A 225,424-nucleotide genomic window follows, 5' to 3' on the forward strand; every position below is an offset into this window, starting at 1 on the left:
TGTTGTATGATCAAGTTAACGTACGTACGCACCTAATCAAGAAACTTTCGAGGGTAGGGATCGGATTTTAAATGGGAAGATCATGGGCTGTCTGCCTTCAATTATTACAGGGAGAAAGAATTGTGTGCTCTGGAGTCTGCAGCAGCGTCTGCTATGCCAATCATCTATCCATATGATCATTCATCACCTATCAAAAAGGCATATTTTCACGTACCCCTTTTAATTTTCGACTACTTTATTTTGTTCAGAAAATTCTATCTTCTCATTCTCATCACATTTCTGTTTGCTTCTGTTGGCCGACTATACCAACTCTTTTTGACCTCTACTGCTACACAAATCATTGCCCCTCTATTCTTCACCAAGAAGAAGAAAACAAAATCTATGTTAAAAAATAAAATAAATTTTTTTGATTAATTATACACAACCTTGTATAAGAAAAAATTAGAAAAAGAGACATAATTAATCTTAATAATGTAACATTCATCGAGCATTAATTGTTTATAATTATTTCAAATTAATAATGCTTTTTCTGGGATTCGTGAATACATATATATATATAAAGTTCTGATAATGCTTTTCCTTGGCGTTTCGAGCAAATATTTAAATATTTTTCAATATGTAAAGTACGTACCACTTTCTTCGCCCTTGTAATTCGATACGAGTGACATGAATCCGATAAAAATTGTCTGGATATTTTTTCAGATGGGTAAAAAATGAAATGAGGTTGACGAGAAGCACGAGAGAGGCATCATTGTGAAATTTTCATGAAAAATGGAGCATCCATGCACGTAAAATATAGCGGAATTTAGAAGATCAAGGACTATGCTGAGAGTAACGAGGTTAACTGAATTCTGTTCACAGGGACAAGGACGATTTTGATGGTTCCAAAATTGATCAAACAGATGGTAATGTTCAAATGAATTAGCCAAGTTAAAACACCATAACTATAAAAGTATTATAATTATTCATATAGTTATCCATTTTAATGTAATGTTTACATACATGTTTGATATGCTACATGCACTAATTTTAATATTATAATTATTTGATTAAATTCTGTGTGAGAGTGGACATTGTTGATTAATAATGAGAAGAAAGCATTGATTTAGATTTTGGGCTGGGGATGGGCCTCCACAGTCCACACCACATATAGGGCTCCATCCAAATTTCATCACGACATAATCACAATCATCAATATATGTGTTACATATAAAATAAATAGATGGAGTGATGTAAAGTGAACCATTTACGATTTTGATTCTTTGTTCAAATCCAGCCCACTATTGGAACGACTCCAGCCCAATTCTTTTATTATTATCATTTATTATTATTTTTATAGTAAATACAACTATTAAACAATCAGATGTCGCGATTCAATCTCTTCGATTCAATTCAAACTGCAAGAAATTGGAGAGAAACGCAACGCAGAAACTCATTTTCGTCTTGTCGAGGAACTGGCTGCAACTCTGTTCCATCACACCTCTCGAGATAATCCAATCCACCACCATCAAATCCCAATCTCCGACGCCACCGCGACATGCCAGTCTTTAAGGTTCCCTTCAACGGGTACTCCGTCAAATTCAGCCCATTCTACGAGAACCAGCTCGCAGTCGCTACCGCTCAGAACTTCGGCATACTCGGCAACGGCCGTCTTCACGTCCTCCAGCTCGGACCCGCCGTCACAGAACGCGCGGCCTTTGATACCGCCGACGGCGTCTACGACCTCTGCTGGTCGGAATCTCACGACTCGCTCATCGTCGCAGCCGTCGCCGATGGCTCTCTCAAGATCTACGACTTGTCCTTGCCGCCGGCCTCCAATCCCATCCGGTCGCTCCATGAGCACGCCCGTGAGTGTCACGGCGTCGACTTCAATACTGTTCGCAAGGACTCATTTTTGAGCGCATCCTGGGACGATACTGTCAAATTGTGGACTGTGGATAGACCGGCAAGCGTAAGGACTTTTAAGGAGCACGCTTATTGTGTGTACTCCGCCGCGTGGAATCCAAGGCATGCCGATGTTTTCGCTTCAGCTTCCGGGGATTGCACCACCCGCATTTGGGATGTGCGTGAACCAGGTTTGCCTTCTCTATCCATTTTCTTTGCTCGGTAAACTACTTGAAGCAGCTATAATCTTTGTCGTACTATAGATTGGCTATTTTTTACAAGATATACTGTTTCATTTGAGTAACTGGGGTTGTCTGATTTCGGCCTTAATTAATAAGTAAACTGATCTTCATGGACGACTCATGTTTCAAAGGTAATTCTGAATTGTTCGATGAATTTAATTGAGCTTAGAGATATAGACAGACCAATAACATTGTCGAATCACGGATAGTTTACTTCATGATTGATAAAAGCTTGCAAAAAAGTTCCTATTTTTACCGAAAACTATTTATGATCAGAGCAATATGCTCGTAGCATGCCCCTTTTTTAACTGATTTGGAGGTCTTATGTCCATAAATCTTGATAGTGAGAATTTCTTCTTCAGGGTCTACCATGATTCTTCCTGCCCATGAATTTGAAATCCTGTCATGTGACTGGAATAAATATGATGATTGCATAATTGCAACTGCATCTGTTGATAAATCAATTAAAGTTTGGGATGTGAGGAGTTACAGAGTGCCAGTGGCTGTGCTTAATGGGCATGGTTATGCGGTGAGGAAGGTGAAATTCTCTCCTCACAGAGGGAGTCTGATGGCATCTTGTTCATATGATATGACTGTGTGTTTGTGGGATTATATGGTCGAAGATGCTCTTATTGGGAGGTATGATCACCACACAGAGTTTGCAGTTGGTGTTGACATGAGTGTGTTTGTCGACGGGCTTTTGGCGAGCACTGGATGGGATGAGCTTGTTTATGTTTGGCAGCATGGAACTGACCCAAGGGCACCTTGACATCTTCAGGAGTTCTACTTTTTCTTCTTGTTCTTGTTCAATTGTATACAAAACAGATAAGAAGGGTCTCATCTCATCAATCCTATAGTTGCTGCTACACTATTAGATTCAAAGTTGTACTATCAAGCATGATGGTTAAGAACAAATTGATAAACTCGCATGTTGAATAATGGAGACCCAACATATTGAAATGTATGGTCACTTGTCCTTGAGCACTGACATTTTCTTTTGATTCTTATTTACTGAATGTAATTATTTTTCATGGTGATATGAAATTTAGAGGGCACCAAAGGAGTTGTCTTTTTCTATTTCCACTTTGAGAAGCAAAAGTTTGTAGCAATTTTTTGTTCTCGCAGTTGTATTATTTTGCTTAATTGTTTTAACGTATTTCGTAGAAAGATGACACTATGACCGGATGACAATTACCTAATCCTTCTGAAGAACGTCCACCAGATAAAGTACATTAGAGTTACATCTTGCAAGTGCAGCATCGGCTTTGTGCTTTCAGCATGATACCGAGGTTGTGGTTGATGTTGGGAAGATGGTTTTGTGTCATTGATATTCTTGTGGCCCTTGTCCGTACAGAATGTATTATATGCAGATTCATAAAGTTGTACAAGGTTAGATTCTCCCATACGACTGAAAAAGCAACAGTTTTTAAGTCTTAGAACAACTTCAGTATAGCAATATGATAGTTGTAATGGAATTACATTTTTCTGTTTGTTTTTTCTTTTCTAAACATTCAATATTTTATGATTCTGTGCGGTAAAGTGTTTCTCTCTCACCCTGGCGAGGATTTCACAGTATTATGGTTATGTAAAAAGTAGACTTGCTGGCTTTAGTCCAGAGTTTGTTTTTTCTCTTATACCTTTTTAATATCCTAAAAGATGGAATATATTCTGTGCAGGCACACGTTCATCAAAAGTATCACTTGGGGAAAATCTTTCCTGCGTTGTTCAGATACAAGTTTGCTCAACTTCACCCCCTAGAATTGCATCTGATCTTAGTCTGTATATCCTCGCTCGAGAAACTGCTCATCTTTGCTTACAAGTTGCAGTTCTCTAATTATTGATTCATCATTTGCAATTCAAGGAAATAGAAAGAATCACATCAGCACAATAAGTACTCGCATTCTTGCAGGCGCGAGAGAACCTCCTGACAGTTAGGTCGTTCATCCGGTTCTGCCCAGCAATCTGCGAGAAGGGAGAAAATAAGAAGAGAACAAGACAGACAATCAGAGGTGGATTCTTGAACTGAACATCACTAAGAGGTCATATCAGAAGGCATACCTGCTATTAGCTTGCCCAGAGGACCTTCCGGAATTTCTAGCCTCTGTCCATCATTGCCAACAGCATAAACTACCTGCTTGTTACGCTATAAGATCAATATCCTTTTTCATCCTCTCGTGCTGTTGCAGAATTTGATAGTGTTCAATTATCAAGACTTACTTGTACTGATGGTATGCCGTCCCATGGTCTATTCAGGGTACAGAGCTCCCACATTATGACGCCTAGGCTGAAAATATCACACTTCTCAGTGAAGGGCTCATTGCGAATAAGTTCTGGTGCCATCCACTCTGGTGTTCCTGCTGAAGAAGAATCACTCATTGGCCTGGTGGTCAGTATCCGGGAAAGCCCAAAATCGCATATCTTGACTGTCCAATGCTTATTCACGAGGCAATTTGCGCTTTTCAAATCGCGATGTACGATATTCATCCTATGTATGCTCAACAATCCCCTAAGTATACAGCAGCAAGAAGGGTCAAATACCAACACAAAACAGAGAGTAAAGGATATAGAACAGTAATGCACCTGCATATATCACAAAGCATTTTGATTCTCCTTTGCCAGCTAAGCTTCTTTTTCAGTCCGCTTGCATGGATTAAGTAATACAGTGAACCCATCTCCATATACTCGGTAACTATGGACAGGCGAGGAGGCGTTGTACAAGCGCCAAGGAACAATATAACTGCAGCAAAGAGTATATATGCTTATGGCAGAGAAAGAAACAGCCAAAGAACACAAGTAGTAGTTTTCCGTGACAGTTTAAGTAGGAAGATTACCATTTGGGTGGCGAATGCGGCTGCAGCAGAGAAAAGTAATGGTTAGTTAATAAAGAATGTTGCTTTCCCCTCACCAAGAATGACAGTTGAATTAAATCTTTTCATAAGAGGTGAGAACTTAATAATACCTCAAGATTGATATTTCGTTGCAAAAATCTTCAATATTCTCAACAGTCAGATCTTGTTCCAGAAACACTTTGATCCCAACCTCTAATCCATTCCAGGAGCCACGGAAAACTTCCCCAAAAAATCCTAATATACAAGCAAGACGAAAAGATTGGGAAACATGAAACAGACTGTACAACCATGCTGCATCTGAAAGTTATGACTCGAATACAAAAGGATCCATTCCAATTCGCACAATAAACTTGTAATGCAAGTCATGACTAAATACCCATGAAATGGGACGAAAATTCATGTAAAAATGACTCATATATATAGAAGTGATCGGATAAAACAATCCAAGCCACCAAAACAAATCAAATCACAGAGAAAAGGGAATGATTAAACCAATTCTTTTCTGAGAGGGGCAGACTGGTTATAATTAAAGCAAGGAATATCTAAACCATCTCTGTGATATAAGATGGAAAAGAAAGCTAAACTTGAAAGAATTTGATGGATACCTTACTATTTCTGCCCTATTGCACTAAAAGGATTTTTGACCACATCGATCACTGACTAACAGCCAAAACAAAATCCCACAGCAAATTATGCTCACTAATCAAGAGACAACCCAAGAACGACATACCAATTCCGACACGAGTTCCAATCGTTAACTCGGAAAAATTGATGTTCCATTCTTCGAAAGGTAACAATGGCTTGCTGAGGATCTTCGACGATTCAAGCACTTTATTAAATGTCGACATCATATCAGAACTGGCAAAAATTTCTGTTGCTTCACTCCTAAGAGAAGCTTGATTTGCAAAACGTTGAGGAGATGAAGGCAATGAGATTGCCTTTTGAGAATCTATTTCTTTCAAGGGAAAATTATATGTCAAAGGTTTTCGACCATATATTCCATCATGGCCATCTGGACTGAATCTTGACACCTGGAAAAATAAAGAAATTATAATACAAGAAATCCAACTGATAATACTATAATAGAGAGATTGCGACACGTATATTCATGCAAAAACAACAAACTCTCATTAGGTAAAATTGACAAAGGATTTATTCAGAAAACAAAAGGCAAGCTAGATAAAGCAATATCGTTTTTTTTTAAAATGATTAAGCACAAAAAAGGGATGGCATGCAGAATTGATATTCTGGGCTGATTTTGGCAACAAGACAATTTGTAACATCTTCAAAACACAAACAAAATTTTTAAACTCTTGGGATTGTTCAAGCAACCCATGAAGGATTGCCTTTATATTTCAACATTATTAATTATTTTTTAAAAAAAAAAAGTTTAGAGACACAATTGAACAATAAATGTACTCGGCAATTTACATAGCAAAGAACTATTAGGTGGACTCTTCATCAGTGCAAGGAAAGAAACAAAGAGAAGAGCATACACTTTGATTTGAGCTGTCATATTTTTCGCTCGTGCAACAACTAGAATTTGAATTTACTTGTCCCTGTGGAAGACGACTTCTCTTGAGAGTTTCATTCATTTCTCGAACAGCCCTAGATTTAAATGTTCAGAACCAAGTTAACATATTTTTCTGTGAAAAATGCAGAAAACAGATAACAATATTATCAGACACCTGAAGTTAAAAAATCAATCCCAAAGAATATGAAAGATGAAGTAATGGGGGCAAACAGAAAGAATGAACTACCTCACAATATCATCGCCGATCTCAGGAATCATGCTAATACAACGCCGTCTTCTTCGACGGGTTTCTAGTGGAGAGGCACCAGCAGACCTTCAATTTTGGAATTAATGTCAAGAGAGGCAGAAACAACATTATTAAAACATACTTCCTAACTTCCACACGCAAACACACAAAAGGGGGAAAGAGAGAGAGAGAGATTGAAGAAAATGTTGATAGAAAAGAAATCCGAGCAACAGATTGTTCTGTATAGTGCTCGGAAATAATGGGCTGGAAGGATTTGAATTCAATTGTGAGGTTGTTTTTACTTTGGTGACAATTGATGGAAAGATACAATGGGTGATAATGCAACAATTATCTTAATCCTTTTCACTACTCTTATAACATTATTTTTCCATACGAGCTCTCACAAAATTTTAATGAGACAGCCAGATGGCACACCAACAATGTTTTCTATTTATATATATACATGAATACACAACCTCAAGTTTAAGTTTGAGATGCCATACAATGCTTCACCTATTTCTTTGACATTCCTCAAGCCTATTGAAGAAAATAACTGAATCCTATTCTTAAAGCTCAGAACAGTACAATCAAAATAACAACCACCGAAATAAATGCTTGAACTCTCGATCAATATAAAAAATACAAATACATAAATCATGGAGCAGATAAAATATTTTATGATTATAAACACATTGCAAGATCATTTTATCGCTTATATTGGTGAGCCATATTAAGAATGCTAATGACTAATATAGGGAGCTACAACCTTGATGCATTAATATCATTGGTGCGCTCTCGGAAGGAATGCCTGCGACCTCCAAGCAAAGATCTTCCATGTCCACGAAAGAAAGGATGCTCAGGACTGGAGAAAAGATGACAAAACTTTGAAGCCCAAATAACGAATTGAAAAATGAAAATGTGAAAATGAATCAGCAAGTTCATTTATGGAGAATTGACAAGAAAATAGCAGAAACACATGAACTCAATCGTGAACAGAAATCCTAGCAAGAAACTTATATACAACAAAAGGAGGAATCTCAAGAAGTAAAAACATTTTCAATCAAAATTTAAGGGAAATACATGAAATCTCAGTGGCTTGAAAGGAAAAGAATCAAATTAAGTTTCTCCCTGAAGAAAAGTCCAATAAATGAAACTTTGGTGACTTGCTTGAATTTAAAATTAGTGCAGGTCCAGCTTATGCATATGCTAGGATGAGTTGGTAAATAACAAAGTTCAGTTAATTCAAAACTTTTAGGATGCAAGATGAGAGATCAACCTGGGGGACGGGGAGTGTTTCTAGTTAAACTCTTGCAGAGAGAATTACAGGAAATCCCATGTGAAATACCTTATCTGTTACAACATCAGCTACTTGGATATATCTTTAAATTTATTTGATTCTTAAACTGATGCATTGGACTAAAACAAATTCAAGCTAATTAAAAAGAAAACCAAGAAGAGTGACCCAAACCTCCCCCCTCCAACCTTTGTATTGTGTTTAATCCATAAGCAACTTGTAAGATGTTAAAGATCTGGATTGGATTTACACTTCTGAAATTTCGCCCAACTAAAATGAACTGGCTTATGTTGTTTTCTCAAAAGAGAAACTAGTTTTCAGGGGTATCCCTTTCAAGCTTATCATTGTCTTGCATCAAGGTAAATAATGTAGATTATGAACGTCAAGCGTGCAATATTACTGAGATATAGAGGGCATGCTAGAAGTTGGAAAACGAAAAAATTCAATAAGAGGCACTTGAGCGATATAATCCATGATGTGATACATCATTCGAAACTAAAAGCCCACACTTTCATCAGTTGCACTTCACAATTTCAAAAGCTCTTGCATTTGAGGGGGGGAAAGCTCTTCAGTTAACAAAATTTAATAACCTTAAGCTTGCTGTCCTTTGTTCAGCTATGACTTTCTTCCGGCTCCGCCGCCAAAATGCATTTGCCACATTTGGTTCACTGTACGACAATCTGAATAAGAACAGTGTTTCAGTACCCTTGCCCAAAACAATTACCTTAATAAAAAATAAATCTTATCAGGAATTACAACAGGAAAAGATCTCTTCATGCAGATCACATCATTTCCTCTATGACACATCCAATGCGCATGCAAATAACAAGGATCTGAAAACACAGAACCTATTGCTGTGTTACACTGGTAGCAGAAGATTCTGAAAACTCCAAACCTATTTCTGTTTACAACTTGGAACTGCTGAAAAAAAAGAATTCATGATGACAAGCTCCTCTGTCAACTCAATGTTTGAAAGCGTAACTTGGAACTGTTATAGTTTACAACAAAGATGAACCACAAAACTCCAAACCTATTTCTGTTTTACACTGGAAGCAGAAGATTCTAGAAAAAGAAACAAATGTTGAGCAACTGCTGCAAAAGGAAATAAAGGTATTTGAAAAACTCAAACTATAAGGATCCAGGAGTTAGGTTCTTACCCTTCAACTTCTGTTTTATCTGAGAAGCAGTGCAGAGGACTGTTTGGTTCAATGGGTGAATCATACGAATCATTTTCTGCAGAATCACTCTCACCAGCAGAGAGATGAGAGAGAACGACTGCCTTTGCAGAGCATGGCACCAACTTGCCAGGATTACGCACAAGATCCACTAAAAGTTCTACAGAATTCAAAACAACTGTGACAGACATGTGTTTATATGTATCTGTTCGCTCCATTACTCCTTTAGGGAAACCCTGAGAAGAAGAGTGAAAAAAAGAACAACAACAAATAGAAAAATCTTCAGATGGTTAAGATGTGCTTGGACGTAACATCAATTATGCAAACCTCAGTGTATAACTCTAGCGAAGATGGCACCTTACCACCATAAGTGTGCTTTCCAAGCCAACAGCATCGGCAAGAACTTTGAATAAGATAGCCCTGGCATGGCAAGAGCTATGCCTTATTTGACCCAGCATATGGATACCTTGATTATCCAATGCATGAGAGACTTCTTCAAGTGCACCATTGACATGATCCGATTCCAACTTCGGTCTTTTGAAGAAATCGCAGACCTAGAAAAGGTGGTATAGTAACAAAAAAAGCATAATATTGTTATATAAACCTTATTGATGTATAGTCTATCTTTATGCAGCACATCACTTGTTAAGCATTTTGAAACTGTTTATGTCATACTTTCACTTCGTTGTTAAAATTCTACAAGCAATCATCCTGTGATAATAAATGCATCCCTCACAAGAAAACTTAAAGATGGAGAAAACACTTGAAAATTATGGAAAAGAATGAGCACTTTTTTATGATTTAGTATTACTCATTTTCTGGACATCTCCAAAACCAAAATATTAGACATAACTCATTAGCAAACCAATAATACTAGATGGTTACCCATTTGGGAATCACTTTACATTAGAAACAGCATTTTTAGATGAAAAATTGAAGAGAAAACTAGAATCAGTATGTTCAAATAATCAACTTTCTTCACCCCTTCTGTTTTCTGGTAAAAGAAAATTCTTTGAGAAAGAAAGTTATGCACCACATGAGTTCAGATCTGAAGACTAGAGTAAGACATTATGAGGAGTACACACCAATCCAGCTATCTTCTTTATCACGGCAGCAGGATTTGAATTCAGTCCCTTCACCAAAGTGGTAGCGAGCTGCTTTAACATGGAAAGCTTCTTATCCTTACGTGTATCAACTATAATAACATTTGGCCTGAGCCCCTCCATATCCAAAGCATGAAGCTCATCTATAGAGGGAATAGTATCAAAGAGCTCCTTAAATCTTCTTTCCTACAAATGTGAAGCATTACACAATGACTGAATTGGCCAGTTATGAACTACGCCATAAGCTTACAACATTAAAGACTAACTTATTTCATATAACATGAAGTTGGTTTACAAAATTATATTACCACTTTCAGAAATAGGTGAAATCCGACTAAGAAGAGAAAGAAATATGCTATTAGCAATAAATTTTGGGCAGTTATGGGACAGCATAAATCTCTTTATTAGAGGAAAAGTAATAAGGAAAAGAAAAGAACAGATGAGCGTTTCATGCTAATCGGAAAAAAAAGAATAAGGAAGTATGTTTTGCCATTATGCTCAATATGGAAGTTCCAAAAGACTCCCAATAGTCCACAGAGACTTGCCAAATGGTTCCTTCTGTCTTAACTGTACAAAATTAGATGTAGGTAAAATAATAGAATAGAGAAGAAATCAGGATGACAAACTCTAGGTATTACACCAAAAATCATTTTAGACACTGGTTAATTCTCTTGCTCACGAAATAGACACAATGTGATCTGAATTAGTTGAGCTAAAATATCCATCAGACTTAAAAGAATAAAAGTAGAACAGAACAAAAGGTAAAGATAAACCAAATCTAAGCAAGAAGCCTTCGGTTCCATACACTCTTTCTGGTTTGACAGATTTGTGCAATTAAAGCAGAAAACATTAGTTACTTTACAACCTGGAGAAACAAGGAATTGTTGCGTATCTAAACATTTATAGACCCACTTACTGGATTGACAAAATAGAAACCATCAGGAATTGCTTCAGCTATCTTTCCAGTATCCCACAAAGTCTGCGACGCTATTTGAAATGGTTGACTCCCAAAGTCATGCTGACTACTTGATCCTTTAGAGCTTGAGGTTTCATCTGAAGAAACCAGAGAAATAGACCGGAGTTTCTCGATAAGACCTGATGGCCACCATTGGGTATTACGAGGTGGTGTTTCCACCAGCCTATTATCATCCTTATTCTCCTCCATATCTTCTCAAACTCAGGATATATCATGTTTGGTAACTTGTAACATGCATAAGAGACATTGCCAACACAAACTCTGCTTCCGAAAAGGTTCATAAACAGCTTTACCTACAACCTGAAATAAAGCACATAATCTCCAACCTGATAAGGGAAGACTGAGCAAATTCAGACAGGAAGAAAGGCTTTTGGTTATGGCTTTTGTTTTCATGTGGTCCAAATCACTCTTTATCAATTAGCATTTTGGAAAACCCAAGATAATAAGTTTTGTTTGACACTCACAGGATTTCTGAAATGTAGAAAACTTTCGTCCATATTGAAATCAAATATAAGTCATTTAATAGTGAGTGTACCGTGTCCAGATAACATCACAAATTCTTTGACTGCGGAAAACGCAGACTAATCACTTTGGTCTCTCCAGATAACATCATTCTTTAATTGGTTTCTTGATCAATTAAATCAACTTTAATACCCAAAAAAAAAAGGGGTGGAAAGAATGATGATAAAGATGATTAAACTCATTCTTGTGGCGAAGTCAAGAACCCAACTCACTGCAAAACTGCATTCAATCTGAAGGACACTTCTTCTTTGATTGCATTACAAGAAACCAATCAACCATTAACAAATAGAAAACACTTGACGCCATTAATTGAAAGGAGATAAGAATATACAGAACGATAATGTAGAGTTACCACAACAAATTCTTTGAATGTGAAAAGGAAGGGCTACTTCTCCAACTTGTTTCTCTGCGGGAGGGGAAAAACAAACAGAAAACATATAAGTACAAGTCGAAAGTCAATTCCAATTCTTGATCAGCGACAAGAAAAAAAAAAAGACACGCCAAAAATAGGGAAACTTCCATTAATCTTGCCAAGAAATCAACAACCCATTATCCAACACGAACATTTAATTCCAAGAAACCCATCAAGCCTGGCCGAATTATTTCAAGAAACACGAAAAAGGAAGCAAGAAACCAATCAAACAGCACTTGCTTGAGGATTTCATGTCAGGAAACGTGAAACCAGTATCAAGAAACCAATCCACGGTGAGGCATGTACGCATTGCCCCATTCGAACAAATGAAAATAAGAAAGAAAAGTGTAGGACGATAATGTCGAAATACCGGAAGATCCGAAGACGTAAATCTTAGAATGGTTCTTGAAGACATGGCATCTGAATCTGAGTGAGTGGCAATAACTCTACTCCCACGTTTGCGTCATTGGAAGTACAAATAACACCACTTGATATCGCATATCTCATAATACCCACTCTCTATATATATATGTAATGTAAATGCCAACGACTTTGGACGCGCCTCTCCTTGATACTTGTAATTTCCCAGTTTTGCCCCTGTCTTTATCCCTTGTAATTAATTAATTATAATATCTATTCTTCAACATGTATTCATTTTCTTATATCAAAACTATTTACAATATTATACCATTTTCACCCTCATTCAAAATAAATAATCTTATTTAAATTAAAATATTACTAATTTTTATGAGTGAAACATAATAATGTTTTGTCAATCAAGAAAACATGAATTGTGCCCACGTCCGGACATTTTCTATGTTAAGTCATTTTCATGTAGCTTTAGTTTTTCTTTTTCCTTTCAATTGTCGTTTTGCTTTATAATCTTTCGTTGTTTTCGTGAAATAAATTTGATGTTGGACTAATGCCTTCCATTGACTGCTCTGTCCTTTTTACTAATACCATTTTATTACTCCAACAACATATTATTATACAATCTATAAATTATTTGTTAATCATATAATAATAATTACAAGTAAATTGCAATAATTGAAATAGACGTATGCTGCCACTCAATCACTTTAGGTACTAACCAAGTAAGGTCGTAATTATTAATAATTAAATTAGAAATAACAATATAACTTTGTTATACAAAAAATGAATAAAGTGGATTTAGCAGAAATAATAAGGTGGCACTCGGCAAGCCTAAATTGCAGACACAGACACTCCTCGTCTCGTGCTCTCACGTGACATTAAACCGCATATGAATTCCAGACCACAACTTAGCTCATTTTGCTGCCAAACTATATCTTCATAATAACAACAATAATTTCCTTAAGACACAATATTTATATATATATTTCATCCTCCACCTATAAATATCTGCACTGGCGGCATGCTTCCCAGGTGGTTCTGCTTCCTCATGGCCCCCACCTCTTCTTTATGTGAGATTATTTAATATGATATTAAATCAAACTAAATAGGATACTTTTATTTGAATTTTATTACAATTAATTTTTTAAGAAAAAATTCACAAGTTTCAATATAAGAGATTTTAATATTTAATAAATATATTTTTAATTATTTAAAAATTTAAATAATTTGATGGTTTAATGATAGGCTAATTAACAAGGATAAATATCATATTCAAAATCTGTGGTATCTTGCGAGTATTGCCATGATTCTAGTGAATCTATAGACGTTATTTTTTTTAATAATAATAATAATATATATAAAGACATAAGGCATTTTGTAGTTTTGTTGGTAGCTGGCAGAGTGCAGAGATAATTTAATATTTGTGAAAAAGGAGCCCCACAGGCCCACACTTTAAGAAACAGTGGAACTAGTTCATTACACGACAAAATTAAAGTTTTAAGATGCTAGTTAGTAAGTTCGGACCTGCATGCACCTCTTACCATGTCAAAAACTATGACTTTCTTTCTGTCTTTTTTCCAAATATATTTTCGTTATTCACCTCCTCCCCCCAAAAAAAATAGTTAAAAATACAAGTAACTCATTGATATATCATAAATGAACAAATTATTCTTTTATGAAAAAATAAAATAATAATTTATTTTTTTTATTTTTGAAATATGACAATTTATCTTTCTATATTTTTAAAATATAATAATTTACCTTCCTGTATAAAAAGATAAATTACTTCATTTTAAGAAGTACATGAGAATAAATTATTATATTTTTTTTTATCGAGGGTAGTATGCTCATTTTTAATACTACAGAAGTAAATTGCTCTTTACCCAAAAAAAATTACATATAAATTTTAATTTTTATATTATGTAAATATATATTTTCTATTTCCAATTATAATTTTATTTATTATTTAAATACTTTTTACATATCACGTTAATTATGATTATTATCTATTTAAATAGTCTTACCCTATTCATAATTTTAAAAAAAAATGGAAAGAAGCATCATATCTAGATGAATCCGAATTTTGAGCAGTATAAAAGAAATCAAAGTGAGCGGCGTGCACCTCACTGTACCTAAGTGGGAATTCAAGAAAAATGCAATGCGATTGGGATTGCGATCCAAAATTGGTGCAGAAATACAGCAGAAATAATAGTGAGGCCACCCAGAAAATGATAGCTCTTCACCATACACACAATCCCAGCCCAAATCAGTGCACTTCCAGGCTAGTCCAAAAAGTAAAGGCACCGCTTCCTCTAGTCTGGTCGGTGCTCCGCCGCTTTGATCAGCCGCATGTGTACAAGAAAGTCGTCAAGCAGTGCAGCATGCTGGTGGGCAGCGGCGGTGTCGGAAGCGTAAGGGAGGTGGGGTTCGTCTCCGGCATGCCCGGGAGGCTAAGCCGTGAGAGGTTGGATCGGCTCGATGATGACATGCATGTCATGATTTACACGGTGGTTGAAGGGGACCAACGGCTGAAGAATTATCAGTCCACAACCACCGTGCACGAGGAGGAGGGGGAGGGCGGCGGGACGGTGGTTATCGAGTCGTACGTGGTGGATGTGCCAGAGGGGAATAGCGAGGAAGAGACGCGCGTTTTTGTGAATACCGTTTTAGGGTGTAATCTTAGGTCTTTGGCTTATGTTACAGAGAAGTTGGCTTGTAACCATTAAATTCATAAGGAATTAATTAAATATTACCTCTTCCTTTTTCTTTTATCATCCATCTTGACGTTCATATATTAATTAATTAATTAATGCATGCTTGGAACTATAAGTTTAATTTGAGCAAAAAAAAAAAAAAAAATACTTTTTCTCAATAATAATATATATATTTTTTCTTTTTAACTTTGTGGTAATTGAGTTATTTGTCCAAACATAATCTTAGTTGTCCAAATGTGTTGGGATTAACGGGCAAAGACAATGTTGTGGTGCGATGAAATTCGAATACATATTGGTAAAATTGAAGTATTTAAAGAAGATGAGTGATATTTCATATATCCGGTAGTTGACAGTACCCGCACATGTACATGGATGGGTTCATCGTTATCACATAAAGCAGCAAAAATGGCAACAAGAAAAGCAAGTTTATTTGGTTTTGTTTGCTTCTCTAGTGTTGTGTTCTTACACGCGATTTGACCACAAATGGGGTGGAAAAAAAAATACACATTTGAATTTAAAGATGACGTCGTCTTTGAAAAGTTTCTCTCTTGCTAAAATTCAGAAAACATGCTCAGAATTATGGTAGAGATATGTAAAATATATCCACACTAACATAAAAAATAAATTCCTTTTTAATTTACAAATTAATAAAAAAGTTCATTTTTTTTCTTCTATTGATTCACTGTGTGAAAGGTTATGTATTAGTTTATATAACTTATTTTTATTTTAATTAATCTAAAATATAAAAAAAATAATATTTATTATATAGACACAAAAGAATAAGTTGCCACGACTGCTTCAATTTACTACAAGAGGGCGGACAATTTGTGAAGGAAATTATCCAAGTAAGAATCCTCAAACCCACCCACCCACCCTTCTCTGGAGAACGACTCCCTCCATTCATCATGCTTAGGCTTAGCAGTTAGCTCTGACCCGCCGCTTCTCTACTTCACTTTCGTATCCCCCATTAATTATTGATTCAATGAGGCTGAGCGTCGAAGCACCTAACACAAGGATCAGTGATTGCGGCACCCGCCCTCCATACACAAACCCTCTTTTTGAACCCATTACCCTTAGGAACGTTCGTAAAGCTTCTTCTACTGATCAGTCAACTCCGAGAAGGTGGCTTTGAAGACCCGTTAGCTCCAAACCCAGTAAAAGTTGTTCGAATTCATCCTTCACCAGTACAGCTTCGCTGCCAAACGCTCATAAGACCACGCTCTTGGATTTAAATTTGCCCAGCCAAGTAGCCCACTTCTCTTCCACACTCGAGATTGATAGTTTCGGCACCGTTGGGCCAGCTTGTAGGATTTGTCTGTCAAACTTGTTTTCAAGAAATTGACAGTAAACTCCCTCAGTTCCTTTACAACTCTTGAATCCAGTTGCATTATGACTCTCCAACATTCCAGTCATAAAGCGTTGCCTCAGCGTTATGCCGCTGCCCCTTTCCTTACAGCTTGATTGGCGTTGGAAAACCCGGAGGACCGTTCATCAGATCCGCAACCAACGGCTCTTCAGCAAACAAGAAACCCAGCGCCGCAAGGCTTATCGCGCTATAATAAACAGATTTGATTTTCAGAGGGCGAGACAAGCCCGGCAGCAGAAAAAAGAGAAGAAACTCTATGGTTTCAATTCCAATGAAGAGCTGGAGTCCAATTACAAAATAGTCCTAGTCCTCTATGAAGAAACCAAAATACAAAGTGGGAAGGCGATAGAAAGGGTCTGAACTCTGAAGTAAGGTTGCATTTGTTTTCCAGTTACCTGCCTGCTGCCTATTCGTTCACCTCACCAACCCATATAACTGTTTTCTTAACATTGACAGATGGGCCTGTTAATTTTACTTATTTCAGCCGGAAACGAAATTGGCCAATCATACTCAATCTACCCAATTCACCTACATACAGCCTAATCCTGGATTGGGCCACTAGGCTAGCTTTTCTTTTAATAGGACTTGGCCTGTATGCTATTATAGCCAGCTTATCATGTCCAATTCAAGAATTCAGACTACTCACGCAACTAACCAAATTAAGTTTCAGGTACATTTCAGCTATTTTTCAAGAGTTTCGTCACAATTACGGATATTTTATTGTGATTGAAAATTTCTAAATATATTTTTCAAATAAAAAGTAATTATATAATCTCCAAACAGTGAAATTGAAATTACTATTGTACTTTTGCTGATTTTCTTTTTGGTAAAAAAAAAAGACGACGTAAAAAAAAAATATATGAGGCACACAACATATTAGTTCATAAAAATATTTTAAACTATTTTTGAAAAATATATAAAATTATAAATCATAATCTAAAAAGACATTTTGACCGGTTCACCATAAAAATTGAATAGAAATATAATCGAGACTAACAGAATAAATTCATTATTAAATAAGCGTCAATATCAGAGAAGTATTTATAATTTATTAAAAACAAATAAAAATTAATAATTATGTTAATAGTCAGAGAAGATAATTATAATTTGTCCTAAATTTTGGTATTGAAATAGGGGATAGGCTGCCTGACTTGTACGTACCACTTTCTTTGTTTCCAAAGGTTTCTATAAGATTTGAACTTCACAAGGAATAGAGGTTGTGTATAGGGCAAGTAAAATTAAATACATGTAATAATACGTAGTTATGGCGTATTAAATAGGATTAATATTGTTTACTTTACCTACACGATCATCATTCTTCTGGGTTGGATTAGGAGTGTTTGGTAGTCACTCTTAATTAGCATACCATAAAGTTTGGACAAATATTAAATGCAACCACATTTGTAGACCAAGTTATAGCTGTTGACTAAAGAGGTACACTATCATCACTGCCTCACTTTTGCAGCAGGCCCCGGAAATCTCGTTATCCTTGCCGTGCCTTTGCCCTTGCCCACCTCTCCTAGTTTCTTTTTCCCTTCACAATGATGTAGCACAAAATTCTAATTTAATAAGTTTGAATTAATTATATATTTATTATTTAATTGACGTATAGTTCAAAAAAAATTATCGATCACATAATCAATATGATATATTTACCAATTAAATAAAATAGTTCATCAAATTTGATTTGAATAAAAAAGTTTTTTTTATTATTTGTTTCTTTTCTTATTTATTTGGGAGTGCTTCCCAAACTTTTACATTCACCATCGAATTTCTTTAGGAATTTTTGGTAGCACTTTTCATAGGAGGGCGATTACTAATAAGGAACACTGCGGCTCTGAAATAATTATCCTATTGGGATCTGGATCTTGAATCTAGATCAATGTTTTTACTTAAATTACTCATTATTCCACGTCATCATTAGGGAATTTTTCACTTGTAAGTAATTTTGCTCAAATTAATTATTATTGTTATTATTATTTAAGATTGACGAGTTTTTTAAGCATTCGTTCTCAATTTTCTCAAAAGACACATACAAAGATCAAATATGAATAGTATTAAAGAATTGTGTATAGCATTGATACACTAAAACTAGGGGTAGCAATTAGATTCAAACTCGTCCTTAATGGAGAGAGTTTGGGTCCAAAAAATTAAAAACAAAATGGGAAAGGAGTCCTAAGAACTAGGACCCGATCGGTTTCGGCAGGAGCGGGGGCTGCGTCCTTGGGACCTCCTCGGTATATTTATTTAATATGTATATATATATATATATTATTTACTTTATTTTGGTAGAATAAGTGCTAAAAAAGTATTACGTCATTTTATTTGTTTATTGTTATGTATTTATTTAATAATTGATAAAATAAAAAATTATCCCACAATACTTAAAGAAGAAGAATATGAAGAAGTTGTTACTAATGTACAACTATTATAAATTGTTTGGAATGTTTTACTATGAATAATTTTATTTGTACTTAAAAATTTATTTTTTTGACTTGAATATTTGAATTAAGCCATGAACAATTTTATTTATAATTGATATATTAATTTTTCTTTTTTTATAAATATATATATTTATAAAATAAAAATAATCGGGTCTATCGAGTTAGACTCTCCCCTACGAACTTTGCATCGGAGCAAGGCAAGTTCTGGGTCGGGTCTACCCAAACCCGCTCCATTGTCTATCTTCCAGTAAAAATATTGTCGAATTTTAACTTTTTGAATGATAAAATAATCAATATGTTATTATTATTGTCTATGATGGTTCAAAGTTTTTATTTACATAAGATAATTACACCATTTAGCATACAAAAATACAGAATATATAACATTAATTCAAATTAAAAATTTTAATTTCACCTAATTCTGAACTCAATTATAAGTGTCATCAATTCAGTTATAAATCCGAAATCCAAACAGATATTGGCCAATAGATAGCTTACACATGAACATATATAAATATGCAGGCAAATTCAAATTCCATGATTGGACCAAATGCCGAAACAAATTCTGAAGGGGATAAGATGATTTTTGTTTTGTAATAAAACATTGCTCATACCATGAGAGACAAAAACCTAATGATAAAATATTTGATGTTAGGAGCGGAGAAGATTAATGTCCAGCAGGTAACAACATATAGATGTTTGTTTAGGAAATTAGATGCTGTCTGCAGGTTTTGGATTAATAAAGTGTGAAGACGTACGACATAACATCGTCTTGTCCTCACTCCATCCAAATTCATATGACACTGAACAAAAAGCGTGACCCGCCCAATCGCCATAATTTGCTGATTGATGTTTGATGATATTGATAGTCAAAAATGGCAGACAACTAAAGTCGTATTCCTGCATTCTTTTATGGATACTCACAATCTCACATGCAACTCCTTTCCAGACATTCTTACTTTAAGGGATTATCATTATATTAATATAATTCATTATTAATAATGTAAATAATTTATTACACTCCTAATTTCTGATTTATTTATACAAATCACTCGACTTTTGAAAAAAATTACACAAATGCCCTTAAAAAGTCTGCATCTTTTAGACAAATAATCCATAATTTATAGAAAATTACACGTATACCTCTAAAAAAATATTAATATCATTATACAAGTATAAGCTATTCTTATTTTTTTTATGACAATAATTATTTTTGTAATTATACAAAAATTATATGAGTGTTTTGTGTGAACATACCATAAATCAGGAGTATAAATGTAATTATCTCTATTATTTAATGTGATGAAAATACGTGAATGAAAGAAATTGGACGTAACAGACATTATAGACCGGTATGAGCATTAACTTTTCCTTTAGGTGTGGTCACAATTTATTTTGGTGACTGCTTATTAGGGGCTAAGGTTTATTTAAAAAAGTTATATAAGCTCCTATATTTTATAAAATATTTTAAATTTTTAAAAAATTAAAGATGTTGAATTTAATTTTAAAATATTTTGATAAATAAAATATCAGGGCTTAAAAAATATTAAAATGTTTAACATAATACACTATTCATAACGACCGAAAAATCAATCAGACAATTTTAATTTAAAATCATATAAAACAAATATATTTTGCTTTGAGTGAGAAAAACGTCAATTATATGAAAAATAAAAATATATTAAACAGTACTAGTGAAAATTTGAAAGTATTTTTACCTATTGAATATTAAGATTCAAAAACTTAAAATTTTTTATAACAAACGACGAATTGAGTTATTATTTTTTTTTTAAAAAAAAATATTCCATAAATATAGCTGGTCATAATTACTGCAACTTGTTTACGGTAGTAAATATATTATACGGATAGCTCAACGCATTGATTTAGGAAATAGTAGTTGGAAAATTTAGGTAAAGGATAATTGCATCACGTAAATGAGAGTAATATTTAATTTTTTTTCCTCTATCATTTTTATATATATATAATTTTTAATTATTTAAGGATACTCGACAAGAATAGTGTTTGTCTTTGTATTTCATGAAATGGATAAATTTTGCTTTTATTTCTGTGTGGTGGAAAAAATGCAAAGGAAAATAGCAGAAATTGGAGGGGGGGGGGGGTGTGTGTGTGAGTTAATGAATGAAGCATGCCCTGTTTGGGCCATTTAAATTATTATATGTTGAGAAATAATAGTAATGATAGCAATAATAAAGAAATACAATGGGCGCGAAGTAAAGGCAGTTGGGATTTATAACTGTCATTGTAGTCCAACGGTATGTGCGTGACGTTTGTCTCGGGGCAGACCCAATACGCCTACCAAGGGGAAAAATAATAATGATGTAAAATCAAGAATTGGGGGTTTCAGCTTTTTGGAATTTCAGCCCCACCACGTTACACAATCCACATGCACTCTTCACTCCTTCAGCAATCACCGCTCCCTCTCTTCCGCCTACTAATTACTCATTAACTTAAAAAAAGCACAAGCAACCACTCCTCATACCCTTTTCTCATCTATCTCTCTCTCTTGCCTTTTCTCCTCCTGTTTTGCCACCATTCGCGGGAAGAAAATCCAAATCCCACAACTTCACATTGCTCCTTCTTTCTCAGGTACCCTAACAAATTTATGATTTTGCTGTTTCTCTGTGTTTCTTGGATTTTTTCTTCAGGATCTAGATGTTCTTTTTGGTGTAGTTTACAATCCATCTCCAGTTCTTGGGGTACGGTATGACTGTGTTAGTGGAGTGTATTTGACTAAGATTTTCTTGATTTCCCCCCCCCCCCCAGTTTTCGCGGAGGACTGGGGTCAATAACTTCTTGGAAATCGCATTATGATAATTTAGTTATTGTTTCTTGAGTAAATATATATTTGTGGTCCGAATTGGAATGTCTTTACTTGTTTTGGTTTCTCAGATTTTCGTTTACTTGGGTTAGAAACAAAAGTTTAATGGGCAACATTGGACTGTATTCAAGAAATAAAGCAGGCAGATTATTTTCCTTTTCTGCTCAGATTCCTCAATTCTTGGACGGTCAATGACTAATAACTAGTAAATCTGGAAAAAACATTATCTTAAAAAAGGAGAAGCAATGGGTGACAGATGAGTTCTACTGTAACATCTGTGGGATTATCTACAATTTTCCTTAGTTTTTGAGTAAAGATCTGAGAAGCAAATGTTTTATCAGTACTTGGTCTTCGTGCTGTTACAGAGTGAAGGTTTGATGCAGTCCTTAGATTTCTTTCATTTTCAATCAGATGAATGTTTTTTGCTGAATTAAGTTCAAAAAATTAAGGCATAGATTTGTTGAGTTTTTTTAATTCATCTGGCGGCCTGATTGTGAGTCGAAAAATATATAAATCCTTTTATAATGATGGTTGATCATGTGACGTGTTTGTGGATGTTGGTATCTGAGAATAGTTTATTACATTAGAGTATGCATATATGTCGGGAAGATGGGAATTTTCTACACCTTGGCCTCTCTCTCTGTCTCTCTATACATTTAACCCTGAAAGAGATTTTTCTGTACAGCTCTCTGTCCAATTACAATAAAGATGTTCACATTTTCCCCATTGCAGTTCCTCTTTTTGTTGTTATTACCATCCATGTGAGCTCTACTGATTTGAGTGTTTTTTGTTAGTTTGTTCTGCTTTAAAGTCACAGGGGCAGAAACAGAACACTGATAATTAAAGTACTCAATGGAGAAAAGGCAACTAGATTTTAACGCACCACTTCTTTCTGTAAGGAGATATTCATCACCTTCGAAGTCGTCTGAGCTGGTGAAACGGAAGGTGACGGAAAAGCCACTACCGTCCCGACAGCAATCTCTTCCTACGAACAGATCTGACTTGGACCACGAGCAGGTGACTAAACCAGCTGCCGTCCCATTTCACTGGGAACAAATCCCTGGAAGACCTAAAAGTGAAGTGGAAAGCCAGGTGCCTACTCCAGAGGAACCTTCAAATACTCCAAGACTCCCTCCAGGTAGGTTATCGGATGCCATTAGACGCAGTTCAGGTGAAATTCCAAAGCTGCCTCCGGGAAGATTATCAGGTCCATTGAGATACAGTTCCGGGGAAAGATGTAATGATCAGAACCTTTACAGGCCCCAAGTTGAAGCATTTTCCTTCAGTGATCATGCTATTCTTTTGGAGAGATTAAATGAGAGTTTAAAATGTAAAGACGAATCGGATTCAGAAAGTGGAGATGATGCATATTCAGACGCACTGGATACACTTTCACCGACAGAATCATGTTCTATGAACTACAGTGTGAGTGGCGTTAGTGGCTGTCATAGTTCAGATATGAAGCCATCAGGTACCTTTTGTATCGACAAGCAAACTCGGGATTTTATGATGAACAGGTTCTTGCCAGCAGCCAAGGCTGTTGTTTTGGAAACGCCACAATATGTTGTGAAGAAGTCACCAGTGATTGATGAGCCACCAAAACAGGTGAAGAAGGTGGTTTCGGGAGAAATAAAGCCTTCGCTCAAACAATATAGTTCAGATGCTTTGCCATATTACAGTCGGTACATAGATAATGCAGAAAGCGAAGATGAAGATCAGGAGTATAGTGTTCCTGTTAAAAAGTCAGGGAAAGCTTGGAGGATACTCCCTCGATTCTGTGTGAAGAATTCTCTGTGTCTCTTAAATCCACTGCCGGCAATGAAATCAAGACCTCGCGCCCCAACACCTCCAAATGCCGATCTCAGAAGATTGACAAGAAACGCACACAGTGGACCCCTAGACAAGGTAATTTTCAAACTTCTTTTTTTTCTTATTTCTGTTTGCTCGTCTCTAGAACAATTATTGAGTGAACATATATCCATCAATTTGTTGGTCTGTTGACATCCAGCAGAATGCTTGTCTCGTGCCTTACAAGAAAAAATTTCATTCCGGATTGCTATCCCGGGATCTGCCGGCACTTGAGAATAAGCTAACTGATGGTACAAATCAATTTGCAAATATCCGTGACTCGCATAGTTCAGGAGTGTCCCCATTAAGGCGTCACAGAAGTGGTAGCATATCTCCTTACCGAAATGAATCCCCAAAGTCTCCATTTCGTGAAGGAGTGGGGTTTCTTGGTGTACCTAAGCAAGTTGCAAACTACAATGCTGATAAGATTGCATCATCACGCAAATTGTTTAAAGCCTTGCAAGATGTATCGAGGAATCAGATAAATGAAAGAGGATCGGGTCCAACAGGTGATGTTGTGGAGAAAACTCTGTATGTAGATTATGTAAAGAAAACAGATCTCCCCATTTCAAAGTCGTCTTGCAGAAAAGTTGATGGACTTGTTAATTCCTCTGGCGAGAGGTTGAAGGTTTTTGCTGGCAGTACACAGATGGAAGACAATTATGGTCTTAAATCTGGTCAGGACGTGTCATGCCTGAATACCTCGGAGGAGGAGAAAAGCGCAAGTCCTAAATCAGGATTAACTGGAAAGGTTGTATCTTCTGCTGAAAAGGTTCAAGAACTGAGGAACTTGGAATGCAATGAAGTTGCTTTTGATGTGAAATTTGGAACAAAAGAAGAGAGGGACGTACGATCAGATAATAGAAGACAATCTGACCCTCCTTTCAAATCTCCATTACCTCCGCCATTACCAAAATCACCGTCTGAGTCTTGGTTGTGGCGCACTCTGCCATCCATTTCATTGGGGAATCCATTTGGTCATTTGCGTGAAAGAAACCATCCTCACTCTAAGAAGCAGGGTCAGAAAGGTTCAGCTACTGATACCAAATGGGAGACCATAGTAAAAACTTCAAACATACGGCCTGATCATGTCCGCTATTCAGAGGTAACTTAGCCAATCTTCTTAAACTTTAACCACCTGAGATCTTATCTTGTTTTTCACAATCATTGCTGATTTCTCAATTAATTTTGGTTTTGAGTTCTTGCAGGAGCTTATACCTCATGCATCTCGCCGGCAGAGCAAACATAGTAAATGATAAATCCCATCAGAGTTCATCAAGATCTTTTCTTTGGAGTGTGTCTTCATTTCCTCCACTTGAAGACTTGCATGACCTTCCATCACAGTTAATTCTACAGATGTCTGTTTCCGTTTTTTGAGGAAATATGATACAACAGAGATACAGATTTCTTCTTTTGCTTTTTGTTCCTTCCCCATCCATTTGGAGCTGTAGTTTGGGCGAAAACTTTAATGTTGTTATCTCCTAATCATTGTTTGCATAAATACGATACAGATGCGTTCTTGAATAGACGTGTGAATGGAAATTTATTAAACCTGATGAGAGTATATCGCAGACGAACAAGTTTTCTGCTGTCACACATTAGTGTTTTGTACATTTGATGCATATTGTCACATACTCCTAGCGACTCAGTCGGAGGTAAAAATTGAGTTGCGACTGAGTTTGACCACAGGGACGTGCTCTTTAAAAGTAAGCCCAATAGAAACAAACCACATGTAGAAATTTGACAGCGTTCGTTGGACTGGGGGCCGTGTGCATGTGGCCCTATATGTGACCGGTCCGGAAGCTATGATGTCTATGAAACAGCACAATCAGATCGCATTTTGTTTTCTTAGTGTTTTATTTTGTATTTTAGAAATAGAGAGAGAAAAATAAAAATAAATAAATATATATTGGAGATATATGTTTGGATTTACTTTTAGAGGTAATTTAAAATATTTTAAAATAAGTGGTGTAGGTTTGATTTTGGAGACAAAAATTACTGTTAATTATCATGTCAAATCATATTTTTTTTATATTATATTTATATATATAAGTGCGTATATATCTTATATATAGAAAGTTCAAAAATAAAAAAGTACAGAGATAAAATACAAAAATTATAATTAAACATTAGATATATTTTATCATGTATCGAGAAATGTCCGAAAATAAAACCAAACATTGTGAATACTTAGGTGAGGATGCATTGATAAGCAGAATTTTCAGTTGATTATGCGCGCAGGAGGGGCCCGACTTGCTATCCCTTTTTCACTCATCATAAAAGAGTATTAGTCAATGCGTTAGTTACCGGTTTCAATCATCATCTGTGCAATGTATATGCATGAGAATCTTTTATTATAAATTAGAAAAAAATATAAGTAATTTTTATCGTGATATTACAAATAAGTAAATACTTTTTACTCTTATATTTTTTAAAATGAGCAATTTATATCCTTATATATTTTAAAATAAGGTAAACCATTTCATTTTAAAAAATATCTAGGGAGGTAGATTATTTTATTTTAAAAAGTACAAAGGGAAAATTTGTTATTCTTTTTCATAAGAGGATAATTTACTCATTTATAATATTACATGAGATAAATTACATTAAACCCTTATAAATCATTATTATATTTCTTCGTGCCGGTAATTTATAAAATGTAACTAAATCAAATTTGAATGAGAATTTTTTTTCCATCAATTGATGAAAATTACATTCTCAAGACTGATGGTTAAATGTAATGGGAAACAAGAATGCTAGAGGTAATTGTCGACATTCATGACGTGCAATAAAGGGACGACGACGTTTGGGGTTTCTTGGTGGACTTTAGATGCTTCTTTTAATTAATTGTACAGTGGAAATCATAATAAGCATTTATTTCTGGGGTCAAGATAATAATCATTTAATATGATTATAATTAAAACCTATGATCATTTTCCCATATATATGATTATTGCATTAAAATGATATTAGGCATGCAGGTGGACCGAACTACTCATCATCATATATATATGTACCTCTTCTCAGTACTGTTGTGTAATATATATTTCTCCAAGTATATATATTAATAATATAGTACGTACCACAATGTTAAGATTTTAAACCCAACAGTTGAATTCTAACAACCCTCACCAACCCAACAAGAAAAACGCCATTCGTACACATGTTTTAGGTGTAGGTTTTCAATCAAATGCAACTTGATTTGATTAGCAGCATCTATATGTTTCCATGCAAGACTGCAGCAATCTGGAAACAAAAACTTGTCAAATACAACAGAGAAATAATATTACAACATGAGAAACTCTGTTTATCCATCCATCTTCTAATATATAATATATATTGTCTGTGTGAAGACCAAGTACTATAAAGATCTCACTCCTATGCTCTATCTCAAGCATACAGGGTCAGATCTTAAGTACTCAGCCTTTTGTCTCAATGCTCTAGTTAACAAAGTGTGAGTATGTGTGGGTACCTAACATGTAATATCCGCTACTAATATAAGTTAATCAATCTTTGCTTAATTTCCTAGCTAGGTTGCAGTTGATGAATGGGGGGTTAAAGCAAGAGAAAGCTTTGTGTTGATGTCCCGGTCCTCGCCTTTACTGCAATCCGTCTTATCGTTGTTATTGCTTAGGCCGATGCTCAAACTCAGTTGTAAATCAGCCGGTAACCAGCTGTGATCTTTGCAATTGATTTTCTTTTCCTCATTCGTCATCTGTGAATGAAACGTTATAAGTGATTTGACAAAAAAAAAGTTAATTGAAGTGCAGTTGTCCGAAAGCTAATTTAATTTGGAAGCTATATATAAATTGTTACCTGGAGCCTCAATGGATGTTCAAGAGTTGATGACTTAGAGTTATGAAATAGGGTAGTCGATTTGTTTGGAATAGTCCTGGTGCCGTCAATGCAAATATTCCAGCGAGATTGTGGTCTTAAAGTAGTTGAACAAATGTTGGAAATAGGGGTTTCTGATTTGTCTTTAGATAGGTTTGGGATGAGGTCTGGTGGAGGCCATCTTCTTCCTTCAAGAAATTGGTTCGGCCTGAGGGGGCTGGCGTTGTGGTAGCTTTCTTGCATGGCATGAATACGGCTAGGAATAGTCGTCTTTCGCTTCTCTAGATCTGAAATCAGTCTGGAGTGAGGCCTAAATTTGGGTTCTTGACGGTAAGAAGACGACCACTGCTGATATCTGTATCCATATAAGATATGTAAATATAGGATGATCATGTCCTTGCAGCCACTTTACTTTTTCTATTTTTGACTTAAGATTTGGGGTGAATTGACACTTACCTGGAAGATAGATGGGATTGAGGGTTTTGTGAAAAATTGGAGGTGCAATCAACCTGATTAGAATTCCTTGCAAAAACAATACCACCATTCTCTAATCTCAATTGATGATGAAGTGGGCTGCATTTGTTGTAAGCAGTTCCGGTTCCGGGGAGGTAGTTTCTGCCATGGAAGTAAAGCCTATTCGCTTGCCCTATTACTGTCACATGCATGCAATTTAATGTAAGCATAAATAATGTGACTGAGCAGTATAGTCTATAACTCATCATCACATGACAGCTTATGATCAAGCATATATACATAACTTGCCATTATATTTTTGAGTTCTTGGTGGTTTGGAGAGTTCAAATTCTCTTGAGCAAACATGCATGTTAACTAATATTCCCCAGCAAGTCATGACATCTATCTCAAATGCAGTGGTATCTAATTAGGTACACTTTGAAATTATACGTACCTTTTCCGGATTCATCGAGTTTCTTACTTCTGTACATCTGGGCCCAATAAATACATAATAATAATCAGAAAACACAAGTAAAATTAGACTTTCAAATTATAAGATCATCCAGCTATTTAATTAACACAGTTCATGTGCACCTGTAGGTGACTTTTGACGTGGGAGATGCTGAGTCCTCTCACATTCATCAATTGAAGCACTGCTTTAGGAGTGGCTCCTGCGCGCAGATCAATTGAAATCCCATTTATAATTTTCAGATATCAAAAAGCATATGAATAAATTAATTCATTAGTCGCATGCAGCAGCAGCAGCACTTACTTTCTTGCCCACCTAATCTCTCAATAGCATGAACAAACGAAAGATGAAGGTCAGGAGTCCACCGAAGCCTTGGCATTTTGGATCGAATATACTGGCGAACACTAGTTTTCTTCTCATTATTATTCCCACCTTGTCCTGACTTGGAGCTGTCGCCCGATCTCTCGTCTTTTGTTACTACTTCACCGTCCTGAATGCTGATGCCCGAAACCTCATTCATGGGATAGTTGCTACTGGCTTCTTCGTTCAAGTCGATGGACGAATTCTCATGATCATAGGAATCTGATAATGTGTTGTCTGCCGCCGGTTCTGTACTGTAACTATCATCTCCTTCATTAATCATCTTCTCATCATCAGCCATGGCCTAGCTAGCTATATATGTATGCTTATTTCTCAATCATAATTTTTCCCAAAACCTGAGGGTAAAATATGAATGACATGCATAATTAATCAGGAACCTAAAACACATATTGTTTTCGTCAAAAACTGAAAAAATTAAGGATGTTCTAATTTAACTTAACCACCACATACAACGAATGACAGAAACAAAATAGTTAATACAAAACCAAAATAGAGATTTGAAATTTAATATTAATTATTAATTAATAAACTGATAAATTAAAACCTCTTGAGTATGAGACTCCGAACTAAACACCCACTTATAACAAATAGTTAATACATCCAAACTGGATGGATCTGATCACTTAGAGGAATTTTTATTATTAGTAAAGTAGTCATCAATAAATTAACTGTATCTGTTTCTTCTCATATATGGAGAAGGTAATGATTATTCAGGTAATTAATGCATGCCATCCTTCAGCCATGGGTTTTTACTGTTGTTGCTCCTAATTAACTCACTGTGCACTCCGTCTGTTGAGACATTTATTAGGAATTCCCGAAATTAATATTAATGTCTCAGCTTCAATTTCATGTAAAGGAAGTTGTAATTTTGAAATTTAGGAACACAAACTGGGCAAATTCTGACTGGCAACCGCAGTACGTATATTGATCAATGACAGTAGGTACGAAGGAATTCATAGTGAAATCGATGCGCAATCAAATAAAATAAAAACAACATATACATATGTATATATATATATGATCATACGGATTTACTTAATTAGGTAGTCCCACCCTCACCATGCTCAATTAACAAAAAAAAGAAAAATTGATGCACCCACCACCCCGAGAAAATTAACCCAAAAAAAAAAAAAAAGGAAGAAGAATCGATTTTGTAATTTCTTGCAAAAGCTTTTCATTATCTCCTCTAAGATGGAAAAGTACGAGGGATTTAAATATGAAAAAAAAAAAAAGATTTAATAAGATCAAGTTAAGATCATATATAGAGCCCCAAGGCAAAGTATATATGTGTATCTACACGAAAAACCCTAAAAAGGAAAAGAAAGTGTACCTGGAAAGTTGACATGCAACTGATCTCAAGAAATTAAACATGTACCTAATTAGGGCTGATCCATGTTTAAGCTATACAACTTCCCAAACCCTACTGATTCTACTTAATTAATCTGGTTTAGGAATCTCCGACGGACACAAGTTCAGGTTTCAATTAAAGCAAAAGAGAGGAAAACATCAATCTGGAGTTGTAATGATGATGAACCACTCATCAAGAGACAGACAACTGAATCAAACATTTCCTCGAGAGTTTTTGCGATGCTGAAGTTGATTTGATTATGAAAATATATACTAAAAAGGGTTTTGGAAGCTTTAAGGAAAAGGTTTCTTGTGGATAAAACAGTTTTATAGCTTCTGACCAATATACAAACCCTGAAGATATCCAGGCCCTTCTTCTTGAATCCAGCAGATCTTCAGTTTCCTGCACTCTTGCACCGGATGATAATCGCAATTATTTCGCAGCTCCCGTCAATCCCTCCCCTGCTCAATAAAACCATATATCAGTTGATATATGTTTCAAATTATCGTAAACGATCGAACAAGAGATGAATCGGAAGAGAGAACGGGCCGGGGAGGGGGGGAGAAAGAGAAGAAGGAAGTAGAACAGTACCATATGTTTGTGGATGTTAAGAGTTTCACGTTTCATTCAACCGTGGAAGTAATTAAAATTCCGACCCAAAAAATGAATTGTGAGAAATTTGGGATATTTACCTAGACTTTCATGCAAGGTATGTACTTTCTTAAAGAGAGAGGAAAAAAAAAAAAGTTGAATTGAATGATTGTGATTGGACAATTCCACTTGTTCTCTTATAATTACGTAATAAAACGCAATAATTCTTGCATTATAGATACAGATGAGTCCGGTCCCATCGGCTGTTGAATATCATGTGACTTTCCCTAAAATTACATTTTCTTTTTTTGCCGTTCTATATATATAATTAAAAACCCTTTATCTTTTGACAGTTGTGGCTCGTAAATTAAATTAAACTAAAATGTGTGTATGGATGATCAGTAGAGCTAGCTACCTCCCTCTCTCATGTGATCATCTTTATTGTTTGACCTCTGCCACTGACTCTTCTCAAACTTCATAAAAAAATTGATCCTTTTGGGCATTATATGCCTACCAATGCCAAGAAATCATATGTACTGGAAATTAAAGTAAAGGGCTCTCTCTCTCTCTATGTGTGTGTCAACCTGCTGCTTTTTATTCCTACCTAAACAAAGACTTTCTTTCTCCATAATATGAATTCAATCATGCATCAGTTTTCTGACCCCATTTCTTGATTATTTTAGTCACCTGGCTCACAATAATGTTTCAGTTCTTCAATATCAGTGGAATTTATAATTTTCATATTCTTGATGGAATCTACTGGTAAAAGTTACGCTCTGGTCAGTTTTGGTGGGAGATTTTGTGTTCAAACATGGGGCACCATTCTTGTACGTTAGTGACTGATTGATATGCAATTAATTAACTTTATCGTCTCTGTTGACTGATTAAGTGCACTTATGTCTCTTATGTTGCAGTTAACTATTAATTAATTTGCGGATATTATTGTAAATTGGAAATTAATTAATTCAATTCTTATATATAACGGAGTAACATTTCGTTATTATAATCGATCATCCCTCAATCTCAACATTAATTATTATACTCTTTCGTTCGATTCGATATAAAATTACAGCCGTGAAGCTTCTTGCAGAATTTTGTGACAAACATGAAATATTAAGAGTAGAAAGCACAAATGATGATGGCAAACACAAGTTCTAGCTACCACCGTATTACTTGTATTTTAAAAATTATAGTTGTGTGCGGAAATTCCATGACATTAATTGTCTGGTCAATTAAATTCAAACTATTGTAAATTATATATAACCCTTAATTCAACTTTTATTATCTTGGAACAAAAGCACCAAGAATTCAAACAAGTTGGTGACACTACACGACACTCTCATGCAGCTGGCTGATCATATCATCTGCTAATTGAGTATATATATATATGTATGTATGTATACATGTGTACATGCATGTTCACACACTACATACATACATACACACATACATATATATATATATATATATAATATGATGAATATGGATAAGTTACTATATATACATATATATATATATATATATGTATTACAATGAATTTTGGATAATATATTGAGATGCAGACAAGCAGACAGCATTTTATTTTAATGAGATAATTCTGACAGAGAAGGAGTGCAATGAGAGTATGAATTGAGAAACACGATGATGGTATTAATAATTAAAATTGGACATTCTTTTACTATAAAAGCTTGAAAATGAGCTCTCTGAAAACCCTACACTCCTTATAAAAATACGTTATGTTTTTGTCTTTAGGTTTGCATGGAGAGTTGACATTCTCCCAATGCAGGTCGCCCCAATCTTTCAAACAATTCATTCTTTAAAAAAATACCTAAAATAAAAATTTTGATGGATGTCGACATTCAACCTAGCACACTTATTAATTTATGTAGTATAATTAAATAAGTCATTTGTACAAATTAATTAATTAAAGTTCTACTAATACAATTAATTAACTTGCATATCTAGCAACAATTCTCTCACGTAATTTATTAATTAATGATTAAGCTAAAACCAATGATTGACGTGCATGAGTCTGCAAAATATATACACACACACACACACACTATATATATTTCATTAATTTGATTACTACCCTGTATATATTGGATTGAACATGCAAGGTTTAATTAATTAAATGAATATTGTATATTTCTAATATTGAGGCCATTAATTAAATATTAATAGATGCGGAAACCCTTAGAAAAAAAAAAAAAAAACTAAATAGAATAGGTACGTACGTAGAGAGTTTTGGTCCCCTACCCTCGAACTCCTGTTGAAAACTCACCGGCCTAAACTCCATAGGAATTCTAAATTCAATGAAAAACTAATATCCATTTAATTTTAAGGTAAAAAATTGTATCTCATCATCTCATTATTGCATACGTCTCCCCCTCTCTCTCTCTCTCTATATATATATATATATATATGTACTGTGATTGAACTAATTTCTTCTGCAGCCTCATTTGATTTGATTCTATAAGTTACTTGGCTTATATTATATGTAATTAGTTTACAATTTAAACAGAGCGGTGATGACTAATTAAATTTATTGTAGCACTCGTCGACATTTGAATTAATTCAATTTAGCTTATAAATTTAATTTCTCATATATATATATAAGACATTCGTACGTTTTAATTAATTAGGACTCAACTCAATTATATGTAAAAGAAAATAATAATAAACACAAAATACAGAATGGGTATATATATATTATTTTTGTTGAAGAGAGTTAATTAATTAATATTATAGTTGTTTGATGTCAAAATATAGGTGTACAGAAACAGTAGTGGTAGTACGTAGATTGTGAGAGTAATGTAATGTAGAAACGGCGGATCAAAATTTCAAATGTCGGTCCGTAGACATACTTGTCATGAAATTACATAATTTTTGGTTTGACCACTCCCACTACCACTTCTCAATTAATATCTATATATGTATCTACAATAGTCTATATCTATTGTTCAGATCTACCTATTTACATGCATCTTACGTCCAATCTATTCCATCCATCCCAACACTCATTATTCTCATCATCATCAACTTCAAAACTCTCTATTAACTACGTACAATTACCTACAAACATAATTATTATTATTATATCTTAAAAGTTAATTAATTAGTCTTTACAAAAGTTCAAGAAATGCATGAATGAATACTTTTTCTTTGGCCAACAAAAGTTAAATTAGCGCATAAGTCTTCAATCTCTATTCAAACATTCAAAGGTTGAAAAGTATATATATAATTATAGTCTATACAAGTGCATTTGGAATATATTATAGCGGGAAAAAAAAGAAAACAACACATGATCAGGATTTTCAACATTTAAAATTAGGGATAAAAAAGGTATTAACTTTTAAAAATTTATGTTTGGGATCCGTGCACATCTCCCCTAACCATTAATGATTATTTTTTTTATTTTTTTGCGTGAATCATAATTAATAAATAGGTAGGAATCAGCTAAATCCACAACTATAAATAATGGGTTGTCATAAAAAATTTACTCCGATTTAATTTTCGAGTCGAAATATTGCCATTAGACGTAAGTATTTGGAAATGAAATTTGCTGTTCAGATTATATATATTAATTTTCATTAAACCAATTAGGTGTGTATTAATTAGTTTGATTAAGTGGTTGATGATGTTTTATGTATATATAATGGTTCAACGCCAACGATAATTGCACCATTAATTACAAACGCTATTTGAATCATTCATTGGTCTGATTATTATGTGGAAGGCTATTGAGGACTGAGTAATGACTACTACTACTACTACTCTGCTACCCTTCCTATTCCTATTCCTATTCCTATTTATTGGCTCCAAATATTCAAAATTATGTTAATAAGGACTTTGGGCCGTCATCCAATTTAATAGACTTTGCGGGTTAATTTTGGGCTAAGATTTTAAGTATGTGAATCTGAATTGGACCCAAATTAGATTGGGCCGTCATAAATGATTGCAAGATTCCCCTCCAATTACGTTACAACACCACAAACTATATCACTGTCCTAATTTCTTTATTAATAATATATAAAGAATAATTATATTTACACTCTTCAGGTACATAAATTTTTCATACCTCTTATATAATTATAAAATTATTTATGACAATAAAAAAGTAAAAATAATTTGTATATTAATATCGATATTTTTAGAGAGTGTATGTGTAGTTATTTAAAGAATAAATATTGTTGGTTTGATTTTATATATGTTAATTTCTGTTTAAAAAAATTATAATTTATTTTCAGAGGAAAAAAGGATTAAAATAAAGTATATGAATTGGTGGAAGAGGGAGGCACGCAGGAAATGTGTTGGAGGAAGTGGGACCCAGTCAAGGTATGGCAAAAAGCGCGTCCGGGTACTTCGGATGTGGGGGCCCGCAACACCACCCACTTTAAAAAACCCGCCTGCCCCCGTTTATTAACTCTTTACCGGATTTCCGATTTTGCATTGCTGCGAATAAAGCATCTCCGATGTATTGACTCACTTAATTTTAAATTAAATAAAAATTTAAATATAAAGCTGATTAAATTAAATAAATAATTACTCTGGGAAATTGAGGTTTGATTAGAATGAGATTAATACTAAGAATTTAGATAATTAGAAATTTAATCGTAAAAAGAAAAAAAGATATATAGTAAGAAGGAAAAAAGCGATTAATGTGGAGGGGTAGTGAGATAAAACAACTTTCTTTTTTTAGAGAGAGAAAAGATTTCCTTTTTTGTGTTTTTTGGGCCCATTTCCCCTCTTTCAGAAAAAAAGATGGTCGAGGAGAGTTTTCACCTCTGAGATCATCCTGAAAAGGGCAGTCAAGAAAATCACGCTCAATTTCTTCTCTGTTATTTTCAACCCCCATACTAATTAATTATTATTATTATTAAGAATCTTCTGCGAGCTGCCATTCCCAGTGTGGAACCACATTTCTTCCCCACTCCTAATTTTCAACATCATCAACCCTTTCTTCCCTCTGCATTTTCTTGAAAACAATTTGTACATTGATTTGCACATTCTGTCTTCTACCCACGAATCATAAGGCAATCAAAGAAATTCATTGTATTATTATTGACTGCCCGTCTTGTTTCTCTTTCTCCGGTGAGTTTTTTCTTTTTTCTTTTATACTCTGCATGTCTTTGCATTTTCAAGCGCTTTTTTTGCTTTTCCTGTGATTGCTTGTTCCTATGGTTATTCTTCTTCAAAGTCTTTTTTTTTTTTATTTTCTATTATGATTCTGTAGAGGGTTGTCAAATAAGCTTGTGTTTTTTAAATGTGGTTTATTCGTATTTGGAAACCAGGTTGTTAATTTTATTTACCTTTTTCAGCTGAAGGCCGAATCTTGGGGTAGTTCGTTCCGCCCGGTTATGCAGTCCCTCCAGAAAACGAAGGTGTTATAGCCTAAATAAAAGCCGGTGAAGATGAGAGACCCCGATTCTGTTGATAGATTCAAGATGGCTAGCATAGATTTGTATACTTGTTACGTAGTTTGTGCCTCGTAGTGGATTTGTAAATGTACAGTTTTTTCTTGAACTGCTGAGTTGAAGAAATTGTTGGTGTTGTATAATTGGTGTTTTATCCGAGTAATTCTACATTGCTCGGAGGGTTATTTTGCACTATAAAGCTGGCGATTTTATTTATTTCCTTGTATCGAGTCCTGGCCATTGGCAGAAACTGCCTCCATTACAGCGACGAATTGATCGGCTAGCAATGGGGGGTAGATGGTCCGCTTGGGGAATAAAGTTGTCTTCTTTTGCACTTGTGATTCTTGTTTCTGAAATTCATGGATCGTTGTCGCTTAATTCTGAAGGTAATGTAGGAATTCATTGACATAAAAGTTCGGTTTTTAAGTGTTTTGCATTCTGTGAAGTAGTTGACTCGATAAAACATGGAAATGCAGGATTATCACTGTTAAAATTCCGAGCAAATGTGGAGTTCGACCCATTTGGAGCTTTAGCAAATTGGAATAGTAATGACTGCAACCCATGCATGTGGTCGGGCATTGAATGCCTGGACGGTAAAGTGGTTATGCTGTAAGTCCTCGATGTATAACCTAAATCTTCATCATCATTGTGAATGTTTTAGTGTTTTTTGAATTTCCTACTTTAAATGGAAGGATAATGTTATTCCTTGTCGTCCCAGGAACCAACACCAGTACCGTTCTAGTATTTGATATGCTAAATGAGAATCACCTCATGTTGATGGAAGAATTTTGTATACTCCCTGATTCATAAGCTTTCCTGTCTTTTATAGAAATCTTAATGGACAAGAATTGGAGGGAGTATTGGCACCAGAGCTTGGAAATCTTACTCATTTAAGAATTCTGTGAGTATAAACATTATTTATGTGCATTGATAATCAGATATTTGCAATGTGTGGCTAGTAGGATTTTCCTGCATTTATCCTTTTACCACATTTAAGAAACCATTGATTACCTATCATCACATGCACTTGTTCTGGCAAATGGGAGTTTCCTTTTCAAAGGGGTCATAGAGAACGAGCATAATATAGAACTGGAGTGTTTGGTTCTAGAGTTTGTTCTATGATCTTGTAGTGAGACGGCAGCTTTTATCTTCTCAAATCCTCATAAATATTGGAGGAGCTATCCACTCATAAACTCTTAGTTTCTTTTTGCTTTTGGTAATTTTGTGATTATCCTTGGCTAATGTCCTCTGGTTGTGTCACAAGTGACCTTTCGAAGAGCCATCTTTCTGGCACCATACCCCCACAGTTTGGACAACTCACGAAACTGGAAGTGTTGGACTTGAGGGATAATAACTTGAGTGGAACAGTTCCTGCAGAATTAGGAGGGTTGCATTCCCTAAAACGCCTGTAAGTATAAATTTAAGAGTTTCTTATATGTTTATCTTGCTTAATGCAGTATTATTTAGCTCAGCTAATATATATTTATTTCATTCTAGGTTGCTTTGTAATAATAGATTTGAAGGAAGCATCCCCGTGGAGATTGAGAAGCTTAGTTTGCTAACTGATCTGGAGTTCGATGATACCCTTCCAACTGCAGCAGCTGCTGGAGTTGGCTGCTCAAATAGAAAAGTTGGACACTGGTATGATATTCCTGACTTCTGTTTCCTCTGGCATACAGTAACTGGCCATTTGTCAAACTAAGTTTACTCTTCTCAGTTTTAATTAACCTTACTGTTTCCTTAAACATTTAAAAGCATACGTGGCATTTGCATTTTTTGTTGTTTTCTTCTTAACATAATGTTTGCTTGATCAGCATCTGGCAGAGCGTTTTAAAACAACCGAAGAAATCCGATTCCTTCCGAATGACGTCTAAATGGAGCATAACACATTACCTCAATCGGCTCCTGAAGTAAGAAATCATGATGTGTGCATTTTGTTCTATTTGTCATCTTAATCCCAATTGCATGTGATTCATGAATCTGTATTGCCTTTTCTCAAGCTTCAAGGTGGGAAGTGAATCGCCACACAACCACGCCAATGATGGCTGCACCAATGTAACAGGTGAGACGATTTTTTACTTATTTATCCATTACTCTCTTAAATTAATGGTACTCTGTGACTTTGACTTTCTTGCATTTGCTAGAAACCCATGAGCCAGGTGTCATCCAGAACATAAATAAGCAAGTGAATGATGTGCGGCGCGTACTAGCTGAACAGTCCAATAACCTTGTCGCTATCCCTCCTAAAGATACAGCGCCAGCCCCATCGGGAACTGCCATTTCTCTTCCAAGCAGAAGTAGTGGGTCATTTCCTGCTGTACCAAATGCAAACAAACTCTCTCCCACTCAGGCACCCTCACCTCCTATATCCTCACCACCTCCTCCACAAGAGAATATGCCTCTTGACAGTCCTGGTGCTGTCAGCCAACAAAATGAGGAACATTCGTCAGCTGGTGGAAGTTCTGGGAATTCGCTTAAACTTATAATTGGAATATCAAGTGCAGTTTTCTTGCTCATTATTCTTGCAGTTATAATTGTCCTCTCCAGAAGCAGAGCAGCAAGAACAATTGGTCCTTGGAAGAGTGGACTGAGCGGACAGTTGCAGAAAGCTTTTGTTACAGGTATGCTTTCCATATTTGATCTATTAACCTTACTCATTGAGATATAAAGATTTCAGCGGCTTGTTGATTGTTTCAATTATGCTGGAACTTTTCAATGAAAATTTTGTTGAGTTAGTAACATATTTAAAGGTATGTTATAATCGCCTGAATACTGTATGTATACGTAGACTTTTGGCTGTATGGGACATGAATCAAGCAATCTAAAGGAAAGAAGACATGGAAGGCAATTTCCAGACAAACATTAGTATTGCTGAAATTGAGTGTTGACACATGTGATAAGGGTTACATTCCACAAGTTTCTCAGAGAGGCTGAAGTTTAAGCAATGATTAAAAAGAAATTCATATAATAATCATTTCAAAGTTTTGAAGTTGCTTTAAAGCCATCTGAATAACAGTATATCAGTTGTTTTAGCTCTTGTAATGAGCTCTGTGTTACCATGTTTTTGTTTAAATCAATGTGTTTAATTTGTAGGGGTCCCCAAGTTGAACAGAGATGAGCTAGAAACTGCATGTGAGGATTTCAGCAATATTATTATGGCCCAAGAAGGTGTGGCCACTTTGTACAAAGGAACTCTATCCAGTGGAGTAGAGATTGCTGTTGCTTCAACCGTTGTAGCTTCTGCGAAACAATGGTCAAAACAAGCAGAATTAGCATTCAGGAAGAAGGTTAGACGATATTCGTCCTTGTTCCAAAGCGTATCATGCATAAACCGTGATCATCTCCATCATGATTTTGACCTAAATTTATTCTTTTTCATCTTGCTACTACCAAAGATCGATAGCTTGTCGAGAGTGAATCACAAGAATTACATAAATCTTATTGGGTACTGCGAGGAAGAAGAACCTTTCACTAGAATGATGGTTTTTGAGTTTGCTCCAAATGGCACTCTCTTTGAACATCTACATGGTAAATTTTTTTGTGAGACAGTCATCTTTTTTATGCGAAGTTCCTTCTTTTCTTTCTTTAGAAGAAAATTGTAACCAGGTTGATATTTTTTTGTTTATTCAGATGAAGATCTTGAACACCTTGACTGGAATGCAAGGATGAGAATAATCATGGGGACAGCTTACTGCCTTCAGCACATGCATGATCTCAATCCACCAGTTGTACATGCCAACTTGGCTTCCAAAGAAATATTTTTGACAGATGATTATGCTGCTAAAGTAAGCTTTATTATCTGAATGTACGCTTATGCTTTGTATCATTCATGCAATAATGCAACAAACTAGGATACATATTGCCAATTCATTCTTTAACAGATGATAATTTTCTTTTGCAGATTGGTGATGTCACTTTCTGGTCAGAACTAATAGCCAAGACGAAGAAGACCACGGAAAATGATGCCGAGCACTCTGAACTGCCTCCACTTGCTGTGGAAACAAATATTCACAGTTTTGGGATCCTGTTGCTCGAAATAATTTCTGGGAAACTCCCTTACTCAGAAGAGGAAGGGGATATAGTAAACTGGGTATCCATCTACCAAATGTCTCATTATTATATGTTTGTCTCTTATGTTTCAAAAAATGCGTACGGCCGGTGTCTCTTGATTGGTTTATATGCGAAACTCTTTCGACTGTTTTTGTGATGAAGATTATTTGAACCCTTGGCAGGCTTGCACGTACTTGAACGATAAGACAACCATCAGCCAGTTGATCGATCCAAGCTTAAAATCCCCCAAAGAAAACGAACTTGAGGTCGTGTGTGAGGTAATCCAGAGCTGCATCCAGCAAGATGTAGGGCAAAGACCTTCAATGAAGGAAATCATTCAGAAATTGAGACAAGCCATTGATATATCACCAGAAGCAGCAACTCCAAGACTGTCTCCGCTTTGGTGGGCTGAACTCGAGATCTTATCACAAGAGGCAGCTTGATCTTTGACTGCATGCCCATAATGTAAGTCAATTGTATCTTCATTTTACTGCATACGGGCGGATGCAAAATCCCTTGACAAAAGCGCTACAAGAAGATCTGTAACTATCTTTTTTCCTTCATTAGTAAGCCATTCTTATAATCCCTATTGTTTTATTCTTCGACAAAAAAAATTTTGTTACCATGAGAGGACGTGGGCTGTGATCAAATATCGAACGAACGAGCTTTTGTGAGTACCATTTTATGTAAAAGTGAATTGGGAGGGAGGTGGATCATCATAAGGACGTTTGTGTGTTTTTCTCTTGGGGGGGGGGGGGGGTGTATCTGAGTTGGGTAATGTCCTCTTGCATGGGTTTTTTATTGAACTTGTGGTAGCTTGCACACGCTAAATCACATGTTTAAGGTATAGAGTACAATAGATGAAGGTACAAGGTGAAGTTTTCTTTTTTGTTTTTGTTTTGTGTTGGTCTACTGGACTACTTGTTGTTGTTGTAGCTTTGCACACATGAAAAGCCCTTAGAATTCGATGCTTTTCCAGGAACTATTTTGGCCAACTGTACGTATGTCTATAGTATAGGCATGAGAGATCCTATTTTAGAATAAAATCTTTATTCTTCGGAGGCTCCAGATTGTATATATATATACATAATATCTATTTTGCATTATACATATTGTGAAGAAGAGGAGGAGGAGGACCTTATGTTATATTTGCTATTGCTACCTCCCCTGGAGAAATTGGGCATGAAATTTAATACTGGCTGCTACTTGTCACATCACAAAATTGAATAAAATGTTGAATGAAATATGAAACCAAACATTCATTTTGAGTTTTTGCTTCGACTTCCACTTCTACTATTACAATTAGCTGTCTGTCAACGTAGAAATTTATTTTAATTCAATGTACAGACTCCCATCTCCCACCCCATATTGATTGCAATTACATTAATATTTCACACTAAATTAATACTTAAATCATGAAAACTCCTCCTCCTTAAATAAGACATCAATCAGATAATTAGTTTATAATAAGATCCAACATATAATTAAATTTAAACTTGATCAAAACTCAATTCAAACTAAATTATTAAACAAAACAGTAGGTAGGTAAGGGTAAGGGTAAGCTCTTCCCACGCACAGCCTAAAACTAATTAAAAGGTATGATTTTCTCCTCTGAAAATTTTGTTATCATAACAACAACAACGATTTATCTCTCTTTTCCCCCATTTTCCTCATCTGGATTTGGAGCATTGACTTAGCAGCTAACAAGTCCACGCACTGTATGGGAGTCAACACATCCAGCATTCCTTTCAACGTCTTCAGCCTCACACAGTCCGCCATTTTCATCACTCTCTCCAACCCAGCCAACATCCCTCTGACCGCCACCTCCACCAACCCGCTCACCTCCGCCGCTCCACCGTTCTTCTCCGCCAACTGCTCCTGCCTCACCAGCTCTACCATTTTCCTATCCGCCACGGCCACCTGCTGCCTCTCCATCTCCCTCTCCACCCTCTCTTCCTCCATCTTGATCTTCACTCTCAAAGCCTCAATCTTCTTCACCTGCTCCTCCGTCATGGCAGCCGACTCCACAAGCCGAAAAACGAGCGAGGGCTTCCAGCCAGTGACCCAGAGATGGGCATTCTCAAGACGGCTCAACCAAACAGGGGTGAAGAAGGCCAAGACATCTTCATGGGCGGCAGCCCATTTGAATGTGTAGTACTGCTTGTGGTGGGCGGTGAGCTTATTAACCATATCCTCGGCCGCCTGAGAATGAGAATGCTCTCTCGACACCACAAGCAGCAGCTGAAGAAAATCTTCAAGTTGGCCCATCCATTTCCTGTAGAAATCTGAGAACTTCTCTTCCACTTTGCTGTTCATTTTAATCCCTGCACTATGCATATCCATCTATGCAGACGAGAAAGTAAAGGGTGGGTGGATTATTTATTACATGTATACATCCATAGACATATATATAGAGAGAGAGAAAGAAAGAAGAAGACAGTGAGTGCGTGCGTGCGTGTACAGAGAGCCGCACAGGGAAGGAAATTAAAGTGCGGTAAGTATATATATATGTATACAGAGGTAGGGCGTACGTTGTTAAGAAAAGAGAAGTAATGAGCAGATGTAGGATGAGGGAGAAGGCAGGGTAGCTGCAAGAAAGTTGGGTTTGTTTGGGGAAAATGCAAAGAAAGCAACCTTCCAGGGAGCCCAAGGGTTAAATCATGGGGTACATACTAATTACATGCATGAAGGGTAGTAGTGTGATATGCAGGTGTATGAACGTGTCACCACCACAACTCAGGTGGGTTCCCACGTGGAGGTATATTTGTATATTAGTCATGATGCCCCATTAGTGCACCCCCAATCCCTTCACCTTCAGCTCTTGCCTTGTCTTTTTTAGGCTAATCTTTATATATCTAAAATAGTAATAATAACGACATACACAAATATCTTATGTTAACTGCAAATAATTTATAAATTTAAGATATTTTCTTTCCACTATAGCGTTTTTTCAAAATAAATTTCTAAAATTCATGAAATATAATTAATGAGTTGGCGCTATCCACAATTAATTAAACTAATCATGAGGTTTAGTTGATGTGAGCCACTGAATAAATTATATTTATTATATACACAACATAATAAAAACAGTAAAGCTAACATATATATATCTCTAATCTCGAGTTGTAATTCACCAATGCTTAATATAATTATTGAAACTAATTACGATGTGATATCTATTAACTTTTTTATAATTATATTATTGTAAAAAAACACAATATCTTTTCTAGAATTTTTATATTAATAATATTTTTAATATAGTGTTTTGCTGGAAAAAACTAAGACATTTTAGACCCGGTAATACATTTCCACTGTTGAATGTCTTTTTTCTATGGTTAAATGGTGGTTTCGATAAACCCGTGTTGCTACCTTAACCAACGAAATTTAATCGTAATTTAATTTTTTTTACTTAAAATTTATTGAGTTATTATCCAACTTGATCACCGTATTCCCATCACATATCAGTAAGACAAATACAATTTTCACTATTAATATAAAATCCAATCTTCACTTGATCAAATATTATATATTGATCATCTACCCATTTTATAATATACCTACGCAAAGTAACGAATTCTAAATCCTAGTAAAATTGGAACTGATATTAGTTAAATGAAAAGTGAACACTTCATCACTAACCCCGTACTGGTGGTGGCAGTCATAGGATGCCATGCAATCTCTATGTGTTTGAGGAGATCATGCATTATTAATTTTTTTTTTTTTTGGAATTTTTAATTTAGATTGTGTTTGGTTGAATTTGAATTAATTATACGATAGATACAATATACTTACAGTGTAATTGATGTATTGTTTAAAATTAATGACCAATCATATGACGGGTCTATCACATTTAGGGTCCGTTTACTTCGAGAATCGTATTAAATGAATAGTAGGGTTACCCTTTATTAAATGAATGATAATAAAGCCCTATATAATTAGTCAAGTGTATACTTATATGTATTATTAAAATAGGGTACATTCTATCAAGTGTTTACTTTGATGTATTCACGTAATTTTTGTAAGAAAATTGCCTTTGAGACCTTGTTTATAAAATTTAATTGACAACATACTATTATTATTATTATTATTATTGTTCTTATCATTATTATTATTTTATTACTGTTGTTGTTATTATTATTATTATTGTCATCATCATCATTACCATTTAGTCTAATTTCGAGGGTACAATGTTCATTCACATTTAATGTAACTTTGGGACTAATTTATAACCACTTTTTAAGGTAGTATTAATCATTCAGGTGTAACAGTAATTAGTGTAGGACTTTGATTTTGCCCCGATATAACAAAGTAAACACTATATTAATTTATATATACTAATTTTTTTATACAAATTTATATGTCAAAGTAAATATAATTTTATTTTGTGATTAATTTGATTCAACAAATCTAATTCAAATAAAACATTTCTAAATTTCCAAAAGATCACATAATCTTCCTACCAGTCCTGAGGCCTTACCAAACTTTTCTTTTCGAAACCGATTGGTACTTCAATATTCTTAAAACTCTTAATAGATTTCAAACCTATAAGTGTCAGAATTTATTTTAATTTATACTATATTAATATTTTTGATGTCTTTTTTATTTTTGATATGTTATTTTTTGTCCACCTAATGCTTTTTACATTTATTTTATTATATACAAGTATTAAAATTTATTTTTAGTTAATATTTTTTTTTCTTCCCAATTCAAATATTCATTTTTAAAATTATTTATTTTTATCATAATTATTTTTCCTACCACCAAAAAAAAAAATAGTAAATGAGTTATTTAAATTTTTTATGTACATAAATCGAATGTACCACATACAACTAGTCTTTTTAGTGAGGGAGAGTACTTTTTATGTATCTCCCAAATTTAATTTAATTTATTAATTTTTTTTTATTAAATTCTCACTCTTTTAGTGTAGAATGTTTTTCTGCTACTACTATTTCAACTTAATCGATTTACTTTTTTTAGATTCATCTTATATTTTAACTTTTCCATAAAATTTAGCCAAAAAATGAGTTTTATTATTATTATTATAAAAAAAAATCTTTTATCATACCAACTTTTGAATACTCAAATTTAATCTTTAATTTATTTTTTTCTTTAAAAAAGATTATCAAAATAATAATTACAATTTTCTTCAATTATCTCACAATTATAATTTTTTTCTCATTTACTAATTTTTGTTTATTCTAACAGACTTTTTTCTTTCTCATTTTCTCACCAGGGTTGCTTTTTTAACAATTTTTTTTCTCTCTATCTCATATAATTCTCCCAAAACCGCATAGCGATGATTAATTATATATTATAAAAATATATTGCTCAGGATAATTTCTTTTGTCGTGTAGTGTATATATATATTATATAGTGCTTATATATACATATTATATTAAGACTTTATTTGCTTCCATCATCTTTACAAATCTTTATTATAACTCCAAATTTCTATTATATAAATATTCGTACTTGTATGATATTCTATCTCGATTTTTAATTATCTCATTAATTATAAATATTATATAATTCATCATAATATATATTTATTTTTTCTGGCATCAATAAATGATTATTTATATACTAATATTGGAGGATGTTACAAAAGAAGTCGTCGCCGCCCCTCCCAACGCGTAGAAAATCAAACACCCAAAACGCGAAAACCATTGGCCCGCAATTTGTCCAACATTTTCCTTCCCACTCACTCTCTTCATGCAAATTGCAACCCCAAGTATTAATAAAAAACTCCAAACCCAAACCCATATATTCATCAAAACCGTGTGCTCCTCACTCCCACACCCCTTGATTTCTCCAATTCTGTTGTCTCCCTCATTTCTGCATAAAAACCCATCAGCAAACCTCCCATTATTCAAAACTCAAAGAAAGGAAGAGCTAGCAAAAGAGAATTATTAGTTGGGAAAAAAGAAAATGTGTCGCGGGTTTCAACAGAACGAGAGAGAACGCTTGAAAATCAAAGCGTTCTCCACCCGGTTATCGGCTTCGTGCTCCAAGAACAAAGCCCGCTTACCCGATTTCTTGACCCTGCATTATCTTCCCCGCATCAACGGAAGCCTCATGGAGATAAACGGGTCAAACCTCCGACCCGACTCACCCGCTTTCGTGACGCTCCATCGGGTTTTGTCGAGTGAGAGCAGCAGAGGCGCGGTGTACGCAAGCAAAGAGAGAGTGGCGGTTTGTGAAGGGGTGAGGTTCGAGATATACGTGGGGGATGTGAAGGTGTTGAAGGGAATTTTTAGAAAAGATGAGGGAGAAAAGTGGAAGATGGACTGCAAGTTGGAAGACTTCGTGGAGGGGGTGGATGACGCTGAGGTGTTGGTTGCGCCGGAGGGTCCGGCTGCGGTGATGAGCGAGAAGATGGAGATGGTGGGGGATCGGCGGCGGCGGCAGAGGAGGAGGCGTAAGTGTTGTGAGCTAGAGGAGATTCCAGAAGAGAGGGAGGAGGGGGAGTTGGGATCGGATATGTGCAGGTGCTGTGAGTGTAGTGGGGAGGAGGGAATTGAGGGTGGGGAGAATGATATGGAGGTGGAGATGGAGATGGAGATGGAGATGGAGGGAGTGAAGTGGGCGGTGGACGTGGGGATTTGGGTAGTGTGTCTTGGTGTAGGGTACTTGGTCTCCAGAGCTTCTTCTCCCAACAGATTGAGGAGAAAAAAGAGATTTATATGAGAGGATTTTTATTTATTTTTATATTTGAAGTTGCAATTTTTATAGCTGGGGGAGTTGTTGTAAATGGGAGTTATGGAAATGTTGTTTTATTAATGGATCTCATTACCATTCTCATCCTCTTCACATACCATAATTTCTCTTCTTACAATGTCCACCAGAGCATTTGTTCTTATGTCTGTCAATTTTTAATTTTAATTTAATTTAAGGGTGAAAACAGATGTTAAAACACTTCAAATTTTTGTTACTTCTTTTATTCTCGACATAAATGCTATATTATCAACTCACTTTTTATTTATTGGATTATTCTTTTTGTGTTGGTCAAAAATAAAATTATGAGATCAAATCAAATAAATTGTAGTCGCCTTTATTGCCATTACTTTCATTGTGCTTATTACTTCTCAATGTTTTTTGGGTTAGTAATATTCCTTTGCCAATATCCTTATATATATATATATATATATATTAAACTTACAATATTATAGATTATATGCTTAATATATTCAATTTTTCTTTTGATGCAGACAAAAGAAAAAAGTTGTATAATATTACTCTCCACATTTATATATGTACTTTTATAAATATTTATACTTATGTATCTCGAACCTTATATTTATTTAGACAACATATCTACATGATGTGTATGACTCAAAAGCATTTGGCCTAATGAGGAATTCATAACCTACCTGTCCATGATGAGGACGGGCTAAAAGGGAAGCCCAACATACGGCTTACCAAATCATAGGCCTGTCTTTCAAGCCCAGTTCAGGAGAAGGGATGCGGTTTCAAGATTCTAAACTCCTTAACCTAAAGGGACTTTATGCATAATAGGAGTTCTCAAAGTAAAATGAGTTCTCTCTCAACAAAAAATATGCTAATCAAGCTCTTATTTCTAAACTCCTTAACCTAAAGGGACTTTTTGCATAATAGGAGCTCTCAAAGTAAAATGAGTTCTCTCTCAACAAAAAATATGCTAATCAAGCTAGAGATAAGAGGAAATCGTGCTTTATCCACGATTTTTTCGTCTTTTTTCTCAGAAATACAGGTCATGTACAGAATCCCCATGAAGAGGGACTCCTTCTCTATAAATACAGGAAACACCCATCAAAAGGGATACCTTCAAGAATCTGGAAACTATCTTGCTGTCTTGCTGCTACTCTCAACTCGTGTTATAATCATATTTTACCCCGAAATTCTTATTTTTATCTCAATTTTTTATTACGGTTTATTTTTATATTTATTTATTCCTAAATCCAGAACAAACTTAAGCGTTAGAATGCTAACGTGTTGTTTTATAGATCCTATTTCTCAAGTTATTTTGCTCAATCAACGCAAATTCATCGTCAAGATCCAAGAATATTATACTCGTGCTAAAATCACAAATATCAATACATATATTTAATTTTTTCTTTATTTATTTCACTTGATGTTGTGCACTAAAATTATTATCAATTTTATGAAATTATTTTTTCAAAGATATAGAGCATTACCACACGCATTATGTGTGCCTCTACCATTAGTAATATATTAAGGGAGAATATTTTTTTTATGCCTCTTTTTTTATCTATTAATTTCTACATTTGTCCCATTATCTACTACTGGAAAAAAAATATTTTGAGTTAATATTATTTTCTCTTTTTTCTATTTCAAATATTCTGTTTTAAAATTGTTTATGTTTTATCATAATTATTTTATATTATTATTGTTTACTGCAATAACATTTTTTGGTAAATAATATCTAATTATTTATATTTTTTGAATTTTAATTATACATGCATTGAAAGTGCCATAACACGTAGTTTGAATCAAGCGACGATACATGAATTACAGAAAAATATTGCTTTATCACAAATATATATTAAGAAAATGTTATGGACTTGGTCATAATCATCTTGTGAGTTATGATGGGCCAAGACTCTCAAGTGGGTCCAAAACAGAAGATGTTCGGCCCAATTAACATCTCTTGGTCTAAGGCCCACAAATTATCTTCCTCATACTGAAGAACGGAATCGAGCCCTTGACTACAGTCAAAATTACCTATTTGGGGCTGGATTTTTCTAGGGTTTCTAAAGTTTGTGATCTGGATCAATTTGTTAAAATTCTTCGCGCACTTACTGCGGAAATTATCCAGGTCCTCTATCATCCGATTATAACTTGAAATATAGTTGGTGAATTAAGGAGTAACCAACGTTATCTTTCTGCTGCTTTGAAATTCACATAGTTTTGTAGAATCTTGGTTGATTTATCGAAGTATTTATGTTTCTATTCCGTAGTTTCTCGAGATTTTACCTGGCATTGTTGTGTGAGATGAAGATTTTGCGAGTTCTTTGGACTGGATTACCATTTATTGATACGCAGTGAGTCGATAATCTCCTTCTTGATATAACTGATCTCAGCGCTTTGAAGTTTCTGCGTCAAGATTTATGATCCCGATGTCTTCCTTTCTGTTTTTCTTTTGGAAATAGGTGTATTTTTCCGAACAAGATTCCCAACTCTTTATAATTGAAGTTTGATATCACGTGTTTATGGTGCTGTTGGAAGTAATAGGGTCTCTTTGTTGCGATTGATTTCAAGCTTTTGTCATAAGACGATGTCCCTGTTATTAATTTTTCTGTCATATGTGCTGTTATAGGCTGAGTAAATCCCAAATGTATTCATCGTGTTGATAATCAAAGAACAACAGCTCTCATTGTGGTATATCCGTCTTTTGAAGCTATATCTAAGAGTATTACTTCCATGGGAGAGCATAGTTCAACAGACAAGCTAAGCCCTGGCTTGTCAGGCAAGCTAAAGATCAGTGATGGGGATGGAATGAACGATACAAATGATTTGCAGAAAGTTCTTGTAGGGAGATATTACATTGAGGAGGAGGAGGAAGAGGAAGATGAATTTTCAGAAGAAGCATTGTTAGTGCAGATGGGCTACGCGAAATCTGAATCCATAAGAGATACGTTAAAAGGGCCGGAAAGGCAATATTATGATGAGGCAGAAGAGGAAGAGGAGGAGGATTTATCAGAAGAATCATTACTGGCTGAAATGGGCTATCTAAAGAATGAACCACCCAAACACGAACCAATTACCGCGCCAATGGCTGATCTACATCTTGTTTCTGCTCTCAAAGGGAGTCGCGAGAAAGAAGGCAAGCCAGCTAAATGCCGAGTTTCTTGGGCACCAGACGTGTATGATCCACCTTCTACATCTGAGGAACATATTGCAATGAGCAAGACTGAGAGGAATAAGAGTGAGCAGAAGGTGAAGGGTGCAGCTGGGAAGAACAGGCAAAGGGCTGGTGGCAAAGGGGTGGCAGCAGGTGAAGTCGGAGGCAAGGGGAGTAGAGGTGGAGGCAGCAAAGGAAATGTGAGAGGAGGGAAGGCAGCAGGAAAAGGTAAGGATAAGAAACAGGCTAAGAAGCATGGTGGCAGAGCTAGCAAATATTCTGATTCTGATGAGTAACAAAATGTTTAGACTTGGGACGATGTTGCCATTTTTTCTCTTTGCAATTAAACGTAACTAAGCATCCATGATCTTGTAAAGTCAGGTAAATATACATGTTAACTTGTGATTAGCAGGAAGTTGGCCTGTCCTTGTGATGGTTCTCATCACCTTCTGATGTCTAAGTTCAGTCTTCAGCATCATCTTAACTTATCCTAAACTTGCTGATTAGAATACAATTGAAATGCTAGGTATGTTCAATGCTCCAATTGGTATGCATGAATGGATGCTGCGGATGATTTTAGCATATCATTTCCATGTTTTCAGAGGATTTAGAAAATGAATTAAATAAAAACTTTTCAAACAAGTCATTTATATGTTTTGTAAATAACAATGAAACTTATAATAGAATGCACAAGTCTTGTTATATATAAGATTTTATTTTGAAAGTATTAAGTAAATTGTGTGATTTCCTATATTTACTTTTGAATGTTTTCATATATTTAGAATACTTAATATTCACAAAATAGCATATGTTATTAAATGTAGAATAAATATTGAGAAATAGTATTGCGTTGTATTATAATATTTTTTATCCTTACAGTAAATATCATATAAAATACTTATGTAAATGGCTTTCTACTTAGTAAAAACATTTCAAAATTTAAATTAGTTATATCATATATTTAATTATCTTATATCGATATTCATTATGCTTAACTTCCAACTATAAATCTTGTAAATGTAAATTTTGCAAAAAGTTACTTTAGTAATATAAAAAGAATAATAGATTCCCACAATAGCTAAAATCTCTCGTATTTTCAAGAATAAATGTTCCTAATCTTAGTTATATCTCCCGTTAGCCATTGTTGTTGTGATTAATGGAAGTGTAACTGGCTGGGAAAAGTCCAACAAACATGAAAAATCTATCCCAAATTAAATCTAATCGAGTTAAATTAATTATTCAACAAGTGTGATATATTTATAATAGGATTAATTATGCTTTCTTCTGCTAAGGTTAGATGTAATTACACAAACTCTAGTGGTTTGGGAAATTACATCAACACTCTTAAAATTTGCTTTCGTATAATAAATAAGTCCTTCCATTAATCAATGAATTTGCTTATATTATTTGACCAACAAAGGGTGAATATCTTTAATTCAATTTTTTTATTAATATCATCAAATTTGGTGAATTTGACTAACGAAATGACTTATTTGTTAGACGAAAACAGACCATAAAGGTGCTAGATGAAAAATTTTCAAAATCTACGTGTAATTACATAAAACCTCATAGAGGAGGAGTATAATTATCCTTTTATAATATGATTAATTACTATTTTTAAATTATACATCAATTCGAGCAAGTTAAAATTTTTCAAAAAACCTTAGTGATGCGATTTAGAGTTTGATCATAACTACCTCAAGTGATCTGAATGGGACAATGGACTCTCTGCCACAACTCACGTGATCGTATGCAAACGAATGATCAGGTTTTAGATATGCTTCAAACAAATTGCTGTCGTTTTAGGAAAAAGAGCAAGGCTTGTTCCAGCGGCTGAAATAAGAAAGGATCAAGAAAGAGCAGATTTAGATAGAGCTTGATCGAAGCATTGTCCTCTTGCACGCACATACGAACAACTGATTCTCTCATCAAATTTCAGCCATCAGCTTATATGCAGGTGCACAATTTATGAAAAACAGGAGCAGCCCTTCCTAACACCAAAAACATGATATATTTCAGTCGCAAGCACACAGTTTATCGTGTAGTATTCAAAATACGCATCCACATGGACTCGTATGGATTGTTGAATTACGACAAGATGCGAAATTACGATAGTGAAACGAAACTCATAGTACTAACGAATAAGCTAAATATAATGGTAGTAGAAAAATTGTCCATAAGAATAAACTTCCAGAATCAGTTTTCCAGATGACATAACAAGGTGAATCTGCAAGAACATTTATTTTTGCCCTAGAGAAAGGGCATTTTATTAGTACAATATGGTACCACATTATTATTAGCAACTGAAAACATCACAGAGACTTTAGCATATTGTGATTACTGGTAAAAAGGACACTAACTGAAACTGGACATCGACAAGAACATGAAAGCTATAATGATGTATAGCTGTATTTAGGAAACTCAGTGCCTTGCGTGCTTTTGATCCCTCCTCCTGCCCCATGCATGGATGCAAAGATGAAGTTTTCTTCCGGTGGCCAGAAAATCGACAGCCTGAACTGGGGTCAATATACTCATCAGCTCTTTCAGCGTGTTCAACCGCAGATTATCAGCCTCTTCCAGCATACTGGTCATTGACACGGCAAGCGACTTCAGGGCCTCCTCGGCTTCCGTGCTGGCCTCACTGTGTGCTGCCAGTTCCTTTGCAATGATGGCAATAGGCTGATCAGCCATCTCCTCTTGCATACTGGCCAACTTTGACGATAGCTTTTCTTCCTCCCGAATTGTCTTCAGCTGCAAACTGTTGATTGAGTTGATTTGACTCGGTGAGAGCTCGCCAAGCCCACCAGTTCTATTGCCATGAAGATATTCATCCAGACGGGATGAGATTTCCTTCCCAGACAGAGCATAAACGAGCCTTATAAATATCGACGGTCTGCAGCCTCCGGCCCACAACATGGAGCCCTCAAGTGATGTGCACCAGGTGGGAGAGAAGTAGGGGTAAACATCCTCTCGAGCCAGGCTGACTCGCCGGCAAAGGTATTCTTGAAAGTGCCTAATATTTTTTTCAACAAGTTGGCTCAGCTCTGCTGTATGATCATCCCCATCAGCATTGTTGAGGCGAAGTGACTGTAGGAGCTCAGAAAGGTCTTGCTCTTGGAGGCTCATCCACTCCCTGAAGCAACTGAGCCGAGAACCTTCATCATTATTTTCCATAACGAAATGTTCTCTGAGGTCATGTCATATATGATAATTAAAAACTGTAGTGTATATATACATGGAAATTTACAGTTTGTAAGTTGAGTATTAGCCACAAACAGACCAGAGATAAATAAATATATGTTTCTGTAAAAAGTTAACTGTAATTAGACGATATGATCAGCCAGCTGTTGGGGAATTTATTAAATGGCAGTACGTTGTTACTTGTACAAGATTCTAAATTCTTCAGTTTAGTAGCTCTGCTACTCTCAAAACCTGAGAATAGAACAGAAGGCCTCAGGCTCAGGGATCTGTCTTGGCATTCTTGTTATGAATGGTTAATCAATCCTCTCTCTTGTTTTTCCCTAACATCTTCCATTGAGTTGTTCGGGCACCAGAGATCATGTGTTCGCTTTTGTCGCTTATGAAATTCTTGCTGAAATGCTCGCCTCTTGCTAATAATACTGGCACAAAATTCTAGCATTACAAAATTGACAATCAAAAACATGGTGCTACCGCAGCAGTACTAAGCTGGTAGGCGTATGGAAAGAGATAAGACATCACATGATCACCCAAGTAAGTTTCATTATGTGCTAATGATGCAAAAGCAAAGGATCTGGATTGATTAAGCTTGCTAAGGACAATCCTTTTCTACACCATTTTCGAAATAAACTGTGAAGATATCAAATGTGCATTGTTTACTTTGTCTAATTTCTAGACTGTTTTCACAGGATTACATTCCATGAAATGCCACCAAGTCAGGTTCCCCTTGAAGCAATTATTTGCAACAATGATACAGTGATCAACTCATAATTTCTTCTGATAAAACTCAGCCACAGAGACATTAAATACAAGGTTTTGGCACAAACATGAGCTAACACTTCTTAGTTAAATGCTTATAAATTAATAGACTGAATTTGGGGTGAAAAACAAGTCACGTCACGTCACTTATGCGTAATCAGTTCATCAGCCAGGTGGTGTAAATATCTTAACTACATGACCCAAAAGATAACACCATCAAGAAAAAAACAAATGAAACAAGATAAATAAGTATTCTTGAGGTCTGTGCTATAACCATGAGGACATCAGTTCTTTGGGGTTTCTCCGCAACGAGAGGTTTTCTGGATGGAAGCATTCTTCCCATGTGAAAACAGATCCCCATTTTTGTCACAGCATGCTGCAATTGCATTTGCAGAAAATCGTCACCGTTTTATTTAGTATACTTGCTGCTCGGAAAAAGGTGAAGAATATAAATATAGAAAGGTTGTGGTGATGACAACAGAGGAAAATCGACAGACTAAAATTCAGACTCAAATTTCGGTTGTTGGCCTCGTGACCATTTAATCATAAGCATGAGCGTTTCGTACTGCTTGACAGCTGCAAGTGAATATCTTCTATTCCATCACTGGAAACAAGAATAGAACAGAGGAAACATAAGCCATTCCGCTTTCTTTGGTGTTTCAGTTGTTGCATAGTTGAATATGTCAGTCAATTTAAATTCCCTTAAACAGTCTTAACGTACACTTGAATATCCATAGCGAAGATGATCACATGCCTTTGCTGGCTCACTCTGGATTCTTGGAATTTGGTTTCTATAGTATCAGTTTTTCAATAAAAATGAGGCCTTCATTTTAATGATAAGATTGGGGCTTCAAAACTCTCACTTGGCAAAAAAATTTGGATTTCGAATCCCATGATTGTGGTGTATTTGTCTAGTTACTAGCAGTCTATAGTTTATTATTTTTGTTGTTTCGTAATGAAATTATTAATGTATTGAATAGATTTTAAATATCTTAATATATTGTAAGATGCAAATGTTCGTCAATATTTAAAAAACAAATGTTTTCCAGATGACAAAAAAAGGGATATCCACAGAAATAGTAGCAGCAAAATTAGTTTGTCAACAAGAAAGAAGAACATTTATTAGTACAAAAAAAATGGGAAAAATTCAGAGACCCCTGTGATAATAGAAATGTTCAAAAACCCCCTTATGAAAATTAAAATATCAAATACCCCCTATGATATAAGATAAAGTTCAAAAACCCCCTCCATAAAAAAATTGGACCACACGCGCTTTGACCGCGATTTTTCTATAAAAATACCCTTTTTTTGACATTTTTGCCCTTCTCTCACATTTAATATATAATATTATATATATGTATTTAAGAATTAAATATTATTTTATATAATAATTACTTAATATATAATAAAATATTATTTTAATTAAATTAAAATTAATTTTATATATAATTAAAAAAAATAGCAGCGTCGGCGTCGACAGCGACGCCGCCGCTTCTTAAGAGGAGGGTCGGCGCCCTCCTCACCCTGGCCGACGGCCGTCGCCTTCCATTTTTGGGCGACACCAATCGCCCAGCTCTAGGTGACAGGGGAGGGAAGGGGGCATTTGGAAGTGGAAGTGGGGGAGGGGGAAAGAAGATGGGGATGCGGGGTGGAGATATAATTGTTATTTTTAATTTTGTTTATAAATTATAAATATATGTTAAAAATTATAAATTAAAATAATTATATATTAATAAACCTAGTTGACCTGGTTGACTAGAATAAATATTTTAGTCATTGTTTTTAAAAAAATAGATTCAAATTGATTAGGGGCAGTGTGATTATTTAATGTTAACATAGGGGTGACTTTTGATATTAAAAATTTTATAAAGGGGTTTTTGATATTTTGTTATATCACAGGGGTCAAAATGAATTTAACCCAAAAAAAAAAATATACTACCATACTATTAACAAATAAAAAGTATCACAAAGACTTCAGCATACTGGCAATACAAAATTTAAAGACAGTGACTGAAACTTGACAAGAACATAAAAGCTACAACCCGCCATAATTATACATAACTATTGAGGTAATTCAGTGCCTCCCATGCTCACGATCCCTCCTCCTGCCCCATGCATGGACGCAAAGATGAAGCTTTCTTGCCGTGGCTATGAAATCCACAGACTGAACTGGGGTCAGTATACTCGTCAGCTCCTTCAGCGTATTTAACCGCAGACTATCAGCCTCTCCCAACACACCGATCAAGGAGGCGGTAAGGGCATTCAGTGCCTCATCCGCTTCGGTGCTGGTCTGGCTGCATGCTGCCAGTTCCTTGGCAATGATGAAAATAGGCTGATCCGCCATCTCCTCTTGTATACTGGCCAAGTTTGCAGATAGCTTATCTTCCTGCTGGATTGTCCTGAGCTGCAAACTGTTAATTGAGTTGATTTGACTCGCTGAGAGCTCACCAAGCCCACCACTTCTACCACCATGAAGATATTCGTCCAAATGGGATGCCAGTTCCTTCCCAGAAAGAACATAAACAAGCCTTACAAATATCGACGGTCTGCAGCCTCCAGCCCACAACATGGAGCCCTCAAGTGAAGTGCACCAGGTAGGCGAGAAGAAGGGGGAGACATGGTTCCTAGCCAGCCTGGCTCGCTGGCTAGCGTATTCTTGGAAGTGCCTAATATTTTTGTCAACAAGTTCGCGCAGGTCCGCAGTGTGATCATCTCCATCAGCATCATTGAGGCTAAGCGACTGGAGGAGCTCCGAGAGGTCTTGCTCTTGGAGGTTCATCCATTCATTGAAGCAACGGTGAGAACCTTGAAAACCATCTTCCATAGTGAAATGTTTTCTGATTTCACGTGTGATAAAACTTGTAATGTACAATATATATATATATATAAACGACTGAAAATTTACTGCAGGTAAATTGTGTGTTTTATCACAATTAAGAAGCACAGAAGAGACAGATAACAAGTTTTTGTGTGTTGAAGGAATTTATAAATGGCTGTCTGGTGCTCTTTTGTGCAAGATGATAAACTCTTCAATTTAACAGCTGTGTCTGTCACCCACGGGCGTCGGTCTTGGTATTCTTGTGGGATAATCGATGACTGGTGCAAACATCTCTCTTGTTTTTCCCTTCCCTCGTCCATTGAGTTTTTTGGGCAGAGAGCAAACTATCCCATCAGAGTTCCTGTGTTCACTTTTGTCCCTTATGGCATAGTATCAAATTCTTGCTGAAATGCTCACCTCTGACTATCAAATTCTAGCACTACAAGCTTGAAGATCAGGCAAAAAACTGAGTTTGAAAAGAAAATAATAGGCCCGTAGGTAGGCATGCAGAAAGAGATAGACACCACCGTTCTCTCATCAAAATTTGGTAACAGTCCTATGGGAAAAATGGTAAAAGACAGCCATACCCTCCAAACATACTGTATATACTATGTTTGGTTTTGTGTTTTAAAATGTGCCAAAACACCAAACCTTGTTTGGTTTTGTCTCTGCACACCTTCACTAGGTGTGCAGTAATTTTTTTTTTTCCTTCTTCTCTTTTTCTTATTTTTGGATTTCTTTTCTCTCTCTCTTCTTTCTTTTCTGTCATTGTCAGCTTTTTCTCTTTCTTTTCTTTCTTCTTTCTTCTCTCTCCTTTTTTTTAATATATAATATATATGACATGTAATAAATAAGTAATACTAAAAAATAATTATTAACTTATAAAATTATTGATATTAAAAATATTTACTATCAATGCTACTTGGTTAAAATATTTAAAACTTTTCTACCAAACGGAAATATTGTAGCAGTTGCGTACACTACTGACAATATATCAGTATTATATTCCTAATTCGTATTTTTATTATTTCAATTAGCTATTAAAATTTATCAGTTCATATATAAAAGTCTAATGAATGTATTTTCAACATGTTATATAGTGCATTTAACGCTTGATTACAATTTTTTTCAACTTAGACCATTTAAATCTTTTGTACTCATATTTTTTCCTATTTCAATGAAATATTTGAGAAATTTAAAAATTGAGGACAATATACCAGTAATACATACTTAATTATAAACTTTTTTATTTAAATTTTATATATTATGTTTTTTATTCCAAATATAAAGTCTAACAAAATTATTTTGGAGACAATACTACATGTATTTAATTATGCATTAAAATTATAATTATTATTTAAAATATAAAAAGAAATGCCTCAATAAAAAAATTTACTTAACATAAATATATATATTATATTTCACTAACAAACAAAATACTATATACATACACATATATATATTACTAAATATATATATTAAAAGACATGATTTGATAATGAACAGTAACTCCTGTCTCCCAAATCCCAACATCAAACCTACACCACTTATTTTATAATATTTTATATTATATAAAATATAAATCCAAACATACCATATATCTCAAAACACATATTTACTTATTTCTATTTTTCTCTTTCTATCTCCAAAATACCAGAATAAAAATATCCAAAATATTAATTCAAACATAATGATACATATTAGGTAGGGCAATGAAGGATCCGCACACTTGGTCTCGAGTCTGGTGCCCGCCCAGTTGATCCGAAGGCAAAGCTGTAGATGGCTAGACATGTGGCAACATTAGGTGAACTCCATGTGTAGTGGGGGAAAACTATAAATACTTCCAACCCACTGTTCATTTGATAAGTTGTTAGTTGTATTTATTTTAGTTTATATTAGATCTCACATTCAAGTTTTAAGGACTGACTTAAGTTTCGAAATGTCGCACATCTATTTTGTAGTTGGTTTTCAGAATTGAACCAAACCAAGAACCCAGGTTCCCTGTTGCCCGACCAAGTGACCCGAGACCCCAATCAAACAGAAACCCTGAACTAAAGCAATGATGCAATTCAAGAATGTCCGTCATTTAACAGAGTGGTAAATATTAAGGGTAAAAATAAGTTAAATAGTTGTGGGTTATTAGTTTCAGCCAAGTGGTATAAATATCATAACTCTATGACGCAGAAGACGATAAATTCTTCAATTTAGAAAAAAGCAGCAACTCAAGAAACAAAATATCAATATAGTCAGTCATTGATTCTTGTGAACCGCTGCAACGTGAAGTTTTTTGGATGGAAGCATTCTTCCCATGTGAGAGCAAATCCCCATTTTTGTCGCAGCATGCTGCAATTACATTTGCCAAAAATAATCACGTAAGATATTCCCTTCGCACATGAGACTTCTGATAGAAACATCTTGTGTCATTAGGTTTGTCCTCCTGAAACCACTACTACACGTGGAGATCAGTAAGCATTAGAACATAGACAGATTTTGGAACCACAACCCAAGAAACTGGGTTGGACTTGTTCTGGATTTGGTTGAGCTGTACGTGGACCTGAATTGCGTTGCAATTGATTTGAAACATGGCCTGTCATTGCTGATAACCAATCTGATACCAATAGCCCAATACACCTCGCTTCCAATTTATGTATGAAGCATGCATGATTCGAAAACCAACCAACTAAAATCTTATGATAACCACACAATCAATCATAAGCTTTTGTTTCAACCTCATCATTATGTTTCATTAAACCTAGGTGGCGAAGGTAATGATTATTCCTCCATCATTAACTTTTTAATTACTAATAATTATTTAAATGTTAATGAAAAAGTAGGTAGCAAGCAAGCAAGAGCAATTTCAGGAAAATTATAGACTGCCCTTCTTGGAAATTAAATTACAAGGAAAGTGGATTGATTGATTACATGAGATTGATGCTTACCACTATTTTAAAAGTGCACAGAAATAGAAGAATCCCTAACTTGAATTATTGTTAAGCAAGGTGAATGATGCTGACTTTTAATGATACATGTGCTTCCTATGAAATATGCGTAAGGAGGGATCACATTCAATGATACATGTGCATATTGGGGTGCATAAATTACTCACTAAGCCAAAACAAGAAAAACAAACCTCTCATTTTGATGATCTAAAATTGGTAAATTGCGAAATAGACATCCTGATTAGTAGATCCATTACGCAAACATGAAGTTCTGTTTTCTCTTTAATTGAAAGAATTAGTAAAAGCAATGTATGATCCCAACTGATATTGTAGTCCCAGCAATCATAGCTTAACAAGGTTTTTCACGCAAACATGAAGTTCTGTTTTCTCTTTAATTGAAAGAATTCGTAAAAGCAATGTATGATCCCAACTGATATTGTAGTCCCAGCAATCATAGCTTAACAAGGTTTTTCACATCCATACTTGTGCATGTGTATATATGTGAGTGATGTTAATACACAAAAATGGATATGGAACAAACTGATGGTAATCAATGGTGCTTATATGCAGTAAATGCCAGTATAAGCACCATCAACCACAGTTTAGATAAAGTATGTTTTTTAACTGAGTAATCTGAATTCAAAAGGAAAAATCTAAAAGGGAGGGGGAAACAGTATATTTATCTAGGCAGCATCCAGACGGGAAATTCTTACGACAAAGAAGCAACACGATGTCAAGAAACACGTAGATGGAAAGTAGAATACACATAATGTCAAGAAATCTATTGGTCAATCCCTGTCTTCAGAGCTTATGGGATGTCTTTCCAACAAATCAAAACTATACCATTTTTTTTCTCTTTCTAGTTGCAGTTTAGAACTCTAATAAAACAGCTACAAGATGCATAATGCACTACCAAATCATGGAGCCTAGAATACCATGGTGCTGGAATCATGCAAAATTTCTCCTATAGATCCACATAACTTTTAGCAATTAACTAAATTTAAAGCTCAATGCAACACAATGTATCCGCATCTCTGATGAGTCATGACTCTTCGCAGCAAGAAACGAAGTGAGACTAACATGCTTCAGGTAATTCTCAGATCAAGAAGCCACGTGAAAAAGCATGATTTTGCTGCAGTCACGTCTATGCCAGGCAACAGAACAAGAGGATAGAACTAAGTCGATGTCAAATTAAAGTTTCAACAATGTTTGACATAATTATACACCCAATACAATAAGATAACTGATCTTGCATTGCAGGATACCCCAGTTTTTAATAACATAAATTTGAGACACTAACCTCGTGCGATAACAGATGAGTCATTTTAGATTTCCTCCAATCAATTTTGAGTTTACAGTCCCCTCAAAGATGCTTCTCTTTCCACTCAAAAGATCACTATTGATGTTTCCAAGCGATACAGCCCTAGGTGCTTCTAACTTTCACAATCCAGTAATTGCAAAGAAATCTTGATAAGGCAAATTTGTCAAGAACTTCTACAACCTTCCATAGGTTTACTTTAACATCGGCTCTTGTGCGTTATGCAGTTAAGAAACACAAAACATATGAAGTAGGGAATTTGGCGATCACTGAAACGTACAGCTCACAGGATTTGATAATAGATATATACTCACACTCGTTATTAATCAACAACAAGGTAAATTTACCTATCTACTTCTCTCAGAAGTTAAACAGCTAGAACTCATCGAGGGTCCGCTTCATTCTCCAGAGGATTTTAGAGAATCTACTTCAACATGAACATAAATTAACCAAGAATGATGAGGTTACATTGGCGCTTCATTTAACCAGCAGAACAAGAGGTATATATGGAAATAAATAAGAAAAACAAAGTAACTATCATACAGAAGCCATCAAGTGTTAAAAAAGGAAGGAAAAAGAAGGGCATACTCTTCTCCCTTCTTTATCTCTCTATTCAGTGTCTGAAGGCAAGTAAGAAGAATCAACAACATTTGCCGTCGTGAGGCTTAGCAATCCAGGCTTCAATTCACGGTCACAGAATTCCTCGTATTCTACTCTATCCCCTCCTTTCTTCTTCACCTCAACCACTCTCAACGATGGTGTCAATTCGAATATCTCAGCTGCAATAGTCAAGGGTCCCTTCTCACCATCCTTTGATCCTTCCAAACTCACCCTGCAATCCTTTTTCCTCACTGTAAAACTCACAACCTTGGCAATTTCCTCCAACTTTGATATGATGCTTGGCACAGGTGCCCCTGAAACAAACCTTGCCCCTCCATCTGCTCCTTCCTCAAACAACCCTGACAAATCGAAACCACGCGAAAACGAGATGATATCAAAAGCATTCAAGCTAGCAGGCCTAGGAAGACCAGTGATCTTCCTTCTGGTCAGCAACTCAGATTCTGATTCAGATAGCGACTGCTCAGATAAAGAATCAGCGTCGTCATTCACATCTTCATTCACATCATCAACACTGCACAACTTGTCATCCTCAATATAGAATTTCACATGCTTAAACCCCTTTTTGAACCATTTATTGTTCATGACCTCCGGAATCGTGATCCTGGTCTCCGGATTTGTGTCAAGTAAGCGTCTCAAAAGCCGAGCCAATTCGGGTGAAAACCACCTGGGACACCTAAATTCACCTTTATAAATCTTCTTATACATAAGCATGATATTTTGATCGTGGAATGGCAAGTAGCCCGCCATCAAAACAAAGAGTATCACGCCACAGCTCCAAATATCAACTTTGGCCGCATCATATCCCTTCCTTGCCAACACCTCCGGCGCCACATACGCCGGTGTCCCGCAAAAGGTATGGAAAAGGCCATCCTGCTTAATCTGCTCGGATATAGCACTCAACCCAAAATCCGAGACTTTAAGATTCCCATCTTCATCAAGCAATATATTTTCTGGTTTCAGATCACGATGATAGACGCCGCGCGCGTGGCAGAAACCCACCGCGGAAACCAGTTGCTGAAAATACTTCCTAGCAACTTCCTCCTTAAGCCTGCCCTTGGCAACCTTGTTGAACAGCTCACCACCCTTCACGTATTCCATCACGAAGAAGATTTTCGACTTGGTTGCCATGACTTCAAACAATTGCACAATGTTGGGATGGCGGACTCTCCTCAAAATCGAGATCTCACGCTTGATGTGGGCTATTAACCCTACCTTCAAGATCTTCTCTTTATCAATCACTTTAATCGCCACGCTCTCCCCGGTCTTGACGTTCCTGGCGTGGTATACCTTGGCAAACGTTCCATGCCCAAGGAGTTTTCCAATTTCATACCTGCCTAATAAAAGACCCTTCATCTCTTTCTGTTTCGCAACATTCGTCGCGGTGGAGGTTGTGGCGGCGGTGGCCGCGGCCATGGATCGCCCGAAATCAGATATGGAAACCCTGATTGCTAAAATTAGAAGCCCCTCCTAATGTATGATGAGACTGAGGCGATCGTATGGAAGAGATGGTTTTGCCATTGGGCTTCAAAGCTGGTCTCTCTCCGTGTCCCCCACCCGCCCCTTCTTTTGTGAGGTCTATAAAAAGCTGAAAACTTTGTTGTAGTCGAACGACGTCGTGACGGTGCCCCTAAAATCTAAAATAAAAATAAATTAATAATGAGAGTTTTTAAGTTATGTTGCCGCCTTACAGCTGGAAGCTCGCCGTTTCCAGCGTTAACGGGGCTCGTCTCCATTGCAACGGCTATCTCACGAGAAATAAAGATCGAACGCGGACGGGAACACCGTTGGACATTAATTAAATACGTTGAATGAAAGTTTAACGAAGAGATTTTTCTTATATCTATGTAGTATTTGCTTTCATTATTATTAATAACATTAAAATACATAAGAAATTAAAAGAAAATGTAGCGTTATATATGCTGGTGTAGGCGTGGTAGATGTGGAGGATCACATCTCATGACAATTTTCATTTTTTCAACTACAAATGAAGAAAATGGATTAATGTGGCGGTGACTCATCACCTTGCTGACGTGTACCGATACGAAAGTCCACCTACAAGTGGCAACTGTAATTTCTACATAATTTATTTAGTCGAAATTTAAAAAAATAAATAAATAGGGGTTTAGTTTTTATTTTTAATGGACATGATAAAATGAAATCATTTCAAATCAATTTCTTGAAAAATAATATTAAAAAAAACTTAATTTTTAAGTAATACCAAACATTTAATTATGACATTTCCATATATATATTTTAAATTATTTCAGAAATTAAAATTAATTTTTCAAAGAACTCATAACATTTTTAGTATCGTGTGATTAGATTCTGAATAGCTGAGAATACGTATACTACAATTCTTATATTATTTTATTGGATGATTGTGATTATTTAAAAATTAATATTGTACAAAGCAAGTAAGTAGAACTCAAGAGGTTGGTTCAACACAGACGACAGTGCACCGACTTACGATGACATTGTGGACGAACCGATTTACAAGGCGAGAGGTCAACGGTCCTCCCGGTCGACGGTGGTGATCTATAAGCACGTCACCTTGATAACAGTATTACTTTTGTTTTTATTATCATGCACTGTTTAGTAGTTCACCTACGTAATCATGCGCGTCCTTGTGGAGGCCTTTCTGTACTCGTTTTGGGCTGTTCAAGAAAATGGCCCATTTAAGAAATTAAGGTCCTGCGCAGTTTAAGTGGGCCGATTTATATTTCTCTAGGCCTCTCAAACGCAAGCTTTGTTTTGGGCTCCGTAGCTCTTATCAAAATTTGGAAGTGGCCCAAATCCCAAAGGAAATGAAATAATAATAATAATAATAATAAAATCACTAGTCTTTCTTACATATGAGTAATTCTAAGTAATTTCTTGGGAAAAAAAAAAAAAGAAAAAGGTTTAACATTCCTTTTGTTGGCCTCTTCTTTTCCTGGTACTTTGTCCTAGGTCTTCATCCCAAACTGTTCAGGTAATAATAGTTTGTTAGATTCTCTTTTCTTTTTTGTAATAAATTTCTTACATCCCGAGTTAGACCCACATCCCTTCTTTGCTACTACCACCTTTATCGACACATATGGGCTATGATTAATAACGTCCCACTACCTTTTTCCACCCCTAACTTTTACTTTTAAATCCGACTTATATGGTAAAATGAAAAAAAATATATTGCAATTGCTAACACAAAATATTCTTATATGATCAAAGTCCAGTGGAATCACACCAAATATACTTAGTGTGTAATTAATTATTTTTTTTTTAACTGTACGATAAATTACACAATAAAAGTATTGAATTTATCGGATAATTTACTTGAATTCAGTGAAACACAATTTGATTTAAAAAATTTCTTTCTAATAGTGCTGGAGAATTTAGAGATCAAGAATATGAAATCCTAGTTGTCATTCTTGTTGGAATTGTTTTGGTTGGATTACGTGGGGTTAGGTATAATGTCTGAGCCATCCAACTCAGAAAAAATGCTCCGAGTCTGATTTGTTTATTCACGAAAAAGGAGAATTAAGGCGACAATCACGTTCCATGGCGGATGGGATGACCAAATCCAGATACCAATTATGGAGTAAGTCGCCCTGCTACTGTCCAAATCCACTTTTACTTTCAACAAAATCACTTCATGCCCCATCAATTCCATTAAGAAATCCAAGAAACGGGTTCAATAAACGAAAAATATAAACCCACCAGGAAAAAGAGATTAAGGTTATGATTTGACGTAGGGTACTGGATTTAGGGAGAAGATCTTCAGCTACTGATTTTAAATTCATTTATCATTCAGCTTATATAAAATCAGTGTTTTCGGAAAAAAATAGGAGGAAGTTAGCCATGTAATTGAGATTTACTTCAAAAATTTAATGTGAACATTTTCAAAGTTCAAATTGTCGTTAACTCTGTCACATTCACATAATGTGCGTCACTTTTGTTATGGTTAAAGTTATTGAACATTGAACGAAAACTTACATATTTATATTTTATTTTAAATCTTCAAGAAAGAGAAAAACAAACAAGTTTAAGAAAGATTTAACAAATATTATTGAGTTCCGAAGTAGACAGCAGATTGATGGGTGAGTAGCATCCCTTGATTCACATTCTCACTCATTATTTTTCCATTAAATATAAGTTTGAGTTTGGTGGGAGTTATGTCCCAATTGCTGATGGGAGTTGCAATTGCACCATAGAGATAAATAAATTCATATAATTAGGGAGAGTCCCAAACTTAATTTTGGAACTCCGCAAGTGGGCCTTCCCCAATATACACAAATTAAATTAAACTAAACATAATAGGGTCTGAGCAAGAATCGAATTGCATTTGCTCGGTGAATATTTGATACTCATTAATTATTAGTGGAAACAAATTAGAGAAAAAAACAATGTTGAGTAACTTTCCCACTACATATATTTATTCTCTTGCAGTGGTTGTCTTTTCTTCTCTATGCTGTTGTTGTTGGTAGTGTATTGAGTAGTTGAGAATGTAAGAACTACATAAATCCCATCTCTCTCTCTCTCTCTTTGTCTCTCTCTCTCTCCCTCTTCTGTCTCTCTCTCACTCTTCAGCGCAATGGGAACTCAAGAGCAGTAAATACTAAAAAGCAGCATCTCACCATGAAAGTCCTCTTCATATTCATGCTTTTCATTTCTTCACTCGTCTTTCTAGCAGAATCATCAACATCAGCTTGCAATAGTTCCGACCAAGCTCTTCTCGCCAGGGCCTTCGCCTCTGTTTCCGGCTTCAACATTTCTTGGTTCTTCAACACCTCTCTCTCCAACTGTACAACCCCTCCAATCTCCGAAATACAGCTCTCTTCCAGAAATCTCAGCGGCACAGTCTCATGGAAGTTCATGAAGAATATGACGCAGCTTCGGAAGATAGATCTCTCCAACAATTCTCTGACGGGCTCTGTTCCGCCGCTCATATGGCTTCTCCCCAGACTTGCTGAAATCGACCTGTCCAAGAATCAGTTGGGTGGTGCGATTGGGTTTCCTAAACCGGGGTTGTTGAGGTCTTCACCGGTTCGAAAGATTGATCTTTCGTTTAATAGGTTCAAGAACTTCACTTACCTTTCAAATTTTCCTAATCTTCGCTTTCTTAATCTTTCGCATAATGATTTCCAAGCTGTGTTGCCTTTTTGGTTCACCAACTTAACCAATCTTGAATCTCTTGACATTTCTGGCTGTAATGTTTTGGGGAATTTAAAGCCGGTTTCGGGGCTTCAATTCTTGAAATATCTAGATATTTCAAGCAATCACTTCACTGGAAAATTCCCTGCTGATTTCCCACCATTAGGTAACCTTGTGTTCTTGAACATCTCCTTCAATAACTTCTCGGGGTTTTTGGGCTCAAAAGAGGTCCACAGATTTGGTAGTTCCGCTTTCACTCATGCTGGCAACCTCATCTTTCGGAGTAACACTACCACCTCGCCTGACCTACACATCAAACGTCATCGACCTACTCCACTACTCCACAGACCACCGCCCAAAACCCCGCAGAAGAATCTCAACTCCGTCAAGAAAAAGATACACAAATCAGGAACCCGGAAAACATTAATCTTAGTCACCTCAATAGCATCATCCTTCCTGCTCCTGGTCGTCGGTATTTCCACTTACTGCCTGTACAAGAAGAGAAAAATCGCCAGGCAAAACAAATGGTCCATCTCAAAGCCAATCCAAATCCCATTCCGGATAGAGAAATCCGGCCCGTTTTCATTCGAGACAGAATCCGGGTCCTCATGGATTGCTGATATCAAAGAGCCCACCTCAGCTCCAGTGGTGATGTTTGAGAAGCCATTGATGAACCTCACATTCAAGGACCTGATTGCGGCCACGTCACACTTTGGGAAAGAATCCCTCCTCGCAGAGGGAAGGTGTGGACCCCTTTACCGCGCCGTGCTGCCAGGCGACCTCCACGTGGCGATCAAAGTCCTGGAAAATGCTAGGAGGCTTAGCCACGATGATGCCGTGGCCATGTTTGAAGACTTTTCCAGGCTCAAACACCCAAATCTACTGCCGATTTCTGGCTACTGCATTGCCGGTATGTGCGCTTGTTGTCTTTTGCCTGATTTAACATTTTCTTGATCTACCATATTCAATGGATTCACGTGAGGTCTGGGTTCTGAGAAAATGCCAACACAGATATCTTGAAGTAGATATCCCATATCATAATTACCGCTAGTCAATAGGTTTTCGTGACAGCGATCGAACTTGGAAGATAGTGTAAGATTCAATTTTGAACTGCTGTAAAAATTTCTACTCATAGTGCTTTGATATCCGTGTCTTGAAGAAAGTCAAATGTGGAGATTTAGGAACATCGGGATTTGATTTGAAGACTTCGAGGTCAATTACCTAGTACTTTACCAGGAACTTGCGAGTATATATGTCCGTAATTAGTTTTTACACTGCCGATCATTGTAATGCATCATGAACATGCTTAGGAACAAATGTGGTTTGTTTGTTAACCGTCAGATTAATTCTAGCTTTCGTTGGTGCATTGGATTACATATATATATATATATATATTTCACTAGAAATCTCTGAATTTCTGAAAATTGATTGAGAAAGATATGTGAGCAATAACGTTCGACAGGGACTCCACATGGAATGAATTGAAACATCAAACTTAAATGAGAGAATTAATTAATTCGGTTGCCGGTTCCCTTCTGTGCAGGTAAAGAGAAGTTGGTGTTGTACGAGTTTATGGCCAATGGCGATCTCCACCGATGGCTGCATGAACTCCCAACAGGAGCGCCCAACGTTGAAGACTGGAGTACCGACACATGGGAGATCCAAAATGGGACCCACAACACTTCGCCGGAGAAGATGGAATGGCGTACGCGCCACCGCATCGCTGTCGGGGTGGCAAGAGGACTTGCCTATCTTCACCACGGCCGGTCCAAGCCGGTGGTTCATGGCCATTTAGTGCCATCAAATATATTGTTGGCGGACGACTTCGAGCCACGGATAACTGATTTTGCACTGAGCCAGGATCGAGCCGGCGTCTCCACCGAGGAGGATGTGTACAACTTTGGCGTGGTACTAGTCGAATTGCTGACTGGTCAATTGGGTTCGTCGGAGACCATTGATTGGATGAGGCGGCTAGTGAAGGACGGGCAAGCGGGGAAGGCGCTGGACACAAGGCTGAGGGGCGGCGGAAGCGACTCAGTGAGTGAGATGGTGGAGTGTCTCCGAGTTGGGTACCTGTGTACGGCGGAGTCGCCGGGGAAGAGGCCCACAATGCAACAAGTTCTGGGTTTGCTAAAAGATGTACACCCTTCTCCTTTAGAGTTGATTTGACTGGTGGATTGTATTTCTTTTAAGATTTTTAATGTTATTATGTTTGAATCCATAGAATTAATTAAACTCGTGCAATTAAATTAATAACACGTCTTTTCAAATTAAACATTTCACTTTTTCTGATGGGAAGAAACCATTTCAAACAATAGTGGGAAGCGTATGGGGTAGTTAGGTGTGTGTCTTTATTACGGATCAGGCAAGGCAGAAATTCCCACTTGCCATCACTTGTCCTAACATCATCTACTCCTTTACATCTTTCTTTCTTTGTTTGTTTGCTCTTTTCTTTATTTATTGGTCATGTACATATATATCTATATAGCTTTAATCGTTTCGATTTTATAATATTCTCTGTAATTCCTGAAAGCTAGCTGGATAAATAAAGCGATATTCCAGTGTGCCTGCATTAAAGTGCAAATAACAACAATCTTTAGCAAAGAGTTTGGGCCTATAACACAACAGAATATTAATCTTTTTCACCTTTGTTTCTTAGTTTAAGAGAAGGGACCATTGGATTCCACCACTCCCGACGTAGTTGAGTTACCCGTCAAACATTGTTGGCGCGCGGTGCACCCCTGATAGTTTAACAACGTTGTTTCTTGGCGACTTGAATGATGGGAGATTGGGAGAAAAGCAATGGCAAATTCATCGAGTGTCGGAGTGCGAATGATGTATTAGAAACACACTAAGACGTTGGAGAAAATTACTGATGATGAGTTCTAATCAGACAGCAAAATAGTTGACGAGTCCTTCCATTGGGTTCACCAAGAGACAAATTTGAATTGGGAAATTAAAGTAGCTAGCTAGGACCAGAAGTGAGCGTGCCGTGTGAGAATTAAATTCACCAAATTCATGTCCAGACAATAAGTCGCTACTCCATCTCCTTCTTCATTTTACCATCCATGCATGTCTCAATCTGATTCAATCAATCCCATTTGTCTTAGTCAACCTTTGCAGATTTTGTGGCATGATAAATATAATATATTTATTCTGTAATTAATTTAATTTAATTAAATTCAATTTGAGTTAAAATTTTCCTGCGCACAACCGATACTTCAGACCAAAAAATGCGGACCCATAAATCAGGTAGAGCTAAATAAGACGTCACATATTAATTGATTGCAACCTAACAAATATTGCACGTTAATTTGGTTTGGTACGTATATGGGTATTATTGTGGTATTGGACATTAATGTAGTGTACGTAATCATGGTAAAACAATTAGTGAAGTCCAATAGCGTCGGGTTTTACTTTCTTTTTTCTTTTTTATAGATATTAAAAATTAAATTTAATTCAACCATAAAAGTGTAGGGATGAGTATATTGCGGTAGAGTGAAATCAAGTACCTTATTATTAAAATGGATGGCCCTTTTGGTGTTTTATATTTTTTGGTTTCTCAATTTATTCAATTTCTTATTTATGTATCTAACTTTCCACTTCTTCATTGTATTTTGATAATTATCTGTTCTTTTTTTTCATGCATATTTTTTTCCCTTTAATATTATGTTATCACCACTTTTTCATATATTTTATATTAATTTATTATTATATATATATATTATTAAATAATAAATATTTTATTTTATACAATATTAAAAAATTATATATGCACCCACAAGTATCCCACACATTATAGTTAAATAAAATTAAAGGGAGGTAAATGATTATTTGACTGGTAGTTTGCATGAAAAACATTTTTTTCCCCTGCTTTGCCTTTTGCCTTTTATTAATCAAACAAACTTTGATTTTAGATTAAAAGGGTATTTAGCTAAGTTCATCTAAAATATCGTATAACAAATCGAATCAACAAGAAAAAAGGAAGATACAGAATAGTTGAGGTTGTGCAAAAATATAAAGGAGTAGTACTCCTACTTCCTTGTTTGTTGATTTTGTTGTAATGTATACTGTACTTTATTTCCAATGAAGGAATGAGGACCCCGAAAAGCCTTCCCCACCTTCGGGTGTTTATTTAAAATAAAAAAAAAAAAGAACTCATAAACTATTTAAAAAGGATGTGGTGAATTAACTTTTTTTTTTATTAGAGTTTATAAGATTCAATATATTTTATTCTAAAATACTTTTAATTTTTTTTAAAAAATATTATCAAATATTTTTTAAGAGCTTATTATATCTAAAACATCTTATAAAATATTCCCGTCTCTTCCCTCACATTCATTAAATCGTTTTTTATTTTAATTTGTATTTGCACATTCATCATATGCAATTTGCCCATAGGCATTCCGCGCGCATCGGCAATTTAAAGTGATTTATTGCCAAATAAGTCGTTACCCACTCGGAAAGGGAGGGAGCCAAAGCTCTCTATTGCTTCATATAATGCGACTTTCATTAAAAGGGTAAATTGCATGACACCTCTTCATTATGTTTGGTTTTATTTTTGGAGTGTTTTGTTTTGTATTTTGGAGATAAAGAGAGAAAAATAGAGATAAATAAGTGTGTGTTGGAGATAGAGTGTATGTTTAGATTTGTTTTTAGACATAATTTAAAATATTTTAAAATAAATGATGTATATTTGTTGTTGGGATTTGGGAGACAAAAGTCATTGTTCATCGTCAAATCATATATCTTTTATATATTTTTTATATATAAATGCGTATATATATAGATATTGTATGTTTAATGTTGTATTTTTTGGAGATAAAAATTACTATTCATTGTCAAATCATATTTTTTTATATTATATTTATATATATAAAAGTGTATATATATATTATGTAGAAAGTTCAAAAATGATAAAACACACAAACAAGGTGTAAAAACAAAGAGACAAATATTAGGTGTGTTTTGTCTTGTCTCGAAAATTATTTGAAAATGAAACCAAACATAATGCTTGTATTTTGGTAAAATAGCATGAAATCTCTCTAATATTAATTTAATAACTTTTTTTTTTGTGTGTTTTATAAAATACAGTAAATTTTTTTCTATTCGTTAGGAATAAATGGAACGTGTTTAACTCTCGCCTTTTATGCGAGTGGGTTTCACTTTTAAAATTTTGAGGATTACTTTAAATGTACAAATGTCCATTTTGCCCCTTTATTACGTACTTGAATATATTTTAAATTAAATTATTTATATTATTATATATAAAATATTTATTGGTCAAATATATTACTATGAATTATTTATTTATGAAGTATATTAATTTAAATACAAAACAACTAAACAATATATAAAGTTTTAAAATTTAAAAAATACAATACAAATTTAACATTATAAAATTATCTTCAAAATAAAAATTCATATGAAATATAATTTAAATATAAAAAACCTAACAATTAAAAATTTTACATTTAACACAATACCTATTTAATATACTAAAATTATTTTAAAATAAAAATATATGAAATATAAAAGTCACTTATAATAATAATATATTGTTAACTAAACTTAATTATTATTAATTAAAGTATATTTTAAAAAATATTTTTTATAAAATATATTGTACAAATAAATTATATTAATTATTTTAACTTATATTATTTATTATAAATATTATTTATTTATTTATTTTTTCTCTTTCTCTATCGCTTGCTCGCCTAGATCCAAAACGACATCGCTCTGGATTTGACCACCGCCCTTTGTAGAAGGGGCAGCTCGCATCGCCCCATTTTGTAGGGGGGCCGCCGCCCAATTTATATATATATGTATATATATTTTATAATGTATATATGTTATATATATAATATATACATTACATGTATATATAATTATATTTATAAAAAATATATTTTTTAAATTATTTTAAAATTTGACCCGTTTATTTTTCGCAATTAAGATTAATAATAATATAAGGAGGGTATAACGAATAATTTAGAACAAAATTTCACACCAATAAACTTAGTTAACAAAAGGAAGAATATGCAATATTTTAAAAAATATAGAAAATATTCACCTATTATTTTAGCATAAAAGAATTTTAGCTAAATTTAAAGAATATATATTATGCAATTTATCGTTTGTTAAGTTATCTCATTTCACCGGCTTCTATTCAAATTGGAGAGAAGAGGAGAGTCCATAAGGAGGGAGGGGCAACGGTAGTACCGCACCCGCTACTACTGTACAGTTCGTCTATCTCGACCGCTCGCGCTGAAACCCTCGCTTTCCAGATTCAAATCCAAAACTCAAAACCCTAATACAAATTTGTTTCCCAATTATAGGCTTTCGACACGCATCCAAGAAAAAAAGAAAATTACTCAGAAGAAAGAGAAAAGATTAGAAAGAAGAACCCTAGATTAGGGTTTCAATGGCATCAGAGAAGAGAGCGTCGGAGGGCATAGCCTTGCTCTCCATGTACGGCGATGAAGACGATGAAATGGAAGACATCGATGAAGAGGAGGAAAATCGTTATGAAGAGAATATTCCCGCTCCCGAGTCGGATGCCGTTACCATGAAAGATAACGATGGCGTTAGTGATTTTGGCAATGAAACTATGCCAGTGGAGCAGGAAGAGACAGGTTTGATTGACAATTCTACTCCTAATAAGACCTTTAATTATGGTACTTCTTCGGCGTCTGCAACTCCACAGCTATCTCTCTTTTCGCCTCAACAGCAGCAGCAACAACAAGCAGTTGGTTCGGATTCGAATTCTCTTCAGAGTCAAAAGAATCGACTAACGATTGTGGATTATGGGCATGAAGAGGGCGCGATATCTCCAGAGGCTGAGGTTTAATTTTGACGCCATTAAACTCCTGCAATTTGTTTTTCTCCGTATTAGAATTATGATTTATTGATTGGTATTTTAGGAAGGTGAAATCTTGGCGGCTGGTAGAGTAATGTATGGGGAGAAGCTCCAAGCTGGTGATGGTACGGTTTTCCTGTCTGCTGTCTTACATGACTTCTATTTTGATCTGCGATTCCTTGCATAATTTGATTCAGAACTCAATGCAACTTTAGATACTGATGTTTATGATAAAAATGACTGCTGTAACACTTAACGAAACAGCCCTTCAGTAAAGTTTGTTTGTTATTTTTGTCCATTTCCAGCGAGAAGTATCAAATAGTGATGTTTAGGATAGAATGAATACTCTAATTCCTAATGACAACAGAACCTTCATTAGAAGATTTGTTGTTATTTTTTCTCCTTTCCAGTGGGATGGTATAAAGATTGTGTAGATGAGAAAAGAGAGTTGATAATTTTGAATGGTTAAATCTCTAACATGAACTTCTATTGCTTTACTGTTGCTTTTGTTTTTGCTGTTTGTCGTTATTGCTTATTACCCATGGAAATCCAGATTTAGGTGTGTGCCAACATGATTTGCTTTGTATTGCATGTATAACTTCTCAAAATGTAATATGCTATAATATGCTGTGTTTTTAATGCATGTATTACATTGGTTTAGTAAGATAAAGGACCTCGATAATGTAAGAACTGCTGTAGTTCAAGTTGTATTACTGATCTTGGAATACAAGTCTAGTTTGCACTAATTTTCTTGCAACCTTGAGAAGAGCATGTCTTTTGAGCTGCTTAATGGTTCTTTCAACAGTATTTCTACTGGTTTCCTGTGCTTTAGGTGAGTCCCGAGAAAAGAAATCACCAGGAGTTGCGCGGCTCCCAACACCTAGCACTCAAGCAACATCCCCTCGATCGTTGGAGCCAAATGATCAGCCTGAATTAGAAGCGATGAATGCTAAAAATGAATCAGAATTAACTGAGATTGAGGATGCTGTTATGGTTTCTATTGAAGAGCAAAAAGATGTTGATCCATTGGACAAGTTTCTTCCCACGCCTCCCAAGGGCAAATGCTCAGATGAACTGCAAGTAAGTACCTGCTCCGTACAGGGTATTAATGATAGTTACTTGGAGCATGAACAATAAATAATTGTTATGGTGAAACAGCAGTTCTTATAAATTCCACCCAGTGACCCGAAGTGTGTTTGCTGTTCACTTTTAGGTATTAGGTATAGTGAAATGACCTTTTGTTTGGTTTCTTTTCATGGTTGGATAATCACAGAAACATGTGCATTTCTCACATCTGGTTGACCTGCAATCTGTGGTGACTACTCCTGCATCTCCAAAATTGTGCTATGGAACCAATTTGCACCCAGTGTAGGATTAGGACACCTACGTAAGGCTCAGGGAAAGAGAAACTTAGTTGATATAATCTCTGTTATATTTTCTGAAATAGATGATTTTCATGTTGCTATGACATTTTTCTTGCTAGCTTCCTTGTATTTATTCTATTTCTCTTGTGTATGTGGTTGCTCTAGGAGAAGATTATCAAGTTTCTTGCACTGAAGAAGACAACTGGAAGAAGCTTCAATGCAGAGGTGCGTAACAGAAAGGAATATCGCAACCCTGATTTCCTGCTGCATGCTGTGACCTACCAAGATATTGATCAGATAGGATCTTGCTTCAGTAAAGATGTCTTTGATCCTCATGGATACGACAAAAGTGACTTTTATGATGAAATAGGTTTGACCCATTCCTAGCATCCTTGGATTTTCTGTATTTTTGTGGTATTTTTAATTTGTTTGTCTATGCTGTTATAAGACTTGCAAATCAGATGATTTTGTGGTCATTTTGTTTGATTGGGGTTTGGTTAAATCATTGTACTAGATATTGGGCAGCTTATAAACCATTGAAGGTTTTTAGTAAAAACCTTTTAAAAAAAAAAGTTATATGCCCTACAGGATTAGATATGAACAACTTATGAAATTCTGAGATTCAACTTCGTCCTTGAGTTCAAACGGCCAAGCACCATCCGTCATCTTTCACATATGACGTATCCATTTGGCACCTCCCTTTCACTGCAGGGGTAAGAGTATCGCCATTATTCCCATGCTGTGTTAGAGAAGTTCATGCTACATTATTACACAGACTCACATTTGATGGAACAGATGCACGTGAACTTGATCTTATTTCTCAAAATTTAGAGGCTGGAGGATAAACATGCCCACTATTTCGTGAAATCAGCTTCAAGATTTTAGTGAATCACCTGACTATATATAAATTACTCGGGAAAGGGCAAGTTTGAAAATAAAATAGAGGTTTATGATTTTGTAAGTGACAGTAACAGAAAACATGGTGGCATGTACGATGAATGTAAATTCTTGTGGTGGTGTCAGTAGAATAGTTTTCTTTTTCAATTTTAGTGGCTACTTCTGTCGTGACGAGCGCCAATTTTGTGATAAGCAATCAAGATATCCTTGTCGCAGAAGTTCTTTTCGTGGACATTTTGTCCTGGATTTGTTTTGCTGAAATTGGCACTATATCTTCAATTTCTTGCATTTCCCCTTTTGGTTGTCCCCTCGGCTGAAATTGTGCCTTTCACCTGCATCTATTTTGGATATTATGATCAATGTTTAAATGGTAAAAGTTATGCCTTGTCGTATGGGGCGGATGGTCAGGCATTCAGGCCATGGTTGACGCTTGGCCCATTTGCCTTTTCGCTCCGAAGTACCTAAATAATTCTAGTGAGGCATCATGGTTTTGAAGTTACTTAGGATCATGGCCTATTATGAAATTTCCATCTGACTTTCTATGATTTATGTGTTTTATTTTCATTTGAATCTTTTCTCATCTTGTAGAGACAGATTGCCATATTTTCATTTAGCCAAGACATATCATCTGTTTTTTCACACTTTTTTGTTGTGCAAGTAGAAGCTGACATGAGGCGAGAAATGGAAAGAAGGGAGCAAGAAAGAAAGAAAACTCAGAAATTAGATTTTGCTTCTGGAGGAATACAGCCAGGAAATGTTGTTCCTACACCAAAGATCAGCATGCCAACTCCAGGCACTTGAATACATAATCAGTCTTTATTCTGTTAAATTCCTTCAAATGATTTAGGGTTTGAAAATGTGCTGAATTACAATTTTTCTTGAACTGTTGGTTCTGGGTTCTGCAGGATTGACTGCTGTTGCAACTGCAACTTCAGATGTTACAGCTCGTGATGGTAGACAGAACAAGAAATCAAAGTGGGATAAGGTTCATTTACTTGCACATGGTTTGCAGCTATGGAAATAAAGTATGAATTTGAGATAGTTGCCTCACTGTCTTTGGTTTCAGGTGGATGTTGATCAACGGAATTCTCTGGCGACAGGAGGGCAAGAAAATCTGTCTGCTGTCGGTGCTCATGCAGCACTTCTCTCTGCTGCTAAAGCTGGTAGTGGATACTCAGCGTTTGCGTAAGTTTTGTGTTAGGAATTTCTTATCATATCTTTACTTTTTCCACATTCTTAACATGGTGTCTCCACTCTCCACTTTGTTGCCACTTTGGTGAAATGAGATTAAGAAATGTACCTGTAACATGTTTCCACCTTCTGGTTGACTTCCGCCTAGTCGTGTATATATAGAATGCATGTATAGGCTCGTCTGCCCTCTTGCCGATTTAGGTTTTTGAACATTGAAATTTGTACTATGGCAGGCAACAGAGAAGAAAGGAGGCAGAAGATAAGCGATCTAGTGACAAGAAGTTGGAGAGAAGATCATAGAGTTGTCCTTCTGATGTTAAACCTTGAGGTCGGTACTAGCATAGCCACTGACATGAAGATCAAAAGAGTTGCTGTGGCCGGGATTTTAAGCTTGCGTCCTGTGTTGAGGACACACACTGTAGACATGGCTGTATATGAGGCTTATTTAGATAACAATATTATACCTTTCAAGTCTTTTAGCAGCCAAAGTGTACTTCTTGATCGTAGGTGCTATAAATTGTACACTAATGGTGATCCACGTATAATGAAATGCTTGATGTTGTATTTTCTTAAAGCAAGATGTTTGCTTAATTTTTTAACAATGGCAGAGTTTGCTGATCAGGAACTTTCTTGATTCATGCTTTTAAAACACACATTTTTGACATTAATGACTCGACTGCTTAATTATTCGTAGAAACAGCTGTTGGATGCATGCTCAGTATTGACTATTGAGTTCCCGGCCTCTATTCGGGATGAATTGTGTGATCATGGACGTTCTTTCTCTCATTGTCTTATTTCCCTCCTGCGTTTCCCTGTATGCAGTCAAAATGTGATACCAAAATCAACCCTCCAGCCGAAAGGAAGTCTTGTTTCCATAAGCAGTCAGAAGCAGCAAGGCCCTACCTTTTTATCTTATTCTTAATTTCTTTGCCTCGATTTAACCATTGTATTTATTTTATAGCTTTAGCGCATTGCCTTTTCCCCACGCACTGAAAGTTGTTGCCACGATAAGTTTTTGCCTCTTTAACCATACCCTCCCCACCACACACACACACACATAGGAGGACATGATTGTTCAGGCCCCAGTCCACTCATCATTAATCAGCATTAAGTATCGTACTATACTCGTCTATCGGATCATTTTCAAACCATAACGTCTATGCTTCTTGTGATACGTAATTTTCTTGATGACTGGCATCCTGAGAGTCCTCATGATGACACCTCTACCCTCTACCATTTTCCTCTCTGTATTTACTCTGTTTCTAATATTTTCTTTGATAGTACCAAATAAATAAGCGGGCTGCTTCTTTTCTAATTTTGAGTTGGTTAAACATATTGTTATGGTACATACAAACCCACATAATTAAGTAAAATACAACTGATAATGTTGCATTTCTGGTGGGAATAAAATTGAGCAAATAATTGATTAAACAATCCAAAGCGGTAAATTCATTTACCACAAAATTGTTACCAGTTTGGGTTGAGTGTCAATTTGCATTTTGAATGTGTGGGTTGGTGTTGGTGTTGGGCAGGTAGGAGGTTTAAATGGCATGAAAAGAGTAGAGGGAGGGGAGCTCGAAGATCAAGGCTGCTGCTTTGTCTTTACGCTGCAAGAGAGACGTTGATGTTGTTACTGCTGCTCCTTCACACGTCGCCTCCACCTAATTAACTCCAAATTGCAGTTGCCAAGCAGTACAACCCATACGTATATAAAACAATCCTTTTTAACTTTTAGCTCTGACCACGTATATTCCTTACTATTCTTTTTTACTTTTTCGATTTTTATTAATTTCCTTCTTCAAGGTCGGCTTTTTACCGGAAATTAAGTGGTGAGAATATATAAATCATTTCCTGTAGTTAAATTAAGATTATCTAAATATTGGGTTCAATAAACACGCAATGATTTAGGGTAAGATGATCTGATTTTTTCTGATTAAACTAGTTAATATTTCGTTTATGTAAATCATTCAAGATTTCAAATTAAATTAATCAATAATTATAGATACTATTAGTTTGTTAATAATTTAATTTATCTAGCTTTTTCTTTTATTTTTTGAATGAAAATAAACAATAGATTAGATATAAAAATATAAATTTAAAGTATGTTACTAACTAATTTGTAAACTTTTAGATAAAGATAAACTATTATATATTTATCTAAATTTTCTATGAGAAAATAAAATCTAAATAAGAAACTGACACACTAATTTATTTCCCTAAACAAAAGAAAGAAATTTGAAAATCTCAAAAGTTAGCAGAGAAACAGAGATTAAAAAACAAAAATTTAAACAAGGCTCAGGAAGTACAACTCAGAAAGCCAGGGGCTAACGGTAACATCTGGTTTGGCAGTTCCTTCAGGGGCAATCTTGGGAATTTACTGAAAGTTAACGGGACATTCACTATCAAAGAAAAAGGCACGCAGCAGAGAAAGCAAATCAAGAGCAGTTTTATGCGAAAAAAAGCTTCGGAGGTGGGCTGCAACTGTGTACTCTCCCTCCTTCCCCCCTCTCTCTCTCTAAATCTTTCCCACCGCCTATATATATACATATATATACAATATTTCAGTCCAATCACATTGACTCTCTCCCTCTCTCTCTCTCTCTCTCACCTTTTTCTACTTTTCTTGGTCCTGTCTCTCTTTTGCCTTTTTGCTTTCTATCTTAATTGATTAACTCATCCGCCATTACTGTGAACAAACCAAGAATTTGTTTGTTCACACTAAGCCCTGTTAAGTTAATTTTGATTTTGGTGAATCCCTTTCGGGAATTTGGGAGAAAGAGGGAAAGTTGGTGAAGAGAAGTGAGTTTAGTGAGATGGCGGCTCCAAAACCAGAGGAAATAAGTCATCCTCCGATGGACCAACTTCAGGGATTAGAGTATTGCATTGACTCTAATCCTTCTTGGGGTATGCCAGTTCTTGATCTTTGAGTTACTTCCACTGTCTGTGTGTTCATTAGTAGATTTATTGAATGATTTTCTGCGTGCCAAAAACAGGGGAGGCAATAGCGCTTGGATTTCAACATTATATTTTGGCACTGGGGACCGCGGTCATGATTCCTTCTTTTCTTGTTCCGTTGATGGGCGGAACCGACGTAAGATCATAACTTAATTTTATTTGTTTTCTCGATTTCTAAAGATTCTTGGTTAAGAAAGTAGTCATTCTTGATTCCTTACGCTTGAGAAAGTTGGGGTTGTGGGATTCATATCAAGCTGTGGAACATTCAAGAATACATATCTGGCTTATGTTGTTGAGCAAATTTTACTTTTGATTCTTGCAATTAGGATGATAAGGTGAGAGTAGTTCAGACTTTGCTATTTGTTGGAGGAATAAACACATTGCTGCAAACACTGTTCGGAACCAGATTGCCTACTGTTATTGGTGGATCATGGGCATTCATGGTGCCTATAATTTCAATCATCCATGATTCGTCCTTGCAGAGAATTCCAGACCCTCATATGGTATGTGGTATACCTGTCAAGTGCATCTGCTTTATCCATACATACAATCGATTTTTAATTTTTCCTCATTCCAGTTTATCAAACTTCCCCTTAAAATATGACTATGCTGCAGTGGGACGAGTTTTGGAAACTTACGTCAGCAAGATTGTGTTCTCCAATTGTAAATATAATCACGTATTAAATGCATAAGTTCGTACGAGTTTTGGATAAAGAAATCACGTATTAAATGCATAAGTTCTTACGAGTTTTGGATAAAGAATGTGCAAATGCAATTTAAATTTCTGAATCTTTCCGGACTTGTCGATTGACAACCTCTACTATTGCTATTAATGGGTATTTTCCACTTATAGAGATTTCTGAATACAATGAGAGCAATACAAGGTGCATTGATAGTAGCATCGAGCGTGCAGATCATTTTGGGCTACAGTCAGCTGTGGGCTATATGTTCCAGGTATAGTTTATCCTGAGATAAACCGTTATTGCACTTGAACATTCCAAACACAGCATGTTGTTGAGTTTCTCAATTAATTAGAGAAAGCTGTTTACTACAGGTTTTTCAGTCCGCTCGGGATGGTTCCTGTAATTTCTCTTGTGGGTTTCGGTCTATTCGATCGAGGCTTCCCTGTGGTAAGTTAAAAATTCAGTTTCAAATGCTGAATATATGAATCATTTTCCTCGCTTTCTTCTTATTTGTTTCTGATGCAATTTTATCAGGTTGGGCGATGTGTGGAAATTGGCATTCCGATGTTCATCTTATTTGTTGCCTTCTCCCAGGTGTTGTATTTAGTGTTTAGATTCTTTTTCATTTTTGAAACCATGTCTGTTTAAGCTCCGCTAATGTCTCATTTTATTTTTGTCACACAGTACTTGAAGCACTTCCAAACAAAACAAATCCCTGTATTGGAACGATTTGCTCTTCTCATTTCAGTCACTGTTATATGGGCTTACGCACATCTCCTCACTGCTAGCGGGGCTTACAAGCATCACCCTGAATTAACCCAAAGAAACTGTCGCACTGACAAAGCGAACCTCATTTCTTCTGCACCTTGGTTAGTATTAATAAACATGTCAAACAATGAATCAAACTATGTATTTTTATGTACATCTTCAAGTCTAAGCAAAACATTAACATTCACGGTCCTCGATGTTTGGATAAGCTTGAATGAGCACTTATTGTTGCCTCTAAAATGAATGAATAGGATCAAAATCCCGTACCCACTTCAGTGGGGTGCACCGACATTTGATGCTGGCCATGCGTTTGGAATGATGTCTGCTGTACTAGTCTCCTTGATCGAGGTAGAAAACCTCAACATGTCAAAGAATTTCTTAAGTTATTCATGGATCAGTTTAATAGCAAATTAGGTCTTTATTTCTGCAGTCAACCGGAGCATACAAGGCGGCATCTCGTTTGGCAAGTGCCACACCACCTCCTGCTCATGTTCTTAGCCGTGGAATAGGCTGGCAGGTCTGTTGTTAAAAGAACATCAGTTGTGCATATGACGTGAATTTGCTGGATAGAAATATAATGTCTTTGCAGAAGTTCTACACAATAATTTATCGTCTAGCACAACTTTCATACGAAACTCACGAGTACTTCTAACATACAGGGCATCGGAATCCTGTTGGACGGAATGTTTGGTACAGCTACAGGATCTACAGTTTCAGTGTAAGTATTTTGGCTTGCTTTACTGCTTCAGCTCCGCAGACGATACAGGATTTACTGGTTCACTTTATATGTAAAAACAGGGAAAACATTGGTCTGCTTGGAAGCACTCGTGTTGGCAGTCGGAGGGTAATACAAATTTCAGCTGGTTTCATGATCTTCTTCTCAATTTTGGGTAAGTAATATAGCCATGCATTCCCAAAAACACAACATGAATTGATTAACATTTTTCTTATAAATATACTCTTTTGTATTGTGTAGGGAAATTTGGAGCATTATTTGCATCAATACCTTTCACAATATTTGCAGCTTTGTATTGCGTTATGTTCGGTCTTGTTGGTGGGTTTTCTGGCTTTTTGATATGCTTTTTCATTATTCAGCATTTTTATATTTCCCTTGTATGATTGTTTACCACTGTTTGTAGCTTCCGTGGGGCTGTCGTTTTTACAATTCACAAACATGAACTCAATGAGGAACCTCTTCATCACTGGCGTCTCCCTCTTCCTTGGTTTGTCCATTCCTGAGTACTTCAGGGAATATACCGCTGCTGCTCTTCATGGTCCTGCACACACCAAAGCTGGATGGGTAAGTTACATTTTCCACATAAATCTTTGAACAATTGGAGTAAGGATTTTTAGGTGTCATAATTAGGAAGAGGAATAAATCACCATCTTTTGCATAATATGTTTTTTTTTTCTTGAAAAGATATTAGTTCTGCATACATGGCACTCGAATATGTAATGATCATGTCATTACACACACAAAGATAAGAGCAATATAAATTATTTTTCCATTAAAAGTGAGATTACTCATTAACTTTTGACATCATATTCTGCTTTTCCTTGGATTCTGCTGCAGTTCAATGATTTCCTGAACACAATATTTCTGTCATCGCCAACTGTTGCCTTAATGGTGGCTGTATTCCTGGATAACACACTTGACTATAAGGACAGTGCTAGAGACCGGGGAATGCCGTGGTGGGCTAAGTTCAGAACATTCAAAGGGGACAGCAGAAATGAAGAGTTTTACACCCTCCCTTTCAATCTCAACAGATTCTTCCCTCCTTCATGATCTACAAGGACAAAACGAAGAGGAAAAGTCAATTAGATGTACGCGAAGAGGATTGTATTAAATACTAATACAATCCTGATTCGTAGAAGAATGTTTGTAGATTGACAGATTCACCTCCTCTGTCATTATTTTTTCATTTGTTTGAACTCATCTGGTTTGGGTTATTTAAGTTTAATCCAATAAAACTAATTTATCCAGTTTTTGTTGTGCATTAAATTTTTCCCAACTGCAGAATCATGGGTGAAATAATAAGGTTCAAGATTGAGAATGTTGTTACAGTTCCCAAAAGTAACAGAAAAAAGGCGCAACAACACCAACTCATTTGCTTCTTAGATGGATCCAATGAATTTGATATCAGAGAAAAGAAAGGAAAAACAAGAAAAAGGTACAAAGAAGACTATTGGTGCTTGCACATGCACTCGTTGCATCTTGGCTGTCGATAAATGCTTCTGCCAAAACCCCTTATATGCACTCTTTGACCTTCTTCGATCATCTTCCTTATTCTGTTCTCAAAACTCTGCCACCTGATAGTGCTGTTTTCTTGCAAAATTGCTGCCAGCCTCTTCTTGCTAGGCCGCAGCGTGGGAGCATTTCCTCCACCATAATATATTCGAAAACCAGAGACTAGGGATGATAACTGGCTCCCAGAATCCGTCATCGCAAATACATCAGAAGCAGCACAAGCAATGAAGTCTAAAGCTGCAAGCTGCATCACAAGAGTTTCTGTTCTATTATCAAATATGACTATAGAGAGATGCTTTAGAGCCTGTATGATTACGAGGTGACTGAGAATGACCTGTAAAAGCCTAATTACCTGAGAAGAAAAATTCCTAAAAGGTGCCAGTTCAGTGGGTGAGAGGAGATCCTCTTTTGTGACAATATTAGGATAGAGATTGATTACAGGACGCATTCTTGATTTTCCTCCATAAATTTGGGAACCAGCAAGATAGATATAAGCCCCACTGCTAAATCCAAGACCAGCAAGAACCAGAGCTGCTTCTTCTGGTGTCAAAGGACATCTTCCCATCTTTCTCAATTCTGCGGGGGAGAGGGGTCTGCCAGCAATAAAATCAACAATGGAATTTTTTTTAAAAAAAGAAAGTATGTCGTAAGATGCATTGATCACAAAGCAAAGACTGATGGTTAAACTTTAAGCATTTCGTAACCATACTTCACTTTCTTCAAGCGCTCAAGGAGCAGCGGAAAATGCTCTTCTCTATATGCTTGAAGTTCCCTGGTCTCGTTTTCACCACCTCCAAAGTCACACATTGAATAGGCCACCATATCCACTTCAAACCTTAAATGCAGAGCAAGATATTTGGAAGAGCTAGCTATATTAACTTGCTCTCCAGAAGGGATGCTAGAGATGAAGTTTCCAAGAAGCTGCTTGTCTAACATGCTTCTTGCACTGTCATATTTTCTTATCCTCTTCACCAATAAGGAGCCAATTTTCTGAATCTTTGGTACAAACTTTAAAGCATGGAAGTTACACTTGCATCTAAGTTTCTGCAGAACAATTTTATCTGAGTTAAACAAGTGAAAATTTGAAGTGAAACATCATATATATGCAATGTCCACGTAGAAAAATGGGGAAAAAAAAAGAAAGAGGAAAAGAGATGAGGCTTCCTCTGCTTTTCAAATGATATCTTGCAAGTAAACAATCTGTTATCTTTTATCATCTACTGATTGATGATTAATGTGACTGCGTAAATGGTGTAACACAGATTTCGTACTCAGATTTGTATGAAGTACCGACAAGAGAGTCCCATGCCTCATAAGCATATCTTTTACTTGATTGGATATTGAGATTTCTGAGTATTGCTGAAGTTTATTATGATGTCAGCAAAGATCAAATGCTAAACTGATCATTATACAAGAAATATTTGAAACACTTCACTCAGTAAGGATGAAGCAAAATATGCAGAGGGTTTATATGATAAATCCGAACAAAGTATAATGTGTAAAAAGTTGGAACATGAAATTGAAGGTAAATCTGACGGAATGAGTCTTTTCTGGTACATTGATCTTATGCAAATGAGCTTTACCTGAAGATCATAAGGCAATGGGTCAAAGCCAAGTCGATTGCCAAATCCAAGGAAATGAACAATTCCATTACGCAATAAAATAGGAAGTATATTCTTTATATATTCATTAGGTGTTGCCTCCTTTGCAAGGTCTGCATCTGTCACCTGAAAAGCATATGAGAGGCCTTACACATAGTTCTCCAGAGCAGTCCTTAGTCAAAAAATTGAATAGGTAACATACTAGACTACCAATGGCCTCCAGATCTAATGATCTCAGATGAGAAGGAAGCTCCTTTATAATATTTATATCATTCTTTAGTGTGTGCATAAACGTTTCTTCTTGATATATATCACTGAACTGGCTGCAATAACAATGTATTAGAGAGTCAAATCTTCTGATATCAACAATTGGCTGAGCACAGTAAATATTTAAAACACCTAAATCACAGATGCAGCGTTGTATTCATTGCATACAAATCCATAGTGGGAAAGTAAAACAACGAAGGTAACTCGTCTCTTAAGTGGAGAAAGATAAGAAGCACATACTTACCTGGGATCCTTCCATACGTTGCTATAGAGAAATTTGGGAATTACTAATGTTGCATTTAGTAGAGATGCTACAGCAACAGCATTACAGACCTGCATACAGCACGAGGAGAGGAGATCTTATTGTACAATGTTTTATGTACTTATGTTGAAATTCCAAGACAAATTTCAATAAACTACAAATAGTGAGTTTTGAGGTGCCTTGACCAGAAAAGACTAACTCAACAAAGACAACTCAGTATAGAATCTAAATAAGCGCCTGACTCAAGAATTCTGAAAAAAGTTTGTGCAAGTTTCTGTCTCATCAAGCTTTTAGAACAACAAAGTACTACAGAACCTCATAAGCCACTTAACATCAGAATATGGAGAAAATCAGAATATGTAAAACAAAAGGAAATTTACTTCAATTGAAAAAGAATGAAAAACATGCTTACCGCAACTCGCTGTTGATTTAGTCCTCCATTTGCACTGACCAAAATAAAACCAGTGTGGTTGTTCACTGTCCCTGCCCTGACAATTATAAATGGTTAAACAAGTCCAAAGGCATCCCTTACTGTCAAATGCATGAAAGATTTATGTAGGCAATTATCAAGAAGTTGAATCATAGACAAAAGGTAGTCGCATACACATACCTTTTGACATTCTTATCTGCACAAGGTGTCCACGAAGATGCCTGTGGAAATTGTTCCTTCCAAAACTTTGACACTGTTTTCTCTGGATCTTTCTGTAGCACAAGTACATCAAACTTATATTTGCAGTTCTACTGAAAAATTATGAGTGATAATTCCTAGATTTTGAATCTGACCTCTGCAAGTGAAAGAGAAGCCATATGCAAAAGTCTAGAATACAACACCGGACTTTTTTCTTGGTCATCATATGCAGCGTTTCTTCCCTGCTGGCAAGCAAGGAAAATACTAACTGGCCAGCCAACAGAATTTTGATAATAGATTGAACGGTTACCAGAACCAAGATGATCACCAAATGATTATATTACACATGCCGATATCATGTAGTTATATTAGTGTACTTATGAAGAAAAAACGTATCGAGCAATAATTAAAGCTTAGTAAAGCGGATCTGCATTGATATTGTCAAGTTGTACCTTTGCATCATATGCCTTACTCGGATTTGGACTGTTCTCGAGAAATGATGGATCAAAAAGAGAAAACATTAACGAATCTAAAAGGAATAACAATCCCATCAACATGAATGTGAATATAATAGACCTCAAATGCCTAAGAAACCACCACAGATGCTTTTTACCAGCAGAACCTCCTTTACTGGCATTGTATTTTACACTATCATTCTTAAATCCTTTGACAAATATAGGTTTGTCCCAAGTGTATTCTCCCCCTGACACCCTCCTACCTAGAGAAGGATCACCATTTTGTAGCATCTCATTCCATCTGAATTGATACTCCTTGAACCCAGAGGATGCATCAAAACTTAAAGAACCAGGACGGGGGCTTTTTGGAGACCCTTGCTTTCCCATTTCTTCAAAAGACTGGGTGTTTCACCTCTGAAGTTCTACTGCTGCAAATTACGCACATGAATCACACTCTCTTATTCCACCACGGACATTGCTTTCACGAAACAGCCCACCAAAATCAAGAACTACACTTAAAGAAGCACTATTTCGACTAAATTACTCATGAACCTTAATTCATCCCTTTGAGTTTTTGCGCCTATGGCAGTAAATTCATTCCATGCATGTCACAGCATTTTCATTCCACTCATGAGCTCGAGAAGCTTGCGAAAAGTGTTAGAAGTTGGGTGGGAATGTAGAGCAAGAAAAATTAGATAAACCGGAAACATCAAAGAATAAGCATGGATTGCAAGTGAAGTAAAAGTTGGTGAAAATTAAGGTATGTGCATCAACGTCTAAAACATGTAACGTTTTTGCAAAACAAATCAATTAACATTGGAGAGCAGGTCAATATGTTTGAAAACTGACCTTATGCGTTGTACTATAGTATAATAGAAGCGAGGAATCACATCGGCAACAATAACCCTTTACCAAACAGGGTCTCTGTGCTTTCTGTGCTTTCCGCTCAAGAATTCAAATGGGTTGAGTGATGAGAGGAAGAGAAAAAGAGAAAGAAGCCTTGAAGTTGAAGCGGTCATGGGAAAAGAGGGTTGTATTGTATGCGCAGATGCAACGTGTTTTTCGCGGGCCCTTTCTCGACCAACTCAACTACCGAGGTTCGGTATTCTTGATTGCCTTTTCCACTATGTACTCTTTTTTTTCTTTCACAATCAAGAATGCCGGGCACAAGAATTTTACCGTTGCCCCGGCAGATACCTAATATGCATCCAAGGACGACCTTAGAATGAGCTAAAACTGGTTGCAACGTCGCATCAATTTTAAGTATAACCGCTACCTTCAGTTTCCGCTGCCTTCAGTTTAAGTTTAAAGATAGAAACAAGAACCGAAAAAAAGAGAGAAGAAAAATCTGAGACGGGACTAGCGGAGAATGTTTCCAATGTTTGAAATTGTTAGGATCTTTATCAGCATTAGCCCATCATCTAAAAGGTTCTGTCCCCGTTTAGCGTCATAAGCGATGATAAATTGTAAATGTAGCTGAGCAACAAATTAATTCTCTCAAATGGAGTCATTTGGAACTTTCAGATAATTGGTATATGAAGAAGAAAAAGTTGTTCAATCAGATATTTGATATATTCTAGCTTCATTTGACACAACTGCTATAGCACTGTCTGAAGTATTCGAATAACCAAAATCCAAAAACAAATTATGAGCTTGAGCTTGTCATGCGGCTTGAAAAGAACTGATTTCTGATTTTCTGCAGAGTGGCCAGAGCATCTTTCATATTAGTCCTCTCTGTAGGCAATTCAGCAGAGCAATCCAGGGCCAATTTCATGATCCATGATATACAATCAACATTTTTGTCAAAGCTTTTCTCCTCAGGATCAAGCAAAGTAGTATCTATCAGATGACTCAGTATGCTTCATTTATCCAATCCCTCAGGCTCAAGCCTCCCATGAACAAATCGTCAGTAGGCCTCTTTCTCGTGAATGTTTCCATCAAAATAATGCCGAAACGTAAATGCTGCATCTTGTGGAAACTAGTCCTTCCGATCCATACTCTACATGCACAACAAACATCTTTAGAAGAATAAATTTTCCCTTGTGCAGCTTGAGAAGGCTTTCAAAGATCCATGTTGGAAACATTTACGGCTGCAACGTTTAGGTGACGGGAACTGCAAGTGATCCCGGTCCAGCTACAAACAGGAGTATCAGAAGACCAGTTTCTTGCCAAAATGTTGCCTGGCTCATGCTCAAACTGCAATTTGAAAACGAGCAGAGCAGACTGATCAGTAGTACTGTTGAGACTGTTTAAGGCTAAGCAAGAAATGAACAAGTGCATAGACCATAAAATGAAAAGAAGCAAGTTACTCCCATCCATCGTTCCCGTTGCACACTATACAGTCCAGAGCCAAAGATGTCTTTTCAAATCAGGAGGTTTTTGTACTACTTGAATCAGTGCTGTATGTTATGATCTTCTCTATCTTAATAAAATTATGGACAGACACACAATCAGGTACTGTTGTCTGAATGATACCAAAAGTCATAGACTTATGACACACAAACTTTGAAGCTGCAGGCAGCCAGCCCGAACAAATATTAAGTTATCAATATATTCATTTTCACATCATGCACCCTTTGAAATCAGTAGACGATTGCTTTCGATGAACATCTTAAGCTTTTTCTCTTTCTCTTTCGTTTTGAGATAAGTTGACAAATAAAATCTTGTTTGCTTTTATAAATCGGCAGTGCTCCTAAGGAACGAAAATGATTGAAAGATACATAAAACTGGTGATGAATGTTTGCAGCCTTTATTTTAAAATTCAGATTGTGAAAAGGTATCAGTAACCCCAGTGCTGATGATAGCAGAAGAAAACATCATGAAGCAAGTATTTGGAGAAGAGAAAATCTTCCTTTTTTGATTCATATCAGAGTGAAGAAATATGTACATTCTGTTCTTCAATCCAATTCCTATCACCTCAAATTTTCCATCTTGCTCTCATTTGCCTGAAAACTTCTTCCTCTATTCTTCATAATTGTCTACATCATGATGAACAGGAAGATATCAAGCCGTTATACACAGCACTTAGTTTAACTATTCAGATACTAAATTACATCTATGCTACCTGAAATTTAATTTCATTACAAATAAATTTCAGTAATAGATCGGAAATTAAAATTGCTTTCCTTAAGGTTTGTAAAACATTATAAATCCAATTAGAAAATAATCAAGTACTTAAACATGCTTGCTCTTTTCAGACAAAAAAGAAAAAATATTATGTAAAACTTAGCGAAATGACCAAAATAGATAATAGTTTATTTTCTATGTATCGTTTCTCGCCTCTTTGTCATCAGTAATATCTTCATCTTAAAGTAACAACGTACTGATAAAGTGATGAGGGGTATCCTAAAATTTGATTCGGAGGACATTTTAATTGGAAAAAAGATGTCAATTTGAGATGAATGGATGTAATTTCCCCTATTTTCCCGAATTCTCTATCTGTTCAGCTGTTACAGTAACGGAATCTACTGAATTGTACAACCCAACCTCTTGATTGTTAGCAGTGAATTCTTGGAATGGAGGGTGCGGGCAATCAAAACCACCATCCCTGCAGCAATCCAATGGCTATTGTTAACGGGGACGTTCAGACTCTCCACAAATATGTAGGATTCAAGATTCTTGAATTCCAGGCTGAGATAAAATCCAATGTTCTCATAAGCCTTGTCGTTTATTTCAATTCAGATCAATCTGGATCACAACTCACAAGAAACTATTACATGCAATCTCATACAACTCGTATATCTGAATTCAGATATTGATTTCCATACGAGACACTTGGACAATCTTAAAATTTTCAGCAACACTATTGCGCTGGATGCTAATTGGACATATCTGAAGATCCCTGGATCCACTGTCTCCGGTGGTCTCTGCACCGGCCAAACAATCTTTGGTCATCATTCCACACACATTAAGCTACCAGTTAGCCAAAAACCTGTATGATTAGGCTTCTCCAATTCTATCAAGCATCAATTAGATGCCCGAAGACAACCTGTCTTGGAGCTCAATCTTCCATCTTGCTCTTGTTTAGTTTTAAACTTGTTCCACTAATTTCTTAATTGTTTCCATCCTGCTTCAGCACTGTCTGATGGTTTAGAATACCCGAAATCCAAAAACAAATTATGAGCTTGAGCTTGTCATGCGGCTTGACAAAAACTGCTTTCTGATTTTCTGCAGAGTGGCCAGAGCATCTCTCATACTAGTCCTCTCTTCAGGCAATTCAGCGGAGCAATCGAGAGCCAATTTCATAATCCATGATATGCAATCAACATTTTTATCAAAGCTTTCTTCCTCAGGATTAAGCAAAGCCGCATCTATCAGATGACGCAGTGAATGGGGATATGCTTCATTTATCCAATCCCTCAGGCTCATATCTCCAGTGAACAAATCATCAGTCGGCCTTTTTTTCGTGAACGTTTCCATCAACATAATGCCAAAACTGTAAACATCACATCTTGTGGAAACTAGTCCTTCTGATCCATACTCTACACATGCACCATAAAAATCTTTAGAAGAATCAATCTCCTCATGTGCAGCTAGAAAAAGACTTTTGAGAAATAGAGAACTATGCATGATAGATAACCGGGTTTGTTAGTCTAAAACAGGAAGCCTAACCTGGTGCAATGTACCCAAATGTTGCGAGAGTATTGGTTTGAAGTACACTATCCTCTGCATTTACCAGCTTTGCTATGCCAAAGTCACTTACATGAGCCACCATACTATCGTCTAGAAGGACATTGCTGGGCTTCAAATCACAGTGTACAACAGGTGTTGTGTACCCATGGTGCAAATAATCGATTGCGGATGCCACATCTATCATTATGCTTAACCTTTGTGAAAGATTTAACAGTTCATTGTGAGAATGTAACCACTTCTCGAGGCTCCCATTTGGCATGTACTCAAGTATCAGGGCTCTAAAATCAATGTTGGAGCAACTGCTGATGACTTTGGTCAGATTACGGTGTCGAAGGTTGCGTAGCACTTCACATTCTGTATCAAAACTCTTGAAAGCTCCTTCTATATGCAAATTAAATACCTTGACAGCTACAATTGTCCCATCTGTGAAAACCCCTTTGTAAACAGAACCAAAGCTTCCAATGCCCAGCAAGTTGGTTTGACCAAATCCATTGGTTGCCCTTTCAAGGTCATGGTGTCTAATCCTGTCCAGCGTTATGGCAGGAAACAAGTCCATCTGACTTGGAACTTTTCTCTTCCTTTGACGTTTTATCAGATAAAAGGAAACTATTAAGGCAAAAATTGCGGACACAATGGCCAACGGAATCAGTACGACACGAACTGTGCTCTGGCTCGATTTGTGATGGTTGTGGCTGTCAGAGGGGCATGTTGGTACCTCAAACCTAGGAGGACCACAGAGTGCATCATTCGAAATAAACGATTGGTAGTTGAAATGTGCAAAAGGCCCTCCATTAGGAATTTCCCCTGTCAGCTTGTTGAATGAAAGATTCAGATACTTGAGATATTGAAGTCCATCCATTGTTTTTGGGATGACGCCTGTGAGGTTGTTATGGGACAGATCCAACCTTTCAAGACTTACAATTGTGCTGATTGAATCAGGAATTGGTCCTTGCAATCTATTCTGGGCCAAGGACAGATCGATCACGCTAATAAGGCCACCGATGGTGGTCGGAATACCACTTGATAACTCATTCAAAGACAAGTCAATTGAGGTTACTGCTACCAGGTTTCCTATTTCTGGGGGTATCACACCACTGAAGAAATTTGAGAACAATTCAAACCTCAGGAGATTTCTGAGGCCTCCTATGGTTAGAGGTATGCTAGAATTTAATTCATTGCGGTCGAGCCTAAGATATCTTAAAGAAGTAACATTTCCTAAGCATGCTGGAACTGGACCGTAAAGCTTATTCTTACTCAATGTTAGCTCTCCTAAGCTGAACAGATGACAGATATCATCTGGGATTGGTCCACTCAATCTGTTACCTTGAAGGCTCAACAGCTGTAGATTCTTTAAGCCTTTGATTGTGGTGGGAATGAACCCTGTAAATTCATTGTCGTCCATATATAAGAAGGCCAAGTTACTAACGTTGCCAATTTCTTTTGGAATGCTTCCCTTGATTCCACAGTTGCTCATTTCAATTTGTTCAAGGCTAGAAGAGAAATTACCTATTGAATCAGGAAGGTAACCGCTGAGGGAATTATCAGAAACCCACAAAACTTTTAGTCTCATGCAGTTAGTCAAAGAGGTCACGAAACTCATGTCTGAAGACTCAGAAGTGAAGTCATTTCTCGCGATGTTCAAAAATTCAAGGAACTTCAACTCTCCAAGGGAGTTGGGAACTAAACCTGTTAGCCTGTTACCACCCAAGTCTAAACTGATTAGACCGGAAGCGTTTGAAATGAAACCTGGTATAGGACCAGTGAGGTTGTTCTGTCCCAGATAAAGTTCTACAAGGTTAGGTAGCCCTACGCTCACGGTTGACGGAAGACTGCCCATAATGTGATTTGCAAAGAAAGAGAGGGTTCTCAAGGTTGAGATATTGAAGATTGTAGCCGGAATGATACCTGTTAGCTGATTGTTATCAGAAACCAGAATCTCCAGATTCAAAAGATTGCCAATTTCTGAAGGTATTTCACCTGCCATAAATATAATATGCATAGTAAAATTAGAAAGTCCCTGGAAAAGATGGAGCTCCTGTGACAAAACAAAGACTCGTGGCAAATGGATAGTTTGGGTCTGGTCCAAATAGGTTGAGTTGAATATAAGTTGAGTTTAAAATGAGTTTGAATCAATGGGTTGAGAATGAATTGGGTTGCAAATAAATCGAATTGGGTAAAAAATATTCATTTTTTTATGTTTAATATTTACAAAAATTTGAAGTTTCAGATAATAATAGTAAAATGACAATATTTTTAATACAACTTGTGATATAATATAATACGATTAAATTTATATTTATTTATTATTTATGAAAAGTAATCAGATTACATTAAAAATTTATTTGTTAAATATAAAGTAAAAAGCTTGTAAAATATTAAAAAATACCGTATTTTTTGAAACAAATCATGATGATGAATAGTTGCACAATCAATTTCTCCATAATTCTTTCTAAAATTGAAGTGTAATTTTCCAATTGCAATAATAATAGTACATGTTAGTAATTATAAGTTTATTGTATATGTTTATTTAATATAATTGTATACAATTAGTTTATTAAAAAAAAGAATTTTAAATGGTCACATATGAATTGCAAGTTTTAATTATTTTATATAATTCTTCACTTTCTTTTAATTTGTTTCTCATTAATTTAAAAAATAATAATTTGCTAAATAAATTTTGAAAATTTTGTTTCTCATAAAAATATGAAAAATTAGAAATGTAAAAGTAGTTAGTAATATATAGAATAATTAAATCAATTCTGATGAACTTAAAACTCATCACCAACTCATACGGATTGCCAATCCTCTTAAAATCCATAATCAACCCACTTAAAATCCATCACCAATCCATATAGGACCCATAACAAACTCATAATTATAATTTATACTAATATCTTTCATCAATTCTATTATATTACTAAAATTACTTTTGGTAAACTAATAAAAAATTAAGCATGAACAATCAATTTATAACCCATTAGAACCCATATAAACCTATAATCTATTTAAATTTATTTAAACAAAATCATATTGAACCCATATTAAAAAATTTTAAACCCAAATCAACCGAAATTAGATGAATTGGGTTGGAACCATGGATTTCCACCCATATTGCCACCCCTACTCCAAACAATAAAAAATTATTATTGGATTTTTTGTGTGGTTTGATTATGTTGCATGCCACAGTCCACATTTAGGAGATGGTATTTTAATATGTTAAATAAGTAGTCATTCATATCATTTATATTTTTCAGATTTTATTAGAATTTTTTGAGCATTTTATTTCGTGTTTGCCTAATAACATTTAGATACATTGCATTCAATGTAGTAGCTCGAACTTGAATTAAGTACAATATATTTGCCTTAATTGATTTGGTTCGTCCAAATTTAATCCGAACAAAAAAGTTTCATCAATGTAGAACACAACACCTTTTGATATTGCCGCCAACACTGCGACTTTGAACCAGGAGAAGTGCTCGTTTCCATGGTTGATGTTATTCTATTGTGTCCCCACCACCCAGAAGACATATATACTGACTGAGCCACCACTATCCATTTATGGGGTTTTATAAGAAAATGAAACATGTGGAATACCTGTTAACATGTTTTCATCCATGTATATCTCCACCAGTGAAGAACAATTGCCCAATTGTCGTGGAATGCTGCCAGCCAATTTGTTTGCAGAAAGATAGAGTCCTTGTAATGAAGGAAGGCGCAAACAAATCTCTGTTGGCAAATTACCTGTCAGGTTATTTGCATCAAGATAAAGTTCTTGCAGAGTAGATATGTTATAAATGAAAGACGAGATTGGGCCCCTGATGCCGTCTGCAGACAAGCTCAAAACCTGCAGATTAGAAAGGTAGCCAACCTCTGCTGGAATTTCACCTGCATAAAAATGTACATGGAACTGAATGTGTCATGGCGTTCAGTATCAGCAGGAACTAACTATAATACTCGATACTGAGATAGAAAAGAAATGCAAACTAAATACCTTTCAAGTTGTTGTTGTTCCCAAGATACAGAATCTCTAGCATAGATAAGTTTCCAATCTGCTTTGGTACGGGTCCAGTAAATTGGTTATATTCAAACGCCAGAGTTTGCAGCTTTGAGCATTCATCTATATTTGATGGAATGTGACCATGTAACTGGTTGAAAGCCACATTAAAAGACTTGAGGTTTGGCATGTGTCTGCACATATTTGCTGGAAGATTACCAGAGAGGCTGTTGGAAGTGAAAGCAGCTGCTTCCAAGGTCGAGATGTTGAAGATGCTCGCTGGAATGGGCCCTGAGAGTTTGTTCTCTCCTAAAACCAAACGCTTCAGGTTATGAAGATCTCCAATTTCGGCAGGGATCATTGATTCTAGCAAATTAGACTTTAAATTCAAAGTCTCTAGCTTTGATATGTTAGACAGGGATGGTGGGATTGAACCTGTGAAACTGCAATATTCAAGAAGCAGTTCTTGAAGATTAGGCAATGCCCCAAACCATGACGGGATTTTCCCACTAAATCTGTTGAAGCTAAAATTGAAGAACCTCAGTCTTCTCAGCTTAGCCAACTCCTCTGGCAAATCCCCGTGGAACTTATTGCCACTCAAGTCAAGAGAAACCAGAAAAGAGAGGTTTCCCAATTGTGGAGGAATAATGCCTGAAAGATTCATGTCGGAAACATTTATGGCCGCAACTCTTAGGTGACGGGAACTGCAAGTGATCCCGATCCAGCTACAAACAGGAGTATCAGAAGACCAGTTTCTTGCCAAAACATTGCCTGGCTCCTGCTCAAATTGTGACTTGAAGACAAGCAGAGCGGATTGATCAGTCATGATGTTGAGTCTGTTTAAGGCTAAGCAAGACATAAACAGGTACATAGACCATGAAATGAACAGAAGCACGTTACTTCTACCCGTCATCATTCCCTTGCACATTAAAGGACAGGCTATATAATCCAGAGCCAAAGATGTATCTTCAAATCTGCAGCTTTTTTCACTTCTGTGAAGCTATGATCTTCTTTAAATATTGACACAGAGAATGTGAATGATTCTAAAGTTACGAAGCACAAAAATCAACTTTTGTAGCTGCGGGCAGCCAGCAGAACCAGACTTGAGTTATTTATACTCATTTTCATATCATAGGCACCTTTGCATAATCACCGCGTGAGATAAATACGTCGGAATTTGAAGTTTTTCTTAACCATTGCTCACGCCTCTGTTTGTGTTCAATGAACATCGTGGGGTCACATCATGAGAATATGGTCTTTCTCTTTCACTTCCATTTCTAGATAAGTTGATAATTGAAACCATGTCTAGCCGTCAAATCAGTAGTGTTCCTAATCCCACTATCAACATAATGGAAGAAAGACGACTAACGATGAACAGAGTATTGTGTTGGATATTAATTGGACATATCTGATGATCTCTAGATTTAGGACTCAAAGAATTGAACACGGGCAATACAACTCAAGTCTTGCACTTACATGCCACCAAGTTTTCATGTCAATGGTGGACTTGGAAAGAGTTGTTCCATGGAAAAAGCAAAGGAATCCCATCTTCTACTGTCAATTTCAAGCCTTCAATTGAAAGGGCCTCTTGCCCTCTTGTTTGCCTACCTATCAAGTAGGAAGACTTAGTTTCTACGCCTACTAAATCATTCACGAATTTGACCACGGACGACCAAGACAAAAAATAACCATAGTTGAAATCTAAATCAACAAAGTAGTCCTCATGAAAATTCTACAAGATCCATCACCAAAGAAAATTAAAATTATTTGTGAGGGTAAGTTACATCTACATCTCCTCAAGGGTTCGTTTAGTTATAGATAAACAATTCAAATCCAATTGAAAAGATGTTAAGCTATATTTGAATTGATAGATATAGAATCATGAATAACATTTTATTTAGATATTTCTAAATTTAAAGCATTTTTAAATCCCTCTACTCTTATTTGGATTATATTTTATTGAAATCCGAAGAGTTTCAGAATTTTTAGTATGGAGTCATTTGAAATATTTTTTCAAATCATTTCATCAAATACAAATCCATTTATTCAAATGCAACCTAAAAGTACTTAAAACCTTGTTTGAAATCATTCCATCCAATGCAGTCTGATATCAGTTTAGTAATCATGATTAGTACTCATCTTATTAAGCTTGCAGGTTCATGTTTGCACAATCAATTTGAAAGTGAACAAAATGTTAGGGAAACGACATATATGAAAGAATAGAAACATAGATTAATGGTTATGAGAATGAATGGTAGGTGAAAAACCTATTTTCTTGACCAAGTGATCATCCTTCAACCACCCCACCCCATCCCATTGTAAATACATGCAATTTATGTGGAATAAAATGCCCAATTAAATACCTATTCCCACACCATAACTATCCCTTAAATCAATTGACTTTATAACTAAATTCTTGTTTATGCGCATTTAAAATTGATTCATTGTATTAGCTTGCTTTGTTTTGGAAGAGGATTCATTGCATTAGCTTCTGATGAGTCATCTTAATTATTTTTAATTAAATAAATCATAATAAAATTATAATATGTACACTTTTAATGTGCATTTTTACCACTAGTTTACCATTACTCCTTTTATCTTCTTTATGTTTTACTATGGAATCAAACAACGGCGAAGAGCGAAATGAATGTTTTGAGAGCGAAATACTGAGATTCATCCTGGAGCAGATGCAGATGCTCCTATTTTGAGTGGAACTCCAGCATCACTTCCACGTTTGAGCTTCCAATTGGTGAGCCGGCATTCAAAGTAATGTATCTATCCCTTACATTACTGCGGTTGGGCGACATGTGGCCTTCTGTAGATTGTTTTCTAAATATAATCAGATTTTTTTGTGTGGTTTCTATATTTCCGGTGAATGTGATTGCGGACCAGATATTGATGTATCTCAAGTATTATGAGAAGTTAATCGGGCCACCAGCCATGGTTTCAGAGATCATTCAAGAAATTCGGAAACTGTAATTTGCAAATAAACGCAGACGATGGCTTTGCAGATTCGAATGCGAAGTCAAATGGGCCTGCGTTTGATTGGGCATTAATAGAGAATAATGCGGCAAAAATGGTCGGCGCAGATCAATCTTCGTCTTGTTCGATTGATATGAACTGCAACGACCCGGAGGCCGACGATCAGAACATCTGTAGAATATGTCTTTTGAGTGCAAAGGAAACAGACGATGCAGCTGAGTTGATTGAGCTTGGCTGTGGCTGCAAAGGTGAGCTTGGAGTTGCCCATGTCCGTTGCGCCGAAGCTTGGTTTAGATTGAAAGGGAATAGGTAATTTTGCCTTCTGAAATTTCTAGTTTCTCTTCACGGCCGCGTTGTTTGGCTGATTGCTCTATCGTCAATGGATTTTTCTATTTTGTTTTGGTTCTGATAATTATGCCGGTTTTCCAGGTTGATGTTTTTTTATCTTTACAACCCCAAAATTCTGCATTATTTTTTAACCGAATTTGAAAAATATTTTTCCAGAAAGTCTATATTTTAAATTGACTTGAGATAAAGACGACTCTTTTTTCTGGACATGCATATTTTGAGTTTAGGAGATTATGAAATAAAAGGTTAATGTTGCATGCTCACCCGTAATTTTCACATTTTTGGCTTGAACGCTGAATACCTGGAAAAGAGGAAATGCTTGAAACAGTTTCAAGATAGTTTCTGTGCTTTGATGAAAACACATGCCGTGGTGATGACCTTCAATGTTTTTGGCAGCTTTTGATTGTCGGGGGATTGAAGATTTGAACTTTCATGGCTGTGAATTCCTTTTGGTTGGATTGCATAAGATTTTGACTGGAGGGGTTAGATTTCCGAGATCAGTTAATTGATATTCAGAATATAGAATCATGTGATTTAATTCTTCATAGTTCCACCTCTGAGGCCTTCATTTTTTGCTCAAAGCAAGAAGAGACGTCTTGACTCAAAGACTTGCATTGTTCCGTCCTTGAAGATTAGCCCAAAGTTTATGAGTTTCGGCTTTAAGTAGTGTCTGAAATTGCTGGTGTATGTTAAAATATGCGACTCAAATTCAGTTAAATGAAATCTGATTGTACATGTGGAAGTTACGCTTGTCAATCATTTGCTACAACGATATTTCTATACTGAGCCCCTTAAGCTTTTGTGCAAGTGGGAGTAGTAAATATCCCAAGTACATGGTAATATGCAGCCTAACTGCACTAGTTCATTAGCAGTAAATATGCTTGCTTGAGATCCTTCATCATCACCCCAGCCCCCCTCAGTCAAATATATGATGATGTGCTTCGTTCTTGTGGCTGTAGATTGTGCGAGATCTGTGGGGACACTGTAAAGAATATCGAAGGTGGTATTAGTGATAATGGATTCATGGAAGAGTGGGCTCAGAGGAGAGGAGTTGTCAGTGGTATTAGCATATTTGGTGGCAGCGGCACAAGCTGTTGGGGAGCACAGCCGCTATGTAACTTGTTAATGGCATGTCTGGTTCTAGCATTTATTCTTCCCTTGTTTTTCCGTGTAAATATGTTTTAATTCACGAAACAGATCATTACACACTCCTTCAAAGCCAAGAGCCATTTTTTAACATTTGAGTAGGTCTCCCCGCCCCCCCTACTGATATTTTGCAAAATGTGATCAATGTCTGCATTATGTTGTGCATGTTGATGGTTTCAGTGAGTAGCTTTGTTCAAATTTTCAGAGAACAGCAAAAGCGTAACTGAAACCGTTGATTTGTCCACTGGCACCCCTTAGTAGACTGCTTAATGTGATTGCAGCTGCAGATGCCTGAGAGCTGTCATTTTACACAGAGTTGAATGAAACATGATCCGTATAAAATTTAGTCAGCGTATTTAGAAACGTATCTAAAAAAAATTAAAATACTACTACAAATAATCAGATTTTGGAAGTTCTATGAAATCAAGAATAAACTAATATAATACAAGTAGTTGAGAATACACGTTAAGGTTGTGTTCATCAATCCGTTGTAGTCTAGATGGTTAGGATACTCGGCTCTCACCCGAGAGACCCGGGTTCGAGTCCCGGCAACGGAATATTTTTAATTTTTACACATCTTTGGTCATTCACGTTAAACTCCAGCAAACTGTAAAAGCCCTAGCTTGAAACCTTGAACCCAAAACCTGAGCTTCTGTTAAGCAACTCATGCAATAATCAATATTCTTGGTTATATATAGAAGAAAACCTACCACTCGCTCCAAAAACCCTTGATCCAGCTTTTTACATGCGAACTTCTGATGATTGAAAGGATAACTTCTCTGTTATCTTTGGTTTTCATCCTTTTCAACTACAGTATTACGCTATTAAAGATTGCTTATGATTCATCCTTATGATGAATTACCATATGTAGTCTGCGGATGGCTTCTTGGCTTTTCAATCACGCAACGGGGATATAAATTATTTTTCCAGCTAAGAGCCACGGTCTGCTCCATATAACTTAGTTACGTTTCAATCACAAAAACAACGAATACACGAATCCAGAAGAAATTACGTTCAAGCATTGTCAACGATTGAACTATTCAAGTGGCTTCCATTTCATGGAGAAGCATTGTTTAATGAGCTGATTAGGAGCTCAACAAGCTCACTCTTTTTAAGTTTTGAATAACCTCTGATCCCTTTAGATTTCGCAACTTCTTTTAATTCAGCAAGTTTCATTTCCTCAAACTTAATCTCCGGTGGCTGATCATTGTTGTAATCCATTGCCAGTAAGGTCTCATTCTTTAGCTGAGTTTCATCTCTTTTGACTGTTTCAGGTGATGTTTCACTTTTCTGCAGAATTTCATCTCTTTGGCTTGATAGAGTTGGTATGGGGGACCTTCTTGTAAAACTTGATGGAGGCCTTGTGGATCTCAAGCCCATTGTTGATGAATGTTCCATTCTCTCCTCTTTGTTTAGTGATTCTTTTCGCACAGAAGGCAATTTACCTCCTTTCTTTCCCAGATTTTTTGCTGTCAGAGAGCAAAGTCTTTAGTTTAGACCAATAAAGAACACCAAATAATTGCAAGAATCCACAATACTAACTGCAGTTTAGTTGCCACTGTCACATTTACACTGAGATGTAAGACTTACGTGTAACTATATCATCGCCAATGTCGTGCCAATGGGCAACAATGTGAAATTAAGACCTATTATTGATGTTAGCTAAACTGATGATGACTCTTTGCTCCTTGAAAGCATATATTTCAGTAAGGTAATAATATTCTTCTGTATTGGCACTTTTAACGTATTTAAAGCTAGCAGGAGGCAATTTCAACTATAAAATGGGAAGATCGTCTTTCCATACCACTATTTTCATTCTTTTCATGAAAGAAAGCATTATGTTATCTGTCTAACCTTTTCCTCGTGTCCTTGATTGGTGAAGAACTTCCAAAATTGATTCAGCCGAGGGCTTATCTTCAGCAACCTTTGAATTTCTCTTCTCCCCTTTAGAGATTGAAGACTGTATTCGCTTAAAGAGAGCTAGGATCTCTTCCTTGTTAGGTGACGATCTACCATCAAATGATTGAGGATTATCCTCCTGAGCGTCCGCCTTGGGTGCCCTTCCTTGGGAGGAGTTCTTCTGAGATCTTTCTCTGTTTCCATCAGCTCTTATGCTCGGAATGGAAAATCTATATGCTATTTCTGCCAAATTGAACAAGCTGCATCAAGAAATGATACCTCAGTTTGATGTTGGCAAAGGTTAAAGGAAGTGCTAATGCATTTATAATGGCAAAATGCAGGCATGTTTACAACCCATGTACACCTTCACCAGTTTTACTTGGGTCCCTAAACACAATAGGCCGATGAAAATGCAAATGAACACAAGTGGTTGTGTTGGGGGGGGGGGGGGGGTGGGGGGCGATCCCATCCTGAATTTCAGTATCGTCGGAAGTGCATTGTTGGCATCAGATGCCTAGAATGCAATGTTAGGTTTCTGCACCACAGGAGTACGGATAATTGTTAACTAGCTAAAACCAAGTGTTCAAGATTGATCTCTCCCCAACAAGATGAAACACTTGTTCAAAAGGATTCCAGAGAATTTCAAAAATCATCGTTAAAAGGCCATTTTGGAAGGAGGGTTATTTCTGATTGAACCAACAAATATCTATATAGCAAAAACAAATGCGCGAACAGAAAGAAACTAGAGATGAAGTAAGTACAGCCAAGATTATAGAATATCAAGAATTGAAGAAATAATTCAAAAAGCAGAAGGCTAAAGCTTATACCTTTTACAGAGAAAATTGGTGTTCCGAATTTGGGTCTGGTGGAGGCAGAAAACGATGGCAAGTGAAGAAGGGAGTGCGGGTAGAGAACAGATCCTCCTCCCATCTCGTCTTGGAAAGCCTTTAGATGCTCAGCCGGACATGGATATGGATAATTGGAAAAATAACTTCCTGCAACTGTAAAACCATGTACACCACAAAGCGGAAGCTCTACGTGGGTATATCCTGTCCAGAACCCACTCTTCTCACGCTCCGAGGTAGCGCGTGTTCACGCGTCATCTCGACATCCATTTTTAGGGTTTCTTTTGTTAGGGCCCACATCGGCGATGAGATGACCGATGTTTTCGGCATTGAGTTTTGATCATTAGACTTCAAGAAAAGGTTTAGAACGCAGAAAATGTTTCTTATCAATTTCAAGATTCTTGCTTTCATTTTACAGTAGTTATTTAAAAGAGCCAGCAAGTTTGTAATCGTAATCTAATTTATAGTTATGTAGAGGAACGCAAGACTCCCGACGGTGTGTCGTTGGTATTGGGATTTGGAGGTTGTACTTGTACCTAGGACGTGGAGGGTTCCTCCCTCAATCTCTCCACGTTCACAATTTTTGAAGCAATAACTTATCCAAGTTAAGAAAGCAATACGTTAACCATGAGTTTTCTACTTCAAGAAAAATGATAGATTTTCTTTTACACATTCCAGTTGAAACACATTGATGAAGAACTATAAGAAATTGGGAGTTTGATTTCCGGACCCAAAGCCATGATCTGTGAACATGGACCACGACATGATCATCTGATCTCTTATATCCAATGACTTGTCAGGGACCTGTTGTTGGTCCTGAGCAGTAACCATGTCTGCTATGCTATGTGCCCAAATGATGAAGAGGAAAACATTAAAACGTATAAGATGAAGTGAAGAAAAGAGAATTCACGGTGGGAACGGTCAGAGTAAATAGGATGAACTATGGAAGCAGCGCCATAAACTATGATTTCTTGGAGTATGACAAGGACAAGTTATTCCTTAAGCTTTGTTCATGTCTATCAATATAAAGCATATTCAAGTAATCAAATTCTTGAACAAAAAGCTTGCAGTACATCCACAATGGTACATCTAACACACATTAATTCCACCAGAGATGCAATCATATTTCATTCCATTACCACATTGGTCTCCTCTCTGTCGTGGAGATGAAGGGAAGAGTTGCATGGAATTTCTTCAACCACAAGCACACACCAATTTTACTTTTCAATTCAAGTTACAAATCCATGTCGTGATCATTGTCTGAAGAGTGTTCACCTTCAACAAGCTATTGCACGATTGAGTTCTTTTCCATTTGGTCATATATGGAATTTCCAGCACCAGACTTCACAATGCAGTGATTAGACCAAGCAATGCAGTGATCCCACCTAAAAATCAACAGTGATAGCATAGATTCGAAGGGCACTAGCAGTTTCATTAGAAATTGATAATGAATGGTTTATCTAAAACCAATCCAAAGAACCCCCTCCTTTTAACTCATTTATCATTTAGTAATTGCCCTGCCTGATCATCCCAGAAGATCAAGATTCAAGAACTCGTATACCCCCAACTCATCCAACCATACCACTTATTTTGAGTGCCAGCGTTATCGCGTTATGCTTTCCTCATAAGTCAAACAAAATAATCAGTTGGTGGAGCCAAAACGAGTTGATGTCTTACGCCCTCACAAGGCCTCAAACAAAATGTGAACACACTTATTGCACAGGTGAAATTACAACATAAGCGTATTCAGAAATTCAAGGAACAATGGATGCCTCTGAAAAGAATAAATACGCAAACCAAGTTCCGAGAAGACAGAATCAAAGGCTGAAACTGAGGAAAGTGCAAAAAACAAAAGCAAATCTTACATCACAGCAGAAATAAAGATAAAGAGGGATAACACTAAAGTAAACCCCAGGCCAGACATTTTTTGGCTCAATGGCAGATCAAACACCCAAAACATAAGTAAAATACAGAGCACGGATCAATCAACAGAGTCAGAGCTTTCTTGCTCCAGCAATATTATAGGAAAGTAATAAAAAGAATCACACAGAAAAGAATCTCCTTTTTCTTTCACCCTTCTCTTTCTGAAACTCTTTTAAATAACTATTAGAACAAATCTCATCTTTAATGGCTGAATGCCCCTAAGCTAATTAACCAACAAATCATTTTTCGTTTCAAATTTATTTACAACATTTAGATAAAAGAACCAAGAAAACGATGAGAAAGACAATAGAAGAAAGCCCAATCGCAACACCTAGAACAACCTTACTTGGTCCGCTATGATGCTTCTTTTCCTCCACATTGCTATAATCTTCATCATCGGAACTGTCACTTGAATCATCAAAGGATGAATCCTTAGCCGGCGGTGGCGACATAGGCAGCCCATGTCTATCACAAGGTGCAATACCGAGCTTCACTTTTGACCCCAAAGTTGAGCGGTTGTAACAAAGGTTGGAATTTTCACCCACCTTAAACACTTCCAATCCTTTTATAAATGTTGCATTGAAAGGCAACACCCCATGAAAGTTGTTACTTGCTAGATTTAGGTACTTCAACTTCTTCATGTCTCTTATGAAATTTGGGATCGTCCCATTGAGCTGATTAGAACCCAGATCAAGGTGCACTAGCCCTGGCAATGCAGCTAAAGAGTCGGGGATGGGGCCGGATAATGAGTTTGAAGCCAAAGAGAGATTCTGCAAAGAAGCCAAGTCTCCGATGGTAGTCGGAATTGTCTCGTTAAGGGAATTGGATGAAAGATTCAAATGAGCAAGATTTTCAAGGCGAGTGAGTGAAAGGGGTATCTTTCCTTTGAGATGATTTCCTGATAAATCAACAAAAGTAAGATTGGGATGCCAATGTTTAGGGAGATAGCCGGAGAGATTAGTTTGTGAAAGAGTCACAGAATGCAAAAATTTCATGCCGCTGAGTATAATAGTAGGACCGCTGGCAGTAATGCTGACTCGCGAGACAGTTAATTCAGTCACATTCTGCAGCCTGCTGAGCCAAACCCCAGTGAGTTTCTTGAGGCTGTTAATGCAAGTGAAAGAATGGAGATTGGAAGCGAGGTCAGAGGGGAAGCGAATGGGGGAAATGGGGCAGTTGATGAAGTTAAGGGAGGTGAGAGTGGAAAGGGACTTGAGAGCGGTGAGGGATAGAGCGACGTCGTCGGAGCAGTTGGAGAGTGTGAGGGAGATGAGGTGGCGGAAGGGGGTGGAGGAGTCACAAGTGGTGGTGGAGGGACGGGAGTGGGAAGAGCAGGGGTCTTTGGAGGTGGGAATGTTAAGTGACTGGAGTGCTCTGAGTTGTTTTGGGTCAAGGGTAGAAGAGGAAACGGGGGAGGAGGGAGTAGGAGTCGTGGCTGACGGAGGTGATGGAGAAGGGGAGACGGCGGCGGCGCTGTTAGTAGGGGAGAGGAAGAGGAGGAGGAGGAGGAGGAGAGAAGGATCTGGTGCCATTGTGGGCATAGTGATGGAGGATTGAGTTCTGAAGCAGGGAAGGGGATGGACAGAGAGTAGTAGTAGTGTGAAGTGTGAAGTGAAGAGGTAAGAGGGGAGTGAGTGACAGTTGGTGGGACATATTAATAGCCCTGGATTTCCCTATATTTACATAACTTGCTAACTACCTTAGTTTATGAGATACATATATCTAATCTAATAAACACCTCTTTAATGATTTGATAACCAACAAAAATAGGTACATTTCTCTCTACAAACATAAAACTAAGCCCCATATATCAATTACCTAATTTACCTAAGTAAGTCAGTATATATCCTATAGAATTTGATTTTATGCATATTATTTGTTGTAGATTGAGAATATAAGTATTTCTTAACTTAGTTAATAATTAATTATTGATTAAACATACTTACTTATATTAGCTAATATTTATATTATCATAATATTTCCTATTCTTGCAATAAAACGCAAAAAGCAATGGGAAAATATGTTAGACTGCAAGTGAATGAGTCAAATGCAAGTCCCAACACCCAAGTTGAAGTTGAAATTATGCTCTGTCAAATTGAATAATTAATAGTAGTAGTGAGGGAAAAAGCGCATTTGGAATTATACTAAAGTAAAACTTAAAAGCAATCCCTGCAGTGAAAGCTTCAAAACCCCATATTTATTATATAGCTGGATACAGGTGTACCCTCTCTCATTGTACGTCTGTGTCGGAACGCTTGATCATCATTATGTATTCAAGTTTTGAATTCATCGAAAGTAATTATGATAATAAATTAATTTTGCTAGCCATTAATAATTTTATTAACAAATATGCCCCGCAATAACATTATGACAAAATTTTAAATTATTATTTTCAGAGCCCAAAAACACCCTACCTTCACCGTGCATCTTCTTGGCCATATGATCATTACTCAACCAAATTTTGAGAAAAACCAGTTAAGAAGCATAGATGGTTTTATCATAGACTTTGGATTCACGCAATGTATAATGGTTTGACCCCAGCAGAAGAGCATTATCATAAATCATAATCATGGGTGGACATTCTTTACAAAATCAAGATCCAAATTTTCAGCCTCCTATCTAACTCCAGTTTTCATGCATTATCATTACACACTTATTTCATGGATCCAAAGATTCCAAGTCCAAACTCTCTTACCTGAAAACATGAGAATATGTATGTCTAAACTTTTAAGTGGAACTGATACTTATATGCTCTGAAAAGCTGTGAAATGTTAAGAGCATGCCATGGGCTTCTTGTACTTTCTGTATGCTCAACAATCAATGGCAATACAGCTCTGAGCAACTGTTGAAGCATCATTTGTGCTGACAAAGGGGTCGATCTTCACCCAAACAAGAGAGAAAACAGATGCTAAAAGAACAGACCACAGCACAACAATGGTTGGAGTCCGATTTTGTCGGCCCATCAGACCCTTTAGGAATGGGTAGAGGTGCAGGATCACCCAGAAAGCAAAGAAAACCTTGCCGAACAACGGCCCCCACGACTCGTACCCACTGTTGAGGGCATCAGAAAATCCTGCAACAACGCCCACCAAGTTCACTATCAGAATAGTCGTTGGCGGGATCAAGACCGTTGTCCATTTCAAAATGTACAGCTCCCCAAATTCCGTGTCGTCTGCTGCTTTGGCAGTCACGGTGAAGTTGGTATCCAGGCCCGCAAGCATTTTCAAGAATCCTTGGAAGACTGCAAAGAGATGGGCCGAGACGCCTCCAATAACCCAAAACTGCTCGTTACGCCACAAGGCCTCAATGCTTACCCCGCTCCATCTCAGCTCAAGCACGCTCGTCAGAATGATAGAGAGGAAGAGCCCAAGAAAGAGAACGCTCGCGAGGTTGGAAAGCTAGATCAAGGGAAAACATAAGCACAAGCAAGATTGTGAAATCTTCAGGTAGTGAAACTTTTAAGGAAATTGTGAATTGTTGGAGTACATCTGATTTCAGGTGTTGAGATTGCATGAGTTTACATATGATTATCCGATGGCAGGAGAAGGGCAAAAAGAATTACCGTTGGTATGATGAATTTCCCAGTTAGAAGGCATATAGCAGGCAGTGAGCAATAGGCAACCAGCGGGAGAGATGTGAAAGGATAGACGATCGTGTTGATGTATGCAAGGCGCTGGAGCCATTTGAGGCGGCCACCTCCAAATCCATACCACAGAGGACAGTGTCTGCTCAAGAAAATTTCCACCGACCCCAAGGCCCATCTGAGTACCTGGTGCAGCCTGTCAGACAAGTTGATTGGCGCTGATCCCTTGAATGCAGGCCTTAAAGGCATGCAGTAGATTGATCTCCATCCACGGCAGTGCATTTTGAACCCCGTCAAGATATCCTCTGTAACTGAGCCATATATCCATCCGATCTACATATGAAATTTGAGCGACTTAGAACAAGAGATATAGGTTGTTATGCAACATGAGAAAGAACTATAAATTGCCAGAAGCATGGCCTTCTTCATATAAGACAGCTTAAAGTTAGAAAAGAAAGTTGGCATATGGAAAAACATGAAGCTGCTTCCTGACCTCTTTACCCCATGCAGTCTTTTCTTCATACCCACAGCTGATAACATGGATTGCTTCTTTAATTAGTGTTGATGGATTGGCAGAATCAGGAAGTCCTCCATTTTCCATCAGTGTAGACTCAATAAAGACGGAAGATAAGCCAAAGGTTTTCTCAAAGCTCATCTGAGAGATGAGTAATGACCTTTCATGCTCATCATAATCTACAGGAACGACCACATAGATACGCTTCAGTTTTTAAGGATTCTGCATTTTATGCCCATAATTTTAGTATACCAAAATGCAAGAGACTTACTGTCAATTTCTCTAAGGTTAAAGATGGCAGCGTTTAAGTCTTCTCTTTTCGCATCACGATAAACCTCTGAGAGATCCTTTTCTTTTGTAGGCTTCTTGTCACAACAGCAACACCATGAGCAAGATGAAGAAGTCTTGGGTAGACTGGGAAGAGATGAAGGTCCATAGCCGTAAAGGGCTTGTCTATTGAAAACACACCCTGTTCCGACATAAACAGGTCCTTGAATGCCATCCAACCCTTTCATGTTAACCTGAAATCACCATGGACCTAACTTAATAATTTTATGTAATGTCAAACCTTAATCTTGAGAATTTAGTATACTGCAAGGGGTTAAAAAATTGTGAATCTAGATTGAGTAGTGCGAGGAATCTTACATCGAAGAAAACTGTGTTGCGGTTGGCATATCGGTCGCTCTTATCAATGCCGTCAAACCTCTGAGGAAACTGCACATAACAAACATCTCGACCTACTTGAGGATCCATCAAGAAACACATAGCCTCACGAATAGCCTTGCTATTGTTAACGTAGTGATCACAATCCAGGTTGAGGATAAATGGTGCATTTGTGAGAACAGCAGATACTCTTACCTGACAGAACATAATCATTTACCTGTGATGGTCACGAGATATATACCATAAGAAAAATGAAAGCTTGTCATAGAACACAATAAATGAGCATACCAAAGCATTTTCAGCACCAGCCTTCTTATGGTGTTGATAGCCAGGCCTCTTCTCTCTTGACACGTAAACCAGCCTAGGAAGCTCATTACCCTCTATATCATGTGCACCAGAATTGCCTAAAAACACCTGAATAAGAAAAGAAAAAGGTAACGCCAATTATAAAGTATAGGGCAAGAGACAATAGAGTGACACTGGTCTGCATGGGTAAGCATATTGAGTCCAAAAACCAGAATACATCAAAACCTGAATCATGCCAGGATGGTCACGCGGGTTGTTTCCCGGCCAAGGTGTTCCGTCTGCCATGGTCCAGCCCTCGTCTGGTGTTTTCTGGGCCTTTGCTACCAAAGCATTAATACGCACTTTATACTCTTCATAATCCCTCTGTAACCTCAAATGCCATCAGTAAATGGACTTGATTTCAGCATATAACTAAATATTATCAGTAGAGAATTATTCTTCTAGGATTTGCACTAAATGGGAACAGATATACTTACTTTCATTGCTCTGCGTTCCTTGACAAAAGACGGTTGTACTTTATCCTTCAAGTAATCAAACTTCTGTGAGAAGTAAAACTCAGGGGCACGTGGTTCGATGGAGAACTTCTTGCAGAAAGGCACCCATTTCCTTGCAAAATCAGCAGTTTCGGCAAGAGACTCAAAAGTAAGCATGGCTGCGCCATCATCAGACACATAGCAAGAGACTTTATCAACTGGATAATCCACCGCAAGGATTGAGAGAACCGTATTTGCAGTTATCAAAGGAGGTTCTTTCAGTGGGTCGACTGTACTGACAAAAAAATCCACTGCAGCAAGCTCAGAGGGCTCTCCCTCTCGCTCATACCTGTCAAAATATAAGAAAACCAAAGTCTAACAAATTTAATATCCAGGTATTTTCATAACACTTTCAGAAAACAAGACAAGAAACTACGAAGTGTGCAAAGACTGCAGTCCCATCATACATTCTCAGTTTGCATTTGATCACAAAAAGGAAAAAAGTTAAGGAATACTTAATGAAAAATACGGGGTTTTCTAGTTTATCTATCATCGGCACATTCTATAAAGATTTTTTTGGGTTGTCCCAAGAGTACTACCGAACTAACACACTAAAAAAAATATCGTATATTTTACTAACGGTTCATGCATTTTTGGTTCCTTTTAGATAAAATAAATAACTACAATCAATATTACAAATAATAGAAGCATCAAAATGCATTTTTCAAGATCTACACATCAACGGCCCCTAGTATGGGGTATGTGGAGAGTAATTCTGCCCAACATGGAGTGTGTTGATGGTACTATTAAACTAATAAACTAAAAGAACTCGTATCTTCTACTAAAAATTTATGCAGCTCCATTCAGATTAAAAAAATAAGTATGAAAAGCCCAAGACGCATCTTTATAAATTTATTCATCAACATTATCCCAACATGGGGTGTTTTTTTGGGTAGTGTTGAACTGATAGATTTAAATAACTCATATTTTTTATTAAGAATTCCAAGGTCTACATATCAATATGCCCCTGGAGTCGATTGTGCTAAGAGTAATGCCGATCCAATAGACTAAAAAAACACGTATTTTTCACTAAAAATTCCTCCAAAATCATTTTTGACAGAATAAATAAAATACAATTCATATTACAAAAAGTAGAAGGCACAAGATGCATTTTTCAAGAGCTACACGTCTAACATGCCCCTAGCATGGGGGTGCTAAGGGCAGTTTTAGTTTAATAGACTAAAAAAACTTGTATCTTTTACTAAATTCCTCCATTTTTTGTTCAATTTGGTAAAACAAAAAAAAAATCTATATTCCAAAAAATAGAAAGCTCAAGATGCATTTTCCAAGATCAACACATCAATACTGTTGAACTAATACACTAGAAAATCTTGTATTTCTCACTAAAATTCCTCCATTTGTTGTACATTTTAGATTAAATAAATAAATACAATATATAACATAAAAAATAGAAAGCTCAATACGTATTTATGAAAATTTGAAGAAGCACATAATACACTGGACATAAGAATATAAGATCACAATTCGCCTGAGAATTTTGCATACGGCGGTATATAACAAGTTGAACAAATAAATTTGCCAATAACTCAGTATCAAAGATGAGAAGATCTGAATTTAATATGCTTAATTTCTCTATAGGTGTGGAAGTCTTAAATACGTTCATATCATTGTGACAGTTGCACACAAACAACAAGAGTATAAGATCAAAGGGAACAAACCTGGCAGATAACCCGTCAATATACGTCTCTCTGTTTATAGGAGACCACTTAGGGAACTGATCCAGCACCCAGGAAAACGCAAACCAGATCTCACAAATGACAGAAGTTAGCCACAGACCAAACGCACTATCAACGGGATGTGTTACACGATATTGAAAGAAAAGGGCCAGAATAATCAGCCTCATAATGATCACAGTTCTGTATGGTGTAAGCTGGGACTTGGGCAAAGGAACGACTCTCGAAAGTGGCTGTGCAGCCTCACCTGACCTGCACAAGTTGGTCTTTTCACATCCACATCAATTAGGACAAATTCAAAATCAAACAAGAAGATCCCAATCCATACTAATGGAATACGGGAAAATAGTCAACATAGAGCTCTTCCAAAAAGGCCACTGCTTGATTGCTATTAGATATTGGTCCTCTAAATGTCTGCATAACCCGAAAATAGAAGGCAAATATCATAGAGTTGCTAAATATGTTTTGCTCTCTGAATCTGGATATATATACGAAGTGAACTCTATAGTTTCCTCTCGGATTATGAAGCAAGATTCACAATTATAAGGGGGGAAGAACAATCTTTGAAGAACCAACATGTCTAAAACCCTCCATATTGATTTCTTCTCATTTTTGTTTCTAGAGATCATCCTAATTTCAGTTTTCAGTATACTTACTCTGGTTTTTCTTCCATCTGCTGCTCGGGTGGAATTTCCGCTTCTTTTTTTTCCTTTGTTGCAGCTCGCTTCTTCTTAGTTTTCTTTTCCTTCCAGCTTTCCACTCTATGCTTCCATATTGGATTTCCAGAGTCGTTGATGTATTCTTTGAAATAAGAAGAGAGTATACAGTCAAAATTATTTGCAATATATCTTCTTTGATTGTCGTTATTTCTGTTGACTCACCACTGTCGACTGTAGAAACAGAACTAACATTTCTAGCATGAATTCCAGAATCCTGCAACAATGCAGGGCAACACCGACACCATGTCTGTCAGTCTTACAAATGTTGGAGTTCAGGAAATTACAATAAATACGGATATATAATTTAACATCGAAAAGTTGAACAGTGACTTCAGAACTTTATCCAAAACCACATTTACATGGTTATATACATTCACCTTCATCTAAAATGTTATCATCAATGATCATACCTTAGCAGTATTCAGATGTGATGCAACCGGTGCCTGATCCCCAGATGCTTCAGCTACCGCTGTGTCGTCTGTTAATTTATTGTGAAGCAGTTCAAGTTTTAAATTTATGAAGCTAATTTCTTGAAACAATCATTTCCCATATTTTACTGGTATTCTACTGAGATTATGCCAATTTCTGATATTCTACTGAGATTATGCCAATTTATGAAGCTAATTTCTGATATTCTACTGAGATTATGCCAATCCAGAAGTTGGACCTCAAAATTCATAAACATTACCGTAGGGAGTAGAATTTTCTGTAATCTCGTTACATTTGAAATTTTCATTTAAAGCGGTTCAACTAAAGAAAATCGGAACATGATTAGTAAGAAATAAAAACAGAGCCCACAAAGTTCAGATTCGGTACCATCAGTGTAAGGAGTTCCACAGCGCATGCATGCATTACGCCCTTCCTTGATCTCATGGTCCAAACAATGCTGGCAGATGGGGTAAGTGCACTCATGACACGCCACAAACACTTCACCCTTAGCGCTTAATCCCAGTTGTTCACCACAAATGTTGCATATGGGTGCCCCAGACTCCATCATCTCTTCAGTTCACACTAGTGCTGTTCCTCGGGCACAAATTTCTAGCCCTGACGCTATATATACGCAACGTATGGAGATAAATAGATTCAAGAAACAAACTGGTGCATGATAAGGAATCAAGCTCAACTATTTTAGTAGTGGAATATAGCAAAAGCCGTAGGATATGACATGTGGGTTGCAGAGTCGGTTTCATGAAATTTTAAGCAGAGAGAGAGATGGGGAGCAGCGTCACTTTTCTTGGTGAAAGATTTGAAATTTTGCGGGAATTGGAAGGCAGGTTATGGTTGGGCTTGACACATCTCAACCAACAAGTCTTAAGCCTCACGGAGCCGAAGCCTACCTTGGACCAAACCAGCAGCCACTGAGATACCATAAATGGGAAATTTCCAAAAGATCCTCTCATGTGGATTAGCCGCAGAAAGAACCCCATAATAAAGAAAAATACCGAAAACCCTGTCTTCCTACAAATGGAATACCCCCTCACCCTCGGTATGTTACCTTGAAAAAGTGTTGCTCAAACTTGCAACCCTTTTTTTCAGAAAGAGCCTATTCACATATGATATCCTTCCATTAAAAGAAAAAGGGTCAGGCGAATAAATGGATTCAGTCAAATGTCAATGCAGTCATGACCAAGCATTTGTATATTGTGCGTGTTTAAAAAGGAAGAATACCATATCAGGCTGGTTTGCAACTTAAGCTGAAACACCTGATGGGCTTTCCTGGGTTTGCACGAACGAGTCCCATTGCATGATGCTTACAAGCAATGGACATTACCAATTTGTTCTGCGGCCTTCAGACCATACTACTTTGGTCCAACAAGTCGTACAAATTGTTGAAGTGGAGCTGCTGCTGCAGTTTCTTCACGTGCAGCACAGCAGCAGCATAATACAGAGCATCACGCCATTCACGACTTATCCTGGGGGCTTTTGCACTTTCTTTCGGTTTAAGTTATTAACAATTTCTTCGCTGTACATATTGCTTTTTTATCTTTTGGCATTTCCATTAGTAATTAGCGTTTTTCTACTAGAAAAGCTGAGGTGGCTAGAGTTTGTTTTTCTTCACCCGCACCCGCACTGTACCTCTGTATACTTAAATGGGTATCCACTTCCACTTTCAATTCAATAAAATTCATCCTTTCAGATTTTATACCTGCATGCAAGATCTTCTCCATGAATAGAAATTTTTGAAGCTTCTCAGCACAAATGGGCCGTAAGAAAAGAGCCGGGGCCAAGGGATGAATCGCATTAAAAAGTCATTGCCCAAGGAAAAAAGAGTTGAACATTCAACCAAGATCATGATCCATTCTTCATCAACCAATCACTGGCAAAATAAAAATTAAACAGAAAATAAAATGCAACCTCCAATATAAATCAAAGAAGAAAAAATATTCTATTCACTTTATACAATAACCCGGGGGGATGGATAATCCTCTGCCCCTAAAGATTCTTGAAGAAAGTGAGGAACAGAGCACTATCTACAGATAATAATTGAAACTAAATAGATAATCAAAGAATCATCAATAAACTATGTTAGTGAAAAGCCAAATTATTTTTGTCCTGGTAGACGTCCGTATTGTAGAACATAACTATCAGTCCATCTTCTGGAACATCGGTGCCATTAACTTACGACCAACTACGATCATCAATCCGTTCTTCATCAACTGCAAAAAGAAATAAAAATTAAAAACAGAAAAGAAATCGCAAATTCCCGTAGAAATCAAAGAAGAAAAAGAACATACAACTCTAAAACCCACTTTATTATTCAAGCGAGGAACAGAGCATTACCAACAGAACTTCCCATTGCGACTTCTTTGCTTCCTTCAGTGACTTGAAAATCTTCCCGCACTACCTATTTTGCCGATGAATAGAAATCTCTTTCCCCACTCACTCCGCTGCGAAAACTTGCAGAAAGGTTTTCAGATAGGGGCCCACCCCACCCCCTCCCTATTTAAAGAGAACTATATCGACGCGTGCAAAAATTCTTACAGCTGTGAGCTGTGGGAGTAACGGTTATAACTTACAAATCAGAAAAAGAAAAGACTAACGGTTAACGGTTATTACTTTGCTGGCAAGTTTACCTAAAGGCTATATAATATTTCTTTTGTTAAACTAATTTTCTTGGTGAATAAAATTCTGTGGGCAAACAAATGCTTCACGGGAAAAAAAACTCAACTTGAATTTGACCAAAACTAAATTAATTACATGACAAATATAATTCAATGAGAGTGACCAATGTGACTAATTACACAATAAATATATTACATTTATTATATGATTGGTTTAATTTGACTAGACCTAATTTGAATAAAAAAATTCCATACTTCACCGCTTGCCGTTACAGACAAGAAGGCTGCTACAGTTATGCAAAGCTCAGTGATGCTGAATTAAGGCTACAGTCAAGCAATGGTTGCTCAAGAATTTCAGCCACTGGACTGGAATAAGAATTAGAATAAAATTTAATGTATCTTTAACATATATAGTTTTCTCAGAATTCTAGGAGTACAATCCAAGTAAACAACAGCCTCATGCATAGTAGTCCTCAGCATGCATCCTCGTACCACAATTGATAGTCCCGGAGCTATAAGTCACCCAACACTATAAACCTTTACGACTTTGGACGTGTCGCAGACAACTAGGTTTTCTGAATCGGCGGGCGTTGTGCAGAGCCAATTGACCTGAGCACGTTAAATCCAATCATACTAATGCAAAAAAGCATAAATTCATCCAAGTTAAATATACCACACCAAGACGATGCAACCGACCTTTCTACTCAGACTAATACTTGAACTTAGAAGTTCATCTCCATTGCTAGTCTGACCTGCATCATCACGATAATTGGACCAATTCCACACCTTTATTGATTTATCATTCCCACCTGAAATGATAAACTTCCCTTTCTCTCCAAACATGTTAAATGCCCTGATCGAGAGATATTAGGACAACAACAATTAATACAAATTCATGGTTTTCTATAATCAAAACACACTACAGTTGCTTACACAGAGGATACTGCAGCGACGTGTCCACCCATTGAGTAGTCCAAGCGCAGGTTTCTATCATTTTGATCCCCACTCTGGGGATCACCAGGGGAAGAACGACCTTTTGGATTTGATTTAGAACCTAGCTTGGGTTTTGTTGACATTTTGGATTTGAGAGCAGCGAGTTCTGATTCAATATTAATTATATTGACAACACCGTCGCCCCTAGCCACAACACAGACCTTGCCAACTTTATCCACAATATCAAGATCGGGGACTACTAGAGCATGGACAAAAGCTGGGTTACAGCACTGTCCTGAGTCACCTCCGCTGCCTGCACAAATTCATACAAGTACAATGAGAATACAAAAAATCTGAAGTACCATATACTAGTTTAATTCCACCTTACAACAAAACGCCCAAAGGCATGGGACAAGAATTTTCTAGCATGAAAAGGAAAGCAGAGTTCGCAAAATTTGGACATTCTGGTATTTGTTGACATGACAAAAGCATTATAAAGAGTAAGTTGGTTACTTATTTAAAACAGTTGAAAGTTAATTTCCATTTACAATATGTTGAAAGCAGCAGAACCATTATCATGGCAATTAGAGAAATATCCATGTCACCTCTTAAATGGTTGCCAGCATTCAAGCTTACAGAATCAAATGATGATGCAAGAATCATATTGTTCACGTTTTTAATAGAAAGAAAGTTCTTTAGCAGACAGAAGGAGAGCATAGCAGAAGTCACCGATACCAAAGTCCATAATTTTGTTTGGACGTCCTTTCGAGAAGTCCCACATCACAAGTTTTGAATCAAGACCCCCGGTGATGACTGCAAGAACATGATATAAAAAGAAACAAAATACTGGATCAGAGATAGCGATTAGAGAGATTACAACAGAAACTACAACACAATTATTAATTCAAAATAGTTACTGAAGATATTATAGAGACACTACAAAACACACATAGAAGATTTTTTTTTGCAGTCAAAATATATCCAACACAAAGTATTGCGTGAAGAATGGATAGCAGGAGGTATTTACAAATCAGCAGAGGCACAGAGAATGTTATCATCTAAATTCATTACAGATAGACTATGAGATAAATGGCCTAGGCAGTTTCTTTTAAATGCAATAACGTTATGCAGATTCACCAAACTAGATTTGGACTTTTACAGATTTAAAGGATCCCATTTTTGTATATAATACCTTCCCAGGATCTCCAAGGAAGGAATTGAACACTGCTGCAGATCTAAGAAAACAATGAAAGGGAATCCCGTCTCAGAGATTGAATAAGTTATCAAATGAAAACACAAACAAATATCTTACAAATACCAGCTTAGTAACACAATGTGGACATTAACCTTCGCAGTCTTTAAGGTCAACAGGCTTAGCATGAGCACAAAGTGACTAGGAGCACTGGTAACTAACACTTGAAAGGAAAAGAAAAATAAAAAAGCAATGGACCAAATAACTAAATCCTCCCTGTCAAACCAATTTACAAAACGTGGAAAAGGATACACTCTTATGTCCTGCTCTTAATGTTTTGTATAGGCATCGTTGGTGGACATCAATGATCTGCAGCAAAGACAATAACCATCATCCCCACCAGAATCTTTATAAAATGTATCTGCACATTGTATGCATGTGCATTGAATCTATGAACTTCACATAGGATTGAAATCAATTACCAAGTGGGTCATAAAGATACAAGATTCTTATCTTCAAGTATTAGTCATTCTTCATAGAATAAATAGCAATGTGCTTTCACAATGAAACAAGCTTAGAATGAACCACAAAAACTGTGGCCCTAGACTCTACTTGTTCCTCGCAGCCTCCTTTTCAGTTAGTATACCTTAGGTGACAAGACACGGACTTCAGCTTTTATGGGTGATTTTACTTCTTTTTCTGACTGGTTTATCCATGAATGTAATAATGAGTTTAAATTATTGATTAGTCAAAGACGTAGATCATCACTATTGCCTTAATTTTCAAAGGGCAAAATTGGAGGATTCCATTCTTTTCTTGGTTCAAATATAAATAGAGTTCAAACACATTTACATATGCCCTGGTTTCTTCCTCTCATAACAATTATATTTTTGTTATCAGAAGAAAGTCTGCCGGACTTACTGTCCTCTTTAATCTAGGAAGTCCCCTTGCTAAATTTTTTGTAAGTCATATCTGACATTTGATTCCAAGAAAACTAAAGTACCACAAAACCAAAGTCCTACCAAATTAGAATACCTTTACATCTCCAGCATCATCTGCAGCAGCCAGAAAAGATGATTTTGGGTGGCAAGCAATCTGCAAGATGTAAATGAAATAACAATAGAAATTGGTGACATTACAATTCAGTTTGATTGTACAGCAGAAATAGTAAGAATGTTTTCACAGCAAGCAAAGGCAAATCTCGCTTCCAGACTAGAGAAAAATAATAAAGATAAACCCAACAGTATATGAATCTTTTCCAATTTGTAATTGTTTTAAATAAGAATATACTTATAATAAATCAGTAAAGGCAGTTAAATTTTATAACAAAATAGAAAAACACTCTAATATAAAAATACTTTAGACGGCACACCTGATTTATCTCATCCTTGTTATAACTGTAACTTTCAAGTTGCTTCCATGAAGCAGCCTGGCATGTTGGATATGACTGTGTTAGTATAAAAAGTAATTCTATATAAGTAGACGATATAGAGGAAATGGAGAAATCTAGACACTCCTGAAAAAACATGCTATATTTCAAGAATGAGAAACATAAAAAACAAGAGGAATAAAATAAACATAAAAGGAAAGCATACCATATGCAAATCAAAGCACTTGACTTCATTTCCAGCAGAGACATAAATTATATCCTCATTTCCTGCAGCATGCAACGATACTATAAGATCACAAGATAACTCTCATCAATCACATAATGCAAGAAAAAGAACCAGCTAAGTCAATGTTCAAGAAAGACTCTTCTTATTTGTGTATCAAGACTTGAGAATCAACATAACTAATTACTTGAGGGCATAAACAAGCACAGTATAATAACTTAAAAGTTTAAGATTAATAATGTATCCTGGTTTTAGCTAAATCTCCATATCAAACACCAATATTTCTGTTTACAAAGGGAAAATCATCTCACAGTGCAGAAACATGTGATTTTCATGGTCTTACAACACACAAACTCAAGTAAACACTTGGGGTAATAACTAGGGCTGGCAACTTGACCTACTCATAAAGTTCATACTACATACAGTCTAATATTACAACAAAAGATTAGAACCCGACGGAAACCAAATCTGACTGGATAGAAAGACACTGACAAATTTCAACTCCGGCTATCATGTGGCCTGCGCATTGGTTAAAAAACAAGAACCAACAATCAAGAAAGACAGAAAACCACCAAACCAAGAAAGGGAATGACAAACCTGGCTTAAAACATAAAGCCGAAACAGCATCTCCATTCCCCACATCCATAGAAAATAACATATCTTTGCAGCGCAAATCATACCAGCAGACCCGACCATCCTGTATTCGCAAATCAAGAAACAAAGAATTAGTTTCTTTATATTAAAGTCAGTAAAAGAATTAATCACGAAATGTAAAGTGTATTTCTGAAATCACTGAAAGTCCATAAAACCCCCCCGCTAATTCACGGTCAAAAGATTGCTGTTAAATTACACACATCATAAACTTTGCAGTTCGTGCGGTGAAAGAAAGGGAAACCTCGGCAGCGGTGGCGACAAGGCCTGGACGGCTACGGGAAGCGATACAGCAAATGGCAGCGGCAGTGTGCCCTCTTAAACGTCTCGGCTCCGTCATACTGGCGCACTTGAGAAATTCAATTCGGGCTTCTTCTTCTCTCTTGCTTAGTGAAGAGTAGTAAGAAGGGCTAAACCTCCTAATAGTAATCGCGTTTTCTTCTTCAGCGACAGGCGCCAGAGCTGAATAGAAACGTGCCTTTCCTTTCACAAAACTAAAGGGAAAAATTCAGATATTCAATTTTTGAAAATTAAAATATTAATTACTCCTGTGATATAAAATAAAATTAAAAAATTCCTTTCACATAGAAATTAAATCACACATGCTTTGACTGCGAATTGATTATGAAAGTACTTTTCTTTTTACGTTCTTGCCCTTCTCTCACATCCAATATATATAATATTATATATATTTATTAATAATAAAATACTATTATATATAATAATTATTTAACTATAATAAAATATTATTTTAATTAAATTAATTTATATATTTTAATTATATATTAATAGGCCTAGTTTGACTTGTTGACTAGGAGGGTATTTTAGTGATTGTTTTTTTAAAAATATGTTCAAATTGATCAGAGGTCGGTATGATTATTTATTCATAATATAGAAATAATTTTTTATATTAAAAATTTTATAGGGGGTTTTTTATATTTTTACATATGATAGGGGTTAAAAAAGAATTTAACCCCAAAACTAATATTGTTACCAATGTTGTCTGTGGACGAATTTTAAATTAAATTTGCAAAACCTATTCTTAATCCACTTTCTTAATTCGCTTATTTGAATAATTACATTCTAATTAACTTTTCATTTGTTTATTATTTTCATAATGGAAGTGGCAATGCATTCAATTGGCAGTACATTTATCATTTATTATTATTATTATTGTCTTTTAGACAATTCTCCACTTTGTTTTTAAACTACGAATCAAGAATTGTGGAATTGAATTATCTTTTTTTTAAATTATTTATTTTATGTTTTCTCCTTACGGAAATTGATTCATATTTCATTTTTTTTAAACAGTAGTCCGTTAATTGAATTATTTGGTTCATTTCTTAATCCTCGTGATAGAAAGTGTTCCAATTTTGGGTAGACCTCATAATGCTAACTTTCTTTATATTTATTATTTACTTTATGGAAGGGGCAATGCACTGAAAAGCCAGTTAAAATAAATCGATCATTGTGGTCCAATTATTACAATCCAGCATTATCCCACTCAAAATATAAATTCAATTACTTATCGAATATGAATCCAAATGCGTATCAAATAGTTGATTGGACTAAGATACATCCTAATTTCATCAAACACTCAAATATACACTGTAAACATGGCAACATTCAACCTTATCCACAGACCAATTGATTTTTCTCTATATATATATACAAACGAAATCCCTATTTACCTTTATTTGATTCTACAAAATATACAAACTACCCCAAACCCTATCTACGAATTTAAGATATATATAAAAGAAAAGACAGCGACAGGATGTAGAGAGAAGAGACGATGATCGAATTCGACAATGTCATCTAACGGCAGAAGCAACGGTGTGAGCCCACCATTTGAGATTATCTTTCATATCAATTTCATTGCTCACAGCAGGAACCCTCCATTTCATCAATGGGCTCTCGATTTCCCTCCGTCTGTTCAAAACTTCCCACGCTTCTGAGAGATAAGGCCTTAATTTCTCTTCCTTTCTTCCATCCGCACCCAATCTCTGCAGGCCAGGAATGATTTCCACCAGCCCCGACTCCCTGTCTTCTTCAGAGAACACGAACCCAAGATCCATGAAACCCTTGAGCTCTTCAAATTCCAGCTCTGACAAGCTTTTGCTCAGCACTTTTTTCTTTCTACTGATCACACCTTTTCTGGGTAATTTCTTGAATTGCTGCGGAGTCTCCAGCGAAATTTCTTTATCTGAGAGTACGGTTTGGAGGTGGGGTTTGAGGACTGAATTTGGAGAGAACGTTTCCGTCTTGAGAAAAACAGTAGCGTTGTTGGGGACTAGCAGCTGATGATCGCTTTTCGATCTTGTGGAGATGGTTAATTGGCTTGAAAATCTTGGTTTTGGTGAGGTATGCTGGATTTGGGCGGGAGGAGGGTTTGGGTCAGGAGATGATGAAGTGGGCTGTTTTTTGAAGATTTGGAGGTAGGACCAGAGGGAATCGAAGAGGTTTATGACAGCCTCCGGTTCCATAAATGGCGGCTGATAGAGAAAACTTGGAGACCTGACCTGAGGTTTATGATGGGGAGTTGAGGGCTGTAGGAGGGAGGAGTTACATTTATATACGAGGTTATGCAAATAATTCGAGGACGAAAATGCCCTTTTAATTTCATGTATATTGCCAAAAGGATTCAATATGTTAATGTTAATTCACACGTTTTTATTACATGGTTTGGGAATATCTATATTTTGACCAATCGGCTTATAACCTAACAGGCTACAACAGATATTTCTGTTAAGTTTCCTGGAGATGCATAACTTTCTTCTTCACAAACAGGTTGAATTTTGGCGATCTCTGATGTTGAGGCATTAAAAGTATACGTAAGCAATTGGCGTACAAATGTTATAGTTTGAACAAAAGCATCTATTAATTATTAATATTAGTACTCGATGATGCAGTCAATTATACCACATTGACTGTAGATGAGAAGTTTGAGTGGCTTATACGCCTCAATACCAAGATATCTTTTTTTCAGAACAAATCCATGAGACTCATATGAAATCAGAACAGACAATACATCAGGCAACGAACAATAATTGAGGCACATGCAACATCAATATTTCAATTTTTATTTTGTAATAAAGTATGTGAGATATTGGCAGTTCAAGATGTATTACTTATGTGTACGATCAATAAAATTAAATAAATATTATTAAAAGTACAAGTTTTCCTTTTTATTTCAGTTATATGTGTGTGTATCACTAATTTTAATTTACAAATAATGTTCAAGAATTTAATAAATTATTTGGGATGATCCAATTTTTGTTTTTATATTAATATTAATAACAATAAATAAATTATATTAACTTATCCCAAATACAATGACCAATAACTCAACTATCAATATATAAATATGACTCACAACGATAAATAAATTATTAGAATAACTTATATAACGTGAAATAAATTTCTACGGACTCTAACCCATGATTCTGAATATATTTATGAAATTTTAGACTTAATCTTAACCACTGAGTTAAAACAACATAAGATGACCTAAATTTTGTTTTGAATACAAGTGGATGCATTTTGACAAATAAATAAGTTGTACGAAAGAATACAGAGATTAGAAACCCTTCCATTAAGACAAAGCCTACGAGAAGGGAAGAAAAGGAAAAGGAATAAGCAGTTAGAAATGTATGTTGTATGGTAAGAAATTTGATGCCCCTTGGAAGGGGTTTGATGTAAATTGAGAAATGTTCACGAGAATATACCAATCCCTAACGCGCATCTTTGAACAGAACACTGTCACTCCCACTTGATGATGATCCGCCCTTTGACCACGGGAACAAAACAGAGCAGTCCTATTTTGAAACAAAGGCTGCGGATGCGATTATCTCAAAGCCGCACGTGCAGCGCCTCCAGGGGAGTCTCCTGCTGTCATCATCCATCGTTGTAACCCCCAAACTACGAAGCCATTCAGATATATAAGAAAAAATAAAATTATGGATATAACATCTTACATCATTTAATATTTTAACATATATATAATTTATTTTTCTCCTGATCTTCACATTATGAATTAGTAAAAACGACGTAATAAATAATATGTTGATGGGCTTGTTTGGGCTACTTCAGTTTGAACCCCTAATGGGCCCACCAACTGTGGCTCTCCAAACGGTCCACTTAGGGGCAGCTTTAATAAGTTGAAAAAATTAAAATTATTAAAATCTTGAAAAATAAATTGGAAACTGCCGTTAGTTTTAGTTAAAGGTTCCTATATATATATATATCTGAAATTTAAGAAACACATTTTACAATATAAGTTTTGAAAAGAAAGACTTGTTAAGTATAATTAAAAAAAAGAGAAATATTTAAGGATGGGTAGTGGGGGACAGAAACAACAATATATATATATATATATAGAGAGAGAGAGAGAGGTAGATTGGGGTTTTGTATAGCTACATTGCCGGGCAAATCTCCTTTGCTAGATAATTCATTAACTATTGAGTAATATTTGAGGAGCAATTCATCTGGCAGAAGAGTAAATGCAAGCCCAGTAATGCATGCATTCATACACACATACATACATCTCATTGGATGTTGTCCTCCTCATATGTAAAAAAACATTGAGGCTCTAAATGTATATATAGGCTAAGGCTGCGCCCCTTTCATTTCCATCGTAGCAACACTATATTCTCAAACCATGTTTTATATATTCTCTCTCTCTCTCTCTCTCTCTATATATATATATAACTTGTGAAAAATAAAATAAAAAATAAAAGGGACCTACCTATCCTGCCCTTTATCCTACAAAATATTTTCCTTTTTTTTTTTAATTTATTTGAAGTAAGAAAGTTATCAAACTTCAATTTATGAAAAACATAATTACATTATTTTGGGGAGTTAAAGAAGTGGGTGTACGTAGTGTTGACCCTTTTAACATTCAAAGGGACGTAAATGCAATAGATGTGTGTGGATGTATAAGGCCAATTAATAAATATGTCCACATGAAAAGAGTAAGTATAGTGAAGGGTGCAGATGGAACTGATACTCTTGACCCCCTCATTTTGATTAAAAGGGAATTGGATGCAAGGATTGTCCCCCCGCATATGCCCATCCATTTTGCGCATTATTCATTTATATATATATATATATATATATATATATAAACAGGACCCTTTTCTGGTCTATGTACGCGGCGCCTCGACCACGACTGCTTTCATCAAATAAAGCTGGGGTTTTATTATAATAGTGCTAGTCCCATGCATGCACATGCATACTTTCCATCTCCCTCAATTATGAACTACAATTGTTTTCCAAAACTAACTGAGTTTCAATTGTAAACAGTGATGACAGAAGCCATCCCATCCGGGCATATCTATAAACTGAATACAACTACTGTTCTTTAAGACAGAGAAATTAAGAAAAGAATGATTGGTAGGTTGTATGGGCTAATTGCGGGGCAAATCACCTTTGGCAGTGAGATCAATAATATATATATATATATTGGCAATTAATTGCCATTTACTGACCTACTGCCAAAGGAGTAATTGCCCAGCAATGCTTCCATACATTGGAGTAAACCCTTGATGTTCTCCAGTGTTGTTCCATGAGCTCCGTATATTTATAGTTTGGTTTCTCAACATGCTCTCCAGGGATATTTGAAGCATATGCTTATACTCACCACCCACAGGAATAAACTCTTCATTTTAACACCAACAATCTATTTCTACTATTTTCTGTTTATTGTACTCCAACAAATTAAGGGTTTGGCAGAGGATGTGTAAATTGCAAGACAGAGACTACAAACTAACAACATCTTTTTACTGAGAAAACTATGGTCAGAAGTATTAATATTGAGTTGTCGTGAAAGGGGGCATGAAAGTTAGAAGACAATGATGGGCCTATATATTTCAACTACGTACCGACTTCGACTGCACTCAAGGCTCAGTCCGTATACATAACCTTTCGTGCTGCTAACTCACTTAGGACATGAATTTCTTAAATGTATGTAACTTGGACATCAACTCCTGCTGATTCCAGACTGCCTCATATTCAATTAGCACTTAGGATGTCATTGTCAGAAGATTGTATATATGCAATAATCAAGTCATCTTTATCAAGGATTATGATACTCTTATTATTCTACACAAACCAAAAGGCAAAAGTATCTGAAAACGTCCCTTTCTGTTCATCCTTCTTTCAATTACTTCTTAATCACAGATCCTGTCAAGTCAGAGACTAGTCAACTTGCGATCTCTATGTCCACTGTATATTATGTTTTCTCACAATTGAGAGATTAATTGGTAAGGAAATTTAAATTTTATTATAATCAATTATATGTTAAAATTGAAATACATAATTAAGAAATTAGGTAGGACGTAATGATAATTATAAAAAAAATTAAAAAATAATAATAATAATCAAATATATAAAGAGGGTGAAAAGGCGTGGACCATCCCACCGCTTCACACCCTTTTCTTATATATATATATATATATATATATATATATATATATATTGGTTACACATGTTAATTCACACACACACACGTAAATTCACAAACACACACATTTGCGGAAAACAGAGGTACAAAAAGTTTGGGTTTTAATTTATATTAATTTATATAATTATATTATTTAATTAGTTTATTTACTAAAAGTAGTTTATATTATTCGAGGTAATGTTTAGTCGAAAAATTTTATGAATTTGGCTATTTAAATTCGTGTTTAATTAAATATCACATTTAACTTAAGAATATTGTATTTGGTTAATTAACTTACTTGATTTACTAGATTTAATTAATTTACCAGATTCTGTTGGGAGTATTAACTAAATAATTAATTATATGTATCGGTGTTTAATTATGTTATATAGCAGCAAAGAATTGATAGAAAATTTATAGAAATATGAGGAGATTATATTTAAGGAATATTAGGATATTATATTTGAAAAAATATATTATGATTATCAAAATGGAGTACGAGATATTTATAACAATTTAAAAAAAATATTATTAAGAACGATAGTTATAAAGATGTGTGTGGGGTTTGACAAAATGAATTCCTATGAGTTGGTTGATAAATTAAATATATACCTGAGAAGTTTAGAAAATTTAGTTATTTACCAAAAATGGAACGGAGGGTTAAGTTTTGATATAAAGAAAAAATATTAAAAGATTTGGGAATAATATACGAATATAATTTCATATTTTATTTAGAATTTATAACATTTACTATATGTTGATTATACGTATTATAGGATGTAACGAGAAAGTACAAGACTAATCAACCCTTTGTATTATTGTAATCATTTGGTATTTGAGGTAAGTATAATTAATTGGATCTATATATATGTATCTATTTGTCAGTATGTCAACTTGATCAGAAATTGTCGTGGGTTTAGTTGAATTATATAGTTGTTTGTGAAATGATTGTTATTGATTATGCCTATAGTTGAGTATATCACATATATGTATGGTGATTAATTCTAGGATACCTCAATCCTGTTGTTAAAATAAAAATGAATGATGGAGTTATTGTAAATGTTTTGACACGTTTCCATTTGATGATTGACTGGAGTAAAATTGTGAAGTTGATAATGTATAGATGATACACCGAGATGAGTGACGAATGGAGTTGATAAAATGTGAATGATTTATTGAGATGAAAAAGATAGCTTACCTTAACCTAGGCATATTCAATGGTTTACGGGCAAACATACTAATACCTATTATTTATTAGATATAACACGCTAATATCTTCACATCTTGTGGTCTATGAGAATAATAATAGCGACACTCTCCTTTACGAGTTTTTCAGAATTTCTGTCATCTTTTTATCAAGATGCATAAAATAAAAACCTGCAAGAAAATAGGCCCTTAAAACAGCTAGGTACAAGCTTAACAGATCCACTGATCACATGAACTTAGAGTTTGACTTGATCTCAAACCTACTCATTAAGTCTTAGCTTTTACATGACTCTTAGTACTGACATTAGAAAATCATAGCGTCTTCCATTCATGTCCCAACAACTAATGTAGACAGATGATGTGCTTTGCTTTTCTATGTTAAAGACATAAACAAACGGTATCTTATATTCCTACTCCTGTGAAAGCAAATCAAGGATCAAATTCCTTCTGAGATGGCAAAAATGTGCACATAAAATTTCAATGTTTTCTTCAGGTAAAAGAGCATATCCATAGAACCAAAAAGAGGAGAGTGAAGTTTACAACTTTTGTACCATGGACCCAATATAAAGTAAAGGGGAAGACCAAAGAGGAATAGTCCAAAGCATATGCGATTCCCTCCTTCAGCATATCCAAATGCTGTTTCTATATAAAGCCTGGTCTGTGGTGTTCAAGACATGAACTCGAGATTACATGGCATGCAGCCTTCTTTGAGGAACAAATTAATTATGTGGGAAAAGGAATAACAGTGCGATTCTTCTTTGGCAGGGGGGTCATGCACATGCATTCTACTTTCTCTGCCAAAGAAGAATTGCCCTGCTACTCAATCCCACAATGCTGCAATACTTGAAGCTCCGCAGGACTAATCTTATTCTTTTTAAGTCCTGCGCTAAGTGTTGGTATATTGAGGTATAAGTGGTTATGAACTCTAAGTATTCTTGTTCAGCTTTATTGCCTTGTATTCACTTTGTCATGATGTTATTACTATAGCTTTTTCCTGAATGTTGAAACATCTGCTAATACTGGAAAGCAGCAGATCACCGGGTCTGATTGGGTTCATGAACTCCTTGATATTTATTATAATCATAGAGGCTTTTATTCCAAAATCATGTTCATGCCATTAGTACGTATATAGTATATAAGTAATGTTATTCTTTAGCAGCTAAATTTCTATATTTTTATGAATTTTCTGGATTATTCTTAATTTTGTGAAACTGTATCTGAGCAACCAAATGGCAGTGTACAAGATGAGGAAGGATAAATGGCTGGCTGATTCATGAACTTCCTTCAATATCTTTGTATCTCAGTCATGCATAATCTGAAACTAAAACGAACAGCACCAAAAACTTAAAGTTTCTGAAAAGAAATAATAATAATAATTCTTTTATTTCTTTATTTGGGGACTGGTTGGTAGTACACATTGATTACTTCCCTTAATTAAAAAATTGTCCCATAATTGTATTCTCACATACAGTAGTCCTACTTTTTTGTAATTTTTCAGGTCAGGAAGATACTCAAAGGACATGTTGAATTCGTACTACTAAAAACAAGGAAATATAAAAGAAAGCTGTGTGAAATACCTTGTTCTCCCTTTAATTCCGTACATATCAGATAAAGGAATCACCAATATGCTAATTATAAAAAGAAAAAAGAATGCAAAACGACATTATTCTCATTAATGAAAGAGTAAAATTTTGGTTTGCATGGCCGGAATATCAACTTTCTAGAAGACTCTGAGTTTAAAAAAGAGCCAGAACTTACACAATTTGGAGGCTTGTGAAATAGATATTACTCATTGATATGCATGACCAAGCACCAAGTGGGACTTCATTCTCACCCCTTCAAAGTAAAGTTGATATCTGTAACCCATGATGTGAAGCTCAGAAAGCTGCTAACGATAATCAAGAACAAATATTAAACGAAATTGATGCTCTATAAAAAGGTAAATAATGAACAGCCAATTAAAAACTAAACTAAGCAGCTAAATACAAGGGCATAATTTGAAATACTTGTAATCACCATGGTTCATCCTTCGTCAATGCTGGACCATGGGATCCATTATGATCCTTGACTGCTGTACAAATTTAGAGTATTCCCGCTTCTGAGTTGAAAAATTCTTTGCATCAGTAGAGTGATGTAATCACCATCGTTTGCTAATATCAAAGAACAACAAGTTTTAATGGAGGAAATGTTTCTGAAAAGCAGATAATAATACCTAAATTTCCATGAAAAGCTGAAAAGGCATGATTAGTTACAAGAAAAAGTGAAAATTAATTTTATGATATATTCAGAGTCACCTCAAAGTAAGTGTGTTGATTGGAAGTACTTTTTGTAGGATTATTAGTGAGCAAATCTCCTCTGGCAGACATTTCCAAAGCAGTTCCCCATCAAATGGTAACCAGTGACTGTCTGCCAAAGGAGACCGCCCACTAATTCACCTGCACCTCAGACACGAAGCAAGAAACAGTTGCAAAACTGGCATTTATAGTTTGGGAAGCAAATTGCAGCATGTCCAACATCAACTCATAAACACCAAATATGAAGATGAATCTCTCCTCTGAGTGTTGTTAATTTCTAACTTCTAAGATAGATGCTTTAATAGAAGTGTGGGAGGTAAAAGCATATGGATAGGTGTTAGGATAATTCTTTTTCCCTCATCTCTAATGGAGTTTCGAACAAAATCTCAAACAGAGATCTAGGAACTTGGCAATTTTAAGCAACCCAACCTTTTGGCATAGGTTGTATGTGGGCGCATGTCATTTTTGAGCTTGGATGTGCACATTTGGCGGTATGAGAATGGGAGCGTGAAAAACTCGTGTTAGCTAAGTTATTCTATCCCGGATGACTAATCTTGGAACTGTGGTCTGTATTCCATATTTGTGGTCCTTTCTCTAGAAGTTGTCGCAGTTCAAGTTAAAATCATAATATGGCATGTCAACTCATCAATATTCTGTGTGAGCATCAAAGGTGGTTGCCTTCAAATAAAATTATCATGAAGGCATACCAAAGAAATAACTTGAAATTAGAGGTGCACGATTGAGACATATCAAAGTTACTCATAGAAAAATCAGAATAACATGTTGCATTTCCACTCGGATGATGCTATTTCTTTGAATTGACCTAGCATTTTCTCAGGTCGAAATGCAAAGATGAAATCCTTTCGACTTATTTCTGGAAAATTTATTTGTGAAAATCTCAATAGTGAGGCTTTTCCATTCTGGTACATATCGGCGCATCACGAGATTCACAACCTTATGAACATGAACATCACAGTCATAAAACATGCATATCTCTTGAAATATGAAAATATGGGTCTAAACATGGCATTTTATACATGGTTATTGCTATGTGATCTGTCCAACCATCTCAAGCAAAGTTTGGTAACCCATATACAAAATAAGCATAAAATCAATGTGCTGACATCCACATCTATGCTAGCTACTTGTAAACTTTATTAACAATGCTAAAAATGTTTTAGGCAAATTATCTTAACCTTTCTGTGAAAATTGCATCTTTAAATTTGTTATGTTTCTAAATATGCCCAGAAGTCAGGCATTATCTTGATAACACCCAAAAAAAAGAGGGCAAGAAATAAAAGCTGTATCATAAGGGGGACCATGACTGCAACAGCAAAAGTGAAAGAAGCTTACAGGCATTGTTCCGCGGCATATACCTCCGAATTGCCAGAGAATATCCATGCAATGTGCTATAATTTAGAATATAAAATCCGTCATTGAAGCTCAACGGAGGCAGAGAGGAAACTGGAGCCCTGAGGTGCAACGCAGTAAAGGAAGTGGAGAAGAATCACAGTGCAGTTCTCCTATGGCAGAAAAATGTCATTTCCTGTACAACTCTCGATACTATTTCTGCCAAAGGAGAATTGCCCTGCCATTCTGGATCTCCGTTCATGTTACCAAATGGTACTAGGTAACTTTTCTCTTTCAATTTCCTTTAGCATACTCAGGTTGACAGATTGTAGGTGGTGAAATAGGATGAAGTTCCAAATCGGAAGAAACACTGGTTTTGTGGGGGAGAGGAATAGACGGAAACTGGATATGCAACTTGGCAAAGAGCCATATTCTAACAAGCCAGAATGAGTTCAACTGCCATTCAGTTGTTACCTCATTGGGGGGTTTCAAAACGCTAGACTTACCTTATGCTTAATCAATGTAAAAGGGCCTTAGTGGATTTGACGACATTTCCTGGTTTGGAACATATGTAAACAGATATGAAATGCAAGAGCCATAATTTTAAATGCATACAATTGATTCTTGAGACTTCTGATGATTTTCTTTGTTTTATGTGAAAGTGCAACAGATGACTAAACATGGAGGAGAATTCGAATCTGTTTGCAATCAACTGTGGAGTTTTTTCAACCTTCGATTGTTTGGAGACCTTAAAGTTCGTCTTAGGCAACACATTATGCATCAACTCTTTATTTAGAATGAGTGCATTTAGAATACCAAAATCCAGAGAGAGAGAGAGATTAAACAGGAATAACTCATGTCTTAACTGTCATGTAACTCAAGTTTGCCAGTGTGGATCTGATATAACTGAGATGGTTGCCTAATAGCAGACTTTCTGTGCTTAATGAGTTTTTGAATTCTGACTGGAACAACTTGGGTTCAATTACCCTGCTGACAACTCCATAGCGATGTTGGCGAACTTGTTAATAGGTGGTCACAACAAATATTTTGTACAGTCTTAAACTAGTAACTGCTGATGCCAATTATATCAGGCATCCTTTCTATACAAAACAAATATAACAAAGTATCCATGGGCAAAAATCTGATGATTTGATGGACATTTAACAAAAGAGTATGTGCATGACATACTGCAAACATGGTCATTTGAGTATGACACTGTTATATTTGCTATGCACATAGTATACTACTAAAGAGAAGATTGAAAATTAGTGATGGATTTGCTATGCATATTTACATTTGGTTCCGCACATGTAATGAACTGAGTTTCAATATGCTTTTAACATGTAGCTTATTTTGTATATCAACCCTACCAGCTCGTTCCACAGCCACAAGAGATCCAACTACTCCTCCCAATACCAGATCATGTTTAGCTTATTATTCGAACACATTACACGCATCCTACACCACATTCAACTTCTAACAAATCCGGTCCATCTCATACTCGCCCCAAACATGCAAGCTTGAATTGACGAAACAAATTAGGGCAGCATAACATGCAACTTAGACGAAAAAATCGGGAAATGAATATCTAGAAATTGCTGTATGAATAGTAATAGTATCAGCAGCAATAACATTAATACATGATCGAAGCAGAAAGTACATAGACAGTCAACAAGAATTTCAAACAAAACGTACTGCGAAATCTCTGCGGAAGTCCATTTGACGGCATATCCAGGAGAATTTTGCCGAGCGTCGCGCTGATTATGGCGCATGTATTTTCATCTTTGGATGAACCGTAATTGAAAGATTAAGGTTGAAAATTGAAAGTATGGTGCAGTTATAATTTTGTAAAATTAATAATTGCGAGTTAAGTATTCACTATCCGGTGCTACTGTCCGCATGTAACCTAAATAATGAGATATGTGAGCCCAATTCGATTTGACCTTTCGTGGAGGAGGAAAATGGGCCCAGCCCACAGCCAGACTTCACACAGTACAATCTTTTACTTGTGAATTGGGCCAATAATTATGTGTACGCAGGAACACTTCTCCTTGGACCCAGCAGTCTACTCTTGCATTTATTTAAAAAAATTTATGCCAATCATCTGATCATATTTAATCAATCATATAGTAAATATTATTATTATATTTATTATATAATTAATTATTTTTTAAAATTAGATATTAAATATAAGGGATAATTATATTGACATTTCCTGAAGTTTTGTGTAATTACATGTACACCCTTTTGTGGTTTGTAAAATTACACATACTACCCTAATATTTGTTTTGTCCAATAAATAGATCTGTCCCTTAGCACATAATTTTTTGAAATAAATAAAAATATTGAAAAAAAAATCATGTTTACCCACGTTTGACTTATAACTTATTGTAGGTCAAATAATTTTTTTTTAATCAAACTGCCCTTATAAAGGTGAATATATATATATACTTCCTTACATATATTAGTGTGTGAACATATATAAATGTAGTTTGGTTAGAAAAGATTTAACTTGCAATAAATTAGTAATAAATCAATTTGGAGCAAATACGCATTTTTATTCAATTTTTTTGCTGGTATCAGCAAATTATGAATTTCACTAATGGATGAATTTATTCATTGGATGAAAACAAACGTTACGGATACTAAATGTAATCAAATTCGACAAGATTAACACTTTACTTATTAAGAGAAACTAATCAAATCAAGGAAATTTTAAATATTGTATTTTGTTATATATGGGAAAATAGGGAGAAAAAAAAAATATCCAGCTTGAAATTTTAAGGAAACATAAAGAGGTCTAGACAATAATTTTATTTTGAATCATTTTTTTCGAACCATTATATTGGAAGGGTATATAGTGTTTTTGGGCACTTTGAAATCAGTGGTGTGAATGGTATGTATATATGTAGTTATAAAAGATGAGAGGATGGTTTATAAGTAATTATATCTTTCATTTTTATTACATGAAAGAGTTAGTATGGTCATGTGACTTGTTTGTAGCTAGATTCCATGGACGAACAAAAGGTTTTAAAAACCCTAGATATGTAGACAAAACTATAGTATTATTATGTAAGGAAGATGGGCCCGTGAGAGAGAGAGAGAGAGAGATGTCAAGAAGATGTAGACAAAAGAAAGGGATGGGGACATGAGGCTTTGCATCATTGAAATATCCGAAAACAGAGTAGATAGAAAGTGACCTAAAACCTCAAAACCGGGCCAGCACTTCATACCGCACATACTACAAAACAAAAGCTTAGAAGAGTAAATTCAGGCGGAATGTTACTGCAATAATTCCCACTTACTTTCTCTCTCTCCTTTTATTTCTATCCACCCCACTTTTGTGTTTCCAAAATTATTTTTTTAATTAAATTCAATTGAATCAAATTAATCATATTATTTTCTTTAGATCGAATATAAATTATACAAAAAAATATAATATTTTTTATTATTTAATTGATTTAAGTCTAATTAAATTCAATTTAAGTTAAAAAAAAATTCTCTTGCAAACTGCGTCCTAAGAATGATAAAGTGAAAAGAAGGTAGAGATCTTGTCAAACTTCCAATAAGTACCTCTCTGATCCAATTCCCCTTTTGACAAGCAATGGAACATTCATTCTTTGACCATCGCTAAATCCCCACATTTTTCATTATTCAAGATTGATGAATACTGATTATATTGAAATATTTCACAATTAGTACCTTAAAATAGTTAAAAGAATATAAATAAATTTTATTTGAACGGTATCCAGATCCCATATCAATGTAAGAAACTATATCAAGATCCATTTATATATTAACAACAGTGGGCTATTTGGAGCAGACATGGTGCCTGTAACCGGAGCATGTGATTATTCAGAGACACCGGCGAAAGACAAGAGTTTGAAAAACAGTGAATACCACACAAAAACCATACCAAAAGGACGCAAGTAGAAGCAGTGGGGGGCTCCTGATGAGATTATGAAGTCGTGAATTGGATTTCCATGCAAAAACACAAATTGGGGTATTGGAAAACTCCAAATATAGCTACAGCCTAGAGAGAAAAAGGGCAGTCCCAGTCGTTGTGTACCTTCAAAAGTCGGCAGATATTGATGCTTTTTGGCTCTCTTTTCAGCTCATCCTCTTCATGGAGTATATGTAAATGTGAGCGTTGTTGAAAACTCAGTGTGGACTCATTGTCCCATGACTAGCTACCTTAGCTAGGCCCTTCCCCTTCCTATACACATTTTTCATTTATCGCCTTCTCCTTAATTATTGCCATCTAAGCCACCAATTATTTCACAAAAAGGATCCTATGCCACTTTTTTTTTTTCTTTTAATTTCTTTAATTCAAAATTCATTCTTATCAATTAAAAAATAGTACGTCTTGATTTAGGTAGCGTTAAATCATGTCATGATGAATGTAGTCTATACTGTAAATGTTAAATCAAAAGACGATGATAAATAAAATAAAAAATTATTTTGTATGATTAAACAATTTATATTTGAATTGAGTTGTTTATATGTTAAACAATTTTGAGCTAAAAAATCAATATTGTTGGAGGCATATATGTAGATCAGTAAGGGCAGAGAGGATCTTAGTAGCTAGGCCTAGATTCCACCACTGATATTTGGTTATCATGATATGAGTTAAGGTTTTGTAATTTGATCTGCAGTGTTGTTATTTGCTTTATATAGGGCAGCCCAGCTTGTGGGTTTAGGTGCATGATGAGTCGCAATCATTTTATACTGATTAGGGGTGAGCAGCTACGTACAGTAATGGGAGGTGGTAGGCGTCTGTCCCCATTCCAACCTATATTCTAATAAGTTTTTATTGTATTAATAATTATGGTACGTACTGCTTTTCGAATTTATTAGACATAATAATAATGCTCGAATGAGACAAGAGTATGTCAGTACAAATCTTGACATTCCGTGACCCCCACACCAGAACCCCTCCAAACCATCATTCCATTCCTCCAACACTTTTTCCACTCTCTATAAGAAACCGTGCGCCCATCGATCACCCACTGCCACACCACCATTCGACAATAATATACACCCACCCACACACACACACACACAAGAGAGAGAGAGAGAGAGACAGAGCGATGGGATGTAAAATGCAAAGGAGAATGGCACTGCGCAGAAAGTTTCGAATATTGAGAACCCTCACCAAATCCAAATCAGTAATTAATTAATTAATGCATGCTCTTGTTTCTTGTTTATGATATACATGCATTAATTAATTAATATTGCATATATGTCATTTTAATTTTGGTGTGTTAATTAGGTGAAGAAGAGCTCCATTGTCATGGATGCTTCCCTCTACCTCTACAAGTTGAGGCTCCAAGTTGAAGCAGTCCAAAAACACTACCACTACCTAATAAATCATATCCAGGCACCTTTCTCTCTCTCTCTCTCTCTCTCACACACACACACAAACACACACTAGTATTGGTTTAGTTTGTCTAGTTTTTGTAACATTTTGATTATAATATATGTATGCATATCCGGGGTGTATATATATATATATACACATATATATATGTATATATGGAAATTGAACAGGAAGTGAAAGTAGACAAGGTTGCTGGGACAGAATACATTGTAGTAAAGGTAAGATGCAAGAAAAGTGAAGAATTGCTGGTTTCAATACTGGGGGCATTTGAAGAAATGAATGTGAATGTTGTGGAAGCCAAGCTCAGCAACTGCAGTCACTTGTTTCGGATGGAAGCCATTCTCCACGCTCATCATCATGATATTGATGCAACCATCTTGCACCAAGCTGTTCTCAGGCTTATCCAGTCCCAAACTCATCACACTTAATTAATTTTTCAGTAATTCATTATTAAATAATCATATATATATATATATATATCCTGTGTGATTTTATGTGATGGGTTTGGAAGCTTGTAAAAGTCATCAATTTCATTTTGAAGGGGAGAGGGATTAAAAGTAAGGATGATGCATGAAGGGCTGCTCAAAACGAACAAGATTGTGACACAAGTGGCGATATATGCCTATATTGAATTATTGATCGCTTGTTTTTGTTAATATTAATTTGGTGATCATTATTGTTAAATATTTGAATCAGTTTTAAGCAAGTTATATAATTATGTCCCAATGTGAAATGCGATGCATCTCTTTGATGTTTCCTCTTCTTGTCAATAGATATAGGAAAATTCTTGTCTCCATATCGAAACAAACTAATCACAAAATAAGTGTATCACACCTATAATGTGATTAGTCACATTTTTTGAATTGTACACCAATCATATACAAGTATATTATAAAATTAGTTTAAATTCAATTGAGCCAAGTTCGGGCTAAAGTTTCTCTATTGGTCAGGCCCTTCTAAATTGATAAGATCAAATTTGGATATTGTACTCGACAAAATTTGTAGAAATAATAATTTTTTCCACCAAAATTAGTCAAGTCCTAATTCATTTATGATATATCACTCATTAATCTAAATTTTGGACTAATTAATTATGTGATTTTAGTGGAGGACAATTCATAATTTGGTCCGACTAGTTTATGCTGGTACCTCTATTGATAAAATAAAGACCTAACAATTAACATGATATATGTTAGATTTGTTGGGCGGCGGCCAACTGAAAATCTTCCCATCTTTTAATCAATATATAAATAAAAGTGTAAAAAAGAACAAAATCAGATTTTGAAATAATAAAGCCATAATTTAAATGCGTGAGGATGAGGGAGCCATTATTAGAATTGGCCAACACGAAGCTATCTAACTTGCTGGGGGTTTGTGCAGTCTGATTTTCTAATCCCTGAGTTGGATCGAATTCGGATCATGCATGACCCGGATGGAGCCGGCTCTCAAGGCTGTGGGCCTCCGACCCAGATTCAAAAGTCAAGGGTACAAGTAGAAAGACCATTTTAATTTGGACTCCTTATAAATAGTCCAGGTTGCAGCCCAAAACACGCACCACCCATTGGCCATTTCCACTGGCGTGGACCTTCCATATTCAATCCAAACCAAATTTTGTTGAATTAAATTAATTACGCTGTAATTGTACAATATTCCTATGTGATTTTTTATTTTTTAATTATATATTAATTATATAAAAAATATATTATAATTATTATATAATTAGTTCAAGTTTTATCAAATTATAAGTGAAATTTTACCTCTTTCCTCACGAGGAATGAGTAGAGGAGTGGAGGAGGAAACTTTGAGGAAGTTTCAACTGATTCAATGCATTACTAGGATGAACTTACCGATATATAAAGTTTTTTTACCATAAATTAAAAAAGTTAGACTGAAGTCTATAAGGGTATTTGTGTCAGACAGAGTTATTGGTATTAACTTTGTGGGAATAAAGGATAATATGGCTGATTCTTTGACGAAATAATTAAATCTGTCACGAGTTCATAAATCCAAATTGGGGATGGGGCTGAAAATCCATTAATGATGTAACTACGATGGCATCCCAAGAGATCCCACAAAAAAGGTTCAATACGATACTAACAAGTCGTAGGGTATATCAGAGCACCAAAATAAACTGATACTTTGTATTTGGAGTCTGTCCTTTATAATTTTAGAAGGTGCTGGTACTACAAATATAGTAAGAGCCTAACTCTGAATGGGGTCAAGTCTTTTAAACAAAATGCTAGCTGTGTATCCTTAGAGATTCCCAACTAAGTGAATGTAATTGTTTGGCCGCAACTAAATAATTGGGTTATTACGAAAAATATTTATGAACATGTTCAGGACACATGACCTATAGTGTCAACCTAAAGATTAATACAAAGCCAGTGGCTTGTTGTTACTGACAAATGTTGTCACACTCACAGCCACGACAAAAATTTAAAAGAACTGCAATTGTCTTATCCTGGAAAAAATTACATTGTACTCGGTGCACAATTAATATGGGATGTATATTTTGTTTAAAACAAGCAATAAATTCTATGATTCAGTTAAATTTATAATTTCCATTAGATTGAGAATTGTTATGATATAATTCTTGTTGTAAGTTTTTTATTTAATTTTCTTGTCGTAAATAACTTTTCTAACTATTATATATTATTTCTTCCAACACGGCGTTTATTACTATTTATTTTTAAATTCGATTATTATATTTTATAACATTTGTTTAAATTACACAAAACTGAAATTTTTCCAACACATAATACTTACTAAATTGTACAGATTTGTCAAAGCTATCATAAGTTGTTCCAAAAAGGAAAAAGAAAAAGTGAGAAGATTTTTGTTTTTAATTCAACAAAAATCAAATTAGACGATAATTTTGATTTTTTGTAAGTTTTTTTATAATCTTTTAATAATAAATTTCTTTATATATATATATATATACATGTATTACGATGAAACTATAAGTTTTTCGTATCACGTTAATTATAGAAATTCTATATTTAATGATGGTTGATTAATGGAGAGTCATCCAATCCCCACAAAAACGTCTCTAATGGTTAGCCAAGAAAAAAGAAAAAACAATATTAAAAGCACGTTTTGCTTAATTCAGTCCAGAAGTCGTGGCTTATTCATTGTTCTGTATTTCCCTCCTTTCTCTTCTGCTCATTGATAGGTAGTGCCTTAGTGAAACTAATTAAATAAGAAAAAACTGAAAGACGTGTGATTAATTTGAAGACAAGTAGTTTGTAATTAAAATCGCATTTCTCTTTATAAACATATCTTCATCAAGTATCCAATAATTAACAAAGTACAGATTTGACTTTTGGGAGTGATGGCTTAACAACAAAGTGATGAATAGGATAAGTCGCGATTGATTCCAACTTAATTAAAGGAGCAAGATTTAAACCCTAAAAAGATTCTGTGATCTGTTCCATGATTATGCATTTAATGTCACCATACTCAATTTCTTACACAACCATGTGCTGCTGCTGCTACACAAACACACACACACACACTGCAATTTGATGCTGCATATATATATATATGGTTTGGAATTTCGAATTCGTGCCTTGCAAAAGCAAATATATATTTTTTTTAATACATAAATAGAGTCCAGACTTTTGCCATGCAAATTGCGATATTATTATTAATATGCAATTAATGATTAATTTATGTTCTTTAGTGCGGAAAGAGCTTTTGCATTACTCTCTCTCTTTTTTTTTTTGCATCAGATTTCCAAATTATAGTCCCTATCATAAAATCTGTGTTACTTTAATCACGATTCTAATGACCTACCACATCTTATTAATCTCTTGTTTGATAATTAATGTTCTATCCTGATTAGTAAATTCGTACTAACTACTTGATTAATGCCCCGTTGCGCGAGGTATTATCTACTCTTATTTTTTATGAGCCTCATGGCTTTTTATCCTAAAAATACGTCTCACTAAGGAGAAGATGTTTACGGATTGTAAGTCGATCAAACTCCTCGTTTGGGCGTTTATCTGCATCATCAGCCCCCAAATGAGGGGTTTGGGATGGACAAGTGGCCTCGTTCCCACAAACAGCATCAAATGGTGCAGCTAGCAACTTGATCACTACTCTGTTGCGCGAGGTATTGTCCACTATGACTTCGTATTTGTCTTACGATTTTGTCCTGACAAGACGTCTCACTAGGAAAAAAAGACACGAAAACTTATAAGCCACTCCAGCTCCTTGCCTCATTAGGGAGAGGAGGCATTGAGGCGTGTTAATCAATATGTGATGCTTAATTTGTTCAAATTTAATATAATTGTATTTTTTTTAAGACAGAAGCAGTAATTACATTATTACATCTTTGAATAAATTGGTCAACTAATTAAACAATGTAGCACTTCAATTAATACATTAATATAACTAAGAATTACGTAATAATAAATTATAATAAACTCACATCAAAATAAGACAAACTCCCATACAATTAATAAAACTACTTTCAAACTAAGTTACGAGACATCTATTAGAATAACTGCGTTTTGTACATGCATAATTGGGAAATCGCAAAATTTAACTTCAATTTGGAGCTGATTTATTCCAGGGACCAAACAGTCTTGTGCTAGTAAAACACGTGATGACGTGATAACCTAATCCTAGTAGGCGATATTACCAAATTAATTTGACTTTTATTTTATTAATATTGGACTGGATTACACATCGATTTGATGAGGAGATGTGAGAGCAACTAACGAAATTACACGGCGAAGAATATTAATTAGCTTAATTAGTCTTATTGATAATTAATTAATTAATTAATAATAGCACCCCGTTTACTGCTTCTCCATTATTGCATCGATGGTATGACCATGTGAATTTTCAAATGGTCCCCTATCGCACCAAACATAGGCTAAGTTGTCATACATTACATCATAGCTAATTATAAGTATTATGCACATTTTTTTTTTAATTTAGCATAATATATTTGTATTGATTAATTTAAGAAATTATTGTATAAAAACTAATTTAATCAGTTAGATCTGAACTCATGATAACACCTCTGGAATTTTGGAATCTTTCAAGTTGATTTAATATATAGAATGATAAATTATTTATTTGGGGTTTACCCAACAATTATACATATATCAAATAATGGTTAATCCGATTACTTATAGTATGGTAGCAACCGTTCCTACTTTACACTGATTCTATAATAAATAGTGGAAATTAGGAAAAATTATATTTTTGTCCCATATGTTAGGACTTTTTCAATTAAGTCATCACATTGCATTTTTTATCCAATTATGAACGAGCCATTAATTATTAGATAAAAAAGTGTATGTGAAAACTAAAATTTAGAAATTTTCAACTTAAGTGATGCAATATACGAAAATCGTGACAAATGAGATTAAATTAAAAATATTCTAACATATATATAAGATAAAAAATATGACTTTCTCGAAGAGAAATTATTTAAAAGTCATCATCCTTTTTCCGATAAATACGTACACAGTTAAGTACATACATATCAATTAGTATATCTCTAATTTTCAATGTTGAAATACCAACAAATAATTAACTCATTTATAACATATACTGCAGGTTCAAATTTAAAACATTACTCTAGGCACATTAATTCACTATATATATACGAGCAATTAAAAGTCATGACATTAATGTATATTGGATTATATGTGTGTGTATATATATTTCAATATTAATTATGACAACATTTATGGGATGATTTATATACATATATAAATCGATAGATTATCTAATAATATTTAACTTTAGAGATAGGTAAAAGTTAAGACACCTAGATATGTACAACCGTACTAGATATTATATATATATATATATGTTAGTATGAAGCTTTCCAAAAGAAAATATATAAAGTGGATAAGAGCAAAAATGAATGAATTGACCAATATAAGGTTGGATAGAATTAGTAATAAAGAAATTTTGCGTGGATTAAGAATGGGAAAAGTATAGGAGGGAGAGTGTAAATGTAAATGTAAATGTAGCTAATTAATCACATCATTAGAGTAATTACAACACACAAATCAACATTAAGGGCTCCCTTTCCCTTTCACATTGTAATAAAATATAACCAACTTTGGATTACTTCCACATTTGCTTTGCACCTTCTCTATAAACTATACTAATCTCTGTCTGCATTCTCCCCTCGTATTAAAACACACCACCAAATCCACAACTTCTCTTCCTTCATTTCTTGTTCTCATCAATCAATCAATCTCTTTCTCTCTCTCTCTCTCTCTCACACACACACACACACACAAAGACTATTGGTATCATCGCATCATCATCATCCCAGTTGAATCAGTGTACTTGCTTGCTTGGCCATGACCAGAAGATTCAACAACCACCACAAGTTTGTCAGCGAGCTGGGAGACTCTGAGAATTCGCCTGAAAACAGCGCTGGAGAGTCGCCGCGCTCCGCCGTGTCTGTTGATGCCAAGATCGCCTCTACTTCCTCTTCCAAAAGAAGGTATACTAATAAATTCTTTCTCATATGCGCATATGAATTCACGGTTCTGTCTCTCTCTCTACCTGTATATATGTATGTATCTGTCCGAGCGTGGTTTATTTTTAGGGGAAAACTTTTTTAGGGTTTAATTGATTGAGGGTTTCATGTGCATGCATATGGGGTTAGTTATTAGGAAAATAATTAAATGGGTTTTGGTTTAATTATACAGTAGTAGTAGTAGTAGGCGAGCAATACAGAAGAGAGTGGTGTCAGTGCCAATCAAAGACGTACAAGGATTCAGGCTGAAAGGTGAATATCATATCACTGCTCCACCTTCTGATTCCTGGGCCTGGAGAAAATACGGTCAAAAGCCCATCAAAGGTTCCCCCTATCCAAGGTAATCATACAAACAATTTCCATTCTTTAATTTTCCACCTAATTAATTAATTACATACCTCTTCATTTCTGGGAGAGGGAAAAAAAAACAGGGAAGTCATCTTGGGTACTTGAAGATAGTAATTAAATTAAATTTATTGTGAAACTGCAGAGGATATTACAGATGCAGTAGCTCAAAGGGATGTCCAGCAAGAAAACAAGTGGAGAGGAGTAAACTGGACCCTAACATGTTAGTGGTCACATATTCTTGTGAACACAACCACCCTTGGCCAGCATCCAGGAACAACCACCACCATACAGCCTCCGCTTCAGCGGCCGCAGCAGCCTCCACCACAACCGTCACGACTTCAGAAGAGGAAGAGGAAGAGGAAGAAGAGGAGGAGGAGGAAGAGAAAAAACCTATCATCACGAGTAATACAACAAATCAGTCTCATCATCAGGAACTCGTTCCAGATTATAATAAATTCAATAATCTTTGTGAAGTGCCCTTAATTCATGCTAGTGAATTTGGATGGTTCACTGATTTTGAGTGCGCGGCTAATTGCACCATGCTGGAGAGTCCGATCTTAACAGAGGACAGAATCACTACAGATAATGAAATGGCCATGATTTTCACAATGCGGGAAGAAGATGAGTCGCTTTTCGCCGATCTTGGTGAGCTGCCGGAGTGTTCAACCGTATTCCGCCGGGGGATGGCGCAAAGAGAGGCGGAGCAACGACGGCCAGGCTTGGCGACCACCAGTTGAGTCGATACCATGTGCCTGCCCCACCATTTGTCTTCTCATATGAACAGATTATTTTGGTTTCATGATGAGCATCGTAAGGTAGAAGATAACCTAGTTTTTTTCTTTTAAGAAAAGGTCTGCACATTTTTTATGTAATTTGAATTATCATCAGTGTAGCAGTTAGGGAATAAATTAAAAATGTTTGATTGGGGGGTTGATGTCATAATCTTCTTGTAATTAGCACCACGCTCCTCTCTCACACACAGACACACACACACTCTCTCTCTCTCTCTCTAACTGCTATCTTAATTCATTGTCTTGTGTGACGTTTATTTCAGAAATTTTTAACCAACTACTTATTATTGAAATGTACAACTTCTCTATTAAAATATATATATATATATATATAAATAAAAAATGTACAACTTCTGGCCTTGAAAATTATTAGGGATAATTAAATTGTTGTTTCATGACATTTTAATTTAATTACACATAGCTATTTTAAGATTAGAGAAATTACATATAATATTCTTAACATTTATTTTTTCTAATAAATAGACCCAATTTATAAGTCAAATAAATTCATCAAATTTGCTAATTTAGCAAAAAATTTGAATTAAAATTCATATTAATCTCAAATTAATTTATTACTAACTTACTACAAGTCAAATAATTTTTCAAGCCTAAAGTCAGTAATAAATAATCTACCTTATAAGGGTAGTTTGGTCATAAAAAATTTATTTTATCTGGAATAAGTCAATTTGGGAGTAAATATGGATTTTGATTCGATATTTCTATCAATATTAATAAATTTGGTGACGTGTGGCTAGCAGAGGGATATATTTATTAAACTATAAATAAACATTAAGGATAATAGATGCAATTTTTTATATCACAAGGGCTCTACATAAGTGTAATTATACCAAATATCAGGGAAAAACAGTGTAATTATTCTAAATTATTAACTGAAAAATATGATCACATCACTTTTAAGGAATTGCACTCTGCTTGAATGCAGGCATAAACAAATTTGAAATTATGATTTTGAATTCCACCGTATATATGGATATTTATTTTATCACTTTAAGTGAGTTTGTTATATATCTTATGGTTATTTATTATATTAATATATTGATTGAATCGGTACATTACTCACTTTATTAAAATATTAATATAAAAATGCAATTACCTTTTCTATATAAAAAAAAATCCTATAAAAGTACAAGTGTTGGCATTAATGTCAATAATTAGCAAATTAGCTTAAACGTAAACCTGTTATTATGATTCTTACAGTATAAAAATAATGTTAATATCTGCTCAAGGATGATGAGGGAGTATATTATATTATTTACTAATATCGATGGGGTAGATAAATATTTAAATAGAAATAGCAGGTAAGGGATGGGTTAATTATGAGTTAGGAGGGACCACAAATACATTTGGGTTAATTAATTTCCAAATTGATGATATCTTTATTCTAATGAGGATTGTAATTAATGGAAGAGCATAGCCCCGATGCTGGATTAAGGGCTTTTTCATGAGACGACCAGTCCCCACATGTTACACGTGCAACTCATCGCACTAGATGCGATTCTTTGATACCGTCATTTTATTGATTAACAACTCTGGTTAATCTTCCTCTTATCTTATCCCTATGAAGCATCGGGCACATAAATAAATATATGGCAAGGAGCAAGTGAAAGGACAGAAGCCTTCCAATCATTGTTCATTTTCTTGTTCATTTGCATCTGCGGTTTCTCAATATTGCTGTAACTTGTAAGAATATTACCATCAGCTCAAAATGCTGTTTGAAAAGAGATTCTTCAGACAGACAGATGTACTTGGTGAATGGTGGCAGGAAATACATAGGAAAAGAATGTGTAATTCTTAGAAATTGGAAGCAAATTGAACTGAAGCAGCGGCAGAAATATGGTGTTTGGTTCAGAACATTGTTCCCTAGACATCTAATGAATTGACATTCCATCTAACGTGAAAGCGGTAGAGTAAAGCATGTTAATAATAGTTATTCTTCTCTTTGCGGCTAATATCTGCAGCAGTGGCATCGATTGGATAAAATTTTACACCACAAACCCGAACAGGTGCAGCGAAACAAACACAATGCGTTGTGTCAATTTCCGCGAACCGTCTTTTTAAACCTACGAGGAGCAGCAGCCGGCTTTCTTCACAGCAGATACATCTTTACTAACGTCGATTTTCTCACCCTTGGAAGGGACGTTTGCTGCAGCCCCATCATCACCCGTCTCCATGGTCTTCTTGCTCACGATCCGATATATCTGAGTAAGAACCTCTGTGAACGCATTATCCACGTTAGTAGCATCAAGTGCGGAAGTCTCCATAAAGTAAAGTGACTCCCTCTCAGCAAAAGAAGTTCCGTCTTCGGTTGAGACTGCCACCAGATGTCGAAGGTCAGATTTGTTGCCAATAAGCATGACGACAATGTTGGGATCGGTATGGTCTCTCAGCTCCCTTAGCCACCTTTCGACGTTTTCAAATGTGGAGTGCCTAGTGACATCATAGACAAGCAAAGCACCAACAGCACCACGGTAGTACGCACTGGTGATGGCTCGGTATCTACAGACCGTAAGGGAGGCAAAGCCGTTCAGTGCAGAGAAGGCAACAGACAAATAAAGGAAACCACCAAGTCTACATCTCCTCATATCAAGAATGCTGATATAGCATACAAGTGGATGGGATCAAAAAGACAACTACACATTCAAATATATTTCTAATAACACGAGTTAAAAGGCTTACTTTAGGTAGTGGTGCCTATCAATAGGTCCTGTTATCACTTTGACGCATCTCTTCATCTATTTTCCTTTAATTTCAATGCTAAATTATGATAGTTAGAGAAATTGTAAAATGAATTTCAGGAATGGTGATTTCAGTCTAGGTTGATCTAACAATTTGGTATAAGCTCTCAAACTCTGTGTGACATGACAAGACAGTGCGTATGTTGGCTGGAGCCCACTGGAACTATGCATGATATTTGGCACCGGAGTGAAGTCTAATACTCTGAATCATTCTTATAACTAAATGCTATTTTATAGCCTAATGTACATAATTGGTCCATTGTTACCCTGATGCATGTTGTTTTACAATTTCCAAAAAGAGCATGAGTCGAAAAGGTTTGGTGGATTTTAATTATGTTTACCAAAATACAGATCCATTTCCACTATACAGTAATAATTACAAGGACAAAGCTAGAGACCTGCAATTGCTCCGAGTACCTCGAAAAGGTTGAAGGTCTTGAATTAGCTCTTCTCTTTGTACATGTACATATATATATGTATCAAGAATGCTTGTCCTAAATGTCTCTTAGTCTTAGGTGAGAACAATTTAAAGTTTACAACAGCAGAATTTATAGGTTGAGCAATGTTAGAAGTGACAACAGAACTTGACCATTGCACCTCTGAAATTTACATGGGATTCTGGCGGGTAAAATGCCATAACCACATTAAAAGCAAAAGTAAGACTACCAATTGCATGAAATGCATGACAAGAAGCCCAAAACTTTTCATGAAGCAGATATCTCCTAAATGAGATTAAAAGGCTCTATGCACCAAGACTGTCTTGCTCACAATTAATGAGTTTCCACCGTCTGTGCTCCAACATGTCACAAGCAACTAGAATTATATATTCTTTGTTGGAGTAAGAGAAGAAAAAGGGTTGATAACAATTTTCTCAGCTAACCTCGATAAAACCAGCAACCCGTCAAAGTGTTTTGTATGTCATTCAGATCAGTAACCTACTACATACTGTGCAGTTGGCAATTTTGAGTATGACTATGACTCTATGATCCGTTTCAAAATGAATAACAGCATAGTATATGTCATATAATCAACAAAATTGGAATTTCAGAAAATCTTACACACAAGACCATTTTGATGGTAGCTACTATAGTATCAAGTCAAAGTGTCAACTACGTAGATGGACATGGCAAAACTTTGAAATAACGGATTCTAGTTTACATTCTCATGGTCCTAGAAACACCAAACAAGCTAAGAACTGCTTTGGTTGAGGTTGGACAAAAATGCAGTTTCAACAAGCATATGAAATTACTAGCCAACCCGTAAACAACTTCAAATTGCTCACCTGACTTAGATTTGCAGTACTAGTCAATGTTCTGTGAGCATAAGCAGATGAGATATTTCCTAAGTTTAACATCTTTTCACACTTCCTCCCAGTTATTTATAAGATTACTTATATAATCCAATAGTAAAATTACCATGTACCATCGCGGAACAGGCCATTAATCATGTCTGGTAAACGAGAGGATAGCTACTCTGGACAGAAAAAAAATTGATAAATAAAAGGGCAAAAAACAATATGCCTTCCAAACAATCTTCAAACTTATATAAGCCCAGATCAGCAAGACTTCTTTCTAGCTCAAGACTAAAATATCATTGTCATAGCATTAGTCTTCAGATCTATCCTAATCATTCTTCAGCTGTCTGCAATACTCTGAGAATCTACAAGAAGCTTCCAGAACCACTATACTCCATAAATGTCCCATCAAGACATAAAATTCACACCTTATACACAAAACCAAGATTAGATTTAGCAATTTTAAACAAAGATCTCACACCACCAACAGCAAGATCCATTTCATCACAACTATAAAAAGAAACTGATCAATGCAAGCAAATAGTAAACCAAGGGAGGACAAAAGAAATAGATCAGAGAGCTTGAGAAAAGATTAACGAAAAATGTCACCTTTCTTGGCCAGCAGTGTCCCAAATCTGAGCCTTGATGACTTTTCCATCAACAGTCAAGCTTCTGGTGGCAAACTCAACACCAATAGTTGATTTGGACTCAAGGCTGAACTCATTCCTGGTGAATCTTGAAAGCAAGTTGGACTTGCCCACCCCTGAGTCCCCTATCAAAACCACCTTGAAGAGGTAGTCATAGTCATCTTCTGCTCTGTAGCCTGCCATCTCTCTCTCTTTTAGACTTATCACAGGGTATGAGGATCCAGCTTATGAAACCCTCTTCTGAAAAACGAACAATGGGGGTGATACTTCAAAGAGCACAATGAGGATGGTAAAAGTAAAGCAATCTGTAAGATGATGGCTATTCTCTATTTTACTACTGTGTGACTGTGAAAGTATTTCCGTTTCTTTTCTCTTTTGAGTTCTTTCTTTTTCCTCCGTTTCCTTTTGGACCCCAGTGCTACATAGTGGGAAATCGCAGAGACTGAGCTCTCAACCAGGCTGACTGGGGAGGACAACGAGGAGAAAAATGCTGAGTGGGTTTCATTCAAAACCAAATCTTTTTTCGTACAACGTGAGTTGGGCCATAGATTGAGCCCATGAACATGGATTTCGGACCACAGTTTAAACTGTCAAGACTCATTTTTCACGGCCAACGTTGGCCCAATTTTGTGCTACCTCAAACCGCAGACCAAATCGGTTCTAAGCGTGACAATCACAGAAATAGTTAGCACAAATTAAATAAACTTTTACAAGACAAAAACCCAAGTGAGCTGAGAATAGCACATGCACCTTCCCAAACTCCACACATGAAAAAGCATCAGATGTTGTCTTACAATTATGCTGTCTGACTCCATGGCTGCATACAGCCATACGCGTCTTTATCACTCAACTGATCTTTGTATTGTATCTTTTTGCTGGGCAGGACCAATATATACTGTGATGTCTTCTTCTCAAAATACCCCACCAATCTTCTCAAGCACTTTTTAATTTATTCCATTGTTTCATACACAAACTTTTTCTTTCTTTTCTTTTTTTTTTTCATTATCTTTATTCAACGCTTCTTTTGAGGTTTAGTCCATTCATTCATCAGTCTCTGAAATCAAATGTCCGTCTCTGAAATCTCATCCACAACAACTCAAGCACAGAGGATTCAACTGGTGTCCAAGTCTGTCTCGGAAAGACTGCTCTCCAAGTTCTCTGATGTATCAGAATTCAGCTTTGACTACTCACAGAGCGGGTTGTGGTCTCCTCCTGTTCAAAGACGCGTGTTTTTGAGTTCTCCTGGAGAGATTTTCACGGAACAAGACATGATTGCCAAGCTAAGAAGCGCTCTGGAAACCCCCAGGAGCAGAAGACGATCCAGGCTTTCTTTTAATGTACGTATTAAACCTTTCTGTCTATCTCTTGTACAGAAAAGGCACATTTTTGTTGATTGTGCAATATTCTTCCGCGCGCAGGCATGCTTATGCTCTCCAAAGAGATTCTGAATACAACCCCCATTGAGGCCCGAAGAATTGTACATTCTTCTCTACATTCAAGATTATGCAAGATGTGAGCGCCTGCTGGATCTTCTCTTTTTCGTCTTCTGCTCGTCATTTTTGTCTGAAGTTTAGAGAAACAGTTCGATGATGGGATCGCTTGATTAGGAATTTCTTGGGACCTGGCTATCATTTTTCCACAGGAACACTCCCTCGTCATCACTTCCAGCCCCACCGGCCCTGACCTATGTATGTTTTTTTTTTTTTTCTCCTTTTTAGGCCTATGTAATATTTACTTGACCTCTAACCACTTATTGTATAAAATTTTTAGACAGCCTAATAGGCAGTTAACATGGCAATATGTGGCCCCAATTTGAGGTGAAGACTGCTGCGTAGAATTTAGATAACTCAACCCACCTCAAAAGGTAGAATGAGTAATCAACATGTAGAATTAATCCCACAAAATAAACGCTCTACGATTAATTCAAGATTAAATTTATTTTATCACTTATTTTGAATATTTAAAGTAAACATGGCGCTGCGATATTATTTCACCTATGCATTTATCTTTATTTATGCATGCATATAAGATTCGTAAGCAGCAGTGTCTGAGACGCATATTTCTGGAGTCAGAATTCTTGGGATTTAACAAATGGCACGCCTTACTAGAAGAGTTGATTTGGTTTCTTTTTTTGTTCTTTTCTTTTTCCCTAAATGGACCAGTGAAATTGGTACGTAAACTTACAAAAGTGCAAGTACAATTATCAAAAGAATAAGTGCAAGCACTAATTCATAACCTGTAATCTCTGTCTGTCATCAGCATATGCGTAAGGTACTGAACTGGAGTAAGAACGAACAGTTTGGGTAAATTCTCCAACATATTCCATGTGACGTCGTCCTTTACATAAGCCTAGTTACCAACATCACCTTTAATACTTACTATGCCCAACAGTACACTGTCGAGTATTGTGCAGTGAAAAAGTAACAGTTTCTGCAGTGATGAACTACTTCCAATGTCCTACAAATTTACGAGAACTTATCATCTCTGCTTGCAGGAAGCAGTGAAAGGAATAGAACTGCCTCGCTCTGTCTCCTGCTCAAGCCAATCCTAAATGTACCTTTGAAATTTGAATATAAGAAAATCGTCATCATTGCGGAAGCACTGCGCTTTCATGAATCTTGCTTGAAGCGCCCCCACACTTAATATTTCTACTTCACCTTCATTAACTAGCCCGACTGAGCCCCTTTACGCCTCACCGGCTACCGGTCTCCTAAAACCCAAACTTATCTCATTCTGTCACTGTCAACAGGCCAAAGAGCTTTCGCAAACATACGTTCTCGCAAAATTTATAAACATTCAAAAAAGTTCTTGAAAATCAGGCTGTGAATGGTTCAGATTTTAGTGGATAAGGGAGTACACTCACCACACTTCATGAACAAGATGGAATCAGGATACAACTTCATGGTATATCATACAGTTAGGAAACACATGTAAACAGCACACTAATTTACCTTTCCCTTGGTCGTCTTCTTCACTACCTCTAACCTTTGCGGTTATATTACATACAAGTCAGATATCTTTTACAACCCACATCAAACAGTAATGCAACCACCCTTTTCTCGATGGTCTTCATATCTTGTTTAAAATACTGACTGTATACAGCAGACTAACCAAATACTTGCCAGAATAGAAGAACCTGTCAATTTCAATTGCATCACTCTGAATCAGTTGAGATGCTAGATTATGATATTATATATACATATATATTTAGCGTAAAATTACGCAATAGTAAATTGGTGCCTAATAAAACAGACACTCCTGTCCTATCTCAAAGTGTTGGCCACGTCTGTTAGGTTGAGTTTCCAGCAATGGTAACAAAATGAAATGAAGCATAGCATCTCATTTGAGATGTCAGTTTTGTACTTTTATTTATCTGAAAATCAAGAAATTAATTGAGCTAAGGTTTCTATAAATGCTAAGAAAATGGAAGTGAAGATCTCTAGTTAAATACATCTTAAGCATTTATGTGAAAATCAAGAAACAATTTTGAAATATTCATATATAATTAAATAAGTAAAACAAGTAGTATTTCTTCTTGTTGCTTGACATTGAAACCGATAAACTACCAACACAAAATAGATTGCTAAAAATCAACTCACCATGCAGGGTTTTAGACAGGAACAGGAGTTTGCCCTAAGCTTTCTTTCCCTGTAATGCCTTCTTTGAGAGTTTGGAAGTACAGATTGTAGTCTTTTTCTGGGGGAGGATTTTCTGGATCCACTGTATATGGTTCACTGAATGGAATAACACTCTTAACCTGTAAAATAAAGAAAAGAAAACTTTCACTAAGACACAACAAAACTTTCATTTTTAGCGTCAATAGGAAGAAATGAGAAAGCACACACAAGACATAAATAAATCCTTTCTAACCCTGTTAAAACTACTCCCTGCAATAATTCCATATCAATTAAGTGTTATAACCCTTGCAGAAACCAACATATCTCCAATTGTCACCTCTTAAAAAAGAATAAAAAGAAAGAAAAATTAAAGGTGTTAACTTCTTTTTTGTGCAAGCGAATCATATCATTTTGAACTGCACGCTTAATCATACTTCAAAATGCTGGGAGTTCGCCTGTGAAAACATATAATTCTCTTTTTTATGCTTAAAAGCAAATGTACCAAATTGTAGAATATTATATATCCGCTACAACCTCAAATGTCTTGTCACACGCATAAGGGCTTTCAATTGCAGCAACACATATTCGAGCAACCTCCTCCCTGGAAATCTTCCCCTACACAACAAGATTAAGCAAAATAAGGTTTCTAGGTTACCCCATAACATAATAAACTTGGTATTACATCTCGAATTGATGCCCATACTGTTATATTGTCTCCCTGGTCAAAGATGAGATCAGCTCCAGCAGGTTCCTCAGTTAATGCACAGGGCCTGACGATTGTGTATGGTATCCCACTTTCCCTGATCAAATCCTCTCCCTGGGCCATGATTTTACCAGTAAAAGAATGGAAATTTAGTTATAGCAAACAACTAAATGAGATTGCCAGCATTAACTAATGTATGACGTGTTAAAAAATTAAGTGGATGAGAAAGCTAGCTCTATTAGTTTATAATACAATTTATCTTTAACTGGAAACAGGGATTAGGAAAGATATCAATCTTGCAAGTTTACCCCGATTCCAGCACTGATATATGTCATGTTGGGGTACATCCCACAATCTCTTAATGTATAAGACTGATTAGGAAAGATTTCCATTACTCTAGTTTAGCTTCAATGTAATCCTAGCATCCCAAACATATCAAGCAAAAGGCTACCGAGGAGAAAAAGTTGGATGTTTAAACATGCAAATTTGCATTACTTCAATGACCAAAGTATATATTATTTTAAGAACAGAACCAAATATGAAGAACCTTTAACTTGTACGTTAGGATGAAACCCAATTCCCTGTTCAAGCGGACAGCTGGAGGCTGTTTGCTTAAATCAAGTCCTGGCCTATCAGGTCTTGTGACACCGGCTGAGCTCACGTGCACAAACCTGAGATATTATGAAGATACTAAAACAGGGACTGAAGACTCAGTGTAACAGGTGCAAATGTTACATGAAACATAGTTGTATTACTGAACCTGGGAGTGATCGGCTCCTTCATGTAAGCCCGTATGGTGGATATTGGAAGTTGAAATTGACCTTCCACAAAAGTTGGGTTTAACTTCCCATCATACTCGAACTTGCTGAACATCAGCTGTAAATATTATTGTATATAAACCGCACTGTGCAGAAGAAAAATGTAATGCTCGACAATTAAAGGGATTATATTTACATAGAAGATTTTCATGGAAGCATGCCTGTAATGATATGATTTCACTGGGATTAAATGGTGGTGCATCGGGGATGGTTCGTGCTCGAAATATAGGCCTCAAAGAAGAGAAAGGTAAGCGAACCTGGAATTAATTAATTGAAACATAAAGGTCGCTATTGATCTTAATTGTTTCTTGAATTCAGAAAAACTACATAAAATTGCTAACCGATTGCCACTGGTCCTTCACAGTGTCAAAGCCCGTTGTATATCCAACCGTGTCCCAATCACGGCTGGTTCGAACAATGAGTTTATATCGACGGCCATCACCTTTAATGCGTAACTCAAGGCCATCATAAGCAGACAGATCTTCTGCTATAGAGAAATTCTGCAAACGAATTAGAGAAGTCTTAATCCAAAGATCACAACAGCTGTTGCATTTTGTAAATCTATCAAGAAGACAAAATAGGGTCATGGCCTTGATTAGATCGTAATGTCAAAACATAAGGAAAGCAAGTGCTAGTAGTTGCTTGAACATCAGACACAGAGTATGAAATAGCACATCTTAAGACGTGATCCAATAGCCAAGGGCCATATAAGATGGGACGAGTCATAGTTCAGTTGTATAAGCTGCACCATTTAAGCATTTAATGAAACATACCTAAGTTGTCTGGCAGCCATGCATGTGGAACAAGTTTTATAAAGATTCAAGTGAAACAACTGGCGGAGAGATATTTGCTGGAAAGGAACAAAATACTTCAATGGGACCAAATTTGACCATGGTCAATTAGCCTCAGTCAATTCTATGATTACATTAACTTCAACATCTTATTATTTTTTTTAGTCATGAAATGTGTATGATGCCTCTTGAAATAAAAAAAAAGATTATGTGATGAGCATTTCATAAAACATGAATCATCCTATTAGCATAGATGGAATCTAGCTTAGCATGCAAAAAAGTTGCAACCTCATGTAGACATTGCTTTTAATTAATGAAGGATTTAAAGTACACATAACAGTCCTTTTCAAGTATCAAATAAATCAGATTCAAAAGAAAGTGAAAAAAATATGGTCATTGGAATCAACCACATAACTAATGAGCCCCTTCAGCGATTGCAGAAAGAATTTATGATAGAAGAAGAATGCACAAGATACAACAAACAGCAGAAAAACAATACCATTTACCAAACATAAAAACTGGAAAAGAGGATCTTTTAAAGACACATGCAACATGACAGGGAGAGAGACCGGGATAAAGTTACAACCTACCCTTGTCCTTATACTGGTAAAACCTCCATTGTTTGCGGTTGAAACAACACCTGAAGAGAAAATGTAAACACAACAATTAAAGCAAAAAAGCGATCAGGTAGCAGATCTGCAACAATTACTAGCTCCCTAAAGCTTTAAGATATTTTTATAAACATTAGATATAAGCATTAGAGCAACGGACCTCTGAAAATTCCTGTTGGTCCACCATTTTCACCACCATTAGGATCAATCTGAAAGGTACTTTCGCTCACTCCTCCCATGACGACATCATCCAAGGCACCCCAAGGAAGTTCTCTAGATGAAGTGCCTGAGGAGGTAATGGAAAAACATAATCCAAAGAGAATGTATGTTAAACAATAACTAAGAATATTGGGCTGAATGAAGGCAAGAAAGGAGATCAATTTAAATTCAAAACTTAATTCAATAACCAATACATATAAAGTATTATCATCATCTCAAAAACCTATTAAAATACCTTCCAAGAATTTGATCATCATCTGATTCGCCTAATTGCATTGTGATATAAAACTATTTCCGGTAACATGTATGTATCATGGATGTTCCTGAATTGACAGCTTACTGCACAAGAGCATACCTTCAAATCCAAACACCAGTTTTCCGCTGCGAAGTCCAACATTTTCTTTAACAGCATTGATCAGATTTTTCATCCCGATGAACTCCACCATTTCAGGGGAATCACCTTTAATCTACTTTCATCAATCAAAACGGTGAGAGAAGAAAATAGAGTTATGCCTCAGTGAATGACAAACAAATAACAGTTCTAAGATAAATTTTGGGCAATCAATTACCAACCTCAGGTTCAAAGAACTTGATTCCCTGCAACAAAGGTTTGAGATTAGACCTCAAGCCAGGAGCACCAGACTCAACACTGTAGGAATAAATAAAGGCAGATATTTCGGAGGAGCAAATGAATAAGCTATCAGTATCCTCATCCCTTTCGTGAGATTATAATTACCTGACTATACTTGGCCCTATCTGGAGTATCACCTTCCTTTGGGCCAACAATGACTGAAACAGCATTAACCACCATTCTTACTCCTTTAAAGTACTCGGGTATCAATGTGCTTGCTTTTGTAATATCTCCGACAATCTAACAAGTTATTTTGGAAATGTGAAAGTAGCAAAACAAAAGTTGGTTAATTTTACCAACAACTAGAAAAGTTTAATACTCATAAAGCTCTATTGATCACTGGAGCTTGGAAACACCAACGTCAAGGTTTGAATTAATCTCACCCTAGACTTGGTAAAAGGATAGACGACGAAAAGTTAAAAGGCAGAAAATCTCACCAAGTCAACATCTGGACCAAGCATTCTTCTTGCTTTCTCTTCATTTCTGACCTGAAAATGATGTTAGTCTAAGATTGGAATCATGAAAGGTCATAATGCCCACACTTAGAAAACTTTAGATTATAAACTTCTCCACCTTGGTTTATCAATACATTTGCATACAAAGAGAATAATAAGCATTTTTCTATACGAGATAAAGTACCAATACTCGAACTGGTAACCCCTTTTTGCGTAAGAGATCCACCACTCTTCTGCCAACACCACCTGTAGCTCCAGCTACCAGTATTATCCTTGAAGTGTCCATTGCTTTTTCCGCTTCGCTAGGTGATGGACCAGAGAGTTTCTCAATCAGATTTTGAAAGAACTTCAAATGTAAGTGAAACTTGTCAGACAAAATATGGGATAACTTGAGCTCCACAAAGATATCATGAAGGATCAAGAAAATTAAACCTTTGCAGGAGAGGGTGGCCCGTTAAAGAAATACAATGTTTTCAAAAATCTACCTACGTCCCAACCTTGCCTTCCAGCTTCCGAGAGAATGAGACCTCGGTGGGTTCTCAAGGAATGAAATGATAACTTTTTCTGGTAAACAAGCGGCTGAAATTTGCACGGGAGAAAAGGATTTGGAAGAGGAGAAGAGAACGACGAGTGATATGGAGATGATCCAGCCAATTTTCTGCCAACAAGTGGAACCCCCTGCAGCATCAAGCATTCTTATAACATTATCCTATGCAAAGAACTGAAGCAGCACCAGAAACATTAGTATACTGTAGCAGTACTGAATTCTTATTACTTTTTATGATGACTCTTCAAGAAAAATAATTGAGAGTAGAACGGCACTAATTTAATAAACCCATAGCAAAATCCCCTTAAAAGGTTCACCCAAATAAGCGTTTGGTGACATGTGAAACCCCCGAAAAACCCCACCCTGCACATGACATGAGTTACAATTGAATCTAACTTCTTTTTCTCTCTGGAAAAGAAGAGCCATTCGAACTAGCAACACCCTCAATATTAGAAAAGTAATATTCAGAAATCAGATAACAATGCTTAGAACAGTATGATTAAGGCAAACAAAGTCTTCTGAACATGCATGACTTAAAATATGAAACCAAAAGTAAAATTATTGAAGTTACGTCCATGAAGGCCTTGACCTGCAGAATATCTACAATACGTAATCACAGCAATATCCACAGAAAATTAGTCATATAAAAACGATCGCAGTCATACATATCCAACATCCCTACAAACTCACAGTATTCATAAAATTTAAGAAAAGAGAAAGAAAAAGAAAACCAAGAAACAAAACAAAATTCTTGAAAATTCAAGATTACAACAGTAATCCCAAGAGTCCAGAATCAAAGAAAAGAAGAAAATGGCTTCGTTACCGTAGAATGGCAATGGCACTCCATGTATATTTCGACTCAAGTAAATTAGCATTCATTCAAAAATATACATTATGATGTATGATATAGAAATAGCTGGAGTTAACGCACACCACATACTAGAACACTTCCGTGTGCTCGCAAGAAAAATCCCCCGTAATCTTGGAAAATCCCCTCCCATTCCTTTAACTTCAATAATCTCCAATTTCAACTGAAATCGCTGATTCGAACAAAGGCCCGCGCTTGAAGATGTAATGCGATTCTATGTACTAGTCACCAAATTAATCCAAGGCCCATATGGGTGCGGACTGCGGAGACCCAAAACCCTAGATACATATTGGACATTCAAACCTTGTTTTCGGCCCACATAGCCGATTTACAGTTGGGCTCACTATAGTGCTTCCAGCCCAATTAATAAGACTTTACCAATTATCACCGCTTTCCTAAGCTTCAACTATAATATCAAACAAAATTTTATTCTACTTTTTATAAAATAATTAAACTGATCCAATCAAAAAATAAAATTTCAAATTAATTATTTTTCTTCTCTTTTCTAGCTTTATCTAATATTTTCTCCCTCCTTTCACCTTTCCAGCATTAAACAATAAATAGGGATGATTACACCTTCCTCCCCTGAGATTTAGTGTAATTACACGTAATTTTTTTGTGATTTGAAAAGTTACATTTATCACTCATAAGGTTTGCTTTTATTTAATAAATAAATCCCTCCACCAGTTAAAATTCACTAAATTTGTTGATATTAACAAAAAAAAATTAAATAAAAATTAATATTTACCCTCGATTGACTTATTGCAGGTTAAACAATTTTTTTCGGATTAACCTATCTTTATGACGGTGAAGATATACCTCTTCACATACATTAACGCGTGAAGACATATGAAAATAATTTGGTCATAAAAAGATTCATGTAACATACTATAAGTCAGAAATAAGTCAATTGGAGATAAATATTTTTTATTTTTGTTAATATCAGCAAATCCAGTGAATTTTAACTAACGTATGGAATTATTTGTTAAATTGAAGCAAATCTCAGGGATGATAGACGTAATTTTCCAAACCATAGGAAGTTTACGTATAATTACACCAAACATTTAGGAAGGAGAGTGTAATTATCCCTAATATATAAATACATATGGTTTTATTTGAGAAAACCCTCAAATAGCTTAGGCGATGGAGCTGACTACAAATGCCAAGCACCCCACATGTAGAGTGATATGCAGTAGAACTGTTTGGAAATGTATTATGTATTAATCAAAGATGATACACAATGTATAGTGACATGTAGTTTATGTTGTAGTTAAGATGTTAGCATCAAGTATTCGTAGACCCAGACGACAATACAAACGCTTTGGGTAAGAACAAAGGAAATATTGTCTGAGGGCAGACACCTAATCCGCGGACAGGGCAGGATGGGCTACGCACCAACTCTGCATAATCTTCCTCACAACATCACACCTCTCTAAAACGCCTTAAAGCCGACAATTCAACCATTATTTCAACGCACTTCAACAGTGATTTCCTTATCATCATCAATTTTCTTATATGCACGTGTGTCTGTGTAGATGTGTACTGGAGCCTTAAGTCAGTTTTCTTGAAACTTTCATCAGGCCAACAAGTAAAGCACAAGGAAAAACTTGAAATTTGGCTACTGGATTTGACAATTTGGTTTTCCTTTTTATCAATGTTGTACTAATCTTTTATTCAAATGTTTTGAATTCATCGTTTCATGTGAACGTATTGTAGACTGGTAATGACCAATTTATAATTTGGATTAATTCGGTGAAAATTCATTGGGGCTTAAATTTTTTTAATGCTTTTGATGGTGGGCTACGATAATTACATTGAATTTTATTTAACAATTCCATGATTAGAAAAAATATCATACATATATATATATATATATATATGCAGGTTATATAGAAATGTTTGGCAATATTATGAAATGAGATAAGTTAAGATATTATTAAAAATTTGGAACACTTGCATGTACATTATGTCACCCTTGAAATGGCTAATCTGCGTGTAGGGTTTCTTTCGCAAGGGGAAGACATTTGTGCGGATTTCCGTTCTTTATATTTGACAGATGTCGTTGACTTTTTCAACATAAACAAAGAGAGCGATCTCACACTCTGATGAAGAAAATTTTAATTCAAATTAAATTTGATTGAATTTGAATCAATTATATGATAAATGTAATAATATACGTTTGTCTTGTGAATTGTGTGCAGTTTAAAGAAAGTAATCAATCACATGACAAGTATTTTACACTTACTTTATGATTAGTTCAGTTCGATTCAAGCTTAATTTAAATAAGAAAAATTCTCATGACAATACACATTTTTAGCATACAATTGGATACATGTTCTTGGAAGAACTGGAGATGTGGTAGTCTGTGCTTATTCACGGATTTGATGCTGCTGCAGTCATATATAGATAAGCAAACAGGACAAAAACCCTCATCAGAATTCAAACCTCTACGTATCAAAAAAACATGTGTTGTGTACTTACTAGCTACAACCCGACCAACATGTATAACTATGTACCATAATCTGAGCAATGTTTGTTAACTATTACAAGGTAAAGCATTTTTCATTGTTTACTCAATTAATATTTGAACATATATTATAAGTCTCAAATTACACAATTAGTAGTAGGGTTAATTAGTTAAAAATTATGGAGAGGATCTAAGTTCCATGCATGTCTACAAACATGAGCAAGGCAGCTGCAGACTGAATGTAATATATTTGTTTCCATGGTACTGATAAGATGGCAGTGGGCAGTGCAGTGGGACAGCATTTCGGACATGTACATGCTAACTACCAGCAACAAATTAAAAAGGGTTTAATATAATTAATTTCCACTTGTTTTCATACACCATGTATGTATGCATGGACTTTTTCATTTTCTTATACCACCCCATAAGGTTAAAAATGATATCTCTATTTAAAGTTTATGTATATGGTCCAAGCTATATATGAGTCAATTGATATAATAATTAATTAAGGACAACAACGGTTATCATTCGAGAGAATTTTAATATTATTGTTATTATGGAGATGAGAAATAAAATTAAGGAACAAGAAATTAAAAGGAAGCTTGATATTTTACTATTGGATTCGACAATTTGAAAATTTTCTTTTGTCGTCTGGTAATAATTATATATAAGGTCTCTTCGATCTCCATATTACCATTAATTAACTTACCATGCATATTGGTGTATTGCAGACGGGTAATTAACGATGAACCAATTTATAATATATATAATTTAAAATACATTTGAATTTGTTCGATATAAGTATTTGAAAATTATATGCTACAGTTACATTATATACAAAATAAGCTTTGGAAATTCAAACAGCGGAGTACGTGATTTTCAAGTACTAATTATAAACTCGAATGTGAGTGTTACTGTTGTTTGAGGGTGCCATGCAGATGCAGGATGCCCGAAACTACTAAGAAAATAGGCCTGGCGGCTTAAGCTCTGTCCATCCCCTCCAGATTCAGCTTCCATGCACGCGGCCTTAATACAACAAAAATTACTATTTACAATACAACAAACTTGTAATCTTACTTTACCATATTCTAATGTCCCTTCACATATTCAATCTAGAACAAAACTTCAAATTAACTTAGTCCAACTACTTTAATATTTTCTCCACTCCCTTTCTAAACACTAAATTCTGTCTATATATATACAACCTCACTACCCATTTATTCCTCCCCCCCCCCCCCCCTCTCTCTCTCTCTCTCAGGAGACCCGAACCGCAACTCAATAGCTAGCTCTAGCCTCGATTTCGTTCCTGCCTGCCAATTAGAGTGCTTGCCGCTCAGACCACAACTCAGAAACCTGCAGTGTTCCTAGGTTCATTAACCGGCCGGTTCTACCCTTTGACAACCAAATCATCCATATTATTGTCTGCAGCTCGTTGGACATTAAATTTCCTACAGAAATGGCTCTAAAACGTCTGGTATTTCTGATGTGCTTGATCATGTTCTTTAGCTTAGTGGCGTCCATGCATGGAAGAAAGCTACTGATGATGAACGTGCAAGTAAATAAAGATGTCCCATCTCTTGAGGACAGGTTGTACCTAACCTCGCTTCCTAAGGGCAACGTGCCGCCTTCCACGCCCAGCAAGAAAGGCCACGGCGCCTCCACCATTGACGAAAAGCTCATTGCCCGCCACCTAGCGGCCGTCGATCGGATTCTCCGCTCCGTTCCTAGCCCCGGAGTTGGCCACTAGCTCAAAACTCTAATCATTTTTCTCTTTTTCTGGATATTTTCATTGTTTTGATTTTCTTTTCTTGTTGAAAATTCTGAATTGTATTATTTTATCGTCAGTTTACAGAGGACAAAGCCTTTAATGCCGTCGCTAGCTAGGTTAGATATATATGTACACATGGAAGTGCATAGCAATATTAGGACATATATATAGTAGATATTTATTTGATTTGTACTATCTACTTTTATTCCTTCATTTTCGTCCGCTTTGGTCCGGTATAAACACATTTTTTTTAACTGGATTGATTTTTCTATTCCATCTTCTAATCTATTTAACATATTCAGCAATGTGAAAAAAAGAAATTTTTAAATAAAATACATGATGTCATCTTTATATACGTAGAGTATATTTTGTGTTGAAACATATGTTTCGAATGTCTTAAAAGAGCTACATAATTTGAAATAAATATTAATGTTTAATTGTACTCGATCAACAATGGATCAGTATGAGCACCTTAAACTTTTATCGGAAGATTTCCTCGCGAAAGCAGTTAAATTTTGTTATTTAAATCATCTTGATTGTGTTTATAACTATCATAACTTTTCAAAAACTTTTTAAAAAAGAATTATCTCATCACCTCTGATCATATAGTTCAAATAGAGTGATCAATAACTATATTAATTATAATTAAAATTTAGGCACTAAAATTAATTACCAAATCCAGAGCCATCACATTTATAATTAGCAATCAAGACCTGGCCCTAGCTACTTTTACTCAATACTTGGAATCACAAGATACTATAGGGATAATTACATTCCATTCTTTTGAGATTTTGTGTAATTATATATAGACTCTCATGTAATTTAAAGAATTACATCTAATACTCCTAAGGTTTATTTCTGTCTAACTAATAAGTCCATCTGTTAGTAAAATAATCATAAAATTTGTTGATATAAACAAAACAATCCCAAAAAAAAAAAAGACAATACTAATCCCTAGTTGACTTATTACTGATTTATTGATTCTCACCCTACCCACCTGCGTACTACTATTATGTGTATATATATATAGACGACATGTTATGTGGGGAAACTTGGAATCAATCTTTTACAAGTGAACAAAAAGGGAAGTTTATTCCAATTCAGAAATGTTAGGAGCCTTTGATGTTGAATTCCTTTGCCCATTTCTGCAATACCTTTAACTTTAAATCATTTAAACAAAAAAGTATTAAAATGGACAAGTGGTAGCCAGATAATTAATTCTCAACTCAAATTTCAAGAAAATAGATTGAGGTGAATGACACTGTTGAGGTAATTAAACTACAATCTAACATACCTCCATCTCTAGACTAATCTTTTAATTCAAAATTCAAGAATTGGAATTCCTCAACACCAAACTGTCTCAATCAAATTCTATTAATGGATACGTAGTTCATTTAATCCACCCCTCAATTTGGTGACAGCCGATCCCATCTTTCTTTTGGGGGTGTGTGGGGAATGGTTTTGGTGGTGGTTAGTATATATAGAGGTGATGAAGTCTCAATCTGCAGGAACAAATAGAAGTAGATGCATACATCTCATCTTTCCATGCACCATCATTAATCTCATATGGAAATCAAATCATCCTTAATTCTCGTCGTCCCAAAAAGTCCAATCAAAATTTAGTAAGATTGTAAAAAGCAAAATCTTTGATTAATATATACAAGATCATGTAACTTAGAGAATGGACAGGACTGATCGTTCTTGTGATCGTCATAATCCAAGTCTAGGTGGATTTAATTGAGAACAGAATTAATTTGTAATCATATATAATATAAGCTTGGATGAAGGACAAGAATATATATATATATATAGTGGAATTGGGGAGGGGGTAGTAATTTTCGTAATTATTTGGGGGTGGGCTTTCCAAAATTGGGGCACCTATGAGATAAAGTCCAATTATGGATATAATATATTATTGGGCAATGAGTGAAGGGTAGAATCATAGAATTTGACAAGAGGCAGCTAACGTTATTTTGCCTGCCCCAGACCAACATAAAGGCTCCATCCACCAACTCACCAAGCGCTGCCGTTTCATGCCACATAGGCGGCCACCCTTAGAACCACCAGATGCCACGGTGTCCCAGGAATGAACATCTCAACTCCACCTGTTGGTTAACATCTCATAATATATATATATATATAGAGAGAGAGAGAGAGCATGCATGTAATAATAATATTTTAAAAGAAAAAAAAAGTGAAACAATTAATGATTGTATTTATTTATTGAAAATTAAAAAGCAATTAAGTAAGTAATTCATTTTAATGAGTAATTGATTGATTGAAGAAAAATGGTTGGAAATAAAGGAATGGGGTTTTAACTTTTGGCGGCAGTTGGGCACTCTTTTGTGACTTTTAATGTTAGGGTTTTGTCAGGTTTCCTCCTCCTCAACCAAACAAGTGGACAAAATAGGATTAGATTTTCTATTTTATGAACAAAGCGGAAGGCCCAACATATGGACAGGAATTATACAATTGCAGGCGTTGGGTGCTGCAAAACTGAGCCCACATTACAACCAACTGAAAGGCCCATTTACTTTATCAAACAATGAAAATGCGAGCCCATGAATGGATGTTTCGTTTATTTTACAAATCCATACTATCTTCTGTATTAAGCCCAACATCTACATTTCGGCCCTACGTCTTACTGTCTTCATTTTAAGGCACCCCAACAACATCTTAGAATTTCAATTTCACTGATCCAAATGTAGATTTTCTTTTTAAATATTTTTCTGTTTTTAAAATATTACATAAAATAAAATTAGTATTTCATCATGTTAGACTAGATGCGAATACGTACTTGAATTCATTACAATTATCATATCTGATTATTCAATTGTAAAAGAACGCCCATCATGTAACATATATAACTAAATAAAAATATTACATTTATTATAGATATAATACGATATTTCTTCCCCTATTGTTATAAATATATTACCTAAGAAGAGAGAGAGAGAGAGAGCTGATTTTTCATCTGCTCATGTTTGTGTATATATGTAATAAAATAAAAATACTTTATGTACATACATAAATTATTGAATTGAATACAAGTTGTGGGGCTTTGGATCTGTCTCTTCTTTAGTTTACATTAAAGAGAAGGAAAAAACTGGACAGCACTGAGAAATATGATGATGATGATCATCATTTCTTTTGTGTAAGAGGAGGAGGAGGGGGTCCGCATCCCTCTTCTTGTGTACGCCAACGAATAACAAAGGCAGAAGCCCACTGTCCCCACATTCTGACCACCTTTCTCCACCGCCTCCCAACGACAAAATTAACAATGCATTTCCTACAAAATCCAGTTCATCTCTTGTACGTGGGTCCTAACTCCTCCTTTAATCTTGTCTCCTCTCCTCTTCTTGGACTCCCACTATTACGAGAAGTTTTGTGTACACGCACCGCCGCCTGTCTTGCTTTCAAGGGTTTCAGTTTCTTGAAAAGGGATCCTCTTTTAACCCAACATGAGAGATTTTATCCCATCACCTGTTTCTGTAGATAGATCCGATTCACAGGGAGTGAAGTGAACTTATTAACATGAGGAACAGAGAAGTTGGCATGGCAGTGGTGATGTACTATCCATCGTGTTTTCGATTCTTTATTCAACTTTTGATTTAATATTTGGGAGTGAGAGTGAGACCAAATCTAGTTGGAAAATGAGAATTTATGATGTTACTATACTCACTGTCACATCGTTATCTGAAAATAATTTGAAGGTGCAGAGGATCCCATTTCAAGATTGCCCGTCCCCACTACTACTTGACAGCTGCTAGTGCTGCTAAAGCGGCGCGTCCATCTACTCAACTAACTTTTAACAGGAGAATTCGCTGGAAATAAATATACCTGGCTCTGCACCACCGTCTGCCCAACCTTAAACCCCGGCACCACCGTGAATGCCACCCGAAACCCGCCCTCCGCTGCTGCAAAAATGTCTTCCGTCACGCTTTCCATGTAAACCTCAGAAAATTTGGCCTTCTGTTTCACTTGAAATATGCTGACTTCGCGATCGAATGAAAATGCCAGACAGTGTAAAAGCCAAACTCTCCTCCCCATCTCGGCAAACGCCTTGAAGAAATCAGTTTCCGGGTATTCCCCGGAATTCACCACTTTTCTCTGGTTCAAATTCCCGGAAAATGAGAATTCCATCTTGGGGTGCACCAGATGAAGGTACTTTGATTTCAACAACTTCCCGAATAAAGAATTCGGGTTTTGCTTCAGGAAATGAATGACGCTCGCCGACCTCAACTTCTTGAACTGCTCAAAGAAGAAAATTCGACGCTGATGAATTTCACTTGGCAAAGTCGACTGATCGTTGCTTTGTATGGAAAAGCCTGGATCGTTGAAGCCAGTGAAAATTTCCCTGCAAACGTACGATTCAAAAGCGAAAGCTTTATGATCCCTCTTGCTGAAAACGATATCGGGTTGTATTGCATTTGCTGCAGCTTCAATATCCCAGTTGGCGGACTCCATTTCCCGAATCAAGAACTTGACAAAGTTGCGGATAGATCTTAAGGCGTAGTGCAGAACCAGGATGAAATCCTTAGGATTCACGTCTGAGAATTTAACGTTGTCTAGAATTGAGAAGGATCCGCTTGCGTTGAGCTTCTTTTCCAGGGACTTGTTGCTTTGAATGATATCTTGCAACTGCTGTTGAAGAGAAGAAATTCGAGAGTCCTTGTTCTCTATTTCGCCCTGCATTTTCTTCATGGTGATCTCGTAAGTCTTCATCAAAGCCTGCTGCTCCTGGATTTCCGCGAGCATTAGCGTCACATGGGGCGGCGAAGAATCAATCTGCTTCTTCAAAAAGCTGTACTTAAGCTCTGAAAGTGCTTTCAACTCATCAACCACGGCCTGATCTGCGGACTGTATGCCCTCACTGTTGTACGGGAACTGAGCCATTTGAAGCTCGGCATACGCTGCTTTAACAGCTGAAATCGTGGCAAAAAGCTTGGCGACGAAGGCTTCCATGGCAGCCCTGTTCTTGCACTCCTCTTTAGCCTCCTCAGCATCTTCTTTCTGCAACTGATGAGACTCGCAGCACCTGAGTTTCTCCTGAGGAATGAGCAGGCAAAATCCAGGGTTTGAGCGACTTTTCGTGCCGGATTTCAGGTGAATCATTTTCTGAAGTGTTTTTGCGATTCTGCTGCTTCTGTTTGGAGGTGGGCAGGGCGTGGCTGAATCCATGTTACTAATTTTCAGGGGAGATGGGAAAATTTTCTTGATCAGTTCATCCACTTTGAAGAGAGAAAAAGGAGAAAAACAAAGGGATGGTTCTTCTGACTATGAAAGAGAAGAAGAAAAAGCAACACTGCTCTCTCTCTCTCTCTCTCTCTCTCTCTCTCTCTCTCTGGTTTAAGCCAGAGATTTAGAAGAGGTGAAAGCTAAAGATATCTAATTAATGGCGGGAAAAGAAAAGAAAAATGGAGAAAGAATTAACTGCGCGTGCGCGCAATTGATTATTATTATTTATTTATTTGTATAGAGGCATGATAGCTCTCAGGTGTATTTTATCATTTCCAGGGCTAAAATACTTGTTAGGAATTCAAATTGTTCCAAATAATGATGGGATTCAAGTTCATATAACCCTCATTTAATTGTAATATTTACTAATAACTTTAAATTATAGAGCAATTAATTGAAATTCTGAGTAATACATTAGACCTTACCTAATTTGTTTATATTTATGGCGTTAATTAGAATAGAAAATGCAAGAAATGAAGGAGTAGTGAATTTATTGAAACATATCATACTTAGTAGTGAAGGAGAATAATAATAATAATAATAATTCAGTAAAGCTAAGGAATCCAAATGTCCTGTCGCCTCATTCTCCTTCGCAAACCAAACTGGCAACAATTATTTCACATTTCTCAATTCAACATTGTTTATATGTACTCTATCTATCTTTATTTCTTTCTCATCATTTTATTTTTTCCTAAAACGAAATAGTACAGTTGTGTCGTGGTTTTTTCTGCACCCTAAATTAGATTAGTGTCTATCAAGATTTATCTATAGAAAAAAAGTGAATAATTTATGACAGACTGTAATATTTGATATGAAAGTGACTATATTAATGAACAATTTATAAGTAGTTGTAATGATACTCAAAATCAAAATCATCTGAATTCATGTAATAAATAAAAGTATATTAATGTTTGACGCGAACAAGATAAGTAGGTGCAAGTTCACTATAATAATCAAAACGTGATATGGGAATTATTTGAAAAAAAATGTTGTAAATCACTTTTTTATTTTTATTTTTATTGCGGAGGTAGTATTATTATATTAGATTGTATTGAAAAGCAAAATCCAAGAAAAACACATTGGGCGGTGAGTGATGGCCGAAAAGGAAAAAAGACGAATATGAAATATTCTGACAAACAACAGATCCAACATTTTACAGTTCATGCATGTAATGTAATGTATGTATTATGTGCATGTACAACGGACGACTCCTCCAACTTGTGATGTAATATTGTAATCACCTTTTTCTTGTCAGAAAAATGGTCCAATATAATTCTTCTTATAATAAACATTTTTTTACAAATATATATATATATATATGTATTTAGAGATTATTGGGATTTCAATTTGGCGACTTTATTGGTAGTGTCTGAGGTTCAAATTTCAAAAAGATGAGAATAATGTAATCATATATATATATATATATATATAAAACATTATAAAGATGAAAGTCGCTGTCACGACTCATGCGCATAGGATAGGAGGCTATGTATCATAAAATAGAGTACTAGTCAGAAAAACATGCATTTAACTGAGAGTAGGAGCAGTAGTATGCTAGATTGGTAGTGTTGTGGACATGATTAGCGGACGACAATGAGTTCTAATTATCAACGTTGATTCAAGTGCGCCTACCTATCTTTAAAAAACAAGTTGCTCATCAAATTCCGGCATGCCCTATCACCCAATGAATGGATATCATTTGCTTCATTCATATATCATCCCCTTTTGTATAAATTAAGACTCTGCGCTTCTCTTTTTCTGTCTTGGATCGTAAATAATAATTATTAATACAGTTTGATTACTTAACGTCCAATAGGTCAAAAAGATTAAATTGTTTTGACATTTGTCAGAGTCGGATGTGAGAATTATGAGAGAAATATATATATATATAATTGTGGGTGGTAATTATGAGTAAATAGTGAATGTATGGATTGGTCTACAATGTTAAGAAAATATAGAGTTGATGAGAGAGAGGATAAGATTTGAGTATAATTGCGCATAGTTAACGTGGGAATAAAGGCAGCTATACCAACATTTGCAATGATAATAATGATTATAATAATAATAACCTATTATATATATATATATATATATATATATACAGCTTCTGCTATACTGTTTTGGGTTAAGTTGGGTAGACCATTTGATTTTACGGCAAGCGAAGCTCCTTGTACGCCAAACTTGCTAAAATCTTGAGCAACTCAACCCCCAAAAATACTTGCACAAGTCATTTTAAATTTCATGTTCTGCCAGGATGCTCACTTTTTTATTAAAAAATTGTCTGTTCAACTCTTTCTGCTTCAAACTACGTACAGTTAGGCAGTGATGGTAACCCCACATAGCTGGAGCATCTGAACTTTTGCATACTGAAAGATAAAAGGTTTTATGTTACGTACCTCCAATCACACATGTGACTATTTTGTATTTATCATATAATTGATTCAAGTTCAATTAAATTTGATCTGGGTTATTATATTCCTCATTGTATTTTAGATAAATGATGAATGGTAAAATGCGGAGTGTTGAAGGATAAGATGCACAACTAATCCACTAGGTAATTATGATTAAGTAACAATCATCCACAAAGGAGATAATTTACCATAAATCTTTGAGAATTGCAGCTGGCAATTGCTTCCTTTTTTTTGTTAGCGGTATAAAGCGTACGTGTTGTGTATGTATACTTAAAATCTTGCATGGAAAGACTGCTCTCAAGTCTCTCATCTTCGGGAAATAATGAAATTGCGTCAACAATGATAGTTCGTAATTGGCCAAGGACATTAAAGAATAGAAAAGAGAGCGACCAGCAGCAGCAGTGCTTCTTGTTCAATTTATGACGCACCTTCTTCATCTGCAATGCATGTGATGTGGCTACTCAATTTCCATTCAATCCACTACTCTTGCTCTTACTTTTTTGGCATGTTTCTTTCAAATTTCTTTTTCCTTTTCTTTTCGTCTAAAAGATGCACTACATCTTCATTATCAGTAATCAATCAATAATTAACAACCACCGATCATCAATAATAGTTATTGTTATTTCAAATATCATTCCACTTCGAACATGAGAATGAACAATTGAATTCACCTCACACCGAAATTCGCCACTTGAAGTTTCCAATGACAACTATATGGAAAATATCCAATTATTTCCACCTGTGTCCCCGTCGATATTGATATTAACCGATCAGCTTTTTGTCAGAATAGAATTACCCAAAACAACAAGAATAACACTCCAAATGGTGAACAAAAAATGATGCTCTGATCTCCACTCGGCTCTAATCACCCAAGAAGGGATCACAGGCTATGATTGAAGTCTGATCTCAATTCTCAGCTACCAACTGTTTCACAGCAAAGACCGAATTGAAGTGCATCTGCAACCATAAATGCAACAACCCAGCACGACATGGGCCATGCCAAGATAGGGGAGCCAAGTTAATACATCAAAAATTTCTACCGAAGAATCGCTGAAGTATCAAGACATACTCATTTTTAGTAAAACTTCGAATCTGAGATCTAATTTCCCCAACAACTTTTAGTTCTAAAAGGTCTTTAGCCAAGAAAACACCGAGTAAAAATAGTCTTTTGCTTGGTAGTCCTGTATACCAATGACCTATGAGCACCACAGTGCAGAAGCTGCAGAACTAACTTCCAGAATCAAATAGTGTAAATCTTCAAACCTATTCGCTTTCCTGAATTTGCCTTGCTTCTGACTCTAAATTAGGTGGCCTTATGTAAGTCAGCTCTTTCTGAACCTGTATTCCACAGAATATCTATCCATAGTGTGAATCTAAAATCGCCATGACACCATCTCTAGCACTTCAAGAAGATATGAATAACTCTAAACTATGGGCTTAAAAGCCAAAGAAACCAAGTTCACTTGCTTTCTCCTTCTCAAAGGTCTCAAAGTACTGATAGATGATTGTAACAGCAAGAAGAATTCCAGTTCCTGAACCAATAGCACCCATGAAATCTGCCAACACTGTCAATGCACCGATACACATTCCTCCAAAAGCTGCAGCAGTTGGTATGTAGCGATTCAGTTCCTTCTGCAAATTGGAATCCCGGTGCCCAGGCATAACCATTTGTTGCTCCTGCAGAAATATCAGAAAGAAACATATGTCAAACACACTTTTTTGGGGTGACAAAATTTTTTGTGCGACACTAGTCAGATGAGCATTTTCCTTTGAATTCCGCAACCAAATGGAACATGGAAGATATTATGATGAATCTCTATTTATGGGATGAACATATTATCATATCCAACAAATAATCAAATAGAGAAACATGCAAGAAAAATATAGAATCAACAACTAAAAAATCAGCGGAAACAAGCATCATGAAGCTTTATTCAAGAGCAAATACTCTTGTATTTGATTACAGGGCGGTCTGTTGCCTTGCAGCTCCCCACATCAGCGATTAGATTCCTGACGTTTTAGCCTCCAAGCAAGTATGACATTATACACATTAAACACAACACAAATTTCTCTCACTATACCTATTTAGGAAAGATGGTCCATATTATGTTGGCTCTTTGGATGGTCCCTGGACAATTTGCCCAGTTCACAAGGATTTAAAACAGTTGGGAAATTTAGAAAGGGAGGCACTGTTGCAGCAGGAAAGATATAATAAGAGATGCATCAGAGATGGAAACAAAATTAGGAACATATCACCATTGACGAAGCAGCAAAAATCATTTGTAGAAAAAAAAAGTTTTAGAGTTTAAAATATCTTACCTTGAGCTGCTTCGCTACATCTTTGGCTGAGGATCCAGAAACTTCAATCCATGTCTTTGAGAACAGGGCACAGGCAGCAAGCATGAATACTATATAGAAAAGTGCATGGAAAGGATTTGCTGCCACGTCTGATAAGCTGAAAATTATTGTAAAGAATGAAAACCAATCAGTATTCGTAGCAGCGATACACCTCGTAAATCAGGATGGTAGTTAACATTTCATACAAACACGATACTTGATAAAAAGATGAAACTTAGAAAAAGTGGAACCCCAATGAAATTTTTGCTGGAGAGAAGTCTATAATTCAAAACACCATACAGCTTTTTACCTTGACGGAGCAGTGACATAATAAGCAAGGCCACCAACAGGAACTGATTGACCAGAATATTCAGATTCTTTCCACTTGCCCAGCAAGTTGACCAAGAAGTTTCCACCATACCTTTTGTATAACAACTGCGTGAAGGCAGTTGGAATTATTGAGCCAAGAACGGAGAAGTACAGCATAAAAACACTAAAAAAATTAGTAACATACAGAAGGTTTACCTGAGAAATGAAGTAAAGATTGGATACAAGTGCAGACTGAAGAATAATAGGCATATTGGAGGTGTAGAAAAGCTTTATTGGGTAAGATCCCTGTTGTCCGCGGGCATTTTTGGATCGCACAGGCAACACCACTCGAAAACCTTGGAAATAGATCACAATGAGGAAGATCAATACAGTTGCAAGAAGATTAGTCACATTTGGAAGATTCTGCCGGTAAAATGCCTCTCGGAGTGCACGCACTTTGTCCGTTCTGGTTATAAGCAAATGGAACGATGCGATGACTGCACCCTCAAACTCAGCACCCCTGCCGCTATTGATAGTTGTAGGACTGAATGCTTTCCAGATAATATTTTCACTGAACATGACAGTCAAAGATCACATTAAACTTCCGTAAGCTGCAATACCAGAAAACTACTACTATTAGCTAGAGCAAACATTCAATAAAATTCCTGGTGTTTACCAGATATTGGTAGCAATGAATAAGGATATCCCAGAACCAAGACCATAACCCTTTTGGAGAAGCTCATCTAAGCAAATCACGATTATACCAGCAAAGCATAGTTGAAGAATTATCAGAATAGCATTACCAACTCCGAGTTGACTGACACTTCCATACATTCCTGACAGGACATAAGCAACAGCCTCTCCAACCGCAATCAAGATACCCAGAAGCTTCTGAGCACCATTCCTGCAGCAATACAGAGATGAAAGTGAATATTAAACAGATTGCATGATAGAGATATAAGTTCCACGTGGTCAAAACCAACACTAGTGAACGTGAAGGTACAAAAAGAACTATAAAACACACAATGCAATCTCAAAAAGTGGCCAAAAAGCAATACATATAACTTACAATAGAGCACGGTCCTCACGGACATTGTTGTCAACTTCGATTATTTTTGACCCAGCCAGGAGTTGCATCACCAGTCCAGATGTCACGATGGGCGTAATTCCCAACTCCATGACAGTTCCACGGTTGGAAGCAAGAATAACACGCATCCAGTAGAAAGGGTCAGCACCAGTAGTTGAGTGTATGCCATACAGAGGAAGCTGGCTGCAGACTAGAAAGATAAAAAGAGAAATCACAGTGTATATGACTTTCTCTCTGAAGGGAATCTTCCTATCAGCACTCTGAACTTCAGGCAGAAAAGAAAGGAATGGCTTAACAAGATGCAGCACCCTAAATCCTCCTCCCATTTTTCACAAAACGAAGACAACCTCCCACGCCTGCATTTAACACCAACAAAAAGCATGATAAATGTGATTCATCCCAATTTGAATATAAAGAAGTTCATCTTTCATATCCCAAAATGCAGAAGTCACCCGTTAAATTGTAGACAAATGAAATCAAAGACCTGGATTTCCTAGCCAATACCGCAGGGTCAAGTATGAATAGGATAGCACTAACAGTACAGAAATCAAAATCCTGTACGAAGAAGTTCCCTTTAACAACAATTAAGATAATGACAAAGAGGTATTAAGTAATATCAAAAAATCAGCTGCTAACTAGAAATAAATCAACCCGTATATCTCCTGAAAAGCAGAATGAAAATGCAAATTTTTCAACCAGTTCATACATTACATTTTACAACTCAAATTTGAAGCCCATAATTGCATGCTGAAAAAAATCTGATTTTTGAGTTTTGCGAAGTAAATAACATGCAGAAGCAATTCCATCTCACACAAAAATTCACACAGAATTCTCAGCATCACTGATAGTAATCCAGTTTAGAGAACCCGTTTAGCGATTGAATTCTTATCGCCACAAAATACACGAATTGAGAAGTTTACCTTATAATAACAAATTCAGGTATTATATAGCGTTTGATAAATTATAAAAAAAAAAAAAAAAAAAAAAAAACAGAAGTCGAGATAATTGAACTTTTACTAGTCCGCCTCAAACAAAATTAGACCTCAAGAGTCAAGACCAAATCGAATCTGACTGAAACAACGTTATTCCACAGTTCAGATTCTAGAGCAATTGTTCTCTCGATTATCTATACAAACTTAAACAACAAAAATACAAGCAATAATAACAAATCGTACATCAATTGCGGATTCGTATTATTATACGGAAAAATCTCGTGCATGGCCATAATTAGAACAAGAGGAAAATCATAACATACAGCGAAAATACAGATCTACTAAGCGCGAGAGGACTTACTGTAGAATGTCTGAGAGAGGTGGATTCTTAATTCTTATGGGAGGGAAGTGGGGCGCGACCCGGGTTGGTCGGTTCTCAGCTGAATCCATGGAGTTGCGGGTCGGATATTTTAAACCGAATCGGACTCTTTCATCTATTCCCATAATCCGTTGGCTTTTTGGGTTGTCAACGTGGTATGTGGAATTAGTTGAATTTTGCCACGTTGTTCAGCCAATAAGTTCTCAACACGTAGGGTGTTAACTATGACGTGTCGTGAAAACAACTTTTTGGACAGAATCACCCTTGCCCGAATAACAGGTTCAAATTAATAGGAGTAAGATTCGTATTTTTATCATTAATATTATTTTTATATTTACTTAATTATATATCTTAATTAATATTCTATTAATATTTTTTGGTATCTAATTAATATTTTTTTCTGTTAGTTTTTTATATAATGACCATTTTCTTCTTAGATGATAATAAGTATATTAATACAATCAGTAAAGTTCATATTTTGTCATTAAATTTATTTGATATTGAATACTTATAAATAACTCAATTAATACTCGATTTTGATATTAATATATTTTGATATTAATATCACTTGGGTACATAAATAATTATAAATTATTTAATTAGCACTCGAGGTTCACCATTAATATCTTGTTGGTATCCATTTAATAATTTTTATTATTTTTTTATATAATGATCATTTTATCCTTAAATAAAAAAAATATACTAAAAAAATTGAATAAAATTTGATCAGTATATTTTCTAACTTTCTTTGTTACAGTTGAGTGTTATACTTGATATTAATATTTTATTGATTTATTTTTTTTCTTCTTACTTTATTTATCTATATTCATAAAATAACTTATTACTTAATATTTCATTATATTAAAACTAAAATTCATAATGCATTTTTGTAACCACAGAGAAGTTGAATTTGCATTTCAAAATTGGCTTTTGAATCCATATCTATGCTTTGCAGTTAAATTTTAATATATCGATTAAATAAGAACATATATATTTGACAATGAAAATTTTAATTCCTCGTTACTTGACTGTTAAATTAAATTATTTAATAATAAATTTTTCTGTATATATCGAGAGATAATAATTTTGATAATTAAATATGAAGATAAAAAGACAAATTGTTATATTTTTATTATCTAAGATAAAATGATCACCATATAAAAATAATGAATTGCGTACCAAAGATAAAATTTGTGTATTAATTAAATTATTTTTAACTACTCATGTACCAAAATAACTTTTGTAGTGGAACTCATATATTAATTGAGTTATTTCATAATTACTCATGTACAAATATAGCATTAATAACAAATTTTGGTTACTAAAATAAATTTTACTCCATCAATAGATGCTATCTAAATCCCACCAGCTCCCCACGTAGTTTCTTAAATTGCTTGCTCCATTTTGATGGTATTGAACAAAATTAAACAGCGGCTTTGGAAACAGGATACCTATTGACAACATCGCATGCATGCATATCTAAGGATCAAGATCGGGAGATTGCTTATTCAACTTCAATCTTAAAATGTCATCGAGTTACAAAAATATAAAATCACCATGAAATAACAGAACATAGGATAAAATACTTATCATCACAATGAAACAAACAAGTCCACCTTGATTTTCTACCAGCAAAAACCACCTCTATAGGGGTATATGGTAACACGTGAGCAGCAATCGTCGCCCCAATCTCATGCACCCAGTACGAAGCAGAACAAACATACAATTGAAATGAACAACTCTTGATGATTAACATGATGCTGCTATAGGAAATCACTATCCATACTTACAAACAAATTACATGAGTTACAAACCGTGCACATTAAATTTCCTTCAAAATTTTATACATGTACTAAATAATTTGGACAAGGATTTTCCCTCTCTTTTTTTCTTTTTTCCGGGTATGTCAAAACGCACGAGTAAACTGGGAACAAATTTCCCCTCCTAAATATCAGATAGTCACCTCAACTCTATCAAAAAACTTTAATCAGTTAAAAAGTGAGGGGACGTGCTGCGGAGACAGAAGGTGCCACAAGCATACAACTGCAGATTCTGTCAACTCTATCTATCACTCTATCTCGTTTACATCAAGCTGGCAACTTCAGTTTCGCATTATCTTTCCAGCTGCAATAACAGAGTGGAAATGTAAGGATGGAAGAGAATTAGCCAGAACAGAATTGATAGCTTATGATGTCTGTGGGCTAGTTACCTGATAAAGTAATAATAGAAGAAGTCTGCATAAAGGGCAGTTTGGACAAGCCCAGAGACGCAGGCTGAGCAAATAAAGGAAACACAATCAAACATCAAAGCAAACAGAAGAGTCACTTAAACTAACTTCTTTACCGACTTACAGATCCATCGACTAAAATGCTCCTCAGTGAAATAGCGGTATATCCAGTTCAGGATGTAGAAGGCTCGATAGGCCCTGTAAACAAGAATGCCATAACAAGTTTTAACTAACTTGGAGTTCTGACTTACATAATTTATATGACAAACAATTATTCTCAGGGTAACAAGTTTTGACAATGACACATAGTTTGTTGTAGAAAGGCAGTAACTTTGAGATAACAGGCTCATTTCTTTGTTTCTCTCTGTATTTTGTATTTTTCTCCAAAAATATGGAATCTTCTGCATCTCCAGCAAGCTCATTAAATTTTCAATAGTTCTAAACTAATCACACATGCACCATTGTCCCAATATCACATATCTCGTACACTATGTCAGAAGGCACATTATTCAAAATATTCACATCATTCAGATTATTCAATCGGAAAACAATATGCAATTATAGCACTACACTGGTAAAACATGTATCCTATGATACTTCAACTAATGAAGTGTTAGTGATTCAAACAGAATAACCAGATGGACACTACTATTTGATAAGTGATTACTATTTAATATTTCCATGAGATTGAGATAAAATTCAATAAACTTAGATGTGATGCTCATATGTTACCAAATAATAGAACCATGCTTAGTATGCATTATCTTCCCTGTAATGTGGCAATCAGTTGGAAAAGGAAAATGAGGTTACCCGAGAAAGAAAACATATTGACCAGTCAGATTGTCCACATTTCCACTTCTTTGCAAAAGGACCAACTGTGGCAGAATTGCAACCGCCTCCAAGTATATTGAGAACGCCCAAAATATCTGGAAATATATTTTAAATCATAATAATCAGTTACAAAATGACCAGCAAATATAAAGTTAAGAAAGAGTTTACATGAAAATTTAAGCTATGCAAATCTTGTAACATTTTCCAAGAAATTTACATCTTGTCCTATATATTATCATTCAACCAAAGCATGTGAATGAACAAACAGGCATTGAAAAATTAAATTGATCATATAAGCATCCTCCAAGTACAAACACGAGCTTCTAGGACAGGCAACACCAAGCATCATGCTTATAACCACCCCAGTGATTTCTTTCAAATAAGTGAAATAACAGAAAAGAATCACAATCCAAGGAAATTAAACTGACCTCCTGAAACGAGAACTTCTCATGAACAAGTAGGGCCAAGAGAAAACTAATTCCCACAAGAATATAATGCCTAAACGTGTCCAACTCACGATCATAGGACCGCTTGACAACTCGGTGAAATCTCATGCACCATACAATTGCCAAGGAGCTCCCAATGAAGACCAGTTTCATTACAGTGTTATAAACTGATATGAAGTCGGAAAACAAATCAAGGTACCGAGCCAGGAACACAAATGCATACAATTCTTGCGTCTTCAAGGAAATCCCTGAAAATAATGTACGCCTGTTAGTTGCATTGTCTCATAATATCATATTCAGTAAAATTCTTCACACTCTCCCCTATAAGACCAGGGTGAACGGAAAAAGCATTCAATTAGACCAGCTCAGGTAATGTATTCTGTCAATACCATAAAGAAAATTGAAATAAATTCCATTAACAGTAACAATTAATACAAGGAAAAGTGGAGCTCGTTTGATAACCCCAAACGACCATACTTCTAAAATCAAAAACGATTTAGCTTCATCAGAAAAAAATTCAAAAGATCGAGAATGCAATATTAAAATCCTGGGACACCATATGCGGAGAATCCCACCCAGTACCCTGTATAACCCTAACCTATGCAATTCCAGAATCTAATACAGCGTAAACGAATAAGAACAATAAATTTCAACTTAAAGTTTAAGTTCCGCGTCAATTAAACTATTATAGCACAACTTAAAACCCTAACGCACAAACATTCAAAAGAACGTATCGAATAACAAAAACAAACTGAGGCGTAAATGCAACACCTGAGCATGATTTGGTGGCATAGATTTTAAGGAGGAGTACTAAGATACTGATCAAATGCGTCATATCACCGGCAAATCTGAAAATATTCATGGCTGCGAAATTTTGAAGAGAGTTCGAGAATCAGAATTTTCTTTTCCCCTTCGTCTTCTTCTTTTCGCTTCCCTGCAGAGAGAGAACGGCAGCGGTGGAGGAAGTTTGCAAGTTTTAAACTTTGACGCCAATAAATTTTAATAGAAATTTTGAGATCAGAGAGGTGGTGGCCGGTGGGGGTTTGCAAGTGATTCAATAATAAAATAACTGAAATTTGGGGAGAGGATATATGGACAGCTGATCTGCTGATGTGGCAGTCCGAAACCGTTTAAGACTTCCACGACTACAACATCTCCTATTTGGCCTTTTTATCCTTTTCCCTTTCTTCTAATTATAAATAGTAATTATATTATTGAATTAATATTTTAATAAATTAAAAATACATCGATTTAATTAAAAATTATAAAATAATACAACATAATAAATTCACAAAAGTATGATAACCACCCACATATTTAGTAAAACTAAAACTCGTGACTTTTAATTAAATTGTGAGATTTCAGTCTTAACAATGAAGCTATTTGACCTTTATTTCTAAGAGTAGGTTGATAATCAAAAGAATAACCCTATTGACACATTATTTAATTTGATGATCGTAATTTTGCACATATGTAATCAAGGGTATTAAGTAAAAATTTGTCTTCAAAATACAATTACGATATATATAAAAATCATAGAATATGATAGAATTTTATATCTTTTTTTATTTTAAATTCAAAAAGAAAATTAAGGGACCACTATAACCACACGTGACTCCATACACTTTACAAGTATCAAGAAAAATTATTTAGGTAAACTCTTATCGTGCCATTGACGTGTAAGAATTGAGTATGAATGAAATTATTATTTTAAAATTCACTCATATATATGATGGTATAATTAGTTACTCACTTTATGAGACACGTTATTAGTTATTCTAACATGTTGGATCGAATTCCCTTTTTCTTTTTTCTATATTGACAAAATTATCGTTATATCAATATTAGTTACACCAGATAATGATAGATGCATTGTGATTAAAGAAATCAAACTTTTTGAAAAATAAAATAAAATAGAAAGCAGGAATAAAAACTTATTATTAATAAGTTTAAATAGCAATAATTCTTCGCTGTTTTTACTTTTAAATTCCAAACCTAACACCCGAACCAGAAGCTGTAAAAACTTTCCACGAAATTATGTAGATCGTTGAAAGATAGTGGAATCCCACTTTCCTACACCTCTTCAACTTCCCCAGACGAAAACCGAGAACCCTCTCAGCTTGAGAGGGGGGGAGGGAAAGAGAGAGAAATTCGTGCTCACGCGAAAACTCAAAATCGTTTTTGACTATTATTTTATTTTTTCGGGTTCTACTTCAATCTTGGAACTCTGGGCACCGGAAATATTTGACCGGTGATTAGTATCGCGACTCTCACGTCATGGGTTGCGCTGGATCGCGTGACAAAGTCGATGGTACTGTGTTTCTTGCGTTCTTGACTCGATCTTGACTCTTATTTCTTGAATTTCTTGTGTCAATGATTGGTGAAGGGATTGATTTCGTGCAATTAGGTATTTGATGGTAGGGTTAAAATAAATCATTTCTACAATTTAGCAATATTGCTTGGTTTTCTTTATCCTATTCATGTGTTCAATGTTATTTGATTATGGGTTGATGAATGTGGTGGGTATTGTATGAACAGTTTAAACTTGTTAATGTATTTCAAGCTTGAGGATTGTGTTTTAAACACCTCATTTCATGTTAGGAAAGCTCATTTTATTTTTCAAGGAGGAGATTGTCTTGCTTTGTTTCACGATATCTATTGTAGTGTCAGAAAGTCTATGAAACATCCCTCATGTTTTAAGTTTAATAAATATTTTTTTCCTTTCCTTGCTTCCTTTCGTTCTGCTGCAACATTACTGGGTATTTTGTTCTTAATCAAAATTTTGAAGAAGTTTTCAGAAGTTTCATACCGAGAATGCTGTAAGTCTGGCGTGATGAAGATGGAACTAATTCTCTATATTATGCTAGTACAATGCTTTTTGTCTTTTAAACAATATATCATGGAACTTGGATGCATATCTGTGAATAAGAATTCCAATTAGGTTCTTGGCAATCTGAATATCCCCATTCTATTTGCTGCTAGTAAAAATAGCTGTGAACTGTCTGACATTAGATATTTCACGTTCCAGGTTCTGAGGTGAAAGGATATTTTAGGTTGAATGAGTTTCATTTCTTAAAAGAGTAGGACTTGCTTTGTTTTGTAAATCTGCCAGTCCTGTACAAATTGGGAATGCTGGATATATTATCTTTTATCAAGATGGGGCCTTGAATTTTCAGGACCAGAGTTTAAGATAACCGAAGTGAAGGATATCTTGCCTGTAAAAGAAAATGGATGCTTAGTAATCCTAACTAATTTTGAATGGAATCATCTAACAGAATGTGGGATTGGCTAATTCAATAGGGCATGCATATTCACACATCTATATGACGCCTGGTTGTGCTTTAGTCTGCTTGATGATGATTTCCTGGTAATTGAGCCCCTAAGTTCTTGCATCACTTTCTCTGGGTCCAGAAACTTCAAAGAAGATACGGAAACCCAAGTCATGGAAGCATTCAGAAGCAATAACAAGGGAACAACTAACACAGATGCGTGAGGAGTTCTGGGACACTGCTCCGCATTATGGTGGTAGGAAAGGTATGTAATTCATAAATACCCTTTTGCAATGTTGTAATGTGATATGTCGATGAAGCGCCCAATACAATAATTCATCTGAGTTCGTTATGCAATTGGCTGCTCTAAAGCTCAATCTAATTTGTGAATAATATTCAAGTCTAATGCTAAGCTTTCAGCTTTCTGATGAGCTTCCTTAGTTATAAATTCTTACACTTACCAGCTTGTTAGTAAATCTACATGTTTTATTCTTAGCAATGGTTGAACTGAACTGGCGATTATTGAGATTCATTTATCTGGGTTGCTGTTTGATTTCCTCATTTCTTTATTATTGTCAGAGATCTGGGATGCTCTCCGGGCTGCAGCTGAGGCTGATTTGACACTTGCACAAGCAATTGTGGATAGTGCTGGTGTTATTGTTCAAAACCCTGACTTAACAATCTGCTATGATGAGAGAGGTTGGTACTCAATTTCTGCTTCTGTAATCAATGCCACTCCTATATTCGTCCTAAATCCAGATGTGATCGCAGGTGCCAAGTATGAGTTACCCAAGTATGTTTTGAGTGAGCCTACAAATCTGATTCGTGACAGTTGAGACTCTGCGGGAGTGTATATCATGTAAATTGGCCTCATTGTGATTTTGTTTCTAATGTTATTCCATTTAAATCCTGGCCCATGGCGATCTGCTTGAACTGTTGTACTAACACTTTATGATTAATGCCAGCCACCCAGATTTGCACACATGGTGATATATATGGTGAAGGAAAACTAGAATGCAACATTCATTTCAAATGACAATGAATTCCGTTCCATTGTGCACTAATTCTGCAGTTATCTTGGATACCAAAGGCAAAGAAAACTATTATTTGGTTCAGTAGTTTTAGTCTTTTCACAGGTCTGATGTCCCCAATGTTAAAAGTAAACTTGGAACCAAACATGAAGATTGGTTGACGCGTTCAATATGGGGAACTTGGGGAGGATGAGTGGCTTGTATCATGTTGTTCCATTTATACGTGAAGGGGAAGGTTCCTGCTCATGGATTATGGACAAGCTAACTATGTAGAGAAAACCAAGGGCTATTGAACCGAGGAAATATTTATACATAACTTAGATTGATCATGGTATTCTCATGTTTTAACGTAGTTGGCATCTAAATCTTTTTAGCTTGGGATCATGAGAAATCTTAATTATCTTTCAATTTGATTTGTAATTGTCCCATTGAAGTGCGCACGTGGACTTCACCCTGATCGAATTGAGGGGGCTCGGGACTAGGGAAATTGTAATAATTTTTCCTGAATTTATCTCCATTGCTGTAAAATGTAAATCCGAATAATTTCATTGCCCTTCTTTGCAACGCGATCTAACAGCACCCCACCGCCACCACCACCACCTCCGTTCCCCTTTCTCTGTCTGGCTGTCTGTGTGTGTGTGTGTTTTCCTGCCTACGGCTCTGTTTATTGCAACACTGCGTATCGGCATCTGGAGGAATACTGCTGCTGGTGACGCCAAACCTCTATACATACTACACGTATGAGGCGCAACTTAGGTGTATTTCTTTTCAAAAGAACATAATGCATATGAAGGTGGGTTCTTTAGTTTTCTTGAAAGAAGTTGGAAGTTTAGAACCCATTGTGGCATTCATGTACAAGTATGGAGAAATAGATCTGATATAGATAGCCAGCGAGAGCAAACAAGGGAGACACTTAGTATGGGCAACAAGCGACAGTGAGTAGTCTAACTCCAAGATTCAGGTTAGTCAATGCTGTCTCGTCTTCCCAATTTCTTCTACGTACTTCAAGATGCCAACCATCAACTTGCAAGCCTTTTCGAAAAAGTCTAGTCCCTGAGATTGTTCACCCGCAAAGCCTGTGAGGAACAAAGAGTTTTTTTGTATTTCAATTAGAAAAGATTTTGAGCCTTCCTAAGCAAATTCCAATTCGGGCCGGAGTCACAGGAGCAATGACGGTTATCTAATTAACTGCTGCAAATTTACGTGGGTTTTTGGTTTTAAGGGGTTTGTACTTGGGTTTCTGGAAGATTCATCTTTGGAATGACGATTTTCACCTGTCATAAAGTATTTATAGGAATCATATTGATGAGCTACCCATGAAGCTTTTGATAGCTTGGTTTTGGGGCAAGCATTAGTTGGTTTAATGGATGATGCTGTATTCGTGATCTGGTAAGCACAGAAGACCTTGGACATTTGAAAGTTAAGAGCATGCCGTTTTCTCTAACATCTTGTCTTAATTCAAGAAAATTGCCATTTATGTTCTGATCATTAGTAGGACTGTCCATAACATACTTAAGGATGTGAATGGTAAATATAAGTGATCATCTACAGGACCATATTCATTTGACGAAATGCTCTATTGGAAGAAGCTTGTGCAGAAGCATAGTAGTCCAATCTTGAGAATATTTCTTTATGGATAACATTGTAGTGCTTCGAGGTCAAGGTCTCTAAGGGATCCTTCTGAGAGTCCATCCTCATGTCATGAGGTTCTACAAAGAGGGGAAAGTAATGCTTTGTTCAATGGAAGACGGTCTGTCCCCATGGACCGTCCCAAAGAGTGTGGAAGGATGGCCGGAAGCTCTCCTGTTACTGCTCCACCTAAATCGAGAGCAGAACTTGTCAGTTTAGATAATCACCAATCAAGCCATGCGACCATAGCAGCAAGGATGGATTCGTCTTCATATTTGATGAATGTGATACTTTGTCTTCTGGTTGTTGGAGTGCAATATCAGAGTTCATTGATCGAGCCCCTAGTAGGATTGTTTTTGTTTCTGTTTGTTCAAGTCTTGATGTGTTCCCTCTTGTAATGATATCCAGGTGAAAAATTCTTTTTCCCTAAGTCAAAGGATGCAGACATAATATGCACCCTGCATGGGCAAACAAAGAAGATTTAGAAATTGATAAGGATGCCCTAAAGCTTATCGCATCAACATCTGATGGATGTCCGTGGGATGCTGAGAAGACTTTGGAAGAACTGAGTTTGCTTGGGCAGAGAATTTTTGTGCGTGGTGCAGCGTGCAGGAACTGGTACATACTGTTTCTGTCGGGTCTTCATTCAATCCCATCATGAATGAATTATCGCACTGAATAGGCCAAGCTCTTTCAGCATCATGCTATGTTTTGCATTTAACTGCTATCGAGTATGTTTGCTAATAGCATATTGGCTACAACTGCTACAGAGTTTGCAAATTGCATCAAGTGTTTTTGCTTGTTTCAGGAAGTAGATATGCTTTCTGTCCTTAATAACTTATATTACACACTGTGACCTGTTAAACATAAAATGGATAACACTTTACAGATGAGAAGTTGGTAAATCTACTTGATTTAGCATTATCTGCTCACACAGTCAACACAGTGAAAAATCTGGAAATATTAGGAAATCTGGTGCTGAGCCATTAGCATTACTGTCGCCGCTGGCTACAGTCATAACTGATATTCTTCTTGTTGGAAGCTATTACATCATGAAAGAAAGGCCTGAAAGGAATTTTCTCCAGCAGCAAGCACGTGAGTCTTATTGTCTAATGTCATTTGATCTTCTCATATTAGCATTGGCGTAATGCAGCATAATATCTAACCATGTTTTGACATGCCTTTTCATTATCAATCCAGTTTGCAGTGTCAAATTTACCTGTTCTTGATTGTTTGTTTTGACAGTTTATGATGGGTAAACCTTTCTTTGCTACTTTGCAATTTCATTCCATATTAATCTTTGTCCTTTTGTGACTGGTAAAGAAAGTATGTCATTAACAATGTCAAAGAAGACTGGGAACACTGTCTAGCACTGAAACGTTGTCTGAGGCAGAAAGGACCCGAGGTCGTCCAATGACAGACTGACTTGGCTCATTGATGCACTGCTTCAACTGGCTCCTGATGAACAACAAATACTACCCAGTCCCTCTGCAGATGGTAGATCATAGTCCTTTTTTCATGAATAATTCTGAATTAAGAGGGAGACCCAGGGAAAGCACATACTTTTCAAGCTGGAAGTTCTGGGGATGTATATTATAATGCCAAGTTAAAGGGTATTTGTCTGGATGGAAAAGGAAACCTGAAGGTGGGTGGTTTCTCAACAGGTGGACAGTGCTGCAAATCGGAAATCAAATGGACAAAGTTCAATTACCAGGTAAGTTCCATCTGGGAATTGAAGAAGTTTGGTTGGAAAGGCTTGAAAAGATCCCATTAATGAATAGCATAAAAGTTGGTGCATCAGGAAGGAAAGCTGGTCTCACTCAGTTATGGTACACGCACTATTATTGTTGGACTATTCTCGTCTTATGACGCCACACGTAACCTCAGTTTTAGTTGTTTCTTGAAGTGTGGTTATTCTTCACTTCCATTCTTTTCTTTCACATATTAATTCTTGCATGTGCGGTAGAATTAAAGAGATGTTTATACATCTTAAGTGTCAGGGATTTTGCAGCTCCAACTGTGGCAACTGCTGTTCAACTCAGCTGACAAATTCTGAGGAAGAAAATTTTAGACCGCACATCTTACAAGCATTTGAGTCGGTTCATAGATCACCTGTGACCATTGAGATCAGATGCGAATCAAGGAAGGAAGTCGGTGTAGGACAAATTTTGTTCCCAGCATCTCATGGTGTGGGGCTGACTATTCCCAAGCTGACCCCCATCAGAAGGTAAAAATATGACATAAAAGTCTTAAAATTTCGGAGTTTGGAAATTAAGATTATCAAAGTATGCAGTGTGATGTGATTAGTACAGATGATTGTCTGCATTTGCATGTTGAATGATATTTTGATCATCAAACTGGAAAAGTGAAGCAATCATGCACAGTAGTGTACAGAGTCGTGCTAAAAAAGAAAGTATTGTGATGATTGAAGTTAATGTTTTATAACATGCATTCTGTCATGTATACATACATACATACTCAAGTCTGAACTTGGGGTTTGCTTTTGAAGTTTGATTCAGAGTTGTTTTGTATCCCCAATCATCAATGATTGAAATTTCTATGACTGCTGAAATTTGTCTCCAAGATGAAATGAAATTTTTATACAGCTTTTACAAATGAAGTTAATTAATATCGGAGTAGTAAATAATGTATGTTTTTGATCATATCATAGAGCATTAATTGAAAACAAATGGTTATTGATGATTGTTGTTGTTGTACCTACTTAATTTCTTCATATTTTATGTATTGCAAATTTTCATGTGACAAAATATAAATTAAAATTAAGATTTGATGGCTTAGTGAAAGGACAAAGGGGAAGTGATGATTCTTAGACTTTAAACTCCCGTGGTCGGCTACTTTGAATCTCCAAGTGGACCTTGCTCTTCTTGCTCAATCTTGGTCTCTTTTTATTCATTAATAAAAAATATTTGTTGTATACATATTTGCAGCCAGAAGGAGGAGGACGACAACAGTATCATGTTGTTGATATATCGTGTTTTTATCTAGGACGTGAAACGTAGAAACGGGAGTTTATTGATAGGATGAGGAAGTGGATGAATCAAAGTAATGGAGGGAGTCCCTACCACAAACATCTTCATCACGTCAATCAGTCTGGACTTGCTTCCCTCCTCCTACCATTTGGAATTTATGTTTGTATTTTTCAAAGTCACCAGTTAAAATACAGTAAAATGGGGTTTTTGGTAGTAGGCGTCGATATTTGACTCGCACCGCCTTTTATGATGATAAATATGGGAATGGGAATGAAGTAGTGCAAGTGCACCGTGTTTGTAAGGTTTATTTATTAATTGGGCAGCGTTGTTTTGTTTGACTTTGTTGCCCGTAAAGGACGTCAGTGTGTTGACTGGTTTATGGAATTCTCAAGTACGTGGCGTGATCGTAACGTCCGGCACCGTCTGGGTTTACGCGAAAATCAATGGAACAAAGTAGATTAGATAGGGGCATAGGTGGTTCTGAATTCTGATTCATTGTAACCACTGCTGCTTGGGGACAAAGTTGAACTGGATAATATAATATACATACATGTGCATCACTGCATGTGCTCAAATTACCATACCTGATGATGTGTGGCAGTAACACTCCCAAAAAAAAAAAAAAAAGGTCAAAGCAAGCATAATGATGAAGCCCTAATCTCAAGTGATTCCCCCACCTCGATTAACTATCCCTTTTTCTGAAAAGAGGAAGAATTCAATGCTGCAATCCCAATTTCTTTTTAATGTAAAAGTGGTGTGAGTGAGCGGTAATAAAAAGGGACAATGGCGTAAGGTTGGAGGGGTCAACTATGGAATTAATTGCAAAGTGAGGACCCACTTCTTCAATTTCTTTGCTTCACTTTTATTAATTGGGAGAGAAAGAAAGGAAGGTGGAAACAGTAGGTCAACCCTTCACTACCATTTCTGTTTTTCTCATTACCATATCACTCACCCTTTAACTTTCACTTTTACCCTTTTATCACATGTAACAATTATAATCATAATTATTAAAATATGTAATATAATTTTAAAAAACAACCTATAACAAATATATTATATTTATAAAAAAAATTCTAATATAGAACAATACCCAAAAAGAAAAAGAAAGGGAAGATAAAGTAGAAAAAATGGATGGACAGAAATGTGGATAGTAGAGATAACAACCACCCCTGTTAGGCTGTAAATTATTTATAATAAAAAAAACGAAAAGAGAGAGAGAGAAGGAGAAGGAGAGAGAGAGAGAGAGCGGCCCCCGGGGCGGGGGTTTCCTTAGGCGGAGGTCAGTGTCAAGCAGGCAGGCCTGCGTAGAAATAATAGAATTTGGTAGAGAAAAAAACCCAAGAAGAATATATAATTTAAAACCTTGAAAACGTATTGGTAGTAATAGAAATAGAAAATTGAGTGAGTCAATCTTACTGGAACTTAGTTAGAAATCAAAACCCTTTTTCCGTGAACGCGGAATCAGAACCCACATAGTTTTTCCAATACCCATAAAACGCGCCCAGAGGCCATCCCTCCGATTATTTTCTCTTCTCTCCGTACCAAACAACGCTTCATATTCAAATTCTTGAGTTCCATTTGTAAATTTGATTACAAGAGTTTTTTCTTGCAGTAATTACCATGGCATCCGCCGCCATATTTTCGTCGTTGATGAGGCGGAGATCACCGACGCTGGAGGCTTTTCTGGCGCCGGTGGATCTACCAAATGCCGCCCTTTTGGACACTTTGCGTGCTATTTCTATGGACCTGCTGTTATCCTTTTCGGGTAAAGATAAGACACCTCCCTATTTTCAGGTAAAGAATTCCAGATCTTTAATCCGGAAAATCCAGGTGATTTCTCTTCTCCTGGATGCTTTCCGGGACTTGGGGTTCTCGAAAATTTCTACCACTGTGTTTTTGTGCTTCAAGGAGCTGTACCTCCTGCTTTACAGGTCCAAAATCTTGATCGACTACGTAAAAGGGTCGACTAAGTTGTGGCTGTTGCTTCAGAACCAATCAATTTCGGGTCATTTCCATGATATGAATCAGGAAATCTCGACCCTTTTGGATGTTTTTCCTTTGCGTGAAATTCATTTATCTGAGGATGTTAAAGAACAAGTTGAATTGCTCAGGAAACAATCAAGGAAGTCCAAATTGTCGATTGATAAGAATGATGATTTACTGAGGTTGAAGCTTTACTCTTTCTTGAATGAGTTTGAGAATGGAAGGATACCTGACAGGAACCAGTTGTACTCTTTTTTTGTGGAGAAGTTGCGAATTTGCAATGTCAAGAGTTACAGAGATGAGATTGAGTTCTTGGAGGAGCAGATTGTGAATCACGATGGGGATATTGAGCCTACGGCCTCCGTTCTCAATGGATTTGTGGCTTTAATGCGGTACTGTAGGTTCTTGCTGTTTAGATTTGAGGATGAGGATGGTGAACTGGGAAAGTGGAAACGCAGGACAACGAAGAAAGGGCTGATCACTCGGGAGATTGCCGACACATTTATTACAATCCCCAAGGATTTCTGTTGTCCAATATCACTGGATTTGATGCAGGATCCTGTAATAGTGTCGACAGGGCAGACCTACGAGCGTGCGTCTATTGCGAGATGGGTGGAGGAAGGGCATTCCACTTGCCCAAAGACAGGGCAGATGCTTGTTCATACTAAGTTGGTGCCGAACCGGGCTCTGAGAAATTTGATTCTGCAATGGTGTATGGCTAATGGAATTCCGTACGATCCACCAGAAAATGCAGATTACTCCTCTGAATGTGCAGTTTCTGCTCTTCCCAGCAAGGCAGCCATGGAAGCCACTAAAGCCACAGCAGGTCTTCTTGTTGAACATCTGGCAAATGGGACCCCAAGAGCCCAGACTGTGGCTGCGAGGGAGATTAGGTTGTTAGCTAAAACAGGAAGGGAGAATCGGGCTTGCATTGCTGAGGCTGGAGCTATACCCCTTCTGAAAAGACTGCTTTTGTCTTCAGATGCTTGTGCGCAAGAGAATTCTGTGACTGCAATGTTAAACTTGTCAATTTATGATAAGAATAAAAGCAGAATTATGGACGTAGAAGGATGCTTAGGCACGATTGTTGGAGTTCTGAGATATGGGCACACTACTGAGGCGAGGGAAAATGCTGCAGCAACATTATTCAGCCTCTCTGCTGTGCATGACTATAAGAAACAAATAGCCCAAGAAGGTGGGGCAGTAGAAGCTTTGGCTGGACTGCTGAGAGAGGGAACTGCCAGAGGCAAAAAAGACGCGGTAACCGCCTTGTTTAATTTATCCACCCACACTGAGAATTGTGCAAGGATGATAGAGTCAGGAGCTATAACAGCACTAGTAGGAGCACTGGGCTGTGAAGGTGTTTCTGAAGAAGCTGCAGGTGCATTGGCCCTGATCGTGCGACAGCCAGTGGGGGCTGAAGCAGTCGCGAAAGAGGAAATGGCAGTGGCCGGGTTGACTGGAATGATGAGATGTGGCACTCCAAGGGGAAAAGAAAATGCTGTGGCAGCGTTGCTTGAATTATGTAGAGGAGGTGGGGCAGCCGCCACAGAGAGGGTGCTGAAAGCTCCGGCGCTCGCTAGCTTATTGCAGAGCTTACTCTTTACGGGTACCAAAAGAGCTAGGAGAAAAGCAGCGTCACTTGCTAGAGTCTTCCAGAGGTGTGAGAATGCTTCGTTGCATTTTGGCGGGTTAGGTGTAGGGTATGCATTTGCAGGGAACTCAGCTGAGCCTAGAGATACAAGTTTTGCTGGTGATGTTGGAATGCCAGTCTCCATTTCTGTGCCTGTATTATAGTGGTGAAATGCACATTTGTGGTGTTGTTTAACCCATTCGTTACTCATCCCATTTTTTATCTGTAATAGTTACAAAAATTTTCATTCAAATACCAATATAAGAAAATGAGGTTATAGACATAAATCTATTCGTTCAGAGAGAAGGGCTGTTTATTGATCTTTCCATCCAATTACGTTTGTGATATGCAGTGGTCTGGGATGGTTGGAACAAATGGAAACTTAATAATGCATCTTGACAATGTCTGAACACCGTAGTTCACTTTCTTAACTCTCTTACGTTTGGGAAAGTGATTCTTGAGATGGCTCTTCAACCAGAAGATCAATCACTGAGCCAACCAATTTGGTTAATGCACCTACAGTTTGGTGACCCTGTTTGGATTTGGTTCATCCTTCACAGTAGAAGTGATGCCCTCTGGCTACTTATTAAGAGAACACATCATTGATGCGTTTAGATTGCCAAGATACATAAATACAGTTCTGGATTCATGGAAAAACTTTGTTGGAACCTTTTCTTCCTTGGACACAAAGATGACACTTTTAGCAAATGACAGGAATGTTTGTCGACCGCCAATCCACTAAATTCCTCCCTTTTAACGTCTTATGAGAAATCTAATATTGCCTCTCTAGTAATTCTTTTAAGTATGGAATTTGTCTACAGTTCAATTATCAGCATCTACATATCAGCAACTGCAGGCTTTCGCTTTAGGTTAGTTCTCATGCACGGCAGTACCTATTATTTGACTATGAATATTAAGATATGCTGAGGGCAGGCAATTTCGCATTTGAAGATGATAAGGATGAAAATTGCTGCTTAAAGAAACATGCTTGTTCCTGAATACTCAAGTATCAGACATGTATTTGCATAGAAATCTGAATATTACTTCAATTCTCCTAATTCTCTGGAATGACTAGTACTTAAAAACTGTCACAAGCCAAATCTTGGACACTTGACATGCAGCAAATGGACACCCATGCTGAGCTTGGGTTGAGGTATAATTAAAACTGGAAGCAAAACTACAGTTTCGAGTAGCAAAGTAACTGTACCCATCCTGTTTCCTGCAAAACAGAAGTGCAAGAAGTACATAGAGCGCCCATATGTCTTTACATCATTCTATTTAACTCATAGAAAGTGAGAGTGAAGAAAATCATACAGTTCAAATTATGTCCACAGTTCCAGGTGACCAGCATCCTCCATGTCAGGATCATAGGGCTTAGGGATCAGAAATTCCCTTTGTATTTCAATATTTGACGCCATCATCTCGTCAAGTTCCATAATGGCTTTGGAGTGATGGGCGGCTAAATCTCCCTGGTCTAACCCTGCATCCTCCTCCAGCATGTTCTTCCAAAATTGACAATGTTCAGCATTTTCTCTAGTGTTGTTAACCTTGTTGTCTCGAGTGGAGCTCCCTGAATCATCAACAGAGGTGACTAATTTCTCTGTGGAAATATCAACATTGTCCGACAGCTCCACTTTGCGTTCTGTGGTAGGTGGAGTATGCACTCTTGGTCTCTTTGAGTTATCACCACTTGCCTCATCTTTCATCTCTCTCAAGTACTGCATAAACTGCTTTAAAAATACTGCAATTTCCATTTTCTCATCTTCAAATTCTTGAAGTATCGTGGTTGTCTTAAGACTTGTAAGCTGATCTTCCATATTGTCCAGACTCTCTCTGAGCTTTTGAATTTTCCATTTCATGTCATTTTGCTCTGTCACCATAGCATCTAATTTTGTCTCTATTGCAGCAGTCGTGGAATCATGATCAGGAGTTAAACGGCCCCGCTTATTGGTGACTTCAGATTGTTTGTTCCTCCTTTTGATGTTCTTCAATAAGTGCTTTTTCCCTGCTTGAAACCATTCATTTGCGTACTCATACCGATCCCAACTGATCTTTCTGAATCCCTATACAAACATCAAACAAACAGAAGTTGAACTGAATAAATGCATGTGCAGAAAAATGTCAAGAAATAGCTTGATTAATCCTGTAACCCAACAAAATCATAAGATCCACGATATGTAGATTGATACAGACATAATTATTGAGCTGGTAGACAAAGCTGGAGAAATTGCTACTCTTGAAAAGCCTCGGAAGAATCTCAGCTGTAAACTTGTTCTGATCCCAGATAATGAAACCAGTGCCAGTGGAATTCCATGATATGATTGAGTTAGTTTCTTGATCATCCACCATTGCAAATGTCTTCCACAAAAATGGAGGAGTCCTGGGCTCCAACTGCTTCCCTGATCCCGGATCACACACAACAACATCTTCACCATCACCACTGCCTGCATTTTCAGTTTCAGATTTTTTTACCATCTGAGCTGTTTCAAAATCCATTTTCCTTATAAGTCCAATAGTAGTGAATTTCAAAAGAAACAACCGGCACTGATCATGATGCAGCAAGAGAACTATCTTAGAGAAAACTGATGTACAGACAGACAGAATGAAAAACGTGATAGGTTATACAAATGTGCCACCTTGTAATCAAAAGGGCGAAAAGGTGAAAAAATTCCAATACCACACTCAACTTGTGACTACAAGCATAATGCTGATCACCAAGTACAAAATTATTCTTACTCTCTCTCATTTCTCTACAACAATCTTTTCCTTGCCATTTTTCTCTTGGAAAGACATGGAATATATCCCTTCCTGTAAGGCAGGTACATACCGCTAATAAAACTCATCATTGCCTTCAAATGGAGTTCCTCAGGCTGCAATCATCCACTTCTTGCTTGTACTGCAAAAAATTGCTGGAAAATTGTCAGCTTGGGACCAGATAACAGCTGTTGGTATATCTTGGAAAAGTTGGTAATTTCTAATTTCCAGAGTCAGATTTCTTTCGAGTTGCCTGCATTATGGTACGCAATTCCAGAACTTCTGGGAACAGAGTACACTTTGTTTTCTCCAATACAGAGAGAACCGAACAATTTTACATTCATCTCCCGCAACTTAGCAGGATCAAGAGAATCGAAATTGGAGAATAAAAAATAATAATAAGAGCTGAAGTTCGCCATAAATTTCAAAAAAGACTAGTATCATTTTTTTACTACATCAGTATTTTCTGGGCACAAGAATGTCAAATTCACTGACAGTCCATTCTGCCACTTGATTGGGATCCTTATAAATTTCTGTTCCCAAGTCTATGGATGTCCATTGCCTCCTAGCTGGAGCAGTCCCTGGATCCTGCAAACAGACATAGTTCTTACCATCACTTATACTATGATCTACCTTACTACTCACTAAACCAATTTTGTCAAGAAAAATTATTTGCTATCAGATAACTAACAAAAGAAAAGGGTATTTACCTGATAAAAATAAAGAGACTGCGACAATCTCCCAACGTCGAGATCCCAACTCCTCGGATCCCCAACCCAACCCTCTCCTTTCCTTGTTGGATACCCATAGTCACCCCAAACAGGGTGAGGCAGAATCTGCAATATCTCCTGTGGCTGAGGATTGCTATAAGGATCACACATGACATTAGGCTTCTCTATGTACTCCGCATTACCAGGGGAACAGTACAAGTGATAGGCCTCATATGGAAAACGACCAGTATCATTCCGATGAACCCGTGTCCCATTAGGAAACGTGTGGTATGGGGGGCACAATTTGATGTCATCTGCATGGCACCATGAGGGCGTTTCTGGATTCAATATCATTTCACTGTAACGTGTCACGTCTGAAGTTACATCTCCGTCACAGGGCTGGCCATTGTTCTTCCAGCAGCTCCCCATGTCAAGTAAGTAGAACTGGCTGCCACGGCCACCACCCCTGATCACATTCAGTTTGAATCTCACTTTAAAATCTGGTGATTCTGGTATCTGCATTGAATTTTTAAAATCTTGAAAAAAGAACAGAAATGGCAGCGAAGGCAATAAATGTACTTCAAGAATCTGCATGATGTTATTATGCTGTTGGAAAATATGGTTCAAGAAATAGAATTATTTACTCACAGATTTTAACATCCCCCTGGTAGGATAGTGGTATCCACCAGAAAATCCTGTTGTTGCATCTGCCCTTAGGTAAAGCATCAGCCACGGATACTTCTCTGAAGTCCTCAAAACATGGTGAAAGATCCAACTTCCTTCCCCAAGTTCCTTCTCCCAAGTGACTGAATGATAGGAAACGTTACTCACTGGCATTCCCTTGCTCAGATCTGCATCCAAATCCCACGATCCATAAAAACTTCCCCTGAGTGTCATTCGATTAGGCCCTTGTAATGTGGTGTAGTTATGATAAATCAATGGCTGGTTCATGCACCCTCTGCCGAAGCATGGGAACTGGCCATCAGGACCAAAAGGGCCTACTTTGTGCCCATTTTTCGGGCATCTAGCTGCGTACGTGTCCATATTACCACTCTTAAGCATGATCATCCAGAACTGCCATGGCTTTGGTGTATCTTCAACTTGGCATTTACTTCCCAAGTACAGTTCTTTTTCTGCCGCATATAGGTCGACGTTATTGAGCGCCTCATGCTGCAGTCCCATAAAAGGTTCCCCCACCCCCAGTCTGTTTTCTTTCTCCGTAACCCTGTGGACTAGAATGTAAGGCAATAGATTGCAGAGCGAGCATTGATTTTGTCCTGCACAGCGCAAACACCAGTACGCTGAAGCTACACAACATTGATTATAATCATACAGAATATACAACAAAACTTACGAGCAATATGATAACAGATAAGATCAAGTACACTTTATTTATGGCTACAGAAGAGCTTAATCCATAGAAGTAGGTCCACAAACAAGAACCCTTTTTTCGTATCTCTCATTTTAAATTGAAAGAACAAACAAACTGACCTTGCTGAGGAGAAGCTTTGTATATGTCAAAGCAGTCAGCAGCTCTAGGACTTCCCATTCCGGGAGCTTCTTCTCCAACTTCATTGCACTGGTTCCATGCTTCTATTGCCAATCTCAAACCATCCCTTCTCATCCCTGAATCTCCTACTGCTGATGCATATTCATCTTGACCTGAACTTATCGACACGACGACGACGCTAGACAAAGAGAGCAGAACCACAAGAAGCGGTAAAACTGAGCAGCAATTCGAAACTTTGCACTGTGCCATAGAGCTGATTCTGCAATGCCACCACCTTTCAGTTATTTAAAACCATGATGAAAGGCTAAAATTCAAAGAGAAGGATTGATTGGAAGTATCCATATATATACATATATATCTCTAACTGTCCTGAGAAAATCTTCTTGAATTAAATGCTCATATAGTTTTCGATATGGAAGTTTGTCAGAAAAAAGCCGTGTAGACTAATAGAGTAGGTGTGCAACTCCTGGTATAGTGGTAGTTGGAATTTACAGTGCTCATAATTGGTTTGGTTGCTGGTTGAGAAACAGTCGCAATCCAAAAGGATACATTAACCAAACAGTTACCAGTAGGACATGATCCCTTTGAATGCAATTCCTGCAAGAATGGAGGTGGATAACTGCCATTCTTCATATCAAAGTAATGCTTGAATCATGTCTGAAGCAACACAAACTGTGATAACTCATCAAACAAGAAAGGCATTTTTTCATCCTAACCACTAAAATTAATGTCATTAATGCGATTAAGACTTGTCTCCAGAACTCCCCAGTGAGATAAGAGGGGGTACTATTAGCAAAAAGGTTCTTTAGGCAAAATTCTCGCCTACTAGATTGAATGAAAACAATTACAAAATAAGTATAATACACTTATTTCGATCATTTTTTTTTTTAAATTTTACACCAATAACACTTAAAATAAATTATACTTATTATATAATTAATACAGAGTCGAGCAAACTTAATTTGTGTTAGAATTTTCGATAGCCTTAAAAGGACATGTGAGTGCATAATTTGGAGTTGTATGGGCGAAAGCAATGGTTTAACCAAAGCTACGTACAAATGTTCTTTTAGTTTACTGTCCTCTACAACTTTTAGCAAATTCTTGTCTTATCACTAAATGAGAGTGGGGTCGGGTGGGTTTGGATTTAATATATTGGGTTCGATTTTGTGATGCTTTTAATTTTACTGATCTAACCAAATTCAATGTAAGTCTTGGATTTTGTCTAAAATACACTCCTTAATAGTTTTTGCAAATTTATTATTTTTTATCATTTTAATACATATATTTGTAAAATAAATTATATTTTTAATATAATAATATTTTATTGAATAGTTATGTATAATTGTATTATTATTTTAAAAAAAATTAACTTGATTTCACTCATTAAACTCGTCACAAACTCATCTAGACTTGGGATGTGACGAATTTCAAATACAATGATAATGGTGGCGGATTGGATTGGAGGACAAGTCGAGATTAGTTTCAATCTAATGGAATTCATTGCCATCCCTACTTACTCCATTAAAACTTATTAAAAGTTTTTTTTTTTTTATAAAAAAAAGGGAAAGAGAATGTACTTTGTCTAGCACGAGTCTTATAAATAAGGATGTAAACGAGTCAAGTTCGATTCCTATATGATGAGTTCGAGCTGATTTTTTTATTATTATTATTAGATTAAATCATGGGAATCATCAAATTTTTAGTACATTTATAAGTAATAAACTAGATTTCATATTGTATACTATGTTATAAATATACCAAAATATAATATGAAATTTTAATATATTGTTATAAATATGAACTACTAATTAGTTTAGTAGTAATATAATTAGTAAAATATACCAAAAAAAATCATATTAAATAATTTAAAATTATAGAAAAGTATCCATTATCTAGAAATGCAATTGAAATACATAAAAATATTTTATAGTTAAGATTAATATACATTCACAATTTGCAATAAATTTATATATTTATAAATGTTAGTATTACATTGCTGTAACTATCATCTTACATTGTTGAACAACATGGGTAATCGGGCTATCAAAATTCAGATCAAACCGTTAGATATGATCAAACTTACAGAAAAATACACTGGATAAAGTCTTAGAATTATTGGATATATGGATGTCGAGATATCGTACTCGAAACATAAAAATAATCATTTAGGATGGTGTATTCTTGAATCAGGCCATGTGATTTTAAATCGTATCATTTGATATGATCTAATGGACACAGTTTTATATATATTTAAATTTGGTATAAATTGGAGGTCTAAATTTTAAGATATACTAATTATTGATTAAATTTTTTGATCTCATTATATATAATAAAATAATAATAAATATAATTAAAATTATTCAACCACCACTATCATTATTATTATTATTTTTAAATTAATTAATAGGAATTACTAAATTTCAACATAAACTTATAAGTAATAAAATAGATGGCATAATGCCTAGCATGCATTTTGATATAAATATAAAAGTCAAAAATAAATAAAAAATTATAAGTGAATTATTTGTCAATTTAAAAAAAAATATAACACAATATAAATATATATTAAAGTATAACATAAAGTTTATATTGTTTATATTAAATAATAATTTTAATTATAAAAAATATTATAATTTATTGAGTTGTTGACTAAATTTATTTTTGTATAAAGATTAAATGTATAAATAAAAATATGATAATTTATTATTATTCAAAATAAAATGTATGATATTGATTAATAATTATAATATATGGTCAATTTTAAATATAAAATTGATAGAATATTGAATGTAATTAACTATATAAAATTTATAAATAAAAACATATATAAAAAATGAAAAAAAGATTGCAAGCTGATAAATAAAGATAATTGACCTCGAGTCGAACTCAAAATCGAACCAGCTCGCGAACGACTCATCTGCCACCCGTACTTATAAATGTCTCCTCCCTCAATAGAATAAGTACACTTACAAAATTAACGCACAAGATTGATATAGTTTCCGGCTAATGGGCTCCAATAAAGTAGGGTTTTGGTCGACCCAATTTTGTGGCCCAACTATGGGAAGCTGGGCAAAGGCTTCTGGTAAAAGCTCTTTTTAGCCGAATGAGATCAGCTACTGACTACAAAATATTTTATTATTTTGAGGTCAGCTGTACATTAAAATTGTACAACTCCTGTGATAAAGCTCCAGCACCAGAATTAAAGAAGAAGAGTCTAAAGTGGAAAAAGTGATTTTCCTTCTTTTTCTTTTTTCTACTTTTTTCTTGTTAGAACAGTAGATAACTTAGATACTCTTTGTCAAAATAATTCTCCAATACTTCATGAAATAATTCACGTATTCTTTATTTTTTAAAAATAAAATACATAATAATCGTCAAATTACAGTAAAATATTAAAGCATTTACAAGAAGTTAGATTGTTGGACAAGAGTGTAAACAAGTACAGACCAGGAAACAGGATAAAGCGGGAAAAGTTGTGACAAGATCTAAGGCGGGCCTTTCTTTTGAAATAAACAGTTTCCCCTTCAGACCCAATATCAAGCCTAACTGTCTACACTCACTTCTGTTCATATTTACATCTATCAAACCTCTAAACCTTACAACATTGGAACACTCACTCACTCTTCGTATTCCTTAAAACTGAAAATGAAGTGGGGAGGAAAGAAATCTTATCCTTCTCAATCACCTACTTGGACGATCGCTCGCGTTTTTCCCGTTTCTTGGTTCTCCAAGTTCAAGCAAAAAGGTGGTGGTCCTGAGACTAATTCAGCAAACAAGAAACAGAGAGGTAAACTGGATTTTTCTGCTCGAAATTCATCGTTACCTGCTGGTTGCAGATTCTACAGCGTGGATGACGATGATGCATATTGGAGGCTTTCATTCCATGGAGAAGGAATTGAAAGCAGGAGGAATGCCGGTGGAGTTAATCCTCTTTGGTATGATTCTGATGATGAGTTTCAAGTTCCTGTCTCAAGTTGTAAGAGCTCAGGTTTCAGAGAAGTGGAAGTGCCAAGAAGACAAGAACACAGGAGCTTCAAGGATTTGGATTTTAAAAAGATGAGAGAAACTGAATACTACGAGGGCAACTTTCTCATAGAACATGGTGCGTTCAGAAGGAAGAAACCAAATGGAGAAGCACTACTCAGAATTCCAAGGAAAAAACATGTGAGTGATCGGCAATTGAGAAAACTGAACCGGGGAGTTCGGAGAAGAAAAAAAGCGAAATTGGGAAGAGGGCCTGAAGGTGGAGAGGAAAAGTCTCCAAAGCCTGTGGAAAGAGTTATTTTTCCAGTAGAACCAGAGAATATGGTTCATCAAATGAAAGAAGAATTTCAGGATTCAGTAGTTTCCAGTTCAAGAAACCAGCGATACATCCCTTTCCCAAACTTGGATTTGAGTTCACTTGAGGAAGATTATGCATTTGCAGCTCTGACTGGAGAGGGGAGCAGTGCAAATTCTGAGAGAGCATCAATCTCAGAGTGGCAAAACTCAGAAGACAAGAAATGTAAAGAAATGAAGTTGAAAACTGAGTCCCAGAGAAAGTCTGCATATGTAAGGAGGGAATTTCATAGCAGAAAAATAAAGCAAACCAGGGGAAAAGCTTGTTTGCAAAAAACAGAAGGCAGAATTAGAGTGCTCGAAGACTTGAAGAGAGCAAGAACGAAGGTGAAGCAGAAGACAGCAAAGGTGCAAGTGGCAGAAGGAGCAACCATCTTTGACAGCTTTGCAGTGGTAAAGAGTTCATTTAACCCACAACAGGACTTCAGAGACTCAATGGTTCAGATGATCAGAGCAAAACGAATTAGACAGCCTGAAGAGCTCCAGGAACTCTTGGCTTGTTATCTGACACTGAATCATGATGGACACCATGAACTCATCATCAAGGTCTTCCAGGAGGTTTGGTTTGACTTCAACGGCTGTGTATATTGATCCAGAAAAACAGAATGATAAATGTTTTTTGTAAAATTTTGTGGCTAAAGTGTCAGTGATGAGTGCATTAGATGTTGAATGTTGTTACGGTTACAAGTTGCAAATGTAATTATTATATATAGCATTAGATAGCAGTTGGCAACAATTTTAAACAATTTTGCAGGGAAGAAAAGATAGCCTTATATGTTATAACACCTGGCTAATGCTTGCGCTTAATTTATAACAATCTTTGAAACTTGGACATGCAACCTTAATAACTCTTAAACAGAGATTTCAGGAACCAAGGTTCATATGAATGGAACTAAGAGTAGGTACTGAATGTCATATCTAGATATTTAACAAGTATTCATGGAAAAAACAACATAACGCAAAGATTTATATAACGAGACTGTTACCTGGAGCCAATATCTCCCATGCGTGTTGTATCAGTTTTTGTTGGCATGTATGTCCAATGGATATGGATACATTTTATACGGGGAATAACTAAAACCATGTATTAGCATCAAGGAGTATGACATAGAGAAGATTCAAAGAATGGAGTCGCTGCACACATAAAAGTCAAGTCGAGATGACACTCCTCTAGTTAACCATAATAATGTGTACAAAGTGAAAAGTTCCTCAAGGCAATATCTATAATATGTGCAACAAGTGGAGTATATATACCAAATGTCTATCTACTGCCAGACCAAAACAACTCACATCCAAATTTACAACCAAAGCATTAGACATCAAAAAGTGCATGCACTCAGAAAGAATAATATTAACCTACATGTATCAAGTTCTCTCTGCTGGAGTAAGATGTCCCAACTGTTCGGCGAGGTTATTTACTCTCCTCATATTCCACCAATATATCCCATGATCACCTGGTATGTTTTCATTTTTCTTGTCTTGTGAATCTTTCCTCTCTGACTGAAATTCAGAAGACTCATTCACACCAGGATTTTCAGTAAGAAACTGTTCCCAGAATACATCATTGACCCCTGTTCGCACATTGTTTCCTGTGGCCACTGCCTGTTCTTCAGGAGGAGATTGCACCTCCGGAGCCAAAGCAGTAATTGGTTCACAATTCACGTCGATCCCAGAAGTCTTGCTCCCAACATCAAGAGGAGCAGTTTTTGGATCAGAATTCATGTCAACCCCAGAAGCCTTGCTCCCAACATCAATGTTCAGTTGGGCGCAACACATGCTGGGACTGGGTGCACAACTTGTAGATTCAACCAGCTCCAAGGATGAATTAGGGGGTTGCACCAAACCTTCACCAATCTCAAATGCTATTTTCTCCCAAAACGTTAGAGAAGACTCTAGCTGCTCCAACAATTCCTTATTCAAAGTCAAAAGTAAATTAGCATCTAAATCTTCAATTGTTGTAATTTGAGAAGCAGCCCTCTGGTTATCTTCCGTGCTGGTTTCATCACCTAAGTAACTATTTCCAGGAAATCTTCTCTTCCTGTCATGAACTTCAACTTGTGGCATGAGGTCCAAGGAAATAGATGGTTGGTGTACTGTCTTGGCCAAGGAGGATAGCATATTTGCATGTCGGTGTTCCACATTTTGCACGCGTTCAGTCAAAGCCTTCATCTGCACTTTCAAACCTTGTTGCTCCTCCTTGTGTCTCTGTAGTTCCGCCTGAAGTGATTCTTTATCAGACTTTAGTTTCTCGATATCATCCTTATATCCTTTCCTTTCAAATTCAGTTAGGGCAGGTAATGAGGCCAGGTTGGGTGTAGAGTGACTGTGTACAGGCTTGCGTCTATGGATATTCTTCAAAAGGTGGGGCTGACCTCTAACAAAATCTTCATTTGCAAATTCCCACTGTTCAGGATCAACTTTTCTGAAACCCTGGCAAGTATGAAAGGCAGTAGATGCAAATAAGAACAATTTATACAAATAACACTATAAGTAGACATTAAAAAAAAAAAAAAAAAAGATAACGTGTTGCAACGAAAAAAGCTACTCACATAAGTATTCAACTGCCTGATAAAGCTGGAAAAATTGTTATGCTTAAAGAATCTTGGCAGAAGGTCCCTTGAAAATTCTGGAGGATTCCACACAATGAAACTTCTATTGTTCTGACTCCAAGATACAACAGAGTCAGACGATGGATCATCCACCATCTCATAAGTCTTGGCAAGAAAAGGAGGCAATGAGTTGGAGCTGCATGGAGCTTCATCCATCATTAATTTATTTCACAATCACAGGGGCCCTAATATTCACCTCAGGCAGAAGACCCTCAAGCAGAAATCACAAACTGGCAAACCCTTTAATCTTTAGTCAGCCTCTGCACTTATAGATTTCCATGAAGTTCCCTAAATCATCAAATTACTTTCTTTGTGCTCATCATAACAAGAAAATTTCGAAGCTCCTTGTGTATTATCACAGTTAAAGTCAAACAATGGAATGGTCCACCTCACCTATGTAGTTCCCATATCAACAAAACAGCAAGAAGTTCCAGTGACGAATAAAAGATCCCACCTTTATTTTTCTTTTACAATTTTGTCAAATCCAATACATCTTCCACACGCAGTCCCTTCCAAATGAACTAGTTCCAATTAACAAAGATCAAAATTACGCAACTTTTTCCACCTTCAATCCTTCTCGAAACTCAAACGGGTTGAAGTTCCAAGCCAACCAATTCAAACCCTCTCAGCACCAATTCCCTGCACTAGTACCCAAAAAGAACAAGAACAAGAACAAGAAAATGAGAATCAGAACGCCAAAGAAACAAGTTTTTAAAGCATCAATCGCACATCAAAGTCGTTAGAATAGTAAGTGTTGCCCGAATCTTGAAGCAAAAGCATAAAAATGAAACAGACGCATACACATACTCAAGCGCAACCAGAATACCTCATGCGCATTACTCACACGTACGAATTCATATGAATATGTGCATAATCTACCAAAAAGTACATCAATGTGTTTGAGGAATTACCTGACAGAGAAAGAATACAGTTGCAGCTAAGACTTTCGAAAGCTCAACGGTCGGTTCGTTTACTTATGCGGTTGGGTCTGATTATATGTTGGATCAATGGAATTTCCACAAATCGAGGTGGAGACAGGGTGGGGTTTTCTAGGGTTTTCACAACTGTGAACTATTGAGAGGCCATCCACAAATCTTTCTTTCATTGGTAAACGATCATCTACACCACATGTATGCAGAATGTAGATTCCAATATATATTTATTAATAATTAATATACGCCCCTCAACTACTACAAAATGGTTAAAGTGCCCCAAAGTTTTCCCCTAATTCACTTATATAGAAAAATAAAAATTACTCTTATGCTTTTTGTTTGTTAGTCCATTTTAGAATTTATTCAGTTCTGATTTCCAATAAATAATTATATCTTTAATATCAAAATATAATACCTCCCTCATCTCTTTGTAAAATTTCATGATTTCATACCATTTTAATTTTATTTGTATGTTAATAACTATTTTATTTTTAAAAAAGTAAATACAAATACATATTATTTTAGTATAAATAGACAATGAAAATGACGTCCTCTGCTTATGATACGATTAAAGTAATTATTAATTATGGACCTCATCCCACCAAACCCCAAGAATTTATCTGTCATGTATCCTCCATAACAGCACGTCAGATGCCAAATATTCTATCACGCGAAGATGGGGCAGAATAGATAAAGGTTGAAATTTGAAGGGCTGTTATGCAAATTAAAAACAATCACTTGAAGCTTAGCATTGTCTTACACTGAGTACAACTAACACGGACAGGATCACCCAATACAGTTTGGATGTTAGATTTAGAATTTATTATTATTATTTAGGAAAGAATAATTGAATTGTGAAAGAAAAAAGCAGAAAAAGATAACCAAACACGGCCTAGAATCACTGTTTACATGTTAGTGCTGATATAACTAAAAGCCCATCTCATGTGATGAGTGGGTTGACTTGACCCCCAAGGCTGTTTTTTTTTTTCTTTTTTCTTTGGGATTTTGATATTCCACGTAATGTATAAATCAGTGCATGGCGTTGGGTGCGTGTTGGTGTCCGATTTCCATTGGATTTGGATCTGATCCTTCACTTGTTTTTATATTTTCTATTCTGTGACGTCAGTGCTGTGGAAATTTTGGGTTTGGGGAAGGGGAAAGCGCGTAGGCACGAATCTTCGAGGCGGTTTCGCGGTTTCTACTTTTCTATGTCATGCCCGTAGAAAAAACGCCAATGCCGTGTTTGGGGTTTGGAAATTGGGTGGTGTTTGTTTCTATGTTGAGCTTGGAACTGGAATCCTAGTCTATTATAGGACTCTTTCACTCTTCTCCATGTTTTGTAGCTTTCATTTTTCTTCTTCTTTCCTTTTTAATATGGATAATTATCCTCATACATCATTCACGCGTTAATGTATGTTATGAGATATATTTTATCATGTGTTCAGAATTCATTTTGATGGCTTAATTTCAATTTATTCTTCACCGATTAGCTAATTAGATAAGATTTTTCCTAAAATTAAAACGTAAAAAGTCGTCTCGGAGTCCTAAAATATCTACGCTATATTTGTTTTCATTTTCAAGTTATCTCCGGGACGAGTTAAAACATACACAATGTTTGCCATCATCCAGAAACACCTTATCTAGGTGTTTTAAACTGTTTTAGCATAAATACATACATATACATAAATATATATCAAAAAGACATGATTTGACTATGAATTGACAATGAATATTAATTTTTGTCTCCCAAAACACAACATTAAACATACAATACGTATTTTAAATTATCTTAAAAAATAAATCCAAACATACATACTATCTCTAACACACACTTATTTATCTTTGTTTTTCTCTCTTTATCTTCACAAAACACAACAAAACACTCAGAAAATGAATCTAAACATTATGCTAGATTCTAATAATATTTTTCCTTTAATTAAAACAAAAAATTCCGACTATACGCCGTCGGCCAGGAAACCATTTGACAAGTTCACCGCGTTTCTGTTTAAGAAAATCATTTTGATTTTTGTTTTGGAACAGTAAAAGCGTGAATGCAGATGATGGCGATCCTACCGTGTATAACACGATCCATCTATGTGAATAAAGCGTTAATTGTAGCCCGGCCCCACACCATCCATCTACCCCGCCGATTTTGCCGCTAATTTGCTGATGGGGAAGAGTCCATTTCTAACTTTTACAATTACAAGCTATCATTACGACATTAACAATTACCTTTGTTGGGTTTTTTTGTTAGAAATTAAATCTAAGAGCGATCAATCTTTTAATAAAAAAATATATTACACTTCTTCGTCAGACAATATAGTTTATTTATTTATTTTTTTTCCCCTAACATATTGAAGTCTCAATCATTTTCATTATTGAATTTTATAAGCAGTTCAATATACTAAGGTATTTATTTCGTATTACATAAATTTATTTTTAATTCAAAATTTCAATACTAATTTCTATTTAAGTTGAATAATTCAAGATTTAAGATTTTTAAAAACGCGATTTTATCTCTCAAAGGAGAGGTAGAGGGTGTGAAGCCTTGATGAAACTTGAGTACACATTTAATTTTTAAAGAATTCCATCCCAAAATGTCCCTAAAATGTGGAGTATAAGGAAAGAGAAGAAATCCAAAAAGGAAAAAAGTCGAAAAGCTCCATAAATAACAGGATCCCACACTTAAAGCTTGTCTGCGGACACCACACAACTTTGATAATCAAATTGAGTTAATTATTTCAAGTCCTAATCCGCCGCGCACGTGCAAGTAATTGAATATTGGATCACAACACATTGGGTCCCACCCCACTTACGCTATTTTTGCAAAATTTCGACTTCATACCTAAAAGATTTTCACTCCATCGTTGTAAATAAATGGAAATTTCTGTGCACGTTATTTGGAAAAAATCAGAGTATGTTTGTACATGGAATAATTTAATTTCCAAAGACCATTATTTGCTGATTTTATATACTTTTTTTTTTCGAATACATTATAAAGTAATATGATATACAAATTAGAAAAATACTATTAGTATTATTTATAAAGGTATCGTGAATTTATTTTGTTTAAACAAGTACTTCAAAATTTGTCTTAAAACCTAATTTTACAAACTCCAAAGTATTGTAACTCAAATTCTCTCTTAATAATCGACTAGTACGTGTGTCACATTCTATATATTTGTATAATTTAAAAAAATTAAAACAAAGTATTTTATAAATTATATTATTTATTTTTTATGAAGTTAAAAATTGCTCGAAATAAGATAAAAATGCATGAAAAAAAAAACTACCAAAAAATAGTTATGAAATATCATGATGAGTGGAGAAATTAAAATTAATTTTAATTTAAATTTTTAAAAAATGGCAGACTATAATTAATTTTGACACCAGAAGGACCATTACAATAATAAATAATATAGATGATGTCTGAGTTTAGTGATTAAAGCTGAGGTTTCATAATAAATTTCGAGGGTATATATATGTTTAATATGGATTTATTGTAATTCTCATCTTAATAATTTCTAAAGTAAAACTGAAGAAGCCTTGCCTTGATTCTACACTATTCCCTGTTTGGATATTTGCTTTTCTGTAGACAAAATAAAAATGAAAGAAAAAATATAAAGCACGAAATAATATGAAAACATTTTAATATGTATTTTCACAAAATCCAAAATCAAACATAGCATAAACTTTATTGGGGAGAAGGGGGAAGCAGAATAACGTGAGTTGATGGATGGGCATTGTTGCTGTAAAAGTGGAAACGCACATACGGCTGAAGTTGCCACGCCACAATTGTCCGCTTTCTCCGTCATGGCACCGCAGCCAATCAGACTTAAGTCTGATTCACGTCCCTGTCCCATAAACTGCCTTCTCCCCCGGCCCCCTCCGCAATAAATTGCCCCGACATTTTCATTACTCTTTCAAGTCGTGATAAGGGATGAGGTCTTATGATTTTGACGCCACTCAAATTCACCATACACCGTAAACGTCGCAACGGCAACGCTAATACGATGCTTGCGGCATTAGGTATTTGTAGGAATGTACGAATCCTTGATAAATCTCTCTTTAATTTTTTTTAAAAAAAAAACACACACACACACATATTTATATGATTTTGGTTAATATTCAACCTCAATTCAAGTACTACAATTTGATAAAAATTACCCAAATTTTCTTATTCAGGAAAAAAAAAAAAAAGAGTTAAGTCATGGTATAAGATGAATATGGTCAATTTTAAATAAGTAGCAATTCTTGAATGGTTACAATCACGTTTTGCAAGATTTTCACAATTCTCGTGAAGGAATCAATTTGCAACAAGAGCAGTTTTTACTCAAAAAAATAAAATTTAGCTACAAAATTCTCGAAAGCTACTAACTATGAAAAAATGAAAAGAAATTCTCCAAGAACTTGGCTCCCGATACCGGTCAACCTTGAAATGAAGATGAATATTTATCAGTCTCCAGCGTTAGATTTTCTTTTTTTTTTTTATGTTGTAAATTTAATCCAATAAAAATGTTATCATGTTTATGTATCCTCCATCTTTATGTAAACAGTGGTTCTAGACTTAAAAAAGAAAAGAAAGATGAAAATTAAAAGTCATCTGACATCCTCGAAATAATGACAGTCATTATTAACTTCATCATTTCATTACTGACATCCACTATGAAGGAATGACCGTCACTATCAGCTGCACTTCTCCATTATTCTGAATTATTGCTAACAAGATTTACAACCACCAACATTTTTAGCAAAAGCAATCATGTACTTAAATACAGTTAAGTCTGTACAAATTTATTAAAATTCTATAAAATAGATACAATTGGAAGAGGAATGATAGAGTTTACTTTCAAGTATCTTTTACACACTCTTCACAACTCTTAAGCATTTCAGAAAATTCTTTATAATATTTTTATCATACAAAAAAGTATGTCTTTGATAATTCGTATCTCATAACATCCCTCATTTATGAAAAAGGTTATTGTATTTTCAAGTTAAAAAATGTACATTGACTAAGTTTTCTCTTCACTATTTTTTTTAAGTTCTTGTTTCATATCTTTGCAAATTTATTATTTTGATATTTCATTTTAAAAGATCTTTAAAATTCTTTAAATTGGTTCGATAATGATGCTTATATTCGACTTCATTTTGGTTGTGATATCCTGATATCAAATGATATCAGATATGATTATTTTAAAATAGTGGGATATATATATATATATATATAATGTGGAGATATCTTATAAAAGTCGTCTTATGATCTTCATGCAAAATATCTACGATTTTCGAATAAGTTTTGAATCTATTTCTTTAATTTAAAGCCCAATATATTCAAAATAGTAATATGTTTGGACTCACAACAATCATTTGATCAATTTAATATTTGTATTCACATAAAATTAAGAATTAGATAAAATTTATAATTAGTCATTCTCCAAATTTTAAGTACAGTTTTTGCTACTTTAATATTCTTACCATCTTTATTATCCTTTTCGTACAACACGAGTGAGAGTACTGTTTGAAATGGAAAGTGGAGAGGGTGAGGGAGGACTGAGAGGAGGAGGGGGGGCACCACACCCCCACCCCCACCCCCCATGTTTGATGCTCCTTTCGTAGCAACTATCCCACCCACAACACCTGTCCCCACTTTAAAAAGACTAAACACGTGCACCACCCGCATTTCCAGGATTTATTTTATATTAAAAAATAAATACAATTTTTTAGATGACCCACACCAATACCTCAGTGGCATTCTTGTAATTAACACCCCCCGGCCCCGGTATTTATCCGTCCTCTTTCTCTCTCAGTTCCCACTAATCACTCTAACCAAAAACCCCTTCTTCATTCCGCAAACCCGGTCCTCTGCATCTCCCTACAGCTTTCCGGTTCGGTTCTCTGTTAGACTTCGCATTCTCAGTCGTTGGTTTCGCGGTGCGGAGAATTGTTGAATCCGGCGTCGTACTGATGACATCGGGCACGAGGCTGCCGACATGGAAGGAGCGAGAGAACAACAAGCGACGGGAGCGACGCCGCCGCGCGATCGCAGCCAAGATCTTCGCCGGATTGAGGATGTATGGGAACTACAAGCTCCCCAAGCACTGCGACAACAACGAGGTCTTGAAAGCTCTCTGTAATGAAGCTGGTTGGATCGTCGAAGAAGACGGCACCACGTATAGAAAGGTACGATATCAATCGATACTCCACGGCGTAGGTTAGCTAGTGGGCCATGGACGGGTTTGGATCTTATTCCAGTTCATTTGGGTCGTTGGTTGTAGTGAGATGTTTTTGGGTTTGTAGTTTTCTTTGCTAGTGCTGGTGTCTGCTAAAATGCGCTGGATGCGTACGGGAGACGTTAGCGCCGTTGATCAGGTCAGCAGGTCCTACTCAGGCCTGTGGGTGACCGCTCTGGTCGGAGGGCTCAAAGCTAAAGTGCGCTGTACGCATCCGGCGCATGATAGGAGTGGTGGAATCTAATCTTACCGTTTAATTATTCTTTACATTTCTTTATCATTTTTCTAAGAGATAATTAAGTCAGTGTGTGTGGTTAGTTGTCAATTGCTTTGCTGTCGATAGCATGTGAGGGCCTCCTTGTTGTTACAGGGTTTTGGTGGTTGATACTCACTGCACGGCGTACGATAGATCACTTGGGAATGTCATTTTACTTTTTAAAGCCCTCGTACCTCAAAAGATGCTTATCGTTTTCCATTCCATCTTTCTCCAGTCAAATTAATACTTAAGTATACGAGTTATTTTTTCGCTTTATCTCTTTATTAACAACGGACAAATGGATCCCTCAACCCCTCTGATTGTGTAACTTCAATTATCAGACAGTTGTCTGAAATCTAATAAGAGGATTTACGATTAGACGACAATGTCCTTCACTATTGCTTTCATTCCCCAACCCTATCGGGTTAAATCTTGTGCGATTGGATGGGCAATTATGTCCTTTGCCTGATCTATGCAGCTCCTCTAGATTCGCAACTCTTGCGTCTTTTACTTTTCACGGCTCAAAAACATAACTGTAACTTTTCTATTGTACGTAAGCCGACACCCCAATCGATTTTTATGTCTAATAAATTCAAAAAATGTCAGTTTGTAGTGGGGATCTTCTTCGGAGTTCATTCTGTTAGTAAACAGGAAATATTATCCAAGAATAATTCTAGAGCGGATACGTTTGAGTTTGTAAAGTCAGAATGTATAAGTACAGGTAATAATCGTGGTTAAATTTCACCTGGATACTGGGTGATGGTATTACAGGAACTATGCATCCTTAGTCGTATTTCTCTTTAGTCAAGTGAGTGCGTCTTTTGCTTTAGACTGTATGTGATTAGCACTGTAGGCTTCTTCTCTTAGTTTCAATTTATATTTGCAGACAGCACGGTTTTGTCAAGTAAATATGGTGGAGCGTTGCTTTAACAATTTAGGTTCCTTCGATGTGACTATAAAGTTTGTTAAGGCTGTTGAGCATATGGGCATGTCAGGGTGGAAGTTGGTTTTACACGAATTTGACAAGAGAGCCTGACTGAGACTATTGGACCGATCATGTAAATGTATTCCAATTTCCACAACTTCTCGGGGAAAATTGCTATCTGATGGTGATGCTGCCCATATTTATAACTCTTCACGGGGGGTGACATAAATATAGGCTGTGTTCAAATTTTGCTTTGCTTTAAACCCAAAGTTTCCTTGCCAATATGCTGGCTTTATATTAAAACCATATCAAGGAGTACAGGCGATGAATGGTTACCTATTGATATTCACATTATTAGGGGCAGAACATATCAGTATTGATGTTAACCGGCAGTTTTCAAACATATTGAACTTGCATTGTTCCAAATCAACTAAATGTGCACAATCACTAAGCTTCATCTTTGAAAGGTAAAAAATAGAGATGGCATTCTTCTGTGCAGTCATCATGGAGGTCACCCCTACTGAGTAGAAGCACAAGGAACTCTAGTTGATTAGTAGCGACTGTGCTTTCAGCATTTCTTCATTTCTAGTAAAAATTATCATGCTAATTGCAGTTGGGATGGCTCATTTCATTCTTTTATATTGGCCAAGCAAGTTGTGCTTGCATGCTTTTCTCACTGGCGAGGTTCTTAGCATTCCTTGGCATTGATAACGAATAATCACCCTACTGACTTGTTTTGCAATTATTTAGGTGCATGAGACTAGTGAGGAGCTATTTCCTTCTTGTACTCACTATCATCTACTTATCGGCGGTATTATTGTTTCGAAAGTCTGGTCTTCATGACATGATTCAACATCTCATTTCACTGCTATATTTGGAAATAAGCCTAGAAGTTACCATGATCAAATCTGACATTCAGAAGCTTTGTGATGTATGTGTTGTTGGTGGTCTTCCTCTTAACCGTTTCTCATTTTTGCAGGGGTGCAAGCCTGTGGAACGCATGGATATCATCGGTTCAGCTGCAGTAAGCCCTTGCTCATCGTATCAGCCAAGCCCAGGAGCCTCTTTCAATCCAAGCCCTGCTTCGTCTTCTTTTGCAAGCCCAGTTTCATCCCATTTTGCTGCTAGTGTCAATAATACTGCAGATCCCAACTCCCTTATCCCCTGGCTAAAAAATTTGTCATCTGGCTCTCTGCCTGCTTCATCTAAGTTTCCCCATCATCTTTACATTCCTGGAGGTTCTATAAGTGCTCCAGTCACCCCTCCATTGAGCTCGCCAACCGCACGTACTCCTAGAATGAAGGGCAACTGGGATGATCCAACAACAGGTTCTGCCTGGTCTGGGCAGCATTACCCGTTTTTACCATCATCAACTCCCCAAAGTCCTAGTCTGCAAACTCCACCTGATTCAGGATGGGTTTCTGGTGTTCAAACTCCTCAAGATGGACCTTCCTCTCCGACATTCAGCCTTGTCTCAGCAAATCCATTTGGTTTCAAGGAACCGATATCAAATGGGGGCTCCCGTATGTGGACCCCTGGGCAAAGTGGAACTTGCTCTCCTGCTATTGCACCAGGGTTTGACCAAACAGCTGATGTTCCAATGTCGGATGCAATATCATCTGAGTTTGCATTTGGCAGTAATACCAAGGGGCTAGTGAAACCATGGGAAGGAGAGAGAATACATGATGAGTGTGTTCCTGATGACCTTGAGCTTACTCTTGGGATTCCTAGCACCAGGTATTTCATAATACAATTTCCTTTATTCTTTGCCTATTCTTACTTTTTTGGGGGAGAGAAGTTCTTTGGTCTATTTCAACTGATCATTTGAAACGGTGAATTTCAGGTGAAAACTGGTAGAAGAAAGGCCAACAGATATTAACATTTCCCCTAAAACATTGTTGTCTGCTGCTGCACATTGTCAAGCTATTGACTACTTGTTAGATCATTCTGATTTCTGAACATGAAAGTATCCTGGTTGGTGAGCCAGGGAATTGAGCTACACAGCAGGAGGAGGTTCTGGTTTTTTTCTATTTTGTTTCGTTGTGCCCTCAAAGAAACAAAGATAAAAGTATAAATAGCTCATGAAGTTGGCTCTGCAATTTTTTAGCAGATTTTCATTCTCGTATTTTGTCTTCAAATTCTTTTGATTCTTTCTCGTTCAAATACTGATAATGTTTTATTGTGTTTCTGGATGATTTTTTGTTATTGGGATGTACTCGGGATGTCAAAATATCATAATTTTTGTCATAAACCTCTTGACAAGGCTAGCATGCCTATGTTGATGCTCAGTTTTCTTTGCTGAATATGAATTCCAAATTTTAGCAGGGCTATATTTCAGTTGAAATTACCGATCCTCTATGGGTTTAGTTGTTTGCCTTGTACACGTTCTACCTTGTATTCATGAAATTACGGCGGGGAAATCCCCCCACCGCATCGACAATCTCCACCTGCTCCTCCCACGACAATACTCCCCCAGAAGCTCCACCCCAAGAATTGATAATTCACCCGCCTTCTCCTTCCCCTTGCAGAAGTCGAGAATTATTCTCGGCTCTTGAGGAGGAGGAGCAGAGGCGAGAGGAAGTGAACAACAGGATCTCCAGACCTGAAGTCGCACAGACTCAAGATCAGAATCTCCATAACCGAGAATCTTAAGCCCCCCACCACCTAGGGGAACCGAGGATTTCTACTTGCCGTTAGCTGTGGCCCCTTCAAGATGTAGCCTGTTTGCCTCGAGAATTCTAGCCGAAGCGCTCCCAGCAGGTCTCAAAGTGTCGAACTTATCGGAATATGATAGGATGGGAGGCCCACAAGAACACTTGGACAAATTTTATGCCAAGATTGATTGGTACGATCTGAGTGACGCCGCTTACTGCAAGGTCTTCCGCACTACGCTCTCAAAACGTGCATTAGCCTGGTTCAACCAACTGCTCGCTGGAACTATTTCTAGCCTCGAGTAGTTGGTTCAACGTTTCTTGCATCACTTCTCCATAAACAAAAAAGTTTAAAAAAAACGGCTGTATTTCTATTTACCATCCGCCAAATGGAGGGTGAGACTCTGAGATACTATATGCAAAGGTTCATGGACGCAGTGCGTGAGGTTCCCCATGTTAATCATGAGTTATTGACCAGTATTGTCCAACAGATCTGCTACCAGGAAGATTCAAGGAATCCATAGCTGGCAAGCCCCCTAGAACTATGGAGGATTTACTCATGCGCTCCCATAATTCCATCCGCATTGAGGAGTCGAACGCATTGGATCCTTCCCTCAATAGCAAAAGGAAGGGTCGGGAGAGGAAAAGGAGCCGAAGAAGAAAGAAGAACGCAAGCATGTACCTCGGGCGGGGTTCGCTCACTACACCCACTTGAACGCTCTCAGAGGGGAGATATTAGTCGTAGCTGAGCAGCAAGGGTTAATCAATTAATGGCCATGGAAAATGAAAGACAACCTTAAGAGACTCAAGTCCAACAAATATTGTGGTTTCCACTGAGATAGAGGGCACACGACGAAGGAATGCCACCACGTGAAAAATGAGATAGAGAACTTGATTTAGTGAGGGTACTTGAAAGAATACGTCAACCAGGGATTGAATTCCCAACCTCGGGATCCAACGTCCACACAGACCAAGAACGACGACAACTTCCCCACCGCAGGGGTTATCGCTGTAATTTTGGGTGGCCCGACGGGCGATGACTCAGCTAATGCAAGAAAGGCTCTCGCTCAAGCAGCTAGGGGAAACCACGCGTAAGCCCCTATTCAAGTTTACAATATTAGTTTGAAACAAGGGGATGAGATTTTATTCAGCCAGCAGGACTTGGACCCAGTGAGAAATTAAAACGACGCCCTGATCATCTCTGGCACGATCTCCAACTTTTGGGTCAAAAAAATTTTAGTGGATAGTGGGAGTTCGGCGGACATTATATTCCACGACGCATATGTCCAATTGGGGATTGACAACGCTCAATTTCTGAAGGTGAACGCCCCACTCACAGGTTTTAGCGGAAAAATAATCAAACCAGTAGGGGAGGTGACACTACCATTATCCCTCGATTGGGAACCGAAAAGGGGGCATGGGTGGGTGAGCTCCCTAGCGTTTTATGGGCATATCTAACGACACCAAGAACTCCTACGGGAGAATTCCCGTTTAACCTATCTTATGGGACAAATGTCGTAGTGCTCGCAGAAATAGGAGAACTTTGTTGGCGAGTGAAAAATTACAACCCAGACTACAACGAGCAAGGGTTGAGGATGAACGTAAACTTTTTCGAAGAGGGCAGAGAAAACGCCACAATCCGGGCCACTATGTATAGAACCAATGCGAGAGTCAAGCCGAGCAGTTTTCAAGTGGGAGATCTGTTGATGCGAAAAGCCTAAGCTTCGGGTCCCATCGGGAAGTTGTATGCAAAGTGGGACATCCCTCGCACGGGAGCATTGCAAATCTCAAGAAGTATTACTGTTAAGTTCTCTAGGTACGTAAAGTTCACTTTTTGAATATTTTGTAATAGGGGGCAAAGTAGAAGTGTAGCGTTTTATCCCTCCCCGTCGACCTCTTGTGAAACTCTTGTAATTTACGCTCAAGTAATGAAGTTAATTTTTCCGCTGTAGTTCAAAATTTCTTTGATAAGGGGGATCTATGAATTTTCGAGAGGCCCCCTTGAGGTACCAATTGTCCCGGGACCCCTAACCGAAAATCCACTAAGATCAACCCCCAGCGACGTTATCCCTGGAGAATTTTGCCTCCCTAAATGAAGTTGGCAAAGATCCAACTCCGGGACGCGAGCGAAATCATCCCTTGAGGCAACACCCAATGAAAATACATTACGTAAAAAAAGCAAACTCATCCTAGAAAGATACAACGCGAGTGACATAAAAGCCGATTAAGTAAAATACTACAATCACGAGTTAGAACCGCCTACTTACAAAAGCGCCCCATATGAGGCAAAGCGGTCACCCTAAATAATATGAGTTGATTACATGGAGAGTCAAATTCATACTAAACAAAATAATCCGATTACATTCCGAGATTAAATCCTAAGTAACAAACGGAAAACTAAGAAGCTTTTAAACTTGGGGGGCTCAACTGTCGGCAACTTCCACCACCTCCTCTTCACCCTTCGACACCTCAGGATCAAGGAGCCCATTGTCTTCTTCAACAATCCGGCCCTTCTTGCGAAGGGTCCAACGAAGGACACGGCGACACCTTCGAATTGCATCATCGTAAATAAGAGTTGCCTTGTCAGTTAAGATCGTATCGAACTTCTCTGATTTTTGGAACCTTGAGACTGTCTCCTCTTGAGCCTCGATACCGAACCACCTGAGGCGCGACCGCGAGTTGGGAGGGGGACTGCACCCCGCTACCCGAGGCGCCGCCTCAAACCGACGGGTGCCCCCCCACCTCGAAGTCGCGCCTCGCGCCTCCCCCCACCTTCGCCGTGCCCCCCCTTCCGTTGGGTGTGCCGTCGTCTGTCGGCAATCTAACTCACGGCCATTTTCACAATCACCTTCCCCACTCCACATTTCAATCAAAGAAATAAAATACAAAGCAAGAACACCAAATAAAGAAGAAACAAAATTTAACTAAGGAAGAGAGTTACCTTTGCTAGCCATTGTGGAGAAAATGGGGTTGGGAGTTTGAAATGCAAATGAAAGGAGAAAAATATAAGTAAGTGGAAGACATATATGGGGCACATATCAAACAAATTCAACCCACCGCACCGTATAACTTCAACGCTACTATAAATACAAAAAATATTATTTTTTTAAGGCAACCACTATTTATTGCAAGTGATCATTTTTCTTACTAAAAGATCTTCCTCAAAAATCATGTTTCACCTGGTGCATAATCGTGCCGTAGGTAACATTTTTAATTTTATCCATTCGCAAAAAACTCGACCACATCAATATATATATATATTAATGATTACATAACTGAATTAATATTGTGGGATACTAATATTTAATTCACATGATACATATTTACGATTATTATAAAATTTACTCCTTATTATTAAAATATATTAGTTTTCAGCTTTTCATTAAGGAAACAAATAACCCAAAAATAAAAACATAACAAAATCAGTCAATTAAATAAAAAGTATAATGCAAAGTAACTATTTTGCTCTTGGAAGATACATTACAAGGAATTATCCCCATCACAATGTATCACGAGGAGTGTTGTTGTGCATATAAATTTTTTAATTTAAATCGAGTAAATCAATTACACAGTAAATATAATACATTGTCATGGAATTGATGTGCGATTTAAGGAAAGTGATCCATTACACGTCAAATATATCATATTTATTGTATTTTGATCGAACCTGATTTAAATAAAGTTTTTTTTACTGTACATATATACAAATTTGAGCTAGAAAATGTGAACAAATCACCAATCTATGAATCTGATTTCCTATATTTGTAGTGGCACTAACTACTAGTTGACAACTTACAAATTTAGGGACTGAAGTGAGAAAAAAAAAGAGTCTAAACTCGTCATTTTATTCCCAATTATAATATTGTCAGAAGGATCAATTTAAGACAGAATTCAAGTTTAGAAATGTTAACATCAAGAAATGAACTTGAGAAACTAAAACGATTCTGAATGAAAACATAATGAATCAACTATAATATTTAATTCTAATAAAGAAGAAAAATATATGATACTTCTAATTCCTCTAAAGTACTTAAAAGATGAATGATATATCTAACTAAATAGCATAATATTTCAACATGCTTAATTTGCTAGGAAAGATCATAAATATTTATATTAAAAAAAAAACAATTACTAGGGCACATTAAAATTTAAATGAATAGCATATGAGTAACATGTAAATACTAATCCAAACTTCAAAAACATAAAAATATAACATTGGATAAGTATCCTCAATTTTATTAAATTAAACGTATTGTTGAAAAATTTAAATCAAGTGATTTCTGACTAATTAATTTTATTTTAATATTAATATTAGATTAATATTTTTAGATTATAAATTTTTCTATAATATAATGGATGTATCATTTCGAGAATCTAATAATTGTAACTTATGATTAAATATAAAATAGTGAGAATGTTTTGAGTGTTTATTTCTATTGTAAGAAAACATTCGTACCTTTAACGGGGTACACTTTCATATTGTGCTCTTTTTGAGTTATATTGTTAATCTTTTATTAAATGAAACTTCTTACTAAAACAATCCAAAATAAAGAATTTTGACTAATTATTTTTATTTTACTATTGAGTTTGTTAATATTATTATTTTCTTTTTAGTTTGTTGATGATGATTGTATACTGCAAAAGTTCTATTTTCTTTTATTTATTTTTGATTGGTGGTGTTTTTTCTGTATGGAGAATAGAGTTCGAAGGTGTTCCAATTGTAAGCAGTATTAGGAAAAAAAAAGAAAAGAATTTTCAAAAAATAGTTGATTTGAGCTTCAATGATGTACCTACTTGTGTATATGGTTGAGTTGATTTTGATCAAGTAATAAATATACAACTAGAAATTGGTTTCGGATCAAAACTTTTATTTCTTTGGCTAAAAAACAAGGCGGTCTTATTGGAGACACAATACAAAGAAGGCCGAAGTACTACCATACACACTTAATTCTTATTTACAATAGACTCTTGACATAGATGGCTGCCGATTCTTGGAGAAACCAGGAGGGTTGATACTCTGGTGCAAAAGACTCATACTCCAAATTACTTGAACCCGATCGTCGTGAAAGCTGTCTTCACCAGCATTAAGTTGTTAGAATAAAATAAACAAACAAGAAAATGTGTACAGAATCAACAATTAAAGAGAAAAACGAGCAACATAATGACATACAATAACAACTTATATAAATAACATTTTCTCTCTAAGAACTAATTTAAACACCCAATTGTCACATATTGGCTGCTAAAAGAAGAGTGCATCTTCGACAACATCTAGAACCACATAATAACCTATATATCCATATATTCCTCTCTACCATTTTCTAGCCAAAAAAGCAACCTTTGGCCTTATCAATTGCTTCTTTATCAATTTTTTCCATACTTAGAAATCAAGTAAGGTTGAAACCATTGCAATTTACTTTGTATAATTCAAACCCAAAAGTGTCTAATTTCTATGAAACACTCATGTACTCAACATTCTAATTTGGAAGCGATGCAATTACGGATTCTGAGACCGCTTTAAATATGACAGGCGCAAGAGAGTTGGAGTTGAGACGCAAACAAGAAGTAACCCTCCTTATTTTTCTTGATTTATTCTCGGTTTGTTCATTATATTAGGTTTTGTTCCCATGTTGCTTTATCAAAACTTTTTGTTTGTCGTACATTTAAGATTCTTGTACAAATTTTACAGAAACACCATATTTGTTCATATCATCGACATCTCAACTTTGCAGGCGTATCAAAGTATTGTTTGAAATTCTATAGCATACAATCACAAATTAGTTCATTTGTGAATTTTGAAAAATAACATACATATAATAAATTGCATAACTGTTCTAGATGCCAATCTCATTATCGTTTTTTAAATTATTGGTCAAATATCTTAAAAAATTTTTCAACACATCTTAACAAATTTCAGCACGATAATCATTTGTCAAAAGAAAAGTTAATAATGTATTTCTTGAAAATCTGAACAAATATGGCAATGAATGCAATTTGACCAAAAATAGTAAACTAAATGCTTTTTAAAATGTTCCAAAAAAACTTCAAAAACTGTTTCAAAGTCGATTACTTTTATAAAATTAAAATTGAACAAAAAAAACTTCACTTAAAGTCCAAAACATATGACTTGTCATGCATTTATCCAAAAACAATTAAACGAATTCATCTATTGCTAATCAAAATATTTTGTTAATTTTTCTTCATTATTGTAAGTTCAAGCTGATTTTGAAAAAAAGAGTTTATTATAAAACACTTGACAAGAAAAACAAATCTTTGATTAAAATATAAAAGCTGATTTTGAGAATATTAATTGATAACAGAAGAACAGTTGACAAGGAAACCAATTTCCAGTAATATTAAAGGTTCTTCAAACACAATTTAAGTTAGCAAAACTCTGTGTTCCCCAAAAACCATTTATCGACTCATGAAATTATATAGTACTCACAAAATATTTACCAAGTCCTCTTGAAAAACAAATTTTAAATTGGCATCTAGACAACAGTTAGGCATTTTAGTATAGCATTTAATTTTCAAAGTTCACAAATAAAATAATTCATGATCGAATGATATAGATTTTTCAACGCATTTTTCTATGATACGCCTGCAAAAACAAGAGGTTAATAACATGAACCAACATGAATTTTGTAAATTCATACAAGAATGTCAAATGCATTACGAACAAAAAATTTTAAGGCAAGCGCATGAAAAGAGAACCCAACACAATAAATGAACCAAGAATAAATTTACGAAAAAAGAGGAGGGTTTATTCTCCAATTTAGGTCTCAACTCCAACCTCGCACCCTTCACATTTTGAGCAGCCTCAAAACCCATAATTATTTTCTTTCCAAACGAGAATGGTGATTTTGTGACTTTTCAAAGAAATTAGAGCAATACAATTGGGTTTGAATTATACAAGTAAAATCAATGGTTCAACCACCTTGATTTCAAAATATGGAAGAAAAATTTGACAAAGAAGAATTAATAGGGGCACTGGTTACTTTTGAGTTAGAAACTAGAATAGAGGAATATGAAGATAGGTAGGCTATCATTAGGTTCTAAAATGTCGTCAAATAGCATACTTTAGCAGCCAACATATGTTTCAACTGAGCATTTAAATCCTACTTAACCTTTTGATTCCCGCACAATATTTATCGATATGAGGTTATCTACTTCGCACAGAATTGGCAAATCAAATTCAAACTCTGGCCCTCGCTCTTGTAAAAGACAAGTAATGAATCACACATACCAACTGACATGCTTCACTTGTAGAATCAAATAAATGCATATTATACATATTACTGAAAAATGATTTATGACCAGTAACAATAAAACTCGCATATAAAAGAATTCGTGCTAGATTACCAGTAACAACAGTACTTCTTGAAGAGATTATAAATAGTATGACATCTATCCTTTGCATTAAGATAGAATCATGAAGGCACAAAAGAAAACAACACAGATACATAATTGCGACATGCTCTAATTTAAAGGCATAAAATAGATACCGCATAAACAAGATACTTTTCTATATGGCACTTGAGAGAAAATATTCTGTCTGTCCATTAATTGGTCTAGGAAGTTCAAATATCACTGTCCTAAGAGAATATTATAATACTTGAAGTCATGTTAAAATAAGAGTAAGGGAGAGTGGATGATGGCACTTAGCTTTCAGCGGATTACATATAAGAGTGAAATACTTAGGAAGTTTCATCACAGTCCCAAGAGAATATTAAGATACTTAAAGTCAAGTTCAAATAAGAGTAAGAGAGAATGGACGGATGACACTTAGCCATCAGTGGATCACATATATGCAATAAGAGGTGAAGTAGGCAAATTGATCAGTAAACATAATGTTACATACTGCTCCTCAAGTAGACACAGATTCACTAATCATGGCTTTCCATTACCTTCAAGCAGTAGTCTTACTCTAGATTGTGCAATTGACAACATCAGCATCTTGCTCATATAGCTCCATGTGTTAATAAGTGGAGCCAAAAGGTTTCAGCACCAAAGTCCTACGTGAACCAAGGATCATTTGGCAGCAATTTTCAGAAAACTGAAAATATCACTAACCTCTGACACAGGTAGAAATCATTTCCAAAAAAATCTTTTGTGAAAAGCTTCTTTTACATCAATGCAAATAACCTTTTCCCAAAACAAGAAAATCACTTCCATTACATTTTTGCATTCATTTAGATTATATAATTCAAGTAAAGAACTTTCTGAAACAGAAAATGCATACATTTATATTATTGCTGCAGTCACATTCTTTCCTATCTCAATGGTAGGAAGATCACCCAACACACCAAGATGACAATCCAAACAAAAGCCTGTAGATCCTCATGGCAGATTTGGAGAAACAAAGTGACTATGTCATGAACACTCATCGAAATTTGATAAAGTCTTGCAATTAACACAAGCGTACTGATCAGTCAAAACTTAAGAAAAGGGACGGGAAAATATATGCATGCAGAACACATTGCAGACGTTTTGGAAAATGATAAGTCAAAACAAAGCAACAATTAAACTGTAAATAGTGAAATCTTAAGGAGGATTTAATTGCAGTAATCCGGGGAACAAAATTGTTTGAGATTCCAATAGGCCACTGCTGTTGATTGCATTCTGAGGATCAGGGACTTCAACGGTAAATTAATGTCACTAAGAGTGGAAAATGACCAGATAAAACGAAGAAAAGACAAATCATAAGCACAACAGTTTCTGAACAGAAATATTAGAACCAATCCGTTCACAACTGAACAAAGACATGGCTTGAATTTCCAAACCAATCAAATTTACACATAACTGACCTTGTCTTCCACCAGTTAACTTGATTTGGAGACCCTTGTCGACAAACTTCGCCAAATCCAAAACTGTTCCTTTTCGACCAGACTGAAACAAAGAAACAATCTGTATATTAGAAAAACTGACAAAACATATATAGACATATAGATCTATATATATGCACCCGTGCACGCACACACGCCTGAGAAAGAAGAACCAATAATTCTTGTCCTTATAAAGGCTAGAATAGCATGTTTAGGGAATACGTCTCACGAGAGATTGCTAAAGAACAGCAGCTTTATGCAGCAACAAATATGGCCTGCAATTGTCGAAGAACCAAAGAAAACAATGAGAATAAACTTAACAGTTCTTCACTACACATCTTTCAACAAACAAGAGTAAATACATGATGCACCATATACAAGAACAAAATATGCAACTTACCTGTAATTACAATTGCTTATTCCCGCATTCTGAAAATGACATGAAAGAAAGACTGCAGCTCATCCTTGCACATGATTTTAAAGCAAAGAAAGGATACAAGGGACAGTTCCACCAAAAGAACACTATCCCAAGAACACATTTTCTTGAAAATGAAGATCAATTCACCAACTTGACTTACTTTTTTCTTGAAAGGAGAAGCAGTTAAACATAGTCAAGAGACTTGGAAATAATTTTCAGGGAAGTTCCTTAAAAGTAGTTCCAGCAATTTCCTCGGTCATGTCTTGAAAATTTTATTATTTGGGAGTTGCTGATGCCAGAATTACCAACCCGTGTACAACTTCAACATAGAATGTTAGGAACTAACACCACCATTTTCTCACCATTTTATCCAGTGTAGCAATAAAAATCACAACAAAATCAATACAGTAATCAAACAAAAAAACAACCATACCAAAAGGGAAGAGGCCTCAGAACCTCCAATGATGGGAGCCGTCTTGGCTATTCTCCTCGCAAGTTCTGAACCAACAAAACTATCTTCACCGGCATCCTTGCATTTATGTCCCGCACCTTTGTCCCCCGCAATAGTAATCCACGGCGTACTAGAGAACCCATGTAGTAGTTGAATTTCAAGAACCTTGAAATAATTCACCAACACCATAAAGAAAAAAAAAAAACAGAGTAAGACCGTGTACTTCAAGAATTCGTGATCTTTAAGTAGTCATCGTACCAAGTTTTCCATTGGGCAGACAAATTCATTTAAACAAGATACATTTAATTTCACAAAGCAAGAACCCTAAATCAAGAAACTTAAAAACGAAAAAAAAATACTACTTGCTTTGATCAAGAACTGAAAGAAAGAAGAAACTGAGGTTCGAGAATGGTGGGTGTCAGCGGAGGAAGGCGACTGGTGGGTGTCAGCGGAGGAAGGCGCGGCTGTTGAAATGTTGAGAATTGATGTGCCGTTGAAATGGAGCGATTTTCTTGGCCTTTTTTTTTTTATATGGTTTTAGTGTGTGTTTTTGTATTTTACAGCGATAAGAAAATTTCCACTGGGCTGGGCCGGTCATTTACCACATACATTTACCACATACATTTAGTTCTATAAATATAAATAGTTAATTACATTAATTTTTATTAATTATTATTTGTCATCATTATTTTTTACTTTTTTTAATCCATCCATTTATGTAAAATTTTGAATTATTTTTTTATTATAAATCTTTCAAAATTTACATCAATTAGGTTTTATAATTTAAGTAATTTAATATAAAAACCTTTCTCAGTTTTTAAAACTCGTTTTGTCCATCAATTAATAGATATCATATAATTTTTTTTATTTTATTATACTTATCATTATTTCATCATATTTTTCTTTTTTTTATGTACATACATACTTATTATTGATTTTGTTTAAGAGGTCATGCAACAAAAACTACAGTGTTTAGTATCAATTATAAAAAAAAATATTATTTTTAAATTAATGAATTTACAAATTCTTTAAATTATAAAAACTATATTTATCTGTTCAAATGTTATTGACTCAATTATAAGTTTAATTCATTTAAATAAATAATTCAGTCAGCGGAGGAAGGCGGCTGCCTAAAATCTTCACGACTGATGCCACCGTTGAAATAGAATGAACAAATTTTGTC

At 35.9% G+C, this 225,424-nt stretch overlaps 34 protein-coding genes, 1 long non-coding RNA gene, 1 other non-coding gene and 3 pseudogenes across 102 annotated transcripts; 17 read left to right on the forward strand and 22 right to left on the reverse strand.

The window, feature by feature from the left end:
* The first annotated feature begins 1,304 nt into the window (after window positions 1–1,304).
* Window positions 1,305–3,203, forward strand: PEX7 (peroxin 7). Its single transcript, XM_020691338.2, has 2 exons — window positions 1,305–2,075; window positions 2,489–3,203. The coding sequence occupies exons 1-2, from the start codon at window positions 1,538–1,540 to the stop codon at window positions 2,893–2,895; spliced, it is 945 nt and encodes a 314-aa protein (XP_020546997.1). The 5' UTR covers window positions 1,305–1,537; the 3' UTR covers window positions 2,896–3,203.
* A 606-nt stretch (window positions 3,204–3,809) lies between these two features.
* Window positions 3,810–12,727, reverse strand: LOC105179463 (serine/threonine-protein kinase EDR1). 2 transcript variants are annotated; one of them, XM_011103088.3, is made up of 17 exons: window positions 12,588–12,727; window positions 12,158–12,211; window positions 11,224–11,583; window positions 10,290–10,493; window positions 9,567–9,758; window positions 9,187–9,440; window positions 8,620–8,709; window positions 7,502–7,597; window positions 6,736–6,822; window positions 6,472–6,583; window positions 5,706–6,006; window positions 5,086–5,209; window positions 4,958–4,977; window positions 4,707–4,863; window positions 4,344–4,632; window positions 4,185–4,257; window positions 3,810–4,088 (listed from the first exon to the last, which is right to left on the reverse strand). In XM_011103088.3, exons 3-17 carry the CDS (start codon window positions 11,470–11,472, stop codon window positions 4,006–4,008), a joined length of 2,331 nt encoding a protein of 776 aa, XP_011101390.2. In that variant the 5' UTR covers window positions 11,473–11,583; window positions 12,158–12,211; window positions 12,588–12,727; the 3' UTR covers window positions 3,810–4,005. The 2 variants fall into 2 exon arrangements, with proteins under 2 accessions (XP_011101390.2, XP_088732374.1); XM_088876248.1 differs by lacking the exon at window positions 12,588–12,727 and adding an exon at window positions 12,370–12,569.
* Window positions 12,728–14,622: 1,895 nt separating this feature from the next.
* LOC105179466 (abscisic acid receptor PYL12 pseudogene) lies at window positions 14,623–15,360 on the forward strand (annotated as a pseudogene).
* Window positions 15,361–21,481: 6,121 nt separating this feature from the next.
* LOC105179467 (uncharacterized) lies at window positions 21,482–25,359 on the forward strand. 3 transcript variants are annotated; one of them, XM_011103090.3, is made up of 4 exons: window positions 21,482–21,720; window positions 22,747–23,857; window positions 23,961–24,905; window positions 25,009–25,359. In XM_011103090.3, exons 2-4 carry the CDS (start codon window positions 22,805–22,807, stop codon window positions 25,054–25,056), a joined length of 2,046 nt encoding a protein of 681 aa, XP_011101392.1. In that variant the 5' UTR covers window positions 21,482–21,720; window positions 22,747–22,804; the 3' UTR covers window positions 25,057–25,359. The 3 variants fall into 3 exon arrangements, with proteins under 3 accessions (XP_011101392.1, XP_011101394.1, XP_020547007.1); XM_011103092.3 differs by having other exon boundaries at window positions 21,484–21,720; window positions 23,964–24,905; XM_020691348.2 differs by lacking the exon at window positions 21,482–21,720 and adding an exon at window positions 21,750–21,830.
* Window positions 25,360–27,047: 1,688 nt separating this feature from the next.
* LOC105179468 (uncharacterized) lies at window positions 27,048–31,030 on the reverse strand. 4 transcript variants are annotated; one of them, XM_020691333.2, is made up of 8 exons: window positions 30,877–31,030; window positions 30,638–30,746; window positions 28,860–29,272; window positions 28,682–28,758; window positions 28,542–28,578; window positions 28,091–28,286; window positions 27,617–27,989; window positions 27,048–27,515 (listed from the first exon to the last, which is right to left on the reverse strand). In XM_020691333.2, the coding sequence occupies exons 3-8, from the start codon at window positions 29,215–29,217 to the stop codon at window positions 27,330–27,332; spliced, it is 1,227 nt and encodes a 408-aa protein (XP_020546992.1). In that variant the 5' UTR covers window positions 29,218–29,272; window positions 30,638–30,746; window positions 30,877–31,030; the 3' UTR covers window positions 27,048–27,329. The 4 variants fall into 4 exon arrangements, with proteins under 4 accessions (XP_020546992.1, XP_011101395.1, XP_088732148.1 ...); XM_011103093.3 differs by having other exon boundaries at window positions 30,626–30,746; XM_088876022.1 differs by having other exon boundaries at window positions 28,860–30,746.
* Window positions 31,031–35,617: 4,587 nt separating this feature from the next.
* Window positions 35,618–41,411, forward strand: LOC105179469 (protein MALE DISCOVERER 2). Of its 2 annotated transcripts, none has more exons than XM_011103095.3 (14): window positions 35,618–35,970; window positions 36,198–36,679; window positions 36,770–36,902; window positions 37,123–37,194; window positions 37,558–37,701; window positions 37,809–37,934; window positions 38,108–38,203; window positions 38,294–38,355; window positions 38,438–38,914; window positions 39,387–39,580; window positions 39,689–39,821; window positions 39,924–40,078; window positions 40,195–40,383; window positions 40,526–41,411. In XM_011103095.3, the coding sequence occupies exons 2-14, from the start codon at window positions 36,580–36,582 to the stop codon at window positions 40,784–40,786; spliced, it is 2,142 nt and encodes a 713-aa protein (XP_011101397.1). In that variant the 5' UTR covers window positions 35,618–35,970; window positions 36,198–36,579; the 3' UTR covers window positions 40,787–41,411. The 2 variants fall into 2 exon arrangements, with proteins under 2 accessions (XP_011101397.1, XP_011101396.1); XM_011103094.3 differs by having other exon boundaries at window positions 35,619–35,970; window positions 37,791–37,934.
* A 413-nt stretch (window positions 41,412–41,824) lies between these two features.
* On the reverse strand, window positions 41,825–42,993 carry LOC105179470 (transcription factor-like protein). The gene has a single exon (XM_011103096.3). It carries the CDS (start codon window positions 42,684–42,686, stop codon window positions 41,970–41,972), a length of 717 nt encoding a protein of 238 aa, XP_011101398.1. The 5' UTR covers window positions 42,687–42,993; the 3' UTR covers window positions 41,825–41,969.
* Window positions 42,994–46,044: 3,051 nt separating this feature from the next.
* On the forward strand, window positions 46,045–47,147 carry LOC105179471 (NADP-specific glutamate dehydrogenase). The gene has a single exon (XM_011103097.3). It carries the CDS (start codon window positions 46,272–46,274, stop codon window positions 47,028–47,030), a length of 759 nt encoding a protein of 252 aa, XP_011101399.1. The 5' UTR covers window positions 46,045–46,271; the 3' UTR covers window positions 47,031–47,147.
* A 1,884-nt stretch (window positions 47,148–49,031) lies between these two features.
* On the forward strand, window positions 49,032–50,644 carry LOC105179472 (uncharacterized). 3 transcript variants are annotated; one of them, XM_011103100.3, is made up of 2 exons: window positions 49,032–49,158; window positions 49,660–50,644. In XM_011103100.3, the coding sequence occupies exon 2, from the start codon at window positions 49,764–49,766 to the stop codon at window positions 50,478–50,480; it is 717 nt and encodes a 238-aa protein (XP_011101402.1). In that variant the 5' UTR covers window positions 49,032–49,158; window positions 49,660–49,763; the 3' UTR covers window positions 50,481–50,644. The 3 variants fall into 3 exon arrangements, with proteins under 3 accessions (XP_011101402.1, XP_011101403.1, XP_011101400.1); XM_011103101.3 differs by having other exon boundaries at window positions 49,061–49,384; window positions 49,741–50,644; XM_011103098.3 differs by having other exon boundaries at window positions 49,062–49,384.
* Window positions 50,645–52,372: 1,728 nt separating this feature from the next.
* On the reverse strand, window positions 52,373–53,495 carry LOC105179473 (protein DELAY OF GERMINATION 1). The gene has a single exon (XM_011103102.3). It carries the CDS (start codon window positions 53,356–53,358, stop codon window positions 52,606–52,608), a length of 753 nt encoding a protein of 250 aa, XP_011101404.1. The 5' UTR covers window positions 53,359–53,495; the 3' UTR covers window positions 52,373–52,605.
* A 2,592-nt stretch (window positions 53,496–56,087) lies between these two features.
* On the reverse strand, window positions 56,088–57,100 carry LOC105179503 (protein DELAY OF GERMINATION 1 pseudogene; annotated as a pseudogene).
* A 4,541-nt stretch (window positions 57,101–61,641) lies between these two features.
* On the reverse strand, window positions 61,642–63,420 carry LOC105179474 (CBL-interacting serine/threonine-protein kinase 12). The gene has a single exon (XM_011103103.3). It carries the CDS (start codon window positions 63,248–63,250, stop codon window positions 61,826–61,828), a length of 1,425 nt encoding a protein of 474 aa, XP_011101405.1. The 5' UTR covers window positions 63,251–63,420; the 3' UTR covers window positions 61,642–61,825.
* Window positions 63,421–66,239: 2,819 nt separating this feature from the next.
* Window positions 66,240–69,242, forward strand: MEE62 (Leucine-rich repeat protein kinase family protein). The gene is made up of 2 exons (XM_011103104.3): window positions 66,240–67,877; window positions 68,511–69,242. Exons 1-2 carry the CDS (start codon window positions 66,452–66,454, stop codon window positions 69,134–69,136), a joined length of 2,052 nt encoding a protein of 683 aa, XP_011101406.1. The 5' UTR covers window positions 66,240–66,451; the 3' UTR covers window positions 69,137–69,242.
* A 3,878-nt stretch (window positions 69,243–73,120) lies between these two features.
* On the forward strand, window positions 73,121–77,949 carry LOC105179476 (transcriptional regulator family protein). 3 transcript variants are annotated; one of them, XM_011103106.3, is made up of 9 exons: window positions 73,406–73,605; window positions 73,701–73,814; window positions 73,894–73,954; window positions 74,662–74,909; window positions 75,359–75,563; window positions 76,752–76,883; window positions 76,996–77,065; window positions 77,157–77,275; window positions 77,515–77,949. In XM_011103106.3, exons 1-9 carry the CDS (start codon window positions 73,552–73,554, stop codon window positions 77,913–77,915), a joined length of 1,404 nt encoding a protein of 467 aa, XP_011101408.1. In that variant the 5' UTR covers window positions 73,406–73,551; the 3' UTR covers window positions 77,916–77,949. The 3 variants fall into 3 exon arrangements, with proteins under 3 accessions (XP_011101407.1, XP_011101409.1, XP_011101408.1); XM_011103105.3 differs by having other exon boundaries at window positions 73,121–73,814; XM_011103107.3 differs by having other exon boundaries at window positions 73,121–73,814; window positions 76,996–77,075; window positions 77,515–77,724.
* Window positions 77,950–79,727: 1,778 nt separating this feature from the next.
* On the forward strand, window positions 79,728–83,670 carry LOC105179478 (Xanthine/uracil permease family protein). The gene is made up of 14 exons (XM_088876027.1): window positions 79,728–80,185; window positions 80,275–80,372; window positions 80,563–80,739; window positions 81,090–81,190; window positions 81,291–81,366; window positions 81,454–81,513; window positions 81,604–81,788; window positions 81,939–82,035; window positions 82,118–82,204; window positions 82,347–82,405; window positions 82,486–82,577; window positions 82,664–82,741; window positions 82,827–82,987; window positions 83,261–83,670. The coding sequence occupies exons 1-14, from the start codon at window positions 80,095–80,097 to the stop codon at window positions 83,471–83,473; spliced, it is 1,575 nt and encodes a 524-aa protein (XP_088732153.1). The 5' UTR covers window positions 79,728–80,094; the 3' UTR covers window positions 83,474–83,670.
* A 108-nt stretch (window positions 83,671–83,778) lies between these two features.
* On the reverse strand, window positions 83,779–87,945 carry LOC105179479 (O-fucosyltransferase family protein). Of its 3 annotated transcripts, none has more exons than XM_011103109.3 (10): window positions 87,146–87,939; window positions 86,849–86,938; window positions 86,676–86,767; window positions 86,478–86,553; window positions 86,048–86,136; window positions 85,739–85,859; window positions 85,519–85,662; window positions 84,645–84,979; window positions 84,288–84,528; window positions 83,779–84,179 (listed from the first exon to the last, which is right to left on the reverse strand). In XM_011103109.3, the coding sequence occupies exons 1-10, from the start codon at window positions 87,533–87,535 to the stop codon at window positions 83,871–83,873; spliced, it is 1,887 nt and encodes a 628-aa protein (XP_011101411.1). In that variant the 5' UTR covers window positions 87,536–87,939; the 3' UTR covers window positions 83,779–83,870. The 3 variants fall into 3 exon arrangements, with proteins under 3 accessions (XP_011101411.1, XP_011101412.1, XP_020547003.1); XM_011103110.3 differs by having other exon boundaries at window positions 86,849–86,935; window positions 87,146–87,938; XM_020691344.2 differs by having other exon boundaries at window positions 84,061–84,196; window positions 87,146–87,945.
* A 710-nt stretch (window positions 87,946–88,655) lies between these two features.
* On the reverse strand, window positions 88,656–96,980 carry LOC105179504 (uncharacterized). Its single transcript, XM_011103151.3, has 5 exons — window positions 95,772–96,980; window positions 95,375–95,665; window positions 91,760–93,757; window positions 90,635–91,629; window positions 88,656–89,344 (listed from the first exon to the last, which is right to left on the reverse strand). The coding sequence occupies exons 1-4, from the start codon at window positions 96,700–96,702 to the stop codon at window positions 91,265–91,267; spliced, it is 3,585 nt and encodes a 1,194-aa protein (XP_011101453.2). The 5' UTR covers window positions 96,703–96,980; the 3' UTR covers window positions 88,656–89,344; window positions 90,635–91,264.
* A 3,754-nt stretch (window positions 96,981–100,734) lies between these two features.
* TRNAE-CUC (transfer RNA glutamic acid (anticodon CUC)) lies at window positions 100,735–100,807 on the forward strand. The gene has a single exon. It is a non-coding gene; the product is annotated as a tRNA-Glu (tRNA).
* A 388-nt stretch (window positions 100,808–101,195) lies between these two features.
* On the reverse strand, window positions 101,196–103,378 carry LOC105179481 (Rho termination factor). Its single transcript, XM_011103116.3, has 3 exons — window positions 102,977–103,378; window positions 102,105–102,392; window positions 101,196–101,719 (listed from the first exon to the last, which is right to left on the reverse strand). Exons 1-3 carry the CDS (start codon window positions 103,077–103,079, stop codon window positions 101,307–101,309), a joined length of 804 nt encoding a protein of 267 aa, XP_011101418.1. The 5' UTR covers window positions 103,080–103,378; the 3' UTR covers window positions 101,196–101,306.
* A 1,494-nt stretch (window positions 103,379–104,872) lies between these two features.
* On the reverse strand, window positions 104,873–106,549 carry RLP51 (receptor like protein 51). Its single transcript, XM_011103117.3, has one exon. The coding sequence runs from the start codon at window positions 106,456–106,458 to the stop codon at window positions 105,175–105,177; it is 1,284 nt and encodes a 427-aa protein (XP_011101419.1). The 5' UTR covers window positions 106,459–106,549; the 3' UTR covers window positions 104,873–105,174.
* Window positions 106,550–107,441: 892 nt separating this feature from the next.
* IRX1 (cellulose synthase family protein) lies at window positions 107,442–114,986 on the reverse strand. Its single transcript, XM_020691347.2, has 13 exons — window positions 113,746–114,986; window positions 113,340–113,407; window positions 113,092–113,143; window positions 112,867–113,011; window positions 112,196–112,462; window positions 110,460–110,805; window positions 110,209–110,346; window positions 109,966–110,091; window positions 109,660–109,872; window positions 109,286–109,535; window positions 108,994–109,193; window positions 108,480–108,833; window positions 107,442–108,315 (listed from the first exon to the last, which is right to left on the reverse strand). The coding sequence occupies exons 1-13, from the start codon at window positions 113,924–113,926 to the stop codon at window positions 107,728–107,730; spliced, it is 2,928 nt and encodes a 975-aa protein (XP_020547006.2). The 5' UTR covers window positions 113,927–114,986; the 3' UTR covers window positions 107,442–107,727.
* Window positions 114,987–116,332: 1,346 nt separating this feature from the next.
* Window positions 116,333–120,851, reverse strand: LOC148784926 (Transducin/WD40 repeat-like superfamily protein). 5 transcript variants are annotated; one of them, XM_088876587.1, is made up of 11 exons: window positions 120,625–120,851; window positions 120,327–120,426; window positions 119,712–119,773; window positions 119,489–119,563; window positions 119,152–119,211; window positions 118,429–118,485; window positions 118,117–118,159; window positions 117,654–117,737; window positions 116,925–117,237; window positions 116,688–116,844; window positions 116,333–116,600 (listed from the first exon to the last, which is right to left on the reverse strand). In XM_088876587.1, exons 1-11 carry the CDS (start codon window positions 120,718–120,720, stop codon window positions 116,511–116,513), a joined length of 1,137 nt encoding a protein of 378 aa, XP_088732713.1. In that variant the 5' UTR covers window positions 120,721–120,851; the 3' UTR covers window positions 116,333–116,510. The 5 variants fall into 5 exon arrangements, with proteins under 5 accessions (XP_088732713.1, XP_088732714.1, XP_088732715.1 ...); XM_088876588.1 differs by having other exon boundaries at window positions 117,660–117,737; window positions 120,625–120,850; XM_088876589.1 differs by having other exon boundaries at window positions 119,489–119,545; window positions 120,625–120,849.
* An 8,731-nt stretch (window positions 120,852–129,582) lies between these two features.
* On the reverse strand, window positions 129,583–135,978 carry LOC105179483 (uncharacterized). 5 transcript variants are annotated; one of them, XR_849295.3, is made up of 4 exons: window positions 135,742–135,978; window positions 133,368–135,621; window positions 130,045–130,178; window positions 129,583–129,884 (listed from the first exon to the last, which is right to left on the reverse strand). It is a non-coding gene; the product is annotated as an uncharacterized LOC105179483 (long non-coding RNA). The 5 variants fall into 5 exon arrangements; XR_016063394.1 differs by lacking the exon at window positions 133,368–135,621 and having other exon boundaries at window positions 129,583–129,913; window positions 135,742–135,918; XR_016063396.1 differs by lacking the exon at window positions 133,368–135,621 and having other exon boundaries at window positions 129,583–129,913; window positions 130,045–130,126; window positions 135,742–135,916.
* Window positions 135,979–136,645: 667 nt separating this feature from the next.
* On the forward strand, window positions 136,646–137,785 carry LOC105179484 (uncharacterized). Its single transcript, XM_011103118.3, has 3 exons — window positions 136,646–136,840; window positions 136,945–137,052; window positions 137,223–137,785. The coding sequence occupies exons 1-3, from the start codon at window positions 136,763–136,765 to the stop codon at window positions 137,478–137,480; spliced, it is 444 nt and encodes a 147-aa protein (XP_011101420.1). The 5' UTR covers window positions 136,646–136,762; the 3' UTR covers window positions 137,481–137,785.
* Window positions 137,786–143,194: 5,409 nt separating this feature from the next.
* On the forward strand, window positions 143,195–144,859 carry WRKY65 (WRKY DNA-binding protein 65). Its single transcript, XM_011103119.3, has 3 exons — window positions 143,195–143,533; window positions 143,742–143,909; window positions 144,060–144,859. The coding sequence occupies exons 1-3, from the start codon at window positions 143,388–143,390 to the stop codon at window positions 144,652–144,654; spliced, it is 909 nt and encodes a 302-aa protein (XP_011101421.1). The 5' UTR covers window positions 143,195–143,387; the 3' UTR covers window positions 144,655–144,859.
* A 1,658-nt stretch (window positions 144,860–146,517) lies between these two features.
* RABA1D (RAB GTPase homolog A1D) lies at window positions 146,518–150,004 on the reverse strand. The gene is made up of 2 exons (XM_011103120.3): window positions 149,368–150,004; window positions 146,518–147,225 (listed from the first exon to the last, which is right to left on the reverse strand). Exons 1-2 carry the CDS (start codon window positions 149,586–149,588, stop codon window positions 146,790–146,792), a joined length of 657 nt encoding a protein of 218 aa, XP_011101422.1. The 5' UTR covers window positions 149,589–150,004; the 3' UTR covers window positions 146,518–146,789.
* A 2,237-nt stretch (window positions 150,005–152,241) lies between these two features.
* Window positions 152,242–158,761, reverse strand: LOC105179488 (NAD(P)-binding Rossmann-fold superfamily protein). 6 transcript variants are annotated; one of them, XM_011103129.3, is made up of 17 exons: window positions 158,621–158,761; window positions 157,748–157,928; window positions 157,435–157,547; window positions 157,233–157,283; window positions 156,901–157,035; window positions 156,738–156,761; window positions 156,520–156,631; window positions 156,106–156,231; window positions 155,925–155,974; window positions 154,885–155,043; window positions 154,705–154,800; window positions 154,486–154,601; window positions 154,273–154,396; window positions 153,726–153,839; window positions 153,557–153,637; window positions 153,005–153,162; window positions 152,242–152,541 (listed from the first exon to the last, which is right to left on the reverse strand). In XM_011103129.3, exons 1-16 carry the CDS (start codon window positions 158,642–158,644, stop codon window positions 153,016–153,018), a joined length of 1,653 nt encoding a protein of 550 aa, XP_011101431.1. In that variant the 5' UTR covers window positions 158,645–158,761; the 3' UTR covers window positions 152,242–152,541; window positions 153,005–153,015. The 6 variants fall into 6 exon arrangements, with proteins under 6 accessions (XP_011101431.1, XP_011101429.1, XP_011101427.1 ...); XM_011103127.3 differs by having other exon boundaries at window positions 157,736–157,928; XM_011103125.3 differs by having other exon boundaries at window positions 157,435–157,552; window positions 157,736–157,928.
* A 7,134-nt stretch (window positions 158,762–165,895) lies between these two features.
* Window positions 165,896–168,333, reverse strand: LOC105179489 (protein GRAVITROPIC IN THE LIGHT 1). The gene is made up of 2 exons (XM_088875942.1): window positions 166,583–168,333; window positions 165,896–166,389 (listed from the first exon to the last, which is right to left on the reverse strand). The coding sequence occupies exon 1, from the start codon at window positions 168,079–168,081 to the stop codon at window positions 166,702–166,704; it is 1,380 nt and encodes a 459-aa protein (XP_088732068.1). The 5' UTR covers window positions 168,082–168,333; the 3' UTR covers window positions 165,896–166,389; window positions 166,583–166,701.
* A 2,816-nt stretch (window positions 168,334–171,149) lies between these two features.
* LOC105179490 (uncharacterized) lies at window positions 171,150–175,712 on the reverse strand. Of its 3 annotated transcripts, none has more exons than XM_011103133.3 (7): window positions 175,576–175,712; window positions 174,265–174,638; window positions 173,872–174,099; window positions 173,412–173,766; window positions 173,197–173,321; window positions 172,869–173,004; window positions 171,150–172,226 (listed from the first exon to the last, which is right to left on the reverse strand). In XM_011103133.3, exons 2-7 carry the CDS (start codon window positions 174,606–174,608, stop codon window positions 171,987–171,989), a joined length of 1,428 nt encoding a protein of 475 aa, XP_011101435.1. In that variant the 5' UTR covers window positions 174,609–174,638; window positions 175,576–175,712; the 3' UTR covers window positions 171,150–171,986. The 3 variants fall into 3 exon arrangements, with proteins under 3 accessions (XP_011101435.1, XP_011101434.1, XP_020547002.1); XM_011103132.2 differs by having other exon boundaries at window positions 175,538–175,583; XM_020691343.2 differs by lacking the exon at window positions 175,576–175,712 and adding an exon at window positions 175,458–175,554.
* A 1,642-nt stretch (window positions 175,713–177,354) lies between these two features.
* On the reverse strand, window positions 177,355–180,164 carry LOC105179492 (ER lumen protein-retaining receptor A). Its single transcript, XM_011103134.3, has 6 exons — window positions 179,869–180,164; window positions 179,080–179,345; window positions 178,631–178,746; window positions 177,945–178,018; window positions 177,803–177,866; window positions 177,355–177,717 (listed from the first exon to the last, which is right to left on the reverse strand). Exons 1-6 carry the CDS (start codon window positions 179,957–179,959, stop codon window positions 177,681–177,683), a joined length of 648 nt encoding a protein of 215 aa, XP_011101436.1. The 5' UTR covers window positions 179,960–180,164; the 3' UTR covers window positions 177,355–177,680.
* A 936-nt stretch (window positions 180,165–181,100) lies between these two features.
* On the forward strand, window positions 181,101–183,731 carry LOC105179493 (uncharacterized). 2 transcript variants are annotated; one of them, XM_011103137.3, is made up of 5 exons: window positions 181,101–181,408; window positions 182,509–182,631; window positions 182,946–183,065; window positions 183,138–183,225; window positions 183,332–183,731. In XM_011103137.3, exons 1-4 carry the CDS (start codon window positions 181,375–181,377, stop codon window positions 183,200–183,202), a joined length of 342 nt encoding a protein of 113 aa, XP_011101439.1. In that variant the 5' UTR covers window positions 181,101–181,374; the 3' UTR covers window positions 183,203–183,225; window positions 183,332–183,731. The 2 variants fall into 2 exon arrangements, with proteins under 2 accessions (XP_011101439.1, XP_011101437.1); XM_011103135.3 differs by having other exon boundaries at window positions 181,104–181,408; window positions 183,138–183,430.
* A 1,746-nt stretch (window positions 183,732–185,477) lies between these two features.
* Window positions 185,478–188,400, forward strand: LOC148784927 (protein STICHEL-like 3; annotated as a pseudogene). The gene is made up of 5 exons (XR_016063223.1): window positions 185,478–185,644; window positions 185,964–186,121; window positions 186,272–186,281; window positions 186,376–187,253; window positions 187,975–188,400. The product of XR_016063223.1 is annotated as a protein STICHEL-like 3 (transcript).
* An 829-nt stretch (window positions 188,401–189,229) lies between these two features.
* On the forward strand, window positions 189,230–191,919 carry LOC105179494 (U-box domain-containing protein 17). 2 transcript variants are annotated; one of them, XM_011103139.3, is made up of 2 exons: window positions 189,231–189,810; window positions 189,948–191,919. In XM_011103139.3, the coding sequence occupies exons 1-2, from the start codon at window positions 189,722–189,724 to the stop codon at window positions 191,794–191,796; spliced, it is 1,938 nt and encodes a 645-aa protein (XP_011101441.1). In that variant the 5' UTR covers window positions 189,231–189,721; the 3' UTR covers window positions 191,797–191,919. The 2 variants fall into 2 exon arrangements, with proteins under 2 accessions (XP_011101440.1, XP_011101441.1); XM_011103138.3 differs by having other exon boundaries at window positions 189,230–191,919.
* A 650-nt stretch (window positions 191,920–192,569) lies between these two features.
* On the reverse strand, window positions 192,570–194,598 carry LOC105179495 (heat stress transcription factor A-2b). 2 transcript variants are annotated; one of them, XM_011103141.3, is made up of 4 exons: window positions 194,460–194,598; window positions 193,826–194,076; window positions 192,947–193,695; window positions 192,570–192,851 (listed from the first exon to the last, which is right to left on the reverse strand). In XM_011103141.3, the coding sequence occupies exons 1-3, from the start codon at window positions 194,476–194,478 to the stop codon at window positions 192,955–192,957; spliced, it is 1,011 nt and encodes a 336-aa protein (XP_011101443.1). In that variant the 5' UTR covers window positions 194,479–194,598; the 3' UTR covers window positions 192,570–192,851; window positions 192,947–192,954. The 2 variants fall into 2 exon arrangements, with proteins under 2 accessions (XP_011101443.1, XP_088732089.1); XM_088875963.1 differs by having other exon boundaries at window positions 193,826–194,112; window positions 194,460–194,574.
* LOC105179496 (uncharacterized) lies at window positions 194,184–197,270 on the reverse strand. Of its 4 annotated transcripts, none has more exons than XM_088875962.1 (5): window positions 197,173–197,270; window positions 196,588–196,865; window positions 195,745–196,373; window positions 195,097–195,612; window positions 194,184–194,974 (listed from the first exon to the last, which is right to left on the reverse strand). In XM_088875962.1, the coding sequence occupies exons 2-5, from the start codon at window positions 196,853–196,855 to the stop codon at window positions 194,843–194,845; spliced, it is 1,545 nt and encodes a 514-aa protein (XP_088732088.1). In that variant the 5' UTR covers window positions 196,856–196,865; window positions 197,173–197,270; the 3' UTR covers window positions 194,184–194,842. The 4 variants fall into 4 exon arrangements, with proteins under 4 accessions (XP_088732088.1, XP_088732087.1, XP_011101445.1 ...); XM_088875961.1 differs by lacking the exon at window positions 197,173–197,270 and adding an exon at window positions 197,099–197,117; XM_011103143.3 differs by lacking the exon at window positions 197,173–197,270 and adding an exon at window positions 196,957–197,091.
* Window positions 197,271–200,251: 2,981 nt separating this feature from the next.
* Window positions 200,252–201,672, forward strand: LOC105179507 (uncharacterized). Its single transcript, XM_011103154.2, has one exon. It carries the CDS (start codon window positions 200,252–200,254, stop codon window positions 201,533–201,535), a length of 1,284 nt encoding a protein of 427 aa, XP_011101456.2. The 3' UTR covers window positions 201,536–201,672.
* Window positions 201,673–202,087: 415 nt separating this feature from the next.
* LOC105179497 (heat shock transcription factor A4A) lies at window positions 202,088–204,696 on the reverse strand. 2 transcript variants are annotated; one of them, XM_011103145.3, is made up of 3 exons: window positions 204,465–204,696; window positions 203,494–204,192; window positions 202,088–203,374 (listed from the first exon to the last, which is right to left on the reverse strand). In XM_011103145.3, the coding sequence occupies exons 2-3, from the start codon at window positions 203,710–203,712 to the stop codon at window positions 202,310–202,312; spliced, it is 1,284 nt and encodes a 427-aa protein (XP_011101447.1). In that variant the 5' UTR covers window positions 203,713–204,192; window positions 204,465–204,696; the 3' UTR covers window positions 202,088–202,309. The 2 variants fall into 2 exon arrangements, with proteins under 2 accessions (XP_011101447.1, XP_011101446.1); XM_011103144.3 differs by having other exon boundaries at window positions 203,494–204,197.
* A 5,583-nt stretch (window positions 204,697–210,279) lies between these two features.
* LOC105179499 (BES1/BZR1 homolog protein 4) lies at window positions 210,280–214,226 on the forward strand. The gene is made up of 3 exons (XM_011103146.3): window positions 210,280–210,665; window positions 212,876–213,633; window positions 213,740–214,226. Exons 1-3 carry the CDS (start codon window positions 210,450–210,452, stop codon window positions 213,741–213,743), a joined length of 978 nt encoding a protein of 325 aa, XP_011101448.1. The 5' UTR covers window positions 210,280–210,449; the 3' UTR covers window positions 213,744–214,226.
* A 5,168-nt stretch (window positions 214,227–219,394) lies between these two features.
* On the reverse strand, window positions 219,395–224,766 carry LOC148784928 (uncharacterized). Of its 31 annotated transcripts, none has more exons than XR_016063279.1 (7): window positions 224,224–224,601; window positions 223,773–223,801; window positions 223,602–223,647; window positions 223,355–223,436; window positions 222,790–222,877; window positions 222,455–222,562; window positions 219,395–219,616 (listed from the first exon to the last, which is right to left on the reverse strand). XR_016063279.1 is itself a non-coding variant. In XM_088876632.1 (3 exons), exons 1-3 carry the CDS (start codon window positions 224,428–224,430, stop codon window positions 219,591–219,593), a joined length of 315 nt encoding a protein of 104 aa, XP_088732758.1. In that variant the 5' UTR covers window positions 224,431–224,601; the 3' UTR covers window positions 219,395–219,590. The 31 variants fall into 31 exon arrangements, 2 of the variants coding, with proteins under 2 accessions (XP_088732758.1, XP_088732757.1); XR_016063280.1 differs by having other exon boundaries at window positions 223,595–223,647; XR_016063276.1 differs by having other exon boundaries at window positions 223,531–223,647.
* Between the last annotated feature and the right edge of the window lie 658 nt (window positions 224,767–225,424).

Source organism: Sesamum indicum, linkage group LG12 (genome assembly GCF_026168435.1).
Source record: "Sesamum indicum cultivar Baizhima isolate 11 linkage group LG12, ASM2616843v1, whole genome shotgun sequence".
Taxonomy (NCBI): Eukaryota; Viridiplantae; Streptophyta; class Magnoliopsida; order Lamiales; family Pedaliaceae; genus Sesamum; species Sesamum indicum.

Coding starts and splice junctions, on each gene's coding strand:
- LOC105179467 (XM_011103090.3), top strand. CDS start 22,805: ATGGAGAAAAGGCAACTAGATTTTAACGCACCACTTCTTTCTGTAAGG. Junction 23,858..23,960: donor ACAGTGGACCCCTAGACAAG/GTAATTTTCAAA, acceptor GTTGACATCCAG/CAGAATGCTTGTCTCGTGCC. Junction 24,906..25,008: donor ATCATGTCCGCTATTCAGAG/GTAACTTAGCCA, acceptor GAGTTCTTGCAG/GAGCTTATACCTCATGCATC.
- LOC105179494 (XM_011103138.3), top strand. CDS start 189,637: ATGGCATCCGCCGCCATATTTTCGTCGTTGATGAGGCGGAGATCACCG.
- LOC105179490 (XM_011103133.3), bottom strand. CDS start 174,608: ATGGGAGGAGGATTTAGGGTGCTGCATCTTGTTAAGCCATTCCTTTCT. Junction 174,100..174,264: donor CGTGAGGACCGTGCTCTATT/GTAAGTTATATG, acceptor GTATTGCTGCAG/GAATGGTGCTCAGAAGCTTC. Junction 173,005..173,196: donor TATGTCACTGCTCCGTCAAG/GTAAAAAGCTGT, acceptor AATAATTTTCAG/CTTATCAGACGTGGCAGCAA.
- LOC105179492 (XM_011103134.3), bottom strand. CDS start 179,959: ATGAATATTTTCAGATTTGCCGGTGATATGACGCATTTGATCAGTATC. Junction 179,346..179,868: donor TGCCACCAAATCATGCTCAG/GTGTTGCATTTA, acceptor CATTATTTTCAG/GGATTTCCTTGAAGACGCAA. Junction 177,718..177,802: donor TTCTATTATTACTTTATCAG/GTAACTAGCCCA, acceptor CTGTTATTGCAG/CTGGAAAGATAATGCGAAAC.
- PEX7 (XM_020691338.2), top strand. CDS start 1,538: ATGCCAGTCTTTAAGGTTCCCTTCAACGGGTACTCCGTCAAATTCAGC. Junction 2,076..2,488: donor TTGGGATGTGCGTGAACCAG/GTTTGCCTTCTC, acceptor TTTCTTCTTCAG/GGTCTACCATGATTCTTCCT.
- WRKY65 (XM_011103119.3), top strand. CDS start 143,388: ATGACCAGAAGATTCAACAACCACCACAAGTTTGTCAGCGAGCTGGGA. Junction 143,534..143,741: donor ACTTCCTCTTCCAAAAGAAG/GTATACTAATAA, acceptor TTAATTATACAG/TAGTAGTAGTAGTAGGCGAG. Junction 143,910..144,059: donor AAAGGTTCCCCCTATCCAAG/GTAATCATACAA, acceptor GTGAAACTGCAG/AGGATATTACAGATGCAGTA.
- LOC148784926 (XM_088876587.1), bottom strand. CDS start 120,720: ATGACGGAGCCGAGACGTTTAAGAGGGCACACTGCCGCTGCCATTTGC. Junction 116,845..116,924: donor GTCGCTGCAGTATCCTCTGT/GTAAGCAACTGT, acceptor TCTCTCGATCAG/GGCATTTAACATGTTTGGAG. Junction 116,601..116,687: donor GTATTAGTCTGAGTAGAAAG/GTCGGTTGCATC, acceptor TAACGTGCTCAG/GTCAATTGGCTCTGCACAAC.
- LOC105179470 (XM_011103096.3), bottom strand. CDS start 42,686: ATGGATATGCATAGTGCAGGGATTAAAATGAACAGCAAAGTGGAAGAG.
- LOC105179476 (XM_011103105.3), top strand. CDS start 73,395: ATGGCATCAGAGAAGAGAGCGTCGGAGGGCATAGCCTTGCTCTCCATG. Junction 74,910..75,358: donor AATGCTCAGATGAACTGCAA/GTAAGTACCTGC, acceptor TGGTTGCTCTAG/GAGAAGATTATCAAGTTTCT. Junction 77,066..77,156: donor AGACAGAACAAGAAATCAAA/GTGGGATAAGGT, acceptor CTTTGGTTTCAG/GTGGATGTTGATCAACGGAA.
- LOC105179472 (XM_011103100.3), top strand. CDS start 49,764: ATGGGAGAGCATAGTTCAACAGACAAGCTAAGCCCTGGCTTGTCAGGC.
- RABA1D (XM_011103120.3), bottom strand. CDS start 149,588: ATGGCAGGCTACAGAGCAGAAGATGACTATGACTACCTCTTCAAGGTG. Junction 147,226..149,367: donor GACACTGCTGGCCAAGAAAG/GTGACATTTTTC, acceptor TACGGTCTGTAG/ATACCGAGCCATCACCAGTG.
- LOC105179496 (XM_088875962.1), bottom strand. CDS start 196,855: ATGGCACAGTGCAAAGTTTCGAATTGCTGCTCAGTTTTACCGCTTCTT. Junction 195,613..195,744: donor CCAGGGGGATGTTAAAATCT/GTGAGTAAATAA, acceptor AATTCAATGCAG/ATACCAGAATCACCAGATTT. Junction 194,975..195,096: donor AGTCTCTTTATTTTTATCAG/GTAAATACCCTT, acceptor GTCTGTTTGCAG/GATCCAGGGACTGCTCCAGC.
- LOC105179478 (XM_088876027.1), top strand. CDS start 80,095: ATGGCGGCTCCAAAACCAGAGGAAATAAGTCATCCTCCGATGGACCAA. Junction 80,186..80,274: donor TGACTCTAATCCTTCTTGGG/GTATGCCAGTTC, acceptor TGCCAAAAACAG/GGGAGGCAATAGCGCTTGGA. Junction 82,406..82,485: donor ACAGGATCTACAGTTTCAGT/GTAAGTATTTTG, acceptor ATGTAAAAACAG/GGAAAACATTGGTCTGCTTG.
- LOC105179469 (XM_011103094.3), top strand. CDS start 36,580: ATGGGGGGTAGATGGTCCGCTTGGGGAATAAAGTTGTCTTCTTTTGCA. Junction 37,195..37,557: donor CTTACTCATTTAAGAATTCT/GTGAGTATAAAC, acceptor TTGTGTCACAAG/TGACCTTTCGAAGAGCCATC. Junction 38,204..38,293: donor TACCTCAATCGGCTCCTGAA/GTAAGAAATCAT, acceptor CCTTTTCTCAAG/CTTCAAGGTGGGAAGTGAAT.
- LOC105179497 (XM_011103145.3), bottom strand. CDS start 203,712: ATGATGGATGAAGCTCCATGCAGCTCCAACTCATTGCCTCCTTTTCTT. Junction 203,375..203,493: donor TCAGGCAGTTGAATACTTAT/GTGAGTAGCTTT, acceptor CATACTTGCCAG/GGTTTCAGAAAAGTTGATCC.
- MEE62 (XM_011103104.3), top strand. CDS start 66,452: ATGAAAGTCCTCTTCATATTCATGCTTTTCATTTCTTCACTCGTCTTT. Junction 67,878..68,510: donor TTCTGGCTACTGCATTGCCG/GTATGTGCGCTT, acceptor CCTTCTGTGCAG/GTAAAGAGAAGTTGGTGTTG.
- LOC105179484 (XM_011103118.3), top strand. CDS start 136,763: ATGGGATGTAAAATGCAAAGGAGAATGGCACTGCGCAGAAAGTTTCGA. Junction 136,841..136,944: donor CCCTCACCAAATCCAAATCA/GTAATTAATTAA, acceptor TGTGTTAATTAG/GTGAAGAAGAGCTCCATTGT. Junction 137,053..137,222: donor ACCTAATAAATCATATCCAG/GCACCTTTCTCT, acceptor GAAATTGAACAG/GAAGTGAAAGTAGACAAGGT.
- LOC105179474 (XM_011103103.3), bottom strand. CDS start 63,250: ATGGCCGCGGCCACCGCCGCCACAACCTCCACCGCGACGAATGTTGCG.
- LOC105179495 (XM_088875963.1), bottom strand. Junction 193,696..193,825: donor TCTACCAGCTCAATAATTAT/GTCTGTATCAAT, acceptor ATGTTTGTATAG/GGATTCAGAAAGATCAGTTG.
- LOC105179504 (XM_011103151.3), bottom strand. CDS start 96,702: ATGTGCAAGGGAATGATGACGGGTAGAAGTAACGTGCTTCTGTTCATT. Junction 93,758..95,374: donor GGATGAAAACATGTTAACAG/GTATTCCACATG, acceptor TATTTATGGCAG/GTGAAATACCTTCAGAAATT. Junction 91,630..91,759: donor ATTTGGGTACATTGCACCAG/GTTAGGCTTCCT, acceptor GTGCATGTGTAG/AGTATGGATCAGAAGGACTA.
- LOC105179481 (XM_011103116.3), bottom strand. CDS start 103,079: ATGGGAGGAGGATCTGTTCTCTACCCGCACTCCCTTCTTCACTTGCCA. Junction 102,393..102,976: donor ACCAATTTTCTCTGTAAAAG/GTATAAGCTTTA, acceptor TCAATTTGGCAG/AAATAGCATATAGATTTTCC. Junction 101,720..102,104: donor ATCAAGGACACGAGGAAAAG/GTTAGACAGATA, acceptor GCTCTCTGACAG/CAAAAAATCTGGGAAAGAAA.
- RLP51 (XM_011103117.3), bottom strand. CDS start 106,458: ATGCCCACAATGGCACCAGATCCTTCTCTCCTCCTCCTCCTCCTCCTC.
- LOC105179479 (XM_011103109.3), bottom strand. CDS start 87,535: ATGGGAAAGCAAGGGTCTCCAAAAAGCCCCCGTCCTGGTTCTTTAAGT. Junction 86,768..86,848: donor CTTCTCTTTCACTTGCAGAG/GTCAGATTCAAA, acceptor CTTGTGCTACAG/AAAGATCCAGAGAAAACAGT. Junction 86,137..86,477: donor TAAATCAACAGCGAGTTGCG/GTAAGCATGTTT, acceptor TGCTGTATGCAG/GTCTGTAATGCTGTTGCTGT.
- LOC105179493 (XM_011103137.3), top strand. CDS start 181,375: ATGGGTTGCGCTGGATCGCGTGACAAAGTCGATG. Junction 181,409..182,508: donor ATCGCGTGACAAAGTCGATG/GTACTGTGTTTC, acceptor CTCTGGGTCCAG/AAACTTCAAAGAAGATACGG. Junction 182,632..182,945: donor GCATTATGGTGGTAGGAAAG/GTATGTAATTCA, acceptor TATTATTGTCAG/AGATCTGGGATGCTCTCCGG.
- LOC105179463 (XM_011103088.3), bottom strand. CDS start 11,472: ATGGAGGAGAATAAGGATGATAATAGGCTGGTGGAAACACCACCTCGT. Junction 8,710..9,186: donor GATAAAACAGAAGTTGAAGG/GTAAGAACCTAA, acceptor GTTCTTATTCAG/ATTGTCGTACAGTGAACCAA. Junction 4,633..4,706: donor ATGCTTTGTGATATATGCAG/GTGCATTACTGT, acceptor CTGTATACTTAG/GGGATTGTTGAGCATACATA.
- LOC105179473 (XM_011103102.3), bottom strand. CDS start 53,358: ATGGAAAATAATGATGAAGGTTCTCGGCTCAGTTGCTTCAGGGAGTGG.
- LOC148784928 (XM_088876631.1), bottom strand. CDS start 224,430: ATGGTGTTGGTGAATTATTTCAAGGTTCTTGAAATTCAACTACTACAT. Junction 223,437..224,223: donor CTGAGGCCTCTTCCCTTTTG/GTATGGTTGTTT, acceptor TCTTTGTTTCAG/TCTGGTCGAAAAGGAACAGT. Junction 219,621..223,354: donor GTTAACTGGTGGAAGACAAG/GTCAGTTATGTG, acceptor ATGCTGGTGAAG/ACAGCTTTCACGACGATCGG.
- IRX1 (XM_020691347.2), bottom strand. CDS start 113,926: ATGATGGAGTCTGGGGCACCCATATGCAACATTTGTGGTGAACAACTG. Junction 110,092..110,208: donor ACCATCCTGGCATGATTCAG/GTTTTGATGTAT, acceptor TTTCTTATTCAG/GTGTTTTTAGGCAATTCTGG. Junction 108,316..108,479: donor GGAAATTCATCATACCAACG/GTAATTCTTTTT, acceptor CCCTTGATCTAG/CTTTCCAACCTCGCGAGCGT.
- LOC105179489 (XM_088875942.1), bottom strand. CDS start 168,081: ATGGATTCAGCCACGCCCTGCCCACCTCCAAACAGAAGCAGCAGAATC.
- LOC105179468 (XM_020691333.2), bottom strand. CDS start 29,217: ATGGCTGATGATGAGAAGATGATTAATGAAGGAGATGATAGTTACAGT. Junction 28,759..28,859: donor GAGATTAGGTGGGCAAGAAA/GTAAGTGCTGCT, acceptor ATCTGCGCGCAG/GAGCCACTCCTAAAGCAGTG. Junction 27,516..27,616: donor AACATCCATTGAGGCTCCAG/GTAACAATTTAT, acceptor TTTCATTCACAG/ATGACGAATGAGGAAAAGAA.
- LOC105179471 (XM_011103097.3), top strand. CDS start 46,272: ATGTGTCGCGGGTTTCAACAGAACGAGAGAGAACGCTTGAAAATCAAA.
- LOC105179499 (XM_011103146.3), top strand. CDS start 210,450: ATGACATCGGGCACGAGGCTGCCGACATGGAAGGAGCGAGAGAACAAC. Junction 210,666..212,875: donor ACGGCACCACGTATAGAAAG/GTACGATATCAA, acceptor TCATTTTTGCAG/GGGTGCAAGCCTGTGGAACG.
- LOC105179488 (XM_011103121.3), bottom strand. CDS start 158,644: ATGGAGTGCCATTGCCATTCTACG. Junction 155,975..156,105: donor ACCAACAGGAATTTTCAGAG/GTCCGTTGCTCT, acceptor TTTTCTCTTCAG/GTGTTGTTTCAACCGCAAAC. Junction 153,638..153,725: donor ACCAGGGAGACAATATAACA/GTATGGGCATCA, acceptor CTTGTTGTGTAG/GGGAAGATTTCCAGGGAGGA.
- LOC105179507 (XM_011103154.2), top strand. CDS start 200,252: ATGAAGTGGGGAGGAAAGAAATCTTATCCTTCTCAATCACCTACTTGG.